The sequence below is a fragment of the Mastigoproctus giganteus genome, chromosome 3 (genome assembly GCF_048544385.1).
Source record: "Mastigoproctus giganteus isolate SK-2022 chromosome 3, ASM4854438v1, whole genome shotgun sequence".
Classification (NCBI taxonomy): Eukaryota; Metazoa; Arthropoda; class Arachnida; order Uropygi; family Thelyphonidae; genus Mastigoproctus; species Mastigoproctus giganteus.
This window is the reverse complement of record NC_143577.1, coordinates 176,019,972-176,308,329: the sequence shown is the minus strand read 5'-3', so window position 1 is coordinate 176,308,329 and position 288,358 is coordinate 176,019,972. Positions and strand designations below refer to the sequence as shown.

Here is a 288,358-nt window from a genome sequence, read left to right as displayed (position 1 = left end):
TTATCAATCTTGCTCAGTACATGGACGTGCGTAAGATACATTTTCAGCTGGATATCAATTGCGATCGTGTTCCATTATATAAGTTCGCCACCAGACGGTGTAGATGCTAGTGCGTACATGGGTTACTCGGGGCATTAAATACAATCCCCTTAAAACTGCATTGATTTATGTTTCGTGAATGAGGTGGTCATTTGTTGGTAATACCGAATGAGAGAAACCCAATGAGTAGCCGTGTAGCAGTTGGACCACTTAGTTGAATTGCTTACAAGACTTGGTCGTTAATTCTTAATTGTGGTAATTAATAGCACACGGCAATAAGACAGAACCGTAATGTATACATTATATTGTCTGTAAGAATACTGTTAACCGTTGTATTGGGTTAAGCAATGAAACATTTTCTTGTTTTCCACTATTCTCTTAAACTCTGAAAAATGGCAACTCCAATAATTCAAGAGATGTTCCTGAGCTGCATATTTATTTCAAATCTCTTTGCCGAATGGAATTCAAAATGCATCACGGGATATTTTAGACAATGTCATAGAGTTCTTCAGAGTTAATGAAATTCCCAGGGCTCAGTTAAAGTGTAAGGTAATGAATGAGTATAATTAGTATGATTAATGGGTTACAGTCATCCATAAACAGATTGTTACATGAAGCCACCCTCTTCGTTTTATCGCCAATGACACTTATGATTCAAATAGAATAGCTAACTGAGGCGTAACAGCTAGTTAGTTGTTATAAGTGGAGTACTTCTGGCTTTGCCGGATTAATATTATGGGTTAAAAGTACCCATAATATGCAGTTCTTATGTTGGTAATTGGAAGATTATGGCACAATTTGAATCCAGCTATAATTTGATTGTACAAGGATGTATTTCCATGATCTAATTCACAGTATTTCAACTTGAGGAACACCAATGACATAGATTACTGTAAATCTACTCGACAATCGGCAATGCATGAATATCAATTTGCCTGTTTGTGTCGTCATTGTCCCTCTAATGATGAATTTTAGAACTTTATTTTACGAGGAAACCTGTCCCCTTCGTAGCATCTCAGATTCTAAATTACAATGGATTCTGACAGTTCCTTAGTTGGACAGTCTTCAGAGCGTATTGAAATTCCACCATGGCTCTATGGCACATGCTCTTGTTTCTTTCAAAGATACATCCCATCGCTTGGGGCTTTGACTTTAATTTAAAATTTTCGGTGAGTAAAAGTGTACTTAATAAATATACTTAAGTGGGGTTAGATAATGAATGGTAAAGCCATCCCTGCCATCAGTGCCTCCAATTATTGTTGATCCTCCCCCGTACGAAACAAAACAGCAGAAAATCTCCTTTTCAAAGTTACCTTAGCAACTGTAGCGAACAGCATGGCGAATTTTCATTAACGTTCGCAGGGGGCTACAATGCCCTGTTATTGATATAACGGAGTCTTTCCTAAAAGGTGCGTGATTTATAACAAGACAATGAGGCTGTTTCCTCTTACAGCGATATCTTTTGTTGGCTTAATAACAAGTCCGTTAGACTACAAGAAAGGTTTAGCCGGGGAATAATAATCATGTCTAGTGTGGACATTTGTCAAACTGCGCACGCTCTATCAGTAAATTCTGTTGAGACAAGATCACTTTACCCCATTCAGAGCTAGTTATGGCTGAATTAAGTAACAAAATGGAGTGAAATAATTATTTAAAACTTAACATCAGTTATCCGAAAGAGAGTACTTTGCATAGTTGAACTTGAAATCGAAGATCTTTAAGATGTTGCAAGACCAGGGACTGTATTGGAATGTACCATACTTAAACTTCTCAAGTACGTTACTCTGTATACAGTGAGGGTTATAAAATTTGTTCCTCCTTTTCGAAAATATGATTTTATTTTTATAAGAATGGAACTGTTTTATGACTGCCAGAGTACGCGAGGTAGGCTGATCGATGTGTGAAGAATAATTTATTACTGATATGTCTGTTTTATTCTGGTTTATAAACATGTTATTGACTTCAATTTTTTTTTCTGATTTTTGTAAATAGGTGAGCAACTTATTGGAGGAAAAAATGTAGCGTGTCTGTCAATCAACATGCCTGCGTGCATTACAGTCTGTACCAAATGTCGCGTGTTTATTTATCACGCTTTTTGTGGACTGCCATTGAATGATCGCTGGATAATGGGGATTGCTACAATAAAGGTTTTTTTTTTTCTTTTATTTCTTATATGTGATCCATTAGTCATGCCAGGAGAGATGGAAATAAAAGGAAGATAATCTCAATGTTGCTCCAAAATTTCGTTTGCCAGTGGTATAAGGACGGAAAATGAATAAGGGAAGCCACGAAGGATTATTTATAAACCAACTCGTTTTGATTTGGAGAGGATTTTGGATTTATGTTCTTTGAATAAAAGAAAAACACTCGTATTGGAGCCACCTGAGAACTAACTCAGCTGCCAATCTGTACTTTGTCTGCAAATTGTGGTTCTCTGATCGATTTTCCTGTTTTCTGAGAAGGGGACCTTGCTGTCCACGTCTAGGACTGACTCACTCAGCCATGGAGTGAAGAAAAAAAAAAAGCCCACAAAAGTTCTTCGGTCACTGCGGGGGTTTGAATCCTATAGGCTACAAATTGCATGTACTCTGGTCGATTTGCCCGCCTTTCTGAGAAGGGGACCTTGCTATCCACGTCTAAGATTGACTCACTCAGCCACGGAGCGAAAAAAAGCCCACAAAAGTTCCTCTATCACTGAAGGGATTCGAACCCGGGCTTTATCCATAGGGTGTGGGAAGAACGTTGATTATAATCACTGTACTACCGCGCAGACAGATTCTTATGAGAAAAGTTTGTCTATCCAAATGTAATGAGAGCAACTACCATAGAAGAGATTTTTCTTTATTTTCTTTTTAAGTCAGCTAACCGGGATCTAGCCATGAACCACCCTATATGGCGTTTATTACCTTAAAGCATTACTGTCAAACGTGTGGCCATTACGACAAAAAAAAAAAAAACCAACACGAATTGTGCCATTAAATAGAAAGCATGAAATATTCAAATAGGGATGTAGTATGAAAAAGAAAAGCTTGTCTTGATGGGCAAACAAATGTCTGGACTCCTTAATAGCCGTAGAGGAATATAGCCATAAACATGCCACGGAAAAATCGTTGGAGAGAGGCAAATAGGCCATCTGGAAACAGGAATACCTTAACCCCTTTAGAAGTGACGAAACAAAGTGTATGCCATCATTTAGAAATACGCCATGGAATAAAGAATGCTTAGAGATAGCCAAGAAAAATGATGCGTATTAGAGGATGAAGAAGGAAAAGACCGGTACAAAGAGCTTTTAACAAGAGATGCATAGCAGGCCAAGAAAAAGAAAATAAAAGCATCAGCCATTCTAGTGTATAATTAATCTCTTACTTCTTTTAAAGGAAGCAATATCGCATTGCTTATTGCATAAATTTTGATGAGACAGTCTAAAGACGTCACCAGCCACAAGGAAAATAAAAAAAATGCTAAAAGTCTGAAAGTTTCTTAGATTTTTGACAGGATATAAGCAAGAACTATGAAAAAAAAGCGCTGAAACATTCACTAATAGAACTGCTTGTCTTCCTAAGCGCTATCCTCGCCTAGTGAAATATGTATGGAAATCCTTAAGAACCTGCTACCAACTTCCTCCGTCCTTAAGGGCCCCTCTCGAGTTGGGAAACTCCTTAAATCTCATCTTCGCTGGCCAGAGGGCGATACAATTAGTTGAGCATCCCGGCGATCTTCCATAGGACATATGAAATGTCTTTAGAAACAATACCAACTGTAACTCTTATCCAACTGTAATAGAAACTCAATTTTTTTCCAATCAGTCACGGCTGTTGGTCATTCTCATTACCCATTTGTTAGGCCTCACCTATTAGGCTTTTTCACAAATTTTTAATAGCGAAACCAAGGATCAGATTGTTCTTAAAGGTACTAAGAGTTACAGTTGGATAGACAACGTTTAAGTAGTTTGTACTTGAGCAATAAAAAGTATTGAGTACCTCAAAATATTCCACCTGCTTGGTAGCTTTTTAATCTGTCTGTTTTTAAAGCCCAAAGTGCACGAAAGTGCCCTTAATATTCAAATACGAATTCTTAATTTATTAAAAATTAATTCGACAAAAAGTAATGCTTGCTAATCTTACTTTAAATGAGGAAAGAATCTATGTAAGCTCAGTAAACAACTACATGTGCATCGCTGAAGTACTTACTGGCAGAACCCCTAAAACCTTTATTTTCACCCGCGTCTGTATTTGCTTCCTTATTTACACAGTCCTGAATACTCTCAGTACGCTCGTGCAGCCAGTAGCTACAACAACAGCAGACAAACATACCGTGGGGTAACATGAGCACAACATCAGCCAAAGATTTCGTTCTTGTGCTAATCAACAATGTTACAGAGGAAAAAATAGTCTTAAATAGCGTGGACAGGATCCTGTAACATCTCTCCAAACACACAATGACAGTAAATAGGAGGACCAGCGAGTAAATGATCGTCTTTACTTATGTAAGAGGATCTGGAAGATTACATGAAACAAGAAAGGAGGTTTCGGAATGTCTTAAGGCAAACTTTGGTATCTAAGAAGTTTAAAACTCTCATCTATTGATAAAAGGCTTGAGAGAAAGTTGATCAGATAATTTTGCAAACGCTGTTGTTATGAAAATTGTTCGAAAATGGTTGGAAAATGTTTCAGAAATAATACAAGATCATTAAAAGCTCCATTCACATTAAATTCGTATCTCCTTGATGACTTCCGGAAACAAAGGACAAAATCTGTTCTTCAAAAATTAGTTTTTGGCATTGATCGATGTTTGTCCCAGTTTCTCTGCAGTAGTCGCACTTCAGTTTCCATTGAAGTAACGCTGTCAGTTTCGATTTCCTTCCAGCCCGGGGACCTCAAGGTTCTCCACTGGGCCATTTTTGCTACGAAGATGATATTGGCTTGTTATTCCAGGAGTTACGGATGGATGGTAATTATTTACCAGTGACCTTAAGATTTATAAGATAATTTTTACATCCAAAAACACCGTGTTTCAGCCATAGTCTGATGACCAACATGAGTGGCACTAGACAATGGGATGGCTATTAATGTTATAAAAAGCAAATTCTGGCAATTTCCATCGGAAAAGGGTCTATAAAGTCACTCTCTGAATTTTGACTTTCATCCATCGAAACAAAATTAGAATTGTTTCACGTGCTTCTAAAATGCTAATGTTTATTAAACGTACTGGGTTGGTCATATTTCCTGAATAATTTTATAGGTAAAATACCTCAAATTCTCGTGTTTTTTCAGGCGCATTGTTTCATCAAACTAATTACAATAAGCTTACCCCTCCCAGCGCGAAGAAAGAAGGTAAGAAATTATACTGTATTCTCTCTTTCCTTTCGTTTATTCTTATTTCTTTCATAATTTCTTTCCATATGCTCCAACTAATTTTCCTTACCGAACTCAAGAAACAATTGCGCGATCTTATTTTCGATAAAGCGAAAAATAATCCTCCAGAAATTACTTAGTAAGTATGCCATCTTTGGCCTGAAAGAAGTTAATAAGATTTAGAAAGCTCAAGTAAGATCGTAGTTTGAAAGGAGAAAATCTTTCGAGAAAGATTTCTTATTCTTTTAATAAACGAAAAGCATCTAAAGAGATTCCAGCCCCTAAACGTAAAGTGAACCGCAACGAGAGGATCGCAAAATAAGCTCATAAATTATTTTAGATGCGAGAACGCAGTGGTAAATTAATTATTTTCGAAGTAACTTTTAATTCTGTGTCTCTTCGAAGGATAAAAGCACACAGGAAGACTTAACAACAGTCAAGCGAATAACATTCCAGAATATTTAATGCAGGAAGTATTTTGAATAATGACACATTCTGAAGATTCTCCTGAGGGGTGGGTTTGACTGGATAAAAACAATTATCAAGCATATTCGCTCTTACAGAAAGAATAACTGTACAGAGACAAAATGCGCTTTGTCTGAAAATCTTGATATGTATTGATTGTGTCCCTTGACTTGAATAATTATAGTTAAATGTTTATTTTAGGAAGCGTACAAAACCATTTCTTTAATTGTAAGGCCCTCTTGAAATGTGTGCTTTTTCTTAAAGATCTACAAGTGTTTTTAATCTTACAACAGTCTCCATGAGTTTTAAGAACGTTGTGAAGGATTACTTTTCGAACAGAACAGTTATAGTTCGGATAAAGTTTGCACAGATCGCGAAGGCTGTGCAAAGAGGATGTCCTAGGGGATCGATTTTCGGTCCCTGATCTAACAAAAGCTATCGCATATGCCGATGATTTATTGATGTTGGTGGAGGCGGATTCCAGGTATCAGCTGGAAACAAAATCAAAAATTTTCTCAATGTTGTTCAGGAGTGGACACGAAAAAATAAGTTGGAAATCTCGATACCCAAGTCCAAATGTACGTTGCTCAAAGGTAGGCTGAGCGAAAGAAGACACCCCATGATTATGGAAGACAGGATCACACTGGAATATTCTAAGACAGTGAAATACTTGAGTCGTTATTGATGATAGGTTGTTTTCCTCGATCATGTGAGGTTCCTGCGAGATGAAGTAAAGAATGTTTATATGAAATTACGAAGAGTTCTGCGCACAAGTTGAGGAATAAAAAGGGAGTATTTAAATATGCTGTATGAATGTTTATTTTTTTTCCATTATAACTTATGTGGCAGAAGCATAGGGACTTAGAATTGATAAAAATTCAATCATATGGCTGTTTTTAACTGCACAAAAACCAACCTTATTGGACATCACTAAAGCGAATAGAAAGGTCTTTAGATTATGGCAGAATCGCTGGGATCAAGCAGATCAGGGAAGATACACTTACAGAGTCATCTCTAAGGTCGATAGTGTCGATCTTATGGTGTGTATTGGAGGGCAATGTGGTGACTTTGATGGTCATGGACCCAAGAAAACGTTGAAATACTTTCATTTGGTGAAAAGTGACTTATACCGTTGTGGATAGGTTGAGTCTAGTTCGTGTGTTTGGATGCCCGAATTAGTGTTCTGTTACCTGTATATGGTCGAGGGTATTACATAGGATAATTTGAAGGAATTTTATATAATCTGATTAACTACTGCATAATGTAAGTAAGTTTATATGATTAGGTATAATTATGTAAAATGTAAATAGCTGTGAGTTATATATCTAGTATATTATTGCATTCAGATTTTCAAATGTGTGTGAAGTTTAAACTGTGCCATGTTATGCTAATATATAATAATAGTGATCTAAGTGCGTCTAGACGTCAATCCAAAAAGCACTGTACGTATTGTGTGGTTAAATTTAGAATACAATTCTAAAACAATCGTTCTAGAAAGTTATATCTTGGAACATTAAATTCGGTTCAAATATAACGAGGAATCAAATCATGGCAATAACATTTCCGTTGTTTCTTCAAGAGTATTACGCTCTCAGGACTTGATTAGCTGATGCAGTTCTTTTATTAAGTCATTTATGGTTATTGTTGTTTACTTTTCTGATGACTGCATCCTATTTAATCGCGACGGTTGTAGTTATTGCCTGATCAGTGATAATTTTGTTCAATAATAGTGTATTATTAAACAAAAGATAAAGCTAAAACTTCTTCCTTGCAGAATTTGAAAAGGCAATCTCATTGCACCATGAAGTCCATCGATTTCTTTCAGCAATCACGTGCAGAAGTCATGTGATTTACGTACTTTTTTTTTTTTTTTATCCATTTCATGAAGAATTCATTCCGTACTCGAGTGGCTACAATGTCACGAACAATATTTAATGAAGTAATTCTTTATACCAAAAACAGTTCATATCTAGTTAGAAGGACTAACATTAGAAAGAAGGAAGAAAGAAAAGGCAAAATGAAGGTAAAAAAGAATAGAAAAAATAGTGGCGAGAACCAAAATAGTATGGTAAAATAAAAATTGGAAAATAAAGGAGAAAAGAGCGAAGAAAGAATTAAAAAAAAAAACAAAAAGAAGAGAATGAGCTAAAGAAAGAGTCAAGAGAGAAGACTCGAAAAAATAAAAGGCAGTGAAAATGTGCGACTGAAAACTTATAGCGGAGGGCATCACGTGGAAAATAGTAAATTAAAACGTAAATTTTCTGTTTATACTCCGGAATGACCACTCGGTCAGAGGAATTTACAAAATACAGAGAATATGAAAAACAGCACCATATTTAGCAGCCACGGGCTTGAAGTATCCCGGTTACTCAAAGCACGTGCACTTATGCACCCCCTCGTGCCTCACCACTCGGCTACGCCAAGTGGTATACAGTATTTACTTGTTGTCCAACTCTAACCCAAATGAAATCATTAGTTTCATTCCTGTGACTTGAACGAGTGGGGGAAATTCTTAAAAACTCATTTATCGCTTTAGGGGATCGTGATATTCTAAAATTTGAGAATCCCTTGCTTATTGTCTTCACCAATGTCTGTCCGTTCGTCGTCATGGAACAACCCAACTCCAGTTGAAATGGATGTTCATAAAATTTTAAGATTTGATCTTTCAGAAAAAATTGTTCAATCAATCCAAATTCTATTAAAATTAGAGACAGGAAACCAGTAATTTATTTTTAATGTGTATTTCGAGTTTAAATACGAGTAGATAAAATAAAGTATTTTTTGGACTTTCATGTACTACTGAAAAAGGAAGAGTGGAATCACCACCTAATCCTTGGCTTACGTTTGTTACTCACTGGGAAGATTTTGTCCAGTTCGCACATCTGCCCAAAAGGAGTAGGGGATGGAAGATTTATAACAATATTTCCCTACAGAAGTTTTGTTATAAGCAAGGTTTCTTTCCCGGAAACTCGGGTTTTTCATCCAGCAAAACAGGCAAATAGACCAGAGAAAACACAGCGATAAGATAATCCTCCAGTGGCCCTAATATGACAGTTTCTTTTATAAACTTGGAGCAACCATTCTGATCCCCTTTAACTATTGTTAAAGAACCTTGGCCCCCTGTCATCATGTTCTCATTCTTAAAAGATACCAAAGTTTATATGATTGGAGCTGGTGGGTGAAGTGTTGGATATGGTTTTGTTTCCACTTTAGCCATTGATAGCCAATATTAGTTGAAATTATGGGGATGCTCGTTGCAGCTGAAAAGGTTCTTGTTAAAATTCGAATTTACTTTCTGTAGAAAAAAGTGTAAGGTACATTTAGAGATAAAAACTTATTGGGACCAAGAAATCAATCTTTATTCATTCACTGAAAAAGATTTACACAACAGTTTTTGAAGCCGTAATAGGCTCCTTGTTTTGGTTTTTTGTTTATTACCTTGCATTATTTTACACTACTTAAATATGAACCAGATGCACTAAAATAGCAATTTAATAAGATTTTATTCAACCATACAAATATTATAAATCCTCTTCCTAAAACAGTATGAGCATCACGAAATTAAAAATCAATTTTAACACATTCAAAATTATTTAGATTTTATTAAACCGATAATTCTCAGACAATATTTTAAATAATTAAAAGAAATAATCAGATTAAAATATAATATAAATAGCTCTTCTCAAATATTAGAATATAAAAGTCCAATCTGTGAACATACGCAAAATCTTTTCATTTTATTAAAGCAATACAGTTTACCAAACATTAATAATAGCTAATATATCTTAATAAGATTATATTATAAGATTCAAACTATGCATTATAAGTAAGAGTTATTATCGGCTAAAGAAATCTATGGTAATTCCAATATAATTATTATTTGTGTAGCTTAACATTTTGCCTCTTCACTGCACAGTTCAGGATTATCCGGTGAAACCTCATCACCAGGGGAACACGCCTAAAGAAGAAAATTGCTACCCCATTTCCAGGTAACCCAGCACAGCATTGGTCGTTTTCTGTTTATCCTCAGTGCGCCCAAGGAGGAGCGCATGTATACCTCTGCATCTCAGACGTCTTTAGTATGTGTTACATGGCTCAATGATGTGGAGAAAATAGCTTGTTTAACTCTTTGATGCTACCCTTATAAAACCCTAGAGCGTCGTAGGCAGCTGCAGTGGTCGTTAAAGAGATTAGAGATTGCTTCCAACCCAGCTATTTGATGATAGTCGCAGTGGTTCTCAACCCTGAAAATTGGATCGAAGAGTTTAAATGTGAAAAAGATAAACGAAATATAAGAATATTTTTCATCAATAAGACCCTATAAACAGTGTCCAATGGGCATGTTTGATAAAGGAAATACTAACGTACATTTACGTACAAACTGCATGTTTCCATAGAGTTAAACAGCGATGTGAAGGATTGGATATTGGCCTTACTGAAAAACAGTTCTCGTTTAGCTATTACAGAGACTACACCACCCACCTTTTAGCGTTAAATTTAACTATTAGTTCTATCTTATGATTACGAAAATATTTGCGTCTCTCATTGAGTCCAAAACCAGATTTTAAAAGTGTCTGATTCACGCGACATGTTTATAGGTGACAGAGTAGAGTCTCTCTCACATGCTGGATGCTAAAAATATCCCAAAGAGAAATACAGATGGAATAAATAACGCAGAAGGGGACTCAGTTAGTCAATGACATTGAAAACTTCGCCAAGGTTATGACTGAAATAGCTCGCACACTGGCGTTAAGTGCCAGCGAGGGTGGAAAGTGACTGTTCCCAAGGTTCCTTCCACCAGTATGAACGAGTCATACAGGATGTATTAAGATACGTTGAAATTTATTAAATGTAATAACAAAACAGTGAGAATGGAAACACGATGGAATGTGATTCCTTATGTGGGACATAGATGTGAAGAGCCAATGGACTACATTCCAAGATAATTTACCTTCCATTAAAAATGCTGCTTAACACATGTTGGTGTAGCTTGGTCAATTAGTGAACGCATACTACAATGCAATGTTCCGATGATGTCAAATGCGAAACCATTAATTTTTGTTAATGACCTGTATGCAATTTATTATGATAATGCATGGTTTAATGAAAGTGGTTGCAAAAAAAAACAAAAAAAGAGAAAGGAGTGTAAACTTCATGTTCCAAGTTCGAAATTAATGATTAAAATCGATTAACGCGAGCTAATGAGGCATTCGAATTGTCCAAATATTGCGCACCAATTCAGTAGAGGTTGTACGTAATGGTGCAGTAGATCGCTTAAAACATTTTAAGCTCTTCCTTAACTTTAATAAGAGTTTTGGACAAAGAAAAGATACTAAAAAAACTGTTGTTAATGCGTCAGTAAATCTCACGCCGAGTTCAAGAGCATAACTGGCAATCTTTATTTCAACGTCATACGAATTTTATTCAAGAAGATGCTTAAAGGATCATCACTAATCCATACATATTTCACGGCTCCAAGAGAGCGAATGACCTCGTGTCTGGAAGACGAATCAGTTGAGAAAAAAAAAACAAGTAAACTGCAACAGTAAGATGCATCCTAACTGAAGGCATTACGTCTTGCACACCCAGACAGGCAGGCAGGTAACATGATGATTGCCTACCACATAATGAGTTCTTTATCCCCGCGGTGTCAATTACGGGCTGTGTACATTAGATTAGGTTCGCTACTTGCATGGCGACAGAAGCACTTCCACCGGATGCACGAGTCAAATTCCATTAGTAGAAACCTGGCAGTTTTTAGCAAGCTTTCACCTCTTCCCTCCGTAACTTCTCTCCCCCATCTTATCTACCAGAAACGTTCACAAACAACCCTGGTTACCAAGGTGACGCTGCGGTCAATTTAGCGAGTAATGGTAGTGAGGCTCTGGCCACTTGTCATTAGCTGTCATGTCGTTAAGGTAGAGGGTGGGTGAAAGAGTCTTCTCCCAATCAGCCATCTCTTCCAGATACACCTGAGGCTTCTCTGGAAGCAGCGGTGGGATTGTAAAAGAGGCCTTTCAAATGATTTTTTGCTTCCTTTTAAAGAGAAAAGAGCCCTTTTCTTTAATCAGGGACTCCGGTTTCTTCTCAAATAAGACGCCCGACCTCTCAAGAAACCTTGATCCGTAAATAATTAGGCATAATTGGTTATAGTCATTATTCAGAAAACAATCACATATAATAATAGATAAAAAAAATGGTTTTAAACTAATCCTCTTACCACTGCAAAGAGAGACGGATTTGGCTTACAAGCAACAACCTGACTTAGCGATCAAAAAGTAAAAATTTTCTAGGAAAAAATCAATTTTAGTAGCCCTACTTTAACGGAGAATAAGGACCCCTACTTCCGTTTCTAATATTTTGGTAAAAAAAATTGTCAGTATGATATACATAGCCCTTCTGTCACGTGAAGAATTCCCTTCATATGCGATTTTTTCTTCCTCTGAATCGCTTCAGGCGGAAACCAAAGGTACAATTTCGAGTTTTGTGTCGGCCGCTACATCGTATAGTCACCTTGACCGTTGTCATGACAACGACTTGTATTTTGCGCGATGAGGGAATTGTAGAATATTTTTGGTATGTGTAAGAACCAGGGGGTACATCTAACTTTAATTTCACCTTAGCCACGAACTCTCGATTTGCAAAGATAACCTGCCACTCTTAACTCTTCACACCGTCCAGACAAAGATTTATTCAAACAATTCTGAATAACATTTAAATTGAACGCGAATTGTTGTGACATAGTGTACACTAATTTTCTCTAATTCGTTATTTCCATTTGGCCATATTTCTCACTTTCTCCTGAATATATGCGTCTATTTTTTTCCCATCACTCTCTGTTGGTAGCGCACTATCTTCCCCTTTTCCATCCATCTCACGCGCAACCTGCCACTGCATCTATTTCCCTCCCTAACCATCTTTTTTTTTTCTCTACAACTCACCCTTTCTGTCTCTTCCTTTGTATGATGTTACAGTCCTTTTCTTATTCGCTCCACAGACTTTCTTTGTGTTCTTTCTTACCTTTCTTCGCCCAGAGGCAGATGGTACAGCTGGATGAAGCTATTTAAGTTTCCAACATCTTTTCATGGACTGCAGGTGTCTGTACAAACTTGAATTTAAAAAGAACTGAGTGTTCCACTTTCTCCAAGGTCTAGCGTAGTGGTTCTGTATAGCAAGAGATTTCCAAGAAAATTACACCTGCAGAAGGCTATTTCATTAGAGATAAAAAAGGCAAGAAAACACTTCTGGGCACACTTATCTTCATTGGTCACAGCAAGTAGAATTAATGAGTTAAAAAATTATGATAGTTTGTAAATATTTTGGTCATTTCCTGTTTAAATACGGTTATGTTGGCTAAGCCTAACTATCAATATATTCAGTTTTAAAACTAAATTGCACTCAGAATATATTAATTAAAACTAAATTATAGAGATGGGGTCTTAGGGTATCAAAATATAATACCCTGTTTGGAAATAAGTGTCCAGTTTATCTAGCCTACGCTCTGATTCGTCACGCTGACGTCATCGCTTGCGTAGAACCCCCCCCCAGGCGTGTTAACGCAAAGAAACAATTCTTAAAAATAACTTTCAAAATATTTTTATGTAAAAAGACTACAATGGAATGCATTCCTTTTCATAAATAATTAATAATAAATGTATTAAAAATTCACCGATATAAATAAATAATTACAAAGATAAAATCCCTAAAATGTCACGCGTGTTTGAATTGTTAGATCTGCGCCTGCGCTAAAGCATACTTGATTGTTCAAGGCGCTAATATTTATACTGTTTGTCAATAATTTATTCAAATTTACAGTAACGTTTTATAATGACCAATCGATAAATCTAACTATAATAATTAACATTTAAGTCGATTTTAATCCTGAACGAACTAATAATCCAAAGATTCTTAAATAGGCATTAACCTGAAATCAAGAAATATGTCACTATCCTGGAGCCAACAAAACACATGTTATTCCTAGAGAATCTTTGAGCTGGCAAGAGTATAGTCTCAATGCCCTTGGACTTCACTTAATCAAGCAAAACCCGAGATGTTTCTACACTACCCATCCTAATTTTTACAGCCATCGACTGGCATTATCCGTAGCAAGACCTAAAAGCTGTACTTACCCAAAACTGCGAGCATGCACCACCACCACCACTTGTCAAAACTCCACCTACCGATGACTCAGACCGGGAATATTCTCCTCTCTCTCTCTCTCCCTCCCCCCCCTACGTACACAACTTTCGCCGCACCACCACTTGCTACTCTAGACAACGCCGATGATTCACCGCAACAAACGCTATCCCAGAGAGAGAGAGAGATCCTGCGCGTCGAGTTCCCCCCTCCCGTAGCTATGGACGCAGACAAACTGACGGTTAGGTCCGCACTGTTCGGTGACAAGCATTTTGATTGGTTCGCTATTGTTTGACAACAATAGCGAGCCCCCTTTTTTTAGGGATCTTTTGGCCCTGAGGGACTGACGTTAGATGGAATTTAATAGAAAGAATAAATTAAATCTAGATACCGCCTGTTCTCAATGTACGTTTATTAATCCTGGATTTGCTGTTGCAGTTTTGTGAAGTTGCCCTCAGAAAGAATTGCGAATGAATGCGAGTTTAAAAAGGCAAACGAAAACGGCCTTTGGGTCCTCAACTATTCAAATATATAAAAGATCATTGGGTTTGCTGGAAGAGAGGGAACCATGCTTATATATTAGAAATTGCTATTGATAATAAGATTGCTATGCGTGGTTTTTGACATGGTCAGAGTACGAGCTCAGAACTGTGGGTCATTATAAATATTTTTTGGAGTTTAAGATCCAGTAACGCTATTTTGCTGCATTAATTCGTTTGAATGTTGGGTGTACACTTGACCTCAGGGGCGTTGATCAGAATATGCAGCAGATGCGGCTGCACTCGGGCCTACGCGTAACAGTGAGGTGAGCAGTAAAAGGGGCCTCTTCATCCTTTGCACCTGAGCTCATGAATTCACCTTTTTTTTTATTAAAGTAATACAGGAAGTACCACTTCTTCCTGTTGGTGGAAGAAGTGGTACAGAAACTACCACAAAACGTCTGTACTTCTTTAAGAAATTAATAAATAAATAAATATTCATTTATTGCAAATACAGCAAGCCAATCACAGCACATGGCTAGGGGCAGATAAAAATACAAAGGAAATGATATAAAATAATCGAGTATATGTACATAGCAGATTTTATATAGATATTAACAATGACTAGGAATTTTAGTTATGAATTTTAAAAAAAAATGCAGAACAGGACATTAGCTTTCAGTTGCAATTACTGGGTTGGATTATTTTTCTTCATTTCATCGGAGATCTGACTCATATAGACTTCAGAGTTGATTAACCTGTTGCAGTCAATGTTGTGATGATTTATGAGGTGAAGAACATTCTGTCCATTTGTTTGAGCCTGGAGAGGTTGGATTTGAATCGCTGGTTTCTTGAATTTTCCCTGTTGTGGGCAGCTATTATATTGGCTAAGTTTGGTGAATCGCATGCAGAAGTGGTTAACTTTGCAAGAAGCATGACTCCAGACTTGTTGATCACTGTTGCAGAGGCTTTGTTTTTAAGTTTTCATAAAGCTGTTGCCTGGATATTGTATGGGGAAAACGAAGCTTACTATTGAGCCATCTAAGAACCCAATATTCTAGGGCAAGGAATTTCTTGACGGTTACTTGAGGAGCACCAGACCAGATTTCGGAAGCATAGGACAGAATGGGAAAGATGCATCTTTGAACATGCTTAATGACTGTTTTTCTGTCTTGAACCGCTGCTGTTTCTTGATTGATTAACCATTTTGCTTTTTGAATTTTTTGAGCAACATATAAATAGTGGGCATTAAAGGAGAGATTTTTATCAAAAACAACTCCAAGGTCTTTGTGAGCGTAAACATTTGGGATTGGGACATCTGCAATTTTTATTTCTATGTGGTTGGGTTGTTTCTGAAGGGAATAAGTAATTTGAACAGATTTGCTTGCATTTATATTCAGATTGAGATCTTTCAGGTACTCGATGATTTCACAAATCTGTGAATTCGCATCATTGATAATTTTGCGAATATCATCACTGGTTTTGGAGATTATAAATAACTTTAAATCATCGGCATATGCCAGTAGATTTGGATTTTCTTGTAGAAGTGGTTGAAGAGATGCTGAAAATATAGTACTGGAGAGAACGGCTCCTTGGGGAATGCCTGTTGAGGTTGGGACGAGAATATTGTCAGTACTAGTGGGGAAGAGGAGAAGTCTGCGATTTGGGCTGTATTGAAGATAGGAAATAATCATTGTGTCAACGAGAAAATGATTTTTTAGTATTTGAAAAGCTTTTTTGAGATCTATGTTGTCGAAAGCACCTTTGATGTCAAAATAAAATACGTCGCATTGTGCCTTATCTTGAAATGCAGTTTGGATGCGAACAATGGTGTCAGCTAGGCTTGTTGTTGTGGAGTGCCCTCTATGACCAAAATGCATATTGACAGACGCATTATCGAAGATTGCACGTTGAAGATATGGGAGCATGATTTTTTCAATAATTTTAATAATTATTGACGAAACAGCAATTGGTCGATGGCCGGGATGGTAATTTCTGCAAGCTTTTTTAGGAATCAGCGTAATCCTGAAAGTTTTCCACTGTCTTGGAAGGAATGGCTGGCAGATGCACCTGGAAATGATATGCACTAACGAATCAATAATGTATACGCTGGACAATCTAATAATAAAACCAGGGATGCCGTCAGGACCTTCACTACTATCAGGGCGTATTTGGTTAACTGCACGCTGAACTGTATTCTTGTTCACAAGTTGGTTAATTAGCAGGGCTTGATCCGGAGACACATCATGTTGAACTTTGTCTGCTTGTTCATAGGAATTAAATGCTATAAATCTGTTTTGTATACCTTCAGTGAAAATGTCAGATCTCTTATTTCCATATTGCATCTTATCCATTCAGAAACTAGATCGTGCTGTAAGGTAGCTGTTGTTTTTGTAGAAAGTGCTCTTTTATTGTACTTTAGCGTGGACATGGCATAATTTTTGTATGACTGAATTTTTTTGAGTTGAAACAAAGCTCTGCTCTTCTTATATTTTATGTGTGCTGATGAAGTGCCGTATTTCTTCCACTGTCTGTGGTATTTCTGCTTACTTTTAAAGTAAGGTTTCAGGTGGGATTTGAACCAAGGTTTGGAGTGGGAAGATATTCTAACAAGTTTGGATGCCGACTCTGTTTTCAGTTGATTCAGCCATTTTATAAGAAAGGTGGCGTCCTATATAGGAATATTTTTGAGAGAATCCCATGGGTAGTATTTTAAGAGCTGTAAAAACTTTTCTTTCTGGAGGAATTTAATTGATGATATTCTTTTAGTGATTTCCAGAAGGGGGGGGGCGAGGATTCCCGCAGCAAATTGTTGCTTGCAGTTCTATACTTTTGTGGTCAGATTTAAATGTGATATTCCTGCTAAGTTTTTCATGCAGTGGGAAGTTAAGAGTATACAAGATCAAGCGCTTGATTACCTTTTGTAACAGGGACGTTGATTTTTTTAGCTCCTAGAACTAAAAATGAGTCGGACAGCAGCTTCATTTGTAGATTATATTTGGGCAGGGGAAGGTTAAAGTCGCCCATTATAATGATGTTAGTTTGAGGCTTAAGAACAGTAGTGATCCAGGTTATTACTTCATTAATGATGTCATCAGTAGGTCCAGGCGGAATATAAATATTATAGATTTGAAGCAGAGAATCCTTAACTTGGATTAGTAGGGAAATTCCTTCAAAGTTAAAGGTGTTAGAGTTGTATGTGTTCAAAACTTTAAAATTGGATTTTAAAATTATTGCTGTCCTACCACCTCTACAATTAATTCTTGATGTCATGAATGGCGTGTAGCTGAGATTCTTCGGCAGTAGGAAAACATCTTGTAAAGATTCCTGCACCCACGTTTCAACTAAACATATGATGTCATGCGATTCTTCAACCATTAATGAAATAAGCGTAGACAGTTTATTTTTTATGCTTCTTAAATTTTGAAGAAAAATGCTGAGATGGACATTTGTGTTAGAAGGATGTTTGCAAACAGATGTATTAGGTGGCAAGTTAAATGATGGATTAGGATGAGAATTAGGAATATTATTCTCTAGCTATGCAGAGAATTCAGCAGATTGAGAATTAGTTGGTAACTTTTCACCAGAGTTGTTGACCGATCCTCCAATAGCTCCATAAAATGGCATGACGAGTAGACCATTTGGCCAGATATCAGGATTTAGATATTGTTGTAGGTCACAATTCTTTAGCTCAATTCTAAATGATGAATACGTGGGATATTTCGTTCTTATATTGAACGCTCTACCTGGAATTTCTAGCTCTAATAGTAGCTGGTCCATCTGCTGGGAAGTAGTATTGGGGTCTAGCCTGCTAACAAAAATGTTACTACTTCTAGGCGTCGAACTATTTATGTTTCTAATTTTAATACAAGACTGCATATGTCTTGTTCCTATTACGCTTGCATATCTGTTGTTTCTGAGGGGAAACTTAAAACTTGGGGAGTTTGTAGGCAAGCTATTATGGGAAGTCACTTCAGGATAATGCTCAGTGATCATTTTGACAGTGCACATACAAATTGCTCGGTTTCTGTTGATTGCAAATAGTAGTGGATATCGGTTGTCTGCCTGTGTCAACACGTTGCGAGGAAGCACGATTGTGTTCTCAGAGAGAAAGAGAGCTTGATTTTTGGGATCGCGCAGCTGTTTTTTCTGGAACAAATTCTTCAGCATCTGGACTGAGGACTGGAACTGCAGAAGCCTGATGAAAAGAAGGGTGAGGCACCGGATGGCTTTCAAACCACAGCCTTTAGTTCGAGAAGCAAGTGGTAGAATTTACATTGCTGATCTTCTATTCGAAAAAGATGCTGTTTAATATCTTCATTTTCTCTAAATTGCTTCCTCAGCATTTGTTCCAGGGAAGCAGATGAGCGATCATTGTTTGGGGCTGTTGAAGGCAGGGGGGACAGAGAGGAAGCGTCATCCGTTTGGGCGGAGGCATCTTTAGTTGACTTCCTTGTATGGTCTGAGGGCTTAGGAGATTGTACTATATTGACGGGGAGAGACGAGGGATGGTCAGCGTTGCTAAGGAGATCAGCATCTGTTGGGGTATCCTGGGAATTGAGCTTATGCTGACTAGGAGACTGTAAGTTTGCATTTCCCTTGTTAGCACTTTTGCATGAAGGGCATCTGAAATTGTTTTTTAAATTACTGCATTTAGAAAAGTTGTTTATTAATGAACACGCATCACAAAACCCATACTGCAAATTCCCTTGCAGATAACCCAATTCCGTACTGTTTTTTTATATACATTGCATGAAACCGCTTCTTTAGGTGGTATGTTGAAGAGTTGAGAATGGCTTTAAATATCAGCAAACAGAATGTAACAAATAAGCAGGTGAGTCGTTATTGACACAGCAGGGAATCGAAGAGAAGAGTATTAAGCCTGAAGAAATAAGACGACAGTTCGGACGTGGGAATGGCTAACTACAAAATTGCTAGAGGGCTGCAGGACTTTACAAAAGCAGGAACACTGCCAAGGTCACGAACAGCTTTGTGTCAAGGACTTCAGGTCAAAAGTCAATAACGTTGCTGTTTGTAGCTATGCTAAACAAAGGCTCAGAGAGTAACGTTGCACACTAAAAATTTAAGCTTAAATAAATAGTACTTATCTTGATGAAGGCTTCATAAAAACCATCTAAGTTGCTTGATAGTCATCTAAGGAACATGTCAGTACACAGATTTTATAAAGATGCCCTTTAAAAACTACTTAAAATCACTATAAAGCAGGAGCTGAATCACACACGTCTAACACCTAGGCCATCAAGTCATATTAAAGGTCATCATTTCACCAATTTCCAATTAGTATCATATTGGTGTCTTGTGATTTCCTCCCAAGATTCTTGTTTCCCTCCCCCTGTACGAAAAAGGAGGCCACTTAGCAGAAGAATCGCTAGATCACTACTTATAAAACAGGTAATTTCGATCTGGTGTCCATATTTTCGATCCACAGTGCTCTTGGATCTATCAGGCCAAGTTATCAAAAGAATTTCTGTATCACTGTCCATTGTGTTGATCCTGCAATTCTTTTAATCGAATTTAAATCCCCTTTCTAAGTGTGAATCAACAGCCTTTACCCTACATGCGAAGTTTAATCGAACGGGTTTCTGTGAAGTCCAAGTAGAAACAGACAGACAAACTTTCTTTTTTACAAGAGGGTGATGTAACCTAGACTGCTGCTTTTTTCACAAAAACCATATATATATATATACCAGAATCGTAAAATTTATTACTCTTTCAAGATCTTGTTGCCCCGCACTAAAACATTTTTGTAGTCTCCTTGGCAAGGTATGGAAAAAGTAGGCTGACTGCATAGCCAATTTAGGATACCGTGCTTGACTTCATTACCTCTCTGAACTGTAAGAATGGATTTATGGCCGAACTATGAGGGACTTCTCACGCTGTGCCCTCTGGTCAAACTTTGACATCTTTGTGACTCCACCTTGCGCATGAATGAACGACTCTAAACTTCCAACACGTATGCAAAACTCTCGATGCAGAACTAAACACTATAATTCTTCTGTTTTACAAAATCAGCTCTTCGACATATACAAAAAATATTTACCACTTTGATAGCTGTTGGCCGCACTTGAACATGCAATAGACTGACTTCTTCGTGGCCTTTGGAAGACCAGTTCTACCACCAATCGCATACATATCTATGAGAGGGTCTTTTTCCCCATATTATGCACTTAAACTGCAGAGAATTTTAGCTGATTTCACTTACTGTTAACAGAAATTTTAGGATACAGAGTTGTTCTACACGAGGAGTCACAGAGCCTGATGCCACCTCATGCTGCTGCTAATTCGCATGCGCGGAGATCACGCAGATGGTACCAGCACTGCTTTCAAGGACGGAAAACAGAGTTGATATCATCTACAACGATGAACATTTTGTCGTTCTGGTATAAACACATGCTTTGTGTACCAAATCCCATGGCAAAGACGGCTGTGACTTTGAGGTTTCTCTCACATCTTAGGGAATTCGACTTCTGATTACATGAAATGTGATTTAGTTTTTTGACACAATACAATGTACACAAAGTCCCAATATCTTAGTTGCCTTGGTGACAAAATAACACCCGGAGGCTTTATGACCTTGGTTACTTCGCCGCAAACTAAAAACACAATCAACCAACAAAGAGTGTGTTTTATCCATTTAAAGGGTGTTACCTTTAAATGGATAAAACACCACTTAGCCCAATATCTCACTTCATATTCAAAGTACACAATTTACGAACACTGAATTATTGATGTCATCCGTTATCGATGCCCTTACAGTACCTCAAGTAACCAACCTACAAAAATAACACGATAATATCGCGACCCAGTTACACCATAACCGAAGTTCAGAGTTCAGCCTACATCAAGCTTTGGTGACTCACCAGAAATTGTAGGCTGTCTCCAGAGCTGCCTACAGTTTGGGAAGTGTGGAGAATGAATTAAAATACATCAGCTCCCACTTAGATTCTGGCTGTAAAAATTCACAGACACTCCAGCAAAAAAGATTTCAAACGACTGTTCATATAACGATCAATGAAATTATTTAAGATTCAGTACTGTTCGGGATCAAAGCAGCCATTACAGCCAATAATCGAAAAACGATGCAATGTTTGTTTGGTTTTCGTAAGTCTGAATCCCAGAGGAACTACGAGTTATTTGACATTCAGGCAACAGTGTGTGCATCCACATAACTCTGAGGTTGTTTCTGGAGTGGAGCCAGGGTTTATGCAGCATTTCTTTTAGTCTCTACTGACACGCGTGGTTTTGAATGCAGATAACCTTTTTGGAATTCCCCATTGTTCAAATATCGGAATGCTAACATCCCTCGTAATGTCCAACAACAAACGCGGAACATTTGCTCTGGAATCTAAACTGGCATACGTGAGTAGAAGTCACTCTTATTTGCCAAAATGTTAATCTTGATTTTAAATATCATTCTTGTGAACAAACTGTGAATGTCTACAATGGAAATGCAATTTTTATCTTTTATTTGGTTTGAGTCAGTTTTCTATTATTCATAAACAAGCTCCTTAATACATCCCCACAAAAAAGAAATAAGCATGGAGAATTGTCCCCTTCCCAGTAGTCTGTAACAGTCGTCATTAAACAACTCATGAATGTGTTTCGGACGTACAAGATCAGCGGGGTGGAGCCCCGTCTTGTTAGAAAATGACACGCTGCGTGCCATCACTTTCGAGTTGATATCAGAAATTGCTGTAGCATGTCCAGGTACGCGAGCGCACGGTCCGTAAACAGTCGTGCATGACTTCACACCCCACATTGACTTCTGGACTCGCCCTTTCAATTACGTACGAGGGAAGCGGATTTTCCAGCCCCAAAATGACTAAGTTGCGAGCATTCTTAATCATTAATGTGAAGTATCACCTCGTCAATGAATATCCGTCTTTTGTAAAAGTTTAGCGAAAAATCCTCACGCATGAACTTGCAGAACTGGAACGATTTATTCTTATCAGTCGTTGTTAGAGTTCTTCTGTGGAATATGATGTTGTTTGACTTAAACCAGCGACAGAACCTTTGAAAAGTGAATCTTAGGGTGTTCATCTCCAAGAGCCCACGATTTCCTTAGGTAGAACAGGTTTTAGTATTCGCTGCTTCGTGGTTGATGTTGACAGTCAGCTAATTGCAAAAAAAATCTCAATTCCGATTAACTGTATTCATCAAAAGGAAAAAAAAATCTGCAACAAATAACTCAAACGTGTTAAAAGAATTCACATGAAGTTAATATTTCTCAGTAATCAGCAGAACGAAAGAAAGCAATTAAATCTCTTTCTCTCGCCATGTTTTTTTTTTTCTTCTTTTTGTCATTAATAATATGCTGAAAATGCAGACTTTGTAAATCAACCTTTAAAAGATTAGTTTTATTGAATCCTAAATAACTTAACGACCGGAAGCGCATACCTGACAATCTGACATTGCAAAGGCAAATTTGGTTGTCTGTAGCCATAACGATCGGCTCTTTTATATGCGGTTATAAACCATCGAAAAGACACGCAAAATATATCGATAAAGCTCTTGCAAGCAGCTGGCTCATTATTCACCTCAGAGAAAATGTACGCCAGGAAGAGTTAAAATATATGACTTCATTGTAAGCCTGCCATTTCAATAGCACCAAGTTGGATATCACATGACAGCTGTCTTTGCGTTCTTCCAAGAAATTTATTGATTTCTCAAAGCTGGTAAAGGAGAGACTTAATTAGACTGGATTATTAATGATTTTGTATTCGACTGATAAGCCAGCCTCAAGAGAAAATGAATTGTCATTACCCCCAAGTATTAGGGAACTCGATGGAAGCTGCCGAGTGCTTGAGACAAATATTTACCTTGTGTTATTACTGCACTTTGTATCTAACAGGGGCCTCTAAAGAGTGCAGAATTTCTCTAATTAGCGAAGAGCACTTAGTGATATATCTGCGAGTGTTCATTTGATTTCCATCAATCTCCGTATCATTGCTCTCCTTCGAAACAAAAGTCATTTATGTGAGACGCTATCGATACGATAAAAGCCCCCAACAACTGGAATTCTAGAAGCCAGAGGTTTGTCAAATATGTCGAAGCTTTTCCGGTTGTCTTCGATGCGAGGGGTTTCCTTTTTTGCCTAAACAAACATCCCTCTGTACAGTTAGTACTGATTTTTTTTTTTAATTGCAGAAGATCTTTTGAAATTTATTGGATGTAGATAAAGTCCATTCTTTTATCCATAGAGAATGGACAAAACCTTCTGAGTCTGTTCCTCCATTTAAACTAACAATTTACCACACACTTAAGAGATCTGAGAGTAATGGGGATATCCTGGAATCTTCCGGAAGGAATAGCCCACTTTCTATCAGAGCTGCAAAAACGTTAGGCAAGTTAATGAAGCTCTGTAGAACAATCCTCAAAAGAAAGATTTCACCAAGGAAATCTTCTTAGAAGTTTTCGAAACTTAAATGTCCAATGACCATAACATTATAATCCACATGTATAAACTAAAAGTCGGCTCAATACTCCTGGGGTGAATGTCTCGAGAGGGGTGAATCATTTTTGGAACGACTTAGCTGAACCCGCCTTTGAGAGCACTGTCACTTCAAAGAAATCCTTCAGGAATATGCCTACTCCAACCTACAGGGAAAGGCTCTGTACTTTATTACGGTGCTTCCAGCATGTTTCTCTCATTGCAAGAAAATTCTGTAGCATACCCAACAAAAGGATCTACCGAGTGATCTTCGAATCTCCCAATTTAATCCTTTCAGGTTTTTTATAAGTTGTTTGAAACAAAAAGCTGTAAGTTCGCAAACCTGGAACTTTAAGCATTCTGTAAATATTGGTGTTTCTGCCAATATGCAGTGATAACATGCCAGGTTGCATTTTAAACAACTACAAAAGAAACTTCCTCTACACCTACTAATCAGCACATGAAAGACAGATAATACCCAAAGATTTAGTTACTTGACTCGTACGATGAAGCGAGAGATTTATAGACCAATTGCCGACAGTCATTTGCGTAATCATCCGTCAGTGATTAAGCAAATGACATAGAAATGTCCGTCTTCATTTATTTTACTTCCAACTTTTCATTTCCCCATCTATTAAACTTCATTAGCATACCGAATACCTCCCTCGCACTAAATATCCGCACGTGGAGCGACTTTTAAGTCTCCTTCAGCCATTGCTCAACGGTCCTGGTGCTTTCACGTAGCACTTAGAGTGCTTAAAGAACTGTTATTGACTTGCTCCATCGGGAGTTTCTATTTTGGGCAAAGGAAAAGGTTCCAATTACCAAGGACTCGCTACATGCAGTTTATGAAATGAGTTTGGGATGCAACAAGTACTTCAAACCAAGAATATCTTCTCCCACCATCGTAACTGCGCTACATATCTTCCCCCTTTAATTAAAATGTGTGGACTTCGGTATGTTGGAACGTGCAATTCTTAATCCCATCGTTACCCAGCTCAGACCGTAATCGGCAGTCCCGAATTTGCATAATAAAACTTATTAGCAAAGAAGTGTCAGCGAAATCGAACTGTGGGCACGCGCCTCTATATACAAAACTCCAATCAGTAATAAAAGTAACCATCAGACCGTGTTCAATGCATGTGCACCAGGCAGTCTATCAACTGTCTTCAATCGCTAGACAAATAAGTATGGTGATGGAGCAATAGAACTCTTATTTGTCTAGTGATAGACAAATAAGTATTCTATTTGCGAGTTTGTACTTTATCGGAACGGGCTACTCAGAAATGCTGCATAAATCATTCACGTGACAGTTCCTTTCTTCGTTGGGCTTCCAGTGGCTTTAAGCTGCATCTCCATGGTGACAGGTGGTCGAATATCGCCAAGCATGATTTAAGTGAAGGACTTTAGAATATCGATGGAAATTACGTGGGTTTCATGGTTATGCGATACAGATGGGAATGATAATTATCAGCAAGCGAGGCTTATCGTTGAGAGCAAGGTAGGGAAAGAAAATATTGAATTATTCTCCAGACACAAATGACAGCTAGACACCACTTATAGATATTACTCCACTAAGAAGCACTATATGCTTTCGTAATACTGCAAGTATGAAGGGATGGAGAATTATATTACTAAGCAATAACCTGCAGCTGACTTAAAATAATATTTTAGCAAATGGAGAAGCAAGGTCTTCTCCAAAATTTTCATCCCGAAAAACACTGACCGTTGTTGCTTGTCTACAAAACTTCTTTTGACCCATGCGCACATTATAGAAGTTGAACTGATCTCTCAACTATTTGAACTACAAAGAATCATCTGCAAGATGTTTCCATTAGTGATCAACTTGTGCCCTGCTGCCATCCTCCCCGTTAATGATTTCAAAATAAAGACAGTATAACTGAATCTTTAGGATCTGTAATTGGTAACTTACTGAGTAGGCCTTACTGTACTGTTCAAATAAATATAGCCAACTGCGGCAATTTAAAAATGTTTAAGATTGAAGAAATGCAGCAAGTCCCTGACACCTTAAAACATGTCCAACCTCCTTTCTTACTCTCTTTGCGCATGGAACTAAGTCAGATATGGATTTCGCAACTGACACCGAAGAGAAGTACACACTACTCGGCTATATTAAGATGTAAACGATCCCTTAACCCCTTGCAAGGTAATATGTGTGGAATGAGCTTGGAGCGTGAGTGGGGCTGAGTGACAGAGGCAGCAATCAATAAAGGACATTTCTTCTCTTTTAAGTCAGAGCGACAAAATGTCTGGTCTGGAAGGCGATCGCTGTTTCTTGTTTGTCTGATAGATGGGGAGAGGCAGTTTCTACCAAGATATCAGAATCTATATCACCACCAGAGCGTTACGCTGGGAACGCTAAAGTTCTCTCTCTCTTTCTTTCTCTTCTTCTCTCCTCCTTTCTTTCTTGCCCATGAAAAATGGCCTGTCTTCCTGTAACTTTTATTTCTTGTAGTAAGTCGAACGCCAGAAGGGTGATTCACTGAGCTCGGAATTGTTATCGACGTTTGTTTCGTGCTTGAGTGGCGTGTAACAACGATCACGTGCGGATGCCATCCCCCTCATATCTTTTTCTTTTTTTTTCGATGCATCAGTTCTTTCTACATTTTTTTCTGTTGTTCTAAATTTAAGTTTTCTCATTTCCGATGTAACAGCAGTTCCCTACGTTCTCTATGAAATCCATCCCTTTCTTGTATGCCTCCTTATGTACAATTCTGCACTTCGAATTTTCCAATATTCATGTTTCAACGTTTCAGCCTGACTGTGTTAAATTGCCCCTTAATTAGAATAACAAGAGTTGCAAGTTACATATATTTTTGGTATCTGTGTTTAGGACGTTAAGTACACGCAATGTATTCGCACGACATAAGCCCTTGTGCATTCCAAGTTCTTGTACTTAGCGTATTGTACAGTTACATTCTTTGGAGTGTTGCCCTCGTGGATAGCACAGTTAGGATAATCACCGCTCCCCACACTGGATGAAAAAAACCCGAGTTCGAATCCTGTCAATGATGCGAGAAATATTTTTATTGGTCTTTTTCACAACATAGCTGAGTTAGTCCGTTTCAGGCGAGGGTTGCTGATGAGCTTAAAAGAACCCTACAACAACAACTACTTGGAGTATTCTTTGGGGACCCGATTAGATCATCTTCGGTGCTTCAGTTATTTCTGCCATCAACTTCTCCAAAGTCAATGCACGACTTTGCGGTAATCTTTGGACACATGACTGCATTTTGAAGTCGGCTTATGAATATCGAGACAGTGTTATATCCTTCACTTTCTAGATCCATTATTCGGTGCTATAAGCTATAACACTTTGATGGTTCGGTGCTATAAGCTATAACACAAGATGGGACTGACAGTAAGCATCGTTTTAAGTGTTTTTATTTTGAATTCCATTTAATTCTTATTTGATTGATCACCCCAATGTGTCTTCTTTCCTGTAGTTATACAATGATCTTTGGAAAACAAGTCCCGATCCCATGTTAGCCATATGTCTGCATGTTGTCACTTTCTGTATTGGATTTCTATTGCTCTTTTAATAGTGATTTTCTTCTTATTTTTCGTTTTTGTAAAATTCGTTATTACCGGCTTATCATTGTTGATTTTCAATCCTGTCGAATCTACTTATTCCGAAAGAGATTAATTATCCAAGAAATTAATAAACGTAGCATGAAAGTAATTTTTATTCAAGTTGGTGCTACACCCCATTACTGTCAAGGGACAGTAATGGTTATCAATGACCACTGCTTGTCATGAACTAATGTCATTAATGGAGTCCCTCAAGGTTCAGTGCTGGTCCTTTATTGTTTTCAATATTTATTAACGATATACGATATTGATGAAGACATATCAAACTTATTGTTTGCAAATGTTACAAGGTAGGCGGAATGGTTAATGACTGCAATCAAATCGTACTACTGCACCAAGACTTAGAAAAGTTGCCCAGATGGGCTAAGACGTGGCAGTTGAGGTTTGAACATTGATAAATGCAAGGTACTGCATGTGAGCAATAGTAATCCTAAAATTACATATCACTTGGGTATACCACACACGCGTACACAAGGTGGCAGAGAGCGAAAGAGAACTAGGGGTAATTGTACAGTTCGACATGAAGTTCTCTGAGCAGTGTCAGAGATATATTGGTATATTGGGTTTGTCAATGATATATTGGGTTTGTCAATGATATATTGGAATTATCGCCTCTTTGTCCCTGCTGGAAAAATTCCAGTGTAATAAAATACATTTTCTGTTTATATTTCGGGACGAGCACACGGTCAGAGGAGTTCAAGATAAAGATAATACAAAAAACAGCACAGTATTTAACAACCAAGGGCTTGAACCCTGGATACTCAAAGTACTCATACTATGAAATGAGTGGAAAGAGAGAGCTTAGTGAGTGGTCATGAGACGCCTATCATTTTTATCCATGCTCGCTTTGCCTTGTTCCATCTTTTGATTACTGTTATTGTTATTAGTTGCAAACGCCATACACTTCAAACGCCCATAAAGTTGCAAACGCCATACACTTCAATCTATTCTCCTTACTGCAGAGTACGATATTATTTGTTTAATGGAGACCTGGATGAACCACAATAGATGTATTGACACTCTTTGCCTCCCTTTGAACTATGCTTCTCAAGTTAATGGACGCGCCATTCGCCGCGGTGGTGGAGTTGCAATTATCTATAAAAATTCCTTTTCTCGACATAGGACCAACTCAAGTAGTTCCGAAAACTTTGAAGCCATCTCTGTAATCCTTGACCTCAATGAAATTAGAATACAGGTTTGCACTGTCTACCTCCCTCCAGAACACACCCTAGAGGTTAGAACGGAATTAGCGACCTGGATTACTACCAATCTCCAACCCAACGTCCCTACTATTCTCGTAGGGGACTTCAACATGCCCCTGCCAAGGTACTCAACGGCTCGGTCTTCTCTGGAAAACATGCTACATATGCTCGACCTTCATCCTCTTCAAACTCCCCCAACTCGCGGAAATCAGCAGCTCGACCTCATTTTTCACAACATACCTCATGCGGAACTTATCCAACCAACCATCTTCTTCAAATCAGATCATCAACCGTTAGATTGTGAATTTTATGCCCATTCCGACCTCTCTAATGCCTCGGTTGAAGGATGTGGCCCGCTGCATACGAGAAGAGTCTTTTCAAACAAGTTCATTAAGCAAGAAATAATCCTCCATCGCCTCACTACGTATAAATGGAACTGTCTGTTAGAAAAGTCAGGGCCTGAAGCCGCTTCCATTCTGGCTGAAGAATTATTTCAAATAGCTTGTGTTGGTGCGTCTAAGGAGATTCGGATCTCACATCGATCTAACTGGTGGTTTAACAACAATATGAAGGTTGTGTTTGTAAGAAAACAAAAGGCTTACAGAAAATGGCAGAAATCCAGAACCGCTGAAGACTACATCGCTTACAAAAAAGAACGAGCCTGTTTCTTAAAGCACAAACGCCAAGAGTACAACTTTGCAATTTCTAAAAAGCTTAAACAGTCTAAAAGAATCAATAACAACAAGAATACCAACTTCACCATGGATGAAACTTTATTTAGGGAATGGGCGAACAGTACCTTCGGAATCTCTCCAGACCCTAATTTAAAGAATAACTCTCTCGCACCAGACAATACCAGTTGGCTGGTAAATTACATGAATAACATGACTCCATCCGGATCCAATCTTGATATCAGACCTCTACTAACAGAAATCACCATAACCAAAGAAAATGTAATTCATGCATTAAATAGTCTCATAAATAAATCCACTTCTGGCCCTGATATGTTCCCCCTCTTCATCATGAAAGTAAGCAGTCCATTCATCATCGAGGTCTTGCTACACATAGTTAGAGAAACCCTACATACTGGAATTATCCCTGAAATATGGAAACATTATATTGTAAAACCCGTGCCTAAAGTCAAACATCCGAAAGACAAGAAGGATTTTCGTCCAATCTCTATAAGCTGCAATTTACTAAAATTGTTCGAGAAGACTCTGCTGCCAATTCTTGTTATGCATTTTTTCCATAAAAGACCACCATATTTACACACTGTGATTCCAAAGAGATCAACTGTGACTAATCTAATGGACACCCTATTTCGGATCCAAATGATTCTGAACGCCAAAGAACAGATTGATGTAGTATTTTTAGACATTAAAGCTGCTTTCGATAATGTCTCAATCAATTCCTTGATGACAATACTTGAAACTCATTTCAGAATACAGGGAGGCCTGTTAAAAGTCATCGTTTCCATTCTCAAACAAAGGCATTTGAGAGTAGAACATAGAACCTTCCAATCGAACCACGTCGTCTACAGAGGAGTCCCCCAAGGTGGCGTCCTTTCCGCACTATTTTTTGCTGCCGCTCTGGACCCCTTCCTCTCTACGCATCCTGACTGCAGCTCTTACGCAGATGATATAAAACTCTTCATCTCGTCAAAACACGGTGACAAATCTGAAGCAATCAACGCCCATGCCACTGCCCTAATAGAAGAACTTGACCATTATCTTGTGAATATTGGCCTATCCATAAATCCGACCAAGTCAGCACAAATGTCTTTCACCAACCTGAAGAAGAAGATGAACATAAACATCTACATAAATGGTATTAGAGTGCAAAAGGTTTCTCATCACACTGATCTAGGGCTCACCTGGGATGAAGGCCTGACCTTCCAACAGCACTTTGCCAACACTAAAGCAAAAACTCTGTCAGCAATGTGGGCGATAAGACAGGAACTTACTGGGGTAAACAACCAAAAACTTGCCACTCACTACATGCAAACATGTCTTGTTCCGATTCCCATGTATGCCTCGACGATCTGGTCCTCTGCTTCCCTCACTAACATCAAAAAATTCATGGGTATCGAGTACTGGATTTTAAGGTGGTTGAACCGTGTTAATGGCCTCCCTTTCACCATCTCGAGATCAATCATGTATGCTAACCTTGGTTGCACCCCTTGGAATCAGTTGCTCATTACAGGAAATCTGCGTAATCTCTGTCAACTCCTCACCGATCGCTTTGACGCTCCAAATGTCCATAATCTTGTTGCAGGTCCTAGGCTTTCCCGCGTCCTTTGCAATAGTTCATGGTTTCCCCTAAGAAGCTTATTACAGAATTTAACTATGCTTAGAAGATGTTTTCCGTCTAACATCCTCCAAACGTACAACACCCTGAAGATTGATCCCCACAAGTTCTGTGATGAGAAAGCGTACAGATCTCAGAAGATACAGGACATGTACCACCACATACAACTGTAGAAGTTTCCTGATCCATCAACTCTACTTTGCTGAAGAATTAATTTGTTTTAAATCATTATGTGTTTTGTATGTATATGTATTGGCTGTATATGCACACATTAGGACGCGTATGTGTTTATATGTCTCTACCTTTTGCTCGTGTCACTGTATATATTTTTATCTGCTATATTTGCTCACTTTAGATGTTTGTTGGATAAAGAAACTAATGTTCATAATGTTATATAGAAACTGTTTCTATAAAATAGAAATAATAATAATATGTGTAATTTATGTACGACTTCTATGTTTGCTGTCTAAGTCAAAATGTACAAATGTATATAGGCACCCTCCCAGCTGAAGGCTGTTCTGGGGTGAAGCATATGGAATAAATTGAATAATAAATAAATAAATATTAGGATACTTGGACTCAGTATGGATACCAAATTTCCTGACTATTGTACACTGCAGTTATATTAAGCAGTTTTTGTTGGCTATTCAGATTATCTCTAATACCTACATTTGGTTGTATTTATCTCGCATCATTACCTAATGACTTGAGACAATTATAAATTCATTAATTCATTTCGACATTGTTTATTTTGATTTGAGCAAAGCATTTGACTTATTCCTCACAAGAGGTTACTGTATACGCTGGAACATGTTGGGATCATAGGTAAGGTGCTTATATGGCTCGCAGGATGCAACGGGTTGTGATGGTTACTCATCTTTTTTGGGCTAACGTTAGGTTAGAAATGGAATCCCTCAAGGATCGGTACTGGGAGCGCTATTGTTTCTGATATCATCGACGAAGGGATGAAAGGCATGATATTAAAATTTACAGATTATGTCAAGATCCGCGGAACAGTTAATGATCACCGTCAAGCAGTACTTCTTTACTTAGAATTCGAGGATGGTCAGAAAAGTGGAAGCTATGTTTTAATACATCCAAATACGAGCTCTGGCTTTGCAGAGTTCTGTGTTCATCGCAGTGTACCAAAGCGGAGTTGAACTTTCGTTCAGGTGCCGTCCTACATAAGATACTAAACATGTATACATGTCATCCGAATGCAAGGTCTTATTACACTTTGGGAATAGCAGTCTCAAAATAACTTATACACTTGGTGTGGATGAATTTAAAAAAAAAAGTAGTTGAAGAAATGGGTTTGAAGATTTTAGTACGGGTGGACATCAAGTCCTCCGCGCATTGCAGACAGGCGAAAAAGAGGTCCCATGTGTCCTATTCATGATTCATCTAACATTTGTAGGAACTTGTAGAAATAGGGAGGTCATAACTCCACTTTAGATTTTAGTAAAATCTAAAAATAACAGATTCACTTATCAGAACAAATCCCTGTGGTTTTTTGTTTGTTTTTTTAACTTTAAGAAAAATAAATCTAAACGAGAAATTATTTAAAAAATCATTATCAGAGGATCACCAGGAATTTGGTGGATTGTAAATGTTTTAAGTAATGGAAGAGCTGCAGTATTAATTCTACCCCCCTAATTTTCAGCAATAACAATCGGAGATAAAAACGCTTTCAAAGCAGATAAAGTTTATTTTGAGTTTTCAGTTTTGCAGTAGAGTTAGGACAGCATATTTAGGCAGCACTTCTCTTTCAAATCATTGGATTCTATATTTTCAATCGAAAATTTTTCTTTATTTTATGTTTTCCTGAAAATGACTTGTCAGTTATTGCTGTGTTTATTTAAAATGCAAAACATTTTTAATTATGTACTTTTGTTGGCCGGTGTAGCAAAAGTCTAGGCTACTTCCTTATACCATATGTGTAATACAAATACTAATGCAGTTACATCCAACTGATATCAACTAAACGCAGGCTTAGGAACTGAACAGAAGCCAATGTTATAATCATTGAACTCTCTTCTAAAAGTATTTTTGATATATGCTGCTTTTGTTAGATGCCATATGGAAAGTTGTAGAAAGAGTAAACTGGGATTGGTCAATCCAGAAATTATTTTCCACACTTCTAAGTAGATCCTGTCCTTGTATTGTATTTCCAAGCAATACGATGACAAAGACATTAATTCCCTAAGGATGCTGCATTACAATTTTCCATTATTCTGCATATTGGAGATCAGAACATCGGTTTTTGGTGTTATGATATTTTTTTAACATAATGATCATACTTGGAGTGGATTTAAATGTTCCTTTCTTTTATTGCTCTGTTTAGAGTGGATTCGGAACTGTTTCGTAAGACTGTCTGTGTTGGTAATAGTTTACAGCTTGGCCAAAAAATATCCTTATCAGGTAGAGACATGAAGCACTGTCATCAGTTGTTCGTGTATGTTAGAAATCGAAATATGGTGATGATTCAAAAAAGAAAATTTCAATGTTCTGTATTCCGGTGGGGGAAGAAGCCCATACAAGTTCCTCCTGTCGAGACGAATCCGGGTCTTTTCCACACAGCGTGGAATAACTGTGGTCCTAACTGTGTAAGCCTCAAGAGCTGAGAAGTCAGAAGAAAGTTACTTGCACAGACAGCAATAAAGTTACCGGTTGAACGTTGGGAAGAGAGAAGAAACTTGGAGTTTCTTTAGAATGGATAACGCAGAGAATAGAAAATTAGAAAGTTGTAGTTCTCTGTTTGCTGCTGTTGAAGCTAAGTCAGTTACATAAATCTGGAGATCGATGTTTGTTATCTACAGATGGGTACTTCCAGCACGACCATGCCAGCCTTCGTACTCCTTGTCCTATTTTTTTAAAAAATGATACAGGAGGTTTAAAATTTTACCGCGCCCTCGATACTCACATTCAAGACGAAAGTGTATATAAATGGCTTCAGGATCAGCCAAAACAATCCTCTAGAAGAAAACACTCATTGGTTCGTGTTGGTGGAAGTGTGCGAAAAGTAATTTGGAATAAATTGTATGGTTTTCGCTTGTTTTGATTACAAAATACAGTAGTTTTTATTATTATTTTTGAAGTTTCCATTTGATCACTTACGATTATAATTAGCTTTTATCATTATTAGTTTTTAATTTCTAGTGTAATTAATTTAAAATCAGTAGTTAACTGTTAATCTGTTATATTAATAATTTACCAAAACTTATTTATTAATCCATAAAAGATGTGTACGTTGTTAGGCAGACACATTTTCATTCTTATCGTTTGAGCCTACATCAGCGCCGCCTCTACACAAGTTATGATACTAAACAAAAAATAAATAAATAAATAAATAAAAAACTCTTTAACATTCTATCGTGTTCTTAACTTTTTCCTACATATATTTCTAACGATAAAGATTACAGATTTCCCTACTATTCATAGAGTAGTAATATATATATATATATATATATATATATATATATATTTCGGTTATAAAAAGTAAGTGAAATATATACAACCGGTCCAGTCCTCTCTTTCAACAGATGTGAGTAGTCTAGTGGCAGGCGTAAAACAGCAGCTTTGATAAATGGTAGGGTTGCTAAGTGGTCCGATGCTTGGTGACAAACTACCCGTGTCTGTCCTACCTGAGTCCAACATAAGCGATCAATGCTGAGATGGTCGTTGGATAAATTTCTCTTCCTTATCCCCTACCCTCCCCTTACTCAGCTGTAGACGAAATGCGAACGAAAGTAATGAAGTGAAAGCGACCCCAAATTGAACCCCCGTAAGAAAAGAGGGTAGCCAATAACTCGCGTGTCGTGTTTGTTCTAAATTGGCGAGAAGTCGTTTCATAGAAACGCTAGACGAGTATATATCGCTACCGGGATGGCTGACGGCGCTGTTGGAATACTATCGTTATCTTTGGACACACATTTACGTAATAGCACGTGCAAATGCCAACGGACCAGATTGTATCTCAGCGACATTAGTACTTTCGAAATTTGAACACATCTGTTTACACCAAAACTTGGTATGCAGTTTCCATCTACTCGCTGAAAAAGATGGTTGTTAAATGAAAAGAAATAAGTGGCCACCTTTTTAAAGAGGAATCCTTGTCTTGTTTTGTTGATAAACGACAGTTTTACTTTGCTGTTACTTGAAAATGCACACACTGGAACACCATCCGAATTTCCAACGATACTCGCTTGCTTTTATGGCTGAAACAAAAACGATTGCGTTTCTGTTTACTATTTTTGTTGTAACTGCAATAAAACAGTCCAAGTTTCTTCTGAATTTCGTAATGGATAAAGATAAGAGATTTGTATGACGGGCTAATTTTAAGATCTTTAGAATAGTTTTAAATATAAAGATATTCTAAAGATCTTTGATTATCACCGATAGACAGAGGTTTGAGTGGAGTGGAGACGTTCATTATCTTAACTAAACCGGTTTGAGAAGCTAATTAAAAAGAACTTTCAGACTCCATCGTCGTTTGATGGATTAATACCTGTACTATGCACACTGGTGGGTCTTGCGAATTGCAACAATTGAGCCGAGGAGTATTTAATAATTATCAGAAAGCGAAAAATTGGATGGAGTGATCAATCGCGCGTTGTCAGAAACTTCTTTAACTGCGGATACAACGAACAGACCGGCTGGTCTTTGCGTTGTCTTTCATCTTTACTCCCTTCTATCAGTTGTTACCACAGAGAAATTAATGCTGTCCAAAGTGATGAAGCTATCTGTGCACCAGTCTTGACATGCAAGAGGAAAAACAAAGAAGAATCATCGCTCTGCAAGACACTTAAGGTCATCTATCCTAAATAGGCCTTTGTGGGTTCATTACAGATTATTTTCGGAGTTTCATATTTTCCCCATTGACAATAAAAGAAGTCGACTGCTTCTGTACTTTCATTAAAGCTAGTCACTTTGTTCTTGTGCGCGTAACTTTTAATAAATAAAGCAATAGGTTGATGTACCTGTTTTGTACTGTTTGGTTCAATGCTCTTCCACGCTAAAAAAAGTGGACAAAATCCTAAACTGTCTACATAAGGGCATTCTAATAGTGAAAGTAGTCTTGAAAGTAGTCCAAATAGGTGGAGAAAAACATAGATGAAAGTTGATTTAGCAGCATTATACGTAACGAAGGATTCGTGCTGTCCTCTAGCCAATAGAATCGACATCAAATGGAATGGTAATGCCATAAAAACTGATATATATCATTCTTACAGCACAGTTTTAAATTATTCTAAATATATAAGAAATATGATCGTAAAAATACGCTCTGAACGTTGAAGCAACACTTCCTGTCCAAAAGTAATAGGCCGCCCCTTCATAAAATGGAAAATTCCAAAAACCAGAGCGATTTCACCTAAAATGAAAAAAAAGGATTCAAACGCACACACAGAAACGGATACTAGGGAGAAGTTTACGTGCATACTAAATGCATCCTTTCATCTCGCTGCCACCTAACCCGACACGCGCAGTTCAAATATATTTTCCACTATCAGGCAATAAAAGATAAATTAATAAGCTACTGTACCCATAATGCACCTTTACGATCACAAACGTGGCACACACTTGTGTGTTTATCAATGCAGTTATTGCACGCGCATCGCCCTAGCTCTTGAGAAAAGACGGTCCATAAATTACAAGCTTGACACACTTACTAAGGCAATATATGCTATATATATGCGCCCGATAAATACAATAAATTCCCCTTCTCTTAGTTGTACCGGTTGCTAAGGAAATTTTCCAGCTGCTCATTATTTTATTCGAGGCAGATTGCCCTTGTACGGGCCCTTCTGTGACGTGGAAGCCAATAATAAATTGCTTCGATAAGCTTTCTTTGCGTTTCTATTCCAGCTAAGCCGATTCGTCAGACAGAAAATCAAATTCTCCAGCAGAGTACGAGCTACTACGTTTTCATCTTTGCTTTGCTTTCCTCTTTAAGTGCCAGAGTAAATCATTTTGTTTCTACTGTTACATGAAAGATCGTGAATACTGAAGCTATTTTTGCTCTACTGACTCTTTTGTTGACAACACCACTCCTGGGAGAATGGCTTCGGAGTATTTGGTGGAACACAATCTAATGTAACAAAAGGATCCAGATAAAAGACGCTTGTTGTGTTCGCTTTCTTAATACGATATGGAGACCCATAAATCTCGAGTGATTCTTGTTCGGATTTATACTTTCGTTTTATGGAAGATTATTGTGTTTTGAAGGAAAAAGTGAATCATTAAACCTAACAGCAGTTTAGAGGCAATTATCGTGATTATTCCGTTCAAATGCGTAAAAGAATTTTATGATCACATGGAATAATGTCACTCCAGAGAGCTTTAATTTTCAACGTCCCCCAGGAGAATTGCTTTTCTCGTTGTACTCGGTAATAAAATATCCCCCAGAACAAGGGACTGGCGTACCAGGAATCTGTGATTGTGGAAAGAAAACTTCGTTGAAATAAGATCGAATAAGAAATGAATGTATAAATCAAAGGTGTAATAAACTGCTTGAGAAATGTGAGGAAGACCTTTTCCAACAAAAAGTTCATCGCAAAACTGTCGTTAAAAAAATGATATAATGGTTTACATCCTTTTTTTAACAAAATATGTTTAAACATGTGTTTAGACGTGTGTTTTTAAGACCACATGTCTAAATAAAGGTGAGTTTTAGATTTTTAAGAAAATATTAGTCTCAAACGTGTTTTAATTGAACTTTATAAAATATTTAAAGCATCTTTCATTGGGATTATTCGATGAAGTCTTCGAACTGTTGTCCACTTTTGATGTTTAATCTTATTACATCACGTTACCATTTTTACAGGTGCATAAAATTAAGAAAATTATTAAAAATATAAAGACTGAACTGAAGCATCGAGACCTTTTTCCGTTTTTAGAAGGTACGCGTTTCATTCACTTACCTAACAACCAAAATATTCAAATTACGAGTCTCTTATATCTTTGGTAAAATATTCTCTTATACTTCTTATTGATATTTACTTATTGTAAAGCCCTCGTGCGTGGGACCGTTGGTAGGATCGCCCTCCTCCTCACACCGGATGGAAAATACCCCAGTTCGAATCCCGTTTATGGGTCTCTTTCACAACGTGGCCGAGTTAGTCGGTCTCAGGCGAAGGTAGCATGATTTTTCTTCTCTTGAAAGCTTGGGTTTTTCGTTCAGAAAACAGAAAATCGACCTCAGAACACACGCAATTTATAGACAATATAAACGGAGCAACATGGCCTTAGTTGCCGATTCTCCTAAAACCCGACAACGTATTGTAAAACCTAAATTTTTAAATTACAAGTATCTTTACGACTGTACCTTGATTTTAGCACTTTGTGTATCTTAATAAGCTTGACCTTGTTTTTACCTACTCATGGTTTTATTCAGTTATCTATCTATTACGGTCACAGGAGTTCACAAGATAGAGAGAGAGAATACAATAAACAGCACCGTATTTAGCAGTCACTGGTCACTCAAGGCACGTGTACTTATTCACCTCGCTCCTGACCACATGATTCTTTTATATTTTTACTGAATGCGATGAGGAGGGCATATCCCAAATAGATATGGGTGGATCGAACTTATAGCTGGGGCGCACAAAGAATAGTATACTGTATTGACTTTTGTATTGTAAGACCTCTATAATTGACTTTGGTCCAGTAAATCCGTTGTCCACCACTCGCACGTATGAAAAAAAAAAGGGTGCAAAACTGTGATAGTGAGATGAGCCAGTTCTTTAGAGGAACGCTCAAAACAAAAACCTAATAAAGGGCGAAAAAAAGCAGAAAACCAATTCGATCAATAAGCTTTCTCGTTCGATGTAAGAAAACAGAGTGAAGAATAGCACTGGTGCTATAGATCTCAAACTAAAGTGCATTCCCGAATAAATATCGCTTGTCTACAAGTAAAGATTTTAGGACTTCTGTTATTCCAACAGAGCTTCGGCAAGAGAGACGCTTCGCTTATGACCCAATCCCATATCAAATATTGATAGGATATTACTTAAAGTTTTTCCTTATGACGAAATTCCATTCGAGTTAAGAGCGTCGTCTTCAGAGGGCATGCCCAGAATGGTAGTTAAATGTAGAATTTCGAGTAACCAGTTTTGTCAGGTGGAAGAAGCCGAAAACGTAATGGACAGCAAGCCTAATTACTGTCTGCTTATCGCTTTTAGATAAAATCTAGTCATCTCTCTTAATTTCGGCATAGACTGTTGCGCAGTTTGGACGTATTATGTACAACCAGCAGTTGTATACAGCGTTTCTTGGCCTCAGTCCAAAAGCACCATGGGGGCATTACAATTAACCAAGCAAATGGGATTGACATCGTTGCTATAAGCCTGGATAATTTACCATGACCGCTATAAGTGTCTCTGAAGGACAATGCGACACTAGGTAGTAGCCAGTTAGAAATGATACTCTGTCACTATCGTTAACCTCCGATATTAAGCGGACTGGCACTCTTCCTGGGCCCACTAATGCTTCTCTTCCAACAATTGGTTTCGGCCTGCATTTTGTGAATGTTGTTTAGGTTATGCACAAGGGACAAGAAGTACTCTGCCGCCAGAACGAATTATATAATTACAACTTAACTTTTCCCGTTCCTCTGGAACGAGACAGACATTAAAAGGATGTCCCTTTATTATGTTGATATACGTGGGTCGTGTTTTTTTCCTACGATTAGAAATTAGCGATGGGTTTCCTTTACTAAGTCTATGCTTTTGCTGTAGTCAAGAGTCATGGAAGCATCCTCCCGGTAAATTATATAAATTTCTCATTTCGGGACCCCTTATTTAGGAAGGATGTATTTAAGAGAACGCCAGGATGGCACTCTTCTTGCTGTTGATCTTAAAGTAGTGCAGTCTATTAAAAATGAATTCGACATAGCCATTCTTTGGTTCGAAGTTTGAAAATGTTTTAAATTTGATGTTTATTCTTAATTTAAGTAGTAAACTGCGAATATTTGAAGCTGGTCAGATATAAAAAGATATTGTTATGGCAGTGTTTCAAACAAATACCATTTCTTGAATAATATGGTGAAACTTTGTGGTGTGGGTAGACTTTCTGCTGTTGAACGCTAATGGTTTTGATGAATTCTTAGATGAAAGAAAAAAATGAATTCCTTGTTCCACATTGTATCCAAAGAAAGGCATACAAATGAAGCGTATTGGATGACTAATTTAACCAGCAGATAGAAGGCACCCATTTCTTATGTATTAGTAAGACATGGAGTCAAGTTAAAGGTTGTGTCGCTAGAAAATAACCATATTCTTTCATCTAAGAATTCATCAAAACCATTAGCGTACTACAACAGAAAGTCGACCCACACCACAAAGTTTCACCATATTATTCAAGAAATGGCATTTGTTGGATAGCAGCCATAACAATAGCTTTTAATCTCTGATCAGCTTCAAACATTCGCAGTTAACTACTTAAATTGAATACACCATGAATTGTCAAACTAATAGAGTAAGCTTATCTGTGAAAAGATCTAAACCTCCCAAACACTTCTTAGTTCATTTCACAAATATACGTGGTCTCAGTCCGTTTCCACTTGCAGTCTACCAAACCCCATGTACTTTTTCTGACAGAATCTCAGTTATCGGTTGATTCAACCACTGCCCATTTCAGTTGCCCAAGTTATTCGCTGTGTGATTCCTTTCCCCTCAAATGTGGTACTTGTGCATATGTCCGTTCCGATATTCCGTGACAGAGACTTGGTAATTTCGAATCCCCTCTTTTCGACCTTCTCTGGCTTAAAATCTCTCCACCCCATTGTGTCAAATTCATCTGTTGTAGCTACCGTTCTCCCAACTCCACTAATCACTCAGAACTCTTTGACTTCCTCTCTTTGCAACTGACTTTCTCCAGTCCAACTTTCCTAACAGTGAGGTAATTTTCCTTTGTGATTTTAATGTTCACAACTCCAGCTGGCTTCCGTTTTTTAGTCATACCGACACAGCTGAACACGCTTGATCTTTTCCTCACAAACAACTCTTCTAAGTACACTGTCAAAGTGTTCGTTTAGGCACCTTAGATCACAACTTGGGTAGGGCGCTTCCCTAGCCAGGTGGGCAGGAGCGGCGGTGCGTAGCACACGCTTCTTGATTAGACCGGGATGAGAGCCCGTGACCACCAAATACGGAGGATGCGGAAAGGTCAGGGAATGACCACTGCATATCCCCGGAACAATATGGCCTTAGTTGCTAATGCTCCTAAAAACCAAATAACAAAATAACAACAACAACTTGGTGAGTGTCTCTTCTGCAATGGAGCCTATATCTCATTGCCATTCCCAACATCGTGGTTGACATTACAAGAACGCAAAATGGGATGACCTGCGAGATTTCTTTTCCTTGGTTGGATTACTGTTTCAAAAGTTCTGATGTTAACGTTTGCTCAGATCATGTCAGTGAAATTATTCTTGTAGGAATGGAATCCTTTATTACACACTCCACTTTAAAATCTCGTCCTTTATCTAAATCTTGGTTTTCCAATAAATGTGCTAAACTGTTCATAAGAAGAATGTGGCATATCGTAATTGCCTTGTTTCCAATTCTTCAGTTTCATTTTCTGCCTACACCAAATCTCGCAACAATTGTAAAGAAATTATTAATCACTCCAAAGTAGATTTTGAACAGGCTAAAAGTAGAAAACTTGCTCCTTACCCTATTAGGACTGAGCATTATGGTCTCTTGCCATAGGAATTGGCTGCAACTTTTGTCCATCTTTGCTCCCACATCTGTCAAAACCAGATGGTTCAGTTGACACTTCAGCCAAGGATAGAGCTGACTTGCTAGCATCCCATTTTTCTTCCAACTCATGTATTAATGATCTTATTAAAACATCTCCCACCATTCCCAACACGCTCCATTCAATGTCTCCTGTGGTCTTCCGTCAAAAGGATGTCAGAAGGATTTTGACGAATCTCGATGCTAAGAATGCTCCAGGTCCTAATGGTATTTCTCCACTTGTTCTCAAAACCTGTGCTCCTGAACTTACTCCTGTTCTTTGCCGCCTTTTTTCACTTTCTTATTCCAAAGGTGTTTTTCCTTCTGCTTGGAAATTTTCTCATATACAGCCAGTTCCTAAAAAGGGTGACATATCCCTCCCATCCAACTATCGCCCCATTGCAATTACTTCTACTCTTTCTAAAGTAATGGAGAGAGATCAATTAACTGCCAACTCTTAAACTACCTAGAAACCTTTCGTGTGATCAACGATCGCCAGCACGAATTCCGTCAGCGTCGATCCACTGATGATATTCTGGCTTACGTTACCCATTTATGGACAAATTCAATGTAATAGTTCGGTGAAACACAAGCAGTTGCTCTTGACATCTCAAAGGCTTTCGATCGCGTTTGGCATAAAGGTCTTCTGCATCTAAAAAACTTGGTTTTCTCTTTCGCTCTCGGCGTTACTTTTCTTCCAAACAGCTGCTGACTCTGTATAAATCGCAAATCCGCCCTGCCATGGAATATTGTTCCCACATCTGGGGTGGTGCCCCCAAAACCTCTCTCAGGCTTCTTGATTCCATTCAGAAGAGGGCAGTTAGGTTAATTAATGATTCATCTCTAACAGAGTCTCTCCACTCGTTGTCTCATAGACGCACTGTTTCTGCTGCATGCCTCTTCTACAGATACTTCCATGGGTACTGTTCTTCTGAATAGGCTTCTATAATTCCCGCTCTCTCTTTCAAAACAGTCCGAACACATGCCGCCACCAGCCAACATCCATTTACTGTCCAACTTCAAACTCAGAACCAACTTTTCATCTTCCTCGTTTATTCATTCAACTGCCGTTTTCTGGAACAACCTTCCTTCATACGTATTTCCCGAAAATTACAGTCTATAGAAGTTCAAGTCCAGTGCCAACAAATATATTCTTTCATCTTCTCAACCTTCAACCCATGCAGGGTTCTAATACCTCTGGCGTTTGGGGTTTTCATAAAAAAAAATAATAATAAAATATTGAAATTAAACCACGTTTAAAATTATTCTCCTAAGGCATTCAAATAGTTTCTCGTAATGAATGGAAAACAATTCGTCATTCTGGAAAAAAATAACGAAGAATTTGGTGGAAAATTAAAGGAATCTCAAATCGATAACTCCAGTCAAATTACCAAGAAACAACCTTTTAAAATCCTGAAAACCTTTGGTACAATTTATTTATTTATAGATTTAGATATACATTTATTTTGTTTTACCTTAAAGTTATAATACTATGAAATTTTATATTCGACACCAAATTGTATACCAGAGTAAACAAATTCCATCTTTATAATGAAATTTCACATAATGGTATGAGAATGAAGTCAATTCTTTCATAAAGGAAACTGCATTAATTAACACAACCATATCCGCTCTTATATGACCATAATCATCACTACGATAACCCAGTCCATTCAAAGATTAGGACATGAGCTTAGAGAGAGAGAGAGAGAGAGAGAGAGAGAGAGAGAGAGAGAGAGAGCAAGAACAACAGGCCATGTCCTGGATCTCTTAACAAACATTACTGTCTCTTTTGATATATTCCAATATTGAATTTCTTGGAAGTTACGTGAAAACACGGCCCTGTTTGTGATAAGACTTTGCCAAAATAAATTCTCATGGCTTTCGAACATTTTACTTTTAGTTTCAACAACCTTTCATACTTTAGTTACCAGGGATACTCAACTACGTTCGTCTCGCAATGTACTGTGATGTTTTAACATCTAGTGATTGAAAAGCAAACTCAGCACCTAGTGAAAAAGCCAATAGATGTTTCTCCCGATCTATGACGGAACGGATAACGATACCTCCAGACCTTTCCATGTAGCTACTGAGTGGCATAGCCACTAGCTTCCAGAGAGGCCTGATAATTATTATATAATAATATTTCGATTATATAAGGACACTAAAGTAAAGTGTATATTAAAGCAATAAAAATATATTTTGTTGAACTATAGTACTGTACTTAGTACCATGGTTTGAAGACTGAGAAGATACTTGTTGACATTACAATTAAATTTCTGTAGATTGCAATTTTTGGGAAATACGAGTGAAGGGAGGTTGTTCCAGAAAACAGAAGTTGAAGGAATAAATAAGGAAAAAGAAAAGATGGTTCTCTGAGTTTGAAGTTGGACAGTAAATGGACGTTGACTGGTTGCAACACGTATTCCGACTTGTTTGGTAGGGAGAAAAAAAGGGGAATTATAGAAGCCAATTCAGAAGAACAGTCCATGGAGGTATCTACAGAAAAGCATGCATCAGAAACAGAACGTTTATGAGACCTTGTAAGGGATGGGTAATTAATTAACCTGATTGCCCTCTTTTGAATGGAGTATAGAAGCCTTAGAGAGGTTATGGCGGCACGGCCCCAGATGGGCGAACATTATTTATTCCACGGTAAAGCGCATTTGATATTTGTACAGAGTGAGTAGCTGTTTGGAAGAAAAACAACGCCAAGAGCAAAAGAGAAAACCTAGTTTTTTTAGATGCAGAATATATAAGAGAGATTAGAAATCAAAGTAATCCTTAATAGAGATATGTGATCTTGTCTAGAACTCTGAGTATCATCGAAGGAAAGCATAGGAGCAGAAGAATCCTTTTTTGTAAGATATAAAACAGGTCTGAGTTTTAGAAGGATTAAACGTAACTAAGTTATCTCTTTGTCTCATTGGAGAATTACTTCAAGATCATCATTCAAGGAATTGGTGATGGATATTAGAAGTTAGAGTAGAATGCACATTGCGCCCCTCGAATTCTCACTCCACTGTGGGAATGAGAATTCTCATTCCACGGTGGAATGCAATGTGCTATCATCAGCAAAACAATGATAGGATATGTAGTCACTAGAAGGTCTTAATATACAAGAGGAACAGAGTGGGAGAAAGAAGTGAACTTTGAGGAACACCAGCATTAGTGGAGCAGTTAGAAGAAATCTAGATTTCTAGAAAGTGTGAAACGGCTACAAGGAACAGGAGTGAGCACAGGTTTTGAGAACAAATGAAGAAATATCATCAGGACCTGTAGCTTTCTCGGCACGATCTTCTTGATATCCGTTTAAGGAAGACGACAATAAGCATTGAGTGGAGCATATTGGGAATGATAGGAGGTGGTTTACCAAGATCTTCAGTACAAGGATTAGAAGAAAATTAGATGCTAGTAAATCGGCTTTATCTGAGGTGATAACAGCACCAACAGGTTTTAACAGAAGTGAGAGCAGAGTTTGCAAAAGTTGCGACCAACAGTTTTGGCAAGAGACCAGAATGTTCGATATCCATTTGGACAAGAAGCGAGTTATATACTCTTAGTTTCTTCAAAATCTAGTTTGGACTGATTAATAGCTGCTTTACAATTGTTGTGAGCTATCGTGTAAGCCGAAAATGAACCCCTGGCGATTAGAATTTGAGCCAATTGCAACATTCTTATCTTGAACAGCCTTAGCACACTTACTCGAAAACCAAGGTTTCATTCCTACAAGGATAATTTTACTGTCAAGAGCTGAACAAACACTGATATTAGAAGATTTAAAACAGGAATCCAACCAAGGAAAAGAAGAGTAGAAATCTGGCAAATCATCCCATTTCGCATTCTTGTAATGCCAAACAACAGTAATCTAAGAATTACCACGCGAAAGTCTCTATTGAAGAAGAGACTATAATCAAGTTGTGATCTGAGGTGCCTAGAAGACCACTCACCTGGAATGTGTACTTGAAAGGGTTGTTTGTGAGAAAAAGATCGAGTGTTGGCTATGTGGTTAGGATTGTCTAGTTCTGGTAGGTAAATGAATAATTTGTGCGAGATCATTGGTAATTGTAAAAGCCAATGTAAAAAAGGTGATCGCAACCAGCTGGTCCCATGAAGTTAGAAAACTAAACCTGGCTGGAGTTGTAAACGTTGAAATTGCCAACCAACATTACCTCACTGTTAAGAAAGTTGGACTGGAGAAAGTTGAGTTTCATATAAAGGAAGTTCAAAGAGTTCCAAGTGATAAGTGGAATTGGTAGAATGGGGATAGAAAGATTTAAAGTCAGAGAAGATGAAAAAGAGGAGATCCCAGATTACTAACGGGGAATCTGACAAGGAATATAAGAGTAGACATATATACAAGTACCACCAATAAAACGAGAGGAATCGTATAGCGAATAATAAAGACAACCGCTATGAGCTGTGGTTAAATCAACCGATAATTGGGATTCTGTCAGAAAAATAACGTGGAAATAGACATTATTGAGATTGAAACTGAGGCCATATATTTGTGAATTAACGAGGAAGTGTTTGGGAGGTTTAGATCTTTTCGCAGATAAGTTTGTTCTATTATTTCGACTGTTTATAATTTATTCAGCAGTAAAGAAAAGGTGGTGGAATCGACAGCAGAAATTTCTACAAGCATATAACTAATCCAAGTAAAGATAAAGAGATTTGAAAACAGCAAAAAAGCAACTGATTTGAGATAGGGAAAGTTGCAAGCAGCAGTTTCCAGAAAAAAGTCAAACATAGATATAAAACTAAACAATAATTCCAACTAAACCTCGAAATAAATTTTAAACCAGAATCTAGAAATTTATAAGAGTAAAAAACATGTAAAAGAATGGAAAAAATCACTTACATTGTAGAAACAAGTGAGGAAACTTCATACATGTAATTTATTACATAAAAATTTCTCGAAATTTCTCCTCCTAATGTAATAACATAAATTTATCTCTTGTGTTTTCTGCTTTTGATTATTCATTTGTGTTGTTTGATTTCAATTAAAAACGGATTCTAGCTTACTGACATCTCAATGAGACCTCTGGTCTACTATAATTGATCTTTGTGTAATTAACTTTTCAGGCGTAGTCTCTGCCAAGTTAATAGATTTCTTGTTTTATGGAATGTTTGTCTTGTCTTTTGTCTAGTTTCTATTTATTTCAATTTATCTTAAGTTTCCTGTGATATTCATTCATTTATTTGATTTTTATTGGCTTATCTCCTTCAGCCTCATTCTACCACCATCGTGCTACTTCACTATATATATAAATATAAATGAAAAATATGCCAGCTGTATGGCAAGCCGAGTAAGTGAAGAATATAAAGTACAATACATAACCTGGCAACAAACAAAGAAGAGGGGAGAAAAATAAATCGAGATAAAGGGCGTTTCAGAAGGAAGAAATGTCAAACAATATAAATTCACAAAAACACCAATCAACTCAGATTCAGTGGCGCCCCTCTTCGGTACCGGGCACAAACATAGACGGATAGCATTTGGCCTTCTGACGAGTTGGGGATACAATGGTCGATCCTCTCCATTTCATGACTGGCTAACCCTGTTGGCCACGCTGCTGCCGGTTCCCGCCTACGGTGAAGCTTCACGCGATCCGGGCCTGGCGCTGCCAAACCTGAACCAATCGGCACCTTTGCAAATTTATACCATTTGTAACTTTTACCAATTGTCACTTCCTCCAAATTATATTTGGATCGCATTCCCTCTGCAACACCTCCATCCCAATTCACTCCACCCTTCCCCGCCTGCCGCTGCACTGGCCTACCTTCCATTCTTCATCCACCCGGCCTGCCACACGACTGGCGTATTATTCATTTATATTTAAATTATATCTGTGATCATGCAAACCCCATGGAAGATGCATAGCATCAAACTGAGTTGACCAATGTTGTCATACACAAACTTTATTGACTTCAGTATAAATTTAAAAATCTGTTTGTATCTCATCGGCGCGTTTTTTTTTTGTTTTGTTTTGTATTGTGTACAGTTGTCTTGTCACCGTTTCCTCACTTGTTTCTACAAATGTAAGTGATTTTTTTCCATTCTTTTACATGTTTTTTTACTCTAATAAATTTCTATATTCTGGTTTAAAATTTATTTCGAGGTTTAGTTGGAACTATTGTTTAGTTTTATATCTATGTTTGACTTTTTTCTGAAGGCTGTTGTTTGCAACTTTGCCTATCTCAAACCAATTGCTTTTTTGCTGTTTTCAAATCCCTTTACCTTTACTTGGATTAGTTATATGCTTGTAGAAATTTCTGCTGTCGATTCCAGTTTAATTTCTCGTCTTCATAATGTCAACTGTAAAGTTCACAAGCCAAGATTTTTCCATCTGCAAAAAAAAAAAAAAAAAATTTCCAATATCGCCTGTCCATCCCTTCAACAATTTGTCTACATTATCCTGAAAATCACTCAACTCCTCACCCTGCGCAAGTTTGTACCAACAATCAGCCACCCGATCACTGAAAGCGAAATTCCACACATCCATCTCGCAACCATCCTTCCTCAATTCAAATCTATCTCCTCGTGCATATCGACCAAGCAAGAAGATTGCCACCAGCATCCAGCCTACTCAATCCATTCATAGCCCAACACATATCAATCAGGTCCTACCCCCTGCAGGTGCAAGGCCTCCAGACATCGCAATTTGCAGAACTGAAGTCCTCCTTCTCCCGATAAGCGCACCCATTTGTTCACCTCACCAATCCCCCTATCCTCTGTGCACCCATTCCAACAGATCCGCATGCCTACAAAATGAGGCCTCCAGACCTATACGGAGCACTCAAGATGTGGCCGAACCGTTGTTCTACGCGATGGAACAGTCATATCCATATCTCTGCCGGGAAAGTTCGTGTATTATTATTGACCCCATGAGCTATCCTAGCAGCCTATCTCCATCGTTCAGAGCGAGTCGTGTCTTACTGCGCGATCATCCACGGGTCTCCATCCGTTCTCCACCTCCCTGAACAACGGATGGAGACCTATTCTCCACCTCCATGAATGCGGCACCACACAGTTGGCACGCCATTCTGGGATCACTACCACTCACACGCAACCCCCAGCACCTTTCAGTGCTAAACCCCAACCGCCACCTCCCAAATCATCTGCCCAACCTTTCCAGATGCTGCTGCAGCAGCACTACCATGCCAGATTATTCCATCTATTCAATAGAAAGAGAGCTCGCATATAAAGATATCCGATTCTTTAATGTTTGGGTAGGCAGTGTATACAATACTTTTTTTTCATAAATATCGATATATGAAAAATAAAATTAATCTAATTAAATTAAATGTTTTGTATGACGTTAATTTTTATAGCATAACTGCTTTTGTTAGCCCTTGTTAATTTTATTAATTCAACAACTCTTTTCCCTTGTAAATTCTTGTCTTTGGTCATCCTCTGAGATAATTACTCTAAATATTTTGTTTTGTTTAGAGAACATAAAACATTTATACTTTGACATGACCACATAGATCAGAAGAGTTTACAGCTAGTCAGTTTTATTATTATTTTTACGTTATTACCATTGACAATTTTCAAATTTTGTTTTCATCGTTCAGCTGCTTGTAACCATAACGACAAAGCTATTTGACTTTGCAACATGATGCATCTGTAGGATATTTGATCTCTTCATTTAACTACGTATTCTTACATCTTAAATCTAAAATCAGCAATCGACAAATACATTCTGTTTAATGCAGTGATGGAATAAAATAATTTCCTTCCAGAATGGGGTTTAAAATTTCCTTCGAACTCATAAAAACATGTCTCGACTTACATAAAATATTTTTCTAAAAAACACTTCATTATAACATTCAGTTTAAGGCTTTTCAATGCTGATAATTCTTTTAACACCAACTCAAATGAGTATCCATTCAGTTTATTATCTTACTCTTAAATTGGTTATTTTTAATTCAGTTTGTTTGAAGGAGCTCATTGTCCTACATGGAAGTCTATGTGAGATAAATACCATGTTTGTGCTTTTATGAAATTATTTCCCAACCCAGTTCGATGTGAGACGGTTCCAAGCAGATGTTCTTTGGATCAATAAGAAACGATTATTGATAGTATTTGTAAGCATTTTTCACTCTCTTCTACTGTTCCCGCGATAGTTTTATCATTGCCTTCCACATCTGTGTCTGTTCCAGTTCGAAGATCGATTTGAATGTTATGGGGGCTGAAAAAATACCTCAATGCGAGAAATCCAGTCACCTGTCTAGCTCATTCTCAGCCCGATTGAAAAACATTTAGAAATTCTTGTTTTACGGTGGAATAAAAACTAGACCCTCCAGAAGACGTGACGAAATCATCCTTTGTCATGGAGGACCTATCCAGTCGCAAATTGAAAACTTCATCCTGAAGGTCTGTTGGAAATTATAATTATCTAATTATCCGGCGATATCACTTAGTTCGGCTTTTATATTGGATATAATTTGGTGGATGCAGCCAACAAACTCCTCATGTAGATATTTCTCTGGACTCATCTTGTAGATGGGTCCAGAGAAATATCTACATGAGGAAATATCTAAATCCTCTGGACTCATCTACAAGATGAGTCCAGAGGATTTCAAAGGGTTTCCTGTTCTTAGAATCTATTCAAAATTATTAAACTATCCGGCCTAAACTCCACCTTAGCTTATGATTACTCTTCAACAGCACGCAGCTTTCTCGAGTTACAATCATGTATCAAATATCTGTATAACTTCTAAAAGACCATCATTATGTCTTATCCGATCATTCTATTTACACGAGCTTCAGGTTTTTCGGCCTGATAACTGTGCTCTATCAAATGTGTGTGCTTATGTTTACATCTTACTTTGAATGACTGTGATAATTGATGTATAGAACACTGTGTTGAAGTCCTGTACCCAAAAATACAATATCTATTGTATTATGTACTTTTGTATGCAGAATTCAGCAGAGGGTTTCCCCAACACATCTAACAATTGAATCAATTACATATTTTTATTTAATGGTTATAATTATAGTAAACTTTATATAAAATATTCCTTTGTATTAATTTTACGTTGAACGCGCCCTCTTGTGTAGTTCAGTGGTTATAATCACCATCCGGATTAACGTTAAAAAAGCCCCGAGTTCAATTCCCGTCAATGAGGAGAAGAATTTTCATGGTTTTTTTTCCACAACGTGGCGGAGTTGGTCTTAGTCGAGGGTTACGTGGTTTTTCACCCAGCAAACCGAAGAATACGCGAAGTAACAGACCCAGTGTACGGAAGTCTTTATAGCCATACTTGTGTGGCATTTAACACATGCCTAATCGTTAACTTTTGTACAATGATGTTCTTTAATCATGTCTATATTTTACGTGCTATGGTTGTCCCAAAAACTGTCACTTGTGATTCTACCCAGAATCTATCAATAGTTTTGTATATTCATGGCAGTCTATTGCTATATGTGTCTGGGATAACCTAACTCAATAATTATCCAATACCTTTATGTTATGTGCCGAGATGCGTAGTTTTTTCAGCTTTGTGTTTTTCAGCATTGATCCACTAACTGTTGGAATTCTTCGCAGAGACCATTTATTATGAAAACTTCAACCAATGAGAGTTCTGATGCGATCTTCAGAAGGCTAGTTATACTTCGATGGAAATGAGGTAGCGGCTCCATTTTGCCCGAATATGATTCTGTCAACGACTCATCATTCACCGAATTTAGAACAAACAATGTCTGACACTACTTTGGCATCTCTTTCCCTGGTTGCTCTAAGAGTTCTACGTACTTCATTAACTTCCTCCTCAGAGAAATATCGATTAATCAAAAAATCGTGATGTAGAGACACCATACGGTAATTTTTTCATCATGGAGAGAAGATTGACCGTAAGCGTGTGGGTTGTCCTTTGCCTAAAATTGCGCAGCTGTGGGTGTTGACAGTCCCACGAGGACAGAAATAAGCTTTATCTGACCACATCACATTAATTAGCGAGCCTGGGTTTTCACTAACCTTGATAAACAAATGTCAATTCGGAATTATTGATTGAACGATTAGGCACCCTCCACATTGCCAGTTCATTCCTCCATCTAGCGCATGGCAACGAATGTAATATCCAGTACTATGTTTTATGTTTTTGTGTTGTTCATCCACAAAGCCAGTTACTAGATATAGTTTTATGCATAGCCGACCTATTATTTCCCATCAGAATTCCTTTTCAACTCAGTGTCTTATTGAAAACTCTAAAATCCTCTGTTATTGACCATTCACAGCATTCAAATATCTTAAATGAGTGATATCCAAGTTGGTGTAACGCTAACAACATGACATAAATCCTTAATGGAAAGTTAAATAATAAATCGATCAGTAATGGACAGACTCACTAATTGTACATTCTTCCATTTCAATCACGGAATTTTTACTACAAATAGCTTCAGTAATTTCTGTGATGGCTTTTGCAGTTAGCAACTTTGAAGTACTTCTCAAATAAACTTTGTTTTGTAGGACCACATTTCTTGTTTCTATTTTCAAAGTTATTCACCCTGTCCTATAATCTACTGCGTGAGTTCTCGGATGAAAGAGTTACTTACAGCCACCAATGTCTCGCCTGATGACTTTTCTCCAAGTTCTATTGGCATATTTTACTCGAGATAATTACTGTCAGCACCACCTGACCATGCAGTGCTTCGGTTATATTTATGGCAAGAGTAATTATGGTAATTCTGTGCATCGAATCTGTTAATTACAACTACCACACGAAGGTCAGAGAAAAATGTAACGTACTGGCTTTAGTAGTCCATTGACATTAGATGAGATTGATACGCACAGCTGAACTTTATCTCAAGGAACTCCATCCATCGTTCATGTGACCAATAGTGTTATTGCTAATATTATATTGTAAAAATTAGTTAATTTTTTGCACACAAATTAACATTCCGATTAATACTGTAATAGTAGAGGCCTACTATAAGAAAATCCAATGCAAAATTGCGAAATAATACTTGGCATTTGGTTTATTCCAAGAGGATTGTTTTTCTGGGGCTAAACTTAAAGCAGGCAGCCATAGCGGCAACAGTCCAGATGACTGGATGCCTATCGATTGTCGCCTTGCAGATTAAAACACAGACTGCTTATATGCAAACTATTTCATCTTTAGAGCGGTTGGAATTCTCAGGGAAATATGCATTATTCAGCCGAATTAAAGAATTTGCAAAGGAAAGAAATAGCTAGAAGCTTATCGGTCAATGACTTGTGATTATACTACGCTTTTTTAAGAAAAACTGTACATTAATGATGAGCTGCTGAAAAACTCTTTGATTTCATTAATCGTAATAGAAATAAAAGTCATGGTTTGAAATAAATATCAAATTCAGAAGCAGTTTTAGCTAATAAGGTTCTTTAGTTGTTTAAAATTAGCGAGACTTCTGTGTACAATATCTGTAAATTTTGTGAATTCAATGGTCAGTTTGCTTCACTGGAGGAATGGATAAACCTGTTTCTGAGAGGTAAGACCATACAACCCTCGCTCCGTTCATGACAAATTGATTCTGCAATAATGGCTCGAAACAAGCCCATAAAAATTCTTCCAGTCAGGGATCCAAATCCCAAGGCCTTTTTTTGCATGGTTTAGAATCTAAACCATGCGAAAAAGGCCTTGGATTTTTCTAAACTTTAGAAGGACAGCGATCCATAGTGAGGCAATGGTAAAGAAAATGAATAAACCTTAACAGTGAGAAGCTATTACTGTTCAACCACATATTAAACTACTGCCAAATTATTAGAAACCTTTATTCAATGTCTACTAGGACCACTTTTTGTCAGAATACACATACATACACGCCTGTACATATCGTAGCATGTGTTCCGCTAGGTGGGTGTCTTATGGTTAAATCTGAAGCTTGGTGCTCCAGATTTGACCAACCTTCCATCAGATTATTAGTCAGCTGCTGTATTGTGGTTAGTAGAGAACTGCGGAGCTGAATTGCCGTTTCCAACATATCCCAGACATTCTCAATTGGATTCAAATTAGGCGGCTAGGGTAAATGTTGGAAACCTTAGGAACATTCCCAAGATTTGCAACATCTAAATATATACTTTAGACTAAATAGTCTCGTCAAGCCACATGATCGTTTTCCACACAGAGAACTGAGTAGCCGGTTGCAGATGGATATATAAAGATTCCTACTCAAAATACTCCATACAAATAGATATCCACATTTCAACGCATTAAATTTATAGATATTGTCCTAATTATAGAAATGTAATTTATCTTACAAAAACAAGTACAAAAGATCAGCATCTGAATACAGTTCTGCCGTTTATTTCTCTCTTTTGATCTGTTAAGACTTTCTCTTTCACACTCGAGCAGCCTTAAAAGCTTGTCTGGAAAACCCCGTTATCTCATTCTTCTGGTACTTTTGCGCTATCGTTTTCCTGACCACTAGCAAGTCTTCCTCCGTTTGCTCATTGCTGTGAAGGAGACAAATAGCCTCTCAGCAGCAGTGACTCACCACTAGCTTTGGCCTTTAGTGCGCTGCGCCTGCGACATGATGGATCGTTTTACAAAAGGAGACCAAAAAGAAAATGAGGCGTGTTGTTTGGTTTTTTTTTTTTTTGTTTCTTTCTTCTTCTGCCTCTTATCATTATCCTGTATATAGCTTAACACAACTCCCAAATAGTGCTACAAAAGAAACAACTCTAACGTATTTTAAGACATTACCGAATATTTTTTTCGACTTTCCAAAAGAGTCTTGTAACTACAAAAAAAAAAAAAAATTGGCGCATGAACACTAGAGAATGTTTTTTTTTTATTCTCAGAAGTGCCTGCTGATATGAGAGTGATAAGATCAAGTAATTCACTGTTTCTTTTATGGTTCTTAATTTTGGTAGAAGAAACGTTTATTTTCTGCAAATATCTCGCTCCATTTCTTCATGCTAGTGATTAAAAATGTGCCATCCTTGGAAAAATGGAGAAACTGTGATAAGTTCAAAAAGTGTTATGTTACTAAATCACATTTACCATTTCTTTCAAGTATTTGTCCAATCCGTTTTTAAATTTAGGTAAACCCACAACCTCCACAAAAATATGGAATAGTCTGTTACAACGGAGAATCACACATAGACCAGTGGAAAAGGTTTAATGGACGTTCATCGTCCATTAAACCTTTCCGGATAAACAGGTGACTCAGACCAATATATAAGAAAAGCGAATGGGCCACACAAGTTAGTTCTCATCATGGCATGTTGATTTCCAAAGGGCTGTTATAGTGGGATGTTTAATATTTCTGGCCTACCGATCCGCGCAATTGCTGACAGCCCACACAATCCAAAGTTCACCGTCAGTGAAATTATCATGAAATGGAAAGGTGGCATTACCACCGCCGTCCAGGAAGGACAGGGAAAATCACTGCACGTGATCAGAGGGTATCCAAAAAAGGTAGTAGGCCAATCTCATTGTTGCAAAACATCAACGAAGACTTTAGGTGTCAACAGTGGTTGAGGTCTTTACGAACACGACACGTACTGAACTCCACAGCCTCGGTTTTACTTGGGGCGCAGCGACACATAAGCCATACATCACCAACTGCAATCAGCGGTCTCCTCTTACATGATACAACAAACCTTGATTGATTCATAAAGCAGTAGAAATCGGTTCTATAAAGTGACGAATCTCGCTACACTCTATCCTAATCAGATTAGTGGATGTGGAGGACACGTGTAGAACGTCAGCTACCGGAATGCATTTTGCGAACAATGAAATTCAGTGGAGTGGAGTTATAGTGTGAAGTATGCTATAGTTATAGTGAGACTTGCAGGCTGAACATTATACATCATTATCTCCTTGGTTCAGAAAAACTTCATCAATGCACCAGGTGCATTGAGGAGGAAACTGAAAGAGGCAAAATAAATTTATATATATCACACAGCTGAATGAACTTGTGCTTGGAGCATTGTAGCCGTTAAACCTAACAACAGCAAATCTCATGGTGTGGCCTGAGATCATTGATGATTGTACGGGGAACCGTGAACGTCGACCACTGCGTTAATATTTTGACAATTCCATTCTCGGTACGATGTGGCAACTCTTTGGTACAGACCCATCTTTCTTTCAGTAAGATAATATCCCATGCCATGCTGCCAGTACTATTTGAAAACGATTCATGGACATGAATGCACAAAAGAGTCCGGTTTGAACCCTAAGGAATGAACTGGAACGTTATTTGTGGGCCAAATCAACACGTTTCTCATCGGTATCTTAGTTGGTTACCGAGTAGTGACCAGTTTTACAAGGGATGCAGGACCATACCTGTTGTTTATCATTGTTTGGTGGAAATGAGGTGAGTGGCAGTGACGTTAGTGTAAAACTGAGATGGAGGATAGTGTATTGCGGTTGATAAGACCTTTCCCTAAATGGAGTTTTCAAACTATATATGCAATATTCCAGATGTGGCTTAATCAGGTCACCCACCACCCTCGCACCTTCCGCACTAGTCTGGCATCTTTCCAAGGTGAGTAGGCCAAGGATTCATTTTGACTTTTCAAAAAAGTCCACACAATAAAGCAAACAATAGCACTTTCATTTCTCCACTTCATTTTTTAAATAGAGGATAGAGTGAATATCATTTTTCAAACTGTCGGCCGAAGAATTTTATTTTTTTTTTAATTTATACAGATCTGAAGGCCACAAACGATAAGGCACAGTCAAAGACAAGAACTTTTTCTAAAAAAATATCTGTTACTGTCTGAAATAATCGTTTAGCTTTTTTTTGTGTGTGTCTTCTCCAGACGTTCGATTTTTTTCCCCATTATAACAAGACCTGCGTGTTAGCAAACGGAAGCGAACAAAAAAAAAAAAGACAGAAAAGATAGTCAAACATGATGTTGAGGAGATGAGACATATTTCCGATAAATTTACAGTAATACAGTAATCAAAAGGCAGTGCAATTTCCTCGAGCGTATGTGTGTATGTGCTTGCGTGTCCTTGCGTGCGTGGCTTGCGATTAAAAACAAAATAAATAAGACAAAAACAACACGACTGGTGGGCACGACAGTGGTAGCCATAGCAACGAAAAAGGAGTAGGAAGAAAAGGAAGATAAATGGAGCGAATAGAAGAAGCGAGTCAAATCGCAACAAACAAGTGACATATCGCTCTTGAAGTGACTGAGTCGGATTTTCCCCTGAGTATAAATTCCTTCCCAGTGGAGATGCTGCTCTTGTAGCATACTGGAGTGAGCCATATCCTGTAAACAAGTTATATTTGGTATAGATGATCAATACCCAGCTATGAGTGCGCTCTTGGCAAAGCCATTCGAAGCTTCGACAAAAAGACAGAGTAGTGTTAAGAGTTGGGAGGTAAAAAAAACAAGGATGGAACCAAGGCATAAAAAGGAAAACTTTTTATTAAAATTATTACTACATAGGCAGTAGATCCTCCCAATACACTGTTAATCAAGAAACACAGAGCGGAATTTCTATACAAAGTGAACTACGTTGGCTGCTTGTCTCCAACTCAACACCATAATACGCGTACATATCCCTTAAATTGCAGGAACTCCTGAGGACATGTATTAATGATAGCACGTTTCATTATAAATGCCGTATTAGTCGACAATACCCGGAGATTTGAGCTAAATTGTGAGCATTGTACAGAGGCTCACGAATTTAATATTACATTATCATAAATGTACAGTAAGCCATTATGCATTTTAATGGAATGCTTAATGATATTATTGGTAACCAAATCCAAATTGTCGCTATTGTTAACTTTCAGTGCTAATTCTAGCATCACGTTATTCAATTTAGAACCCCCCCCCCTTGTCTTCTGATAATTCGCGTCTATTTGATAGCTTAAATGTCAGGGATATATTTAATGTCGCTCAGCAGAGTTTCATCAACAAACAGCAGTCATTGCCAAAGCCCAGAGGGACAGAAAGATCACGCTAATGCACAAAACAGAATAGAGGATTTTCTGTAATGTGCTTCTGCATAGTCTGTCGAAAATGACTTAGCTTTCCTTTATTGTGTCAATCATTTACACCCTGTGGACATAAACAACTTTTATAATTATAAATTCAAAAGCATAATTACAAAAGACTTAAAATTGCGCTTTAAACTTTATGAAAAGCAATTCCACGACTAAAATGAATTAAAGTTGGTTTGTTTTTGCCTTCTTGGCCAAAAAAATAAAAAATTTATCTTTGCGGAAGAGAATTTGATGACATGGTACGAAGGATATCTTAGATGGAAATTGCAAATCCATACATGGACCGAACAACAAAATGTACGGTAATGTCAAAAGGAAAAGTTGTTTGATTTGATAAATGACGGAAAGGGATTAGCAATCCAAGCCATGGGCGTGTTGAGGTTAAAGGAAAACATCTAAATGGATTAATCAGATTCGTTTCTTCAGAACAATGAACGTCGAAGAACAGTTGAGGTAATCTCTTGTTGGAAGAGAATGTTGACAAATGTCTGGGAGTGATTGTTGATATTGAACGGAAAGGTTCATTATGGGAGGCAGGCAGCAAGAAGCTAGATGCTTTCTTCGCTATGTTTTTTTTCTTCCAGATGCAGCGATAAAAAAATAATTAAACAAAGAAACGGTCCCCCTTCTTTTTTATCCATTTAGCGATTTGGACTAGCATTTTCAGCAACTTCTGCAAAAGTGTCATTTACAACTTCCTGTAAGTTCGTATTAATGTATGTGAGTTGTAAAATATAGACAAAATTCCTATATTGTTTTTACATCCATCGGTAGCTATCATTCTTAACTGGAATATTGCTGTAATCGACATTATAAATAAATGAATTATCAGCTGAGGAATTAGTTATGGCTATTCTCATTTTAATAACTTCACATTTTATCCTGTTATCATCACATCGGTTCTTTTCATTAGTTTTTAACCTTGAAACTTTTAATGCCATATAAGAAACCTGCGCGTGTTTGATAGGCACACCAGAAGTGAATCAAGTTTTCAGTCAAAGGACTATAGTTTCATGTGATCTATCAATTAAAATTACTTCAGCTCGCCGTGACAGTTCAGAGTTTTAAACACAAAACAACTCTATCTCATCTTTCATTTCAAATTATTTTATGTACAGAGATTTAAAAGCACTCACATGAACATCTGATATGCCTGCTCAACATAGCGGCGATAATGCAAAACCCGAAGCCAAAAGTTGAAGTCTAAAGTTAGTCAAACATTATCCAAAGCTTATGTGAACACTATTTTTACTTGTTAAATATGAATTACAGCTGGAAATCTTTCCCCTACCGTGTTCTGCGAAGGTCATTTTTCCTCCAAATATCACAGTTTACACAGTTTTCATTCTCTCACCGTACCAAGAAGTTATTTATTGGGGACGAGGAAAACTAATTGAGTTAGAACAATGCTATAGGATGGTATATCGAAGAATCATTTATTAGGAGCCCATTTCTTTGAAAAAACTGTCGAAGCACCAGCATACCAGAATGTTGCAGGTGTGTCTTATACCCCAGCTAATCATCGTTGGAACTGTAGATGTTGAGAGATATCTTCCACAGCATTTATTGTGAATACAGCATTTATTATCATGACTACGACATGATAATTGGCATGCGCATTTCACAATAAATGCAGTGGAAGATATCTCAAAGGCCTTTACACCGGTAGTCCCGTGAACATGTTAGAAGCCTTTTAAAGAGAAACAGTAAAAGGTAAATTAAACCTAAACCCTATTGACCAATGAGAGATAAAGTAGGTTATCTGGTATTAAGGGGCCCAATGGTGCCCATTTGCTCCATTAATACCAGTGTAGGAAATTTGGATGTACAGGTTATCTGGAAATTGTTTTCGACCAGGAACATACCTTCTAGACTGCAGCGTATCCTTCTGTTTAGGGATTCTTCCAATAGGATACTGTGCCATTTCATAAGACCACAATTGCACAGAACTGATTCCAGGAACCTGAGTGAATTCGGCCTACTGCGGTGGCCTGCCCACTTACAGGTCTGAATCCAATTGGGCATCTGTGGGACGAGATAGAACGAAATTTCTTATGAGTAGAGATCCATAAACATCCAATACGAAACAACTGTGGAAAGCAATTGAGTCATCACAGACCAGCATCCGTGTGGCACGATTTCGTTAAAGTGTCAAAAGTCTCGACTCCATCCATGATGAATCCAAGTTGTTCTGAATGCTAAAGAGGGAAATGAGCAGCTGATTCAAGATAAATGCTATGAATTGTCTCACGAATGTTAAAAAATACGCTTACTTGTCAGTTGAGAGAATGTAGGTAAAAAATAACTAAAATATATTGAAGCATAATATTAGCCAACTGTAAATACAGCTTGAAAATTACCTGAGAGAACAAAAAAAATGACATAATCTTACTAAAAGCAACCTAGAGCTAAATGGAGGTATGGAAGTCGATAAACTCTCGGAAATAAGAAAGTTACAGAACAGAGCAATGTGAAGAAATTGTGGAAACACAAGGCAGAACCAAAGAGCTAGATCAAAAGCTTACAAAAATGGAAATGCGAAATCAAATATGCAAATGATGCAGTGGGAGAAACAGTAAAAAATTTATGAAATAAAATGTGATTTTTACTTCTTCGAATAAAAAAATAAATAAATAAAACCAAGAAAGAATGGATAAGAAGCCAAGCCAAGCTGACATTCTCGCCTGGAAACAAAAATATCCTGGAAGATGGAGAAAAATAAAAATATGAACTGGGATGAAAAATCTTTATAATTATAACTCTAGAAAGGATAAAAATTGATTCGAGTGATCAGTGTTAGGCAAATTATAAAAATGCGATCTTGAAAGCAGTCGTAAAGTTACGATAAAAATACTCATCACTCGGGTTGGAAAAGGCCCTGGTTCGAATTCCCTGAATGATGCGGGGAACTTTTATGGGCTTTTTTCACTCTGTGGCTGAGCTGGTCGGCCTTAAGCAATGATACCATGTTTGTTTCCTCGGGAAACTCGGGGGTGTTTTTTTCCAGCAAAACAGGCAAATCGACCAGAGGATATATGCAATTTACAGACATGACACACTCAGTAGATGAGGTAATTCTCAGTTGGCCCTAATATGACAGGTTTTTTTTTTTTTATATATATACGAAAAGTTTCACACACTTCTACAGATACGTCACGGTTATGGTTATCGCGAAGTTTTACCAAACTAATTAAAATTTAAATTACTAATGTTTGGGTTTCGCGAATTTTGTATTCTTTCTGTTTAGGGGATGGGTTAAGAATTGAACTACCATAAATGCACAGCATTCATAACTGATTTAGCAAATATTTAGAAAGGTTCACCAATAAACTTCAAATTAAAAAATCTGAATTTTTGTTTTGAACTTGAAACGCAGATAAATTGCATCCAAACTAAATTTTAATGCAACCTACATTTTTCAAGCTTATTTTAAAACAAAATTTCAGATATTTGCTTAATTGTCAAGATAAGAGACAAATACCAAGAGCACTACTGCAGGAAATCCTTAGCTACCTGTGCAATTTGATTACGGATAAAAAGATGATAAAGCTTACAAAAGTACAAACTTATCAGTAAGCAAAATATTCCTGAGACCTTCGGGTTGGTTTAGTCACTTGGTACCCTTTTAGAAAGATGTAGGTTCGAATCCCGTCATGTGTACACTGCGGTTTCACTCTAGTTGGAGTTAGCAAGTGGATGTGACAAAACTTTCTCCACGTTATTCCAGGTTTTTCCCCCCTTTCTGAAAATTGATAAACTGGCCTTAATTAAAATTGCAATTTCCTTCAAGTCTTCCTTCTCATTCATGCAGTTGAAAAAATAATCCAATGATAACATCAAACAGACCAGACCAAGAATCATTAATTTGTTTTAATTCTGGTGTTTTAAATAGTTTGTGTTAAGTTTTAAAATTGTTGCTTTAAAGTTTAAAGCTAAAATTAAGTATAATTCATTTAAAAGTAAAGGAATTACAGGAAAATGTAAAAATCGCAGAAGTAAATAGGACCAATACCAGGTCTGTAATATATAAGCAACTATAATGTAATAAAAATGGCTGCCAGTCTGTCTTTTCTAATATTGTAATTAAAGAAAAAAAATTGTTAAACCTTAATTTATTTGAAAATTATCCTAAAGTATAAAATTGATAAATAAACAAGAAATTGTGAGTATTTATGATCCACCCTCCTAGCCTTCGTACCGAGGTGATTTGCAATAACCAGATAAATAAATAAATTAATTAATTAATTAATTAAAGCTGCTTGTAAATCTTTCGTTGAAAAGCGAATCTTAAATTTATATAACATGCGATCTGTTGTTTAGTACATAAATGTTCCCATAGATGGAGCTGGAAAATAGGCTTACAGCTTGCGAATTATAATCGATTTCTAAATATTTAAAACTTTAAATAAAATACACTAATCAGTTTATGTTCTAATAGTGGCCAACTTTTATTTCCGAATGGAACATTTACAGAATGTTCTATTTGCAGTTAAAAAATCCAAAAAATTCTAAAATGGATCACTAAAAATGCCCAGTGTTAACTGGGATAAGAAAAGTGTTTTGTTTTTAAAATTCAGTCATGAAAGGAGTTTGGTGTTGCGAGCAACGGATTTCGATCGGATAGAATAAAAGTTTCAAGTAGGGAAATTTTATCGATTTTTCTCTCTCTGTCTCTCGTATGGGTGAGGGGAAAGGTATAGGGGGAAACGCTTCTGAAGTTAACATGCAATTTAGACTTCAAAACAAGTTTAAAGTGAGATATATGTGCTGCTACCTTTTATAGCCTCACAAAAATAGTAAACATTCCACTAAGGAAATTTTGAAACTTGTTAAGAAAGTTGAAGTCTCGAGATGAATTAAAATTCCTAAATATCAATTTCCTTCAATAAGTCTTCCTTCTCGGTCCATACGGTTGAAAAGTCCATTACTGTTTGTAGCGATGTGTAATAAATCACTCTATTATTGCAATCATGCTGGTTTATGAAATGCTAACCTAATCCTAAGTGAGTAGAATGATAAATGGACTCTTCTCACAACCAGAAGGTACGATAGGCAGTGTTAACGGTAATTGCTTGCCTTTCTTCGTACTTCGTGGGGAATTCCACAAGCTTTCTTAGCTCGAACTACAGCTTCAAGTAACGGAAGAACAAATCTCACAGCGATTCGAAGTATAGCTAAATTAAAGGAATTAGAATCGCTATTGCAGGAAAGTAAATAGGCTTAAAAAAGATATAAAACCTTTGAAAATGATTTGACCATTCTTCTTTTGCACTTTGGAAAACTGAATTCATCCAGGGCTGTTGAACTGCTGCATTGCGCAAATCTTTTTTAAACCAATGCTACTGGAACGACTATGCGGGGATATTTCTGAAATCATTGAGGCGGTTTCTGTAATGGTCGAAGCGTCCTAGCAGGTGAAATCAGTGGATAGAGTCACTACTCTCACTCTCTCTCTCTTTCGCCAACTGGAAGTGTCTTGGGTTCGATATCTATCACTGCTAGGAAATTTGAAGGACACTTTCCGTCACAAACGGCAGAAGCCTTTTATCTTTAACCAATATATTTTCACACTAGCTCACATGTGTATTTTGTCTATATGCTCTAAATGCTGCATGCGTTATCTGGACGGTTTGTCCCTTTTGCGGATAAAAAATCCGAGTTTTTCTGTCCTTGCGCTCCCCATGTATTTCGATGTCAACTGTCACACAGTGACCTGCCCATAGGACGCGCTGCATCCTTCCCTTACCACGAGCATCCACCTTGCATAATCCTTCAGAGTTCTGTCGGCGGGAGGTGGTTTGATCCGTTCGCCAACATTCTGTATACACCTTAACCACAGTGAGCTGTGAGCAGCTAAGACATACCGTTTCCCATATGGAAGCACCCGTCCCACGAACTCCCACAATCATGCCTTTTTGAAACTCCGTGATATCTTTACTACCTTTTGTAATTGCTACTTTATCACTTTGACTTGTACAACCAGATGAAAATTACCAATACTGTAGCTTAGAAGCTGTTCGGCTTTTTATACTGCGAGCTATGCCGCATAGTCCATTACGGATGGAGTGGTCATAATTCAGTGATCACTGTATAATAAATACTGTTACAATGTTATTCTTATAATTTGTATTATTAATAAAAAATTCTTTTTATTTTCGGTATCTATTCCCATGAATATTTTCAGCATATGGAAAGGCGTTCCTCCTAAACGGAGTGGCTTTTCTTTGTACTTCAGTTTTTCCTCTTCTACTTTATTTGAGAAGTTTAATTAATATCAATTAAAAACATCTTGAAAGTATTACTCACACTAAACTTAACTACAAATCATTTAACTAATCACTAGTTCGCAAAGCGCTATTTCTCTCATTTCCAACTAGATGTTTCAACACATGACATACCAAAAAGAGTGCGTTGTTGTTGTGTGAGTTTTGGAAGCAGATGTGCGGTATAGAAAACTGACAAGCATCCTGCTCGTGTTCTTTTAGCTGACAGTGAAATGTCGGTTAGGCTAGTGCACACTACGCTGTCAACAGCGTACTTGTCACTAGACTCGTCATCTGAAGTGATAGTATGATAAGAAGTGCCTCGCGCAAGTCATAGAACACCTAAAGGAACGTCAAGGCTGATCAGTGAACTGCGTCATGATCTGCACAGTATTTTCACGTTTTATTACACTCTACTTATCATTTTGTACCATAAGGAAAAAGAAAACAGAGCGACATCTACGGATAATAGCCATAAAAAAAAAATAAATAAAATAAAGGATTCTAATTATGCGGTTAACACAATTGGACGCATAATGCAAACCGTTTTTCAGTAGTCGTTAAATTTTTATTACGAGTAATTTGATTTCTGTAATTAATTTATATTTTCTTTTATTTGTTAATTCGTTGAACAAAATTCGGTAGAGGAATTTTATATCAAAACGAAGAGCTTATTATTAAGCAGGAGTTTTTAGAGCTCTTGGTCTAAAAACCTTTGAAGATAGTTTGATGTTAAATGAAATAAAGCGAAGTTTGGATGATCATATTTAAAAAAAAAAAAAAAAAAAATGCATCAGAAATCAGAGTTCGTAGATGCACCAGTTAAAACGTCTTTTGAATGAGAAGCCATAAATTAAAGGAGAGCCATCGCGGTAGCACAATTGATATAATCACCGTCCTCCCCATATCAGGTGGAAAAGACCTGGGTGCGAAACCCATAAAAGACGCGAGCAATTTTTATGGGCCTTTTTCACATTGTCGATGAATCAGTCGGACTCAAGCGAGGGTAACATGATTTTTCATTCCAGAAACTCTGGTTCTTCCAGCAAATCGACCAAAGAACATACAGGCTGGCTGAAGGCTGTTGTGGACTTTTAGGCGCATCAGCTTGGCCATACTGCACCGTATATAATATGCCTGTTAATTGCGTGTGTTCCGTGGTCGATTTGCTGGAGGAAAAACTCGAGTTTCCGGTACAAAAAAACCATGCTACCTTACTGGAGACCGACTATCTCAGGCACGCTGTGAAAAATACCCTTAAAACTCCCTCGCGTCATTGACGGGATTCGAACTCGGGTCTTTTTTCCACTTGATGAGGATACCAACTATGCTAACCGCGTGGGCAGAACACGCCCATAATTTCAAACATAATATATACGGCACTATATGGTTTTAATTGCTGATATGCGTACAACAACCAATCTATACTAAAGAAAGGGGGTGGGGGAAAGGTTTTTTTAAAATTTATATATATATATATATATATTTAAGAAAGACTGTCACGACCAAAACAGATACAGCATTTTATCAATGCTGTATCTGTTTTGGTCGTGACAGTCTTTCCCTCCATGTACTTGGTCAAACAGGAGAGGGAGTACTAGAGTACTGCTAAACTATGTGTAAATGACAGCGGGGTTGCCATAGGTTGACTGGGACCGCTTTAATTAACAAATAAAAAAAAATCTTTCTAGTGGGACCACCAGTATGCAGATTTGACAGCTGCCTGTGGTTAAAAAAAAGATATTATTTAGATATTTAAAAAATGACAATAAATACCTTGTGCTATTTGCTAAAGAAATTGAGAACAGCAGATGTACACATAGATGACACATTTTTATTTTGGCCGTGATAATGGAATCCACGATCTCTCAAAGCTATCAGTTACAAATCTCTGCTTATACTTAAAGAAGATTTCTCGCTTCTATCAAAACGCTGTCCATGAAAATTCTGGAATATTACCAAAATTTAAGTACTACCTATAGAAAAGTAAAAGAATACTTGAATTTTGGTAACATTCCAAAATGTTCATTACTGCAATCGATCGAATAAAGTGGAGAATTTATATTTGCATTTAGCCGATATTACCTTGGCTTTTTGATCATACCTCACGTTATTTTCGTAATCTTGTCCTCAAACTGTGTAGCTTACTAGATAGCTGGACAAACTAAACGTTGTGGTTTAAAAATGTGGGAAATTAAAAAACTATCGTTGTAATTTAGTTAGTTTAAAGCAAAAATTTTATTATAATTAATTGTTGAATAATTAGGATTACTGAATGAAAGACTCTGGACCCAAATATATTTTTCTGCGTTAAGATGGCTTTAATTGTTATGGTGAAATCAAATTTTTGAATTTGAGGCCAAATTTAAAGGCCAAAGGGCCTTTAAATTGATTAGCCGGTCTCGACCTACGACTAATGGTATTTTCTCTCAGAAATTTGGGTTTCATCCCCAAAAAGGAAAAGACCTTAACAGTGGATCTCTCAGTTCTAGTGTTAATCGCTTACATCAATGAACAATAAGCACTAGATCGAGAGATCTACAGGTAACCGACAACTTGCAGTTACATCAACATAAACAAGCACTATCTTCTCTTTCTGCACTTCCACGAGTAGTGTGAATATCATCCAAAATGGTTCTAACAATGTGACGAAAACATCAATGTAAGGAATTGCATTATTCGAAATGGAGCAATATGCATGCTAGTTCTTCAAGTATGGTATACTTACGCCTTATGACCTTAGTTTCCTTGGTACTTTTTTTTAAACAACGAAACAATTATTGTTATGATAAACCGAAACGATCGACTAACATTCTTAAATGCTATAAAAGCAGACGGATAAATGAACTATTTAAATAAACTTTCTAGTTAGAAGAAAATGAAGTTGAATGCAGAATGGTGAGTCAGTACAGTGAAACAGCAAAGGAGGAGGAAATAATACTTCATCTACGTTGCGTACATACGAGATTAAATTAATAATGCAGGGAAGATATTAAAAAAGTGCTTATTTTTTATTACAGAGGGAAATCATTTCTAGGATTCAGTTAAGAGGCGTCTGAAGTCCAGAGAAAGCGCCTTCTAGATCGTTTACGACCGGTTAGGCAAGGAGATGACTCATATAAACTTGAGAGCAATATACTTCGAGAGATAAACATAAAATCCACCTAGGCCCCTATAAAATAAAGTCCTGAAATTTCTAGTAGGGCTTTTACATATAATGGAGCGTCAACTGTCCTCACGAGTCACGTGGATTAATCAAAACGTTGATGATTCGAATCAGTAGTACTGGTAGGTAGGACCAACCACACATGTACATATATCAGTTTATTTTACATCAGTTAAGACTTTTTAAAATAAAGAATTCTTAATTAACAACTAATAAGAAAGTAAGATCTGGTTCTTTTAGAAGTGTCAGATAGAAAAACCAATATAGAAAATGTAAATTAGGAATTCTGCGCTAAAGAGAGAATTAAATGATGTATAAAGGACTAAATGGATGCATATCAACCACGCATTTGTTATAAATTCATTTTAATACATTCTACTGTATAAAAATATAAAGGAACAAACACTTTTGAATGTATAAACATAATGATAAGAACTCAATTCCATTTTGGATGAATGAACTATAAAAAAATTCATTACATCTGAAGTAATCGTGTAAGTGTTTGGTGAAAACATCAGTACAACAAAGAATTAAAACAGCTGGGAGGTAAAAATATTGCGAAATGAGCGAGAACTTTGCGAGAGAAGAAATGAAATTTAAGAACTTCGAAATTTTAAAATACTGTACTTAATGCTATTTGAGCTTCTCAAAATTATGGAAAGGATGAGGACTTTCTCATCGTCTCTTGTGTGTTTCATATGAAATGATAGGTTACGTGTTCAACCGTTAACTGCAAGAAAGTTATAGGAAAAACCAGTTAAATTCTTAGGGTTAATACAAAAGTACTTCCTAGAGGCGTTGCAGAGACAGTAGTAGCTGTCTTTTCTAAGGGCGTGTCTCAGACCTGCTTGGGGTTCGAGCTGAATCTAACCAACAACCAAAAAATGGAGAAGAGGAGACTTCAAGCACACATGCAGCGGGTGTGGCAGGACCGCCGAACAAATTCAACCAAAGGTTATATCACCAGGAGATTCATCCCAGATATTAGCAGAGTCTATCCAAAATCCCCGACATGGTTTTCTCCAGGCCTGTACGCCACATATTTCCTTACTGACCATAGTGCAATAAAGGCAAAACTAACAACATTTGGCCTAGAAGATGACCCAACGTGCTCCTGTGGAGGAACTGAGGACTGGAATCACCTCATGCATGTGCCCTCTCTACGATGACCTCCGCTGCCAGCTCATCACAAAGCTGACTTATATACCAAAAGTCAAAGAAAACCACCTACTAGATACTAAGGAAGAGTATCAAGCTCTCACCAACTACGCACAGCCGCTTTTCTCGAGGAGAAGACAACTAATCGCAGCAACGATTAGTGAACTCCGACCAAACGGTCAGAGGGTTAAGACAGACAGAATACAAGAAACGGGCTTCAACCCGAGTCACACCAGCACGCCTGACCGGGCTACGGCGGCCTACAAATTTCCGTTTATACTCCGGCACGTTTACAAAAAATACAGTACAAATATTTATCGTGCACGCGTGCTTACGAAAAATGCATATGCGCATACGAAATAGAGATGAAATATGAAATAAACATGCGCATTCGCATACGAAAATAGATATGCACACGCCCATACAAAAATAGCATGCGCACCTGCATACGAAAATGCACATGCGCACGCACATACAAAAATAGATATACACACAGGCATACGAAAATAGACATGCAAACGAAAGTGCATATGCGTCATAAAAAATAAATATACGAAAAATTAATGTGCACACACAGACACGCACACGCAGCATAGATACGAGCACGCGCATCCTAAAATAGACACGCGCATGCGCATACGAAAATGAACATGCACATGCGCACGCGCATATGAAAATTGTACGCGCATATGAAATAGACACGCGCACCCGAAAATAAACACATACATACGAAAATAAATTTCGCATGTGCATACGAAACTAGATATGCGCACGCGCATACGAAAATAACATGCGCACGCGCATACGAAAATGCACATGCGCACGCGCATACGAAAATGGATATGCGCACGCGCATATGTATTTTCGTATGCGCGTGCGCATGCCTATTTTCGTATGCACGTGCGCATATCCATTTTCGTATGCGCGTACGCATGTCCATTTTTGTATGCGCGTGCGCATATCCATTTTCGTATGCGCGTGCGCATGTTGCTCACGCGCATATGAAAATTGTACGCGCATATGAAAATTGCACGCGCAAATAAAATAGACATGTGCACCCGAAAATAAACGCGCACACATACGAAAATAAACATGCGCTGTGCATCTAGTGCATACTAGATGTGCGCACGCGCATACGAAAATAAACATGCGCTGTGCATCTAGTGCATACTAGATATGTGCACGCGCATACGAAAATAAACATGCGCACGCGCATACGAAAATGCACATGCGCACGCGCATACGAAAATGGATATGCGCACGCGCATACGAAAATGCACATGCGCACGCGCATATGAAATAGGCATGCGCACGCGCATACGAAAATGCACATGCGCACGCGCATACGAAAATGGATATGCGCACGCGCATACGAAAATAAGCATGCGCACGCGCATACGAAAATGCACATGCGCACGCGCATACAAAAATGCACATGCGCACGCGCATACGAAAATGGATATGCGCACGCGCATACGAAAATAGACATGCGCACGCGCATACGAAAATAAGCATGCGCACGCGCATACGAAAATGCACATGCGCACGCGCATACGAAAATGGATATGCGCACGCGCATACGAAAATAGACATGCGCACGCGCATACGAAAATGCACATGCGCACGCGCATACGAAAATTGTACGCGCATATGAAAATTGCATGCGCATATGAAATATGCGCACCCGAAAATAGACATGCGCACCCGAAAATAAACGCACACACATACGAAAATAAACATGCATACGAAAGTAGATATGCGCACGCGCATACGAAAATAACATGCGCACGCGCATACGAAAATAAACATGCGCGCGCGCATACGAAAATGCACATGCGCATGCACTTGCGAAAATAGGCATGCGCACGCGCATACGAAAATGCACATGCGCACGCGCATACGAAAATAGACATGCGCACGCGCATACGAAAATGCACATGCGCGCGCGCATACGAAAATGCACATGCGCACGCGCATACGAAAATGGATATGCGCACGCGCATACGAAAATAGACATGCGCACGCGCATACAAAAATAGGCATGCGCACGCGCATACGAAAAATGCACATGCGCACGCGCATACGAAAATAGACATGCGCACGCGCATACGAAAATGCACATGCGCACGCGCATACGAAAATGCACATGCGCACGCGCATACGAAAATGGATATGCGCACGCGCATACGAAAATAGACATGCGCACGCGCATACAAAATAGGCATGCGCACGCGCATACGAAAATGCACATGCGCACGCGCATACGAAAATAGACATGCGCACGCGCATACAAAAATGCGGGCATCCACTGGCAGAGTGGATGCCCCAGTCCTGGATAATATTCTTGTCAAACCGCGTGCCACTGCTAGACGTTGCGGAGAAGTAAATAATCCACTGCGTTCAGTCCTGAACAATCTTAGTAGCCTGCAAAGATTCTTCCCATCAAATGCAGCGAAAATATTTAACTCACTACACATAGATGCCGAAAAACTGTGTGAGGATGCAGCATACAGGAAAGAGATCTTTCAGAATTCGTACAGACTTACCGAAATATGAATCGGCTGCAAAGTACCAAAGAATTATTATTATTATTATTATTATTATTATCCGTTTATTTCCATAAGGAAACCACCCCGGGACGGCAAAGTGCCAGGAGGGTGCTAAGTACATATCAGGGTACGAGATACTACGTGCAGTGGGTTACATATACTGAACACGTAGTCTCGTCCCGAAATATTATATACACATTTTATGTTTAATATATATAGTATTTACACATTGATGATTCTGTACATACATTATACAACTGATATATTTACAATTCACTAATAATTCCATCTATAAATTACATATTAACATAACTGTTACAGAAGGTATATTTTTACAGTCAACAAATTATTATTGTTCTGAAAGCAGAAAGTTTCTCTTTTACTCTAAATTCTTTGGTACTTTGCAGCCGATTCATATTTTGGTAAGTCTATACGAATCCTGGAAGATCTCTTTCCGGTATGTTGCATCCTCACACAGTTTTTCGGCATCTATGTGTAGTGAGTTAAATATTTTCGCTGCATTTGATGGGAAGAATCTTTGCAGGCTACTAAGATTGTTCAGGACTGAACGCAGTGGATTATTTACTTCTCCGCAACGTCTAGCAGTGGCACGCGGTTTGACTAGAATATTATCCAGGACTGGAGCATCCACTCTGCCTGTGAGCATTTGTGCGAGAGTGTGTATGTTCCTGTTAATTGTCCGCTGCATCCAGGGTGTGATGTTAAGGTTTGAGTAGAGAATGGCCCTTGAGATAGTAAAAGGGTGGCCAGCAACTCTGTTAAGCCATCGCAAGAACCAGTACTCGATCCCAAGGACGGACTTATAATGTGAATCTGGAGCTGAAGACCAGATTTGCGAGGCATACATTGCAATTGGCAGGACACACATTAAAATGTACTTGGTCGCTAGCTGAGGATCCCTAATTCCTACCAGTTCCTGTCTGGTAGCCCATAAAGCGGCGAATATTTTTGTCTTCATATGGGCGAAGTGTTCAGCAAAGGTGAGTCTGTCATCCCACTTAAGACCCAGGTCCAGGTGAGAGTGCACTTTTACCACATTTCCAATCCTTTTCTGACAAGGTGTTTAAAAGAAGACGCACCTTGTTTACTAACTCTAGAAGTGGACAGTAGAGTGATGTATTCATGAACTTATATTTCTACCTTACTAGGTCAAACAGCTGTTAACTTAGAACTAACTGTTGTGTTCTTAAATTAGTAGCAACATTCAATGTATATAATGGTATTAACTATACATATTTTTATTTTATTTTAACTTTTTTTTTTTTTTTTTTTTTTTTTATTATTATTACTATTATTTATTTATTTATTTTTTTTTTTATTTATTTTTTTTTATTTATTTTTTTTTTTTTATTATTATTTTTTATTTTTTTTTTTCCCCTCGGGTTGGGCAGCCTGAGAGCTCCTGTCCTTTGGTATTGCACTCCTTCCACTGGACGACAAATTGGTGCAGCAGCACTAGATAATAGAAGCAGGCACAACTACTCATGCCTAGAAATGGGCAGTGATTGACAGGGTGTTGATCGCTGTAGAGTGTAGACAGTTTCTCTCTCTATCAACACAGATTTTCCAAGGTGGAGTTCGACTAAACGTCTAGGTGCCACCCAAAACAAGTACATCCGCATACATACACACTTTTACCACATTAGACCCGTTCACAGAGATCGAGATGTCATTTTTATTCTGCTTGCAAGTTGTGGTCATTTGGGCAGACTTCTGCGCATTAATACGGAGCCCGATGCAATCCAGGTAGCTCTCAAATTCTCTGATTGTGCTATTTGCCATCTGACAAATACCTTCTGCTGATTCATGGTCTTTGGAAGTGATGAAGAATTTTACATCGTCAGCATATGTTATAAAATTGTAGTACCGTGCAAGAAACGGCTCCAGGGCGGCCGCGAAGAGAGTAGCCGAAAGAACTCCACCTTGTGGCACTCCTCGCGAGATGGTAAAGCAAGATTGTAGCTTTTGGTGCTTAACAATAAGTTTCCTATGTTCTAGCAGGCTGGTTATTATAGTTAACAGATTTCCTCTTACATTAAAATAATTCTTTAAAATCGCAATGAGCGCTGGAATTGAGACGTTGTCGTAGGCTGCGGAGATATCCAAAAAAATAATATCGATTTGCTTTTTCTCATTTAGTGCTTTCTGCACGCGAAAAAGGGTTTCCAGTAAGTTTGTTATTGTTGATCTACCGGAAATAACTGAGTGCAAATGTGGTGGTCTATGGCTGAAGCAGTGTTGATTGATGGTGGGAAGCAGTGCTTTTTCGAATACCTTCTGTAGGGTGCAACTAACAGAAATTGGTCTGTAATCCTTAGCCAATTTTGGGTGTTTAATCTTTGGTATTGGGGTTACAATGTAATTTTTCCAGGCTTGCGGGAAAGCTCCTGACCTAATGATTTCCTGATAGATGTGCAGTAATAGATCTATTATAAATGGGCTACTTATTTTAAGGATGAACATTGGAAATTTGTCTAGTCCAACAGTGGCCTTATTGGGCAGACTGTTGATTGCTTTCATTACGCTCTCTTTGGTGATTTGTATTTCACTCAAAGGAGGTCTTGTTGGTTCCTCTATTGCCGAATGGTTTCGCTTGGTTAAATCTTTCAGGAATTCAAAAATTTTGTTACCATTATCAGTGTTCTCAATTTGATTCAGTCCATGCAGGTTACTAAAAGTGTTATTAGCCCATTCCTTGAAAATGCATTCGGTCATATTCTCTGTGCTATTTCTATTGCTAGTAATTCTTTTTGCTCTTTTTAGTTTATTATGAACAACACTGCAGTGTGCCTGTCGTTTTGCTTTGATGAAATGTGCTCTTTCTTTCTTATAACGAATGTGATCGGCAGGATGACCCGTTCTTTGCCATTTTCTATACAGTTTTTGCTTCCTGAGGAAACTTGCTTTCAGTTGTGGGTTAAACCATTCTTTTGTTCTCTCAGATATTTTGATTTCTTTTGCTGCTCCTTCCAATGCTGTTTGGTATAGCTTTTTAGTGATCATTTCTAAAGCTTCGTCTACTGGCTTTTCTTGCAGGTCATTCCAGTTGTAACTAGTCAGGTGACTGAGAATGACCTCTGCATTAATATACTTCACGGAGAAAAGATACTTACTTTGCTTTTCCCAGTTCGTGTGGTTACCCTGCATGTATTTGTGTATCTTCAGTGCTGCTTCTATTTCAATGGGATTGTGGTCCGACTTAAATTTTATGCAGTTTTGCGCTAGCCTTATGTCTAAGGAACTATGATACAACAGGTCAAGTTGCTGCATTCCCCTTGTCACTGGTGTCGGAAGCTGCGTTAAGTGCAATGCACCCAATGTCGCATCCAGCTCTTTCTTGGCCTCCCTGTGTTTCGGAAAAGGCAAATTAAAATCTCCCGCTATTATTGTGTCGACTGATGGCTTTAGATTTGCAGCAAGCCAAGCATAGAGTTCGTTTCTTGTCTCCGTTGTGTGCTCAGGTGGGAGGTATATGATGCATAACTGTATTTTCACGTGCTCTTTTGAAAAGGTAACGCAAATCCCTTCAAAATTATTTGAATTGGTTTTTCGTTCTCTTATAGGCTGGTATTTATTTTGATAGCAAATTATAACTCCCCCTCCTCGCCTATCTGTTCTTCCGGTTCCCACACATTTGCAGTTTGCTGCTGCAGTTAGCCGATCTAACTGTTTTCCATTTCCCAACCAGGTTTCGATTAGGCAAATGAAATCCAGGTCCTCGTACATCATCATCGTTTGTAGGGTGTGGAGCTTATTTGAGATGCTCCTCACGTTTTGTACAAACAGGTGGATGTGATGTTCTGCATTCCCAGCTGGGGGTAGTTTTCTTGATTGCTATTGAGCCCGATTCCTTGCATCATTTTTAACCAGTGGTCTGGCCCATCTGTCTCTGTAGGGCTTGACTAAGGTACCTACTGGCCAGGCGCTTACGTCTTGTAGGCGAGTTGCTTTATCTGGTGGACAAGAGATTATAAAGGAGGAGTAAGCTAGGTGTCGTGTTTTCACTTGCTTTACTTCCACAGTTATCCCATGTTCACCCTCACACATGGCTTTAATGTTTCTGGGCTGTGTTGTGGGTCCCAGCCTTGATACAAAAATTTGCTCTCTGGTTGCAACGGAAGTAATGTTGTACATTTCAGAAAACCGTTTGTTTGTTTCAGGTGTGTTACAGGAAGACACGTTAATACTTTCTCTGTGAACTGGATTACGTCGTCGGCTGTCCTCGGCGAGAGTAGGCATGAAATTTTGGGATGGGCGGGTTTTTCTACCCTCAAAAGTGTTATGCTTTTTAGGTAGCATAGTGATGTGCGCATAAGTGAGTGGGTTTTCAGGAACATGATTTGAGGGGGAAGATGTAACTCTGGAGTTCGTACTCTTGGAATACATGCATGCTCCAATCATTTCAGTTGATTCCTGTTGTCCTAATATTTCTGAGGCTTCTTTATTTTGGTTTCGACTTTTCCTAGTGGAATGTGTGGAGCCATTTCCTTGTGCTGCCCCTAAAGTTTCACTGGGTTTGGTGCTATTGCTTGCGAGGTCCTGCTGCAAACAGACAGTTCGCGGCTGGGCTTGAGATTCACATATCATTTGGCTGTCTTGTAGTTTTGCAATTCTTTCTGATATGTTTTCCCCCGAATTCAATTATTTTCTTGCCTTCTGTTTGTGATTTTCAATGCTTTCTGTCCTCCTGTACAATCCATGCATATCACTTGTGAATAAAAGTGAAACTTTCTGCTTTAAGAACAATAATAATTTGTTGACTGGAAAAATATACCTTCTGTAACAGTTATGTAAGTTAAGTAAGTTATAGATGGAATTATTAGTGAACTGTAAATATATGAGTTGTAGAATGTTTGTACAGAATGATTAATGCGTAAATACTGTATATATTAAACATAAAATGTGTATATAATATTTCGGGACGAGACTTCGTGTTCAGTATATGTAACCCACTGCACGTAGTATCTCGTACCGTGATATGTACTTAGCACCCTCCTGGCACTTTGCCGTCCCGGGGTGGTTTCCTTATGGAAATAAACAGATAATAATAATAAAAAAATAGTTCTGCGCATGCGCAGACGAAAATGGACATGTGCAGGCGCATACGAAAGTAGATAGCTAAATCCTAAAATAAAATAGCGCGCGCATACGAAAATACACATTCGCACGCGCATATAAAAATGGACATGCGCATACAAAAATGGACGCACGCGCATACGAAAATAGACATGCGCATGTCAATTTTCGTATACAACATTTCAACATTTCGTATAGAGTACAAACAATTCAACAATTCGCATACGAAAACGAAGGCGAAGCAGAACACTTTCTGAACACGAAGCAGAACAGTTGCTATAAACAGTTGCTATCATCGAACACTGGAAAGGAGGCAAGTTGTTTGTGGTAGTTTATATGGTTTATATGTGATGCCTGAAATAAACTAGCGAGCTGTGCTCGCTAGTTTATTTCAGGCACAGGTATTTTCAGGCACAGGTATCTAGGCATAAACGGATACGAAAATAGATATTTCGCTAGTTTATTTCAGGCATAGTCTTAAACAGCTGGAGGCAATGACCTAGATACCACGAGGTGAGAGCACTCACTATCACCCAACACTGGAATGCTGATTCCAGCATTCCGCTGGACCCACCATTGAACAATGACGAAAATAAACATGCGAACGCGCATACGAAAATGCACATGTAACGTCAATAACCAACTGTGTTTGTTCTATAGTCGGATAACGGAAGTATCGTATTGATACAATCAGCCAAAATATTATATACAATAAAACAGGAGTGGCCAAAGACGAAAATTTTAAATATACAGTCATCCCTGATTTGTGCAATGAAATTTTTGAGATGGTAGATCGCAGCACATTTTGAAGGACACAATTTTTTTTTTTTTTTTTTTTTTGCTCGCGGATCCCTCTTGGCTTCAAAAAATAACCGCGGATCCTCACACCTACATTAATTAATTAATGAGATACATTAATTAAACATAAATGTATCTCAGAATTGATTTATTATGTTTACAATGTACCTTTTTGATACTGACACAAAAAATAACTGAATGATAATCTGTCACTGTTATCAATTGTACCTCATACGATTGATTATGGGTAATCAATACGATACCTTGATCTAGTGCGAAGAATGGTGTTTTTTTATTTTCACAAAGTCCTTTTAATGGGAAGAGTTAGTGCTGACATCGCCCTTCTAGCCAAAGTAATCACTGGAATTTATGAAGCATCTGATATCCTGAGTAAAATAAACTTCAATGCTCCCTGTAGACAAGTCAGGAACCTTACACCGTTTCGCCTTGACTCTGCCAACATGGACTTTATGAAGTTCAGTCCACTGAACAGAATCAGCAAATCAGCAAATGACTCTCGCATTGACTTCTTTGACAACTCCCAATCACTGATGAACTCCATCCACAAGTTTGCCTCTTCTCTTAAACTGCAAAGTGACTAGCTCTCATCTAATTATTGTAGTTTATGTGTTTCATTATTTTTCTATTCTCTAACGGATTAATTATTACTTGTTTTACCGGTTACTTAACTTAATACAATCCTCTTTTGTACATATGCTTTTATTGTTTGAATCTATATCAATGTTTATCGTCCTGTTGGATTTCATATTATTGTTATTATGTCTATTGATCTGATCTCAGATACACTGTTAATGGTTACCTGTTGTGTATCTTGCTGTTAATAAAATAAAAATAAAAATAAAATAAACTGAATTCTGATGTAGGGTGCGAAATTCCAGTCCGTAACGAAATTTGAATTTTGTTTGAAAAAAAGTAAAATTCACCGTAGTCATTACAGAAGTCATCCACGGATCCCCTGGGACATGTTCGCGGATCCCAAGGAATCAGCGGAGCAAAGTTAGGAAGCTACTCCCCGAAGGGATGAATTGCTATTCATTTTACTGCACACTATCAGAACACAAAGCTCTGATAGTGGATGGTCTCTATAGATATATGGATATCTCTTTAAAAAAGACCTCAATGTGGTTCCATTCTAAGGTGTCTGGCTGCTTTGCTCTCTAGCCCACATTTTCGAAGTCTTTCCCCATTGGGGCGCATTCTTGCCGATCTCACACGCGTTGCATACCTTTGGATCCTTTCAAGAAGCTCGATGTCTTTTGAGGTGCTATTTCCGTACCTCTGGCATCGATAAGACACCATGGGCCTTCCTTGCTGCCAGCCTACGCTTCTCGAAGGAATTCATGTCCAACCGTATTGTAACTTCTCCCAAATCGCTTTCTTCTTGTACACTTCAATCCCCCCCCCCCTCTCACGAAGTGTATAAGTTATTATGGGGTTACTGTTTCCCATACTTGGGAAAGAGCAACTTTGCCTTCTGCTGTTTACCAGATTCCTGCTTATCCATTTATTTCTGTGAAGTAAGTCTTCCTGAAAAAGCGTTGCTTGGCATTGATCGTTAACAAGTTGAACATCATCTGAAAATTTTGCCATCACAGCTTGTATCCCTTCGTCATTGTTATTTAATAAAATAAAAAAATAACAGTGGTTCTATTTATGTTAAAGCAATCTGAAGAGTAACAAAACCTCCTCCCTCATGTCCTACAATCACCCTTCGATCCAAGGATCTTACACATAATCCCAATATATTCCAGCTTATACAGTAACCTTTTATGCGAGACGGAGTCCAATTTTTTGCTAAAATCAAAGTAAACAATATCGCAATTATTTCCTCGATCCAGCTCATGAATATCTCTATCAAAATATCTGACCAGGTTTGTTAACCAAAATTTCCCTTTACAAAAAACCTTGCTGTGCGTCCTTCAGAATTTCATTTCTGTCTAGATTACCTGTATTGTACTTTTGATTAGTACTTCCATAATTTTCTCTACCACTAGGTTAGACTGACAAGTCAGAAGTTACTTTTATGCATTGCGATACATGCAGCTTTTTGCTTTTAATTGCAATGAATTTCTATAATTATTACTCTTTTCGTTTATTGCGATCAAATCGCAATAAACGAAAAGAGTAATAATTCCAACTCATTCTTTCAGATTCTATTCATATTAAAATACTCTGTAATATGGGAAATATTAGAAAAGGACCTCTAAAAATATGTGATAACCTAGCCCCAAACTACCTAAATCCTGCTATGATGATGATGACACTTGCAATTTATACTATAAAGAAGGGAATATTATTCGAACCTCAGGTACAATAGTAGAACAAACTTTGCCTTCAATATGAGTTGCCTTGGTATTGAACAACTTTAAAACAAATGCTATCGCCAGAAGATTAATCAGCCATTTATTTAAGAGATACTGTGCCACCCTAATTCGAACACTAGTTCGACTGAAAACAAATATGCTTTGTTGATATTTTGTAAAGAAGATTCCTGTTGTTTTCTTGTACTTGACTCGATAGGAGTCCTGAATTGTCCCTTGGATGAAAAGCCTAGCTTTCCTGAAGAAGCCATGTAACCAGCTCTCGAGGCAGACTAATTCGGTGACGCCATAAAAGGCCATGAAAATTCCAATCTGGATGAGATTCAATCCAACCATTCTACATACGGTGAGAAAAAAAGAATGATAACTGCTGTTGCTAGCCGCGAGGGCTGAGCATGAAGACAAAACGCCCTTTGACTATGGTGTTTTCCGTTTGACAGCAACTGATATTCCTGTTATAGCGAAGTGTGCAACAAAAAACTAAACATATACTTAGAAAAAAGTGTGGATAAACGCAGAAGACCGAAATTTTTGTTTATGCTCCCGTCTAAGTGAAGAAAAAAGAAAAATGAGGCATGAGTTTTCGGCATGTAATTAGTCTAATCCTATAATCCTCTAATTTATGTCCCTGTAATTTCATAATTAAGATTAAAGAGACTTAGATAGCATCTGTTTCAAATACATATTTAAATTTAGGAAGCACAACTAATAATCGCGTTGAAAGTCGCTTTCCAACCTTTATTTTTAGGCGTGTTACAATACATACGGCTAAAGCGCCTTATTGTTTACACTTTGTTCGTCTGTCCGTCTGCATGTAATAGGTATGTACCAAGGGGTGAAATTTTATATTTGGCTCTTTTAGAAAGATTTGTTCAAATTTGATTAAAATCGACGCCCAGTGAATACATTTTCATGAAAAGTTTTCATGATTTTCAAATTTCATGAAAATCGAACCAATAGAAATCCGAAATGTTTTATTTATTTATTTTATTTATTTATATATATATATATTTTTTTTTTTCATGCATATCACAGAGGTTATCCATATACCGCACTGTAGCTGAACGCGCGTGGGTTTTTTTTTTCACCTGTTTATTACAAAATGCGTTGTGCACCGAGTGAAAATAATTACCTTTATATATTATTAATTAATCAGATTGTGATTAACTAATAATATATAAATTGATAACAAGATAGTTAGTTTCACTTCACACAGATAGTTTCACTTCACACAGAAAAGAAAAAAAAATTCATTTAAAAAATAAAAATCTCATGCGCCTGAAATGCAACGTACTGCGTACATTAACTTGTTCTGTCTAAAATGTGTAAATCAATTAATTTGCCAATGTTGGGATGTTTTTTTTTTTTTTTAAATAGTAATGGCAAAAACGTTAGCTTTAGAACAGCGGTATACCTTCTATGCTAGGTATATCTGGTATGCCAGGGCAGGGCATGGGGTTTTGTCAATGATATATAGGAATTTTGCTAGCAGGGAAAACGAGGTGATTGTCCCTCTGTATAAGGCAATGGTCAGGCCACGCCTTGAGTACAGTACTGCGCACAGGTCTGGAGGCCTCATTTTAGGAAGGATGTAGATTTACTTGAGCGTGTACAGAGAAGGGCAACAAGATTGGTGAGGGGAATGAAGGGATCCTCTCACCAAGAGAAGCTTAAGTTCTGCAAATTGCAGTGGCTGGAGACTAGGCACCTGCGCGGTGATCTGATTGAGGTGTATAAGGCCTTGAATGGGTTCAGCACGCTGAATTCTGATGGGATCCTTCCACTTGTTCAGATTACGAACCTAAGGGGGCATAAATTCAAATTAAGAAAGGACAGATGTAGAATAGATGTCCGGAAATTTGCCTTTAGCCAGTGGGTGGTTAATTACTGGAACAAACTTCCATCTGTCGTTGTGGAAGTTGATAGGTTGAATAAATTTAAGGAGGAACTGGACAGGCATTTGGAGGGAATGGTGTGATTTTTTTTTTTTTTTTTTTTTGGCCTGATGCCATAAGTTCATACACTTGCTTTCTTGCATCACATGCCACTACCACTACTACTACCTCTCGTCATGGGAAATTTTTCATCCCAGCAACTTCAGAACTTCAGTTGTTTATACTGGGAGGATCGTGGACACATCACACGGATGTGTTCTCGATCCTCCTAGCAGATAGCATGTTGGTTACGAACGCTGTTCGTTTACAATGCAGTAAATGCCTGGATTCAAACTTCAGTCTCTTTGAAAAAGAGAATACATTTTTTGGACACACATCACATACCAACCTCATGGCCTTGGTAACGTGACGATTCAAATCAACCCTCCAACTGACTTCTCTTGCGCACAGCTAATATCGCTATTTTTAAACACCGTGTGAAGAAGTCCTGAGTGCAAAAGCCGTTGTTGTTATTGTAGGGTTTTAGGAGCATCAGCAACTAAGGTCATATTGCTCTTTATATATGGCCTTAAATTTCATGTATTCTGAAGTAAAATTTCTGTTTGCTGGAAGAAAATCACGACTTTCCGGGAGAAAAAACCATGCTGCTATCGCATAAGACCGACTAACTCAGCCACGTTGTGAAAAACGCCCATGAAAATTACTCACGGCATCGGTGGAATTCGAACCCAGGTCTTTTCCACCCTGTGTGAGGAGGACGACGATTCCACCAACTGTGCTACCCACTGAACTCAAAACCCGTCTAAACCATACTTATTAATGTTGTTCACGTGGTGGTTGGATTCTTCATTCCAGGAAGATGGTTGCATGATTCTTCTCCAGAATTCGTTTTATTCTTAGAAATTCCCCACCGAGAAGCTAATATATCCTCAGCACTGAATGGCCACAATTAACGTGTCGCTATCAAGTATTATTATTTTCCTAGAATTTTATATTTAATGAAAGAAATATATCGAAATGTTGCAATTATGTTCTTTGAAGGATGTGGAAGGAAGTAAATTTAGAAAAAAATTTAGTGAGGTTTAAAAATCACTACCAGGGAAAAGTTTTAAGGTGAACGATTAACCTGTTGCAGTGTTCTACACCTCACTGCCACTACAATATCATTGTACTGACAAAGAAGTGTGCAACGATGAAACAGGTTAATCATTCCTATCATTTTCAGATTTTTGTTTTGTTTTTGCATAACGGCACTAATGATATGATACTTGTTGCTCCGAATAGAGGTACTGGGTTCGTCAATCAATATCAGGACTCGGAATGGATCATTCCGCATGGAATGTCGTTCCAGTTCGTCATTTACATCGGTGATGTCACAAATATATTTGATTATTAAAAATAAGATATCTTATTAACGACAGTTCCGTTTCCTAAAATTTTTCATTTTGAGTCCAAATCAGTATCTCATTGTGGTCATAATTGTGTTCTAGCAGAACCATAAACCGAATAAACGCATGGTTCACTTCAAAACTTAAAATATCCTCAGTGATATTGCTGGAGTGCTTTTATGGAGTTAACACTCTCAGGGCTCTTATTTCGGGAACATTACAAAAATGTACGTCGTTCTTCAGGTAGCTCCAAATCAAAAAAGTCGCTAGCAATGAGGTCAGGCAGTCACAGTCGAGGCGATAACCCTGTGGAAATGAGCTGCTGTTCACCCTTTCAGCAGTCAAGTTCTGTTGTAGCAGTTTTTGTTCAGATCTCCCGATATATGGAGCTGCTCCGTCTTGTACAAAAAACTGTTTCCAGACGTAATCTTTGTGGCAGTTGTTGAATCATAATAGCTGCTTATTGAAATGATACAATTTAAAGAATTGAACCACCTCAATGCACTTAGTATCACTTAATATTCATCAGTTCATTAACATAGCAATGAACAATCACATAGACCCACCGTTGCAAGTAATTACAGTTTCATTTTTTTTCTTATTGATTGTGCTATTATTGTAAATAAATTGCAGGTTAGCAGGCAAGCCGGCTTGCCTGATAACCCTGTTCTAAAGATTCAAAATGAGAAGTCCAATCCAGGAAGTAGATGTCTAAACCAGGAATTATGGTGACAATGAAGAAGTCAACTTTTACTCAAACCTGAACAGTCACAACACTACCGCAGTTAACAGTAAAAGAAAATACCTCAATCAGTCTCCACATACAGTCCCTGGAACCAATATAACGCCACAGCATCACAGGTCATCCAACAGGCTCACCGTGGTGGTCAAACTCTGCACTGGAGCTCACAGTTTCTCCGATACAAGACTGCCCGACAAGCGTCAATAGTCTCCTCAACAACTGCTCTAAATCATCTGCAAGTGGAAGAGGCACTGGAGGATGTACTGTGAGGTCCTTAGAAACCATAGTGTTCACAGGGTAGACTCCCGTCTATAATCGGAATGGTACCACTCATCCTGTGTCCTCCCTGTCTACCTTAATAATATTCCGTTCTAATGTAGCACGTTATGACCTTTCCAAACCCTTTTTAACTCTCATTCATTAAATAAATAAATTTTTTGTTTATACTCCGGGACGACCAAGCGGTCAGAGGAGTTCACAAGATAGATAGAATACAAGAAACAGCACCGTATTCAGTAGTCACGGTCTTGAACCCCGGTCACTCAAGGCACGTGTACTTATGCACCCGCGCGCCTGACCACTAGGCTACGGCGGCCTCTTATATGGCTAATGCTCCTTCAACTGCAGCAAGACCCTCCTTCTTCTGAATCCTAACACTGACTGCAAAATTTCGAGTTTGTGTAAAAATCTTCTTTTGTACGACTAACATGTTTTTCACATCCAGGAGGAAAGTAGTGTAGATTAGGAACTTCTTCAATTAATTGCCCCCTCAAGTCACAATACTCAAAATATTCAAAGAAAAGATGATTCCAATCTTCCGGGAATCCCCAAATACATAGATTACGCTAAGATTCCAAATTCCTTTAACTTTGTAAAAAAAGGAACTATGTCCAGTCAAAGATAAATTGTATGGAGATTGGGATTAAACCATTTTCCATTTTTTTTTTTTCATTTATTTACACACACAATTTTATGTACATTCTCATGATATAAACAATTTATATACAAGATTATATACAGTTTTATAGACATTATCATATATATATATGATAATGTCTATAAAATAATGGTAATCAAGGTACTGTGTGTGTGTGTTTCCATGTGTGTTCTTATATCGGGGTGGCTCCTAGGCCTTAGCCCATCTCCACCTTTGTACTCTGCATAATGGGCCTGAAAAGTATCAGTGTATGTGTGTTGTTTTATTTGTGTCAGACTATTATGCCACCAGGGTGCAGCCAATGTATGGGCAGCTGCTGCCTGGTGCCCATCCCTAGCACCGGGCCTGGGTCAACAGTCCTCCTGTACCGGTGTTATTACCACCGAAAATCTCGCACCCGCCAGAGGGAGTGCAATCCCGCTCCAAGGTTGCCTTTACCGGAGAGCCAGCAAAAAAAAAAAAAAAAAAAAAACCAGTAGTTATATACATTATGGTCTGAGTATTTTTTCGATCAAACACTTCTGTTCTTAGGAGATAGATAATTTTGGTCCCGAGTCACCGAGACAACTCACTCCAAGTCTAGCAGGATGTTCTAGCAAAACAATTGTAACAATTATATTAACATATATACATGATTTCCTAGTCTTAGTCTTTTTCACCACAGTTCAATTATTCTCAGTACATTTTCTTATTTTCAAATGAAGTCACAAGTTGAACTGTCCAGTTTGATTTCATTCAAGAAAGAAGTCAGTTCCAGTAGTCTTCCCCGGTTCTCAGCTGGTTGGAAGTCGCAGATCGGATGCTTCGATAGAACTGTAATGGGAGGACTGTAATATACAGGGACCCTCGGGTATTAACAGGATTCTCATAAGAATGTTGATTGATTCTGGGGCGTGATACCTGAAATTAAAAACTAAGGAACTAGATGGAAACATAGTTTACAAGCATAACTTCTTCTGAAACTTTTGGAGTTATACCTTGTGTGGTCTTAAGTGACATCTAGATCTGTGACCATATAGATATGAACTACATTTTATTACCTATGCACTGTCATTGGAATTCCAAATCATACACAAGTTAGGACTCTCTGGAAAACGAATAATTAGAAGTCTTCAGCAACTAGAAGAGAACCACCTGAAGAAGAGTTTTAAGACATGCTGGCACAGAATGGAGAAGAACACTGGGACTTTAATAATTCATCTGTACATCCTACATCTAATTTCCTCGAGGGTGAAGGGATCTTATTTCTAGTCTTCTTTTAAAAACAGTTACTGAAAATGTCTGTAAAGCATTAAAATTCCTACAGCTTTCTACCAAGGGACTTACGTTATCTTCTGTCAGATCCGATACACTACTAAACAACTCTAAACGTGCCTGAAGATACTGTGGGCAGTCAAATAAAACATGAGACCAAGTTGCCACACCCCCACAAGTGCAGTAAGGGTCTGGCTCAAGTCCACGTTCATGTAACTTGGCTCTGAGGGATCCATGTCCCGTTAATAAGTACGTTGTATTCATCGAAGGAGCAAACCAAGGATTTATTTCCTTGGTGGCAGTAAAGTCCACTTTGGTTATAAATTGCTTCGTAACTGTTCCATGTTCGCTGGCATTCCACCGATCCTGCCACAGAGATGTTCCCCCAACCTTTTCTTTTCTTGTTTGACCTCGTTCACTGGATCAGAAGCCAAACCTTTCCTAAGCCGACCTGTCATCCACTTGAATACGATATACAGATCCAGAGGAATGGTTCCTGCTAAGACTTGTAATGCGCTGTTTGATACAGTTCTAGGGGAATTTAAAACAGATAATAACATGGATCTTTGAAGAGAAATAAGTTTCATTTTCATTTAACCGTTATGACTGTGATACCAAATGGTTGCAGCATATGAGACTATTGGCAGAAATATTGTTTTATAATTTTCCCCATTCTTTCCTTGATATTCTTATTATTGAGGCAGTAAAATTCCTTATTTTATCTCTAAGTTTACATACATGTGGCAGAAAGCTTAATTTATCATCGATTAGGATGCCTAAATATTTGTTTTGGGACACATATGGGACTTGAAAGTTTTCTTTCAAGTCCCATAGCTGAGAGGAAATAGCTGAAAATCTTAGGAGGTCGATTATAGTTAAAATGAGCTTTGAAGGTCATAAATTTGGGCTTTGTTGGTGATATTTTTAGTTTGTTAAGTTTGGTCCATACAAATAGATCATTTAATATAATTTGCATTTTTTCCTCCTCGAACGGCCCCCTACAGCAATTACTAAGTCGTCGGCGTAAGCGATCTTCATAGCCTCCTTGTGGTATTTTGTCTTCCATTGATCTAAGACTGCGTTCCAGAGGCAAGCTGCCCACTGTTTACCGTTATCATTTACTATTGGAAAAATTTTTTCGTTTCCGCTCGTTTCACGTAATTGCTCCACAGTTCTTGCCACCGTTTTACCAATTAGCCCATAGACTCTTCCTTTCCTCTTTAAAACTCACAATCTGTTTCAAATGACAAACTGTTATATGGTATCCTCTTTCTTAGATTGTAACTCATTGATAGAAACATCAAGTGTAAATACAGAGGTAGACGACGTGTCAAAACCTGTAATCCATCAGTAGACACAGTTCGACAGGTCATACTCATCTTCCATTGAATAGATCGCTGAATTGAAAAGATATTTTGTACATTGAATTTCTGCAAAGCACAGCTCAACCAGATATGTGATGCATATCCCACAATTGGCAGGAAAATGAAGTACCCACGATGCCTCACCTCATTCTTTCCTTGTAATTTTAGCAATCATGCCCACAAACTTTTGAAATTTGTCCCCAATGTATGTGATTTGGGTTGTGAAGTGCATCTGCCTGTCAATCATCACTTCCACATATTTTAGTTTTAACTGATTGCAGACCAGACTTACCCTCCCCGACCTAGCATGACTCTTAGATTCCTTGTCACCGATAATGGCCCTTGAGTAATAAGGTTTTAATCTTTGTTTTTGAACTTGAAGTCTCTGCAAATCGCACTAATCCTGTGGCTCTGATAAAACAAAATTAGAACGCTCTTTTAATTGTGACCGAGAGTCTCCATATACTAACATAGCCAGGTTGTCAACGTATGCTGCCATATTTACATTGATGTAGTTTCTGGTAACTGACCCAGAAGTAGATTTTAGCAGTGACTTTCCTGTTGTTGAAGTAATTCTTGATTACAGAATAAATCGGAAGGGAACATTTTAGCCTCACGTAACACCATTAAGATACTTTGCCAGTTTATTGTATCAAACGCTCCCGCAAAATCAATGAAGATGACTAGACAGTATTTCGCTTGCGATTGTTCACTACAATCACTAGCTGCCTAAGTACATCAACTGCTCCCTTGCCTTGAATGAAACCGCGTTATGCATCTGACAGGACGCTATTGTTGCAGACATATCTCATTATTCTGACAGCCAACATGCGTTCTTACACTTCCCCCAATCCTCTGAGCAATGCTATTGGAGGGTATGAATCCACTAATTCGCAAAGAGGCTTTGATAGCGATTTTACAATTCATTTCAATAGTGTCTCTTTTTAAATATCCCGGAAAATCCCATCTCTGAAGCAGGTATTATATATAGTTATATAGTAAGCAGATATGCTGGCATCACACGAAAACTTCTTTTAATTACCTCACCCTCAACCAGATCCATACTGGGACATCTGTTGTTGTTTTTTTTTTTTTTTATTTTATGAATTGCCATCTCCAACCCTTCTGTTTGAAATTAGCATTAGCATTAGTAGAGGCATTTGATGCAAGAAAGCAAGCTTATGCAGCATCAGCCAAAAAAAAAAAAAAAAAAAAAAACCACTTCCACTTCACCCCTCTGTTCGTTCAAAATACCTGTCCAGCTGAGCCTTAAACTTATTTAGGCTATCAACCTCCACCACAAGGGATGGAAGTCTGTTCCACCAACCAACCACCCGCTGGCTAAAGGCAAATTTCCGCACGTCTATCCTACATCTGTCTTTCCTCAATTTGAATTTATGCCCTCTCAGGTGATTTTTCTGAGCTAGAGGAAGAATCCCATCAGCATTGAGCATGCTCAAACCATTCAAGGCTTTATACACCTCTATCAGATCACCTCGCTGGTGCCTAGTCTCCAGACACTGTAATTTGCAAAACTTAAGCCTTTCTTCGTAAGAGCACCCCTTTGTTCCATTCACTAATCTTGTTGCCCTTCTCTGTACTCGTTCCAGCAGCTCTACATCCTTCTTGAAATGAGGCCTCCAGACCTGTATACAGTACTCTAGGTGTGGCCTGACCATCGCCTTATACAATGGAATAATCACCTCCTTATCCCTGCTGGAAAAATTCCTGTATATCATTGACAATACTCCATGAGCTACTCTTGCAGTCCGTCTGCACTGCTCAGAGAACTTCATATCTGCCTGCACAACCACCCCCAAGTCCCTTTCATTCTCTACCACTGTCAGTGTTGTACCATAGAGTTCATACGTTGCTCTGGGGTTGCTGTTTCCCATGTGTAGTACTTTACATTTGTCAATGTTAAACTTCATTTGCCACCTCTCAGCCCATCTGCTCAACCTTTCCAGATCCTGTTGCAGAAGCATAGTGTCAGTAGTGTCCTTGACAACCCTGCCAACCTTTGTATCGTCTGCAAACTTGGACATTAATCCCGATATACCATCATCAATATCATTTATAAATACAGAAAACAATAATGGACCCAACACTGAGCCCTGAGGGACTCCACTAATAACATCAGTCCACGATGAGCAGTGTCCATTGATTACCACTCTCTGTCTTCTCCCCCTCAACCACCCCTTTATCCATAACAGCAATTTGCCTCCAATGTCACACTGCTCCAATTTGTGTAGCAGTCTTCCATGTGCAACAGTATCAAAAGCCTTTCTAAGATCCAAGTATATAATATCAAAGTTATTCCCTGCATCCAGTTCTTTTGTGACTGCATCATAGTATCCAATCAAGTTGGTCAGGCAAGACTTCCCCTTAACAAAACCATGCTGTGTCTGAGCTATAACTGAAGTCTTGTCTAAATGATCCTGCAGTGCGTCTTTAACCAGTGCCTCCATTAATTTTCCTGGAACAGAAGTCAAGCTCACAGGTCTATAATTACTTGTGTCAGCCTTTGATCCTTCTTTGTGAATTGGGGTCACATTTGCACATTTCCAGTCTATGGGTACCTCCCCTGAGTCCAAGGAAGCTCTCATAATTATGGCTAAGGGTTTGCTTACTTCCTTTGCTGCCTCCTTTAATATAACTGGATAGATCCCATCCACCCCGGGTGCCTTTCTTGTGTTTATCTTCAACAGTTTCTCCTCCACTTTACTCCCAGTTATTTCAAGATTCTGTAACTTACTGCTAGAGTTGAATACACCTCTGGCATTCCCCTCGCTGAATAACTCCTCATGTGTGAATGTCGATGCAAAATATTCATTTAGTTTGTTAGCCACCTGAGCAGGATCATCAACACTTGACCCATCAATATCAAGTGGACCAATCTGATTCATCCCTTTCCTTCTAGAGTTTACATAAGTAAAGAACTCTTTGCTGTTTTTCTTTGCATCCCTTGCCAAGGATTTCTCGTAATCTGCCTTCGCCTGCCTAACCTCCTTTGTAACTTGGTTGCATATCAACTTGTATCTATCATAGGCTTCTGTGTCATGTGTTAATTTGTAAGTATCCCATGCATTTTTCTTCTCTGCCATATGCCTCATTAGTTCATCTGACATCCATTTTGGCCTAAACCTTGAACAATATTTCTTAGTTGGTATGTAAAGCCTAGTAGCTTCCAAGATAAGTTCTTTGAATGCTTCCCATTTTGAATTTGCTGTTGGTAACATCATCAGTTGGTCCCACTGTATAGAATTTAAATACTGTCTCAGTCCATCGTAGTCGCCTTTACGGAAGCAATAACCCTTCCCTTTACCCCTAATGGTAGTTACCTCTTTGAGTAAATCCCACTTCAGCACACTGTGATCACTGCCACCTAGTGGTTCGTTTATCTGCAGATTCTTAATGCATGAAGAATCACTGCTGATAATCAAATCAAGAGTATTACTCCCTCTAGTTGCCTCCCGAACATGCTGATGTAGAAAACAATCATCCAATAAATCCACAAAAGCCCTGCTAGTGTGTGAGTATCCAGCCCCCAAATTCCAGTCAATATCTGGGAAATTAAAATCTCCCATTATAAGACACTCTGATTTACTGGCCCACTCTATTTCCCTGTACAGTTCCTTATTATACTCATCAGAGTCATTAGGCCTATAGCACACTCCTACTCTCAATTTTGATCTCCCAATGCTTATGTCACACCAAACTGACTCCACACTGCACTGTCCAGCGATGTCGACTGGCTTCACTTCCTTGGTTTTTATGTGTTTCTTAACTAATAGCATAACCCCTCCCCCCTTCCTATCCTGTCTATCCTTTCTGTAGACGTTGTACTCCCCAAATTGCAGTTCTGCATCCCTTATATCTGTGTGACACCACGTCTCTGATATCCCAACAATATCTGCCTTCGATGTTTTGAGCAATACCTCAAATTCATCAAATTTATTTACTAAACTCCTAGCATTGGTGTATACGCAAGTATACTTGCACCTGTTTCTATTCTTAGCTACCCTAACACAACCCATGTGTTTACTTGTGGGTTGAATTGGGTTAAATTGGGGCTCATTTCCCACGCCCGAGTAGTTCTCATTAAGCAACGTCATATCTTGGTATTCTGAAATATTAGTTTCATTCTCATTGTGATGATTCAAATCTCCCAGCTAGTGGTCCTATAGTAGTGTTATACTTTCCTCCTAAGTAAGAGCCGTTCTTCCTGCAGTCTAAATTGAATGCGCAACATCTCCGGCAGGACGCCATAATTTGTTACCACACATAGAATAGTTTACATCCCAGGGAATTTTGTTTCCACATGTTTGTAAAGGCTCTACCATGCATTATACTTTTCTCTAACGATCATTCATGTGTATTTCCATCTTGCTCGGCTGTATTTATTTTCGAGGGCTTGCATTTCATTGTCTCCCCTGTACTTACACCTCTGATACAGCTTTAATGGTTTCCTTATGGAGAGATGTCAGTCCTGGTGTCCACCACTTGACCACCGGAGCATTTCTTATCTGGATGTGTCTCATAGCCTTTGCAGTCTCCTGTAACTAATCTTATAATAATTGGGCAGCTGCAGTTCCAGGTAGTGCACTAATCACGTGCAGCGTTACCGCTCCAGTTTTGAAACGCAACTGTTCATCAAAAGTGTCCCAGTTTGCTGATAATGAAAATCTACCCAATACACCCTGTGTATTCCTAGGGGTCTGCACGGATAGCACAGTAGTATCGTCGCTGTCCTCCCCACACTGAGTCGAAAAGGCTCGGGTTCGCATCCCGTCGATGACGCGAGGAACTTTAATAGGCTTTATTCACACCGTGGCTGAGTTTAGTCGGTCTCAGGTGTAAATAACAAAGTTTGTTTCCCCATTTTTTCATTTAGCAAAATAGTGATTTTGCTATACGAAAACGTGTGTTCTCTGGTCGATGTGTCTGTTTTGTTGGACGAAAAAACCCCAGTTTCTGGGGAAAAACCTTGCTATCTACGCCTGAGACCGACTAACTCAGCCACGGAGTGAAAAAAGCCTACTAAAGTTCCTCGCGTCATCGATGGGACTCGAACCCTGGCTCTTTCCAACCGGTGTGGGGAGGACTGCGACGGTACCACTGTTCTACCCGCGTAGACTACATGAAGTTACAGGCAAAATATACTAGTATTTCATAGCCGTAGTTGTCTTATGACGTTTCATAGCTTTAGTTACTTTGCTGCTTAACACGCATTCTTTCATTCACTCTGTTATCCATGTAGGTAGTGTAACGTTTATGATTACTATCTTTACATACCATATGGAATAGTACTGATTTTGAATTCTATCAAGATAGGAAGAATTTTTATATGCTCTTTTCATACCGTGGTTGTGTACAATCTTCCCTACCCAGGAATTTGGATGCATGTTTCATGCAACAAAATGGGGAACCCGTCAATACAATACATGCAATTTATAGAAATAATACACTGATGTCTCACAGCTCAAGTTGCTTTGAACTCGATTCTTGAACCACCCCTGAGGTCTGGCAAAAAGTACATCTGGCGAATTTTGATATGATAATTGTCAATTCTGGGGGAAACCACACAGCGCTTTGAATGTGTGAACCAACAAGGATAGATTTACCGAAGCATTGTGACGCAGTTTCTCACGAGAGCTGAAGGTCGCGATGGGGGTGGAACAGTGGAATATTTCATCCAGGGTCGCTAAAATATGTACGCGAGGGTTCCAGATTACCAAAATCTGTTATTGCTCCCGGATCTATCGGTGCTGATAGAGTTGTTTCTCAATGGTTATTCACATTGAGGTAAATGCAACGCAATTCATCCTGAAAGAATTGGATCTGTAATAATGGAGCTTTGGAACAGCCCTCCTGAGTAGCATAATCGGTAGAATCGCTGTCCTCCCTACATCGGGTGTAAAAGATCTGAATTCGAGTTCCGCCAATGATGTGAGGAATTTTCATGTGCCTTTTCACGGCGTGGGTGTCAGTCGGTATCGGGCGTGGATAGCATTTTTTCTCCCGGAAACTCGAATGCTTCATCCAGCAAACAGAAAATCGACCACAGATCACACGCAATTTACGGACAGTGTATACGGAGCAATATGGCCTTAGTTGCTGATGCTCCTAAAACTCTTATTGCATACTGCTTTGGAATCACCCCAGGGCCCCACATCTGGTGAATATGGGCATGGCACACCCAGGGTCCTGAGCTGGATATCATCATTCTTCTCTTCTTGGTGACTCTCTCTCTCTCTCTCTCTCTCTCTCTCTCTCTCTCTCTCTCTCTCTCTCTCTCTCTCTCTCTCTCTCTCTCTCAGAGTGGCTCAGGAATTTTTTTTTTTTTTTTTTTTTTGCTGGTGCAGCATAAGCCTCAGGCTTCCTTGCACCATATAGCTAATAATAATAATAATAATACTCATTATGTGTTGGTTATAGCGCAAGGAAAAAATGAATATTGTGGTCTCTCTTTTAGGCATGTTGGATTGTGATTTAGGGTATTTATATGAGTTAAGGGTATATAAGGGATATGGGAAGTCTAGTGCTCTGCATATGTTTGGTGTTTTGTTTCCCTTCTACCTTTTTGGTGGCCCTTGCTGGTCGCACAATTGGTAGAATCGCCGTCCTCCCCATACCCTGCGGAAATGACCTGAGTTCGATTCCGGTAGATGACGGGGAATTTTTATGGACCTTTTACACAACGTGGCTGATCTCAAGATAGGTACATGGTTTTTCGCCCAGAAAAACCAGAGTTTTCGGGAGAAAAAACGGTATATAAGGTAAATCGACCACAGAATTATTAATACACGCACTTTACAAATAATACATAAGGCGCAGTACGGCCAAAGTCGCTGTTACACCAAAGAAAGATACCTTCATGGGAAGAATAGATTATTATTATTATCATTAGCTATATGGTGCAAGGAAGCTTATACTGCACCAAACAAAAAAAAATTTTTGAATTACCCTGAGAGAGAAAGAGAGAGTCTCAGAAGTAGAATGGAATCACCAAGAAAGAGAAGAATGATGATATCCAGCTCAGGACCATGGGTGTGCCAAGCCCATACTCATCACATGTGAGTCCCTGAGATTAATTAATATTCTGTTATTATCAGTTAGCTGGCTGTTTTTTTTTTTTTTTTTTGGAAATGCCTTGTGTAATTGTTTAATTTTGTAATTCAGTTGCATTGTACCATATCTTGCAAGACAGATAAATTTTGATATTTATTTAATTATTATAGTGATCATTGAGTTTTTAAAATTCGAACAATCGCTAGCTTACACAATGAAAACAGGGAAATACATATGCAATTGTGTTAAGTCTGTTGAGTATGGATTTTGCTGTTTAGTTCGCGATGTAATCTGGAAGTATGGTTTGGTTTGCTCAGGTCAAATAATAAAATACAATCATGGCTGAAGAAAAATCTGTGTCCGAGCTGCCTACAGAAGACACTGAATTCAAAACTCCAAGCGAGGCAATAAGCTTACTTGAGGTTTTCGAAGATAGTCTTCGAAAAGCAAAAAAGGTGATTGGTTTTTTTTTTTTTTTTCATTCTCAGAAGAAGCTATAAAGGAAGCTTATTTTTTTTTTAACATAAAATATATTCCAAAATCATTTATTTTAAGAACATATTCGTTTGTGACCGACTACGTTTTGATTTCTTAGTTTGTTACTGATTTAAATAATAATATGCTACGACTGCCTCATGGACTTCTAAAACGGTCGCACGGAATCCAAGAGAACCTAACGGTGTTTTCTGGTTAAACATTTGATGTGAAACGAAAATGAAACAGTGGTTAAAATTTATTTCACCTAATTGAACCATTGTTTCTAATAATTGGCCCACTTCTCCACCTTAGCCCAGTATTGGCCCACACTGCTTATGGCTTTTTTTTTAACAAACAAATAATTCCACGGAATAACAAAATTTGTTATTCCCGTTTAATCATTTCGACTGTTTTACAGCATTTTGCTGTAAATTGCCGATAAACAGTTCCATTGTAGTCTAGATTAGAACATTATTGATTCATATAAGACTCTCCATCTCAGGGTAATTCAGAATTTTTTTTTTTTCTTTTCTTTTGGCTGGTGCAGCATAAGCCTCGGGCTTCCTTGCACCATATGACTAATAATAATAATAAAGCTAATGCTAAAAAGTAATAATGATTGTTTTGACAAACCAGTGCCTTTACCATTGTGGATGAGTGGGGGGAGCAAAAGCAGTGCTCAGGGGAATCATTAAGCTTTAATTATCATACGCAATTCCTGCCACCATCAACTTGTGTTGTAGCAGGAATTGGAATATCAGCATTATATTTGACAGGATGCATTTCTGGTGGCAAGTTTTTTTTTTTTTTTTTTTATCTCTCTCCATTGACTCCATCCAAAAATTTTCAACGTAGATTGACATATAATGTGCAAGGTAACATTTGTCTGAGCCACTTATACAGACACCAAAATATTCACAATATGCTTTCCACAAGAGATATATGGTAACATTTCTGTTTTAAGGGTGTAATACTGTTGTAAGTATAGCAGAAGGAAACAGGATGCTCTACACGTTTCAATTTTATCACATCAAAAAATAAGATAGGCTAAGGTATGATATAGGCAATGGTATAATTATCCCTGCTGGAAAAATTCCTGTATATCATTGACAGACCCCATGAGCAGTTCTAGGGGCTTGTTTACACTGCACAGAGAGAGTGTCGAAGAGAAGGGAATCATCAAGGAAGAGAAGAATGATTAGCATTAGTAGAGGCATATGATGCAAGAAAGCAAGCTTATATAGCATCAGCCAAAAAAAAAAAACCCTTCCCCTTTCACCCAACCATTCACTCCAAATGCTTGTCTAGTTCTGCCTTGAACTTATTTAAGTTGTCGACCTTCACTACAGCAGATGGAAGTTTGTTCAAACTATTAACCACCTGCTGGCTAAAGGCAAATTTCCACAATTGTTCTACAATTGTCTTTCCTCAATTTGAATTTATGTCACCTCAGGTTCGTAATTTGAGCAAGAGAAAGAATTTCATCAGCATTGAGCTTGCTCAAACCATTCATGGTAATCTGATTGAGGTGTATAATGCCTTGAGCTCCAGACACTGCAGTTTGCAGAACTTAAGCCTTTCTTGGTAACAGCAACTCTTTGTTCCATTCAGTAATCTCATTGCCCTTCTCTGTACTCGTTCCCGCTATGATGATATCCATCTCAGCACCCTGGGTGTGCCAAGCCCATACTCATCAGATGTGAGCCCTTGGGAAAAGCAGTGGCCATTTATAATCCCTGTTTGCCTTCTACCATATAACTATCCCTCTATCCATAGTAATACTTTCCCACTAATGTCACATTTCTCCAATTTATACAAAACAACCATATATGTATGATAAAGTATCAAAGGCTGTACTGAAATCTAAGTAGATGTCAAAATTATTCTTTACATCCAGTTCCTTTGTGACAACCTCATAGTAACTAATTAGATTTGCAAGACATGATTTCCCTTTAACAAACTCATGCTATGACTGTCTATCAAGATGATCTTGCATTACTTCTTTAACTAATGATTAGTTATATTCCCTGCCAGAGGTTAAACTGACAAATCTATAGTTACTCACTTCACCTTTGAACTGCCCTTGTGAATAGGAGATACATTTGTCTATCTCCAGTGTACAGATACTTCTGAACTTAAGAATATCCTCATTATTATAGCCAGAGGTTTAACTACCTCTTTTACAGCTTCTTTTAATATAATTGGATAGATTCCATCAGCCCATGTGCTTTGTTCACTTTTAGCTGCAGCAGTTTCTGTACAACCATACTTTCTGTATAAAATAATTTAACTCCAAATCAGTATTAGACTTTTAACTTCATGTGTGATGCAAAATATTTATTCAAATTATCAGCAATCTGTACAGAATCTTCAATAGTCATATGATTCATATCCATTGGACCGATGTGGTTCATCCCTTTTCTTCTAGTGTTAACATACACAAAGAATTCCTTGCTGCTTTTCTTTGCACTCTTTATTATTATTAGCCATATGGTGCAAGGAAGCCTGAGGCTTATGCTGCACCAGCCAAAAAAAAATTTTTTTTTTTCTGAATTACCCCAAGAGAGAGAGAGAGAGAAGTAGAAGGGAATCACCAAGAAAAAGAATGATGATATCCAGCTCAGGACCCTGGGTGCACCAAGCCCATACTCACAAGATGTACAGATATTATAATCATCCCACTAATTTTTTTTCTTTGTCACTGAGCTCATCAGTTTATGTGATGGTCCCTTTCAATCTAAATCTCAAGCAGTATCTTTTAATTTGCATAAGATGCTTGGCAGCTTCAGATTATCTCTCCAAACAGTTCCCATTTAGCATTTATATGTTTTAATATGCATCAGTTGGTTCCACTGAAAGGAATTTAAAAAATGTCTGCACCTGTTATTAGCATTAGCAAGGGCACATGATGCAAGAAACCAAACTTATATAGCATCAGCCAAAAAAAAAAAAAAAAAAAACCCTTATTTCACCCATCCCCTCGCTCCAAATGTTTGTCAAGTTCTGCCTTGAATCTATTTAAGCTATCAACTTCTACAACGACAGATGGAAATTTGTTCCGGCAATCAACCACCCGTTGGCTAAAGGTGGTTGATTATTCTGAGCAAGAGGAATAATCAACCTCAGGTGATTATTCTGAGCAAGAGGAAGAATCCCATCGGCATTGAGCATGCTCAAACCATTCAAGGCTTTATACACCTCTATCAGATCATCTCGCCGGTGCCTAGTCTCCAGACACTGTAATTTGCAAAACTTAAGCCTTTCTTCGTAAGTGCAACCCTTTGTTCCATTCACTAATCTTGTTGCCCTTCTCTGTACTTGTTCCAGCAGCTCTACATCCTTCTTGAAATGAGGCCTCCAGACCTGTATATAGTACTCAAGGTGTGACCTGACCATTGCATTATACAAGGGAATAATCACCTCTTATCCCTGCTAGAAAAATTCCTGTATATCATTGACAAGACACCATGAGCTACTCTTGCAGACCATCTGCACTGCTCAGAAAACTTCATATCGCACAATTACCCCCAGGTCTTTTGTTATTCTCTACCACTGTCAGTGTAGTACTACAGAGTTGATGCATTGCTCTGGGATTACTGAGTAATGTATCAACTTTACATTTATCAATGTTAAACTTCATTTGCCACCTCTCAGCCCATCTGCTCAACCTTTCTAGATCCTGTTGCAGCAGCATAGTGTCAGTAGTGTCCCTAACAACCCTGCCAATCTTTGTATCGTCTGCAAACTTGGACATTAAGCTTGATATACCATCATCAATATCATTTATAAATACAGAAAACAACAATGGACCCAACACTGAACCCTGAGGGATTTCGCTAATAACATTAGTCCACGATGAGCAGTGTCCATTGATTACCACTCTGTCTTCTCCCCCTCAACCATCCCTTTATCCATAGCAGCAATTTGCCTCCAGTGCCACACTGTTCCAATTTGTGCAGCAGTCTTCCATGTGCAACAGTATCAAAGGCCTTTCTAAGATCCAAATATATAATATCATAGTTATTCCCTGCATCCAGTTCTTTTGTGACTGCATCATAGTATCCAATCAAATTGGTCAGGCAAGACTTTCCCTTAACAAAACCATGCTGTGTCCAAGCTATAACCGAAGTCTTGTCTAGATGATCCTGCAGTGCTTGTTTAACCAGTGCCTCCATTAATTTTCCTGGAACAGAAGTTAAACTCACAGGTCTATAATTACTTGTGTCAGCCTTTGATCCTCCTTTGTGAATTGGGGTCACATTTGCACATCTCCAGTCTATAGGTACCTCTCCTGAGTCCAAAGAAGCTCTCATAATTATGGCTAAGGGTTTGCTTACTTCCTTTGCTGCCTCCTTTAATATAACTGGATAGATCCCATCCACCCCGGGTGCCTTTTTTATGTTTATCCTCAACAATTTCTCCTCCACTTTCCTCTCGGTTATTACAAAATCATCTAGCTCACTGCCAGAGTTTACTTCACCTCTGGCATTCCCCTCGCTGAATAACTCCTCATGTGTGAATGTAGATGCAAAATACTCATTTAGTTTGTTAGCCACCTGAGCAGGATCCTCAACTGTTGAATCATCAATATCCAGTGGACCAATCTGATTCATCCCTTTCCTTCTAGAGTTTACATAGGTAAAGAACCCTTTTCTGTTTTTCTTTGCATCCTTTGCCAAGGATTTCTCATAATCTGCCTTTGCTTGCCTAATCTCCTTTGTGACTTGGTTAGACCAGCTTATATCTATCATAGGCTTCCATGTTACCCATTAATTTATATTTACCCCATGCATCTTCTCTGCCATATGTGTCATTAGTTCATCTGATATCCGTTTAAGCCTAAACCTTGAACAATATTTCTTAGTTGGTATGTAAAGCCTAGTAACTTCTAAGATAAGTTCTTTGAATGCTTCCCAATTTGAATTTGCTGTTGGTAACATCATCAGTTGGTCCCACTGTATAGAATTTAAATACTGTCTCAGACCATCGTAGTCGCCTTTACAAAAGCAAAAGCCCTTCCCTTTACCCCTGATGGTAGTTACCTCTTTGAGGAAATCCCACTTCAGCACACTGTGATCACTGCCACCTAGTGGTTCCTTTTTCTGCAGATTCTTAATGCATGAAGAATCACTACTGTTAATCAGATCAAGAGTATTACTCCCCCTAGTTGCCTCCCGAACATGCTGATATAGAAAACAATCATCCAATAAATCCACAAAAGCCTTGCTAGTGTGTGAGTGACCAACCCACAAATTCCAGTCAGTTAGATGCCTAGAAGCTTTCAAGATGTGGGTGTGGAGGAGAGTGGAAAGGGTGAAATTGGGTGGACAGAGTGAGTAATGAGATTTTGAGGAAAGTAGAAGAGAGAACGTTTGTAAAGAATTAAGAAGGAGACAATATAACTTTATAGGACATGTATTGAGAAGAGAAAGCATGTAGAGGAAAGGGATTGAGGGGTAGATGTTTGGGAAGAGAACTGTTGGGAGGAGAATTGGAATGATGGATTGAATGATAAGAGGAAATTATGCAGGAATTAAAAGTATAGCACAAGATAGAGAAGTATGGCACCAATGGAGCCCTGAACCTGTCTGAGGGCAGAGAACTTGAAGAAAACAAAGAGTTTAGAACTGCAAAATACAAATATGAAACACAGATCTAGATAAGCAACTTACTGTATTTATTTCAAATGAATTATATTTGCCTGCCGTGTTGAATACTGGTAAACGACAGAAGTCACATTGATCATCTGATTGCATAAAACCAATCAGATGAGCAGCGTGACTTCTGGGTATGTGGGACAGGTGGAATCCCTTTGGCTCTTATCTCGTGCTAGCAGCAGCACTAATTGACTCAATTGTGTGAAGGTCAGGAGTGCGAATAATGCGTTCCCAGTAAAGTCCCTCGTAATCCATTCATTATATGGAAATTTTCTTCATTCTGCTGAAACTATTATAAATGTAATTACCCAGTGAAAATTTAAAATAATTGCTAAATAGAAAATTTTTCTATAAAGAAGTTCATTAAACAGAGGTCCGACATGTATATGTCAAAAAAATTTTTTCTGCCCTCCAGAACTGCCGCCATTAAGCTATGCTTAGCTCGCCTACCCACTTTTGGCGACCCTGTATGTTGCATTTGTCATGTTAAACTTCAATTGCCACTTCTTGGGCCATCTGCTCAACTTTTCTAGATCCTGTTGCAGTAGCACACTGCCATTACTGTCATTAACAACCCTGTATATCAAATACAGAGTTGATATACTTAAATATACAGGGTTGTATATTTGAGTACATCATACTGATGAGAATATGATTGAGTATATCAAATTAATGAGTATATCTTGCATATATTTGACTATATGATGAAGTATATCAAATTGTTGAGTGTGTCTTGCAGGCTACATAGATATATTGTACGAATTGCTCTCAATGTGAAACTACATTTGAAAATCAATTTTTCATTTTCATTCAAAATTTGGAATTGACCTATTGTGTTTTTCAGAAATTGTATTGACCTGCAATCAAAAAAAAAAAAAAAAAAAAAAAAATGACTGTTCTAAAATGTGCATGTTTATCTTATTAAAGTGAGATGTATGAGTGGATGCTGAATTCATTTATAATGCTCATTGATATTTAATGACTTTTAAATTCTTTTTGGAGATTATACAAATTGCTAGTCTGTTGCTAAAAAAGAAAGCTAGAATTTACTTATCCTTATATATTATTATTTATATCTAGGTAATTCCAATGCATCAGTTGTTCTTAATTACTAAAATGACAAAAAATCAAGATAAAAAAACAGTTGCAGGTAATCCATTATCTATTTCTATTATACAGTTGCTTTGGTTTTATATTATAATTGATTTTCATCATAATTTTTTTTTTCTTTATCTCTCATTCAGTACATGTTATTTATTATTAATTCCTCGTGTTTTTTTCCATCAACTGTGATTCCATTGTGTTTTCTGTTTAGGGTCCCTTTATTGTGAGTTTTTATTTTTTATTTATTTTTTTTTTTGGTTTGCCGCATTCAGAGAAAAATATCTTGTTTAACTCGGCACACCATAAGGGAATCATTCCTTGACCTGGCAACAGATGTGAAATTTATAAATCCAGGCTCGTTTAAAGCAAAGTAGAAGTGCTTTTAAATCCTACAGCCTGATTCCAAACCAAAGAAGAATTTTGCTGTTGCTGCTTTGTAGTTTAAATTGGAGATTTTTGATTAACAACAAAACTGTATTTTGTTTTTAACTAGCTGAACTTGTTCACTCCTATATATATATTTGATTTTTTTTAAATATGTTTATTATAAGCACTGCCTAAGAAAAAAGAAGTGGGAGCACCTTTTGCTACACCCCTAGTACAAAGGTCATTCAAATGAAAACCACAAACCATTATAAAATGCGTATTATTCATTGAAGTCTATTGACAGCATTGAATACCCATGTGGCACATTGCTGTTCAAAGGTGCTACCATCTTTTCAAGATGGTGTCACCTTTGAATTCTTTGAATTCTTGAAGGTAGAGATGCTATCTACAGTCCAAATTATGAATGCATAAGGAATAATACCCACTGAAATTTATCACAGAATTGCTGTTGAGGATTCTCAACCTGGGCAAGCATGTTGTTGTGACACCAGAAGTCACAGTGGCAGTGGAAGGACTTATATGTGGGAAACCATTGCATTACAGTTGAAGAAATTGCCACAGTATGCATGATTAGTGTTGGTTCAGCACATACTATCATTAGCAAGGAGTTACACTTTATAAAAATGTGTGTAACTTATTTATGTGTGTTTTAATTATTTAATTATGTGTGTTTGGATTCCTCTGTGGAAACAACGTGGAACACGCGTTAAGTTGTCATTCCTTCAGGAATGACAGTGTACAAATACGGACACGCGTTTATCTGATAAAAAATCTCATTTTTGCTTTTTCCATCACTTCTGTCACACCAAGCTGATGCGATGGTATCCTGACAGTTCTTTTCTGTTGAATATACCCTTCTTGAATCTTAACAATTAAAAGAATGGCTCTGTCCCTTTCTATCATGTTCATCTTTCCTGCACACATTGTGATTGCCATTTTAAAATTTATCAAATAGAATATCAGAAACATGAGAATGACACTGTTTCTGATATTCCTGTAATGTAAACATTCATAAATTTAATCTGTACTTCAAAATCTTCAATTATATATATCATTTATTATATAATTTATCATTCATTACACCAATTATTAACTATTTGTTAACTATTACTTGTAGGTAGAAGGAATTTGTTTTGTAGAGATGGGATACACTTGAACAAAGGTGGTGCAAAAGTTTTACCAATATTACTGAGGATACCTTAAAGGTTCAGGGAAACTGCTATTTGTGGGGGGGGGGATGTGGGTAATACTGACACGCATTTATCTGATAATATTGGTCAAAGTAACTCTTGCACATACCTCAAGAGTTCTTATCTGTTACCCCAACTGGACATATTATCTAGATGTTCTGAGGACAGAAACGTTTCAAGTGAGCAGGTAGCTAATGCCAGGGAAGCGAGCCTAAAAAACTTCAAGGGTTGTGTTAGGGTAGTTAAATATATAAGAACAGTAAGTCTTAATTGTTTATATAGTAATGTTAGAAGTGTCGTCAATAAAATGAGCGAATTCGAACTGCTGGTTAAAACAAGTAACGCGGACATAATAGGGCTTACGGAGACGTGGTGCCACCCGGAAATTGGGGATGATGAGTTTCAGTATGGCTTGTATAATGTATTTAGGAAGGATAGGATAGATAGAAGGGGTGGTGGGGTAATGCTTCTTATCAGAAACAGCCTGAGTGCGACGATAGCTTTCCCGGATTCAGACATTTCACATGCTAGTATAGAATCTGTATGGTGTGAGATAGTTGGAAACAAAGGTATAATGTGAGGAGGAGTAATCTACAGACCATGTGATTGTGAAGATTATGACGAAAGCCTCTACATGCAAATGGAATGGGCAAGTAAGTGTCAATGTCTTATTATGGGTGATTTCAATTTGCCTCTAATTGATTGGAGTAAATGGGAAGGAAACTCGACATGTGGAACAAAATTTTTAAATCTACTAGATGACTGTTATTTGTATCAACATGTCAGGGAAAGTACTAGAGAAAAGAATATCCTAGACCTCATCATCACCCATGAATCAGATGACATAACAGGGCTGACAGTAGAGGAACCAGTAGCAGGAAGTGATCACGGAGTTCTACAGTGGATGATGATGAGGGAGGTAGCAGTAGTAAAAGGCAAAGGAATGGGTTTTAATTTCAAAAAAGGAAATTGCCTTAAGGTGCTACATGGCCTCTATTAACTGGGTAGATATCGCACAGAGAATGAATACAATTGAACTGTGGTATGCTTTTAAAACATTAATTGCAGATACCTTGAATGCGTATATACCATTAAAAAAATACCCCACGAGGAGGGTTCCAAGTTGGATGAATAGTGAAGTTGCCACATTTACTTGTGCAGAAAAAGATGGCATGGAAAGGTTACAGAGCAATAAAAAGTACTGAAGGCTATAACAGCTACAAGATGATCTGTAATAGAGCCACAGAAAAGGTTCGACAGGCAAAGACAGTTTATGAGAAATCACTAGCAAACAGAGCAAAGAGGGGGAATAAGGAATTCTTCACATATATAAATGCCAAGGATACTCAGCATGATTTTGTAAAGGGAAAATCATGGATGCGAGTCAATGGAGAGAGAGAGAAACAAAAAAAAACGTGCCACCAGAAATGCATCCTGTCAAATATAATGCTGATATACTAATTCCTGCTACAACATAAAGTTGATGGTAGCAGGAATTGCGTATGATATTTAAAGCTTAATTTTTATTTTATTTTATTTTATTTTTATTTTATTAATAACAAGATACACAACAGGTAACCATTAACAGTGTATCTGAGATCAGAACAATAAACATAATAACAATAATATGAAATCCAACAGGAAGATAAACATTGATATAGATTCAAACATTAAAATCATATGTACAAAAGGGGATTGCATTAAGTTATTACCGGTAAAACAAGTAATAATTAATCAGTCAGAGAATAGAAAAATAATAAAACACGTAATACTAATAAACTACAATAATTAGATCAGAGCTACTTTGTAGCTCTGATCTAATTAAATTAAGAGAAGAGGCAAACTTGTGGATGGAGTTCATCAGTGATTGGAAGTTGTCAAAGAAGTCAATGAGAGAGTCATTTGCTGTTTTGCTGATTCTGTTCAGTGAACTGAACTTCATAAAGTCCGTGGTGGCAGAGTCAAGGCGAAGCGGTGTAAGGTTCCTGACTTGTGTACAAGGAGCATCGAAGTTGATTTTGCTAAGGATATCAGATGCTTCATAAGTTCCAGTGATTACTTTGGCGAGAAGGGTGATGTCAGCAGTAACTCTTCTAGTGCACAGAGGCCTCAGATGAAAGTAATCACACAGCGATTTATAATACACTGAGTGATAGAATAGAGGATTGCGGTATGTAAGGTAATGGACCAAATTTTTTTGGACTGCTTCAGTTTTGTTAGTTAAAGTCTTTGTGTGAGGATTCCAGATGGGTGAACTGAATTCAAGGATTGGCAGAACAATAGTTTTATAAAGGATAACCACATATCTGTAGTTTTTGAATTTGTATGTGTTCCGTTTGATGAATCCCAGTGTTTTGAATGCTTTGCTGGTGATTTTAAGGACATGAGCATCGAATTTAGCACTGCTGGAGAAGAGAATCCCCAAGTCGTTAACTTGGTCACACCTTTCGATGATCACAGAGTTAATACTGTACTCCGTATTTATTAGTTGTGGAGATCTGCCGGATGAGAAAGAGATTAATGATTCCCCTGAGCACTGCTTTTGCTCCCCCCACTCATCCACAATGGTAAAGGCACTGGTTTGTCAAAACAATCATTATTATTTTTTAGCATTAGCTTTTTTATTATTATTATTTGGTTCGCTATTTTGAAAGGGTTACTCACGAGCTGGATTTAGGGAATAATTTCGACATTGTTTATTTAGATTTCAGCAAAGCTTTTGACTCAGTCCCACATGAGCAGTTGCTTTATAAGCTGGAACAGGTTGGAATCACTGGGAAAATCCTTAGATGGAGAGCAGGATGGCTTCCGGGCAGGAGGCAGAGGGTTGTGATAAATGGCTATTCCTCAGATTGGGTTGATGTAAGAAGTGGGATTCCCCAAGGATCAGTATTAGGACCACTGTTGTTTTTAATTTTCATAAACGACATTGATGAAGGGATAGAGGGTGTGATGTCTAAATTTGCAGATGATGTTAAAATTGATAGAGTAGTTAATGATCACTGTCAAACTGAGCTTCTTCAGAGAGACCTAGATAGACTTCAGGAATGGTCAGAAAAATGGCAGCTATGCTTTAATCCAACAAAGTGTAAGGTATTACACCTGGGAAACAGTAATCCCAAAATAACTTATTCACTTGGTGGAGTTCAACTAAACCCAGTACTGGAGGAAAGGGACTTGGGTGTTACGATACGGTCAGACATGAAATTCTCTGAGCATTGTAAACAGGTTGCAAGGAAGGCCCATAGTGTCCTATCGATGATCTATCGAACTTTTGCAAGTAGGGATAGGGATGTGATAATCCCATTATATAAGGCTTTTGTTAGACCACACTTGGAATACTGTGTTCAAGTATGGAGACCGCACCTAAAGAAAGACATCGAGCTTCTTGAAAGGGTGCAAAGACGGGTAACTCGCCTGGTGAGATCGGCAAAAGGGCATCCTTATGAAGAAAGACTTTGAATATGTGGGTTGCAGAGTTTGGAAACTAGACACCTTAGAGGAGATTTGATTGAGGTGTTTAAGGCTCTGAGAGGCATCAGTAAAATGAATGAGGACGAAACTTTCAAGATTATAAATGATGCTAGAACTAGGGGACATAAATTCAAGTTATGGGGGGAAATGTTTAGATTGGACTGCAGGAAGTTTTATTTTAGCCAGCGAGTTATAAATTACTGGAATAAGTTGCCTACATGGGTGGTAGAGGCTGACAGTTTGGGGAAATTCAAGGGTCATCTGGATAGTACCTTCGGGTCAGGGAAACACATAGGATGATAGGTTTAATTTCTTTTTCTTTTATTAATTATTATTATTTATTATTTTTTTTTATCATTGTTTTATTCGGTTTTTTTTTTTTTTTTTTTTTTGGCTGGTGCAGCATAAGCCATAGGCTTTCTTGCACCATGTGGCCATTACTAATATTAATACTGTGCTCCTAACAATTAATATACAACTGTAAGGGTGTCTTTTTAGTGTTCTTTGTAACACTAATCCCATGTAGTTTTTCATGGTAATGTTTTTACCAGGAATATTTCCATTGGATATTGGGATAGTTTTAGCTCTGTCTCATATATGTTGAAAAGAGGATGTACACTCCAAATGGTTCCCTCTAGTTCCAGTTAAGGTTTTATTAATCATTCTTTGTGAGAATGAAGGACTTGCTCATGTGTGGAACAGAGAAGGCATTATATGGATATGCTAGATAATAACAGTATAGTGTGATATTGAAAGAAAAAAAAATCACTACATGCGCTTTAATATACCTTCAGACCATATCATGCAAAGCAATTTAAGTCAACATTTTCCAGGAAAAAAAGTATGCCTTTTTACACTAATCCCATGTAGTTTACCATGGTAATGTTTTTGCCAGGATTTTTTCTATTGGATATTAGGATAGTTCTGTCTCTCTGTCTCTCATATATTTTGAAAATAGGATGTAAGCTCCATAATGATTCCCTGTAGTTCCAGTAAAGTTTTTATTGATCATTCTTTGTGAGAATGAAGACTTGCTCTGGTGTGAACAGACAAGGCATTATATGGATGTGCTAGACAATAACAGTATAGTGTGATATAAAAAAAAAAAAAAAAAAAATCGCTACATGTGTTTAAAATACCTTCAGACCATATGATGCGAAGGAATTTAAGTCAGCATTTTCCAGGAAAAAAGTGTCTCAGAGTCAATTATGGCATTCAGCTAACAAGTTTTTCCAGAAATCTGTTACTCTCATTAGCAGAATGAGAAGTGCATTTAAATGTGATGCAAGAAAGCAAGCTTGTGTATCATCATCATCATCATCATCAGTGCCCTACCAAGGGCAGGCCTAGGCATTCACTCAACGGTCACTACTCCATACCTCTATCATAGTTTTCCTCAGTCTCTCTCTCTCTGTGGACTTCTTCCTCTCAACTTTTCTTGCCGTCACATCCTTTATTACCCCTTCACCTCACAACAGATGTCCAATTCAGTTTCTCCACCACCTTCTGATTATTTCAATTAAACGTCTCTTATTTCTCACTTTATCGCCCCATCTTAACTTTTTCATCCTCCTCCATATGCATATCTCAAAACTTTCCAATATTTTAATAACTTACAATTTCAGTGTCCATAAAGCTTATCCAGGATCAGCAAGAAAAAAAAAAAAAAATCCACTTCCACTATTCTGGATTCTCTGGCTAAAAGCAAATTTTTGCATATCTATCCATCCTTTTCACCTTAAAAGAGTAAGGATGCCCATAAGCATTTAGTGTACTCAGCCCATTTTATGCCTTAAACACTTCAGTCAGGTGTCTTTGCAGGTGCCAGTTTCCAGACACTACAGTGTACAGAACACCAGTATTTATTAGTAAAAGTTACCCTTTTGTGCCCCCTGACTAATCTTTTTGCTCTTTTCTGTACTGTTCCAGTTTGACTTCCAAAACCTGTATGCAAGATGCTGCTTAACCATTCATTATGGATAATCATTTCTTTGTCCCTGCTGGCATTTCATACTTCTGATTTTGAACATACAAGGTGTTTTTAAAGTTGTCAAACCCATACAGTTGCATATATACAGTTGATCCAGATGTCGGATAATCCGGATCGAAATATGAAAATTTCTGTTCAGGGTTCAGTTCTTTGAAAGACACGGGATTTAGGAAGGCAGATGAGTCACTCTGACTGCATGCTGATTAACTGTGCAGGGAGAGATAGAACGTATATTACATTGTCTTGCGGATTGTTCAGTATTGTTGACTCTGAATCGAATGGATGTTATTGCTTATATTGCTTCATTTGCATCCTTCTTTAAATTTTGATCGATCATCTGCTTTTCTCTCAATGGAAAAGTTGTTCCCTACCCTTAATTTAGTTTAAAAATGTCATTGGTGCTTTTTGAAACAAAAGTAAACTGATTTTATTTGAAGAAAAGAAAAAGTAACAACAGTTCTAACCATGAGGGGATGCAATACATGACTTCCCTGTAAATGCATGTAGCAAAGAGCAAACGGATGTGCTAATGTATCCCTAATTCACAAATGGAGATCAGAAGATAACAAAAAGTAATTACAGGTGACCCCCGCTTAACGCTGATCATTCGTTCCAGAAAAACAGAGCGCTAAGTGAATCCGCGCTAAGCGAGCGCCGCTTTCCCATAAGGTAACATATGTATTTGTGAGTTGCGGTCGGTGCCATAGGATATTTCCTAATCAATAATAAACAGTAGTGAAAAGAAGCACAAATGTCGGTCAAAGTATTTAATATTCAAATATTTGTACATATAAAATATTCTGCATTACATACGTATATAATTATGTGGTAACTACTTACATATCAAAATTAAACTTAAAATTCCAATTTAAATCATGAATTTAATTGATCTAAATTGATTTAATTTAATTGATGAATTTAATCATGAAAAATGTGTCGATTTTGGGTTGAACTTTGACCCTCTTCCACATAAAATAAGGGGTATTAATTTTAAATCCTCCGCAGCGTTACCACCCAACAATAAAGTCAACTGATCCTTCGCCACTTTGAAACCTGGCATGTTTTTTTTCTTCTTTCAATATGAAACTTCTTTTAGGCATTCGTTTCCACAAGTCCTGCTTCATCTATGTTAAAAATTTGTTGAGAAGTATAACACATAATACCCCTCTTCAATAATTTTAACAAGTTCTTTTTTGAAAGTTTCGGCTCCTTGATCTGCACTAGCGGCTTCTCCCTGGATTTTAAATCTATTCAACCAGCCCTTACTAGTTTTAAATGGTTCCACATTTTTTTTTTTTTTTTTAGGCGAGTTTTCTTCAGATCATAATGTTGGCTAATCTCTTTTTCTCTCTCTCTTTTTTTTTTTTTTTAATATTTAACTTAACTGAATTCTGCATTGGAATATTATCTTCAATAAAATTAGTCTTCCATTTCAATCCTAATAGCCGGCCTAGCCCTAGTTGCTTGCAGTGGAACAGCTATCTTTCCCACTGTTAAAATTAATTCTTTATTTTTTTTATAATTGTTCTTACAGTTAAACTTGCAAGTCCTAAATTATGGCACACATCCGCTTGTCATTGACCGAAATCGATTCGCTTCAAAACATCTAATTTAATTTTCAAATTCAGTCTTTTTCTTACATTTATAGTTTTCGTACTGCGCCCAGACGTTGTTGCTTTTTCATTCCTGTCAGTCATTATTAGCTCTTTGAAAATGTAACTGCGTTGGTTGCAATAATTACGATACAATGTTCAAGTAAACTGTCCGTTACGCACGATGTCTAATACTGTAATGAGTGATGACTAGACTTCGGATAAATGCATATAACGCAAATATTACAAGCAATATACTTGATCATTTTTTAAAATGTTGATTTCGGAACTACGTAACAAGTGACTGTACTGCAATTAAATTAGCTTGCGAGAAAATTTCACTGAGCGTGGGAAACGTTTTAATGCTGTTTTGCTATTCATTTTCAAGCTATCAACTCCATCAAATGAAACGATTTCATTAAATATTCCAAAAATGCAATCTGTAAAAGAGCGTTATAGTCAGATACGGGTTATAATATAAGAACAGCATTATAGTGAATCAGCCTAAAGCGAACCACATTATAATGGGGGCCTGCTGTACAGACCAATTATCTTGACTTCTGTTCCAGGGAAAATAATGGAGTTGGGTAAAGTAGTAATGCAGGACCATCTAGACAGGAATGCAGTTATGCTGCAGTCACAGCATGGATTTATTTAGGGGCAACCTAAAACTGCTAGCTTGGAGGGGGGATTCACAGACTAAAAGATTAATAGTAGTCACAGACAGAGGCAAAAGCAATGCTTGCAGTGCTTCTATTGTAATGAGCAGCAGCAGCCTAGAGAGCAAGTTGCTGGGGATTTCAAGAGATGCTGGAAGTCATCATGGAACAAGTAAATATGTGGGCTGTGTTAGGGTAACTAAGAGTAAAAACAGGTGCATGTATGGCAATGCTAGAAGTATAGTAAATAAATTTGAAGTGCTGATCAAGGCATCAAAGGCAGATATTGTTGAGATATCAGAGACATGGTGTCACACAGATATAAGCAGTACAGAATTGGAATCTGGGGAATACATTGTGTACAGAAAGGATAGACTGGGTAGGAAGGGAGAAGGGGTTATGTTGTTTGTTAAGAAACACACAAAATCTAAGGAAGTGCATTGAACCAGTTGACAAGAGTGGACAATGCAATGTTGAGTCAGTTTGGTGTGACATAAATACTGGGAAAGGGAAAATGAGAGTAGGAGTGTGTTATAGGCCAAATGACTCTGATGAGTACAACAAACAGTTGTGCAAAGAAAGAGTGGACCAGTAAATCAGAATGTCTTGTAATGGGGGATTTTAACTTTCCAGATATTGACTGGAACTTGTGGGTTGGTCATTCGCACGCTAGCAATACTTTTGTGGATTTATTGGAGGATTTTTTTTCTACAGCAGCATGTTCGAGAGGCAACCAGAGGGAGTAATATCCTCGATCTGATTATCAGCAGTGATTATTCACGCATTAAGAATTTGCAGATAAAGGAACCACTAGGTGACAGTGATCACAGTGTACTGATGTGGGATTTACTTAAAGAAGTAACTACCATCAAGGGTAATGGGAAGGGTTTTTATTTTTATAAAGGTGACTACAGCGGTCTCAGGCAGTTTTTAAATTCTATACAGTGGGATCAACTGATGATGTTAAAAACAATGAATTCTAAATGAGAAACCTTTTAGGAATTAATCTTGGGAGCTACTAGGCTTTTCGTACCAAATAAGAAATACTGTTTAAGATTTAGACCTAAATGTGTGTCAGATGAACTAATAAGGCTTGTGGCAGAGAAGAAAAATGTGTGGGAGGCATATAAATTAGCAGATGACACAGCAACCTATGGCAGATATAAGCTAATCTGTAATCAAGTCACAAAGGAGGTTAGGCAAGTGAAGGATGATTACAAGAAATCCTTGGCAAAGGATGCAAAGAAAAACAACAAAGACTTCTTTACTTATGTAAACTCTAGAAGGAAGGGGGTGAATCAGGTTGGTATACTTTATGTTTGTGGTTCGACTGTTGATGATCCTGCTGAGATAGCTGACAAACTGAGTGAGTACAGTCATTCCCTGTCTTACGTAAGTGTTGCGTTCTGCAGACTTCTACATAAGTCGGAATTTCCCTAAATGTTTATGCAGCACTTGTAACTATACACACTGAATTTGATTGAAGCAAAAAAGAAAAAATGTTCGACGACATGTAAATAGAATTATTTATTCAATTTTTTTATATCTTGTGCACAGAAAAAATTACAAAACTGTACAAAATTACAAAAATTTTAAAATTATAAAATTACAGAAAGAGAGAGGAGATGGGCATAACTTCAGCAAGTTTTACATTTCGTACACCATTGCCAGAATTAACTCTCCAGCTGATAAGTACACTGCTGCGGAAGTTGCGGGCTGTGGAGATTTAAAAGGGGTTTTTCCAACACACAAAATTTCTCTGCTGCTGCAGAATCAGCATTGGTGACTTCACCGTGTATTTTAATGTTTTGGAAACCAGCGCGATGTTTGAACCTATTAAACCACCTGTTGCTTGACATGAACTTGGCTTGGGGTTTGCCATACTTATCCGTAATATCTTCATAAATACCTCTTGCTTTTGCTTGAATGGCCATTATTCTCATGGGCAATTCTTCTGCATCTGATTTTCCGTCCATATTATTAATAGCTTTTCCATCTTCGATATAGCATCTGAATGCTGTTTTGTGATCATTGTTGATCTTAAGTGCGTTGATCCTTTAACATGTTCTTTTATATGCACACTGTCCCTTAAAATAGTATTCACTGTTGAAACAGCAAGACCTAATTTTGTGCAATAGATGACAAACTTTGTCCTGCTTCACACTTCTTAATTAATCATCTTCATTTCTAAATCAATTTTGTTTCGTTTCTTAGCACTTGCACTTTCCGTTGGTCCCTTTACCATTGTAATAAGTAAATAGGAATGAAGAGAAGATTCTGAAAATTTATTTATGTTTTTTATATGATTGAAGATTTCAGTGATGGAGAACTCATTTCACCATAATACCGTAATGTAAAAACCCACAGAATTCCAGTTATCGGTATTATCGCAAATGCAATAAGTTTGTGTTTACTACCTGTTTATAATGGATTGCGCTAACAGAAAAGCCCAATAAACTGGAAAATGCAAATTGTTTTTATTGTTTTATGGTAGTGACCTCCAGAAATGTGTTTTAGAAAAATATCAGAAAGGCATTCAAAACTGATTCTTATAACGAAACATGTGATAACAATGAAAGTGCAAGGAAATTTCCATTATAAAAATGACCTTTTAGAGAGATAAATAGCTTAATTATATAGCGATTAGTTTTATAACTTTCAACTTCCAAGATCTTGGAACAAATTATGAAAAAACAATGTGTTATTGAGTTCGTATTACAATATTTTCACGATACCTCCTACGGATGCAAAATACGTTTCCACGATTTTTTTAAGTTTGCACTGGCTGGCAAAAATTTGCATAAAGTCGAATTTCCGTAAGTTGAGTATTACTTAAGCTGGGAAGGAGTTCCTGTATTTTGCATCTTCATTTACACATCAGGAATTCTGTAAGGAAGGGGGGACAGAAGTTTACTAAACTCTAACAGGGAGCTAAATAATTTTTTAATAACGGAGAGCAAAGTGGAGGACAAATTGTTGAAGTTTAAACATAAAAAAGGCACCTGGGGCAGATGGAATCTATCCAGTTATATTGAAGGAGGCAACAAGGGAAGTAAGCAAACTCTTAGCAATAATTATGAGAGCATCCTCAGATTAAGGGGAGTTCCCCGTGGACTGGAGATGTGCAAATGTATCCCCAATTCACAAAGGGGATTCAAAGGGTGACACAAATAATTATAGACCTATTAGTTTAACTTCTGTTCCAGGGAAAATAATGGAGTCACTGGTTAAAGAAGTAATGCAGGATCACCTAGACAAGACAACAATAATAGTTCAGACACAGCATGGGTTTGTTAAGGGGAAGTCTTGTCTGACCAATTTGATTGGATACTATGATGTGGTCACAAAGGAACTGGATGCAAAAAAAATTTTGACATCATAAAAAAAAGAGGTTTGCCTTTAGCCAGTGGATAGTTGATTGCTGGAACATACTTCCATCTGTTGTTGTGGAAGCATATAGCTTAAATAAATTTAAGGCTGAACTAGACAAACATTTGGAGTGACCAGATGTTGTGGCCTAGATTCAAATTGAGGAAAGACAGTTGTAGAATAGATGTGCAGAAGTTTGCCTTTAGCCAGTGGGTAGTTGATTGCTGGAACAGACTTCCATTTGTTGTTGTGGAAGTTGATAGCTTAAATAAAATTTAAGGCTGAACTAGACAAACATTTGGAGTGACCGGATGGATGAAATGGGAAGGTTTTTATTTATTTATTATTTTTTTATTATTATTTTTTTTTGACGATGCTCTATAATCTTGCTTTCTTGCATCATATGCCTCAACTAATGCTAATGCTAATAATATCATCCAATCTTGTCTGACCCATCTGATTGCATACTGTAATGCAGTAATAAAGGAACTGGAGGCAAAAAAAAAATTAGATATCATATAATTGGATTTCAGGAAAGTTTTTGATACTGTTGCACACGAAAGACTACTGTACAAATTGTAGCAGTATGGCATTAAGGGCAAATTACTGCTATGGATAAAAGGATGGTTGAATGGGAGAAAATAGAGAGTGGTTATTAATGGATACTGCTTTTTGTAGACTAGTGTTATTAGTGGAGTTACTCTGTGCTGGGCCCATTGTTGTTTTCTGTATTTTTTAATAATACTGATGAAGGTATATCAGGCTTAATGTCAAAGTTTGCAGATGGTTCAAAGGTTAAGCAGGGTGGTTAATGACAGTAATCAAGGCAAGCTACTACAAGATCTAGAAAAATTAGGCAGAAAGAGGTGATTATCTCATTGTACAAGGCAGTGGTTAGGCCACATCTTGACTACTGCCAACATGTTTGGAGGCATTCATTTTAGGAATGATGTAGATCTGCTGGAATGGGTACAGAGAAGGGCTACAATGTTGTTAAAGTAAACAAAAGGGTGGTCTTACCGAGAAAGGTTTCAGTTCTGCAAATCACATCACCTGGAAACTAGGCACCTGCAACTATAAATGATTGAGGTATGAAGGAGATATGATATGAAGAATGCCATCATTCATACATATGTATAGTCTGGAGCATAAATTCAACTTGACTAAGGTTGGTTGCAGGATAAATGTGTAGAAGTTTGCCTTCAGCCAGCAGGTGGTTGATTGTTGGAACAAACCTTCCACATGTTATTGTGGAAGTGGATAGTCAGAATAAATTTAAGGAACAACTAGGCAAATTATTAGAGAGAATGGGCAGGTGATGTGTAGGAAATTTAATTTTATTTTATTTATTTATTTATTTTTTGACTGAAACTTTATAAGCTTGCTTTCTTGTGTGATTTGCCACTACTAATACTATTGGGAATTTACTGAAATGCGGATTTTAATCAATCAGCAATAGTTCTATGCTATTGGGAGGATTATGTGACCTCTAGCTAAGCGATGTTTGAATTATAGATAATGCATGAGATTTCAAGAAGTGATGCTGGTTGGAATCTCCCCACATATGCAGCACTAAACAGTTTGGGCAGAAATTATGTATTTATTTTTGTACCTATTTTCTTTGAATCTGTAGTTCTACACAACTTTGAGGAATGTTGCCCCTGGTCTTCTCTTCCCTATTCCTCCCCTTCTTTTGAGTGATTCACAAGTGACTAGAGGTTGCGCTAACCTCATGACAGTCAGGAATCATTCTTTCATTTCTGTCCCTTCTTCTCCCCCCTATATATTTATATTTATACTCACTTCTTCCTGCAAATTAACAGTTGGTAAAGACAACATACAGTTGCCAAAGGCTCTAGAATTTTAGATTTTATTTCATTATATTTTTAATGCTTTTAATTCAGTCTGTTTTAAACATTTTATAGTAATATTTTATTTGTATATTTTTAACAATAAATAAATAATCTGAGAGGTGGTCAGAACAGTTGAGATATATTCCTTGGAGGCCTGACCTCTGAGAAATAACTCGACTCTACTTGTTTATTGATGATTGATAAACCCTCGGAGATCAGTTTCCATCATCTGAAGGTTTTAAATAAGAATATTCTTTAATTTACTTGTTTTAATTATTTTTAGTACATTAAATAAACAAATGCCTATTATTAGTAATGACCGCATGGTGCAAGAAAGCCTATGGCTTATGCTGCACCAGCCAAAAAAAAAAAAAAAAAAAAAAACGAATAAAACAATGATAAAAAAAAATAATAAAAATAATAATAAATAATAATAATTAATAAAAGAAAAGGAAATTAAACCTATCATCCTATGTGTTTCCCTGACCCGAAGGTACTATCCAGATGACCCTTGAATTTCCCCAAACTGTCAGCCTCTACCACTCATGTAGGCAACTTATTCCAGTAATTTATAACTCTCTGGCTAAAATAAAACTTCCTGCAGTCCAATCTAAACATTTCCCCCCATAACTTGAATTTATGTCCCCTAGTTCTAGCATCATTTATAATCTTGAAAGTTTCGTCCTCATTCATTTTACTGATGCCTCTCAGAGCCTTAAACACCTCAATCAAATCTCCTCTAAGGTGTCTAGTTTCCAAACTCTGCAACCCACATATTCAAAGTCTTTCTTCATAAGGATGCCCTTTTGCCGATCTCACCAGGCGAGTTACCCGTCTTTGCACCCTTTCAAGAAGCTCAATGTCTTTCTTTAGGTGCGGTCTCCATACTTGAACACAGTATTCCAAGTGTGGTCTAACAAAAGCCTTATATAATGGGATTATCACGTCCCTATCCCTACTTGCAAAAGTTCGATAGATCATCGATAGGACACTATGGGCCTTCCTTGCAACCTGTTTACAATGCTCAGAGAATTTCATGTCTGATCGTATCGTAACACCCAAGTCCCTTTCCTCCAGTACTGGGTTTAGTTGAACTCCACCAAGTGAATAAGTTATTTTGGGATTACTGTTTCCCAGGTGTAATACCTTACACTTTGTTGGATTAAAGCATAGCTGCCATTTTTCTGACCATTCCTGAAGTCTATCTAGGTCTCTCTGAAGAAGCTCAGCTTGACATTGATCATTAACTACTCTACCAATTTTAACATCATCTGCAAATTTAGACATCACGCCCTCTATCCCTTCATCGATGTCGTTTATGAAAATTAAAAACAACAGTGGTCCTAATACTGATCCTTGGGGAACCCCACTTCTTACATCAACCCAATCTGAGGAATATCCATTTATCACAACCCTCTGCCTACTGCCCTGAAGCCATCCTGCTCTCCATCTAAGGATTTTCCCAGTGATTCCAACCTGTTCCAGCTTATAAAGCATGTGGGACTGAGTCAAAAGTTTTGCTTAAATCTAAATAAACAATGTCGAAATTATTCCCTAAATCCAGCTCGTGAGTGACCCTTTCAAAATAGTGAACCAGATTTGTTAAACATGATTTTCCCTTTACAAAACCGTGCTGAGTATCCTTGAGAATTTCAGTTCGATTCAAATGATCCTGAATTCCACCCTTGATCATTTCCTCCATGATTTTCCCTACCACTGAAGTCAGACTGACAGGTCGGTAATTTCCCACTTCATTCTTAGAGCCACCCTTATATATGGGAGATAAACTGGCACTTTTCCAATCCGAGGGAATCTCCAACTATTCATCCAACTTGGAACCCTCCTCGTGGAGTATTTTTTTAATGGTAAATATGCATTCAAGGCATCTGTGATTAATGTTTTAAAAGCATACCACAGTTCAATTGTATTCATTCTCTGTGCGATATCTACCCAGTTAATGGAGGCCATGTAGCACCTTAAGGCATCGTAATTTCCTTTTCTGAAATTAAAACCCATTCCTTTGCCTTTTACTGCTGCTACCTCTCTCATCATCATCCACCGTAGAACTCCGTGATCACTTCCTGCTGCTGGTTCCTCTACTGTCCGCCCTGTTACGTCATCTGATTCATGGGTGATGATGATGTCTAGGATATTCTTTTCTCTAGTACTTTCCCTGACATGTTGATACAAATAACAGTCATCTAGTAGATTTAAAAATTTTGTTCCCCATGTCAAGTTTCCTTCCCATTTACTCCAATAAATTAGAGGCAAATTGAAATCACGCATAATAAGACATTGATGCTTACTTGCCCATTCCATTTGCATGTAGAGGCTTTCGTCATAATCTTCACAATCACTTGGTCTGTAGATTACTCCTACTCGCATTATGCCTTTGTTTCCAACTATCTCACACCATACAGATTCTATACTAGCATGTGAAACATCTGAATCCGGAAAAGCTATCGTCGCACTCAGGCTACTTCTGATAAGAAGCATTACCCCACCACCCCTTCTATCTACCCTATCCTTCCTAAATACATTATACAAGCCGTACTGAAACTCATCATCCCCAATTTCCGGGTGGCACCACGTCTCCGTAAGCCCTATTATGTCCGCGTTACTTGTTTTAACCAGCAGTTCGAATTCGCTCATTTTATTGATGACACTTCTAACATTAATATGTAAACAATTAAGACTTACTGTTCTTGTATATTTAACAATCCTAACACAACCCTTGAAGTTTTTTAGGCTCGCTTCTCTGGCATTAGCTACCCGCTCACTTGAAACGTTTCTGCCCCCAGAACATTATGGCACCCATTATGGCCAAATAGGGCAGAGAAATGGAATAATAAAAGTGTATTTAGGAATCATAAGTTTGCTGCTAAATATAAGTCGTGTGAAAACAGTTGGTGTGGGATCATTAACAGAGGCTCTGTTTGGCCATTAATTCTGCTTATAACATCCATTTTATTCAAAACATCCCTAAAGGCAGGAGGGGAAAAAAAAGAACAGGAAGTAAAGTTAATATTTCATGCTTGGGCATAAATTCAAATTGCGGAAGGATGATTGCAGGATAGAAGTATGGAAGTTTGACCTTGATCACCAGGTGGTTGATTATTGTAACAAACTTCCATCTGTTGTGGCAGTGAGTAGTTTAAATAAATTCAACAAATAACCTGAAAAATTATCAGTGGGGATGGGTAGATGATGTGGGACAGTTTTTTTTTTTTTTTTTTTTTTTCCATGTTTTATAAGCTTGCTTTCTGGTATAATTTTCCACTATTAATATTAATAAATAAAATATAAGTGGGGTTTTCCCCACTCCCCCAAATAAAATTGGCTGATGTTCATTTCAGAAGTACACTAATGATATTTTTAGAGAAATTCAAGAAATGGTTAGTCTAACTTTCCTATTAAGACAAATACAGTTGATTAGGTAAAATATAAATTTAGAAATTATAAAATTTAAATGATAATACTTGGTCAAACTTTCACATCAACACATCAAATTCAAAATTTTCAGCCCAAATATGAAAAAAAAATAAAAAGGTCCATATGACAAATATGTCATATAAGCTATTTGTCAAATGACAAATAACAAAAATGACAACTATGTGTGTGTGTGTGTGTGTGTGGTGTTTCAATTAAATTCAATTATATTCAATTTAAATTTTATGTATAATGGAGGATGCACTCCCCCGTCTTCATAGTCTGTACCAGCAGTGTTGTGTCAACGAACTTTACTATTGTTCTCTTTGTGAATATGTGTGAATGCTTATTTATTTGTTTAAAGAGAGAAATTTAGATTTCAAATTATGAAAGTTAGAGGTGCTGAAGGACATGATAACAGAGAAATATAAATCACTGAAACAAAAAAACAGGAAACAAATAACTGGTTTATTAGTAGCAGAAAATTAATGCAAGGAAGGAAGCACATACAGCAACAGCCATAAAAAATAAATTTTTAAAAATAGCTGCTCTATTTGTCCAATCTTTTAAATTTATTCAAGCTACCCACACAACACCAGATGGAAGCTTGTTCTGATAATCAGTTACTCTGACTGAAAACAAATTTCTGCATATTTCTCCTGCAAACATCCTTTTCCCATTTTAAATTTATGTTCTCTTGTATAGTATCATATCATAAAGAGTAAAGATACCATCAGCATTAAGTTTACTCAACCCAGTCAAAGCTTTAAAACACTCTTCAGTCAGGTTCCTTTGCAGATGCCTAGTTTCCAGATGCAGTAATTTACAGAACTTGTAAGCTTTGCTGCTTTTCTTTGCAAAGAATGCCTAGAAAAGCAGCAAAGAATTCTTTATTTATATTAATATTAGAAGGAAGGGATAGAAACACATTAGTTCAATTGATGTAGATAGCTTAATTGTTAATGATCCTGCTCAGGTTGCTGACAGGCTGAATGGGTATTTTGCATCTACATTCACACGTGAAGAATTCTTTAGGGAGAGGGATGCTAAAAGTTAATCAAACTCTGACATAAAACTGAATGATTTTTTGATAACTGAGAAGAAAATGGAAGAGAAATTGTTGAAGTTAAACTTGAAAAAGGCAACTGGGATGGATGGGAGGTAAGTAAATACTTAGCCATAATTATGAGAGCATCTTTTAATTCAGAGGAGGTCCCTGTGGACTGAAGATGTTGCAAATGTATTCCAAATTCACAAAGGATAATCAAAGGGTGACATGAGTAATTACAGATCTGTTAGCCTAACTTCTATTCCCGGGAAAATAATGGAGTTGCTGGTTAAAGTAAAGCAGGACTATCTAGATAGAAGGGTCGTTATACTTCAGTCACAGCATGGGTTTGTTAAGGTGGGGGGGGAACTTGTCTGACCAATTTAATTGGATACTATGATGTGGTCACAAAGATATTGGATGCAAAAAATAAATTTAATATAATATCCTTGGATTTTAGGAAAGCTTTTAATACTGTTGCACATAAAAAAGACTGCTATGCAGATTGGAGCAGATGGCATTAAAGGAAATTTACTCCTATGGATAAATGGTCCTATGGATAAGTGGACTCCTATGGATGGTTGAGTGGGAGAATACAGAGAGTGGTTATCAGTGGACACTGCTCTTTGTAGACTATTGTTATTAATGGAGTCCCAGAGGGTTTGGTGCTGGGCCCATTGTTGTTTTCTGTATTAATTAATGATATTGATGAAGGTATATCAGGCTTGGAGGAAAGTATATCATGATGTGGTCACAAAAATATTGGATACAAAAAATATTTTTGATATAATATCCTTGGATTTCAGGAAAGCTTTTGATACTGTTGCACATAAAAAGACTGCTATACAGATTGGAGCAGTGTGGCATTAAAGGAAAGTTACTCCTAGGGATAAAGGGATGGTTGAGTGGGAGAATACAGAGATTGGTTATCAGTGGACACTTCTCTTTGTGGAATAATGTTATTAGTGGAGTCCCAGAGGGTGCTGGGCTCAATGTTGTTTTCTGTATTAATTAATGACACTTATGAAGGCATACCAGGCTTAATGTCTAAGTTTGCATCATACAAATTTAGCAGGGTGGTTAATGATAGTGCTGTTGCAACAAGATCTAGAAAAATTAGGCTGATGGGCTGAGAAATGAAAATTGAAGTTTAACATTGATATATGCAAGGTACTACGTATGGTTCACTGTAACCCCAGAGTAATGTATCAACTGTGTGCTATTACACAGTTGATACATTACTCAAAGTAGTGGAAAATGAAAAGGATCTGGGATAATTGTGAAATCTGATATGAAGTTCTGTTTGTAGACCGCCTGTCGGAGCAGCTCATGGGATTTTGTCAATAACAGACAGTAATTTTTCAGGGATATCCCTACTAGCAAAATTACTGTAATGGGGTAATCACTGTCTAATGGAAGTGATTATCCAGTTGTATAAGGCAGGGGTGGCCAACTTAATTTGCGATGCGATCTACTTTATTTTTTTTTTTTTTTTCAAAATGTGCCGTGATCTACCATCTCAAGAATTTCATTGCACCTGGTTAAAAAAGGTAATCAACACATATTGAAAAATGTTGTTTATAAATTTTAAAATTAAATACAATTCAGAATTCATATGTATTTAAATTTTTAATTTATGTGAAGTTTGTGTCTTCATGTCATCTGCCAAGCTTTCAAAATCAGGGATATATTGTAATAAGGCCAACAGTAAAGAATCTTCTGAATGCAAGTCCCTAAGAGTAGACTAATTCTTTGTCTTTGTTTGTTTCAAATACAAAAAGGCCAATTCACATAGATATGTGGAACCAAAACAGGAATTTAAAAGTTCACCGCATTTTTTTTACATTTGGTTACTTTTCTCAGCAAACATATTTCCGAAAGTCTTTTCTAATGATCTGGCTTTTAGGAAGATATCGTTTCGCAATGTAATAATTTCATTTTCAAGTAATATTTTCTCCATGTGAAAAATCACAGTGATTTTTTCTGCAATTTGTTTCATATCTAAGTGGACATTAAATGGATAAGAAATATATTTCTTACTTTTCAATTGTTTTTCAATTGTTTCAAAATCATCCACAACTCAATTTCAGAAACATATTTCTCACTATTAAATTCAAAAACAGGATATTTTTGTAAATGAAATGATCTTCCATATTCACAAAATGATCAAATTTTTTTTTTTTCTTTGAGCTCCTTAGCCATTGCCAAAAATTGATATTTATATGCAGAAATACTACTAATCATGTCACCCACATTTTAATTTCTTCCTTGTAATTCCAAATTCAGATCACCTAATTTACTGGTAAAATCTGCCAAAAAAGCCAGATCACACAACCACTCCGTATCTTGTAGCTGCTGATAATCAACTCTCCTTTGATTAACAATTTTTTATCTATTTTTCGAAATTTCGAAAAAATTTCAAAATCTCAGTAGAAACTTACTCCGACTCAGCCACCTCACATCTGTGTGTAATATCAGATGTGATTCTTTTTCATCGAGTTGCATTTTGAAAAGTCTCCTTTGAAGAGATTGTCCTCTGATGGAATTCACGATTTTGAAAGCTATGTACATAACACTTTTAGTATTTAATCTTTTGCTGGCTAACACTGTTGGTGGATGATACAGTGGTAACTTAAAAAAATCTGGGAATTCATCATCCTTTTGGGTCAATGTGATGAATTCTTTAAGTTGCCCCGTCATTGCTTTGGCTCCATTTATTGTTATTGATACGAGCTTAAATAGTGGTCATTTAATTTTTTTCAATAAAATTTTTGAATGCGTTAAATATATCAAGACCTCTAGTTCTTTCTTTTAACGAAACCATACCAAGAAGTTCTTCTCTAGTGGCAGAATCATCAAAAACCATACGAACAAATACGAGGAATAGAGTTGTATCACTGGTCTGTAGATTCATCAGTTGTAAAGAAAAGGACACACAATTAACAATATGAGCACGCAATTGTTCGCTCACATTTTTACTCATTTTTTCGATGCATCGCATCACAGTATTTCGAGATAATTGCAGATCTTGAAGAGCACTTTTAATTTCATTATTTGTTCTTAAAATTTTCAAAAAGAGAATCTGTTTTTTCTAAAAATGCTTATTTGATGAATTGACCATCAAAAAATGGTTTGCATTTTTTTGCAAGAAGATGACTCACTTTAAATGATGCTACAGTTACTGCCTTAGATTATAAATTAGGTGTCACGAAGAAAATTTGTTATGCGAATAATCTGGATTTAAGTTCTTGTAATTTATTTTTTTCTAAGGCAGAAAATCCGATTGGTATTTACCATGGAGTGCATTGAAGTGCCTTTCTAAATTTCTCTTTTTGGGTATAGCCACAGACGCATTGCAAATCAAACATTTTTCTTTTTTCATTACATAAATGTATTCTATTTCTCACTCTTGATGAAAATGATACGTTTTACCCTTTTTCATAGTATTCATTTTAAATCAAAGGGCATTAAATTAACGTATAAGTACTGTCCAGTTATTAATATTAAGTATGCTAAGTAAGAATTCGACACATACACGATGCTCTCCACAACATAGCTGTGCGAATTTTCATAAAGAGTAGTCACGTGGTTCAACGGATTTGTAATTAGCATATGCAGTGGGGTGCATAATAATAATAATAACATTTAGCACAGTGGTATCATCACCATCCTCCCCACATCGGGTGGAAAAGGCCCGGGTACGAATCTCGTAAATGACGCGAGGAACTTTAATGAGCTTTTTTCACTTCATGACTTAGTTAGTCGGTCTCAGGTGTAGATAGCAAGGTTTTTCTCCCCAGACACTGGGGTTTTTTTGTCCAACAAAACAGGCAACTCGACCATAGAGCACATGCAATTTACAGACACAAATACAGGTTAATGTATTCAATTACGGGCAACCCTAAAATAATAATTTGATTTTTTTTTAAATCTATTTTTATATATATTTAAAATTCGTCGTGATCAACTGAAATTAAAGCCACGATTGACTGGTAGATCGCGATCAACTTGTTGGCCACCCCTGGTATAATGGTCAGACCACATTTTGAGTACTGCATACAGATCTGGAGGCCTCATTTTAGGCAGGATATAGAGCCTGTTGGAATGGGTACAGAGAAGGGCAATGAGATTGGTGAGGAGAATAAAGAGGTGCTCTTATCAAGAAAGGCTTTCAGTTCTGCAAATTGCAGCACCTGGGGACTAGGAACCTGTGAGGTAATATGGTTGAGGTGTTCAAGCCATTCAAAGGCTTAGGAAACTCGGTGCTGATGGGACTCCTTTTGCTCAGACTATGCACATGAGGGGACATAAATTCAAATTGAGGAAAGATGTTTGCACAACAGATGTGCAAGAGTTTGCCTTTAGCCAATGGGTAATTGATTGTGCTGGAACAAGCTATCATCTGTTATTGTAGAAGTGGATAGTTTGAATAAATTTAAGGAAAAATTAGACAAACTGTTGGTTGTTGGTTTTACGACACAACAGTAGCTAAAGGCTATTATGCGCCAAACAGTGGTGAGAGAATGAATAGGTGAAATGGATTTTTTTTTTTTTTGTTGCTGTATGATACTGTAGAAGCTTGTTTTTTTGCATCATTTGCCACTATTAATGCTGATACTCATACTAAGTGCACCCTTTTATACTCCTGAGTAATCTTGTTGCTCTTCTCTGCAACCATTCCAACAAATACAAATTTACATTCTTCCTAAAATGAAGCTTCAAAACCTGTATGCAGTACTCAAGTTGCTGCCTAACCATTGCCTTATACAGTGGAATAATAATTTTCTCCATTTCACAATTAACAGAACCCCATCAGCCGTTCTAACAGCCAACCTGCACTGCCCAGTTGCTAAGAGCTGGACAAATGCAAATTACTGCATTTATCCAGATCTGGAGAAACCTGATTACTATCATAACTACTTTGCACACCTTTGTAGCATTGAAAAACTTAGACCTCCAACTTGTTATACCCTACATCAGTACAGTATTGTTAATAAATATTTAAAATTACATGCACTTCAACTGGTAAAGCTGAAGTGCATGTAATGTAATGATCTTGGATGTGCTCAGAGCTGGCATAAACCTGCTCTGAGCACATCCAAGATAACTGCCCTCGAGATATCCATATCTCTGGTTACCAAAAGGCTTCTGCCATGGGTGGCAGTGGTTAGCCCAAAGCCACCTCAGTGGTATGCCCTGAATCATAAACAGTTTTCTGCAACCAGCTGGTTTATGCTAGCTCTGAGCACATCCAAGATCACTTCCCATGATCCTTTGCTTTAAATGCTTTACTTTAAATTTTGCAAGATATCCATTTCTCTGGTTACCAAAAGGTTTCTGCTACAGGTGGCAATGGTTAGCCCAAAGCCACCCAAATCATAAACGTTTTTCTGCAACCAGCTGATTTATGCCAGCTCTTCCAAGATCACTCCCATGATCCTTTTGCATAATCTCCTCTCCCAACTTCGTTTTTCTTTGTTATGAAACAGAAATGATGTCATTTCCGTGTCGCAAAATCATGACAGATTGATTTTACTGCCATCCAAAATTTAGTAGGTAGTACCAACGTTGCTTACACATAAAAAAAAAAAAAAAAAGAAAAATCCCATTTCACCCATCCATTTGCTTCAAAAGTTTGTCTTCTTTCTTAAATTTATTTTAAGCTATCAACTTCCACAACGACCAATGGAAGTTTGTTCCAGCAATCAACCACTTGCTGGCCAAAGGCAAATTTTCGCATGTCTATAATGTAATAGATGTAAATATAAATTTAGAAGTTTGTCAGCAACCTGAACAGCGTCTCCAGTAATTGTCATTTATATCCAGTGAACAAATGTAGTTTATCCCTTTCCTTCTATTGTTAACATAAGCAAAGAATTCTTTGTTACCTTTCTTTGCATGTCAAAGATTTCTTGTAATCTGCCTTGGCATGCCTAACCTCCATAATAACTTATTGAAGACTAGTTTACACTTACAGTAAGCCTCTGTGTCCCCTAAATCTAAAATGGGAAAAAACTAATTTTTTCCCATTTTAGATTTAGGGGACACAGAGGCCAGGGCGCCTCCGTAGCCAGGTGAGAAGGAGCAGCAGTGCGTAGCACACGCTTCTTGATTAGACCGGGGTTCGAGCCCGTCACCACCAAATACGGAGGATGTGGAAAGGTCAGGGAATGACCACCGCATATCCCGGAGCAATATGGCCTTAGTTGCTAATGCTCCTAAAAACCAAATAACTATCTAACTATCTAACACAGAGGCCACCAGCACCTGCTAGACCAAATTGTTAGGCAGTACAGTTAGGCCCTAATGCCTGCAATGCCCTCCCGCTCAAGTATAAATTCAAATGCAAACACTAAAAATAAAATAGGATCATATCCTAAATATATTAATGTGTGTATAATTGTTTAATCGTTAATTTTTACAATAGCATTATTGCCACATTTCTTCAACTACTATCCAACTGAAAGTTTATTCCTTTATAGAACATAAGACCAAATTAATGATTAAGTGTGTGCGCGCGCGCGCGCGCACACACACACACACACACACACTTGCTTATACACTGGTGCTGCTAGGAGCATAGTATATATCCCACGAACCCCTAGTAATCTCCCCTCCACACACACACACCTTGTTTTCCAGGCAGCCACTGTTAAACTATTATCCTGTGTATCTATCACCCACCTCCAAACTAGCAGTTTTCTGATCCATCTAACACTACCTCCATCACATCAACAAATATTCTTTCACCTCTTCTATTTAAATGTATCCCATCTCTGTAATCCCTCAATCCCTCTGTTAAAAGTACAAGCTGTGCTAAGAAAAATTTCCTATCCCTTGAGCCGTGCACACCCTTTCCAGGGCTGATTGATTGAGAAGGCTCTCATTATGTACTTACTCCTATCATTCCTGGACAAAATTCTAGACACCTTCAATTTTTAGCACTGCAGATGAACCACTCCTGCATTGATAAGAAGGCTAAGAAATTTTTTGAGCAGGATGCAATGAAATAAGATGCCACTAATAACTGGTCTCATTGGTAAAAACATAAGAAATGCAACAGAAAAATATTGATAGTCCAAAGAATGCAGATCTGCTGAAACCAAAGAATACAAACCAGTATTCTTGTGCACATGGGTATCTGTGACTAATGTGCACAAACCAGTATTCTTGTGCACATTAGTCACAGATACCCATGTCGAGAATATTCTAGAGCAGTGAAGTATAGTACTAGTGCAAAGTAATTTGTGCTAGTATTATAGAAAACTTGTATATATTAAAGAACAGAAAAATTAAATTTCTATTGATTTACAGTTATTGTTACCAATTAATCTTATCAAAAGTAGTGCAGTAAAGGTACTTTTACTTATATTAAGTTATGCCTACCACACTAGAATAATAGTTTTCATGGTGTTTTTTTTTTTTTTTTTTACCAATCACTTGATGCTGTTATGGACATTGTAAAAAGTTACAACTTAACATTACAGGCCAATTACTGAATGAGTTTGGCTAGGCTCTTTCTTGACCAGGGGTGGCTCGTTGGTAGGCACTAAGGAACTGCAGCACCCCCAACATTTTAAATCTAAATATATCAACAGAGTTATATGAAATTTTGTGAAGAACAATGTAATGAATATTTTTATTAACAGGTCCCGCATATAATACTATACTCATCCTCTATTTCCAATAATCATTTCAATAATAAACAAATAAAAACATGAACTCATTTTCAACTTTGAAGTTTAAGCAGAACTGTGCACTATGCAGTTCCATATTTTGGTCCCAGTGGTTCAATCAATGCCTAATTGGCAGGTTGCCAATACGCATTTTTCAGCGGTGAAAAAATGAGGCAAAGGAACTGCAGAGCGAGCAGTGCCAATTTGAGCAGTGCACCAAACTTGAATGAAAAAGTTATTAATCTATTTTCAAAAAATAAAAACCAAAGAATGGATTTCATTTTTAAATAAAATTTCAAGATTATCCAAGTCTGTTAATGGTAAGTGTCCAGTTAATGTTTTGTAGTATTTTTAACTCTTATTATTATTATTATTTATGTCTACATGTCTTATAATCAAGGCAATTTAATGTAACTTTTAGGAGCAGCAGCCCCATACATCAGAGTCATGAGCTGCCACTGTTTGTGACTTGTGTATTCATGACTAAAATTGAATAACAAGAAATTTATAACTGAAACAGTGATAATACACCTATTTGAAAAGCAACTAAATATCCAAATATAAGTAAATGATTATTAGTTCTGAGTATGTAATTACCATTAACAACTTCTTTTGGAGAAAAATAAATGTGATGTAAAATGTGCTTAGCTAACCCAAACAGTATCAAAAATTTTATCAGAATGTCATCTATTCTGATACAGTTTTAGATACTGTTCTGATACTGTTTGTGAGAAAAAACTTCTACTAAATTTGCTCATTTATATTGCTTCTCACCTTTTTTAGGTAATGCACAAAAAATTATTGATGGAATTCAAGAAAAACTTCGGGATAAGAGTACTGCTCCCACAGGATTATTACTTATTTTTAATAATATCTGCTTTCATATTATTGAGGTAATTTTTATATTATTAAATTCATCTTAAGTTAATAAACTGAAATTGCTTTCAGAAGAATAGTTCATTATGAGATACATTTAATACAATCATAATGGAAATATAAGAAAAACTAATGATTAATATAATTTAACACTTTTGATGTTCCCTTGACTGAGTTTGTAGTTGTAGAGGCATGTGATGCAAGAAAGCAAGCTAAAAAAAAAAGAAAGCAAGCTTTTGGCTGTTGCATCAGCCAAAAAAAAAAAAAAAAAACTTCAGAGCTGATGGATTTTTTAGGAGTTCATTCAAGATATATCCAAGATGCACCAGATGCTAATCTTTAAAAAGAACCATGAAAATTAGTCTCTTACTCACAAGTGTATCATCCACACTGTGGTAGTGCATATAATTTGATGCCAGTCAACACTTGTGTGGCATTAATTTTAGATGTTATAATAACAATGTTAATTTTGAAAACTTTATTTGCACTACCTAGTATGTATCAAATTCTCACAATTAATGCCTTAAAGAACATAAACTGTAGTTTATACTGTATTGAAATAAAATAATTCTGTATTAAAATAAAACTTAAAAGTTAGGTTACAATTTTTTGAGTTACTTCTTTTGTTACAGAAATAATTACATTATACTAACTCATGCATTAGATTCATCCAAACAAATTACACAATTTCCACAGCACTGCAGTAAATAATATCTTTTCTATGCCTTCATCATAACAAGCTTGTCTTTGTAACACTTCAACTTTTTTTTTTTTTTTTTTTCCTTTTACATTTGCTTTGGCTTTTTTCTGGAAGACAGTTTGTTACTTTAGGTGACAGTGGTTTCACTGTTCAGTTTATGTGCAAAGAGACAACAGGTACCAAATGGCAGTTTAATTCATACAGCCTTTTTTTTTTTTTCTTCCCCCCCCCTTTTCTCCAGAGTATTTACATGCAAATTTTGTCCATTCAGCTTCATAATTTAATATATATATATATATATACATACAGGCAATCCCCGGCTTATGTAATACTTGACTTACAGAAATTCGATTTTACATAAATTTTTGCCGGTCAGTGCAAATTTTAAAAAATTGTGGAAATATATTTTGTATCCCGTAGGAGTAATAGTAATAGAGGCATGTGATGCAGGGAAGCAAGTGTATGAGCTTATGTAGCATCAGCCAGAAAAAAACAATTTCACACATCCATTCTCTCTAAAAGTTTGTCCAGTTTCTCCTTGAATTTATATAAGCTATCAACTTCCATAATGACAGATGGAAGTTTGTTCTAGCAATTAACCAACCACTTACTAAAGGCAAATTTCCACACATCCACATCTATTCTACAACTGTCTTAACTCAGTTTGAATTTATTCCCCCTCAGATTCATAATCTGAACAAGTGGAAGAATCCCATCAAAATTCAGCGTGCTCAACCCATTCAAGGCCTTACACACCTCAATCAGATCACCTCACAGGTGCCTAGTCTCCAGCCACTACAATTTGCAGACTTTAAGCCTTTCTTGGTAAGGGACCCCTTCGTTCTGCTCACCAATCTTGTTGCCCTTCTCTGTACATGCTCAAGCAACTCTATATCCTTCCTAAAACGAGGCCTACAGACCTGTACGTAGTACTCAAGGCATAGCCTGACCATTGCCTTATACAAAGGGATTCTTGTATATCATTGACAATACCCCATGACCTGCTCTGGCAGTTTGTCTGCATTGCTCAGAAAACTTCATATCTGACTGCACTATCACTCCCAAGTCTTTTTCATTTTCTACCACCCTAAATGTAGTACCACACAGTTGGTACGTTCTTCTGGGGTTACTTCTACCCATATGCAGTACTTTGAATTTGTCAATGTTAAACTTCAGTTGCCACTTCTCAGCCCATCTGCCATTACTGTCATTAACAACCCTGCCAACCTGTGTATCATCTGCAAACGTTGACATGAAGCCTGATATACCTCCATCCATATCATTGATAAATATACAAAACAACAGGGGACCCAACACCAAACCCTGGTGTTGGGTCCCCAGATTTTCATAACATAAAAATCTCTCTCTGTCTTCTCATTTACACCTTTTAGCTCTATCCCCTTGCTGCGTGTTAAAATTATTCTCTGGTTGTTACTTCCCAAGTATAGATTCTTATATTTGGCAGCATTAAAACATAACTACCATGAAACTTATTCAAAAGATGCAAGGAAACTTGGAGCTTAGCCTGATGCACATTGTTAACCACCCTCCCAACTTTCTTATCACCTGCAAATTTCAATTGTACCATTTATTCCCTCGCTGATATAATGAAAGGAAAGCAGAAATAAGAATGGCTTCAACACTGAACTTTGAGGGATTTTACTTATAATCCTTCCCCACTCTGAAAAAAGACTGTTTTTAATATCCCTCTAATTCCTGTCCTTCAGGAATTAGAGGGATATTAAATTTCGCATCTTGATTTCTCCTATAATCCCAGCTTGTATAGCACTGTCCCATGTAGTAACATGTAAAATGCTTTGTCAAAGTACATAATGTCAAAAATATCTTTTCACCCATCACATGTGTGACCACATCATATAAAATTAGTTAAGCAAGATTTTTCATTTACAAAGTAGTACTAGGATCCATTTAGGATATATTTTGAGCTGGTCTTGTAATGCACCCTTTACCATAGATTCCTTGACCTTACCCACCAGTAAGGTAAAACTGACTGGTTTTTAATTATTCATCTTATCCTTAGCGCCTACTTTATGGAATAGTGAGATGTTGGCAATTTCTTAATCCAAGGGGATTATTCCTTAGTCCAGCAGTGACCTTTTATTAATTTATTAGTCTAACACATTCTTCTGCAGCCGCCTTCAATATGACTGGATAAATAAGTCTGCTGGATAGTTAACTACGTGAGGAGGGATACCTGTCCAAATGGAAAACACTGCTTCCATTAGGAAGAAACACAGTGACTCTTTTATGGATACCATTGAAGTTTCCATTCAAGAAGAAATCATTTAGGAAATCCATCCAGAGGATTTTTTTTTTTTTTTTTTTTTTCCAAAAAAAAAAAGAGGAGTAAAATGACAGTTGACTGCCTCGAGCAGCCTTCCAAAAAGCAGATAGACTTGGTTTTGTTTAAATCCGAACAATGTTGTCCAATGGAATTTCAGAGGTTTTTGCAGCAGTATTGATATTACAAAGTTAAAAGTCCTTAATTATCCATTAGATAATTAAGCATCATAATCTACACTGGTGTTCAAAGAAAGTGCATCACTCCTTAAAATTGTAATTGTCATCCGAATAACATAAGTATATGGCAATATTTCTTACAGATTGCATCAGATAAGATTGACATGCATAGGTGATGAAGTAATATTGCATCAGCTGTTACTTTCAGCTATATAAGCACGCTCTGCAAGAGTTGCAGACATTCCTTGCTTGTGTCAGGGTGGCGAGTTACATGCAGTTGACACCACGAAGAATGAGTACTATTGTTGCTTTCTGTGAGGAAGGATGTTCTTCTCGTCATATTGCTTATAGAGTGTCTTGTAATCAGTCAACAGTGAGTAGATTTCTTTCCAAACTCAAGAATACTGGTTCTGCTGATAGAAAAAAAAAAGGACCGGACGCAAACTAGTCTCTGTGCCAAAACAGGACCGCGTTTTGAAACGCTTATGCCTTAAAAACCATAAAGCTTCTTCGTGTGAGCTTAAAAGAGAATGGGAAGAACATACAGGAGTGGTAGCAAGTGCAGTAAGTCAGAAGACACCTCTTCAAAAATGGACTTGTAGCCCATCATCCTAAGAAGAAGCCCCTCCTCACACAAAAAATGAAAAAAGCCCGATTAATTTGGTGTAAGAAGCATGTCAAATAGAGCTGTGAGCAATGGAAGTCGGTTATTTTCTCAGATGAGAAGAAATTCAACCTGCATGGCTCTGATGAGAGACAAACAGCGAATAGACGTGGTGAGAATACCATCCAGACTGTATGGTGTCGACAGTGAAATTCCCTACCAGCAAAATGATATGGGGGTGCATTTCATATCACAGAGTAGGTCATCTGCAGTTTATAAAAGGTTCCACAAATGCCAATGGATACCTGGCTATATTGGAAGGCAAATTGCTGCCAACCATTAAAGACCATTTCAACCTGCCAAGTAACTGCATTTTTCAGGATGACTCTGCTCCTTGTCACTAGGCAAAGAGTATAAGTAGGCACTTCTGTAGTTACGTTAGCTTCATTTCTGTATTAGAGGTTTGACAGTAATGTGCTTACATTTGTTACAGGTGAAAAAATGGATGGAAGAACGGTCCATTATAACACATAGCTGGCCAGGAAACAGCACGGACCTGAATCCTATGGAGAACTGTTGCATTCGTGTGGAATCTGCAGTTGCCAGAAAGAAACAAAAGACCCTTCATGAACTTCAGAAAGCCATAATTTGTGTTTGGAACCACAAACTGTCAGTTGATTATCTTCAGAAATTGATCTTGTCACTGCCTCAATGGTGTGCTGCTGTCATCAGGGCCAGGGTGGTTCAACTAAATATTAGTTTGCACCTGGTGAACTTTTCATTTTGTTTTCCATTTAAAATGATAAACTGAACCAAATTGAAGGATTCTGATAACATTTCAGCCATAATTGTCATGTTTACTAAAACTGTTGTATAAAAGTTGCAAATACTCATTTCGGAATATTTTGAGAGCACCTGTGAAATATTACTTAGGTTTGCCTTAACTATTAATAAGTATCTTTTGTTTATATTTCTATTTGTGATGCTAGTCATTAATGTAACATACAATCGCGAAAAAGGGTTAGAAATGTGAAATTCCTAGTGATGCATTTTCTTTGAACACTAGTGTAGTTGGCATCTGCTTACAAGAGACATATTTAACATCTCGGGTATCTCCCTAGGTAAAAAAAAATTATAGTATCTTTCGATGAACAGGCCATTTAAAAATAACACAACTCTGCATGGTTTTCAGTGTTTGCAAACTAACAGCTATTTTTAACTCGGTATTTTATGCTGATTTCAGAAATGTTATTTGAATTTTTTTACCACGTACTGTTTTTTTTTTCACAAATCACTTAAGTTGATGTCATGAGGTGTATTACTGAATGTATTAAGCAACACTGCCTTCAGTAATTTATTTCTTGTCCTTTAGAGCTAAATGCAGCAGCGTTTATCAGTGTGTACTCAGTTTATTTTTGAGGTTATCATGTCAGACTTGTGCTGAAAAGTGAGTGAAATATCTTCACGCAAGTGTTTGGACAATCCAAACTTATTTTGTTATATTTGTGGAAGTATATTTGTAGTCCTTAAGCAAAGACAAGATATTACAGAATTTATAAAAAATATGTATTGTGCTTATTTTTCAGTGAAACTCTGTGACTTAAATAAACAATGGGCTCTACATAAAGTTTGCCAGACCTGAGTAGAAGCATAAAGATTACGGAAAAATGGTATTAAGAAGATTACAATTTTTTCAATTCCCATGATTAGTTAGAGGGATACAATTCAAAAAGTAAGAAGAGCAATGTATTGTATCCCTCTAACTAATCATGGGATATAATACAAAGAGTAAGAAGAGCAATGTATTGTATCCCTTTAACTAATCATGGGATACAATACAAAGAGTAAGAAGAGCAATGTGTATCCTAATATTCCATCTGCCATTAGACCAGTCCCACATGAAGATAATCTGCTAATTCCATGCCCTCCACTTATATTGGAGAATGTAGCAGCAGAGAGTGCTGAAATTGAAGCTTCTGAAAATGAAACTGAAGCCTGCATGCCTGAAGACATTGAATCCAGTCCTCAACTGTTCTCATATCATGAACCCAATGAGATTTAAATTTACCAAAGGAATCTGCAGAACTCCTTTGTTGTAGACTTAAGTGAAAAAGTATTCTAGCACAGTGGTCTCCAAAGTGGGGTGCATGAGATAATCCTCAATAAAATCATGAGGGTTGTTTTCTACACTGATATATAATCTAGATATAATGCATACCATGGAAATTATTTATAAATAAAACAAATAGTATTGCATTAAATTTACTACACTTTTTACATTGATGATTTCTTATCATTTTGTACTTAACTTCAATTTAATTTCATTTTGTATTTTTTTATTTGTGATCTTTTAAAATTATATATGATTTTAGATATAATGCCGTCAATGAAAATGATTTATAAATAAAATTGAACTAATTCCTCTTTTTTCCTCTACAAATTGCTTCCCCCCATCCTAAATGACATACCCACCGATTTTCACAGCGCTAACTCTAACCGTTTTGACACTGGGGTCTCCTGAATAAGGAGACTTATTTTTTAACCACCCGATATGTAGATACATAATACATACTGCAAATAGCTATTGAGGTATTGATTGACGTTATATGTGTATATCCACGCATGTCTTTAAAAATAAACAAAAATAACAAAAAAATAAAAATACAGTAATAAAAAATTAATATTTTGTTAATAAACAATTTATCCACTAGTCCACCTGTAATTCTAAAGAAAAAAAGTCAAGTTACCTCCTCCACTTCGAGAGGGATTCAAGCTCCCATGGGATTCAAGGGGGATAACCTGACCTTTTTTCACCATTATGGAAAGCATTCATTAGAGCATGTGCGATTAGGGCAAGTTATCATTGGGACAAGTGACCATTAATGCTTCTGAGATTAGGGCAAATGAGACTAAACCGATGTTATTGTCTGTTGTGTTCACACACCAATCAGTACATTGTGTGCCACACCTACCTGTCAATCAATATATCTTTCTTGACTTTGCTCCAGACTGATAACACCTACTATCTGTTTACCGAGCGAGCAGCGCTAGAGTGTGGTAGTGGCAAACAAGTTTGACCGGTAAGTTACCCGAAGTTTGCCGTAGTTCTCCTGTTGGCTCTCTTTACCTTCGCCACATCCTTTTATGAGAAAACATCAGCGATATTTTTTCAAAATACAGAGTAGTGTGATGCTTAAAGAGGGGTAGCCATACTCATGTATGGCTACCCCTCCTCAAATGCATTCCGTTACAAACTTCTGTTGAAACTTTTGCTATGTGTGTATAGTGATTGGTATTACTTTGACGTGGCTTGATCGACCTGCTGCCAATCATCCTTGTATCATTTATGAACTTGAAGATCTTATTCTGCTGCTGCCAACCCCTTTCTGTTTATTGGGTGAACCCCTTTCTGTTTATTGGGTGACTTCAATGGACACCATCCATTGTGGGGTTCTCCCATTGCAGACAGATGAGGACAATTCATTGAAATGCTCATTGACAAACAAAATCTAACCAAATTTAAATACTGGCTCATCATCTTACATCCATCTCCCTACAGGAATTTCTGCAATAGATCTCTCCAACCCTCTTTCCTAGTACAAGCATATAGGTCTTGACAATCAGTCATTGCTGATTGCTACCGATTATTATGTAGAATTCAAACATCACACTCCATAACTGCAGAAAATTAATATAAAATGGAAATTGTCCGAATCAAATTGGGCAAAGTACACTTCCCTAGTGTCTTTTGATGATCAGATCACCGAATCTTGCCCCACTGACACAGGCACCGATCACCCTACGAAACAAATACTAGCAGCTGCATCTGCTGCCATCCCACAGTCAAACAGCCCCATAGAACTTTAAATTATTGGTGGAAAAAAAGACTAAGAGTGCCAAAAAAAAGGAAAAAAAACCAAGCATGGAATATCTTCCACAAACATCCTACCACCATCAATCAGTCTTATAAATTATGAGACTTAGAGCCAATGCCCGCCACATCGGGAACAAAGGCGAAAGAGACTCCTGAATTTCATTTGCATCCTCAATTAATAAAAATATGGGAGAAAATAAGCAACTAAATATCAAATTTCCTCTATCATTCTCTCCACTTTTCATCTGGAATGAGCAAGAGCTTTCTACTCCTGCAGAGATTGTGAATGCTTTAGGACAGCCTTTCCCAACCTTCTTACCCTGGAGGAACCATTCAAATAATTTTCAGGTCCCAGGGAACCCCTGCATAAAAATTAAAAATTATTATATCTATAGCTCATGATATGTTACCGTGATCAGTAAATTGTAGATATAACAATTGTCAATGCTCTTTTGAGTAGGGAATGATTTTCTCACACAGTTTTTTAAACATTCTCAAGTGAACTGGTCCTTGTTTAATAAAGTTAACCATTTTTGTAGCATCACCCAGAACTTTTTTTTTTTTTTTTTCATTTAATCTCCAAGAGTTTTTGACATTAGCACCACTCTGTAAAGAAAGCATTGTGTTGTGACATCAGGATTTTCTTTTTTTACAAGAGAGGTGAAACCTCTCATAGAGCCAACCATTGATGGGGCACTATTAGTACATTTGCTGACACAGTTCCTCCAAAACAGACCTTTTGTTTTCAGATATGAAGACAAAACATTAAATTTGTCTTGGCCTTTGCTTGTTTTGGGCCACTCTTTGCAACAGAAAAAGTTTTCTTGAATTTCACCAACATTTGCAAATCTTACAAATGCTACAGCATGAAATTTATTGGTGAAATCTGTTGACTCATCAACCTGGATAGAGAAGCTGTTGTTTTTCAGTTTATTACACCAAACCTCTTCAACATCATGTGACATGTCATCAATACATCGACTTATTGTATACTGTTTGAGAATGGAACCTTTTAAATTTCTCATACTGCATCTTGGCTTAGCATTTTGCTCACTATAATTTTACATGCTGGCATTATTAGGTTCTCACCAGCTGTGTGACATTTCCTTTTCTGGGCAATAAGTTCTGCTACTGTATAACTTGCTTCCTTAGCCTTTTCACTGAATATGACTTTTTAACAGAAGCTTTACTCTGTTTGTGTTGAGATATCAATAGCCATTTAAAATAACCAGTACCTTTACTTGTCAAATGGCTGTGATTTGTAGCGAAGTGTCTTTTGCTACATTTGTAAGTTGTTTGCCACAGATGATGCATGATGGAATAGGACAATTTTGATTACCAGCCGATGTAAAACCCATTGATAAGTAGCTTTCATTGTAAAGACGAACTTTTTTTATGTCCCTTGTTGCACTAGTGCAGTGAAATGACTCGGATTGTAATTTTTCATCACTATCATTATCAGAATTGCCCATAGGCCTAGAATCTTCCTCTTCCATTTCGCCCTTCATCTTCAAAAATCGCCACATTGGATTGTCAAACATGTTTGTAAAACACAAACGCTAATAAAATATAAAACAGAAGGGCATAATAAATAACTAAACGAGAAAATTGCAAAAAATACGAAAACTTCAAAATACAATTCACTTCTAACCTACACAAGCTACATTTTTCAATGTTTACAACAACAGCAGTTGGGGGGAGGTAATTCGGGAGGGAGAGACTATCAGTCTACTGTCCTCCCCTCCATGCAATAGTACTCACCAATTATCAACGACCTCCCCTATCTCATTTCAAAAACTGGGAATTGACTCAACCAAATGAACATGGTCATACTGTGCACTGCCATAAGGGGCAGTCTGCACAGGTAGCACAGTGGTATCATCACCGTCCTCCCAACACCGGGTGAAAAAGGCCCGAGTTCGAATCCTGTCGATGACGCGAAGAACTTTAATGAGCTTTTTTCACTCTGTGGCTGAGTTAATCAATCTCCAGCATAGATAGCAAGTTTTTTTACCCCCAGAAACTGGGGTTTTTTCTTCCAACAAAACAGGCAAATCGACCAGACAACATATGCAATTTACAGACACAAAATACGGGTTTATGTATGAATTACGGGTGATCCTAATATAATAATTGGAATTTTAATTTTGCCATATGCACCTGAAAGACCTCTAGCGGAATTGCTAACGGGGCTGCTTGGTCGCTGTCCATCACTGCAAGCGCTAGCATCGCACAGCATGCAAAGTTCGAAAAAATGTTATGTTTTTTCAATCGCAATCTCTCGTGGAATCCCAGTTGAGAAACCCTGCTATAGGACCATATTTTCACAGTTGTCTGCCTTGACTGCGTATCATATTATACTGCTTACTGTGCTTGAACTTCAAGAAGACATATCTACCTCAAAAACAATGCACTGGTCCCCGAGAGAATATGTTATGCAATATTTCAGCATTCAGATAATAAATCATTATCCTTACTACTGACCTTCTACAATCACATCTTCATCGAATACTCATTCCCCAGTTACTGGCATCAATCCTATGTACTCCAACCCCCAAACCAGGTAAAGAACACTGTATTCCTCACAACTGTAGACCCATTTCTCTTACCAGCTGCTTGAGTAAAACCCTAGAAAAAATTATATGCCCTCAACTGACTTGTTATTTCAAGTCCCAAAATCTAATCTCTGATGATCAATTTAGTTTCAGAAAACATCGATCATCTCTGGATCTCCTGGTCAAAGCTGAATCAAACATCAGGATTGCATTTATCCAAAATTTGCATCTCATAATGGGATGCCTTTACATAGAGAAAGCCTTCAACACCACATGGGATTTTGGTATCTTGAGAGATCTATTTCCATTCCCTTGACCTAAGAGGCTACCTACCATACTTCGTACAAAATTTCCTTCAGTATGAATCCTTTCAAGTTTGCTGTCAGCACGTCCTCTCGCAAATCGATACACAAGAGGAATGAGTTCCATAAGGCCCTGTTCTCAGTCCATCTTATTTGCAATAAGAATAAATCATATTACCAAAAATATTCCAAACACTCTACTCATATCTCTATGCCTATGAGCTGACTGTTTCTCATAGTTCTCGGAATATGAGTTTCATTAAGAGGCAACTCCAAATCTCAATAATATTGAGCTATGGATGTGACAGAATGGGTACTGGCTTTCACCAGAAATCTAGTGTCACACACTTTAGTAACAAATGGAAGATGTGTCATGATCCAGAGCTACACTTAACAAACCATCCTATCTCAGTTGTGAATAGCATTTTTTTCCTTGGTCTGATTTTTAATAGTAAGTTGAACTTCTTAGATTATGTTAAACATCTATAGACTACTTGCCCAAAAATAACATACTCAGAGTTATTTCTTCTACAACTTAAGGTGCAGATTGTTACTTCACCTGTATAGTGCTTTAATCAGATCTTGCCTTGATTACGTTGCCCTGGTATATGATTCTTCTAGGGAGAGCATGCTAGCACATCTTGTCCATATTCAACATTGTGCCCTGTGGTTTCTTATAGGCACTTATAGAACATTGCCAGTACCAAGTCTTTATATTGAGGCCCATGAACTTCCACTCAGTATCAGGAGAAAGAAGTTTTACTTCTTTCTCCTGATACTGAGTGGACACAGTTTACTAGAGAAATAAACTCAGAGCAAGTCAGCCTACTTGTATCAGATTGCAAATACTAGCAAACTTAGTATATACACCTTGACAAGGTCTTCCACAATCCAAACAATTCAGATCCCTTGTGGTCCTCTGTTATTATTATTATTAGCCATATGGTGCAAGGAAGCCTGAGGCTTATGCTGCACCAGCCAAAAAAAAAAAATTCCTGGGTCACCCTGATATATATATATATATATATAGAGAGAGAGAGAGAGTAGTAGTAGTAGAAAGGAATCACCAAGAAAGAGAAGAATGATGATATCCAGCTCAGGACACTGAGTGTGCCAAGCCCATACTTGCCAGATATGAGACCCTGGGAGGAGATTATTACTTCCTATGGAAATTATTTCCTAAACTGGGGAAAAAATTTCCTTGCAAATGTAAACATACAACTCCATATTGCTCATGCACAAAATTATTTGCAATTTGCAACAGTATACACCAGGGGTGGCCTAGTCGATCACGATCTACCAGTTGATCGCGGCTTTAATTTCGGTCGATCACGACGAATTTTAAATATATATAAAAAATAGATTGCTCAAAATCTAAATATTATTATTATGCACTCCATTATATATGCTAATTACAAATCCGTTGAACTACGTAACTATTCTCTTTTCGCCGTGCAGCCGCTAGGCTTGTCTAATGAAAATTCGTGCAGTTATGTGGTGGAAAGCACAATGTATGTGTCGAATTCTTATTTAGCTTACTTAATATTAATAACTGAACAGTACTTATACATTAATTTAATAACTTTTGATTTAAAATGAATACTACGAAAAAGAGCAAAACGTTATCATTTTCATCAAGAGTGGGAACTACAATACATATTTTTTTGTAATGATAAAAGAAAAATGCTGTTGTTTGATTTGCAATGCTTCCGTGGCTATACCCAAAAAAAGGAAATTTAGAAAGCCACTTCAACGCACTGATTAGTATTTTTTCATATAAATATCAATTTTTGGCAAAGGCTAAGGATCTCAAAGGGAAAAAAATTCGATCATTTTGCAAATATGCAAGATCATTTGCAAAAATATCCTGTTTTTGAATTTAATAGTGAGAAATATGTTTACGAAATTGAGAAAGTTGTGGATGATTTTGAAATCAGATTCAGTGATTTTAAAACAATTGAAGACATTGTCAATATATTTCTTATCCATTTAATGACAACTTAGATACAAAACAAAACTGCAAAAAAAGACGCTGAGATTTTTCAAGTGGAGAAAATATTACTTGAAAATGAAATTATATTATATTGCAAACGATATCTTCCTAAAAGCCAGATCATCAGAAGAAGACTTTTGAAAATATGTTTGCCGAGAAAAGTACCCAAATGTAAAAAAAATGTAGTGAAGTTTTAAATTCCTGTTTTGGTTCCACATATCTATGTGAATCTGCCTTTTCGTATTTGAAACAAACAAAGACGAAGAATCGCTCTACTCTTACGGACTTGCATACAGAAGATTTTTATGGTTGGCCTTATCACGGTATATCCCAGATTTTGAAAGCTTGGCAGATGACATGAAGACACAAACTTCACATAAATTAAAATTTTAAATATGTGTGAATTTAAAATAAGAATTCTGAATTGTATTTAATTTTAAAATTTATAAACAACATTTTTCAATATGTGTTGATTAACTTTTTTAACCATGTTCAATGAAATTCTTGAGATGGTAGATCGCGGCACATTTTGAAGAAAAAAAGGTAGATCGCATCACAAATTAAGTTGGCCACCCCTGGTATACACTGATAGGTCAAATTCTGAGAGTGGTGTGGGTACTGCAGCAGTGTTCCCTTTTAACACCATCTCAGTATCACTTCCCACTGAATGCAGCAGCTAGCTATACATCTGAATTATGTACCATCAAACTTTCCCAAAAAAATATCCTACATCTGAAAAAGTGTGTATAGTCCATATATATATATATGTATGGACTATCAGAGTGCACTGTTAGCCTACAAAATACTTTCTCCCTATCCATTGCTTAATAAAGCATAAGAACAAAGCTGCTATACAGCATATAAATACTAGCAAATAGTCATGTTATGCTGGATTCCAGTCGCACTGCAATACCAGGAAATGAATGTGCAGACTATACTGCCAAACATCCATCAAACACATTATTGTGTTCATATCTTGACTACAAATCTAATATATGAAGAATATGTAACAACAGACATGTCTATGAAGGCACCTCCGTAGCCAGGTGGGAAGGAGCAGCAGTGCGTAGCACACGCTTCTTGATTAGACCGGGGTTCGAGCCCGTCACCACCAAATACGGAGGATGCGGAAAGGTCAGGGAATGGCCACCGCATATCCCCGAGTAATATGACCTTAGTTGCTCATGCTCCTAAAAACCAAAATAACAGAAAATAAATAACATGTCTATGGCAAGCTCAAATGCATAATAAACTCCTTCAGATAAATGCTGAACCACAATTATGGACCTCCAGCTTCCATGTAAGGAGAAAGGAATCCTAGACAAAGCAAAAATGGGTCACAGCTTACTCATTCTTTTCTCCTCACAGGAAATGATCTCCTGCAATTATACACACCACGACTCCCACTCACAACCAAGCATGTTCATGTTGAATGTAACCTTATGCCCAACAAATGTTCATGTTCATGTTGAATGTAACCTCATGCCCAACAAATCTCATTCAGTTTTCTACCAAATCTTAAAGAACCTTTGAAGCTTTGCCATATCATAGATAATGCAACTCTGTTAGAGTTTTTCTGCTTTCTAAAATGGAAAGCAGAAAAACTCTAACCATATATAACTTCATATTGTTGATAGGTGTATTATGGCATAAATTATAACTTATGCCAGAAATAACAACTGTGATCACTGCCACTAAGTAGGTCTTTGAATCAGCTTGGATTTAAGCAGAGATGTTCACCTATTGATATAATTATTAATGCTCTTGAATTTGCTGTAACATCTGCAGCCAAATATGTCATGGGTATCTTTATTGATTTTCATAGTGCAATTGATGCTTTTTGGTGGCCCTCTGTCATCATGAGAGTAAGGCAATATGTCTGCCCTATCAATATATATAGGTGTCTCCAGGTTTATTTTCAAAATAGGTCTGCAGTTACCCAGACTAAATATCAGTTTTTTTACTGACATTATGCAGGGATGCCCACATGGAACTGGATCACTGGGTGTCTGTCCAGGCATCATAATGCTTGCCTACACCAGTGACTTCTTCATCCTTGTTGGAAGATATTCCAGAGCCCAAACTTGGGTCTAGGGCTCATTCGTGGTTCTAAAAGGATCGATCCTTTAGTCCATGTAGGTATCCATCTGTATATTTTGAAGGCCTCCCATATTTCCTGTGTAGCTAATCATTTATGGTGATTGGCTGTTGTTCTTGAAACATTCACACTGTATGAAAGACAAAGTTAAAAACTTTTCAGCTATGACTTCCTAGGACTTCCTAGGAAATGCTAGGACTTCCCATTGTGACTCAGGGTGCACGCTAGAATGCTGAATTTAGTATATAAGGCTGTTTTTCTTCCCATCATTCTTTGTGGTATAGAAATATAGTAATTCCATTTAGATATACTTGCTGCAGACTTCCAAAACTTGCAGAATAGTTTCCACCATTGCCTTCAAAGTCATTTGTGACATATTACCACTTGATCTACATGCTATATATGCAGGCCTGTGTTACCATATCCATAAAATTAATGTTTACATTCTAGGCATCCAAACGAATCAGAATAGAGACATCAAAAAAAGAACAGGTTAGAATTTTAAATAAATTACATAATATTTGGCAAACCCGATGGGAAGTTGAAACTAAAGATGAGGCAACCAGGAAATTTATTCCTAAATATGCACTTCACAACTGCCATTGGAAAGAACTCATCTTATCTAAATATGCATACTGCCTTCATCATTTTTGCCCATGGATCCTTTAATCTCAAACTTTCCTGCTTTCATACATATCACCTATTCATTTCACTGTTAGCCAATAATAATATTGATGATACCCCAAAGCGTTGTTAAGTCACTTTGTAATTGGTAACCTTTTATTTGCATTTTGTTGTTGATAGGGTAATGACTACCTTTGATATCAAAATGCACACAATTTAAATACAAGTGGATAAAAGTTCTGTTTTAGTTGTGCGCTGATATTTTCACATCCTAACACTTTTGAAAGAGAACACAACCTAACAGTTGTGGTCCCTTTCAAAAAAAATGGTGGATGTCGGCCTTGGTTGTTCTGTGCCACCATACACGATAGCCTTTTTGAGATAGTTGCTTTGGTCAGTTCAGTGATTTCCATAGGTCTTGTTATAGATATTCTAACCTGTTTAGCACCAATAAATTGGCAGTATTGTTTATTTTGTACATTGTGAAATGGAATGGTTTTTTTTTAAAACCTAGGTAGCTAAGAAATGCTCCTTGTTTGAAAAAACGTATACCTCTGCCTGATTCTGATCAACTCGGTCCTTACTTAAAAAAGATCTCATTATATTCATTCCATCATTGGCATGATTCAAACCCAAATCTTTTCAATTATGGGGCAATGACAGATCTGCTCAGTCATGAAGGTCCAACTGTATAAGCACTTCAAGTATGCTTAGACTAATCTTATTTTCTGAATCGTACTGCAATATTTTTATATTATAAATAAAAATTTAAGTACATATATAAATTAGTTTCCCATTCTTGATATGGCACATAATTTGTCTTTCTAAATTTATAGGGTTCATCAGATGTAATTGTAGATGTGATTAAAGCTTTTGCAGAAGAAATTTCAAGAGGTGATATAGTAGATGATGGGAAAATTATAGTAATTTCACATGATATATCCTTTTATTTTGAATTATTAATTGCAGATATGATGAAATCTAATAAGCCACATAATGAGTCACAGAGAGTTCAAACATTAATAAAGAAAATTAGAAATGAAGATTGTATTGTTATTATTATTGTTATTGTCATTCTTATTGTTAGTATAATTATTATTATCACCATATTTCAAAAGAAAAATTTCATTGTTCAAATACATTTTTTTCCCTCATGGTTAACTAAAATACCATTCGATTTGTGATAATGCACTTTAATTTTAATATGTGTTTTTAAGTTTAATTTATTAATTTTATTATGAAGTGGGGGAGAAAATTCTTATAAACTTCTGATTATAGTTTCAGGAATGCAAAATCAAATTTATTCCTTCAAGTTTCTATTCTGAACAAACATGGATTGGGACATGCTTTCACTCTGCCTACCAGGATACCATTTAATCTTGATTTTAAATAATATATTAGAACAACTAATAGAATGTCATAAATTAAATGGTTGAAGTAGAAGAATGATTGTTGGTCAAAGTATATTGTTTCAAATTAGATTTTATATGGTACAGTGTCACCAAACAAAGGTTGGCAGGGTTGGTAACGACAGTAAAGACAGTATGATACTCCAACTGGATCTAGTTGGGCAAATGGGCTGAAATGTGTCAACTGAAGTTTAACATTGACAAATGCAAAGTACTGCATATGGGTAGCAATAACAGAAGAGAAACATACCAACTGTGTGGTACTACAATCAGGGAAGTGGAAAGTGAAAAAGACCTGGGGGTAATTGTGCAGTCAAATATGAAGTTTGCTGAGCAGTGCAGAGGGGCTGCCAGAGCAGGACAGGGAGGTGATTATTCCATTTTACAAGGCAATGGTCAGGCCACACCCAGAGTACTGTGTACAGGTCTGGAGGCCTCATTTTAGGAAAGATGTAGAGTTGCTAGAACGAATACAAAGAAGGGCAACAAGATTGGTGAGGGGAATAAAGGGGTGCTCTTACCAAGAAAGGCCTGAGGGGGCACAGATTCAAATTGAGGAAAGACAGTTGTAGAATAGATGTGCGGAAATTTGCCTTTAGCCAGCAGATAGTTGATTGGTGGAACAGACTTCCATCTTTTGTTGTGGAAGTTGATAGCCTAAATAAATTTAAGGCTGAGCTGGACAGGAATTTGGAATGAATGGAGTGGTGAAATGGGAGGTTTTTTTTTTTTTTTTTTTTTTGGCTGATGCTGCATAAGCTTATTTTCTTGCATTGTATGCCTCTACTAATGCTAAACAAGCAGCAGAATGATGAATATATAAAAATATATAAAAATTTTTTTATATAAAAATATTCCATTTTAATGAATATCACTATAGCAAAAATATCAGTTTAGTTCAATAAAATTTCTTCCTGCTTCAAAAAAAATACTACTACAATGAACAATGAAATTTGTAAAAAGAAAATCCTTAAAATTTTAACATGCCCTTTTTGATCTTTGATGTTTAACATTACACACTGGTGAGTATGGGCGTGGCACACCCAGGGTCTCGACCTGGATATCATCATTCTTCTCTTTCTTGGTGTATTTCTCTCTCTCTCAGGGTAACTCAGAATTATTTATTTTATTTTTTTTTTTTTTTTGCCTATTGCAGCAGAAACCTCAGGCTTCCTTGCACCATATGGCTAATAATGATAATGGGAAATCGCAGACAACTTTATCGTGGAACATCGTCTCTGAAAATTGTACTTTAACATATCTGTTACTGGATTGCCATGGGTGGCTCATTGGAAACAATAAAGAGAGATTAAACTAAAAACATGCTTAAGTATGGTTAAAACTCTATAGTGTGAATGCAACTCAAGCAGACTAAAAGATGAAATATACATGTCACTGTCAATCAGAATTAAGAGCATTAATACCAAAATACTTATAAAAGGATTTTTATAAAACAGTTTTATTCTCCTGGCATATATGAGTTAGCATTTGACTGCCCACTCTTCACTTTTTGTAGATGGCTGCTACATTTTTATTTTTCTCTTCTTTTACTATAACCTGCCCTTCTGTAATCAGTTCTCCCCCAAACTTCCTTCAACAATACAATTATACACTACTATAATTAAATAATTTCTATAACTTCTTAACTATGTGTATTTTAGTACAATTGCATCATTTATACACAGCTAAATATAGATTAGCAAATTTGCAATAGCGGCATCGTTTATGTTACATCTCATATTGTGAATACCTTCACGACGAGTTGCCATAACGTTGCACTACTTCGAATAAGTAATGCTTCACCCGAAGGAGAAGACTGTTGTTACTTATTCTCAGTGGATACCACCACCCAGACGGCACCGTTTCAGAGCTATTTTGTATATGTGTGGGATAATAATTTGACTATCCACTTGTCCCTATTAGACTTAGAAAAGCAAAAAGGTAGAGGGAAAGTAATAGTAGGAGTGGAAGAGGAAAAGAAACGGTGTAGAAGAATGAAAGGGACAGTAACTCCTTCAACTCACACCACTCAAAAACTCATAAACTCCTCGAATAGGCAACGCTTCCCCAGTGGAGGAGGACTGTTGTTATCTATTCTTGGAAACTCCGGACATCATCAGGCTCTCCCTGGTGCCATTTCAGGGCTATTTGGCCCTTCTTCAGTGGGTGGGTAGGTACCCAAGCGATGTAATGATGGCAAAACAGTTGTGAAGTATATCTTCACAATATGAGAGATGCCTGATGATGTGTGATATAAGTTAAGACTCTAATGCATTAGGACTTAAAGCCTCAAGCTGCAAAAGAGATTAGACTGTGTATTTTAGTGCAGTTGCATTATTTATACATGCTAAATATAGATTAGCAAATTTGCAATAGCGGCATCGTTTAAGTTACATCTCATATTGTGAATACCTTCACGATGAGTTGCCATAACGTTGCACTACTTCGAATAAGTAATGCTTCACCCGAAGGAGAAGACTGTTGTTACTTATTCTCAGTGGATACCACCACTTATTCAAAGTAGTGCAATGTTATGGCAACTCGTCATGAAGGTATTCACAATATGAGATGTAACTTAAACGATGCCACTATTGCAAATTTGCTAATCTATATTTAGCTGTGTATAAATGATGCAATTGCACTAAAATACACATAGTCTAATCTCTTTCGCAGCTTGAGGCTTTAAGCCCTAATGTATTAGAGTCATAACTTCTTAACTGAAGCAATTTATAATATTGCATTTTACTTAGCATTGGGGTATGCACTACTGCTGGTACAAATTTAACCCATGTTTAACTAGCCATATTGATTTTTGATTCTTTTTCAACAATTGGTCTGGAGGCAGAAATGCTGTGTTGCCCCAGATAGATTATGATTCCAATTCCCTGAAGATGTTAACCATGATGATGTACCCTTTTAATTATTTTGATATTAATGCTCTGTATTATAATTCATTTTTCCACATCAATTCCAGCTCTTTTCAAATTTATAAATTCAAAAACATTTTAAAAAATTGAAAAAATTTTAAATTATTTATGTTAATACCATGATTTCTAATTTAATTAAATTTCCTTTTTTGAAGTTTAATTTTTCCTTCTGTATTTTATATTATATATTATTATTGTAATATCTTTTGAAGTTAATATAATACATGTTACTTTACTTTACTTGTCTACATCCTTCCTAACGCGAGGCCTCTAGACCTGTATACAGTACTCAAAATGCAGCCTAACCGTGGCCTTACGCAAAGGGATAATCACCTCCTCATCCCTACTAGCCAAGTTTCTGTATATCATTGACAAAACCCCATGATCTGTCCTGGCAGCATGCCTGCACTGCTTAGAGAATTTCATGTCTGACTGCACAATTACCGCCGGATCTTTTTCATTCTCCACTACCCTGAGTGTGATGTTACACAGTTGATAAGTTACTCTGGGATTACTGTTATCCATGTGAAGTACCTTGAATTTGTCAATGTAAAACTTCAACTGCTATTTCTCAGCCCATCAACCTAATTTTTCTAGATCTTGTTGCAGTAGCTCACCCAGATAACTGTTGTTAACCACCCTGCCAACCTTTGTATCATCTGCAAACTTAGACATTAAACCTGATATACCTTCATCAACATCATTGATAAATATTGAAAACATCAATGGGCCCAACACTGAACCCTGGGGAACTCCACTAATAACATTAGCCTATGAAGAGCAGTGCCCATTGATAACCACTCTGTCTTCTTCCACTTAACCATATGTTTATTCATAGTAGTAACTTCCCCTTAATGCCACATTTTCTAGATATTGCTTCAGTTTGGACAGCAGTCTTTTATGTGTAACAGTATCAATAGTCTTCCTGAAATCCAAGTAGTATCTTGATAAACAGGTCTGGCTACAATGTCTCTTCAAGGTGTATACTCAGGATTGAATGAAGTTCTCAGGTTCTGACTTCATGTAATGTAATGCATTTTTTTTTCTAAAGAGTGTAGTCCATGCTGTGGAGATATCAAAACTAGCATACTGCCATTGTGAAAGATTGGTCTCATAACTGATTCCCACCTCCTGCCATTCCCAATACAGGTTCAGATAAACAACCTTGTTCTTATTCCTCACTGAGACTCAAGTTTCCTTCTAATTCCTTTTGCTTCAAAGATAGCACCTATGCATAAATCTGCTCTGATATTCCCTGCCAGAGACTAGTAATTTATAATCTTCTCTGGCTTAAAGTCTAACCCATTCTATCAAATTTATCTGCTGCATCTATCATTCTCCCAACCACAACACTTGGAACCCTGATTTCATTTCTTTTACTCTGCTTCCAACATTACTAACAGTGAGATAATTTTCCATGGCAATTTTAATGTTCTCAACTCCAGCTGGCTTCCAATTTTTAGTCGCATGGACCCAGCTGGTCAAGATGCTGAGACTTTTGCGATTACTAGTGACCTAACACAGATTGTTAACATAACTACCAGAATAACAGAATCCTACCCATACAGCCAACACTATCTATTTCTCATAAACAACCTTTCAAAATACATGATCAAGGTGAGTGGTCTTCTAAGCATCTCAGATCACAATTTTGTGATGTTCTCTTCTCTAATGGTGCCTTTCTCTTGTGCTGATCTCAGCCTCATGTTGTTCAGCATTATGAGAATGTAAAATGGAATGATCTATGAGATTTCTGTTCTTCTTTTCCTTGGATTATTGTTTTAAATCTTCTAATGTCAATGTTTGCTCAGTTCGTGTTGGTGAAATTATTCTTGTAGGAATTAAATCCTTTATTCCACGCTATCTTAAAATCTTGTTCTTTATCTAAACCTTGGTATTCGGTATTCCATTATATGTACTAAGACTGTTCAATATAAGAACTTTGCATATCATAACTGGCTTGGATTCAAATCTGCAGGTTCATTTTCTGCCTACACTAAAGCTCACAACAGTTGTAAAGCAGTTATTAATCTGTTCAAATGGTCATCAAGCATTCCAGTATCTTACAAAGATATGTTCTGCAACTTTTACCCATCTGTACTCCCACCTCTATTAAAACCTGATGGTTCTATTACTCTTCAGCTAAAGATAAAGCTGACTTACCAGCATCCTACTTTTCTTCTTACTCTTATGGTTTACCAAGATCTTCAATCTTTTATTGAAGATCTCGGTAAACCATCTCCTACCATTCCCAATACATGCCACTCAATGCTGCCTGTGGTCTTCTGTCAAAAGGATGTCAGAAGAAATTTGAACAAGAAAGCTCCAGATCGTAATAGTATCTCTCTACTTGTTCTCAAAACCTATGCATCTAGCTTACTCCTGTTTTGTGTCACATGTTTACACTTTCCTATTAAATCAGTGTTTTCCCTTCTGCTTGGAAATTTGCTCAAGCCCTGTCAGTTTCTAAAGAGGGTGACAAATCCCTTCCATCCAATTATCGCCCTATTGTTTACCTCTCCAAAGTAACGGAGAAATCCATCAACCACCAACTCTTAAACTATCTCTCTCAACCTTCCATCTGATTGATGATTGCCAATATGGATACTGTCAGTGTCTCACGTGATGTTTTTTCTGGGTGACATATTACCCATTCAATTCATGAACAAATTAATGGAAAAGCAGTTGCTTATGATATTTCAAAGCCTTTTGATTGTGTTTGACATAAAGGTCTTATTAACAAGCTTCTCTCTTAAGGATTGCCTACTGTTTTTTGCAATTGGGTATCCAGTTTTCTCTGACCATTGCAAGTGAAGGTAGATGGCTCTCTCTCTCTCTCTTCTCCACTAATGCTGGTGTTCTTCAAGGTTCCTCCTCTTGTATATCAATGACCTCCTTCCACTGACTGGAAATCCTATCCATAGTTTTTGCTGAGATAGCACATTGCATTTTACCTTTCAGTTGGAGAAATGTTGCCTTGCACAGTTCAACTTCTCAAATACCCACCACCAATTCCTTAAATTCTGATCTCAGAGTAATTTTCCAGTGGGGTAAAGCTAACTAGTTAACTTCAAACCTTCTAAAACTCAGTCCTGAATCATACCTTGCAAAAAAGAGGCTACTGCTGTTTTGCATATCTTCGTTGATACTAAGATTTCTAGACAAGCTCAGATACCTCTAGTAGGGTATTATCCTGACCTCTAATCTCTCTCTTGGCATAAGCACATCACAAATATTGCTCCTGCTGCATCCAAAAAACTGAGTTTTCTCTTTTGCGCTCGCTCCGCATTACTTTTCGTCTAAACTACTCACTGTGTACAAATCTCAAATCCACTATATTGTGGAATATTGTTTCCACTTCTGGAGTGATATGCTCTAAACCTCTTTCAGGCTTCAGAATGTAGACTCCATTCTAAAGAGCAGTCAGATTGATTAATAAACCCTCTTACAAAGTCTCTCCACTCTGTCTCACAGAAAAAGAAATGGCACTAGTGTTTGTGGTGCCTGAGACAAAACCTTTTCACGACACATAACTCATAACTCATGCAGTAGCGCATCTAGCAGCACCTATTTTAGGCGATGCCTGTCGCAAGTCCATCACTTACACACACCCTAGCACTGAGACTACATAAAAGGTCTGTTTCTGCTGTACACCTTTTATTATTATTAGCCATATGGTATAAGAAAGCCTGAGACTTATGCTGCACCAGAAAAAAAAAAATTCCCAAGCTACCCTGAGAGAGAGAGAGAGAGAGAGAGAAAGAGAGATGTAAAAGGAAATCACCAAGAAAGCAAGAAAGAAAAGAATGATGATATCCAGCTCAGGATCCTGGGTTTGCTAAGCCCATACTCACCAGCATCCATTTACTGTCCAACTTCAAACTCACTGAACCAACTTTTCTTCTTCTTGATTTATTCCTTCAACTTCAGCTTTCTGGAAAAATGTGCAAGTTCAACGTTGATCTCATCAGAACACGAGACAAAAATCAAGGACTAAACAAAGCAAAATGAAAAATGATTACACATGAGAGCCAAATGTTTGCTTTGAAGCTTGAGAATGACACAACAAATACTAAAATGAGTGGAAGAGTTTTATTCAGATCTTTATAGGGATAAAGGACAAATGGATCTAACACCAGATACAGAAGCTGTACCATAAATTTTGGTAGAAGCAGAAGATACTATAAAATCAATGAAAAATGGCAAAGCAGCAGGACCCAATAATGTCACTGTTGAAATGTCAAAAGTTAGAGGCCAGCTGGTATGTAAAGCTCTAGTCAAATTATTTTCAAAATGCCTTCTAAATTATCTCTTAACAAAGTACCTGTAAAATGGAAAAATGCAGAAGCCATCCTACTGCACAAAAAACATGACAAGGCAGATTTAAAAAACTACAATCCAATAAGCCTATTGCATTCACATCAATAAGCCTATTCTATTGTTTTCACATCAATATTTTCCAATCATTATATGAAAAGTTTAATAACAATTTCAATCATTATATGATAAGAAGATAAGCACATGGATTAGGCAGCAAACACAAATAAAGGACATTCTTATTAAAACTAAAGAACTGATATGGTCTTGGGCAGGACACATAACTCAAAGACATGATGACAGATGGACTAAGAAAATAATAGAATGGTACCTAAGAGGAGCTAAAAGAAAACCTGGAAGACAACAACGGAGATGGACTGATGAAATTCTCAAGTTCTTGGGTATTAAATGGATGGCCATTGCACAAAACAGAAGGAACCGGAAAATTGCTGGAGAGGCCTCATCCTGCAGTGGATTGAAAATGGCTGATGTTGATATGAAAAGGCAACTGCATCAATAAGGTCAGTAATGATAAAGTTCAGATCAACGTAGAAAAAGGTGTCCGACAAGGAGAGACAATATCCCCAAAACTATTTTCTACCTGTTTAGAAGAAGTTTTTTGCATGCAAAATTTGGATAATAAAAGACTCGAGATAAATGGAGATTACCTGAATCTGTTATAATTTGCAGATGATATCGTTCTCTCTGCCCAATTTCTAGAGGAATTGCAGCAAAATGTTGATGAACTGCAGCACAAAAGCAAGAAGTTTGGTTTGAAGATGAATCAAGAAAACACAGATTATATTCAACAAATTACCAGACCAAAGAAAATCATCGCCGACGAACAAGAAATTTCAACAGATGGAAACATCATGATGGAAATTGAATGGCACATAAAACTGAGATGGCATTTGGAAAACTTAATATAGTCTTCAAGACAAAGTTGCCACTCTGTCTCTAATGAAAAATTTTTGATTAGTGTATCCTCCCTGTCCTGACAAATGGTTGTGAAACATGGGCATTGAATGCCAAAACTTTACAAAGACTGAGGGTTACACAGAAAAGTATAGAGCACTGAATTTTGAACATAACCAAAAGAGACCAAAAAACATGTGCATGAATTTGCCAACATACCAAGGTCTGTGACATCATTGAAAAAATAAAGCACTTAAAATGGAAATGAACAGGTCACATATCAAGAACTGATGATAGATGAACCAAAAATTTTGGAATGGCTACTATTTGACTCTAAACACCCAAGAAAAAGACTGAAGATGAGGTTAATTGATGAAATTGTAAAATTTGGTGGTGTACAGTGGCAACAGAAAGCACAAGGCTGGGAACTTGTTGAGGAGGTCTTCATCCTGCAATGGGACAATAGTTGAAGATGATGATGATGATGAAATGTTTTTTAAATCATTGCTGTTGGAAATTATGTTAAAAGAATAATCTTATACAGTTTATTTCTATTCAATGTTACTGAAATGGAAATCATGTTCCCTCTCTTTCTCTCTCTCATACTCACACACATGCGCATGCATGCAGTTTATGAGCTGACCCATAATATATATTTATGATTTTTCTCTCATCATTTAATTGATCTGTATCATATAACTATCTATGGTGGGATATTTCAAAAGTGTATAAGGGGGGGGGGAGGTCCATAAACTAACAATGTCTTATACAAACCTGAAGCCACTTCCAGGTGATAGAGGATATCTTCAAGTTTTAATCATGAAACTGAAAGATGTGCATGCTGCAATAGATGGCAGCATAATCACAAAACTATAATCATGGTGAAATTTGGTCTTTTGCACAGCGAATTGTCACAAAATATATGGATATTTCTTCTTTGTAGAAACTGCCATCACAGGCATCGTGTATATGGACATGTTACATAATTTCCTTATGTCCCAACCACAGGATGAAATGATGGTGACTTGGTTTTCCAACAAGACTGAGCTCCAGCGCATTACCACAAAGAAGTTTGTACACGCCAGAACACTGTGGTTTCTGGAAGCGGATTTGAAAATGAAGGAATCAATTTTGTGGCCCTCAGCATTATCTGTTCTAACTCCTTTAGATTTTACTTTCTGGGATTCATGAAAGACCACATGTACATGTTCCTCCTATGCCAGGAATCATTATGAAACTTAAATGCATTTGTAAATCAATCAGACACATTAACAGGAATACGTTGTGCTAAATATGGGAGGAATTTTATTATATGTGAGGCACCTTCAGAGTAACAAAGGGTTCTAACATCAACCACCTTTCATTAAAACTTAAAGATATCCTTTATCACTTGGATGTCGTTTCAGGTTTATACCATGTGTCTTATTTGCACAATAACATTTTGTAAAGGAGACTTGTAAACACTCCTTATGTGCAAAGAATTCCAGGATGTATTCTAGGATCCAAAGTCAATTTTTTTAAAAAAACACGTCTTATTCTGAATGGTTATGGAGTTAAGACTTTTTGAATTTATGGAGTTTTGAATGTTAGAAAATAATAACAATGATTAAATAATTAAATGAAATAAGAATAAGCAGGCATATAGCTAATGTGAATAAAAAATTTCTAGATATGTGTCTGCTTTATTATTGGGTTTTTTTTTTTTTTTTATTAATGAAAAACCTCTATATATATATATATATATATATATATATATATATAGATATCTACATTTCATTAACACTTAAAGATATCCTTTATCACTTGGTTTCAGGTTTATACCATGTGTCCTATTTGCACAATAACATTTCGGTTTTGTAAAGGAGACTTGTAAACACTCCTTATGTGCAAAGAATTCCAGGATGTATTCTAGGGGAGGATCCAAAGTAAATTTTTAAAAAAAACACGTCTTATTCTGAATGGTTATGGAGTTAAGACTTTTTGAATTTATGGAGTATAAGAGTATATGTACTCTTATAAGAATATATACAGGGTGATTCACTACCAGTGCGACAAACTTGCAGGAGGTGTAGGGGGCACAAAGACGAATCGGAATCACATAGCATTGCAGGGTCCGAAATGCCTTCGTCATGCGGTAGAGGACGTTGAACAGGAGGTTGCGTGAACAGCGATCCCGCTGGAAGTCAGCATTTGCGAACCATTTCTGTTGAAGAAACCAAGTAACAAAAGACCTCCGGAGTGGATAATCTGCAGGCTCCGATGATTGGACGCATTGCAGATGGTATGAACTCATTTGGTTTGTTGACAGTATCCTCCATACAGTGGATTGGGAAATACCCAATCGTTGGCCTATCGCTCGAGCACTCGTACTCGGATTGCCTTCTGCAAGATGTAGGACATTCTCCTCATTGTCTGGCGTCCTCGTCGTTCGCTCTCGATTTATGGTACCTCTCGTGAAACAACCAGTCTCACGTAACCTTCTGTCCACACGTGCAGAAATCGTATGATGAGGAGCACGCCTATACGGGAAACGTTCCTGGTACAAGCGCAGAGCAGCATGCCCGTTACGGTCCACAGCTCCATACGTGAGGTGCATGTCAGCCAGTTCAACATTTGAATACTCGTCCATCCTACTGCCTCGGGAACCGGTTCGCAAATGCTGACTTCCAGCGGGATCGCTGTTCACGCGACCTCCCATTCAACGTCCTCTACCACATGAAGAGGGCATTTTGGACCCTGCAATGCTATGTGATTCCGATTCGTCTTTGTGCCCCCTACCCCTTCTGCAAGTTTGTCGCACTGGTAGTGAATCACCCTGTATATAAGAGCAAATTAGAGGTTAGGATAGGCTACAGTATTTGGGAGTTGATTAATAGGAGTATAACCTAGCATATAAAGAGTTATTATCTGATATTAACATTTACACTATTTTCAATGTAGTTTCTTTTGTATTTGGTGCACTTTTTCTATCAGTTCTCCAGATTCATGATTTTAGTTTTGTAGTTACAGTCAAAGCTCTATCTAATGACCTTCCAGGGGAATGAGAAAAACAGTTGTTATATTGGAAGGATGTTATATCAATCGTTCATAAAATACCCAACAGATCAAGTAAAATCTTGAATATTTAATGTAATTCTACTAATACAAAGTAGTATAATCTTATTTATAATATTACTACAGTATTAAATAAATAGAGGAAGAAACATGCGAACTTCACACATTGCGTCATTCAAGGCAGTAAATCCTGCATGTTTGAAACAGTTGCCGGTCAATTTTTCATCAGCTTCATTCCATTCTTAAACACATTGCCTGCAAGATGTCAATTTTGCATTGAATTTTGATTTAAAGACATAGCACAATTTTATATAATAGCATTCTTTGGTTCTTAAAAAAATTGGATTACACCTTGATCAAGTCGCTGCAGAACTGACGTCACATTTAGCGATATGTACCCAACATTGATTGCACATAGGTCTTTTACTTGACAATGAGAAGTGCAATTATCCACAAACAGCAATATTTTTCTATTCTCACTCATCCTGCAATCTAAGTCTCTGATCCATTCTTCATAGATATGTGATGTCATCCATGCCTATTGGTTTGCTTGATACATAGTCAGCTCGATCCATATCAAGGCTTCTGGGCTTTCTCAATGATTAAAGTAGGAAGCTTCTCTTGCCAGTCATGTTTGCTGCTAGGAGAACAGTAATCCATTGTTTGGCCTTTTTTCCCCAACTACATTTCTCACCTTTAAATGTAAATGTTTTATCCAGTAACAATTTAAAAAAAAGAGTCCAGTTTCATCAGCACTGAAGATGTCAATGTGGTCATATGTCAGAAAAACATTTTTTAAATGATTCTCCTTCCATTCCTTTATGGTGTTACTGTCCATGGCTGCATTTTCGCCACACTCCTTTTTGAAAGATAGGCCATGACGAGTCTTAAATTTCTGGAACCTTCCATCTGAACTTTTAAATTCTTCAATATCCATTCAATTCACAAACAATTGAGCCTTAGCTTTTAAAAGGTTACCATCTCCGGGAACTTTTTTGCACACATCATCATTAGCCATTCCAAAATTGCCTTTTCAAGATTTCGATAATTTGCCTTTCATGCTCGAAATCTACCCGGTGCAGCAGCAGATTTCTCTAAACTTTCAAACTTTTTCTGATCTTTCAGAATAGTGAACAGAGTAAGCTTAGGTAGGAATGCAGAACTGTATAATGTCAGTCCTGCAATGCACACCATTATCTACAGATTGCAAAATCCTAATTTTCTGCAATTGGCAAAGCTATCCACTTTCTTGGAACCATACTAATAAACATACATGGTAACTGACTTCTAGCCAATGTTCATTTGATTATCTCACTGCAAGAAAAAAGCATGGAAAATCTTCAAAAATGATTTCTCGCAGTCAGGCTGCAATTATTCAATATATTTGAAATGTTCTGTCATTTTTAGGGTCTGTAGTCTAACAAAGGACCCTTATAATGTCACTTGGTTGTCTGTCTGTCCATCCATCTGTCACAGCATTGTATCTCTGGAACCACTCAACCTATTGACTTGAAATTTTGCATGGGTTTGTACATCATGTGGGCCAACATAATGCCATATTGATCGTTGTTGACAAAAATTTGTCTGAGAAATGGGGGGGTAAATGTGGGGGGTACAAAAATATTGTCTACAACCTATAGCTTATTATACACCATTGTAAAGAGCTCAACAAGTAGGTTGAAAATATAATTTTTTTAAACTAAAAATGGTGGTACCAGATAGGAAAATGTAATTTTCGTGTCCCCCCCCCCCCTATTTCCTTCACTAATGGAGCTAAAAATTTAAAAACTATATTAGCTATGCATTATTCAATTCTTATCAAGGGAAGACTATTCTGATTGAAATCTATCATTTACTTTTTGTGTTAAAATTAAAAAACCAATTTTTATTGCACTTCAATAGTGCACTTCTTTGTACAAATTAACTCTCCTTTTGGTGACAAAAAGGTTGCTAAATAGTTAATTAATAATTCTATAAAGGTCATTTATAAATTTTGTGATGAGAAGTGTTTTTTAACAATTTTCAAAGCTGGAGTTGTCCTGGCAAGGAGGTACTCAGAGAACCAGTGGTGGGGAGTCTTGCACGGCCATCACCTGCCAGTTGCTTCTCCCCGAAGACTTTAATTGCTTCTCCAGGAAGTCGGAGTTGCTTCTTCCACCCTTGTCATTCACAACAACTGGAAAGACTCAAATAGACAACGTTTTCGTTAGTTCCTCAGTTTTAGGCCAAGCTGGGGTACTAGAAACTTTTTTCAGTTACCATAAAGCTCTCTGTTTAAGATACTACTCTAACGACCATTCGTGACTACGGACCCTTCATCCTGAGTGCCTGGCATCAGTAGTTGACCAATTTTTAAACATGAATATTGTAATTAAAAAGTGAAAATTCAGATTAAGAGGTAGAAATTTATGGTCGCTATAGAGAAACCCTTTTATTTTCAAGGTTATACTGAATGTACAAAACATTAGGTTAATGAGAAATTGGCCCGGGACCAACCACATAGGATGTTATAACGTGTTGGGATGCTATAAAGAGCTTCGACTGTATTTTTTTGAAGGTTCAGAAAAAAAAAGGAGTGTGCAGCTGCTTTCACCTCATCATCTAATCCAGATTTCTTTCCAGACAAGTTTGTTTTATTTTTGAAAATAGGTGGAAATCAGATGGATCTAGATCTGGTGAGTATGGTGAACTGGGCAACAATTCATATCCAGCCTGGTGAATTTCAGTCATGGCAACATCCCATGTTGTGCACAAATGCATAGTCCTGGTGAAATAAAGCACCACCTTTAGTCAGCTTTCCTGGGCTATTTGCCATGATTGCATCTCATAATTTAGTTACCAAGTTAGCTAGCATGGTATTTTCTGTGTATTATTCGGCCCTGTCTACTGTTGTTATTCCTTTTGAATCCTAGAAGACAGATGCCATAATCTTGCTTGCTGATGTGCTTGGCCCTCTTTGAAAGTGGTGAATCAGCATGATTCCATTGCTTTGATTTCAGTTTGGCTCTGATTTGTAATGATGAAGCCAAGTTGTGTTTAGGCTCATTATCAAGCAGATGCAGAAAGCTTGCGGCATCTGCTTGATAATGAGAAAAAAAGTTTTCAATTGAAGATGTTTTTGATCAGGTGTTAAAAGGCAGGGGACACATAGTGTCCCCTGCATAGTGTCCCCTGCCTTTTAACACCAGAAACTTGGCCCATATCATAATCGAGAGAATGTTTTGCACGCATTCAGTTGAGATGCATGTAGGCTCTACTGTTTCTCTAACAGCAACTTGATAATCAGCCATTGCTATATCATAGATTTTTGTTGTTTAAGTAGTTTATGAACTCAGGAATTGTTACTATTGATTTTTTTACAGTTGCATATGATGAGGCAGAATCTCCTAATATATTTATCATGTCTTTAAGAGTGTCCTTGCTTGATAGCTACCCTTTTTTGCAAAGATATTTTATTATGGCTCAATGTTAAATTTTTTTCTATTTATTGCAGGCTTAAACTTCAAAGAACTGAAAAAAAAAAAGTATTGTAAGTTATGAACTATAAATTTGTATGTAGTAGTAATCGAGGCATGATGCAAGAAAGCAAGCTTATGTAACATCAGCCCCAAAAAAAAACATTTCACACATCCATTTTCTTTAAACATTTGTCCAGTTCCCTGTGTGTTCATGTAAATGTTCAAATTACTGAAAAATAATATATATACACATGCATGTGCGTGTGTGTGCATGCACACCAAAAATACTTCTATAAGAGGATAGTAAGATATCAAACAACTCTCATAGTATTCTTTGTTTTAAAAATTAAATTTTTCTGTTATTATTATTATTATGACTTTTTCTCCCAGTGGGATTTTTCCACCCCTTGACAAGTACTGGCACCAAGTGCATGGAGTAGTTGGTTGCGTCCGGTTGCTGTTATTATTAATACTGTTGGTCGAGGAACTCCCTGGCTATGCTATAGGTGTTCAGGACTACAGCTATCTGGAGTTCCATGTATGTGTTCTTTGGGAGGCTCATTGCTGCTATGTGGTTATCGAGGCTCTTTAGCACTATGCTGATGGTCGACGCAGTGATCGGGATGGTCATTACTTGTTCCATATGCCACGTATCTTTGCCTTCCTATCTTACGTCTGTGTATTTCCTGGTCTTTTCCTCGTAAGTTTTCAGGAGATTTCTGGTGTTGGGCACCGCTGTGTCAATCAGGTAAGTAGCCATTTTCTTATTATTATGCATGCTTTGTTAATTTTGTTTCCTTGACAATGGATTACATTCAAAGGCAGTTTTTTCGGTTCTGGTCTTGGTTAAGTGTGCAGATGAAAGCCACACCGAAACAAGCTTCACAAGATCTGTCCCTTTCTAATCATATCCAAGATGTTCTTTCACGAAGTTTAAAATTGAGTGCCTACCTGGGAGATGTCCCTGCGGTAATGAAATATTTTCATAATATTGTTTTTATATAGTAAAAACTTAGAGTATATCTTGTTATATTGCAGATATACATCAAATTGCAAAAAGTTATAAGTTGACACCCCTGGGATTTGAGAAAATTTACATATTAAATGTGCCAGAAATAGGTATAAAAGTAATTCATGCATTCACACTCACGTAAGCAGATAAACAAAAAAATAGTGTTGAGCCTTAATGACTTTTAGCAGGGCATTCATCATGTGATACTTTACTGGCAATCAATCTATGCCATTGTCGCAAAACTGCAATGCCCTAGATCTGGATCAGTGGTGGCTGACATAATTACCAAATAGAAACATCATGGTGCTGCTATTGCCAGGAAATATTCAAGTGAAAAGAGACTAAAAAATGCTTAGAAGAGTGTGATGGGTATAACCCTGATGAGTATAATAAACAACTGTACAGAGAAATAGTGGGCCAGTAAATCAGAGAGTCTTATAATGGGGGATTTTAATTTCCCAGATATTGACTGGAATTTGTGGGTTGGTCACTCACACACTAGCAAAGCTCTTGTGGATTTATTGGATGATTGTTTTCTACATCAGCAGCAGGTTCGGGAGGCAACTAGAGGGAGTAATACTCTTGATCTGATTATCAGTAGTGATTCTTCATGCATTAAGAATCTGCAGATAAAGGAACCACTAGGTGGTAGTGATCACAGTGTGCTGAAGTGAGATTTACTCACAGAGGTAACTAACCATCAGGGGTAAAGGGAAGGATTTTTTCTTTCATAAAGGTGACTGCAGTGGTCTGAGACAGTATTTAAATTCCATACAGTAGGACCAAATGATGATGTTAACAACAGCAAATTCAAAATGGGAAGCATTCAAAGAATTAACCTTGGAAGCTATTGGGCTTTTCATACCTAAATTTAGGCCTAAATGGATGTCAGATGAACTAATTAGACATGTGGCAAAGAAGAAAAATGCATGGGATACATATAAATTAACAGGTGACATGGAAGCCTATGATAGATATAAGCTGGTTTGTAACCAAGTCACAAAGGAGGTTAGGCAGGCAAAGCCAGATAATGAGAAATCTTTGGCAAAGGATGCAAAGAAAAACAGAAGAGTTCTTTACTTATGTAAACTCTTGAAAGAAGGGGATGAATCAGATTGGTCCATTTGATATTGATGGTTCAGGCTGTCAGTGATGATCCTGCTCAGGTAACTAACAAACTAAATGAATATTTTGCATCTACATTCACACATGAGGAGTTATTTAGGGAGGGGAATGCCAGAAGTGTATTAAACTCTGGCAGTAAGCTAGATAATCTTGTAATAACTGAGAGTAAAGCCATAATTATGAGAGCTTCCTTGAACTTAGGGGAAGTCCATGCAGACTGGAGATTTGCAAATGTGACCCCAATCCACAAAGGAAGATCAAAGGGCGACACAGGTAATTACAGACCTGTTAGTTTAACTTCCATTCCAGGAAAATTAATGGAGGCACTGGTTAAAGAATCATTGCAGGATCATCTAGACAAGACGTCAGTTATAGCTCAGACACAGCATGGGTTTGTTAAGGGGAAGTCTTGTCTGACCAATTTGATTGGATATGATGTGGCCACAAAGGAACTGGATGCAAAGAAAAATTTTCATATCATATATTTGGATCTTAGAAAGGCTTTTGATACTGTTGCACATGGAAGATTGCTGCACAAATTGGAGCATTGTGGCATTGGAGGCAAATTGCTGCTATGGAATATCAGGTCAGTAACAAGCTTTCCAGAATATGGCAATATAGCTGACACATAATTTGTTTCTAGTCAGCTAAAATAAATGCACGAAGGCTTACTTTGTTAGTTTTTGAGGATTATAACATTTGAATGAAATTCTACCATTGAAGCTAACAATAGTTTCTGTTGATGCAATAGTTCTGCCTAGAACAAAATATTCAGATCACCAAAAATATTTTTTTACTTTAGATCCCCCACTTTAAATTTAATTTTTTCCTATTTTGTTGGTGAGAAGAGATGCAATATCCAAAATGTCTACAGAAATCTCTTTTGGCTGAATACATCATTGAAAAATGGAATTCTGTCTATCCATTCTTCAGACCAGTATATTCCTCTATATTAGTTCATTTTTTTCATTTAGCCCCATGTTAACACCAAAAAATGCCATTAGTTTCATTAAAATTAAATAATAACATCTCACTTTTCTTCATCACAAAGGCTGTTACAAGATGTTGATGCCATGTCTAAAGACTTTGCTTCTAACACTGAATATAAGATACTCTTTGAGTTCTAAAATGAAGAAAAATTGCCACCTGCTGTTAACAATTGAATATAAACATCAGTCTGATTTTTCAGATTGTGTATATGAAGTATGAACAGATTGCAATAATTGTGCCAGCACAGCTGGAAAACATTTTTATAATTAACAACACTAATCAGCTTTGCTGCTGTGACTGGAAACAGAATTTGGTGATGTCTTGCGGAAAAAAAAAAAAAAAAAAAAAAAAAAACAGAAGTTAAGTAAAACTTCTTTAGAACCTTTTGAAACATTTATTATTTCAATGTTACAGTGGCTTAATATTTTATAATTGTTTTACAAGTTTATTACGAATTTTTTTTTTTCTTTCCTTTGTACTTAATGAACATCGGTGATTGCATTGCATGTACATGTGCTCTATATACCTTACAACACTCACTATTAGTCCTAGGCATGTTGAATTATAAATTTTTTCCATCGAAATTTTTTATGAAATATAGTAAGAGAATAACGAAAGAAATATTTTGGTTTTTAAATTTTTAAAATCTTACTACTAGAAGCTGAGATACAGCAATTTAAAACAAAACGCGATATGTGTGAGCTATGGCGTGACTATGCTATAGGGGTACTGATTGCGTCATGCGTCGCTGCTACGCACACCGTACATATTTTTGTGGCAATTTTTGTCAATCCAGGAATGTGAGTTAAAGCGGAAACACACTATTATCACGTCACGGGACTCTCGTCGTGTCTCCGTTTAGTGTAAACTGCAAAGTTGGTCGGATAAGAAGCATCACTGTAATGTAGGGTGGCCAGATTAAAAATTTGATCTCTAGGTACTCATGCTTATGTTTGGGGTATTCATTCCTCGTTTAGGGGTACTTGCATTATATCTTAAGAAAACCGAACAATTTTAGTAACGACCATTTTATTTCTATGTTTTGTTGATTTTTACAAGTTCGTGGAATGCAAAATTAGTCAAATTTTAATAAAATTAACCGAATTATAGTCCATGCTTTAATTCGTTTAATTCGGAAAATTTTATTGAAAGAGTTATAAACATTAAAGGAAACTTTTTATAAATATTAACATCAAATGTTTTACATAATTGTTTATAATACACATTCAATAAACCTGATTTCTTTTATCAAAAAGAAAATATTTACCTAGCAATACTACTCATTTGAGCGAATTTTCTTTAACAATTTTCATTTTTTAGTACATATGCGTAAAATTCTTTGCATAACATATTGTGATTGGTTTTCAGCAACAGTTCTCCTTCAACATTCTTTAGGTCTGATTTATTTCTATCCTTTTTCCATGCGATAAACATTGAGCTAAATACTTGCTCACTCATTGCATTTGAGTGAGGCAAAGCAAAAACAAAATTAATATTTTTTTCTGTATTATGTACTTTGTATGCATTTAAAATATTTTATCCAAATATCTGTGGTATTTTTGAGGTATTTTGTCTCAGTATTTTATGGAATGATTTCAACAGAACATATTCTTCATACAGCAAATCGATATTGATATTGGGAATTTTAAATTAAAAAAAAGTTTGTTGCCTGAGCCTTAAACCATTACAACAAAATAAATAAGTCAAGTAGAATGTAAAAGGTTACAAAGTTAGCATAATATAAATATTCTACAACCCTCTTTGTAAATAGGAAAGAATGTCGTTTTTCAAGTCTTTAATTAAGGATGCATTTCAACAACAACTTTATCGTCAGTTAATTCTTTCTTCCTAAATAACCATCTCAACAGGGTGTTTTACGATTTCTGCTTTTTTCAAATTCCCCATTTCAAATGTTAAAAAAGGGGTATCTTGGAAATTTTATTATAATTCCAAAAGGGGTACATCTGGCAACCTGTAACGTTGTATGTGTGTCATTCTCTTTGAGGAAATCTGAAGCAAAATGAATTGCCAGAGTTCATCCTCCTCTTCAGATTTTGAAGACAGATTTAGAAAATGCATGTGCTTCTCTTATAGCCGAGAAAACAAAAGAGAGTACGCAATGGATACACGACATCAACTGGAAGAGAACAGAAAAGGGTGAATTCCATCGTTTACTGCAGGACTTAGAAGATGAAAATTGTTTCAAGATGTACTTATGGATGAATAAAGAAGAATTTAATTTCCTATATAAAATTATAAGGATGACATTCAAGGGCAAAATACGCAATTTCGAAATTCAGTCAGCACTAAGGAAAAATTAGTTGTATGTTTAAGGAAAGTTGAAATACTGCAAGTTTAATTTTGAATATGAATTTATTCTGTCAAAATACGAAACAAAAATTTTTTGTGAAATTTAATTACAACAAAAAACTACTTCTCAACCCTAAAAATTGAACTTGTAAGAAATGAGTTGTGCAAATTGAAATGATCGACTTGTTCGGCCTCTCAAGTTGTTAATTGTAATTCTGTTGGTCTGTTTTCCTCTTTTGGCCATTTTGAGCATCCCTGTGACTGGACATTTGCAGTGGGTATTCCAAGTAGAGTGGAGGGTGGTAAAAGTGGAGGGTGCTTCGGAATAGGCACAGGAGCAACGTCCTTGACGTTGTTGTTATTTGTTTTCGGATATTCTTACTTGTGTGCTCAAAACAGATTATTTACTTCTAATTTAATTTTCTATTAGCATTTCCTCCATTTTCCTCTTGTCATGTCTAATGAAATTTCTGTTCGAACAGAAAAATCAGAGCTCCTGACAATGTCATTCGGCCTTGAAGCCCAACATGCCATCTTGTGAATACAGCCAATGACAACAGTGCGCCTCGAGCAATAAACTAATTGGTAAATATAGCTCTCCTACATTTTACGTTAGACATGTATACAAGTGAAGTCTCGTGAAGTGATAAGTGTTTCCACCCTTACTCCCATGTGAAAACTGCCTGGGACGTGCCTAAAGAAGTTTCACTTCAAAACAAAATATTTATTAAAAATAAGCATTATAGCTCTGGTTCATACTATAAAAAATAAGCGCGCATGCACACACACACACACACACACACACACACACACACACACACACACACACACACACACACACACACACACACACACACACACACACACTATAATTTAGATAGATGTACATTTTAGAAATCTAATTTAGTGTGAAATAAAAGGATTGTGTAGTTGCATTTCAGACAGATATATCATAATATAAATCCATTCATCCTATATTGACATCTCTCTGCTAGTGAATGGAGACTTTGAGTGGACAGCTATCCAGTCAAAATTAATAGCTCATGTATACCTGTTTCTGTTATTTCAGTATCACTTTTACTATCTAATAAATTTTGTGTGATGGTTAATAGGGCCAAATGTTGTTGTTGTTTTTGATAGCTAATTAACAGCTGAATAGTAATTTTTTGGGATAACATTTTAAATAACAATAAATGTAGTAAACAAGTATTGGAACAGAAAAAACAGGAATAACAGAAACAGTTATCTGAGCTATCCATTTTGATAGGACATTTGTCTGCTCAAAGCCTCCAATTACTAGTGGAAGAATGTCCATATAAGAAGAATCGATTTATATTATTATAACATAAAAAAACTTCCTCATTCATTTCATAAATATGCATGGTCTCAGTTCCAATCTCAGTGATGTCCATTTCCATCTGCAGCCCCACTACTTTTTTCTGACAGAATCCCAGTTATTGGTTCCCTCAACCACTGATCATCCTGGTAGTCCTAATTATTCAATATACAATTCCTTTTGCTTCAAAGGTAGTATTTATGCATATGTCTGCTCTGATATTCCATTTCAGAGACTTAGTAATTTGGAATCTCCTTTTTTATCTTCTTTGGCTTAAGTTCTATTCATCTGCTGCCTCTATTTTTTCTCCCAACTTCACTAATCACTCACATCCAAATGTCCAGGTTCGTTTTCGAATGAAACTAAAGCTCACAATTGTAAAGCAGTTATTAATCAATCCCAATGGTAGTCGAGCATTCTGATCTCTTACCAAAGCTATTGGCCACAATTTTGTTCATCTCTATTCCCACCCCTAATAAAACTGATGGTTCTGTTGCTTCCTCAGCTAAAGATAAAGCCAACTTACTATCATTCTACTTTTCTTCTAACTGTTATATTTATGATCTTGATAAACCACCTCCTACCATTCCCAGTATACTCCACTCACAGCCTCCTGTGATCTTCCGTAAAAAGGTTGTCAAAAGAATTTTGAACAATCTTGATACCCAGAAAGCTCCAGGTCTTGTTGGTATTTCTCCACTTGTTCTAAAAACCTGTGCTCCTTGAGCTTACTCCTGTTCAGTGTCACCTTACACTCTCTTATTCCACTGGTGTTTTCCTTCTGCTTGGAAATTTGTTCATATCCATTAAGAAAAATCCTTCCCATCCAATTATCATTCCATTGCACTTACCTCTACTCTTTCCAAAGTAATGGAGAAATCCATTAAATGCTAACAAATAAACTATCTCAAAACCTTGAGATAAATGTTGGCTTATTTACTTAAGTTACTCATCTTGGACAAACTCCGTGGAAAAGTTTAGTGATACTCAAGTATTTACTCTTGACCTAAGGCTTTTTATCTTGTTTGGCATGAAATCTTAAGTTTCCATCTTGTGAGTTGCTGATTGTTTTTTTACAATTGGGTATCCAGTTTTCTCTCTGACCACTTGCTGCTGGTGATAGTAGATGGCTTTCTTCTAATTTCTCCACTAATGTTGGTGTTTCTCAAGGTTCAGTTCTTTCTCCCACTCTTTTCCTCCCCTTCTTCCACTGACTGCAAATCCTATCCATAGTTTTGCTGATGGTATCATATTGCATTCCACTTTCTGGTTTGAGAAACCTTGCCCTTTATAAACAGCTTAAATGTCTTGAATATCCACCACCAGTTCCTTAAATGCTGATCACTAGGTAATTCCCCAGTGGGACTAAGATAACTTGGTTAATTTCAATCCTTCTAAATCTCTGTCCTGTCTTATATCTTATGTCAAAAAATATTCTTCTGCTCCTATGCTTCTCTTTAATGACACTCGGATTTCTAGGCAAGATCACACATCTCTATGAGGGATTATCCTGGCTAATCTCTCTTGTACAGCACATCACAAATATTACTTTCTATGCATCTAAAAAAACTGAGTTTTCTCTTTTGGTCTCGGCATTACTTATCTTCTAAACAACTACTCACTCTGTTCAAATCTGAAATCTGCCCTACCATGGAATATTGTTCCCACATCTGAGGTGATGCCCACAAAACCTCCCTCAGGCTTCTAACTCCATTCAAAAGAAGACGATCAGGTTAATTAATGACCCATATCTTACAGAGTCTCTCCACTCTATCTCTTAGACATTTCTGTTGCATGCTTAATGGCCCCCACAACATTAGTTAGCACAAACTGGCATAAATCTCCCTGAACTGTAACTACATAATTCTTTTGATCTCATGCCAGTCATAAAAATACATCCGTCTAAATTATAGTGTTTTACATGTATGAGTAATGGCTGCTTGGTTTGTAATGACATTATCGCTACATACTACCAACTAAATTTTATAAATAGTTGGTAGGATTATCTTAGCATTAGCATTAGTAGAGGCACGTGATGCAAGAAAGCAAGCTTATGCAGCATCAGCCAAAAAAAAAAAAACTCTCCCATTTCACCCCTCCATTCGTTCCAAATACCGGTCCTGCCCAGCCTTAAATTTATTTAGGCTATCAACATCCACAACAAAGGATGGAACTCTGTTCCACCAACCAACTACCCGCTGGCTAAAGGCAAACTTCTGCACATCTATCCTACATCTGTCTTTCCTCAATTTGAATTTATGCCTGCTCAGGTGATAATATCCTGACCTAAGCATTGACCAGATTAAGGTTATTCACCTTTGGCATGCTAATACAGATAATAGCCATAGAGATACCAGCCCACAATTTTCATTCAGTGAGCAGGAACGTCCTACTCATTGACTTCCATTCACCTGACTTCCTACTCATTGACTTATTTTCAATGAGTAAGAAGTGAATCTTCCATAACAAGCCACTCAATCTTATTTGCCCATTCATGTCATGTGTAGCGCACACACTCCTGCTCTCCTGATGTTTCCCAAATCAAGGTATGGTCTTACCACATTCAAGCAGCTTTTTGATCAGAAACATCAATCCCTTTCCCTCTTCCTATCAATTAAGCACACAGTATTTTTCCTTCAGCTTAGAATTAGAGATACTGCTTTGACCTAGAGAAAACTCCTGTTTTTTTTCTCTGATTTTAATTTTGAGTCTTTGGGGGGGGGACTGATATCCTCTATACAATGTGCTTCCTATACACTTTGTATGTACAAAAATGAAACCTATTATCCTGTATTAGGAATGACAAGAGATACGAGATGTTAACCAAGTCTTTATTGCACCAAGCATAGGTCTACATATGCTGTTATCATGGGGTCACTTTGTTGACCCCATGATAACAGCATATGTAGACCTAACCAGCAGCTCTGATTAATCCATTTTATTGTCATAGCATTATTGTATTAAGTAATTTTAACTTTGGATTTGCTTGTTATTCACTCCCCTGACACATCCCCTATAATTACTAAAGTATTATGCTGTGCCCTGCCTGTTTTATGTTGGATTTGTCACAACCTTTCATGTAATAAATTAGTGACTTATGTCTACATTTGTGGCTATTATTCATACTTGGAAGCCTCTGACTCATCTACAATGTGAAAGAAATGGATACAGTGATAACAAATTTGATGAATTTTCTTGTCACTATATTCTTTGCTGAACTCATCTTATAGAATTTTTCTCAGACTGGCAGGTTCAGATATTCCCTTATCACGAGCCTGGCAGTTTAATGCTAATATGCTGAGCGTATTTAAGTTAAATTTACATAACTAAGCTTTTTTGTTTTCATGCTTTTTTATTATTTTCTTTTTAGTCACAGCTGGAGAGTGTAATGGAATCTGTTGTGGAAGGTGCATCAGACATAATACCCCAAGAAGGTAAAATATTCAAATTTTTATGAACTGTTTGGCACTTTTATTGTTTAAATTTTATTGCAATATACATTTGAAAAATAATCATATTAAACTAAGTACTGGTAAATATTACTTAGTTCGAGTGTGCAATTTTTGTCATTTCTTTTTTCTTTAGTTACATTGTATAGCAGCTGTGTGTATAGCAGACTCTCATCAACCAGTGCAATACCACCATTTTGCTTATCGGAGGCTTGAAGTGGTGGAACCCATGTTTAGTCTCTAGAGCTAAGTTCCGGTCAACCCTTCCCTATCTCTTCCATCATGCAGTATGATTGATGACTTTTGAGATTATGATGAACATTGTGGCGAGATCCAATATTCCTTACATTTCGAGGGTACAGCTCTAAAACAGTGTTCGCAGGCTGGCTGCTAGTTAGTACACCAGACCGAACCTATTGGTAACTCTCTAGGAGGCTTCCAGATCAGCTAGTGTATAATCTTGCTACCTCTACTCTGCCAGATAGTGACTGGGGAGAGTCCGAGTAGTGTTTATGCGGGGAGCATTGTCAAGGCCACGTTATGTCAAGGATCTGGGTATATTCTTATCATATGTATGCCATATCCAAAAATTTCATTACTTCATAGAGCATGTCCCACCCACTTTTTCTTACTATTGAATACACCATGAATTGTCACACTAATAGAGCAAGATTATCTGCGAAAAGATCTAAACCTCCCAAGCACTTCCTAATTCATTTCACAAATATACGTGGTCTTAATTCTAATCTCAATGATGTCCATTTCCACTTGCAGTCTGCCAAACCCCATGTACTTTTTCTGACAGAATCTCAGTTATCGGTTGATTCAACTACTGCTCATCTCAGATGCCCAAATTATTCGCTGTATGATACCTTTCGCCTCAAAGGTGGTACTTGTGCATATGTCCATTCTGATATTCCCTGTCAGAGACTTGGCAATTTGGAATCTCCTCTCTTTGATCTTCTCTGGCTTAAAATCTCTCTACCTCATTGTGTCAAATTTATCTGTTGTCTCTACCGTTCTCCCAGTTCCACTAATCACTTGGAGCTCTTTGACTTCCTCTCTTTGCAACTTGACTTTCTCCAGTCCAACTTTCTTAACAGTGAGGTAATTTTCCTTGGTGATTTTAATGTTCACAACTCCAGCTGGCTTCCGTTTTCTAGTCACACCAACCCAGCTGGTCGAGAAGCTGAGGCTTTTGCATTTACTAATGACCTTGCACAGATTGTTCATTTACCTACAAGAATACCGGACAATCCTAATCATACAGCCAATACGCTTGATCTTTTTCTCACAAACAACCCTTCTAAGTACACGGTCGAAGTGACAGGTCCTTTAGGCACTTCAGATCACAACTTGGTGATTGTCTCTTCTCCAATGGAATCTTTACCTCATGGCTATTCCCAACCTCATGTTGTTTGGCATTACAAGAATGCAAAATGGAATGACCTGCGAGACTTCTTTTCTTCTTTTCCTTGGTTGGATTACTGTTTCAAAACTTCTGAAGTCAACGTCTGCTCAGATCATGTCAGTGAAATTATTCTTGCAGGAATGGAATCCTTTATCTCACACTCCACTTTAAAATCTCGTCCTTTATCTAAACATTGGTTTTCCAATAAATGTGCTGAGGCTGTTCAATTGTCCGGCAAGTTCATTATGGTATGGGAGGATGTGAGGTTCTGCCGTGTGTTTACAGGTACTGATATCTCCCTTATTTTTTCAGCTTATAATAAACTCGGATCCTTATTCAACACTTACAGAGATACACACAAATACCCAACCAACGATTTGAACAATATAATTTACTTGATTAAATGTCAACCAAACTGTGATGCCTGTTATATTGGTAGTACTACTACCAAGTTTACCAAAACCTCCAACACTCATGAGCACTACTACTATAATAGTCTTAGATCGGGACAAGCTAGTACAGACAGGACAAGCTAGTATCACACTCCTTTAATTGACTCTGCTATCACTATTATAAGACTTAAAACCAGCCACAAAATTCTTCAATATGACGCCCTCATTATCGAATGGTTTCGACATAATACTAATCTCAACATCCTAAACGCAAAACTTCCCTTTCACCTTTCCTCGGATTGGAATCTCTCGCATCTGAGATTCCCACGTGTCCCAAAGAGCATCACGAGAGAATAGAAAATTTCTTAAAATACAGCAGCGTTACTTCTCATTTAACACCGCCAACTGAAGATGTTATAACTTAACAAAAGTCTGTCATCATGACTATTGGCAATATCAATTCTTTTATGTTCCAGATTAACTATTTTCTACTTTATAACAACCAGGGACGGAGTAGTGCACTTCTGCTTCCTTGCGCTTATTTTAAAATTCCGTTAAATTAAATCTCATCCCACCTTAATGCATTAACTTAACCATTCCGCCTTATATTTAGCCATCAGTCTTTTCATAAAACTATTGCAGATTATATTCAAGATGAGTACCGCACTTTAAGCATTTCACTATTTTTATATTTAGTCTATTATCACAGTACTATAAGAATTCTATAACTTTATACTTGTCAAACAAACAAACATAATTATGGCTAATGGTTTGTTTACTTCCTTTGCTTCCTCATTCAATATAACTGGATAGATTCCATCCACCCAGGTGCCTTTCTTATGTTTAACTTCAACAATTTCTCCTCCACTTTGATTTCAGTTATTACAAAATCACTTAGCTCCCTGCTAGAGTTTGATAAACTTCTGGCATTCCCCTCCTTGAATAACTCCATGTGTGAATGTTGATGCAAAATACTCATTCAGATTATCAGCTATCTGTCCAGGCTCATCAACAGTCGAACCATCGATATCAAGTGACCCAATCTGATTCATTCCCTTTCTTCTAGAGTTTACATGAGTGAAGAACTCTTTGCTGTTTTTCTTTGCATCCTTTGCCAAAGATTTCTCTTAATCTGCCTTAGCCAGCCTAACCTCCTTTGTGACTTGATTACAGACTAGCTTATATCTGCTATAGGCTTCTGTGTTGCCTGATAATTTATATGCATCCCATGCATTTTTCTTCTTTGCCACTAGCCTCATTAATTCATCTGACATCCATTTAGGGCCTAAACTTTGAACAATATTTCTTAGTTGGTATGAAAAGCTTAGTAGCCTCCAAGATCAAGTCCGTGAAGGCTTCCCATTTAGAATTCACCATTGATAACATCATCAGTTCGTCCCACTGTATAGAATTTAAAAACTCTAAGACCACTATAGTCACCTTTATGAAAGAAAAGCCCTCACCCCCTTATTGTATAGTTACGTCTTTAAGTAAATCCCACATCGGTACACTGATCAGTGTCATCTAGTGGTTCCTGTACCTGCAAATTCTTAATGCATGAATAATCACTGCTGATAATCAGATCAAGAGTATTACTCCCTCTGGTTGCCTCTTGAATGTGTTGCTGTAGAAAACAGACATCCAATAAATCCACAATAGTCTTGCTAGTGTGTGAGAGACCAACCCACAAGTTCCATTCGATATCTGGAAAGTTAAAATCCCCCATTATAAGACATTCTGATTGACTGGCCCACTCTCTTTCTCTGCCAATTGCTCATTGTACTCATCAGATTCATTAGGCCTGTAACACACACCCACTCTCATTTTCCCTTTCCCAGTGCTTATGTCACACCAAACAGACTCAACATTGCATTGTTCACCAATGTCAACTGGATGCACTTCCTTAGATTTTTGGCGTTTCTTAACTAACAGCATAACCCCTCCTCCCTTCCTGTCCTGTCTATCCTTTCTATACACATTGTCCTCCCCAAATTCCAATTCTGCACTGCTTATATCTGTGTGACACCACCTTTCTGATATCCCAACAATTTCCGCCTTTGATGTCTTGGCCAGCACTTCAAACTCATCAAATTTGTTAACTATATTCCTAGCATTGGTGTACATGCAAGTATACATGCACCTGTTCCTACTCTTAGTTAGCCTAACACAGTCCGTGCATTTATTTGTTTCACTATGACTCCCAGTAGTCCTGGAAATCCCTAGCAGCTTGTTTTCCAGGCTGCTGCTCATTCGAATAGAAACAGTGCAAGAATCACTTTTGCCTCTGCCTGCGGCCACTGTTAATCTTTCAGTCTGTGTATTCCCCAAGCTAACAGTTTTCCAACCCACCTAACGATTTCCATCTTTTGTTGTGGAAGTTGATAACCCACATAAATTTAAGGCTTTGCTGGTCAGTTATTTGGAACGAATGGAGGGGTGAAATGGGAGTGTTTTTTTTTTTTTTTTTTGGCTGATGCTGCATTAGCTTGCTTTCTTACATCATATGCTGCTACTAATGCTAACACTGCCTCGATAGCATCAACAAATATTCTTGCACCCTTTCTATTTAAGTGTAACCCATCCCTTAAATAGAAAGGGTGGTGCAAGAATATTTGCTGAAAGAATTAGAAAATAAATTTGGTCAAGAAAAATTATAATATAAAATAAGAATATATGCCAGTCATGTGGCAAGCCAAAAAGTAAATAGTGAATAGAAAGTAAACCAGTATATAACTACCAAACATTCAAGGGTGGGGGAAAAACAAATCAATATACAATAGACTTTCAGAATAACGGCACCTTCAGGAGTTCAAGGTGCTGTTATTTCGATTTTTCCGTTATCTAGAAAGTTTTTATTTTTAATATACTTAATGCAGAAATAATGAGGTTAAATAAGAAATAGAGACATTAAGAATGCAGTTTTATTCACTGCACATAAAAAACATAAACATGTGACGATCCAATATTATATTCTGCCATTAATACACTCCTAGTTATGTCCTGTTCTGTTTGTGTTTTGTTTTTTTTTTTTTATCAAGTTTGTCACTATGCTTTAATGTTGTTCTTTTTTTCTCTGTATGAGGTTTATTAACTTTAGGGGACATAGTGAGGGGTTTTTAATTTAAAATAAATGTAAAACAGCTGTATAATCTGTGATATACAGATTATACAGCTGTGACTCGTGACAGAGAAGAAAAATGCATGGGATGCATATAAATTATCAGGTGACGCAGAAGCCTGTGGCAGATATAAGCTAGTCTGTAATCAGGTCACAAAGGAGGTTCGGCAGGCGAAGGCGGATTATGAGAAATCTTTGGCAAAAGATGCTAAGAAAAACAGCAAGGATTTCTTTACTTATATAAACTCTAAAAGGAAGGGGATGAATATGATTGGTCCACTTGACATTGATGGTTCGACTGTTGATGATCCTGCTCAGATAGCAAACAAACTGAATGAGTATTTTGCATCTACATTCACACGTGAGGAATTATTACAATTTGAAAATGGAAGAAGGTTATCAAATTGTAGCAGTGTGCTTAATGATTTTGTAATAACTGAGAGCAAAGTGGAGGAGAAATTGTTGAAGTTAAACACAAGAAAGGCACCTGGGGTGGATGGGATCTATCCAGTTATTTTAAAGGAGGCGGCAAAGCAACTAAGCAAACCCTTAGCCATAATTATGAGAGCATCCTTGGACTCAGGGGAGGTTCCCACGGACTGGAGATGTGCAAATGTGTCCCCAATTCACAAAGGTGGATCGAAGGGTGACACGAGTAATTACAGACCAGTTAGTTTAACTTCTGTTCCGGGTAAAATAATGGAGTCGCTGGTTAAAGATGCATTGCAGGATCATCTAGACAAGACTGCAGCAATAATTCAAACACAGCATGGGTTTGTTAAGGGAAAGTCTTGTCTGACAAATTTGATTGGTTATTAAGATGTGGTCACAAAGGAACTGGATGCAAAAAATAATTTTGATATCATATACTTGGATTTCAGGAAAGCTTTTGACACTGTTGCACATGAAAGACTACTGTACAAATTGGAGCAGAATGGTATTAAGGGTAAGTTGCTACAATGGATAAAAGGATGGTTAAGTGTGAGAAGACAGTGGGTGGTAATCAATGGGTGCTGCTCTTCGTGGACTAATGTTATTAGTGGAGTCCCACAGAGTTCGGTGTTGGGTCCACTGTTGTTTTGTGTATTTATCAATGATATTGATGAAGGTATATCAGGCTTAATGTCGAAGTTTGCAGATGACACAAAGGTTGGCAGGGTTGTTAATGACAGTAATGGCAGTGTGCTACTGCAACAGGATCTAGATAATTTGGGCAGATGGGCTAAGAAGTGGCAACTGAAGTTCAACCTTGACAAATGCAAAGTACTGCATATGGGTAGAAGTAACCCCAGAGAAACGTACCAACTGTGTGGTACTACACTTAAGGTGGTAGAAAATGAAAAAGATCTGGGAGTAATTGTGCAGTCAGATATGAAGTTTTCTGAGCAGTGCAGACAGGCTGCTAGGGCGGGTCATGGGGTTTTGTCAATGATATATAGGAATTTTGCTAGCAGGGAGAAGGAGGTGATTGTCCCTCTGTATAAGGCAATGGTCAGGCCACGCCTTGAGTACTGCGTACAGGTCTGGAGGCCTCATTTTAGGAAGGATGTAGATTTGCTTGAGCGTGTACAGAGAAGAGCAACACGATTGGTGAGGGGAATGAAGGGATTCTCTTACCAAGAGAGGCTTAAGTTCTGCAAATTGCAGTGGCTGGAGACTAGGCACCTGCGCGGTGATCTGATTGAGGTCTATAAGGCCTTGAATGGGTTGAGCATGCTGAATTCTGATGGGATCCTTCCACTTGTTCAGATTACCAACCTACGGGGACATAAGTTCAAATTAAGAAAGGACAGATGTAGAATAGATGTGCGGAAATTTGCCTTTAGCCAGCGGGTGGTTAATTGCTGGAACAAACTTCCATCTGTTGTTGTGGAAGTTGATAGGTTAAATAAATTTAAGGAGGAACTGGACAGGCATTTGGAGGGAATGGTGTGATTTTTTTTTTTTTTTTTTTTTGGCTGATGCTGCATAAGCTCCTACACTTGCTTTCTTGCATCATGTGCCACTACTACTACTACTATATCAGTACAGAATTCACTTTCAAAATGGCGAACATGAACAAAAACGCTAATCACATGACTTTTTTTTTGCAGTGCCAAAAAAAGAAAAGGGTCACATGACCCTTTTCTTTTTTTGGCACTGCAAAACGTCTACACTGTATGTAAACATCCGATCTCGATGTGCTGTTAACTCGATTGTTTTGTTAATTGGGGTGCCATTATAGGGTATTGCAGAAGAAAAGTGCTCCTAAGGTAATTTAAAAAATGTAAATTAATTCAAACATATGGTGCCCTCTTGATGGCACCAAGTCCAAATTGCTTGAAATATCACTATAAACTTAAACAGAAACCACCTACAATACGTGACCAATGGAATGAAGCATAAAAAATAAAACAGACTGACCATTGTACCACATCTCATCAGAGGACCACAAGGCCAACAATGGTCAGTGAATCAATGAATTTCAAACATTAAAAAAAATCAGTGCATAGAAATAGCCAGCTATTACTGATACACTAATCAGCCAGCCAATGCTGTAGATCTGAATAATGGTTTGTGTGTCCACATGTTCTGTAACAGATCAGAATACTGATCTGTTATAGAACATGTGACATCACCCTGCATGTGCCTAATATACATTCGGGCCATAAGACACTGATAATTTTAGACAACATTTTACAGAAAGAGGTGCATTTTTATGGTCCAGAAACTATGGTAATCTCATATGTAGGGGTTGCCATGTGTCCTGGTTTTGAACTGTTAAATTGGACAGTGCAAATCAAAATCATAAATAAGTTTTATTATCATTTGTTTGTTAGTTTAACTGTAGTTATATTTCGTTTTCATTACAGTTATTTTAATAAATTTTGCAACCATTGTTGCTGTTTAGGTAGAACTGTATTATTTAATCTTTATATTCTCACATAGCCAGAATTAAAAGTTTCTACTATCTCATTAAAATTTAAATTTCTGTGTTGAATCTGTATGAAGTGGGAGGGTTATATTTTATATTATTATTTTTTACCACATTGTTCTCCTTCCAATGAGAACTTTTTTTGTGTGTCTCCAGTAAAATTTATGAAACCATCTGGGAAAGCCTTTTGAGTGATTGACACAAATGTAAAAACTGAAAGCTTCGGGTATGTGAAAGTGATAGTGGTCCAGCACTCTGAGAAGGTTACCTAACAACCTTACTCATGGTATATTTGGTTTTTCCCTGTTGTGTGTATAAAATTTGAAATAAGGCTAAACAACCCAATGTGCTGTATAGGCAAATGGACCATAGCCAGCCATAAGCATATTCTTGAAAAGCTGTGGGGGAGATAAATTTGTGATGTGAAATTAATAGCTTTAATGAATGAACTTAGTTATCAAAACAATTAATTGAGCAAATATCAATAAAGATAAACAACCTACTACCTAAGTAGCAATTCAGTTTCCTTATAATAATAAACTACTTGTTTTGCCAATACATAACTTATAAATTGTGAATAAATTTATCAGCTACCTGATTAGACAAAGAAAAGCCTTTTCAGTGGGCAAGTTATTAATGATACTAATCAAGGTATGCTTTTCCAACAAGACCTGGATAAATGAGGCATTTTCCCCAAAAAGTGAAACGGTAAAACTGATGTTATACATTTGGATATATTCAGAATGTAACAGAAAAAATAAAAATTATCTGTTTTGCCAACAAATAAAATATATTTCAAACATTGTGCTGATTTTTCCATCTTGTGCTTAGCATAGATTTAAAATTTTAGATACAGCTTAATGTAAAGTAAATATTGTCTACACTAAACTGCAACAATATTTTCACAAAACAAGTAGTTTATTATTATAAGGAACAATAAAACTGCAACAATAGATTCGAGAACGAGGTGTAGCCTGTGCGGACGTACATTTTTGCCGCCCCTGGAACAGAGAAGTTTTTTCTGATTTATTTTCTGTTTTATTAGCTTAAATTGGCATATTAACTTATTTTCTAGAGTAGCTTTATATTCCTATTTACGATACTTAGATTAAAGTAACTTAGATAGAGATTTTGTAGGTATTACTTAGTATCGGAAAGGGTATCAGATCCACGTGTTTACCGTTCGTAAATAGCCGCCATTGTTACGCGATACAAAATATCTCGAAATACATAGCATAAGCTTAATATAGTATAGTATAGTACATAATATTGTCAATCAATCAGATAATTAATCTTGTTGAACTTCATTGTCAATTAAATTGTACTTTTAACTATACATATAACGACTTGGGGTACGTAACATAAATAATTAGTAAAAAATAAATAATTAATACTTAACTTGATATGGAAGCTATATAAAGGGATTTCGTAGATAACACTCGATACTGAAACATAAATATAGCGTTGTAACTGTTGGGATATAAGTTTAAGGTTTTAATTTTGTACTGAAATTGAAATTTTATTGAAATTAAATCGAAATCATGACTCAGACTAGAGCAGCAAAGCAAAAGGCTCAAGCTAATGGGAGTGCTGTGGCTCGGGGGAGAACTGAGGGGGGCAGTTGCCCTCTGAATCACAGCCTATTAAAATGCACTACTTGCTTGATGTTTGTGGAGCAGTCGGGTACGGGACATGATACTGCCATGGGGGATGTCTTTGTGTGTGCGCGATGCAAGGAGTGTAAGGAAATCAGGCGACAACTCAGCATTGTTATGGGCCTGTATGAGAGCTTGAAGGACAGGGTGGATGCCTTCGAAGGATTAAAAGTGACGGGCCCATCAAGCTCTCAGCTGCCCACACCAATGCCGGAGCTTGCACTTGGTCATCACGCAACACAGCGGCAGCCCCCAAGGCAGAATGCGCTGGACCCAAAGGAACTAGTAGTTGTTGATGACTCTATTGTCAGGGAAACGGGAAACATGTTTTGTAAAAAGGATAGGTGGAACAGGACCAGGGTATGTCTGCCAGGGGCAAAGTTTGATGATGTTGTAGAGCGGATATCATCTTTTAAGGGCGCAAAAGGCGATATAGTTGTACACATTGGCACTAATGATATTAAGAGTAGGAGACCGGCAGAATTACTTAACAAATACAGGTCACTGTTGAAAAAAAGCCGTGAATTAGGGTTGAATTTGAAAGTGTCTGCAATTCTGCCCAGACACGATAGGAGGGAGTATATGATGAGAGCCCTGTCGATCAATTCAGCCCTAGAAAGATTGTGCAAGGCTCAAGGGGTAGAATTTTTTTCAGCCTGGTCTGTACTTGATAACAGGAGAGACTGCTTCTACAGGGATAGGATACACTTAAATAGAAAGGGTGCAAGAATGTTTGCTGATGCTATCGAGGCAGTGTTAGGTGGGTCGGAAAACTGCTAGATTGGGGAGATACAAGGACTAATAGATTAACAGTAGCCACTGGCAGAGATGAAAGTGATTCTTGCACTGCTTCTATTGGAATGAGCCGCAGCCTGGAAAATAAGATGCAGGATATTTCAGAGACTGCTGGGAATCATTGGGGTACAAATAAACACATAGGTTGTGTTAGGGTAGCTAAGAAAAAGAACAGGTGCATGTATACTTGTGTGTACACCAATGCTAGGAGTTGAGTAAATAAATTTGATGAATTTGAGGTATTGCTCAAAACATCAAAGGCAGATATTGTGGGGATTTCAGAGACGTGGTGTCACACAGATATAAGGAATGCAGAACTGGAATTTGGGGAGTACAATGTCTACAGAAAGGATAGACAGGATAGGAAGGGAGGAGGTGTTATGTTATTAGTTAAGAAATACATAAAATCCAACGAAGTGAAGCCAGTTGACATTGCTGGACAGTGCAGTGTCAAGTCAGTTTGTTGTGACATAAGCATTGGGAGATCAAAATTGAGAGTAGGAGTGTGCTATAGGCCTAATGACTCTGATGAGTATAATAAGAAACTGTACAGGGAAATAGAGTGGGCCAGTAAATCAGAGAGTCTTATATAATGGGGGATTTTAATTTCCCAGATATTGACTGGAATTTGGGGGCTGGTCACTCACACACTAGCAAGGCTTTTGTGGATTTATTGGATGATTGTTTTCTACATCAGCATGTTCGGGAGGCAACTAGAGGGAGTAATACTCTTGATTTGATTATCAGTAGTGATTCTTCATGCATTAAGAATCTGCAGGTAAATGAACCACTAGGTGACAGTGATCACAGTGTGCTGAAGTGGGATTTACTCAAAGAGGTAACTACCATTAGGGGTAAAGGGAAGGGTTATTGCCTTCGTAAAGGCGACTACGATGGACTGAGACAGTATTTAAATTCTATACAGTGGGACCAACTGATGATGATGTTACCAACAGCAAATTCAAAATGGGAAGCATTCAAAGAACTTATCTTAGAAACTACTAGGCTTTACATACCAACTAAGAAATATTGTTCAAGGTTTAGGCCTAAGTGGATGTCAGATGAACTAATGAGACATATGGCAGAGAAGAAAAATGCATGGGATACATACAAATTAACACGTGACACAGAAGCCTATGATAGATACAAGTTGATCTGTAACCAAGTTACAAAGGAGGTTAGGCAGGTGAAGGCAGATTACGAGAAATCTTTGGCAAGGGATGCAAAGAAAAACAGCAAAGAGTTCTTTACTTATGTAAACTCTAGAAGGAAGGGGATAAATCAGATTGCTCCACTTGATATCGATGGGTCAACTGTTGATGATCCTGCTCAGGTAGCTAACAAACTGAATGAATATTTTGCATCAACATTCACACATGAGGAGTTATTCAGCGAGGGGAATGCAGAGGTGTATTCAACTCTGGCAGTAAGCTAGAGAATCTTGTAATAACTGAGAGTAAATGGAGGAGAAATTGTTGAAGATAAATACAAGAAAGGCACCTGGGGTGGATGGGATCTATCCAGTTATATTAAAGGAGGCAGCAAAGGAAGTAAGGAAACCCTTAGCCATAATTATGAGAGCTTCCTTGGACTCAGGGGAAGTACCCATGGACTGGAGATGTGCAAATGTGACCCCAATTCACAAAGGAGGATCAAAGGGCGACAAAAGTAATTATAGACCTGTTAGTCTAAGGCGCATTTAGGGCTAGAGCCTCAAGCTGCGAACAAATTTAGACTATGTATATAAAGTGCTTAGCATCATAATACACAGCCGATGCCACCTTAAAAATTTTCTGTTTATTCAGAAATGGCTGTGTATTATGATGCTAAGCACTTTATATACATAGACCTGTTAGTTTAACTTCTGTTCCTGGAAAATTAATGGAGACACTGGTTAAAGAAGCACTGCAGGATCATCTAGACAAGACTTCAGTTATAGCTCAGACACAGCATGGTTTTGTTAAGGGGAAGTCTTGCCTGACCAATTTGATTGGATACTATGATGCAGTCACAAAAGAACTGGATGCAGGGAATAACTTTGATATTATATACTTGGATCTTAAAAAGTCTTTTGATACTGTTGCACATGGAAGACTGCTGCACAAATTGGAGCAGTGTGGCATTGGAGGCAAATTGCTGCTATGGATAAAGGGGTGGTTGAGGGGGAGAAGACAGAGAGTGGTAATCAATGGACACTGCTCATCGTGGACTAATGTTATTAGTGGAGTCCCTCAGGGTTCAGTATTGGGTCCTTTTTTGTTTTCTGTATTTATAAATGATATTGATGATGGTATATCAAGCTTAATGTCCAAGTTTGCAGACGATACGAAGGTTGGCAGGGTTGTCAAGGACACTACTGACACTATGCTGCTGCAACAGGTTCTGGAAAGGTTGAGTAGATGGGCTGAGAGGTGGCAAATCAAGTTTAACATTGACAAATGTAAAGTACTACATATGGGAAACAGCAACCCCAGAGCAACGTATCAACTCCTTGGTACTACACTGACAGTGGTAGAGAATGAAAGGGACCTGGGGGTGGTTGTGCAGGCAGATATGAAGTTCTCTGAGCAGTGCAGACGGGCTGCAAGAGTAGCTCATGGTGTATTGTCAATGATATATAGGAATTTTCTAGCAGGGATAAGGAGGTGATTATTCCCTTGTATAAGGCAATGGTCAGGCCATACCTAGAGTACTGTATACAGGCCTGGAGGCCTCATTTCAAGAAGGATGTAGAGCTGCTGGAACGAGTACAGAGAAGGGCAACAAGATTAGTGAATGGAACAAAGGGGTGCTCTTACGAAGAAAGGCTTAAGTTTTGCGAATTACAGTGTCTGGAGACTAGCCACCAGCGAGGTGATCTGATAGAGGTGTACAAAGCCTTGAATGGTTTGAGCATGCTCAATGCTGATGGGATTCTTCCTCTTGCTCAGAATAACCACCTGAGAGGGCATAAATTCAAATTGAGGAAAGACAGATGTAGGATAGATGTGCGGAAATTTGCCTTTAGCCAGCGGGTGGTTGGTAGGTGGAACAGACTTCCATCCCTTGTCGTGGAAGTTGATAGCCTAAATAAGTTTAAGGCTCAGCTGGACAGGTATTTCGAACGAACAGAGGGGTGAAGTGGAAGTGGTTATTTTTTATTTATTTATTTTACTTTATTTTTTTTTTGGCTGATGCTGCATAAGCTTGCTTTCTTGCATCAAATGCCTCTACTAATGCTAAATGCTAAAAAGCTTTCTACTTCCACAACATCAGACAGACATTTTTTCCAGCAATCAACCACCTGTTGGCTAAAGGTAAACTTCTGCACATCTATTCTGCAGCTAACCTTCCTCAATTTGAATTTATGCTCCCTTGTGCATGTAGTCTGAGCAATATTTATATACCAATTGGATGGTAATACACTCTGACTTGAAGTTCTCTGAGCAGTGTAGACAGGCTGCAAGAACAGCTGATGAGGTTTTCTCAATGATGTGCAAAAATTTTGCCAACAGATAAAGGGATGATTATACCATTGCATATAAGGTAGTGATTAGACAGCAGATGCTGTCTAATCACTGAATATTGCATACAGGATTAGAAACCTTTTTTAAGAAGAATGTAAATCTTTTGGAATGAGTGCAGAGAAGCACAATAAGGTCAGTCAGGAGGGTGCTCCTACCAAGAAAGAAAGTTCTGTAAATTGCACCATGCAGAAACTAGACATCTCCAGGGAGACAGGATTGAAGTGTTTTTAAAGTTTTGAATGAGTTGAATAAACTAAATTCTGATGGCATCTTTACTCTATATTAGATGATACATGCAAGGGAACATAAATTTAAACAGAAAAAGGATGGTTACCAAATAGGTTGCAGAAATTTACTTTCAGCCAGAGAGTAATTGATTGGTAGAACAAACTTCCAGAAAGTGTAGTAGTAGTAGTAGTGGCATGTGGTGCAAGAAAGCAAGTGTATATGCTTATGCAGCATCAGCCAAAAAAAAAATTATGAAACAATTCCTTCTAAATGTTTATCCAGTTCCTCCTTAAATTTATTTAACCTATCAACTTCCACAACAACAGATGGAAGTTGTTTCAGCAATTAACCACCCGCTGGCTAAAGGTAAATTTCCGCACATCTATTTTACATCTGTCTTTCCTCAATTTGTGGTGTATATCACCTCAGTGAGATCACCTCGCAGGTGCGTAGTCTCCAGAAACTGCAATTTGCAGAACTTAAGACCAGTACGCAGTACTGAAGGCATAGCCTGACCATTGCCTTATACAGAGGGACAATCGCCTCCTTTTCCCTGCTAGCAAAATTCCTGTATATCATTGACACGACACCATGAGCTACTCTTGCAGACCATCTGTAGTGCTCAGAAACCTTCATATCTGACTGCACAATTACCCCCTGGTCCTTTTCATTCTCTACCACCTTAAGTGTAGTACCACACAGTTGGTACATTTCTCTGGGGTTACTTCTACCCATATGCAATACTTTGCATTTGTCAGTGTTAAACTTCAGTTGCCACTTCTCAGCCCATCTGCCCAAATTTTCTAGATTCTGTTGCTGTAGCACACTGCCATTACTGTCATTAACAACCCTGCCAACCTTTGTATCATCTTCAAACTTCGACACTAAGCCTGATATGCCTTCATCAATATCATTAATAAATATACAAAACAACAGTGGACCCAACAGCGAACCCTGTGGGACTCCACTAATAACATTAGTCCACGAAGAGCAGCACCCATTGATTACCACCCTCTGTCTTCTCTCACTGAACCATCCTTTTATCCATTGTAGCAACTTACCCTTAATACCATTCTGCTCCAATTTGTACAGTAGTCTTTCATGTGCAACAGTGTCAAAAGCTTTCCTGAAATCCAAGTATATGATATCAAAATTATTTTTTGCATCCAGTTCCTTTGTAACCACATCATAATATCCAATCAGATTTGTCAGACAAGACTTTCCCTTAACAAACCCATGCTGTGTCTGAATTATTGCTGCAGTCTTGTCTAGATGATCCTGCAATGCATCTTTAACCAGTGACTCCATTATTTTACCCGGAACAGAAGTTAAACTAAGTGGTCTGTAATTACTGTGTCACCCTTTGATCCCTCTTTGTGAATTGGGGATACATTTGCACATTTCCAGTCTGTGGGGACCTCCCCTGAATCCAAGAATGCTCTCATAATTATGGCTAAAGGTTTGCTTACTTCCTTTGTCACCTCCTTTAATAAAACTGGATAGATTCCATCCACCCCAGGTGCCTTTCTTATGTTTAACTTCATCAATTTCTCCTCCACTTTGTTCTCAGTTATTACAAAATCATTAAGCACCCTGCTACAATTTGATAACCGTCTGGCATTTTCAAACCTTAATAACTCCTCATGTGTGAATATAGATGCAAAATGCTCATTCAGTTTGTTTGCTATCTGAGCAGGATCATCAACAGTCGAACCAGCGATATCAAGTGGACCAATCAGATTCATCCCCTTCCTTTTAGAATTTGTATAAGTAAAGAAATCCTTGCTGTTTTTCTTAGCATCCTTTGACAAAGATTTCTCGTAATCTTCCTTTGCCTGCCTAGCCTCCTTTGTGACTTGATTACAGACTAGCTTATATCTGCCATAGGCTTCTGTGTCACCTGATAATTTATATGTATCCCATGCATATTTCTTCTCTGCCACGAGTCTCATTAGTTCATTTGACAACCATTTAGGCCTAAACCTTGAATAGTATTTCTTAATAGGTATGAAACTTTTAGTAGCTTCCATGATTAATTCCTTGAATGCTTCCCACTTAGAATGTGGGAAGCATTCAAATGGAAAGTGTTGTGTGAGTACAGTAGGCCCTTGATTTAATGGACTAATTACTGGAAGGGGTTTCCGCTATTGCCGAAAGTCCGTTAAATCGAATGTATTTTAAAAACATATATTAATAACAAACTTACAATGTACAGGATGTATTAAAATGTTATTATAATTAATAAGTATGAATAAAATATTATTATAATGTACATTGAGTAATTTATACTAAAACATCTGTTAAATATATAAAAATAAATTTATGACAGGAACCAAACTTTATTTTAATTAAACACGTCAGAAACTATACAATGTAACTAATGGAGTGTTTCCACCACTTTTTGTTGTTATTTTTTTTCCCTTAAAGCTCACACAAAGTTGTTTTCAATGTGAACATTAATTTTTTCATTTAAATCCATTTTAGAGGAAAAAAATACTTAAATTCTTAAACCCCATTGAATAAAAAATGTTAAAAAAAGATAATAATATTTCATATTAATATTAACTTACTTGCAAGAATCACAATTTTCAGAAACAACTGTCATATGGAGGGAGAGGTGTTAATTCCTTGCTGGTAGAGGGTTCTGGTGAAATAGGTCCAGTTGATGAAGGGGTCTTGAAGAAATCAAGCTTCAGTTGTCTTAAACCTTGGTGCTGCTTCCTTAATACTGTAGATCGAAATTCTCTAAAATGTTCATAATAAGGAAGCATATCAGAGTCTGATGATGATTCAATATAATGTATGATGTCATCCATATGTTGTCTTATAACAGGCTATTTAGGATGAGGTGCAACTGATTCTTCATCTTTGTCATCATCATTGTCCTCTTGTTCTCTATGAAGAACAATTTCCACAATCTCTCCCTCAGAAATAATTTGATAGCCCGGATCACCTTCGTCGTTTTCAAGCCACTGTTCCACATCATTCTCAGTTGCATTTTGTTGCTGGCCCTCAGAAGGGTGTCCCGAAAATTAGACGCCTCAACTTCCTCAAAATCCATTTCGGGTTCTATGTCATACAACAACTTCTTCCAAGCATTGGCCAAGGTAGTAATCTTCACATCTTTCCACACAGCTGCTAAGTTGAAGATAGCAGATCTAATGTTGTATGCATGTAAATTTTGCAGTGTCTGTCGTGGTGCCTCTTGTATCTTCTTCTGCATCTTCTGTTTCTTCCAAAACAACCATCACCTCTTCCAAAAATTTCTTATACAACCTCTTACAAGCAACAATTACACCCTGATCCATTGGCTTTATCAGTGAAGTAGTGTTAGGAGGCAGAAAAACACATTTAATTCTCCCATCCCTGCTAACTAACCTCTCGGCATTAGGGTGAGCAGGTGCATTATCTAGCAGTAAAACAGCCTTTAATTCATTAGAAGGAATTTTCAGCACATCTGTCTGATAGCGTGGCACATCAGACAGATGTGCTGTCTGATGTGTGACGCTATCAGATATAAATAGGTTCTAAATTTTTCCTTTAGGAAAGAAATTTTTTTTCCGTTAAATCGAGGGGCTACTGTATTTGATAAATTTAAAGGATTGGGCAAATTATTAGAAGGGATGACAAATGAAATGGTATTTTTTTATTTTCTTTATATGGCTAGTGCTGTATAAACTCCTTTTCTTACATTATTTTACCAATTCTAATGTTAATAGCTGCTTGATTGGGCTTATCTTGTGTTTTTATTTCAGTTATTTATACTTCTGTTACTGTGCCATTCAGTACCTATAACTTTTATTATTTAACAACTAAATTTCTTTTTAAACAAATAAAAAATCATTCAAGCAACCTCACACATTCATAAATAGAACAACAGTAAAGTCAAATATATTAACAAAGGCAAAAAGGGATAGGAAAAGATTAAAAACATATAATCTCTAAATTATCATTCTTTTAAAATTATTTTTCAAAATATACTTCTAAAAACATTTATACAGGATGGTTTTAAAGTCTGAAATCATATAAGCATATATATATATGGGCATACATATATTTGCCCTTTAATGGTGGGGATATCATTATATCCCCACCATTAAAGCCATATATATATATATATATAGCTTTAATGGTGGGGATATAATGATTATACTGGCAGGGCATATAATGTGATTGATGTGTAGGTTGAAAGCTTAACAACAGATGGAACTCACATCGTGTTCATGCACTTGTACAGTAAAAAAAAGAAAGAGAAGTGCATTGCATACTGTAAGTGGTTCCAGCAAGACACAAAGCAGCCAGAATGGAAATATTGAATCGCAAGTTCTTTATAGGTGAAGCCTGGTTCCACCAAATTGGATGTGTCAAAGGTCAAAACAACAATTTGGGCAACTGAAAACCCACTTGCAAGGTGGTGTTGCATTGCACTTGTACAGTAAAAAAAAAAAAAAGAGAAGTGCATTGCATACTGTAAGTGGTTCCAGCAAGACACAAAGCAGCCAGAATGGAAATATTGAATCGCAAGTTCTTTATAGGTGAAGCCTGGTTCCACCAAATTGGATGTGTCAAAGGTCAAAACAACAATTTGGGCAACTGAAAACCCACTTGCAAGGTGGTGTTGCATTGCACTTGTACAGTAAAAAAAAAAAAGAGAAGTGCATTGCATACTGTAAGTGGTTCCAGCAAGACACAAAGCAGCCAGAATGGAAATATTGAATCGCAAGTTCTTTATAGGTGAAGCCTGGTTCCACCAAATTGGATGTGTCAAAGGTCAAAACAACAATTTGGGCAACCGAAAACCCACTTGCAAGGTGGTGTTGCATTGCATTCCATGAAAGTGTATGACATTCCATATTATGTTTCCAGATCATTGGCCCTATTTTCTTTAAAGAAACAATCAGCACCCATTGATCTCTGGAAATTTAGACTAACTGGTTGACTCGAAAATGATGGGAAGAATATTTCCAACAAGAAGGCAACTGTATGTGCATCTGAAGTGACATTGCTGACAGTGAATTCTGTAATTGAAGGCTGTGTGATCTCTGAGAGACTGGCTACCTGAATCACTAAACCTTACATCTCCTGCTTTTTTCTTTCCTATGATGAAAGAAAAAAGCAGTATTCTCTTTAAGATATCCTCATATTATTCTCCTTAAGTTATCACCACAGCTAAAAGATACTATCACCATGTTAATTACAGGCATTCCCAGGAACATTCTTTACCACATTACAAAAAATACACATCACTGGGTTCAAACATGTTTAGTATAGAATGATAGGCACTTCCAGTGTCTCCTGTCTCCTATAATGCATTGTGATATTATACAACAGAGACCCCAGGGGCTCACATTTCGTGAGCATGGGCTTGGCACACCCTGTGTCCTGAGCTGGATATCATCATTCTTCTCTTTCTTGGTGATTCCCTTCTACTTATGACTCTTGTTCTCTAATATAATACTAATATACAAGTCAACCTAACAGTGTGTTTTTCCCTAACAGTCTGTTTAGTGACTTTAAAAACATCTGTACATCGATACCAAAAGAGTATAAAATGTCAAACATCAAATATGCCACTGAAAAAAAGAGAAAAAATTGAATTTCTTTGTATGTTTACCATCCAGATATATGATGTAAGTCTGAAATCAGGGGTCCCCTGATTGGCTGCCTACTTTTCGTCATTGAATAAAGCATATCCCCATAAATTTTGTGATAATAGGCATTCTCCCACAATAGAAATGGCCTCATTCCTTACACAGGCTCTGATTAACGTGATTGTATGTGCAAATACTGCTTTAAAACTGAAAGAATTATTGCATCACTGAGATTCAAATTGAGTTTGATCACAAAAATACTCAGATTGAGAAGATGCTATTTGGGTTGATGAGATTATGATATGTCACACTCCGTGAATGTATAAAAAATCCTAAGCTTCAAACAAAGCATGGCTTTAACAGGATCACTAGCACATTCTAGCAGGAAGAGGCAACAGGATTGTGTATCATTTAAACTGGAATGCTCCTAATATATTGGGTTACATTAGATTCAATCTATTGTTTGGTGACTCGCTGATAAGTGAACGGGGCTTTACTTATGTTTGAGCACTAATAGATATAATGTCTTTATTTCTTCCTGTCAGGTTAAATTTCTACTATTGATTCTTTCCTATAAATATTAAAAGTTAAATTTTTTATTTTATTTTTTGCATTGCACCCAGACGATTCACCTTTGTCATCAATATATTTTTTTATTTATTTCAGATAAGCTTAATATATTACTGAATGAGCCATCACTTTGTACTCCTCAAAATTATGTTGACCGATATCTTTCTCTGGAGCCTATTATATCAGATGACGGTAAGTGTGCCCTAGTGGTTTTACTCTCTCCTATTTTAATAATGGATATCCAATGATGTTAACTTAATTTAAGATGCCAAAAAGGAATAAACCCAGATATAACTCACCTTCCTTTTGATTTGTTTTCCTTTTGATAGAGATTGAATTCTAGTGATAGTTAATCATGCAGTTTGTTTACTTCATAGAAATTATTCCTAGCACAGGTGACATTTGTTTCCTATTTAACTGAAACCTCTTAAGTTAGAAAAGCCGTTCCCTACAACTCGGAATCTATCGGTTCATTTTTGCATTTGCATACTCTCTTCGGCTTTTTTTTTTTTTTTTAATTCAACATTATTCGTTAAACATGGAATCACTCAAGTTCAGCTTCCCTTAATTCACCAGATGTGGTTCCGTGGGACTTTTTTGTTTTCTCTTCTGAAAAAAGCCTTGAAAGGACATCTATTTATTTGACATGTAGGCAAAGAGTAATATGATGGCTCAGTTTTTAATGATTCAGAATAGTTTCCAGTAGTTCCAAGAATGGAAAAATCGTTGGAGGCTTATGAGTCATCTCAGAAGTACAGTATTTCGAAAAGGATTAATTTTCCATCCAGATGCTTATTGTCAGGATCAACTCAGCGTATGTGGTACCCTTAGGTCACATTGACTGATGACCCCCCCCTCCTGCCAATGCAGATTTTCATCTTTTAAAATGATTAATTTTACCAATTTGTGCCAAATTTAATGCCTCCTAAACCTTGGCATCCCTGGGCCCAGTGCCTACTCAGCCTTGTCCTAAAGCTGGCCCTGCTTATTGTCACTATATTGTAGTAGTCTGGATATTTTTTGGAGCAAACCTTGTATATCTTCCATTCATCTGTTATAAGGTAATGTTAGAATTTTCAAAATACAGAGTCATATTTGGCCAAAAACACTATACAAATGGCAAAAATTTGATGTTGCATATTATGATAAAGCAACTAGTTTGGAGTTCCATTTTTTTTTTCATTCCTTTTCCTTGAACTGCATTTTATAACATCAGTGTACAACTCTTTATTAATTTTTTCTCCTTCAGTATGGTCATGGTGGACAATGCCCTGTCAGTCAAAAAATACTAGCAACATGGCCTTCATTTTGCTGCATACCTGCCATACTTTTTAGGATTGGGGAAAGTAGTAGTCTTCCAATGGGGCAACCTGCTGTCTGGTTTCGGGATCATGTTCATAAACTCATGTTTTATCTCCAGTTCAACATGTCTAATCATTAGTTTGCACATTCAAAAAAATCAGAAGACATGCTGGTGTTGTCCACATTGTTCCTCTGTTAACAGCTGCAGCATATGTTTTGCAAAAGTGTACCCCACCTGGTGTTTAAAGTTTTGTTAAAATGGAGTGAAATGATCTAACAGAGATATAATTTTCTTCAGCAATTTGACAAACAGTTAATCTTAGTCACTTTGTACTAAAGTTTGCATTTGACACAACTTCATTATTTATTGAAGTTAGGGCTGTCCAGATAGTGGATCACTTTTAGACGTATGTCTAACTACATTATACTTTGTCCCATGCACCCTGCTATGTCAGTTTTGAACAATGGACATAATCCAGATACTTTTTGAACCACCCTCCTCAAGGATGACATATGGCCCCAGGTGCCAAGTGAATCTTGAGGCCAAGCGATCTTCTGTGCTATTTCTACTGCAATTCATAGAGCAATTTTCCTAGAGCGACTGAATTTTTCCTTGTTTATTTCGTTTTAAAAGTCTTTCTGTTAATTAGCTCTACTTTTTAAAAGTATAGAAAGAGAGCCAGAAAAAGGAAAGTACCTTTTTATTTATTGTATATACTAACCGTACTAACCCCTATGCTTGGCCACAAGCGGCACTGCTCCTCCCTCCCCGTGGGAGAGCCGGTAACCTGGGTGGAAAAGCTAATACCGCAGGGCGAAAAGGAGCCGACATGGATAAAGAAAATTATCCGGCCTTAGAGCCTTCAAGCTCAAATACATAGATTGGTATAATTCTGATGAAGGTAGTGCGCAACATAAGTGCTTAAAGGTGCCTCCGTAGCCAGGTGGGCAGGAGCAGCAGTGTGTAGCACATGCTTCTTGATTAGACCGGGGTTCGAGCCCGTGACCACCAAATACGGAGGATGTGGAAAGGTCAGGGAATGGCCACCACATATCCCCGGAGCAATATGGCCTTAGTTGCTAATGCTCCTAAAAACCAAATAACAACAACAAGTGCTTAAAAATAGACAATCATCAACCTGAGTATCCAACTTTCCTGATTATCCATTCCTTAACTAGTCAACCAGTGAGCAAACTCTCTCCATTTATCATACAGAGAATTCTAGAAAATGCTGCTGGATCACCTAAAATGGTCAAAAGGTTACAGTCAGGGGGATTTGCTTGTGAAAACTACACAGTCGAGAACATTCAGAATTGTTGTTAATGATACAACATTTGGTGGATATCCCTGTTAAAATATCTCCCCACACACACACACACACACACACACAAAACCCTAAATAGTTCCAAAGGTGTTATCTCTGAGTGGGATCTATTGAATGTAACAGAAGAGGAGCTTGTACAAGAACTTAAAGATCATACAAGCTAAGAGAATTCTGACTCGTACAGATGGCAATCTCATTCCAACCCATAGTGTAATACTCACATTCAGTATTCCAAACTTACCAAATACTGTTAAAGCTGGTTATCTAAATTGCCATATCCACCCCTATATACCAAATCCAGTATGGTGTTATAAGTGTCAGAAGATCGGACATCTCAGACAACATGTCGAGGAAACACAATATGCCCAAAATGTGGATCCCAGGATCACACTCAAACAGACTGTACTGCAACATCTCCAGTTTGCCCTAATTGCAAGGAAGATCATCCTGCATATTCTAAAAATTGCAAAAGTTATGGAAACTTGGGAAAAGAATACAGAAATTTAAAGTTGAAAATAAAGTGACTTATCAGGGAAGCGAGAAGACAAATACTGAAAGACTACTCCTGCACCTACATATGCAAATGTTACAAAGAAATATCATTCAGTTGCTACAGAAACCAATGACTCAGTTCCACCTAACATATCACTTGCTGAATGGGCTAGAGCCTCAGCTTTCAGTTCCTCAGCCATTCTTGAAGCAAAACAACAGAGACCAGACTTGTAATATATTAATTTCCAATTTCCATCCCCTCTACTTTTTCTACTTTTTCATCAAGTCCTAAAGTGAGACGAGGATGGCAAAAGCTGAATCTTTTTTTTTTTTTTTTTTTTGATTTGGTAGTTGTTGGCACATCGGCTTCTGTGGCCATATTGCACCTCCCAAGGTTTTTGCAGTACTTTGATCCAAGCCCCGAGGCGGGAATCGAACCCCGCGACCTTTGGGTTGCCGGGCAGGTACTTTTACCCACTCGGCTAGCCCGGTCGGCCTGCTGTGAACGTAGTGATCAGTGAAGTGATCAACTTGTATAATTAAGGTAATAGAGGAAGGAATGTTCAATGGGATAGCGGAGTTATAGATCAGCAGTCTCCATTATTTTTGTTTGGCTGAAACTCCAGAAGATGGGTACATCTGAGTCACCGCGTTAAAGGTGTGGCTGAATTGGAGACGGATGAAGCAAAAGAAGTGTGGGTTTTTTAATAGACTTTCACTTTTGGATGGTGGAAAAAAGTTAGGTTAGTTTACGCAACTATTTCGGAACGGATTCAAGCAAAAGAAGCCACGCCCTTAAAATGGTACCCATGTTCTGGAGTATAACCTTTTTTTATTTTAATTTTTATTTATTATTTTTTTTAAATATAATTCTATAAATATAATATAATACCCACTCGGCTAGCCCGGTCGGCTTGTTGAATCTTCTATTAAAACCAAAATTAATACTGCAGAAATGGATACAGATGATAAAACTCAACAAGAACCTATATTAGAAATTTATGCTGAAGAAGATATGGACACTGGACGGCCTACCTTTCCTAAAGAATATAAAATTAAAATAGATCACAATAAGCCTACCGCCTCTAAAAAGCAACTGGATCATCCTACCACTAAATCTAAATAATGAAGTGCATATTACAATGGAATTGTCGAGAACTACGTACTAATACAGATGAACTTTATAACCTAATCCGAGATTTCAATCCCGCAGGAATTTGTTTACAGGAAACATTTTTAACTCCACAAGTGACCCCCTCAATAAAGAAATATACTTTGTACAGGCATGACAGGAATGCAGCAACTGCAGCCCATGGAGGTGTAGCAGCTTTGGTATCCATTACTAATCCGTCTAGACAAATCCTCTTAAAAACTAATTTAGAAGTTGTTGCTGTAAGAATAGAAATTGGAATATCTTTATCTCTTGTTTCTATTTATCTTCCACCAAACCAAACGTATAAGCTCCTTGCCCCTTGCCCAGATACCACCTGCTATTTGTTTGATGGGTGACTTTAATGGACACCACCCATTATGGGGAAGTGTCCATATGGATAAAAGAGGGCAGCTAATAAAAATGTTACTGGACACACACACACAATCTAACTCTGCTGAACACCGGTGCACATACCCATGTTCATTTTCCCACAAGAAATACTTCTGTCATATCTATCTGCTCCCCCGCTCTATACCCAAGTATACATTGGGCAGTATTGGATAATTGCCAGAGTAGCGATCATCTTCCAATTACTTGTAAATTCCAAACTACCTCCACCTATCCGGAAACTCGCAAAAGATGGAAATTTACAAAGGCAAACTGGATAAAATTTTCCTTAAGTACAGTTTTAGATAAAAACTTCATTTTGAACCAGTCAGTAGATGAAGCTAATGACCATATCACTAAACGGATACTAGCAGCAGCTGACAAAGCTATTCCTCAGTCATCGACTCATCCACACAGGTGCAAAAACTACTGGTGGAATGATGAATGTAATAGAACAAAAAAAGAAAAGAACAAAGCTTGGAATATTTTCCGCAAGCATCCCACTATTATTAACCTTATAAATTACAAGAAACTAAATGCTAAAGCAAGACAAATAAGAAGGAAAGCCAAAAAAGATTCCTGGATACAGTTTGCTTCCACTATCACCAAAAACACCGATACTAGATTAATCTGGAAGAAAATCCAACATCTGAATGGCAAATATCCATTATCATCCTCTCCAATATTGATCTGGCACAGGAACTGTCTTCCCCAAAGACATAGCAAACACTTTTGCTGAAACTTTTGCAAAAATTTCAGCAGCAAATTCATATGATGCTCCATTCCAACAAAAATAAAGGGGTAGCAGAAAGATATAAGTTAAATATCAACATCGGTCTGTCTCTTCCATATAATCAGCCTTTTACAGTATCCGAGTTAAAGGAAGCTCTTAACAGAGCACCCATATAGTGCAGCTGGTCACGATGGTATATTTTATATTATGCTAAAACACTTGAATGATACTGCTTTACAAACTCTTTTAATATTTTTTAACAGAATTTTTCAGGAACATGTTTATCCTCACTCTTAGAGACATTCACTTGTATTAGCCATCCCTAAACCGGGAAAAGACCTCTCTAATCCGGGAAATTATCATCCAGTTTCCTTAACTAGTTGTTTGGGGAAAACACTGGAGAAAATGGTTCTCAAGCGCCTCACCTGGTTTCTTGAGTCACATAACGTCTAACATAAAAATCAGTATGGATTTCGGCAAAATAGATCTGCATTAGATATGATGACCAAAGCAGAATCAAACATCAGAAACGCTTTTGTCAGAAATGACCACCTCATTATGGTAAGTTTCGATTTAGAAAAGGCCTTTGATACAACATGGCGTTTTGGTATTCTACGGGATCTTCATACCTTTGGTCTACGAAGCAGGCTTCCCTTGTTTATTCAGTGCTTTCTCCAGGACAGAACCTTTCAGGTTAATCATCTAAATGCTCTTTCTAGAATTCATATACAGGAGGGGGGGGTCCTACATCTTGAGTCCTCCACTATTTTTAATAAGAATAAACAATATCATCCATGATATTCCAAGCACAGTAGAATTATATCACTATGCAGATGACCTCGTGATTTCGTGCCAAGGAAAAACTATGAATTTTATTGAGAGACAGCTTCAGATCTCAATTAACAAAATTGAGCTGTGGATGTCTCGCAATGACTACCGTTTATCAGCACAAAAACCAACCGTATTCATTTCTGTAAAAAATATAAGATCCACCCTGAGCCTGAACTACAGCTTAAAAATTTCTCCTTACCTCTTTCCAATAGTATCAGATTTCTTGGCCTAATCCTGGACAATAAATTAAACTTCTTACAACACATCACATACCTGAGAACCATTTGCTTGAAAAAATTAAATATCCTCAGAGTACTATCTTCATTGACATGGGGGTGCTGACTGATACACTCTGATTTGACTTTATCAGGTATTAATCCTATCTCGCTTGGATTATGGAGTTCCAGTCTATGACTGCCAGGAAATGTGCACTAACTTGGCTGGACACTATCCATCACAGTGCCCTAAGAACTTCTTTAGGAGTATTCAAAACATCCCCTGTACAGAGTCTATATATAGAGGCACACAGACCTCCATTCCATCTTCAGAGGAAAATGTTGCTCCTCAACTATGCAGCAGAAATACGGAATCTTCCCTTTCATCCTATCTCGCCATACTTATTTGAGCCCATATGGACCACATTTTATCAGAACAAACCTAACGAAAACAAGCCCATTGGGCTTGTTTTCGTTAGGAATGCTGGAATCTAGACACAGGTAATATCTTTCAGGAAATGAGCACACGTGACCCTCCGTGGTCTGATTATACACCGGTCTGTGATTTCTCATTCCAACAATGGGGGAAAAACAAGCAACAGACCTCACTATCAGGAAACTCCATGCTGCACATGTAACAAAAAATTCTTGGTGTTTTCAAATATATACCGATGGCTCAGAAACAAGTATGACAGTGGGCACAGCAGCAGTTTCTTCTATATTTTCTACCTCTGTGTCCCTTCCAAAGGAATGCAGCATCTATTCTGCTGAACTGTGGGTGATTAAAATAGCTCTGGATCACGTGATTAATCTGTCCGTAAAGCAAATTATGATCTACTCTGATTCTCTGAGTGCAATAACATCATTGAAAAATCCAGCCAAGCCAATCCACCCATCTTGAAGCAAATCAGATCACAGATTATTGCGTTACAAGCTGTAAACCAATCAGTCACTTTCTTTTGGATACCAGGTCATGTAGGCATCAAAGGAAATGAATATGTAGATCAAGCCTCTAAACATCCAATCACTGCAAGCTCTCCTAACTACCAAGTGCCATATGCAGACTACAAATCAGTCATAAAAAACGTGTGTGAAGAGCAATGGTTGTAAATTTGGCAGGCTCAGTGCGGCAATAAACTGCTTCAATTTAAACAGGAACCTAAGTTGTTGCCATCAAGCATGCGATCAAATAGGCAAGAAGAGGTGATCCTGGCTAAGACCATATTGGGCATATGTATCTAACCCATATTTATCTACTCAAGGGGGAAGGTCTGCCTATTTGTACATTTTGTCAGTCTACACTTACAGTGAGGCATATTCTAATAAATTGCAATCATTATAATAATTACCGAAACACAATTTTCACATCTGCAAGAACCTTTGACATTACCCCGTCTGATTGTAGACGATGCAAATCTAGCTGAGTTCTTGGATTTCTTAAAGCAGACAGGATTATTTTACAGATTTTAACTGGTACTTGCACTACGGAATAGAATTAGGCACAATATGGCCTTAGCAGCCCTTGTGCCACTAAACAGCATATCAACCAATCAAGGATGACGTATAAAAATGGTAGAAATGAGTCATAAGCAGGTAAATCTGCTTAAAACTGTAATGCTGCAGGAAGTGTAGTTCCAAAAGAAATACACACTGTTCATTATTAATGCAAAGCTTTCACTTCAAATTAGGTGATTACAGTCCTCCAGTATAATCCATTTGGTTGTTGATCATGCTGCTATTAGTGTGGAAGCTTTTAAATACCATCTAGCAAGCCTTTTTTTTTTTTTTTTTTTTTTTTTTGAGTGTGTGATCCTTTTTAATAAATTAATGTGACAGCTTCTAAAAGTTCCATAAGAGACAAAAACTGAATTGCATGGGGAAGGGTGCTCCAACTTTGGAAAGGTGTCTAATTCTGTGGGCTATGATATGTCTAGAAATGTATAGTAATGAACAATGCTTTTTTGCGGACGGTACGCAACGGTACGGCATACCAGCACCTTTATTAACAGTGGCTTGTGACATTTGGATGCAATACACTTCGAAATTTGTAATATTCCTTAAATTTTTTTCACATTTTTTTGCCTACTATTCAAATAAGCTTAAAGTTATTTAACTAAATTTGACTTTTCACTGTCTATTGTTAAGATATTTCTATATAAAACTTTATAACCATTTTTAGAATTCTAAATTACTCAGATCTCTGTTTAACGAAGTCCTTTTATAGCTAATTATTTGAATTCCCCTTGGAAGTTACATTTAAATTAGTTTCTGTTGAGCAAAGAAAATTTTCATATAATGAATTGATTAGGATAGACTTAATTCGATATGCACTGTTTGCATTTCTGGCCTTTATGCAATTAATGCTGCAGCATGAATTAAGAGAGCTAACAGGATTACCATTCTACAACTTAGTGGTACTCGCAAAACCTATCCGACCACCTGGCACACATACGGAGGAGTCACGCTGTTCAACGGGCAGATCAAAGGGTATTCCCGATGCTGACAATGGGCTCTGGTCAACCTTCTACTGCAGTGGTGTCCAACTTTTTCTCATACAGGGGCCATATTCAAAAAAATTCAAAGTTAGATTTCTTTCGCGGTGTGTTACAGTTTCCATATCTTGTTACATGTAAAAGTAAAATTGACTGTTTTAGTTCACTTTCCAAGCAGGCCGTAGGTTGAACACTACTGTAAATCAATTGTAAGTGCCCTGTTCGAGAATTTGGAGAGAGAGATTTTCTTTTATCCTGACAAATAATCATCTGTTGTTTCGCAGTAGTGCGTTATCCACATCTTTCAGTAAAATTTCCCTATCTCTATTTACATGGACACAGTACTTGAACATCGGAATGACACCAACATTTTGGACAGTTTCAAAAAAAAAAAAAAAATTCAAATTTAACAACTAATTCAAAGAACTAATGACAAAATCGATGACGAGAGAACAAAAATGAGGACAACGAAGGTATTAAACCTAGACATGAAATGTTTGAATTTTGTGAAAATTAAGTTATAAAATTGTCAATTAGGTTTCAGGTGAATGGCCCCTTGAAGTGAGCACCTGTACGTGGTGAGGAGACCTCCCAGTGATGCTGCTGGTCTTCCAGATTAGCATCGCTGGGATCTAACGCCCATACCTTGGTTCCAGGGTTACATCGTTGGAATCCGGCATGTGCAGCTGTGTGCCGCGACCCATGGAATTCCGAAAGGGGGATCCTGGTGGTTGAGGGGCCCAGCCTTAATACACCACTTTGGCCCCTGCTTCGACAAGATGGGTGGTCCCGGACCGGCCCGACTGGGATCATTCGGCAGGTGGTTCTTACTGCTAGGGTCAACTGCATTCCAATAAGTCTCCCTCCCTTTGGTCCTGGGACGGGATCAAGGCTTATTGGAAACGTGGGTATGGTGCTCCTAAGTGAACTTGGCGTCCCATTTGTGTACGCAGTACCTGCTAGTTCACGAGTGGGCATCCCCTCGTAGGGCTCCTTGGTGGGTGAGGTACTTAGGGCATCGGAAATTTTTATCTTACTCCTATGAGTAATTTAAATCCTTCTTCTTCTGGGGCCCCAACAAGGCCCCTACCTAATCGATCATCAGATGAGAGCGATAACAATTCTGTTAAAAGAGCCAGAACTGAGGAGAAAACACCATCTGTGACACCGCTTTTCCTCATTCTCCATTCCACCGGAGAGCAGTCAGTTGGAAAAATGTCACCTTTATCCAGAAAGGATTAGAAGGGATGGCAGGTTCACCCAAATTGTAAAACAGCTGCGTTCTGGAGATATTTTGAAAGCCACATCTATAGGGGGAATACCCATCATCGTAATCCCTCACAAAACTTTGAACACATCACGTGTCATATCAGAGTGGGATCTTCTTCACGTTTCTGAAGAAGAGATCTGCTCTGAATTAAAAGAACAAAGAGTGACAGCTGTCAAGCGAATATCCATGCGTAAGGATGGGAATCTCGTCCCTACCCAAGTTCTCATCCTAACATTTAACACCCCACAGCCTCCAAGTTCCATCAAGGCAGGGTACTTAAAACTGCCCAATGAGGATTTACGTTCCAAACCCACTGAGGTGTTTTAAATGTCAAAAGTACGGCCACTCACAAACAGCTTGTCGTGGTAACCCTGCCTGTGCTCGGTGTGGTGCTAAAGATCACAATAGCAAGGAATGCCTAGCTCCTAAGCCAAATTGTACTAACTGTCAAGGAGAGCACCCTGCATACTCTCAAGCATGCCACCGGTAGAAGGACAAAAAGGAGATTCAAAAATTAAAAACAGAGCTGAACATCTCCTACCCAGAGGCCAGAAAACGCATTCAACCAATAAATAGTGGGAAGCTTTTATACGCCCAGAAAGTTTCTGGTAAGAGTGCCATCGGGACCCAAACTGATATGACTGTCCCCCCCAAGGGATTCTTTTACTCCCATTGCTCGCTATTTATTGAGTTTGATAAAGCCCACCCAAAAATCGCAGTCAGCTGCCACTCCAATATCGGTACCTCCCAGTGCTCCAGCATTATCAACAGCGAGCACTAAACTAACACCACAGAAAAGTGAACTGCCCACTTCAGGGCAAGAAATAATGGATATTTGAAACCAAGGAGGTACACGATGAGTCAGTCTTGGAACTCTTTGCAGAGGAAGAAATGGACACAGGACAGCGTCCATACTTCCCCAGGAAAAATAAATCCAAGACTGACAAAATTAAACCCTCAGCACCTCGGAAGCCACCTGATGGACCCCCCAAGCCCAAATAATGACTAAATTCCTACAGTGGAATTGTCGTGGATTCCGGCAAAATATTGATGACATCAAGGCGCTCCTGCAAAAGCACACACCAGCTGGCTTTTGCATACAGGAAACTTATTTAAAGGCAAATGATCACCCCACCATGCATAACATTACCATCATTCGTAAGGATAGAATTGTGGATGGTCGTGCTCATGGAGGAGTCTCAATCCTCGTCGGCAACCAGATCCCATTACAGCCTTTGCAGCTTACAACTAGCATTAAGGCTGTAGCAATTCGCCTTACAGTGGGGTTTTTATTAACTGTCTGCTCTGTTTATTTGCCACCTGTATTTGACATCTCTCAGAAAGACCTTGATGATCTTATCATGCAATTGCCTTCCCCTTGTTTAATTCTTGGGGATTTTAATGGACATAACACTCTGTGGGGTAGTGCTAGCATCAATGGAAGGGGACGAGTCATAGAGCATATGCTCACTGACAATGACCTCTCCCTCCTAAATGTGGGAACAAACACCTTCTTCCACATGCCTACCCATACATTCTCTGCCATTGATCTTTCTATCTGTTCCCCTTCTCTCCTTCCTTCACTTACTTGGTAGGTAGAAGAAAACCGATATGAAAGTGATCACTTCCCCGTGATAACCACCCTAACTAGTGGCAGACCGTGTCTGCCATTTAGTTTACCGCAGTGGAAGATTGATCAGGCTGACTGGAATGCCTTTCAGCATCTGGCAAATCTTGACATCGCTACAGTCAGTCAGGAGCCAGTCAATGATGCAGTCATGTATGTCACAGAAACAATTGTCCAAGCAGCTGCAATTGCAGTCCCAAAATCATCCAGCCGGTTCCCACTATTTCCCAAACCTCTTTTGTGACTGCATCATAGTATCCAATGAAATTGGTCAGGCAAGACTTTCTCTTAACGAAACCATGCTGTGTCCGAGCTATAACTGAAGTCTTGTCTAGATGATCCTGCAGTGCTTCTTTAACCAGTGCTTCCATTAATTTTCCTGGAACAGAAGTTAAACTCACAGGTCTATAATTACTTGTGTGAGCCTTTGATCCTCCTTTGTGAATTGGGGTCACATTTGCACATCTCCAGTCTATGGGTACCTCCCCTGAGTCCAAAGAAGCTCTCATAATTATGGCTAAGGGTTTGCTGACTTCCTTTGCTGCCTCCTTTAATATAACTGGATAGATCCCATCCACCCCGGGTGCCTTTTTTATGTTTATCGTCAACAATTTCTCCTCCATTTTTCCCTCAGTTATTACAAAATCATCTAGCTCACTGCCAGAGTTTACTTCACCTCTGGCATTCCCATTCCTGAATAACTCCTCATATGTGAATGTAGATGCAAAATACTCATTTAGTTTGTTAGCCACCTGAGCAGGATCATCAACAGTTGAACCATCAATATCCAGTGGACCAATCTGATTCATCCCTTTCCTTTTAGAGTTTACATAGGTAAAGAACTCTTTTCTGTTTTTCTTTGCATCCTTTGCCAAGGATTTCTCATAGTCTCCCTTTGCCTGCCTAATCTCCTTTGTGACTTGGTTACAGACCAGCTTATATCTCTCGTAGGCTTCCATGTCACCCATTAATTTATATGTATCCCATACATTTTTCTTCTCTGCCATATGTCTCATTCATTAGGCGCCTCCGTAGCCAGGTGGGAAGGAGCAGCGGTGCGTAGCACACGCTTCTTGATTAGACCGGGGTTCGAGCCCATCATCACCAAATATGGAGGATGCAGAAAGGTCAGGGAATGACCACCGCATATCCTCGGAACAATATGGCCTTAGTTGCTAATGCTCCTAAAAACTAAATAACAAACAAACATATGTCTCATTAGTTCATCTGACATCCATTTAAGCCTAAACCTTGAACAGTATTTCTTAGTTGGTATGTAAAGCCTAGTAGCTTCCAAGATAAATTCTTTGAATGCTTCCCATTTTGAATTTGCTGTTGGTATCATCATCAGTTGGTCCCACTGTATAGAATTTAAATACTGTCTCAGACCATTGTAGTCACCTTTATGAAAGCAAAAACCCTTCCCTTTACCCCTGATGGTAGTTACCTCTTTGAGGAAATCCCACTCAGCACACTGTGATCACTGCCACCTATTGGTTCCTTTATCTGCAGATTCTTAATGCATGAAGAATCACTACTGATAATCAGATCAAGAGTATTACTCCCTCTATTTGCCTCCCTAACATGCTGATGTAGAAAACAATCATCCAATAAATCCACAAAAGCCTTGCTAGTGTGTGAGTGACCAACCCACAAGTTCCAGTCAATATCTGGGAAATTAAAATCCCCCATTATAAGACTCACTGATTTACTGGTCCACTCTATTTCTCTGTACAGTTTCTTATTATACTCATCAGAGTCATTAGGCCTGTAGCACACTCCTACTCTCAATATTGATCTCCCAATTCTTATGTCACACCAAACTGACTCGACACTGCACTGTCCAGCGATGTCGACTAGCTTCACTTCCTTGGATTTTATGTGTTTCTTAACTAATAGCATAACCCCTCCTCCCTTCCTATCCTGTCTATCCTTTCTGTATACATTGTACTCCCCAAATTCCAGTTCTGCATTCCTTATATCTGTGACACCACATCTCTGATGGCCCCGAGTGCCAAGCGATTTTCTTAAGTGATATGTAGTGCTATAGTATCTTAGGCAATGAGAGAGCAGATCAGGCAGCCAAAAAACCAAACAGTACAACACCAGCAAATTACCAAGTACCATATAGAGATTATTTGAAGCATATTAATAAAGTCTGTATGTTTCAGTGGATAGAAATATGGAAAGCACAAAGTAATAACAAGTTGCTCCAAATCAAAGAAGAACCAGCCTTATGGATTTCCAGCTTCAGACAAAATAGACAGGAAGAAGTTGTACTAGCAAGACTAAGAATTGGACATACGCACCTAACCCATATGTTTCTACTCATGGGGGATGACCCACCTCGATGCACACATTGTACACTACCGCTTTCAGTCAAGCATATACTTTTAGATTGTCCTCACTATTCCTATTTCAGAAGTACTTTCCACTCTCAATCACAACTGCAAGAACCGCTATCCCTTAACCATATGATTGGCAATAGTGCTAACCTAGCTACACTCTATACCTTTCTGAAGCAAATACATATATATGAATTCCTCTGATGCCAAAATGGAACACATTATATTACTTTAGGATAATAATATAGGACCTGGCACATTTTGGCCTTAGCTGCCCTTGTGCCCTTAAACACCAATACCAATACATCTTTGATATTCCAACAATATCTGCCTTTGATGTTTTGAGCACTACCTGAAATTCATCAAATTTATTTACCAAACTCCTAACATTGGTGTACATGCAAATATACATGCACCTGTTCCTATTCTTAGCTACCCTAACACAACCATGTGTTTACTTGTACCACAATGACTCCCAGCAGTCTCTGAAATATCCTGCATCTTGTTTTCCAGGCTGCTGCTCATTCCAATAGAAGCAGTGCAAGAATCACTTTCACCTCTGCCAGTGGCTACTGTTTGTTATACCATTCAGAAACACCACGTGTTATGAAAGGTTTAAACAAAGTCATGTTGCCTGTGTACTGGAAGTCAAACAAGAAGGCTTGGGTGACACAGGATGTCTTCTTGGATTGGTACACCAACTGTTTTTGCCCTACTGTTCTCAAATTCTGCAATGACAAAAATTTACCAACCAAGGCTATTCTTCTTTTGGACAATGCCCCTGGACATCCTACAAATCTGGGTGAAGTCAGAACGCCTTTTAAAGTTAATATTGTCTACATGCCCCCTAATACATCAGTTTTGCAACCTATGGACCAGGGGGTAATAGCTGCTTTTAAAGCTTATTACCTGCGACAAACATTTACAGAAATGGTGAAAGCTTTGGATGTGGCCAACATTACCATCAGAGAATATTGGCAGTTGTTTGATGTCTTAAAGGGCATCAATCACATTAACGCAGCCTGGCAAAAAGTGACTGTCAATTGTGGAGTGTGGTGTAAACTTCTCCCCGATCTCGTGCATGACTTTGGAGGATTCAAGCCACAACAGCATGTTGTAGAAGACATCAGCAGGCTGGCATAAGAGACACGGTTAGAAGAAGTTACAGTTAAAGATGTAACTGAGCTCGTGAAGAGTCATGCAGAGACTCTTTCAAATGAAGACCTTGAACAGTTAGCTGCAAAACTTAGCCGACAGCAGGAGGAAGAGACAAAAGAAGGCTCTCCTCTAAAAATTATGAAGACCAGTGATCTACAACAGATCCTTGCAAGTGTAAAGTCCCTCACTAATGAGCTCTGTGACATTGATCATGGCTGGGAGAGGAGTGCCACAGTTAAAAGGAGTGTCATATCAACCCTAAGCCTATATTTTGAAATTCTTAAAGGAGGAAGAAATCCAGGCAATCAACATTTGATCCGTTCTTCAAAAAAAGGCAATCTTCTCAATCAGAGCCGTCAACAGAAGATCCTCAACCAGGACCTTCAAGATCCAACTAAAACTTTGGCATTATGCCACTGTCAAAATGTTTTATGTATGTATGTGTATTAATTTATTTTTTATTTACATGTATTGTACATACTTATTATATTTATGGAGGTTAAAAATAAAACCCTTTTTTAATTAAAAAAGATTATTTCTTTGCTTTAAATATACCAGTATTGAAAAGGATAGGTAAAATTTTTGATGCCCAGAACCTAACCCTGTGATTTCCCATTTACTCCACGATATAAAGGGTTCCATTTGCCCCGATTCTATTTGCTCCTGTCCCCCCCCCCCCAGGAACCTAATCCCAGCGTAAATCGAGGGCTACCTGTACTGTGTTTGATCCATGCATTCTCACTGAAATCGGCATTTCATTATCATTTCATCTGAGCTGTTCAAACAAGCTATATCTGTACCTCCTCTTTCAACAAAAATTGAGGTAACAAGTCTTGGGTGCATGGATATGACTCAGAGACCAAGGTTCAAAGCTCCAGTGAAAAACAAATGTAGTCACCAAGAGCCCAAAATGGCATCCCTCTCAAAATTGCATGTGAAGGTCATTCTGATTGCATTTTTTTGACAATGAAGGAATGCTGTTATCAGAATTCATTCCATGAGGTGTCACAGTTAATAGTCTACTGCCAAGAAGTTTTAAAATAACTGGAAGGTGCAACTACCATAAATGACCTGAAAAATGTTTTATTGGCTCCTTCATCATAACTGTGTGCTGTGTCACACTTTATTTGCCATCTAGTAATTTTTAACAACAGAAACATTCTTGCTTTGCCACACCCACCTTATTCACTGGATTTGGCACCATATGACTTTTGACTATGCCAAAATTAAACAGGGCATTAAAAAATACACTGTATATAGTTTTTAAAGCTATATATAAAAAATATATAGCTTATAGCTTTGGATTAGGGTCTTTGGAAATAGCTAAGAGCCGGTGCTAGGCTGTCAATGCTTGATTCCACTTGATATACTCATTGAGACATTGAAATCTCTTAAGGTCTTATTTGTTAAATTTTAAATTTAATTTTAATTTAAATTTATAATCATATCCAAAACATGTATAACCATAATTATGCACTAAACAGTTAACCTGTTGTACTAGATAAGATTTAATGTACTGTCTTGTGATGATTTAATTTGGTAATAAATGTGTTTTGAAAAATCAACAATATTCAGAATATTTCAGAATGTGTATTGCAAGTGTTAAGAGTTAATACAATGATTACACATTTAGTATAATTTTATAACATATATTTAAAGTAGTCATTTCACTTTACTGTAAGTATGAGGGATTCGGTGATCAACTTGTCTGTGATATTTTTGATATTCCCAGAGTGCAGTGGAGGTTGACTATAAAGATCAAAAATAAGATTTCAATTTAACATTCATTGGTTAATTTATTTAGTCAGTAAATTCCCTTCCTAGTGACATGCTTGTTTTTTTATTATTTATATCAGTTTGTTCCATTTTTCTGTTAAAGAATTGAGGAATAGTTGGGGTGGGTAAACATCTGTGTCTAGATTTGATCACATATATGTGAAGTAATAAAAATACACACTAACTCTTATCCTTATGCTACTTGTTCAACTATTATTGTTGTAATGTTGTTATCATTGGGCTTATTATTTAAAAATTATTAAAAATTAAATCATTAAATTTGGTTAATATCATAAACTTGATTCCTGGTTGTGACATTTCAAATTATACATGATTTTTCTTTGCAAATCAAAAACTTGAGGCCAGTACCATAAACAAACATATTCAAGAACAGTTTTTATAATGTATATATTATGTGCATATTTTGGTTTATTTTCTTTTTCTGCTTGCAGAGATTATTATTGTGTTTATGTTCTTTATTAAATTGTTGATCCTTTTTATAGTCATTAAAAAAATTAATTTTCCTTGTTTTAATATTTCTAACACACCTCTTAGCACCTCTTAATTCGTTAACTTTATTTGGTTATGTTATGATTATGCATTTTGTTTATTATCGTATTTGGGCTGCGTATAACAGGTTTATCTCTATGGATATATTTCAATTCATTAAATTAACTAATTAATAATTTCTATTGCTGATCATTAAGTAGTGCTGTCCAAGTGTTTTATTTATTTATTTATTTTTAACATGTTACTTTATATATAATTTTTAGAACATGTATGGCCTGCTCCAGACAAGCTAATTATCCAATAATGATGCTGCTTGAATTATTGAAAAATTTAGAGAAGTATTCTTTCTTTTTTAATCTTTTGTTTTCTCTTAAATCTGCTATACTGTATTATTGTACAAAACAATAGTGATATTTAATTTTATTGAATGGATATCAAAAGCATTTCATGGCATTTGTATTGCAGTTAAAAAAGATTTCACTAATTATCTGATATCACTCATAAAAATTATAAAAATTACAGGTATCCATGGTTTAGTATATTCCAGAAAATTGCAATGCCAAACTAAATGCTAAATGAGAATTTCTTTTCAATAAGAATATATGTAATACTGATAAGATGCACAGCTAAGTTTTTCACTAATGACATCATAAAAATTTTTCGCTCAAACAATTTTTTAATTGTTCTGCTAATAAAAGTATTATTTTACAATAACTCTCTATATGCATAGAACCTTATAGAAATTGGAAAATTTAATTAAATAAAAAATATATTAAAAACAAAATTAAACTGTATAGAGAAAAAGCGGTAGAGGGATAATCTTTAAAAACTCATCAAAAAAAGTTTATTGGAGGAGGCAACATTTTTGCTGGATGCATACATTCCATCATTGTTCTACTGGGGGCATGCCTGTCTTGCCTATAATGAACTGCTTCCACCTATAAACTTTCCTATAACATTCAATCTATTGATCCAGGTCCTCTTCAGAATTTTTGAAGAGGACTTCATAAATTCTTCAAACTCAGATCTACCCAAATGAGTGTCAGTGTTGGGCCAACTAAGCTGGAACAGAGAACTTCGTATAAATACAGTAAACCCCCGCTATTCGCGGGGGTTACGTTCCTGAGAAATGTCGCGAATACTGAGCTATTGCTCCCATAGTAATAAAGGGGTTCCGTTCCAAAGTATGAAATATATAAGAAAAACTAGTCTAAAATTTTGTCTATGTATGTATTATATGTACCTTCATAATATGACTATGTACATAGACAGTACATAGTGAAATGCAAGCATATGACATCGAAATGAAAATAAGAAACAATTTAATATTAAATGTAATATTTATTAGAAATTTCAAACCAGCGCCTTTGCTAGCAAAAAAACTTATCCCGCCAGTGCTATCACCAGTTTCGCTAAAGTGTTGATAAAGGAGTTTTGCCTTTTCACGAATGATGAGTGAACTTAACGGAATTTTATTTTGCGTTCGGTCTTCTATCCACAGATTTAAAGCTTTTTCCATTTTTTCTAATTTAACATCACGAGTTACAGAGCAAATTTTTGAAGCAATTAGCGCGTTTTCACGGACACTACGGCGGATTTTTTTCTTCCGATTTTTGGATTGATCGTACCGTTGACTCATTGATTTTATAATGTTTTGCCACTGAAGAGAGACACTTTCACCATTAGAAATTTTATCTAATAACTCAATTTTATTCGCTAATGTCATCACCTTCTTTGCTATTTTCACATTTCTCTTGTTATTTGTAGCCATATTTTTGTAGGGGTTAGAAAGAACTTGTCCACAATAAAGTCACTTTCCTTCAGTTAACAAACTCGAAAAAGTCTGTTTTACACTGCAAAACGGTAGATTTGTCATTTTTGTAAGCATATCAATTTATAAATTGATAATGGCTGCAGTTTACCTTTTACTGAAAAAATATTGCGCATCAAGGGAAAAAAAATAAATGCAAAGATAAAAAAAATAAATGCAAAGATAAAAAAAAATGATAATAAGATCAATTTATAAGCATATAAATTAAAAGCAAACGACGAAACCTTCCATGACAAGCGCATAACACACTGAACAAGGATTAGCGAGAAACATCCACGCTCGCGATTTTGTCAACTCTCTCCCCCCACCCACTGAGCGCTGTTTTGACCGGCAAAGATAATTTTAGCCACGCTCATGTTTTTTTATGGCGGAAAATATTCACGGCGCTTTAAAATTCACATTTTTTTAGGTTTCATTTTATATTAAATCGGCGATCGCGAATACAGATACCGCGAATAGCGGGAGTTTACTGTATTTACTTCCTCTTCTCAAATTCTGTTGTACCAATTGCAGTTCTAGTTCTAATTTCCCGTTGGCAGTTTATAACAAGTTCATCGCTTGTTAGAAAACTGCCATTAAAAGTCAATAAATAAAGATATCTATATTTGTTTACTTTTAACATTTTCTTACCATCCATTACACTGGTTATTTCTTTCATCTTCTCCTACCATCATGATTTTAGCCTTACCAAATTTTATTCTCATCCTATTGTTAAATGACATTTGTTAGGTCTTCCAAACAAAATCCATAAGCTGAGATAATCAGCACTATATTATATTATACAGTCCATTCCAGTTATTTGGGATGCATCGGGACTAGTGCATTTTGGCCCGATTAAGCGGCTGTCCCAATTATCCGAAGTTTCACGTAAATAGTTAAATATACAATGTACCCCCCCTTTACAATTGGTTCCCTGTACAATCAAATCACATTACAATGGAGTCACTATAGTAAAGTACCATTCACTATACGATGTGCAGTAACCATGCTGGTCATTGTGATCACGTTTGTGAATCGAATTTTAATTCTATTAAACAGCGATTCTAATTAGCAAAAATAGGAAGAATATTATCCCCAGGCTATAAAAGCAAAGATATATTAAGCACAAATTTACCCTTTATTACCTTACCAATTAAAAAATTAAATGATACGTGAAAATTGGAAGAATATACATGATAATCGGAATAATTAATACATTTCTGTTCACTGACATTTGTGGGTGGGGGTTAAAATTTAAAACAGTAAAAAGATAAGCAATCAATAACAAAGAACACGGCACACACAAATTGCAAGTAACACAAAACGCGCAAGTGAGAACGGAGTAATGAGTTACAATGCTTTAAAAATAGGAATAAAGAGAAGATCTGAAAATTAATTTTTTTATATGATTGAAGAATTCATGGAAGTGTAAACACATTTCACCATAATAACCCACAGAATTCCAGCTGTCGGTATTATCGCAAATTCAGTAAGATCGAGTTTACTGTCCATTTATGATAGATTTCACTAACAGAAAAGCCCAATAAACAGGTGACTGCTAATTGTTTTATGGTTGTGACCTCCAGAATCTCGACCGAACCATGTGGTACCGTCGGAGACAATCGTAGGGTAATCTCTAGTGCTGCGGTCTCCTGTCCCAATTAAATGGCATGCTGTCCCAATTAAGCGAAGTAAACCCTGGCTATTTTCTCGATTGGTTTCTGTTTTTTAAAATTTGCCCCAAATAAATGGACGCCCTGATTAACCGGTGGCCCAAATAACCGGAATTCACTGATATTATATTATATTATATTATTCCTTCCATCCCTATCTCCTCTCTTACTGTTACCTCTACATATATATTATTTAGTAGTAGCAGTGGCATATGATTCCAGAAAGCAAGCTTATAAAGCATCAGCAAAAAAAAAAGAAAAAACTCTCACATCACCTGTCCATCCTCTCCAGTAGTTTGTTTAGTTCTTCCTTGAATTTATTCAAACTACCCACTTCCACAACAGAACAGATGGAAGTTTGTTCCAACAATCAATCACCTGCTGGCTGAAGACAAACTTCTGCACATCTATCCTACAATCATCCTTCCTCAGTTTGAATTTATGTCTCCTCATATGTAGTCTTAGCAAGAGGAAGAATGCCATCAGCATTGAGCTTGCTCAATCCATTCAAAGCCTTAAATGCCTCAATCAGATTACCTCGCAGGTGCCTAGCCGGGTGTTGTTTCCCCTAACGTTGTTTGTGCAGCATCTCCAGATGCTGCATGAACAACATTAGGGGAAACAGCATCCTGTCTCGCCCTTCTATTTCCATTTTTTACATATTGTCCACACCCTTTTGACTCAAGTATGGCTGCTGTGCTCAGGGGAGGGCAGAGGGGAAATATGATCCCCTTAACCAAAAATTTGAAATTAAAGAAAAAGCTCAGTGTGTTGTCAAATGACTGGATAATATATTATTATATATTATTGTAATTTTTTTGTGATTAATACATATTATTATTTATGTGCATATAAGCATTCCTGTGTCTGTCTAAAAAAAAAAAAATTCAAAAATCTGGTCGCCATCTTATGATGATACTTGAATATGATAGTGGCTGTGTCCACATTCTGCCTCTGTTTAACTAAATAGTATTAGTAGTGGCAAAATGATGCAAGAAAATAACTTTATACAACAAAACAGCAAAAAAAAACAAAAAAACTGTCCACTTCATTTGCCTATCCTGTCTGATCCTTCCTTGCCCGTTTCACAATGTTCAATGGGAGTATAGTCCAACAATCAATTACAATCTGACTGAAAGTAAATTTTTGTACATCTGTCCTCAACCATCCTTTTCTAGTTTAAATTTATGTTAGTTTCATATACCATCTGAGAAAAAAAAATACCATCTGTGTTTACTCAATCCTCAAGCAGATTGCCTTAAACATTACAATCAACACATCATCTGACAGGTGCCTACCATCCAGACACTGCAGTTTAAAGAACTCAAGTCTTTCTTGGTAAAATTACTCATGTCTGAGTAATCTTGTTCCGCCTTATTACACCCATTCCAACAGATCCACATACTTCTTAAAATGAGTCTTCAAGACCTGCATACAGTACTCAAAATGTGGTTTGACCATTGCCTTGTACAAAGGGATAATAACCTTGTTCACGCTGGCAAAATTCCTGTATATCACTGATAGAAACCCATGAGCTGTCCATCTGCACTAATTAATTGCCATAACAGTAATCTATAATGTTTTATTGTTGTGATTGAGTTGTGCAGTATGCAATATTTAACCTACACAAGAAAAAATTTATGTTATATAGGTGAAGGTGTACCTATGCCATAGTTGGATGACGAGTGCCTTGGGTGGGGCTGGGGACCAATAATTTATTTTTTCAGTAAGAAGTGACATTTTATATAGGATCATCATTGTCAATTTCACTTTGTTTAGTACTATTCCTTTGTGGAAACTGTTTTTCATCACCAAAGGCACACTTATGTATACCTGCACCGGGGGAAGAGTCCCTAGAAGTATGTCCTCCTATCTAATTCACACGAACTTGTGTGTGTGTTGTGTACATGCTTCCTCTTCCACCAAGCACCACTCACTCAACCTTGGTTATGCTGCTGGTGATCACTATTCATCTATTTGTTTTCTCATCTTACAAATAAATGGATTCATTTGTAAGATGAATCCTTACGGATCCGTCTTGCCGACGGATCCGTAACCTCGAGACAAGGATTGGCTCTGAGGACTGGGCTGGTCGGGCTGGGGTCCGAAGCAGGTATGGCACTGCACCGGGACTGGGCGAAACTGTCCAGTGATGGACTGGTTGAGCCCGGACCAGCGTCGGGGCCTTCTCGTGGAATGCCTCAGCTGCGCGGCATGCCGGGTGGCATGGCTGTTTCGGCCGACAACTAACAGCCAACTCAGAACTGGCATGGACCAGGGGGATCCGACTGTCTAATGTCTAATTAAAACAAAGCATTGCGATGGCCGTCGATGGTGTTGACGCAATGTGAATGGTAATATGTTCCATCAGTTATATTTGTCATCTATGTAAAAAAAAAGTTAAAATTCCATCTAGTAATTTTTTAGCCAAAAATCTTTCATTTTCTGACAACTATTAAATATAGAGCTTTCTTTTTAACAATTAAATGGTATTCCTGATGTTAATATGATTTAAATGAATAATGACAAAGATTTAAGAGAACTTTAGCCAGAAGCTACAAAAGAGGCATGTGAGGATGAGATTTACAGATGGGAAATTCAGAACACTGTATGAACCCAAGGAGTTAAGAGAATCAAAATACAATAAATTTTTTGGAAAACCAAATATTATTATTAATAGAGGCACACAATTCAAGAAAGCAAGCTTACACAGCATCAGCCAAAAAAAAAAAAACCTTCCCACTTCACTGATCCATTCATTCCAAATGTTTGTCTAGTTCTGCCTTGAATTTATTTAAGCTTTCAACTTCCACAACAACAGATGGAAGGTTGTTCCAGCAATCAACTACCCGCTGGCTAAAAGCAAATTTCCACACATCTACAACTGTCTTTCCTCAGTTTGAATGTATGCTCCCTCGGGTTTATAATCTGAGCAAGAGGAAGAATCCCATCAGCATTGAGCCTGCTCAATCCATTCAAGGCGTTATACACCTCAATCAGATCTCTTCATAAGAGCACCCCTGGGTAAATAGCATGGGGAAAGTTATCATTAGGCAGTTTGTTTCCTACCTGTGATCACGACAGTATGTCGAAGTTTTGTCCCTTAAGGAAGGTTTTTTAGTAAATCATTCATCATTGTTTTTTAGGAATTATTCATCGTATATTCCATGATTTTTAGCAGTGTTTATTTTAAAACTTTGACACAATGTCTTCAGTTACTCGAGGTTTCATGTTGAATTGGATAGGTCTGGGGTCATGTTGAGGGCCTTCAGCTATGATCCTGGGGGTGTCTGGTCATTCATGAGCTTAGAGGATTGGACACATTTAAATATATTTTAATGAAGTGTATATAATTTTAATCATTTTAAACCATGAGTAATAGATGGCAGATTTGGAGAATTTTGAAGAGGTCGCCCTATATAAAAAGATTGAGGTAACTATAAATTTTAAATTTGAATCAAGCATAGGATATATTGAGCCTTGCTGCACTTGGTTTTAAGTAATCTTTCATTAGGGGAAAAAAAAAAAAAAAAGGCTGAAATAAATCAGAAATGGGTTTCCTGTTAGTCTCGCAGACGTCACAAATAATTGCAAAGCCACACTCAAATTTTGAATTTCTGAAAAACTTGAGAGATTGGCAAAAACAGAAACACATATGCCAAAATTCAATAAAATGCCATTTGCAACTTATGCCGATTGGGTATACTGTGTTAGAATTTATGTACTTCTTTATAAATAGCAACGCCCTCATTCTTTCTGTATATGGTTTATATGCTCATTTTATTCAAATTCTGCATCCCTGTGTCAGCACCATGTTTTTAATATTACTCTGATATGTGCATTTAATGGCTTAACCAATACTTCAGACTCATCAAAGTTTATTTATTGTGCTACTGGCATTAATGTATAAGCTCGTCAGTATGTGTACTTGTGTGCTCTTAACTCTAACACAACCCATTAATCTTTTCACATGAGGACCCCTCCGAGGTTTTTTTTTTTATCATCCATCTTGCTTTCCAGGCTACTCATCAAATTTACTGCCAGTGTCTTGATGTCTGAATAGCACTGCAAGAATCACCTCTGTTTGAGGTTGCCATTAAAAAATTAGTCTCTGCCTGTCCCCCCCCCCACCCAAGTAACAGTTTTTTGACCCATTTAACAGTTCCTTGATAGCATCAACTAGTATTCTTATATCTCTTCTTTGACACGAAGATGTAAATTGCTCGTGGACATGAAAAATAACATTTTGGAACAATAAACAGACAGCTTTCAAAATTTCTCCTTGTCATAAACTTTTTTTTTTTTCAGAAATTAAGCCAATTTCTTATTGATTATAGTACACCTTTGAAGGCATGCACTATGAATTACAGTTTATTGGAAATCAAATTGAATAGCATTAATTCTTTTACAATGGGGCCCCTCTCTGGCACCCAAACACCTGATAGTCAGCAGCTCCTCCTAAGGCATTTCAAGTAAATATCACTATTCCAGGGGAGTGGAGGAGGGGGGAGTTAGAGAATCAAAATATACAGTGCTATAATAAACAACACTAGAACTGTACTGTAGCAGGGAGCAACTGTAAATCCTCAGATTTCTTGTGCATAATATCACAAGTACCTATATGTGCAAGAATATTGCCTTTTGTGCCCTTAAAATATGATAATGTTCTAAAAGATGATAAATTTGTGCTCTAAACAGACATACATTGTTCCTGTTCCACAAATTTCCTATTTCACCATAAAATATTGGCACGAGAGTAGATTCTAATGTTGAAGTGTGCATACTGAACTGGATGGGTCCCCGTTTTAATTCCTTCAAGGGTAAAAACATTTTCTTCAAGCACTCAAATATGTCCATCAAAATGCTGAATTTCCAATTAATTTTCTTGTTCTCTTTGTATCAAAATCATACACAGGCATCTCTTGTATTCCTCTACAAGTAGTTTCCCCTTAAGCTTAGGTTCATACCCCTTAGCTCACCCTTGAGCTTAGAAAATAGAAGACACTCACAAGGAGCAAATTCTGCACTGCAGGGAGAGTGGGAACAAACTGTTGTTTTGAAGTTTTACTCATGTGTTTCTTAAACCACTGAGGCTGTGTGTGTGCGCACTCTTGTATTTTTGTGATGCATTGGCCATATGGACATTCTCAAATCAAGTCTTTTTTGACTCAATGACTAAATTTCTTTAGAACTTCACTATAATTAGCATTAGTTTAGGCATATGATGCAAGAAAGCAAGTTTATGCAGCATCAGCCAAAAAAAAATCTCCCAATTCACCCATCCATTCACTCCAAATGCTTGTCTAGCTCAGGCTTAAATTTATTTAAGCTATCAGCTTCCATAACAAGAGATGGAAGTCTGTTCCAACAATCAACTACCCGCTGGCTAAAGGAAAATTTCCGCACTTCTATTCTGCAACTGTCTTTCCTCAATTTGAATCTATGCCCCTTCGGGTTCATAATCTGAGCAAGAGGAAGAATCCCATCAGCATTCAGCTTACTCAACCCATTCAAGACCTTATACACCTCAATCAGATCACCTTGCCAATCTAGTCTCCAGGTGCTGAAATTTGCAGAACTTAAGCCTTTTTTGGTAAGATCACCCCTTTGTGGCCCTCACCAATCTTGTTGCCCTTCTTTACACTTGTTCTGGCAACTCTACATCCTTCCTAAAATGAAGTCTCCAGGCCTGTACACAGTATTCAAGGTGTGGCCTGACCATTGCCTTGTACAACGGAATAGTCACCTCCTTGTCCCTGATAGCCAAATTCCTATATATCATTGAGAGTCCATGACCCCAAGACTCCATGACCTGCTCTGGCAGCCCATCTGCACTGCTCAACAAACTTCATATCTGACTGCACAATTACCCCCAAGTTTTTCATTCTCCACTTCCCTGAGTGTGGTACCCCACAGTTGGTACATTTCTCTTGAGTTACTGCTACCCATATGCAGTACTTTCATTTGTTAATGTTTAGCTTCAGTTGCCACTTCTCAGCCCATTTGCCCAACTTATCTAGATCCTGTTGCAGTAGCATACTGTCTTTACTGTTCGTTAACAACCCTACCAACCTTTGTATCATCTGCAAACTTGGACATTAAGCCTGATATACCTTCATCAATATCATTGATGAATACACAAAACAACAATGAGCCCAGCACTGAACCCTGAGAAACTCCACTAATAATGTTAGTCCATGAAGAGCAGTGTCCCTTGATTACCACTCTCTATCATCTCCCACTCAACCATCCCTTTATCCATTGTAGCAATTTCCCCTTAATGCCATACCTCTCCAATTTGTATAGCAGTCTTCTATGTGCAACACTATCAAAAACTTTCCTGAAATCCAAGTATGTGATATCAAAATTAATTTTTGCATCCAGTTCCTTTATGACCACATCGTAGTATCCAAACAAGTTGGTCAGACAAGACTTCCCTTAACAAAACCATGCTGTGTCTGAACTATTACTGCAGTCTTGTCTAGGTGATCTTGTATCACCTCTTTAAAATAAATAAATAAATTTTCTGTTTATACTCCGGGACAACCACACAGTCAGAGGAGTTCACAAGGTAGAGAGAATACAAGAAACAGCACCATATTCAGCAGTCACAGACTTGAACCCAGGTCACTCAAAGCACGTGTACTTATACACCCATGTGCCTGACCACTTGGCTACGGCGGCCTTATCTTTAACCAATGACTCCGTTATTTTCCCCAGATCAGAAGTTAAGCTAACAGGTCTATAATTATTTTTATCACCCTTTACATCCCCTTTGTGAATTGATGATACATTTGCACATCTCCAGTCCATGGGTCCTCCCCTGAGTCCAAGGAAGCTCTCATAATTATGGCAAAGGTTTTGCTTACTTCCTTTGCTGCCTCCTTTAATATAACTGGATTGATCCCATCCACCAGATGCCTTCCTCATGTTTAACTTCAACAATTTCTCCTCCACTTTGCTCTCAGTTATTACACTTTGTGAATTGATGATACATTTGCACATCTCCAGTCCATGGGTCCTCCCCGAGTCCAAGGAAGCTCTCATAATTATGACAAAGGTTTTGCTTACTTCCTTTGCTGCCTCCTTTAATATAACTGGATTGATCCCATCCACCAGGTGCCTTCCTCATGTTTAACTTCAACAATTTCTCCTCCACTTTGCTCTCAGTTATTACAAAATCACTTAGCTCTCTGTTAGAGATTGATAAGCTTCTGGCATTCCCCTGCTAGAATAACTCCTTATGTGTGAATGTTAATGCAAAATACACATTGTTTATCAGCTACCTGAGCAGGTTCATCATTAATTAAACAATCTACGTTAAGTGGACCGATCTGATTTTTACCCTTCCTTCTAGAGTTTACATAAGAAGTCTTTGTTGTTTTTCTTTGCATCCTTTGCCAAAGATTTCTCGTAATCTGCCCTTTGTGAATTGGGGATACACTTGCACATCTCCAGTCCATGGGTTCTCCCCTGAGTCCAAGGAAGCTCTCATAATTATGGTTCAGTGTTTGCTTAATTCCTTTGCTGCCTCCTTTAATATAACTGGATTGATCCCATCCACCCCAGGTGCCTTCCTTATGTTTAACTTCAACAATTTCTCCTCCACTTTGCTCTCAGTTATTACAAAATCACTTAGCTCTCTGTTAGAGATTGATAAGCTTCTAGCATTCCCCTGCTTAAATAACTCCTTATGTGTGAACGTTGATGCAAAATACTCATTGTTTCATTGTTTATCAGCTATCTGAGCAGGTTCATCAATAATTGAAAAATCAATGTTAAGTGAACCGATCTGATTCATCCCCTTCCTTCTAGAGTTTACATAAGAAGTCTTTGTTGTTTTAATTTGCATCCTTTGCCAAAGATTTCTTGTAATCTGCCTTCACCTGCCTAACCTCTTTTGTGACTTGATTACAGACTACCTTATATTTGCCATAGGCTTCTATGTCGCCTGATAATTTATATGCACCGTGGCTTTTTTCTTCTCTGCCATGAGCTTCATTAATTCATCTGACATCCATTTAGCCCTAAACCTTGAACAATATTTCTTAGTTATTATGAAAAGCCTAGTAGCCTCCCAGATAAAGTCTCTGAAGGTTTACCATCCTGAATTCACCATTAGTAACATTGTCAATTGAGCCCACTGTATAGAATATAAAAACTGTCTGAGACCACTGTAGTGACCTTTATGAAAACAAAAACCCTTCCCTTTACCCTTGATGGCAGTTACATCTTTAAGTAAATCCCACATCAGAACACTGATCACCCTTACCCAGTTTTTCCTTTATCTGCAAATTATTAATGCATGAATAATCACTGCTGATAACCATATCATACTCCCTCTGGTAGCATCTCGAACATGTTGCTGTTGAAAACAGTCATCCAATAAATCCACAAAAGCCTTGCTAGTCTGCGAGTGACCATTCCACAAGTTCCAGTTAATATCTGGAAAATTAAAATCCCCCATTATAAGACATTCTGATTTGCTGGCCCACTCTTGTTTCTCTGCACAATTGTTCATTATATTCAGAGTCATTGGGCCTATAACACACACCTCTTACTCGTTTTCCCTTTCTCGGTGCTTATGATCACACCACACTGACTCAAAATTGCATTGTCCAACAATGTCAATTGGATGCACTTCCTTAGATTTTGTGTTTCTTAACTAACAGCATAACACCTCCTCCCTTCCTGTCTTGCCTGTCCTTTCTGTACACATTGTACTCCCCAAATTTCAATTCTGCACTGCTTATATCTGTGTGACACCACATCTCTGATATCTCAACAATATCCACCTTTGATGTCTTGACCAGCACCAAAAATTCATTAAACTTTAAGTGCTGGTCAAGTTCAAATTCATCAGATCTTCTAGCATTGGTGTACATGCAAGTATTCATGCACCTGTTCGTACTCTTAGTTACCCTAACACAGACCATGTATTTACTTGTTCCATGATGACTCCCAGCAACTTGCTTTCTAGGCTGCTGCTCATTAGAATAGAAGCAGTGCAAGAATCACTATCACTTCTGACTGCGGCTACTGTTAATCTTTTAGTCTGTGAATCCCCCCCCCCAATCTAGCAGTTTTCCGACCCACCTAAGATTACCATCACCTCCATCCCTGTAGAAACAGTCTCTCCTGTTAACAAGCACAGACTATGCTAAAAAAAATTCTACCCCATGAGTCTTGCACAATCCCTCCAGGGCCAAATTGATTGACAAGGCTCTCATCATATACTCCCTCCTATCGTGTCTGGGAAGAATTGCAGACACCTTCAAATTTAACCCTAACTCGCGACTTTTTTTCAACATTGACCTGCACTTGTCAAGTAAATCTGCAGATCGCTTACTCTTAATGTCATTAGTACCAATGTTTACAACAGTATCACCTTTTGTGCCCTTAAAAGATGATATCTGCTCTACAACATTGTCAACTTTTGCCCCTGGCAGACATACCCTAGTCCTGTTCCACCTACCCTTTTTGCGTAATAAATTCCCCATCTCTCTGACAATAGAGTCACTAACATTAACTAGTTCTTGTGGACCAGCGCATTCTGTATTGGAGGTTGCCGCTGTGTTGTCTGATGCACAGGATTGAGCTCTGTCATTGAGTTGGGCCACTGAGAGCCTGATGGGCCCCCCTCATATTAATTTCTTTGAGGGCATCTACCCTACACCTCAAACTCTCATAGATGTCCATCAAAACGCTGAGTTGGCACCTATTTTCTTGCCACTCTTACGCACCTAGCTAGATCCTCCTTGGCTAGAACATGTCCTGTTCCTGTAAGGTCCACAAACATTTTACACATTTTTTTGAGACTGTGATGCATTAAAGAATCATTCCTTTCGTTTCTCCCCCCAAGCCACAGCACTCCTGCTAATCTGTGCATGTTGCTTCACAGCCTAGTCTGTTGTGATTTCCATTTAAATACAATTTAATTAATAATTAAATTTATAAGATTAATAAATTTTATTGATTAATTGATAATACTATAGTACACTAACATATTCCCAATATAGTGCTATGTATTATGCTGTCTAGTTTTATGTTATACGTTACGCTGTCAGTTCCAGATATAAAAAAAAAAAGGTAAAGTGCAGCCATTATCAACCCACTGCAGGATGGAAGCCTCCTCAACAATTCATGCTGAGGGAAATGGACCATAATCTGCCACGCTGGTCCAGTGCGAGTTGGCAGATCGACCGTATTCAGCAGTCAGGGACGTGAACCCCGGTCTACTCAAAGAGCGTGTGCTATGCACTCCAGCTCCTGACCATTCGGCTACGGAGGCCCTAGATATATGTTACACTATCAGTTTGAGATATACGTTACGCTATTTTGTACCGATCTAGTATACTACAACAGTGGCGGCAAGTTCAACAATATTGGTGCCAACACAGTACGAGTAGAGTCAAACTTATAAAAATCACTAGTTAAATTTTTAAAAATAAATTTAATTTTTAAAAAATTAAATAATAATTTAATATCTTTGTAGAACACAATGCAATATGTTAATTAAATGAAAACGTATCCGTTTTCAGCAGCCAAAAATTCTCTATCTGTTAACCTTCGTGACCCCAGCGCCCTCCCCAACAGTATTTTTCCAAAGTATAAATGTAACTGCCTTCATAGCAAAAAAGGTGATCACATGCTTTCCAGCAGACTTAATTGACTTTGCCATCTTTAGGGATAGAGATACCTGCTACATTTCCACTGTGAACTGTTTCTTTGATTCAGGATTGTAGTGGTGGAGCCAGGACTCATCTTCAGGTCTGTTTAAAAAAATCATTTTACTGATGTTGACAGATATTTTTGAGGTGAACCCAATGTCAGCTCTAATCTGCCTTTGTCCGTCAGTAAAAAACCAAAGAATCCAACTTGAAAAAACACATTCTTAAATAGTCTTTCAAAATGCTTTGCCTTAATTAATACCAAGACCTCTACACTACAAGTTTTCTGATTATAATTCACCTGTGACTATTGGTACCAGTACCAATAGTCACATCAATTATTGATGTTATACATCCTGAAATGAGTTCACTTTCTTTGCTGGTTCCAAAAGTTGTTCAAATAATGTGGATCTGGGTGCAGCAGATTCCTCATAGACTTTTTGCAAAAGGTGTTTTGTTCAGTCAGACACAGAATTTCATATTTGCTTGCTGTTCATTCATCATTTTCTTTGTAAGTATGTTATCCATGTTCAAGTTTGATTCTGTTTTTCAAAAATTATTTCAGGCCTACAAAGACAAAAAAAAATGTTAGAGATCAATATGCATATATTTTTCATTAATAACACCACTCAGCATGGTTTTCAATGTTTGTAAACTAATAGGCTTTTTTAACTCAATTTTTCACGGTGATTTCAGAAATGTTATTCATTTTTTCTATCACATACCGTTTTTTCATAAATCACTTCAGTTGATGTCATAAGCTCTATTATTGAATGTATTAAGTTAAGAGTAAATGCTGGGAATTTGTAAACTAAATATCTTTGTTGGCAACACTGGCTTCAGTCACTTCTTTACCTTAAGAAGTCATTGCAGCAGTGTTTATCAGTGTGAGCTCAGTTTATTTTTGAGGATATCGTGTCAAATTTGTGCTGAAAAGTGAGTAAAATATCTTCATGCAAGTGTTTGAACAATCCAAACTTATTTTTTTTTTTATATTTATGGAAGTTATGTAGCCCTCAAACAAAGACAAGATATTACAGAATTTGTAAAAAAAAAATGGTGTACTGTGCCTATTTTAGAGTGAAACTCGACAACCAATAGGCTCCACATAAAGTTTGCCGAACCAGTGTTAAAGCCTTAAGATTGTGGAAAAATGTTAAGGCCATGCCATTTGCAGTTCCCATTATTTGGCAGGAGCCTGCAAGCCACTGTGATGACTGTTACTTTTGCTTAGTTAATGTAGATATATACAATGCAAAGAGTAAGAAGAGCACAGAAGAATATTCCATCTGCCATTAGACCAGTCCCACATAGAAGATAACCTTCTGGTTCCATTCCCTCCACTTATATTGGAGAATTTATCAGCAGAAAGTGCTGAAAGTGAAGCTTCTGAAGATGAAACTAAAATCTACAAGCCTGGAGATATTGAGTCCAGCCCTCAACTGTTTTCACAGCATGAACTCAGTGATCTAGTAAGAGATTTAAATTTACCAAAGGAATCTACAGCACTTGATTCTAGACTTGTCAAAAAAATCTTCTAGCACATGTAGCATTTTTCTCATTGTGTAAACACAGAATGAGAACTAGTTCCCTACTTTTCTGAGGATGATTCTATGATTTTGTGCAGTAATATACATGGCTTAATTAAGCTGTTTAGGATTTATTTACAATCCTACATAGTGGAGACTTTTCATTGAATCATCAAAGAGGAGTCTCAAAGGTATGTTGCTCTACAATAGAAATAAATATTGGTCAATTCCAGTAGCTTGCTATGCGCATTTGAAAGAAACATTTGAGAACTTGAAGTTGTAGAATAATATTAAGTATGAAGAACATGGTTGGTTTGTTGGTTGGTCAATGTTGACTCTAAAGTGATAGGCATGTTACTTGGACAGCAATCTGATTACACAAAAATGTCTTGCTTTTTTGTGAGAGTGGGTCAGTCGGGCAAGGAGTAAGCACTGAGATGTTAAGGTCTGTCCAAAGACGGTAGTTTGTTGCCTGGATCAAAGAACATAGTTCATAAACCACTGGTACACCCTAAAACTGTCCTCCTTTCACCTTTACACATCAGACTGGGTTTGATGAAACAGTTTTTGAAAGCTTTACCTCAGGAAGGTCCCTGTTTCAACTACCTTTGATGTAAATTCCATCAGTCACCCAAAAGAAGCTAAAACAAGGTATTTTTATTGGACCTCAACTTCACAAACTGATGAGGAACTGACATTTTATGGAAAATATGAATAAAAGAAAAAAACAGGCATGGATCAGCTTCAAGTCTGTTGTTCAAAACTTCTTAGGGAACAACAAAGGTGCAGACTATAAGAATATAGTTTAAAAATATGTTGGCAAACTTCAAGAAGCTGGGCTGCAATGTTGAGTGTCAAGGTACTTTTTTTACACTTCTGCATCAGCTACTTCCCAGAAACTCTAGGAAGTGCTAGTGAAGAACAGGGTGAGAGGTCACCAGGACATTAAAGACACAGGTATGAGGTACCAATAGAGGTGGAATGTTAACATGATGGCTGAATATTCCTATATATCATTGACAAGACTCCATGGCCTGCTCTGGCAGACCATCTGCACTGCTCAACAAACTTCATATCTGACTGCACAATTACCCCCAGGTTTACAGTCCCTCATCAAAATTTTATGATCTATGAATCATAAATTAAAATTTATGATTCATAGATCGGTTTTTAAAATGAGAAGCAAGTGTGTAGCAGACTTTTTACCACACTGCCCTTTTTAATAGTGTTTTCAAAATATATTTAAATATAAAAGTATGTTGAAAGTAGCATTTTGTTGTAATTTCATTGCACAAATTCTGCCAAAATTAATAAAAATTTGTGAAAAATTTATTTTATTTTGTGATTTTTGGAAACAAACAGAAGTCATTTGTGAAATCAGCATTAGAAAATGATTCAGACAACATCCTTTTCTGAGAAAACATCAGTGAATTTTTTTCAAAATGCAGAGTAATGATAATCATTCTCCATTTAGTTTAATAAAATTAGTCTGTCTTTATAACTCCCTCATAAAAAGCAAATGTGTAACCTAGAGGAATTTTACTTTTAAGTATACCAGGTAATCTCTACAGAATCTCAGAGTAGAGGGCTACAAGTATTATTTCATAACCTTGAGTAAGAACAGTGAAGTTTTAGGCCAAACAGGGGATGCTAGGATCAAATTAACACTAACACAAATTACAGAAAGGTTATGGGAATGTAAGCTGTATTTATGATTTATTGAGCTTGCAGAAGAATATGATAAAGTACCTAGAAATCTCTTCTTTCAAATTTTAGAAAAATATCTTAAAGAATAATCTTTTAAGGGAATAAAGATGTATAAAAATTACACATTTGCAGTTGAAGATTGAAGGAGGTATTGGAAAATGGTTTTAGGTTAAATTTGGTGACCAGGGCTGCACATAAGGGTGGTCCTTATTTATATGTGTTAAATTTTTTGGAGAGTTTTAAAGTAATTTTCTCCAATTTTGCACCTATCAGTTATGAAAAACTGCAGAATTTCAAATGGGTTTGATATCAGAAACACTTGTTGCACTGACATTGAAGCCTTGAAACATAGTTCCAGGATCAATGTGACACGTGTTATCATTGTGTAAACAAGTTTCATTGTGGTTTATTAAGTTTTTTAGAGCAAGAAAAAATATTATAACTCAATGCCTTACAGCAGCTCTGTATAGATGTAGAATTAGTGACAAAGTAGGTGTTCGCGTTTTAACACTTGCGTGGATGCCATCTTGTTGAATCCCAATGAATATGTAATTAATCATCATCTATTAAAAGAAGCAGAGAAAGATTATAAGCAGGGAGGTATTTATCAATAAAATCGGTGGAAATGAACTCTGATTTTATAGTTTGTCATTGGGATTCAAAGATATTGCCTGATATTTTGGGAAATAAGAATGTCGATTGGCTACTCATGATTGCCAAGGGTTTATGATTTAGAACAATTATTAGGAGCCTGCTATTGCATAATCCCAAGGAACAGAAGTATGCACCTCTCTTTGATTATGTGCCATATTTGGCACTTTAAAAAAGTGGGGTTTGACTGATACAGTTCAAGGATTTTTGTTTTGATACCACAGCATCGATTACCAGGCATCAGTGGATTGGCAGTTTTGCTGCAACAAAAGTTGACAAGGTGAATAGTGAAGTGCATCTGCTACTTGAATATTTTTTTTTTATTTCATGATCAATTTGAACTAAAGAAAAATGAAATTAAAGCAGTCACGGAGATGTGTTTTTCTTAGAAAAACACATCTTTAACACTGTTACAACAGTACATTGTTACACAAAAGTTTGATTTTTTTTTTTGACAAATTTACACAAGTTTAAAAAATTAAACAAAGAAGTCACCAAAAGGGCAATGAAAAAAGTTTTTGAACCACTTGTGGTATCTGAATCCAGAATGTGCTTGCATTTTCATTATTTGACAACAAAATTGGAATGGATGAAAAACAACAAATGGTTACCAAAATAGTGAAAGAAAATCTGGATGATGAAGATGATGGAGAACAAGAAATTTAGAATATAATATTAAATCAAGAAGATATAACCAAGTTCATTTCTATAGATGCACCCACAGATTTATTATTCCAGAATTCACTTAATTTATTTAAGAGGTTTAGAATACCCACTGAATTTTTACATATGGATCCGTCTTCGTGGGAACTTCAAGAAAACTATCAAAGAGGCAAGAAAATCATTTCTTCTTTTGAAGAGTGTGAATGATACTGCTGAAAGAGGTGGCAAGTTGATGGAGGAATACAATAACAAAATAAGGAATGAAGTTCAAAAATAATTTTTGTTACAGGTACGTTTGGTTACCTAAATTAGTTATTATTTATTTTTTAATAAGGACACATCTCGAAAAAAATTTGTATTACTGATTTTTTTTAACCTTTACTTAGGTCATTCAGAATTATCACAGAAAATATCCAACAGCAAAGAAGAATGCAATGGGTAAAGAGTACTAATGATAAAAATTGTTATAAATGTGTAAGTGGATCATTTTATTTTAAAAAACACCGTTAAAAATTCTTAATGTCTGTACGCTTTTTTGATTAAATATATATCTCCACAATTAGACTATGATTATACCTTTTGTCACTAAAATTCAATTTAGTTGAAGCATGTTTTAATATTATCCTATTGACCTGCAATTTTGCATTTTACTATTTTACATGTGAAAGGACAAAACTGTTAAAAATTATTCTAAAATAATGATTTCTAAAAATAAGGAATGATTCATATATCTTATTGTTGTTTAGTATGGAAGATGTAAAAATTTTATTATTCTAATATGTTAATATTGTGTTGTTAAAAAAGCAGCCTGCAAGATCTTGAAGAATCTCTGAATGAAATAGTTAAAGGTTGTAGAGAATTTAGCATGAAAATTAGTTAGGCAAAAACAGAACTTACGAAAGTTGGGAGAGAAAGAAAATTTACATTGTAGACTAAACAACAAAATTGGTATATTTCATGCTTTAATCCTAATCAGTATTAGATAATGTCTGTTAGCACTCAAGGATAGACTAAATATGAAATAAACAACAGTATTAGTAAAGCAGAACATGCAGAAAGCCAGTTAAATCTTTGGGTAAACATTGAAATAGACTGGTAATATGGTGACAACCTCTGACAGGTTTCCTTAAAAAATTGGTTAGAAGTGGAGCAGAGTAACGAAATTGAAAAGTAGTAGCAGTAAAGGCATGTGATGCAAGAAAGAAAGTTTATGTAGCATTGGCCAAAAAAAAAAAAAAAAAACGCTTTCCTCAATTTGAATTTATGTCCCATCAGGTTTGTAATCTGAGAAAGAGGAAGAATCCCATCATTATTGAGCCTGCTCAGCCCAATTCAAGGCCTTATACACCTCAGTCAGATCACCTCACCTCACCTTGCAGGTGCCTAGTCTCCAGCTGCTGCAATTTGCAGAACTTAAGCCTTTCTTGGTAAAAGCCTTTTTTCGTTCCCCTCACCATTCTTGTTGCCCTTCTCTGTACTTGTTCTAGCAACTCTATATATCCTTCCTAAAATGAGGCCTCCAGACACCTGTATGCAGTACTCAAGGCATGGCCTGACCATTGCCTTATATAAAGGGATAATCACCTCCTTTTCCCTACTAGCACAGTTCCTATATATCATTGACAATACCAGATGACCTGCTCTAGCAGCCTGTCTGCACTGCTCAGAAAACTTTGTATCTGACTGCACAATTACTCTCAGGTCTTTTTCATTTTCTACCACCCTAAGTGTAGCTGGGGTTACTTCTACCTATATGCAGTACTCTGCATTTGTCAATATTAAACTTCAGTTGCCACTTCTCAGCTGATCTGCCTAAACTATCTAGATCCTATTGCACTAGCACATTGCCATTACTGTCATTAACAACCTTGCCAACCTTTGTACCATCTGAATGCTTGGACATTAAACCTGATATACCTTCATCGATATCATTGATAAAGAAGTGGTGAAACCCATGTTTAGTCTCCAGAGCTAAGTTCCGGTCAACCCTTCCCCATCTCTTCCATCATGCAGTATGACTGATTACTTTTGAGGTTATGATGAACATCATGGCGAGATCCAACCTTCCTTACATTTCGAGGGTACAGCTCTAAAACGGTGTTCGCAGGCTGGCCACTAGTTAGTACGCCAGACCGAACCTATTGGTAAATCTTTAGGAGGCTTCTGGATCAGCTAGTGTATAATCTTGCTACCTATACTCTGCCAGATAGTGACTGGAGGGGAGTCCAAGTAGTGTGTATGCATGGGGCATTGTAGAGGCCATGTTATGCCAAGGATCTGGGTATATTCTTATCATGTGTTCTTATCATCCAAAAATTTCATTACTTCATACAGCATGTTCACCCCTCCAACTTTTTCTTACTATTGAATACACCATGAATTGTCAAACTAATAGAGTAAAAGGGGCATAGAGGGGAACAGGTATCCTGTGTGTTATCAGACACTCAGCCTAAAACACTGATGGATCCAATATCTCTCTATTACAGAAGATTTAGGAGAAGTCCGGTTGGCCTGCCTCCCTAAAATCCACTCGTGCACGCCTTCTCGATGGTAAGCCCTGTTACGTCACTTAGGTGGCAACGAACGTGTAGAGTGGTTCTCTTCAAGATGCCTGGTCAGCGTGAAGAGGAAAGACCAAACCCTCCAGCATATGACAGCACGACGAAATAAATGGCCCTCAGTCCCCAGCAGCTTTCACTCTCCCTCTTACGGCAGCGAGAGGATCAGAGTGGAAGCAGAGGGTGCTAAGAATCTCTGGGTACGACCAGGCTGCCATGCACAGAAACTGAACCTGGCCTGTTATAACGTAAGATCACTCATTGGTGAAGACAGGATATTAGAGCTGGAAAAGGAATTAGAAAATGTTAATTGGAATATCATTGGTTTGGCTGAAACAAGAAGAAGAAATGAATCACTTATAAGTTTATCAAGTGGAAATCTGCTGTACACCAATGGAAACAGTGAAAGGAGTGAAGGTGGAGTTGGGTTTCTGGTCCATAAAGATTTTAAAAACAACATTTTGGAATTCAAAAGTACATCACCAAGGGTGTCAAGACTAATAGTCAAGATTTCTTGAGTAAAGAGGTACAAGCTAAAGATTATAATGATTTATACACCAACATCGAGCCATGATGATGAAGAGGTTGAAGAAATGTACACCGAAATTGAGCGTCTTCTAGATGAGCAGAAAACCCACTACACTATTATTATGGGAGACTTCAATGCTAAGGTTGGAAAAAGACAAAACAGCGCAGAAAGGGGAACTATAGGAAATTTTGGAATTGGTGAAAGAAATGAAAGAGGTGAAAGACTTGTGGAATTTGCAGAATCTCAAGGACTGTCAGTAATGAACACTTTTTTCAAAAAAAGGGTGAACAGAAAGTGGACATGGAAAAGTCCGAATGGATTAACTACTAATGAAATCGACTTCATCCTCACTAACAGAAGATATATTGTGAATGATGTTACCGTCCTGAATAAGGTAAATGTTGGAAGTGATCACAGAATGGTAAGATGTACACTTGATATAGATGTAGGAAAGGAAAGGAAAAAACTGACTCGAGTAAATAATACAAAGATCTTTGAGATAACAGAAGAGGAGAAAAAGCAGTATGTACTGGAACTTAAGAACAAGTTTGAGCTTCTGCAGACTGCTCAGGACCAAGATATCAACGAGAAATATTACAACTTTTTGAAAGTGATAAAGCCCAAGAAACCTATAGGGAAAAAGAAATCCAAAGAAGAAAAAATTAGTCAAGAAACACTTGTCATGATGAACTGAAGATGACAAATGAAAAGCAAGAAAAACACTGACAGGGAGAAAATTGAGTATACTGAGTTATGCAAAGCCATTACAAAGAGACTCAGAGAGGACATAAGAAGATTTAACACAAGAAAAGTAGAACAAGCATTAAGGGAAAACAAAGGATTTAAATCAGCAGCCATGAGCAGTAATACAGAAAAACAAATGACACTGAAACTGAAGAATAGCGATGGTGTACTTATAAACAGCAGAGAAGGCATAATTCAAATAGCAGAAGACTACTATAGAGAATTATACAAGGAGCAAGGGAATGATGCCAGCAGTGGGGAAGATGGATTGCAAAGTAGCAACACATACGACATACCCGATATTCTTCCTGATGAGGTAGAACATGCATTGAAGAAAATGAAGAATCAGAAAGCCCCAGGGGAAGATGAAGTTACTGTAGAGTTGTTAAAATTGGGAGGAAGAGACATAACACAAAAACTGGCAAGGCTCTTCACAAAGTGCATTAGAAAAGGTGTGACGCCTAAGCAGTGGAATAATGCAATCATAGTTTTGCTGCATAAGAAAGGAGATTAATCAGAAATTGGAAATTATAGAACAATTAGCTTGTTATCCCACATCTACAAGTTGTTCACAAGGGTCATTACTAACAGATTAGAAAGAATACTTGATGAGAATCAACCGAAAGAGCAAGCTGGCTTTAGGACAGGATTCTCAACTATGGATCACCTTCAGGTAATATCACAGCTAATGGAGAAAGCAAATGAATATAAAACACCATTATGCCTGGCATTTGTGGATTATGAAAAGGCATTTGACTCCATACAGCATAAGGCAATGTTTCGGGCACTGGAAAGACAAGGCATTGATACCCCATATATTATGATTTTGAAGAAAATATATGAGTGTGCTACCTCCTTTATTAGACTAGACAAAGACAGTAGGAAATTTAAAATTGAGAAAGGAGTTCGACAAGGAGACACAATATCTCCGAAGCTGTTTACTGCTGCCCTTGAGGAAGCTTTCAGAAGATTAGACTGGTCGCAGAAAGGAGTCAATGTGAACGGAGAGTACCTAAACCATTTACGATTTGCAGATGACATTGTGGTCATAAGCCACGATCCCAAAGAATTAGAGGAAAATCTTAATCAGTTATGCACAGCTAGTAAGGATTTTGGACTAAAGATGAAAATGGCTAAAGCAAAAGTAATAATGAACAAGTATGCCACAGAAAGGGAAATAATGATTGAAGGAGCAGTAATTGAAAAAGTGGAGTCGTATACTTATCTGGGACAAGTTATTAGCTGTAATAATGATAAATGGCTGGAAGTCAAGAGAAGAATAAATTTTAGATGGATAGCATTCAGGAAATATAGTCACATACTGAAGAGCAATATCCCAGTTTGTCTGAAACATAAAATAATGAACCGATGTATACTCCCCACCATGACTTATGGAAATGAAACTTGGGCACTCACCAAAAGAATGGAAGAGAGGCTGAGGACTACACAGCGAAGAATGGAACGAATCATATTGGGAATCAGACTGTTAGATAAGAAGAGAAACACGTGGATTAGGCAGTAAACTCAAGTAAAGGACATTCTTATGAAAACTAAAGAACTACAATGGTCTTGGGCAGAACACATAGCTCGAAGACATGATGACAGATGGACTAAGAAAATAACAGAATGGTATCCAAGAGGAGCTAGAAGAAAACCTGGAAGACAAAGGCAGAGATGGATAGATGAAATTCACGAGTTTGTGGGTAGTAAATGGATGGCCAGTGCTCAAAACAGAAGGAACTGGAAAGTTGCTGGAGAGGCCTTCATCCTGCAGTGGATTGAAAATGGATGATGATGATGATGAAAAGAGTAAACTTATCTACGAAAAGATCTAAACCTCCCAAACACTTCCTAGTTCATTTCACAAATATATGTGGTCTCAGTTCTAATCTCAGCAATGTCCATTTCCACTTGCAGTCTGCCAAACCCCGTGTACTTTTTCTGACAGAATCTCAGTTATTGGTTGATTCAACCACTGCCCATTTCAGTTGCCCAAATTATTCGCTGTGTGATTCCTTTCACCTCAAATGTGGTACTTATGCATATGTCTGTTCTGATATTCCGTGTCAGAGATTTGGTAATTTCGAATCTCCTCTTTTCGATCTTCTCTGGCTTAAAATCTCTCTACATCATTGTGTCAAATATATCTGTTGTCTCTACCGTTCTCCCAAATCCACTAATCACTTGGAGCTCTTTGACTTCCTCTCTTTGCAACTTGACTTTCTTCAGTCCAACTTTCTTAACAGCGAGGTAATTTTCCTTGGTGATTTTAATGTTCACAACTCCAGCTGGTTCCGTTTTCTAGTCACACCGACCCAGCTGGTCGAGATGCTGAGGCTTTTGCAATTACTAATGACCTTGCACAGATCATTCATTTACTTACAAGAATACAGGACAATCCTAACCATCACTTAATCTTTTTCTCACCAACAACCCTTCTAAGTACACGGTCGAAATCCATTAGGCACTCCAAATCACAACTCTCTTCTCCAATGAAGCCTTTATCTCAGGCTATTCCCAATCTCGTGTTGTTTTGCATTACATGAATACAAAATGGGATGACCTTCGAGATTTATTTTCTTCTTTTCCTTGATTGGATTACTGTTTCCAAAACTTCTAATGTCAACATTTTCTAAGATCGTGTCAGTGAAATTATTCTTGTAGGAATGCAATCCTTTATTCCACACTCCACTTTAAAATCTCGTCCTTTATCTAAACCTTGGTTTTCCAATAAATGTGCTAAGGCTGTTCAAGAAAAGAACGTTGCATATTGTAATTGGCTTGTTTCCAGTTCTTCAATATTATTTCTGCCTACACAAAAGCTCGCAACAATTGTAAAGCAGTTATTAATCAGTCCAAACTAGATTTTGAACAGTCTAAGAGTAGAAAATTTGCTCCTTGCCCTAATTGTAGCCAAGCATTCTGGTCTCGTGACAAAGCTTTAGCCACAACTTTTGCCCATCTCTGCTCCCACCTCTGTCAAAACCAGATGGTTCTGTTGACACTTCAGCCAAGAATAGAGCTGACCTGCTAGCATCCCATTTTTCTTCCAAACACCTCCCACCATTCCCAACACGCTCCATTCAATGCCTCCTGTGGTCTTCCGTCAAAAGGATGTCAGAAGGATTTTGACAAATCTCGATGCTAAGAAAGCTCCAGGTCCTGATGGTATTTCTCCACTTGTTCTCAAAACCTGTGCTTCCGAACTTACTGTATTTTTGATCATACATGGAAATTTGCTCATATCCTGTCAGTTCCTCAAAAGAATGACAAATCCCTCCCATCCAATCATCATCCCATTGCAATTACTTCTGCTCTTTCTAAAGTAATGGAGAAATCAAATAACTGCCTACTCTTAAACTACCTAGAAATCTTCCATCTGATCAACGATCGCCAGTATGAATTCTGTTGGTGTCGTTCCAATGGTGATATTCTGTCTTACGTTACACATTAATGGACAAATTCAATGGAAAAGTTTGGTGAAACACAAGCAGTTGCTTTTGACATCTCAAAGGCTTTCGATCGTGTTTGGCATAAAGGTCTTCTAAACAAGCTTCCATCTTATGGTTTGCCAACTGTTTTTAGTAATTGGTTATCCAGCTTTCTCTCTGATTGATCACTGAGGGTGATGGGATGGTAGATGGCTCTCTGTCTTCTAACTTCTCGATTAATGCTGGTGTCACCAAAGGTTCGGTTCTTTCCCCCACTCTTTACCTCTTGTATATTAATGACCTTCTTCCATTGACTGGAAATCCTATCCATAATTTTGCTGTTGATAGCACATTGCATTCCACTTTCCATTTTGAGAAACCTTGCCCTGTGCAATTAGCTTCAACTTCTCAAATATCTGCTACCAATTCCTTAAATGCCAATCTCCAGGTAATTCTCCAGTGGGCAAAGACGACTTAATTGATTTCAATCCTTCTAAAACTTAGTCTTCTCTTATATCTGGCAAAAAGGATTCTTCTGCTCCTATGCTTATCTTTGGTGACACTCTGATTTCTAGGCAAAATGATATATCTCTTTTGGGGATTATCCTGACTTCTAATCTCTCTTGGCACAAGTACATTACAAATATTGCTTACTCTGCATCTAAAAAACTTGGTTTTCTCTTTCGCTCTCGGTGTTACTTTTCTTCCAAACAGCTGCTCACTCTGTACAAATCGCAAATTCGCCCTACCATGGAATATTGTTCCCACGTCTGCAGCAGTGCCCCAAAAACCTCTCTCAGGCTTCTAGATTCCATTCAGAAGAGAGCAGTTAAATTAATTAATGACTCTTCTTTAACAGAGTCTCTTCACTTGCTGTCTCATAGACGTACTGTTTCTGCTGCATGCCTTTTCTACAGATACTTCCATGGGCACTGTTCTTCTGAATTGGCTTCTATAATTCCTGCTCTCTCTCTCCTTCAAAAAAGTCTGAATGTGCTGCAACCAGCCAACATCCATTTACTGTTTAACTTCAAACTCACAGAATCAGCTTTTCATCTTCCTCGTTTATTCATTCAACTGCTGTTTTCTGGAACAACCTTCCTTCATACGTATTTCCTGAAAATTACAGTCTACAGAAGTTCAAGTCTAATTTCAACAAATATCTTTAGTCTTCTCAACCTCCAACCCAAGCACGGTACTAAGTACTATAGGTTCTAATACCTGTTGTGTTTGGGGTTTTCTTAAAAAAAAAAAAAAAAAAAGCCAACCGGGCTAGCCGGGTGGGTAAAGTGCCTGCCTGGCAACCCAAAGATCGCAGTTTTGAATCCCACCTCGGGCTTGGATCAAAGTACTGCAAAAACCTTGGGAGGTGCATTTTGGCCACAGAAGCCGATGCGCCAACAACTACCAAAAAAAAAAGATGCAAAACAATAGTGGGTCTAACACCAAACCCTCGGGGACTCCACTAATAAAATTAGTCCACGAAGAGCAGCATCCATTGATTGATGATCTAGTAGAAGTTTTTGAAGAGTTAAAGTTATTTAATCTCAATCAATATTAGATATATGTCTGTTAGTACTCAAGATCCAAAACTTCTCATAATCTCCTGTAGCATATCTAAGGGATCTATGAGAAGTATTGGGCCCTGAGTAACTTGATATGCACACTGATTTATAGTTATTCCTAGATTCTGTGTCCTCTGCAAATTGTAATCATGCGCATTTTAATTCTGTGCCACTAAACTCACTTCATTTGATATCCATTTTGGTCTAAGCCTTGAACAGTATGCCTTGGCAAAAAATGCTAAGTAGCCTTTGTGATTACCACTCTCACCACTTCCCATTTGGTATTTACATTTTATAGTGACCTTGGTTGGTTCCATTGATTGATAATTGGTATTAATCCAAACCAATTATAATGATTTTCACTGATTGCTGTAAAAAGTTCATAATCCTTGACATCTGAATGTTTTTTGGATTTTTTTTTTCCTTTCATTTTTTACACATTGTTTTAAAATTAAGTATAGAATTATCTGAATATTGAGAAAAAAGGAAAAAGAAAAATCTGGCTTGCAGACTTGTTAGTAAAATTCTCATATTCATATAAACATAGTTCTCTCCTATCTTAAATAATGTTTGTTTTTATTACATTAAAATTGCTATTGCAATTTTAAATTGCATGAAAATTAATGAAATAACAGTGATTATTATGTTGATTTTTTTTTTTTTTTTTTTTTTTTAGTTTCGTTGTTGGGGGGAGCCACTTTCATGGAGTGGAAACAGTTTCTTATTCCATTTGACTGTGGGTGACTCTTCTTTTTCAATTTTTCAATATAATATGCAAGGTTTCTGTAATATTAAATACTAATTCTTCCACAAACAGACACAGACCTTTTTTTCAAAATCAATCATCATTGATATGTATAGAATCTGGGATAAGTAATTATGAAATCTAGAATATAAATTTAATGATACTTGCTAGGTTGTGCAGATGTTACTGTGAATATGGAATTTCTTCCTGTTGCTGCTCATCCTCCATAGAATTTCAGAGAATGCTGTTGAAGCAATATCAGTTGCTTTGCTGCTGGTCAGTTTCCTTCAGATGATATAACTTGGGTTACATTTCACGATGAAAATAGATTATTCAACTTTGTAGTTCAGTTTTAATAATCTTACTGGTGATAGGTATAATAAACCTTGATTTAGTCACAAATTCAGGAGTGAAATTTGAGAAGCACGTCAAAGGAATATTGCCTTAGTTATTTGTACAGTCATTAATGTCGTCAAAAGGCATTACCAATAGCATTACATCTCTTTCCTTCCATAAATGTTTAGTTATTAGTTGATAAAACTGCTAAAGAATTAGAATATTAATTAGCAACAGAGAAATCTGATCTTTTTTCATCTCTTATTTTTTATATTTTGCAGCCTTCTATGATTCAGAGTATCTTAGGAGAAACAAAAAAAAGAGAACTGTTCTTTGAAAACTAATTAATGATAAATTCTGTGGTCCCTAATACAATTTGTGAAATGCCTGTTCTGGTAATGGTAATTTCAAGATGCCCTTCCTTGTGGAACTTCTCTCAATTTCTTGACATCAGCAGAAAAATAGGTGTTTCTTTTACTACTATAAAACTGCAGAAAAGCAACAAAGAAAATCCATCAGCAAGTCATTATTATTATCTGTTTTCTAGGAGTTGCCAACAGAAGGAATTCAGTGTGATTAAATTGCTGTTTTTAAAGTAAATTTGATTAAAATAAACTCTTAAAGTAGTATGAAATTGCTTTGTGTGAATGTATAATTTCTATCCATAATGTGCATAAAATTTCCAATTATCTTTTAAATATGAGTTAATTGAGAACATTATCTATTTTTATATATCTCTCTGCAATAATTTAAATCTCTTTCAGTTCTCTCAAATGTTAACTTTATTGTGATCTCAAATTCAGTTCTCTCTTGAAGTTAACTTTATTGTGGTTGTCAGAGAGAACACAGAATTTTACACTGAAGAACAATATTGCATCAATAATGGCAGAGGGATAGAAGCAGTGGAACTGCTGCCGTCTTAAGGATAAGCATCAACTGATTAATGCACCTGTTAGTAACTCAGAATCTTCTAAAGTGATGTGTGCCATCCCAACCACCCCTTCAAGCAGCTGTAATACCATCAGAATACAGTGAGAAAGCAAGAGTGGAATTTCACACCTCTCTGGTAAGCCACCTAAGACTAACTACCAAAACCATAACTGGAAGGGACTTCAAACATCCACCCATATAAAAAGAAGCCAGAAGAAAACTTGTTAGCACTTTTGGGCCCCAGGATATAATGTGAAGAAATATGGGTTCCACCAAACGATATTTGACCCCTGCTGTTCTAAAATATCAGTAATATCTCCCTCATAAAGAACTATTGGCTTAAATTAAGGTCACAAACTTACACCGTTAAATCCTTTGTGCTCAAAGCCTCAATTGCTATACCTTCATCCCAGCACTCTTGGTGGTATCTGCTGACATTGCAGATTTCAGCACGGGATTTAAAATTATATTACCATGGTGATCTTCAAAAAAAAGCTACCACAAGAAAGCACAAGTATATTTTAACTGTGATATGAATCTGGTGAAGTGTTCCTCCTACATAATTAAAAATTATAATTTTGATTTTTCAGGTAGAATATTCAGGATGTGAACATTTCAGTTAAATTAGTGGCCTGACGAAATAGGCTCAACACTGTTCCTGTGGGCATGGCCTAACTTGAGGATATGCATGCCCTAGGCAAAAGTTCTTTTGGGGCCCCCTGAAAAAATGTTTGATTCATAACCTATCTTTAGAATATTTGGTCCCTAAGCAAAATATTTTCCAGGGATCCTATGCCCTACTTTAATAGAAAAAAATAGGGTCTCAGAAAATTAGGATTTTTTTTTTTTTTTTTTTTTTTGTAAACCCCAAACACAAGAGGTATTACACCCTATAGAACTCAGTACCGTGCTTGGATTGTGGTTGAGAAGACGAAAGAAGATATTTGTTGACATTGGACATGAACTTCTGTAGACTGTAATTTTTCAGGAAATACGTATGAAGGAAGGTTGTTCCAGAAAATGGCAGTTGAATGAATAAACGAAGAAGATGAAAAGTTGGTTCTGTGAGTTTGAAGTTGGACAGTAAATGGATGTTGGCTGGTGGCAGCACTTGTTCGGACTGTTTTGAAAGAGAGAGCGGGAATTATAAAAGCCAATTCAGAACAGTGCCCATGGAAGTATCTGTAGAAGAGACATACAGCAGAAACAGTACGTCCATGAGACAGCAAGTGGAGAGACTCTGTTAGAGATGAATCATTAATTAACCTAACTGCCCTCTTCTGAATGGAATCAAGAAGCCTAAGAGAGGTTTTAGGGGCACCACCCCAGATTTGGGAACAATGTTCCATGGCAGGGCAGATTTGCAATTTATACAGAGTGAGCAGCTGTTTGGAAGAAAAGTAACACCAAGAGCAAAAGAGAAAACCAAGTTTTTTAGATGCAGAGGAAGCAATATTTGTAATGTGCTTGTGCCAAGAGAGATTAGAAGTCAGGGTAATCCCCAAAAGAGATATATCATTTTGCCTAGAAATCGGAGTGTCACTAAAGATAAACACAGGAGCAGAAGAATCCTTTTTTGCGAGATATAAGACAAGACTGAGTTTTAGAAGGGTTGAAATCAACTAAGTTGTCTTTGCCCCACTGGAGAATTACCTGAAGATCGGCATTTAAGGAATTGGTAGTGGATATTCGAGAAGTTGAAGCTGATTGAGCAGGGCAAGGTTTCTCGAACTGGAAAGTGGAATGCAGTGTGCTATCATCAGCAAAACTATGGATAAGAGTTCCAGTCAATGGAAGGAGGTCATTAATATACAAGAGAAAAAGAGTGGGGGAAAGAACTGAACCTTGGGGGACACCGGCATTAGTGGAGAAGTTAGAAGACAGAGAGCCATCTACCATCACCTTCAGTGAGCAATCAGAGAGAAAACTGGATAACCAATTACTAAAATCAGTTGGCAAACCATAAGATGGAAGCTTGTTTAGAAGACCTTTAAGCCATACACGGTCGAAAGCCTTTGAGATGTCAAGGGCAACTACTTGTGTTTCACTGAACCTTTCCATTGAATTAGTCCATAAATGGGTAACATAAGCCAGAATATCACCAGTGGATCGACACTGACGGAATCCATACTGGCGATCCGTTGATCAGATGGAGGGTTTCTAGGTAGTTTAAGAGTTGGCAGTTAATTTTTTTTTTTTTTTTTTTTTTATGAGAACCCCAAACACGAGAGGTATTAGAACCTATAGTACTTAGTACCGTGCTTGGGTTGGAGGTTGAAAAGATGAAAGAAGATTATTTGTTGACATTGGACTTGAACTTCTGTAGATTGTAATTGTCAGGAAATACGTATGAAGGAAGGTTGTTCCAGAAAACGGCAGACTGGTGGCGGCACGTGTTCGGACTGTTTTGAAAGAGAGAGCAGGAATTATAGAAGCCAATTCAGAAGAACAGTGCCCATGGAAGTATCTGTAGAAGAGGCATGCAGCAGAAACAGTACATCTATGAGAAAGCGAGTGGAGAGACTCTGTTAGAGATGAATCATTAATTAACCTAACTGCCCTCTTCTGAATGGAATCAAGAAGCCTGAGAGAGGTTTTGGGGGCACCACCCCAGATGTGGGAACAATATTCCATGGCAGGGCGGATTTGCGATTTATACAGAGTGAGCAGCTGTTTGGAAGAAAAGTAACGCCGAGAGCGAAAGAGAAAACCAAGTTTTTTAGATGCAGAGGAAGCAATATTTGTAATGTGCTTGTGCCAGGAGAGATTAGAAGTCAAGGTAATCTCCAAAAGAGATATATCATTTTGCCTAGAAATCGGAGTGTCACTAAAGATAAGCATAGGAGCAGAAGAATCCTTTTTGCGAGATATAAGACAAGACTGAGTTTTAGAAGGGTTGAAATCAACTAAGTTGTCTTTGCCCCACTGGAGAATTACCTGAAGATCGGCATTTAAGGAATTGGCAACAGATTTTCGAAAACTTGAAGCTGATTGAGCAGGACAAGGTTTCTCAAAATGGAAAGTTGAATGCAATGTGCTATCATCGGCAAAACTATGGATAGGATTTCCAGTCAATGGAAGAAGGTCATTGATATACAAGAGGAAAAGAGTGGGGGAAAGAACTGAACCTTGGGGGACACCGGCATTAGTGGAGAAGTTAGAAGACAGTGAGCGATCAGAGAGAAAACTGGATAACCAAATACTAAAAACAGTTGGCAAACCATAAGATGGAAGCTTGTTTAGAAGACCTTTATGCCAAACACGATCAAAAGCCTTTGAGATGTCAAGAGCAACTACTTGTGTTTCACCGAACCTTTCCATTGAATTAGTCCATAAATGGGTAACATAAGCCAGAATATCACCAGTGGATCGACACTGACAGAATCCATACTGGCGATCGTTGATCAGACGGAAGGTTTCTAGGTAGCTTAAGAGTTGCCGGTTAATTGATTTCTCCATTACTTTAGAAAGAGTAGAAGTAATTTCAATGGGACGATAATTGGATGGGAGGGATTTGTCACCCTTTTTAGGAACTGGCTGGATATGAGCAAATTTCCAAGCAGAAGGAAAAACACCTTTGGAATAAGAAAGTGAAAAAAGGCGGCAAAGAATAGGAGTAAGTTCAGGAGCACAGGTTTTGAGAACAAGTGGAGAAATACCATCGGGACCTGGAGCTTTCTTAGCATCAAGATTCATCAAAATCCTTCTGACGGAAGACCACAGGAATCATTGAATGGAGCGTGTTGGGAATGGTGGGAGGTGTTTTACCAAGATGATTAATACATGAGTTGGAAGAAAAATGGGATGCTAGCAGGTCAGCTCTATCCTTGGCTGAAGTGACAACAGAACCATCTGGTATGGACAGAAGTGAGAGCAGAGATGGGCAAAAGTTGCGGCCAATAGCTTTGGCAAGAGACCAGAATGCCCGGCTACCATTAGGGCAAGAAGCAAGTTTTCTACTCTTAGCCTATTCAAACTCTAGTTTGGACTGATTAATAACTGCTTTACAATTGTTGCGAGCTTTGGTGTAGGCAGAAAATGAAACTGAAGAATCAGAAACAAGCCAATTACAATATGCAACATTCTTCTCTTGAACAGCCTTAGCACATTTATTGGAAAACCAAAGTTTAGATAAAGGACGAGATTTTAAAGTGGAGTGTGGGATAAAGGATTCCATTCCTGCAAGAATAATTTCACTGACACGATCTGAGCAAACTTTGACATCAGAAGTTTTGAAACAGTAATCTGACCAAGGAAAAGAAGAAAATAAATCTCGTAGGTCATCCCATTTTGCATTCTTGTAATGCCAAACAACACGAGGTTGGGAATAGCCATGAGATAAAGGCTCCATTGGAGAAGAGACAATCACCAAGTTGTGATCTGAAGTGCCTAAAGGACCTCTCACTTCAACCATGTACTTAGAAGGATTGTTTGTGAGAAAAAAGATCAAACGTATTGGCTGTATGATTAGGATTGTCCTGTAGGCCTGACGTAGCCCAGTGGTTAGGAGCGAGAGTGCATTGTACGCGTTCCTCGAGTGGACCAGGGTTCAAGCCCATGACTACTAAATACGATAAATGTTTGTATTGACGATTTATTGTAAACTCTACTGACTTGGTTGTCGTGCCGGAGTATAAACAGAAAAAAAAAAATAAAAAAAAACAATCTGTGCAAGGTCCTTAGTAATTGCAAAAGCCTCAGCATCTCGACCAGCTGAGTCGGTGTGACTATAAAACGGAAGCCAGCTGGAGTTGTGAATATTAAAATCACCAAGGAAAATTGCCTCACTGTTAGGAAAGTTGGACTGGATAAAGTCAAGTTGCAAAGAGAGGAAGTCAAAGAACTCCAAGTGATTAGTGGATTTGGGAGAACAGTAGAGACAACAGATGAATTTGACACAATGAGGTAAAGAGATTTTAAGCCAGAGAAGATCAAAGAGACGAGATTCCAAATTGCCAAGTCTCTGACAGGGAATATCAGAACGAACATATGCACAAGTACCACCTTTGAGGTGAAAGGAATCATACAGCGAATAATTTGGACATCTGAAATGAGAACTAGTTGAATCAACCAATAACTGAGATTCTGTCAGAAAAAGTACATGGGGTTTGGCAGACTGCAAGTGGAAATGGACATCGTTGAGATTAGGAGGTGTAGATCTTTTCGCAGATAAGCTTGCTCTATTAGTTTGACAATTCATGGTGTATTCAACAATCAGTTGGTTTATGGATTATTGGTTTATCATTTGGTTTATTGGATAATGGATTACACAATCAATATAAAAATGTAAAACAAATAAATTTGCATATATTTCTAAGGAAATATATACAAATCTTAACATATCGGCAGCATGCACATTTTTACTAGAAGCTGCATTAAAATTTGAAGGTATATTTTATTTGCAAATTTTATAAGGAACACAAGCTCTCGTGCTCATCATTACACTACTGGATATTGCTGATTTTAGCTGTGTCCATTGCCATTTATGGGCCCCTCAAAGTACGGGCCCTAGGCACATACCTAGTCTGCCTATGTGCTACTATTCTTTCTCCATCATGTGAACCATGATGTCAGAATTTTACCACTGAGATCTGAAAAACAACACGAATGAATTGCCATGCTCTGCATAATCTTAATGCTTCATTTACAAATTGCAAGACCCAGAAACACTTTGAGTAATCCATCACAAATTATGAATGAGTCACTAATCTTGTTTATGAATAGCAGTAGACAATCCCAATAACTTCTAACAGATTTTCCAATATGGTTGAATTGTGGTAAAAGTTTCTACCCTTTACAACCAGGTCTGCCACACTTGTGCAAATTCCCAGTCTCAGAGCTAAATTTTTCCAATTCTTAGGTGCTTGCCAGATTTACCCTTATTCCTAAAAATAGCTTGAAATTTGGGAGGTTTAACTATACTTTCAGCAGTATACTGTCTAGTGCTCACACTCAGTAGACAACTGGTAATTCTACTTTCTCTTGAGTAGGAAGTGCTGGCTGGTACCACCTGGATTTGCAGACCTTATAGATATTTGCTACATAATGTTGGAAATTAAGTTTTTTGGTCAAAAATGACCTCAAGGTGTCTGCATGGTCCTTGGCATGATTACAGTTTTGTGAATTTCCAAGTTCATTCGTGTTGAATTTGATTTCAGGGAGAATATCATTAATGTAAATTTTACCAAATTGATTTTTTAAGAAAACTGAAAGGTAAATTATTAGATTGTGCAGGCTGTTTGCAATGACTGAATACTGAACTGGAACAAGGGTGTCACAACAGAGGCATCTGTCTCAAGCACATGAAAAAGCTAACACTCCTATCCCAATACAACTGCTTAACAGTTAGCAGTGTTTCAGGATTCCATGTTGAATCCTGTCACAGAAATTTGGAATAATATATATACGAGAGAGAACCTACCTACAAATTTTTGAGCTTAACATATATACATTACATATATATAACACAGACCATACTGTGTATATATATGTAATTAATGTTGAGTGAAAGATGTTGGATGGTTGCTCATAAAGAATTAATGTGAAGTATGATTAACATCAGTAAAACCACATGAATTGTTATATGATCTCATCTTCCATCCATAACTGCAAGAAAGCTAAAACTTGCACAACTACTTAACCAACTGGCAAAGAGAAAACTGTTTCCTCTCCTCTCATATATTGTTCTGGTTTTCATTCTTGACTGGAATCTGGACTGTGATGACAAAATTCAACATGAAATTAAGAAACATCACCAATTGTTCAGTTATTGCATTGTGTGTGAATTTTAGCTTACTTAAAGTAAAATAACCATTTATACACAATAAAATTCACTTACAGAAATTCACATGGCTTAATTAATGCTATTCATATATCACATTAATTCTTTATGATCACATATATTATCTCAACACATGAATGATCCAAGTTCATACAATATACTGTAGTTAGTTGGGGAGAAGCACCCATCCAAGTAACTTCTGTACACAAATACCTCATTCCAATTTGGGCTATCAGTTTACTTAATCCAGTAAAGGAACTTCAGGTCATCAGATAGCTAATAGAAGTGTGTTTGTTAGCAAAGAAATGGATTAATAGCAGCAGTAAAAGGGGAATCTCCTGCATGTACCTGGGGTACACCATCATTAACTGTACATAGTCAGTCAAGAGCCCTCGTCATTAGGAATGACTTGAAATAAGTGAGCATATTACCTTCTTCCCACAATTTCGGGAGTGTCTGAATATCAGTGCAGTCACATTCAAACTGGACATCCCAGTAGATAACTGTACTTTCTCCTGAAATGTGAGTTCTGCCTTGGTGATTGTTAAAAATGGTTGTTGTAATGTATAATATATATATACATTAAAATCTTGTTAATACAAACTCATTTTATACAAAGAACTTGTTTATCTGAAGCACATACCATTCCCCTGTGAAAGGATAGGCTTTTGTATGTGAATATATTCCTTTATTACAAAATTCAGTTATTATGTATTACAAAGTTTATTTTCACCTTGTGAGAAATAAATATTGTTATTTTGAATGTTTAATACAAATCTTGGCCCAGCTGTCCTATTATTGTCCCTATTATTGCCTCTAGCCACCTAGTTCCCTACTTCCCAAAGAATGGAAATGACTTGTTACAAAATTACTTTTGTGTAAACAAAACCAGTTTATGGTAACTACAATGTCAAGTGCACTCTGAAAAACATCTTTTTGAAGGAACAAAAGAATAAAAACAGTTTTTCTAAGTTTTTTTTACGTGCACTTCCATGCTCCCCACAGGATTAAGGTCAGTTCCAGTTGTTAAGCCAATTCAGAGTCTTTTACTGCAGCATACAGTAATCTGTTTTTTGTGCCATTTTATCTGAGCTGATGCCTTTTTTTGGAACTTGTGTCTTTAAAATAATTTAAAATTTGTTTGTGTCAAATCTTAACTAGCAGTGTTATGGCAACAAAACTTAAATGAACAGAATTAAGCCTGAAAATTATACAAGAGGTTGATAGGATGGAAGGAAGCAAACCAGATATTGCAAAGGAATACAACGTCCCTTTACCTTCCTTTATCTACAATACTGAAAAACCAAAAAAGACTTGAAGTGCATGACACTGGAGCAGCAAAAACGAATTTGTGGTGCAAAACACGAGGAGCTTAAAACAACTTTTCGAGTGGTACCAAAAAATGCATGCATCTAATTTGCCAGTATGTCTAATTTTGCAAGAAAAGGAAAATTATCTAGCTGAGCAACATGGAATTAGTGACTTCAAATGCAGCAGTTGCTGGCTCCAGAGTTTTAAAGACAGGAATAACTTGGTTTTGTGAAATGTTGAAAAAAAAAGTCGCAAGTTAGGGTTAAATACGATAGGAGGGAGTATGTGATGAGAGCCTTATCAATCAATTCGGCCCTGGAGAGATTGTGCAAGGCTCGTGGGGTAGAATTTTTTTCAGCGTGGTCTGTGCTTGCTAATAGGAGAGACTGCTTGCTTCTACAGGGATGGGATACACTTGAATAGAAGAAAAGGTGCAAGAATATTTGCTGATGCTATCGAGGCAGTGTTAGGTGGGTCAGAAAACTGCTAGCTTGGTGGGATTCACAGACTAAAGGATTAACAGTAGCCGCAGTCAGAGGCAAAAGTGATTGTTGCACAGCTTCTATTCTAATGAGCAGCAGCCTAGAGAGCAAGTTGCTGTGGATTTCAAGAGCCGATGGGAGTCATCATGGAACAAGTAAATACGGGGACTGTGTTAGGGTAACTAAGAGTAAGAACAGGTGTATGTATACTTGCATGTACAGCAACGCTAGAAGTATAGTAAATAAATTTGAGAAGATGAAAGAAGATATTTGTTGAAATTAGATTTGAACTTCTGCAGACTGTAATTTTCAGGAAATACGTATGAAGAAAGGTTTTTCCAGAAAACGGCAGTTGAATGAGTAAATGAGGAAGATGAAAAGCTGGTTCTGTGAGTTTGAAGTTACACAGTAAATGGATGTTGGCTGGTGGTGGCATGTGTTTTGGACTGTTTTGAAAGAGAGAGAGAATGGGAATTTTAGAAGCCAATTCAGAAGAACAGTGCCCATGAAAGTATCTGTAGAAAAGGCATGCAGCAGAAACAGTATGTCTACGAGACAGCAAGTGAAGAGAGGAGTTATTAATTAACCTAACTGCCCTCTTCTGAATGGAATCTAGAAGCCTGAGAGAAAGGTTTTGAGGGCACTGCCCCAGATGTTGGAACAATATTCCATGGTAGGGCGGATTTGCGATTTGCAGAGTGAACGGCTGTTTGAAAGAAAAGTAACACCAAGAGCAAAAGAGAGAGAAATTTTTTTTTAGATGCAGAGGAAGCAATATTTGTAATGTGCTTGTGCCAAGAGAGATTCAAAGTCAGGGTAATCCCCAAAAGAGAGATATCATTTTGCCTAGAAATCGGAGTGTCACCAAATATACGCATAGGAGCAGAAGAATCTATTTTGTGAGATATAAGACAAGACTGAGTTTTAGAAGGACAAATCAACTAAGTTGTCTTTGCCCCACTGGAGAATTACCTGGAGATTGGCATTTGAGGAATTGGTAGCGGATATTTGAGAAGTTGAAGCTGATTGTGCAGGGCAAGGTTTCTCAAAATGGAAAGTGGAATGCAATGTGCTATCATCAGCAAAACTATGGATAAGAGTTCCAGTCAATGGAAGGAGGCCATTAATATGCAAGAGGAAAAGAGTGGGGGAAAAAAACTGAACCTTGTGGGACGTCAGCATTAGTGGAGACAGCAGATAGAGACCCATCTACCATCACCAGTGAGCAATCAGAGAGAAAACTGGATAACCAATTACAAAAAACATTTTGCAAACCATAAATGGAAGCTTGTTTAGAAGACCTTTATGCCAAACACGATCGAAAGCCTTTGAGATGTCAAGAGCAACTGCTTGTATTTCACCAAACTTTTCCATTGAATTTGTCCATTAATGGGTAATGTAAGCCAGATTATCACCATTGGAACGACACTGATAGAATCCATACTGGCGATCATTGATCAGACGGAAGATTTCTAGGTAGTTTAAGAGTTGGCAGTTAATTGATTTCTCCATTACTTTAGAAAGAGTAGAAGTAATTGCAATGGGACGATAATTGGATGGGAGGGATGTCACCCTTTTTAGGAACTGGCTGGATATGAGCAAATTTCCAAGCAGAAGGAAAAACACCTTTGGGATAAGAAAGTGGAAAAAGGCAGCAAAGAATAGGGGTAAGTTCAGGAGCACAGGTTTTGAGAACAAGTGGAGAAATACCATTGGGACCTGGAGCTTTCTTAGCATCAAGATTTGTCAAAATCCTTCTGACATCCTTTTGACGGAAGACCACAGGAGGCATTGAATGGAGCATGGTGGGAGGCATTTTACCAAAATCATTAATACACGAGTTGGAAGAAAAATGGGATGCTAGCAGGTCAGCTCTATCCTTGGCTGAAGTGACAACAGAACCATCTGGTTTGGACAGAAGTGGGAGCAGAGATGGGTAAAAGTTGCGGCCAATAGCTTTGTCAAGAAACAAGAATGCTCGGCTGCCATTAGGGCAAGAAGCAAGTTTTCTACTCTTAGCCTGTTCAAAATCTAGTTTGTACTGATTAATAACTGCTTTACAATTGTTCTGAGCTTTGGTGTAGGCAGAAAATGATACTGAATAATTGGAAACAAGCCAATTACGATATGCAACGTTCTTCTCTTGAACAGCCTTAGCACATTTATTGGAAAACCAAGGTTTAGATAAAGGACGAGATTTTAAAGTGGAGTGTGGAAGAAAGGATTCCATTCCTACAAGAATAATTTCACTGACGAGATCTGAGAAAACGTTGACATCAGAAGTTTTGAAACAGTAATCCGACCAAGTAAAAGAAGAAAATAAATCTCGAAGATCATCCTTTATCATCCCATTTTGCATTCTTGTAATGCCAAACAACATGAGGTTGGGAATAGCCTGAGATAAAGGCTCCATTGGAGAAGAGACAGTCACGAAGTTGTGATCTGGGGTACCTAATTGACAATTCACTTCGACTGTGTACTTAGAAGGGTTGTTTGTGGGAAAAAGATCAAGCGTGTTGGCCGCATGGTTAGGATTGTCCAGTATTCTTGTACATTTCTACTTCCTTGCGCTCATTTTAAAATCTGTTTAAAATATTTTCACTCCATTCCCCGCCTTAGTTCTATTTAATGCCTCTTTCCACCTAAATCAAACCACCATCTACCAAAAATTTTATTGCAGATTTATACAAGGTGAGTACCGCTTTTCTAAGCATTTGCTATTTATTTTTTTAGTATTCTTGTAGGTAAATGAACAATCTGTGCAAGGTCATTAGTAATTGCAAAAGCCTCAGCATCTCGCCCAGCTGGGTCGGTGTGACTATAAAACGGAAGCTAGCTTGAGTTGTGAACATTAAAATCGCCAAGGAACATTACCTCACTGTTAGGAAAGTTATATCATGTACTAATTTGGTAATAGCGTAGTATTACTGAACACGATTTTAATCATGCTGTGACTGCTGTCATGCATAGATATTTGTGTATTTCAAAACCACCAGTAAATAATTAATCAGGTGCAGAATGGTTTAGCTAGTTTAATACGTGATTTGATACTAAAATAGTTTTCATATCTTGTATTTTTACCATTATGGATAACTGGTTCTGTAATTATATTTCATTGGAAGAATCGACGTCGAAACTTACTGTGTGCAATGACATTATTTGAATTGCGTTAGTTTGGGTTTAAAAGTTTTGGTATTTTTGTTTATGGCCTACTCAAAAAGTGCGTAATAAAAAATGTGTTTCTTTTATTCTAACAGTTTGCGCCTCCTTAAATAATTGTCCTGCTGCCCCTCATTTAAGAGATGTTGGCATAGACTGTTTGCAAAAACTAAACTGAAATCTGGAAATTATAGAGTTGTTAGACTAGTCAGCTCAGAAAAAAATATATTAATTTCCGATTCATTTTTCGTTTTCTCGTTGTACTTTGGCATTTTTTTGTCAAGGAACTTGTGAGCAGATGACAGTAAAAGCATGTCCTTTACTCTGCTTTCAAATTTATGATTTTGGCTTCGGGAAATGTATAATGCCCCTGGCCTTTCCTCACTTCGAAAGTCTAGAGATGATGTACCTGGTTATGTAAATTCAATTGTGTCCAATGTGAGATTGGGCCAGAAAATGGCGTTTCCTGTTCGTCATACGTATTGAGAATATCATGTACGTTTATATAATATCTAGATATTTACATGTATTATGATATAGTTTCAAATATATTACCGTTCTGATTTCCAAATAATAAGGAATATTAGCTATCTTAACGTTTAATTGGCTTCTGTTTAATTGACATTATTGTTTTTGTTATAGCAGATTGTGTGTCCAAAGTAAGCGATGTGCAGGTTAAATGCATGTGCCAGTAATTTTCTGAATCGAATACACCCGAGTTATCCAACCTACATTATTTGAAAGAGAACTGACTCACTCTTTAGCTAGCTAACAAAATTTAGATTGTACTTTAGTAATTGGATGTGAGGAGGAACGAGGAGCTGCAATAACAAGGCACGATCGACTTAATGATGCTATTGTTGATCGACTTTGTCATGAAACAGTAACAACTCTATTCAGTCTTGTTATCGGAGCAAACATAATAAGAGTGTCATTGTCTTCATTGCGTATCGTGATATGAAAAGTGAGCTCTATCCTCGATTGCCCACACGGGTGTGGTAATTCCATATCATGGCTCAGTGACCACTGCAACTTGATAAAATGTCAATTATTACAAGTTAAAATCAGACGTCGTAGATCATTGAGAACCATGGTTTAAAAATTTACGTTTAACGCTTTGCAAGATAAACTTTTCACAGACATCACTGCTGTTGCCTTCCTTTAAATATACGAAACGTCAAGTCTAAAGTAAACCGCATTCATAATGCTACAAAATGAAAGGAGAGAATGCTTAACTGTTGGAAAATAAATCCTCCATTATATCCGTCCTTTAATGACGTTTGTCCGAAAGTAAGGAATCAGTGGAATCTGGAAACGCATTCTTCAAGGTAGTATAGAAGGCAATTTACCGAAGTATTGCATATATTATAAGTTGCAGACCTGAAAAATTAAAAATTTTGTTTAGTCACCCAACGTACTTGGGTATTAATAACAAAATATTACGTAGCTACAGATAGTTCATAGGGTTGTCCCATACGGCGTCCTAGTTAAGGTCAGGTGCTCTCGCGAACCATCATCCACCTTTTCATACTTTTTATAAAATTCTAGGATATAAACTTCAGAAATTAATCTGTCTGAAATAAAATTAAGCATTTAAATTTCCCCTCTCTCCCTTCCCTGTACTACTAAAATTATGTTCTGTTATCAGAAATACCAAAATAATAAAATAATAAAACTGAAGTTACTTCAAAAATCTGCCTATGAATTTTCCCAGGCAATGATTTTGTTTACGCATAATATAGCATTACTAACAAATTAAATTTAATTTCCCCAAATTTTAACATTTTTGCTTTTATGTATACACTGAGTGATCATTGAATTATGACCACCTACCTAATACTTCGTAGGTCCTCCTTTTGCCCTCAGTACAACAAGTATGGAATGATTGGTGTATCGAGACGCATGATATGCCTTTCCATAGTGTCCCACAAGTGCTCTATGGGATTAATATCGGCGGAGTTCGGAGGCCAATCGATATGCTGGAGGTCAGAACTGTGTTCCTCAAACCATTCCTGTACAAGTGCCTGATGGCTCGGCGCATTCTCATCTTGGAAGGCACCATTGCCATTCGGGAAAAAGTGTAACATAGTTGGGTGTACGCAGTCAGCAAGCAATTGACAATAGCGGAGACCACTGATACGTTGTTCCACGTGCACCAGGGGTTCAAGTTCCTGCCAGTGAAACATGTCCCACACCATACAACTGCCTCTACTGGCCTGCACTTTTGATACCATGCATTATGGATCAAGAGCCTCATGTTGTTGACGCCAAATCCGTACACGACCATCCACAGTGTGGAGTAAATAACGTGACTCATCCGACCAGCACACCTTCTTCCAGTCTTCTAACGTCCAACTTGCATGCTCTTTGCACCAGACGAGTCATTTACGCCGATGAACCTTGGTTAGGAGAGAATGCTGTAGGGGTCGTCTGCTGGTATAGTCCATATGTGCGAGCATGCGACAAATGGTCATGCCAGATATTGTTCCGGGTTGGCCCATGTTGTATTGGGTAGTCAACTCTTCAACAGTGCTGTGCCTGTACGAGTCATCGGATCCGGCGCTCACCTCTAACATAAACCTTTCGCTGACTTTTGCAGTTTTGCCGTCGGGTCGTTTGACCATTTTGACGCCAGTCCTGGTACACTTTCACTACGGCGGCTCTCGAACACCCCACCAATTCAGCCGTTTGGGAAATCGAGGCACCAGCTCGTCGAGCACCCACAATCTGTCCTTTATCAAAGTCTGATAAATCCTTCCTTTTACCCATCACGCTCGGAATTTTCATTGTAACGCATGAATCGTCCGTTTAAATGTAATCAGTCTGAATTGTCGTGTATTGAGTAGATGTTTATGTTTTTCTTTGCATTTTAAAGTGAGTGATATTACTGAACACCTAATCAGCATCTTTTTTTTTTTTTTTCTAATTAGAGAAAAGTGCAGCAGAAACCCCCAAAATTTTAAAACTTGCTCTCGGAGAAGGTACTATATGTCATTCAAAGACTTCGCAAAGTTTAAGAGGACCGCTGGTCCTTCAAAGATGATCTTCTCTCTGGGCTCTGGCCTCCCTTCAACTTCAAAAACCAATGATTCAATTATTCGTAATCTCATCAGAAGTGATCGACGTTTAATTCTCAAAGTTGCGAGTGAATTTGGTATGGGACATGTCAATCAATTTACACAAGATTTCGGAATGCAATACGTTTCTGTCAAGTTTCTGCCTCGCATGTCACAGTCTTCGTCAACGGGCTGCTTCTGCTGATCCTCACTGATTCATCATTACTGGTGATGACTCGTGGGTGACGCTATGACTCGGAAACAAAAGCCCAGTCCTCTCAATAGAAGAAAAGCATGACAGTCTCTATCAAAAGTGAAGATCGTGTTTATCGTTTTTTTTTTTTTTTTTTTTACGAATTTGGCCTGCATGGTCAAACAGTGAGCTAGCAATACCATAGAACAGTTCTAAGGCGATTGCATGTTGCTGTTATGGGAATACGGCGGTAAAATGTGATTCTGGGAATTGTGCTTGCTTCCCCCTGCACATTCAGCCCTTTCCATTCAAGAATTTCTTGCCAAGCATTCCATTACTGTGTCCCTCATCCGTCACACCGCATTTAGCTCCATGTGGTCACAGATTTGCAAAGAAGTGGTTATTTAGAACCTGACACAGGAACTATCAGCAATTTCAAAAGAAGCTTATCAGAAATGCTTCCAAAAGTTCTAGAAGGGTCGGAATTGGTGTGTAGTGTTCAAGGAGACTACATCGAAGGAGAGCTATCCTAACAGCCGGTAAAACTTCGTTTACCTGTTATTAGGATGATAAACTTCATACCCAATTATTAGTTCAGCCCCGAACTTTTTGATCACACCTCATATTCAGCTATAATTTTTTGTGCACAACAGCACGTGACATCCTTTTCAGGGCAATGAAATCTGCTAAAGCAAAGTGTGTTGGATCGTAATAAGGAATTGACACATTTGAAATTCCTTTTAAGAAATTTAATTATGCGAAGTATTACTGTTCAATATTTTCATTTAAAAATTTTCATTATAAAAAAAAAAATAATAATAATGGATGGGTTGCAACCTGTGCTGCCATCCAAGATCAAAAACTGCATTTATTCAAACTAAGAAAAATTTGTTTCAATTCTGTTTTTAGCAGTTCATCATTTTAATAAATTTTAATTTTCATTTTCTAAAAGTAAAACTGAGACAAATTATATCATTAATGTATAACTTATCACAAAATGGGGCGCCCCTAATATAATTGCAATTCTACACTCGTATTTTAAATATCCATCGTGAATCTGAAAGTAGTTGTATTACTTATCAATAGATGGCGCCACGTGCGATTTAGTTTTGGTATGCTGCAGAGTTTCTCTCATTTTTATAACCTTGCTTTCCCTTAATAAACATTTAAAGGGGAACATACTTTTTGTTCTATAAACATTTCTTTTTATTTTTAGAGCACCTGTTACCTGCACATGGAGAAGTTCTGATCCAATGTTTTTTTTTTTTTTTTTGGTGTTAAATTGCTCGGATTTTTGTCCTATTTCTGGGTATCAGTATTTGGCCTATTGGGTTGCGCCTGCCTTGTCCTAATATGCAGGATAATTATAAAATAAGTTCTCAAAGTACTTTTGCTGAATTGAAATTTCAAAATATTCCTTTATTGTGATGCGAGTTTCCCCCATCGTATTAGATTTGTAATTGCATAGTGTGAATACATTCAAACTATACAATATTCAAATCTAACAACGAAATCTCCAATGTATGACTGATCTAGGAATATTGTAAAATATCAACTGGTGCTGTTGTAGGGTTTTAGGCGCATCAGCAACTTAGGCCATATTGCACCACACATAATATGTCTATAAATTTCGGTTTTCTGAACGAAATACCCGAGTTTCCGGGAGTAAAAAAATATGCTACCCTCCCCTGAAACCGACTAACTCAGTCATAGTGAAAAGAACCCATAAGAATTTCTCACATCATTGACTGGATTCTAACCCTGGCCTTTGCCGGTTTGGGTGGATGGTGATTATTCCAACCGTGCTATCCACGAGGGCACAATATGTTTATCCTGTTTGCGCATTGCAAATTTTATTTTCATTCTTCACCAAGCTATCTAGACAGTATATGGTAAACAGTTCTCATTAAGGGAACTGGAGCTGCTTTGTGTTTCTCTTTATGCTCTCCGAGAATTATTTTTTTCTGAATTAGCGAGCGTACGAGTAGCTGATGACTCAATAATTTCGACTATGATGACTCATGCAGAGAATAGTAAGTGTTCTACACAGGCGTGATAAAGCGGCACGTTTATTGTTCTGACGTTTGATAGACATTATCTCCATCCATTGCCTGAGGGATTGCAGGAAACAGATAACTGCAGATGGCCACTTTATTGCTGTCTTCACTTACTGCACTGTAAGAACGAGATTCGAGCCATAAAACCTGAACTATTCTGTTAAATGCCCTTTTCCTTCTGTAAATAACTGGTTTTTGTAAATAACGGAAATTATTGCGGTGTAATATTACGTGCTACGTGTGTTTTTGTGTATATTAATGTGCCAATTGAATACAGTTTCTTCCTCTCTCAAATGAAATTAGTCAATATTGTTATTATTCAGTAATACCTCACTGCATTGCACACCACTCGCCTTTGAAATTGGTTTATCCAAAAGGTGGTTATATTAGGATTGCCAAGCTCGGTAAACCTGAGAGAAACACACAAATGATTTTCAGTGTGACCTTCGCAGTTAGCACAGTAGTTACGATTGCTGCCCACACCATACGGGAAAGATCTATGTTTGAAACCTGTGTAGACAAGAGGAATCTTTATGGGGTTCCCTCACGGTAGCCAAATTAGTCAGTTTAGAGAGAGGGTTGCAGTTTTGCTTCCAGAAATGGGAGGAAGAAAAACAGGGAAAAAGAGCACAGAATACATGCAATTATAGACGTCATACACGTGTATGATGACACCCCATGACCTTAATTGCTTTGGCGAGAAGCCAAAAAACAACCATAACAGTTTGAGAAGCATTCCATGACAGTAAGTAGGCCTGCTGCTCGTCTGAGTTAAAATCCCATTGAATACTGGAAGAATTCTTAAAGGCTTCTTCAACCAGGGCTGTGATTTTCTGGTGTCGGGTGGAGGGATTGGGATTTTTTTTTTTAGTTATTCTGGGTTTTTCAACCCGCATAACATGAAAGATGGTCCATTTATACCTGATAAAATCACATCTTTATCAGAATACCGCATAAATTAGCGCGTGAAGACCAAAGTCGATACGTCAAAGAATTCAGTCGATACGTCAAAGAATCCCCAAACAACTTAAATGCTACTCAAGAAAATCATCAAAAAAGATTTTGAGACTTATGTTGTTTTCCATCAAATGAAATTTTATGTATGCAATAAAACTAAAATACTTTTGAATTCCAGTATTCGAAACCGCGATCAATAGCTTCGTTTTAATCATGTTTAACGTGTTCAGTAACAATTGAAGGAAGCATGTTGTTGTTGTTGTCATAGGGTTTAAGTATATCAGAAACTTAGGCCATATTGCGCCGTATATAATATGCCTGAAATTGCATGTATTCTGTAGTCGATTTGCAGTTTGTGGATAAAAAACTCGAGTTTCCGGGAGAAAGAACCTGCTGTCCTCGCTTTAGACCGACCAACTTGCCCGCGTCATTTTCAGGATTCGAACTTAGATCTTTTCTATCTGGTGTGAGGAGGACGGTGATTATACCAGCTGTGCTACTCACGAGGGCGACGCAAATGGGCCGCTCGTGGTTAGCTCCAACAGAATTGGAACTCATCTCTGAAGACTATAGTGTTGGTCATCATTGGTCCTTTCTGGACACTACTGCTACGTTGAAGACGATGGTATATTGTAATGGACTGCAAGAATAGTGTGACTTCTCCATCATTTGTTAAGGAGTGTTCATTGGTCCGGGGGAGTAATGGCCCAAGGTATTTCGGCGCCCCTGAAAATAATGAATTCTAGCGCTACCTCAGATCAGAAATTTCTGTTGATCTCATCTTAAATTTTCACTTTAATTTCTCCGTTTCGCATCATAGGCAGGAGTATTTTTCCCTTGCAAATCTGGATAAATAATTATTAGCCATTTTATAATCATATTTCTCGAACAACGAAATTTTATTTCAATCGAAATACAGGATGTCGTAGAGCACAGAGTGGTCAATCACGAGGATACAAAAGTGCACGCGTTTGAATGACCGTAGTTCGAATTCACGTGAATACTAAATTCAGATTTTCTTGTATTCTTTATCTATAAACTCCTCTGACTTTATGTGGCTGTCCCGAAGTATGAACAGAAAATCTGTTTATTTTTTTTATCTATTTGTCATGTGACTTCTAGAATTAACCATCACTTCCCAAATTGTGCTTTGAACTGCGAAAATCTGCAGCAGAAACGTATGAAATGTTAAAAACGGTTTATGGTGATGTAATGTTAAGTCGTGAATGTTATAAGCGATTCAAAGACATACATGAGGATGTTCGCGATGACCCAAGAAGTGTGCATCCGCCGACCTCTCGAAATAAGAACAGAATTGCAAATTATGGTAAGAGATTGCATGAAGATTTAGGGAAAGGGGGGTGTCTGTGCAAAATTTGTGCCGCACAAATGATCAGAAGCAACTAAAAGTGTCATCATGTGAAGAATTCTTCCAGACTTGTCAAGACAATCCTAATTTGCTCAACTGCATTGTCACTAGAGATGAGTGTTTCAGTACGACGAAGTGTCAGAGCATGCACTGAACTTCAAAATAATAAAATTTACCAAGGCCCAGGAAATTTCGTTTACAGAAGTCCAGGATCAAGACGATGCTGATCATGTTTTTCGATAAACAGAGTGTGTTTCACAAGGAATTTGTATCTGAAGGGAAAGAATCAATACTGCGTTCTACGTGCAGGTGCTTCAAATACTATTGAAGTGCATTTCCCGGGTGAGGCAGCAATTTCGAGAGAAAGGAAGGTGTTTCTTGTTGCACGACAATGACCCCGCCAATTCCGCACTTGTTGTGAAGACATTTCTGACGAAACGTAGCTCGTACAGATCACGCATCCGCCCTACTCCTCCGATCTAGCACCAGTGGACTTCTTCCTCTTTCCTAATGTGAAAACTGCCCTCAAAGGAAAGAGATTTCGGGATGTTCAGGACATAAAGATAAACGTGACGGGCGAAGTGAACATCGCCTCTTCGGACGCCTTCAGTGACTCTTTTCAGAAACTTTTAGAACAGTGAGCTCATATATAGTGAGTATGGGCTTGGCCCACACAAGGTTCTGAGTTGGATATCATCATTCTTCTCTTTCTTGGTGATTCCTCTCTCTATCAGGGTAACTCGGCAATTTTTTTTGGCTGGTGCAGCATAAGCCTCACACTTCCTTGCACCATTGTATATATTATTTGGAAAAAAGTGTAATATTTATTTGTTATTATCATTTTTATTTATTTATTTTTTGTTATTGCCCTCCGCCTAAATTTAACAATCAATCAATAAACATTGAAATAGTGCCAAAATACGCATCACGCTCACTCGTTTTCTAGTATTTCAAGTTGAAAAAACATATATGGTTTTTTTTTAAACTCTACATTTTTTGTGTTCCACCTTAGTATGACACTGCAAGCACATAATTTGATCTTTAAACCACATATGAAGTGTTCTTTATGAATACCAGATGGCGCTTTTGTCCAGTAATGACCACTAGTGTAGACTGAAATGATTGAAATTCATGCCGTGTAATAGCAAGTCAAGGTGATTTGATAAGCCTCCAGACACTAACGTGACTGAGCATTTTGAAACAAAGGTTTTTTAAGAAAAAAAGCGTGCAAGTATACGCGAATTAACTTACTTTAAACCCGAAAAAAAAAAGCAAACCCCGCTAAACTGCTATATTTTTCCTTTGATTAAAAAAAAAAAAAAAATTGTTTCATTTTAGTAATCACTTACTTTCTAATCCAAAATAAAGAAATACAACTGTAATAATGTCAGTTTTTTATTGTCTGAAAATTAATATATTACAAAGACTTTTAAATAAAGATTATAAATATTTGTTTATTAAAAATAAATACTGTGTATATCGCGTCGTTTTTGATATGTAAGAAGTTACGTAACTTATCGATAGATGGCGCCACGAGAATAATTCTCAAACAATCATCCTACTGTATTTATGATATGTTTTTAGCACACTTCGCTTCACTAGTCTCCAATCTTTTCGTTTATTCGTACGTTTACAATAATGCGAACCGGTATCAGGGTACTCCAGAGACAAGAGGTAAGCACGCCATATTTGTATTTAATCTAGGACTGATGAAATGTTTTTCACAATGCTGTTAGGTAAAGGTTATTCAATACTTTACAGGAAGGTGGACGATGAGCAGAGTATTAAGAAGTAAGCAGATACCAAAATGTGGAGTGTACGCAGTTACTGCTTCTTACTCTTCTCGTATCGATATACTAAAGGAATTTTCTCGAGTGATGCGCGAATGTAACGAGAAGTTAGGCAATTGTTTATTGGATGCCATCTTGATATTTACGAATCCGTTTTATTTTCCTCTTGTAATACAGCAATATTGAGATTATATCGATCACGGATAATTTTCTTAAGCGTAAAAGAAACATTGTAAGATAGACGAAAGGTGGATTGGCACGTGCGTATAATACTGACACCCTTATATAAGAAGGAGCGAGACTGTACTTTCTTCTCGCTCCACTCCATATGGTAATCGCTAGCGGGATTCGTGTTCTCACATATTAAGACTTTAGGTCTGCCCAGGTGTTTCAAGAATGGCGTCTTTTAAGTGTGAGAAAAAGTTACAGTACGAAACTTCAAGTAACGAGATGACTCGGCAGAAAAAAAAGGAGCTAATGTGGAGTTGAGTGGAGATTTAGAATGGCGGACAGACATGCAGAACAGTAGTTAATGGTTTCGTGTAAACTTAAGTTGCACATAAATTTTCTTTTAAGCCTACGAAGACACGTAGATGTTGGCAGAAGCCACGGCTGAGGTTTGAAGGTCGTTTACGCTAGCAATACATAAATTAAAATTCTTTCTACGCGTAAACTGATTCTGTAAGAGTGAGAAAGTGCATTTACCTGCTAAAGATCCACGCGTGTCTTGTAATTATTTTGCAATCATTGCTGTTGAAGAAGTAATCGGCATTTTATACGCTTCTGAGCCAGTCAAGACTCAAATAAAAACATTTCCTGATCAAAATTTCTGGGTTCTATTGCAAAACTGCACTCAATACTTCTTAATGGGAAAGTGCTGTGTATTCGTAGTACAACACCGAGGCAACTCGTAAAGCTGGGGAAAGCTCCTCAGTGGTTTGAGCAGTGGAAATAGCCCCTTGATGGCTTCGCAATTTCACAGTTTCTTTTTCTCAGGATCTTCAAGGTCAATGTGAGATCAAATGAAACCAATTCACATTCTCATAGGAAACCTGCTTTGTGTCGTGTTTGTTGACAGTGCTGTCAACATAAACAGAAGTGACTAAGTTGTTACGATACTCCCGGGAAGCCCCGCTGTGTAACGTTTGAGAAAATGTAAGACTTCTGTTGCTGTGTAGGTGAGGAAAGTGGCGCGAACTTGTCTCAAGAAGAAAGGACAGCTTTATCTAAGTAGTGAATACTGCGGCACTTGTGAACGAGATTCGCGTGACGTATAGTGTAATTAGTTATACTTAAAAAAATTGTAATTCTTAACTAATTTCTTGCAAACTTTCATGCAAAGTAATGACTTTCTCCATAATCATCGGGTCGGCGCATGACCAAAATATTTTGGCGCTCCCTTTACTAACGTATAGGAGCCAGCTCCAATAATACTGCATGTAGCTAAAAATAGATAAGTGGAAAAACGCCCGTAAGTCTCGACACCCTAGTGACCATTCTCTTTGGTTGGCCCTAGATAAGACACCTTTCTCACACATTAGAACTGGAATTTGTCCAGGTGTTCCGATAGTGGTGAGCAGTGGAAATTAAAAGCTACAGACAGACCCAGTGTTCAGAAAGCGAAGAGTTTTCTGTTTTCTCAGTGATCCAATAATCCTATTTGTTGTGTTTTATTCCATACTACATGAGTGACATTCTTTGGATAGTTTTAGCAATCAGATCAGTTTACATGAATCGTAAATTTACCAATTAAGGACAGTATTTCAAACACGACAAAGTGTTTGCATTGTTCGGGGTCATTGGGAAATGCGTGACAAGGGATAGGGAATGTCAGAGAGGGCTTACTTACTGTGAACTCTTTTATTACGTTGTTGGATCATCCGAAAGTGGTCATTGTACGGTTTAGCGGTGGTGTGATTTGGTTGTTAAAGGTACTTCTTGGGCAATAAAGCGGGGAGACCTCTGGTGTTGTTAGGTTCGTTTAAGGCTTCTTGTGAATGTGCGTGGGAAGGGAGTGTAATAGTGTCAGTATACTGCAATTATTTTACACCTTTTTCGACCTTGTCTCAAATTGGCATAGTAGTGGATAGCTAGGTTCGTATCACCACCACTTCACTGGTTATAATACTTGAACAGTAGCCTTCAGCATTGGGATGAAAAGGAAGAAATGGATAAATCCATGTGGGTTCTCACTCTTTCCACCAGGGTTGCTGTGCAGCCACAAACGATAAAAAAAATTCCATCGAACTTGACACAGTGAACTTAACCCCTTGCGTACGTTTTTATTCACCCAATTCGGTAAGTTTTTTTTTTTTTTTTTTTTATCTCTTCAATCCTTTCCTTTTCTTCAGGCACTGAGCTACCACCCGAGTGTGTAGGGAAAAAAAAAAAACAGGGGAAATCTTTATCCTAATCACGACACTCCAGAAGAAAATCAAAAGAGTCCCCTCTCCCTACCCTGCACTCGAATTCTCTCCCCACATCGCAGCGAAGACATTTCACAGGCAGGGCTCACACTTGGCAGTTCCAAATGATCACGTACTTCACCAAGGCCAGAGAGCGGGACAAAGCACATGCTCACGAGCCACCTTACAAGAACATCTGCTTGCACTTTCCCACGCCTGTTTCGGCGCCACCGCTCTTCGCCTCCTTGAGCGGCAAAGTGGAGCTGGCTCGGATCACGTGACCCGGTTCCCCGGCTAGCAAACAAATCTTGCGCGCACGTGTTCGTTCGCAGAGCGCGACGGCGAAACCGAGGGGAGCAGGAGTGAAAGAATGGCGTTCCTCAACTTCCATCCACCAACTGGGGCCAGGCGGCTGGCGAACAATAAGTACGGCGTTCTGAACTAATTTCAAAAGAGAAGAATAAGGTCAGGTGGGAAGCGGTTTGCGGAAGAAATCGAAGAATTTCAGCTATGTCTATGCATATACACTGAACATACACGCATAACACCATAAGTTGCACAAGGTATTAATGTCCACGTAGAGTGGACATTAACACGGCAAAATGATTCATCTGCTGAAGATATTCCGAGATCTTTCTCTCTCTTAACACCAAAATATATAACAGCATATGTGTTTGTTTGTGTATAGCATAATCTCGCATTTTGTGTTATGTAGTAATCGTCTCTTCAATATTATAACTGTTTTTATGCCACCCTCAGTTACTTTCGATTATCTCCAGAGCTTTCATCTTCGTGGATCTTTCTAGGAAAAAACCTCTAATACCTATTCAACAGCCCTTCTTTCTCTCTCTCTCAGCAGTCTCGTTTCAGGCGAGACTTTGCTGATTCACGCGAGGTCATGTGCTACACTTCTACTACCCCTGTAAGCTTTCCACTACTTCTCTCCGATTGGTTGGTTTGACTGATGCCCCTCCTCCTCACTGTTGCGTCATGTTTGTTATCGCTGTGCCGAGAACCTAGAAAAGTTGGGCCAGTGGGGTAGTAGCTAGCACACCCGTGGTGAACAGGCGTAAGGTTCTGGTGCTCAGTGGCAATGTCTGCAGTCGTATTGACGGGTTACTTTGATACAGATGGATTTGGGAAGGTAAGTGTGTGTGATGCCTATTCCTATCAGGAATTTTCTAATTGCTGTGGCACTTCTAAAAATTGCAGTCTCCATTTTTATTGAGTTCTTCTGGCGCTAACAACCGCAATCTAGGTCAGCCGATAGTTGAGTGGTGGTTTATCTCACCCAGCTGGCAACAAGTGGGTGGCGGATGCACTCCAGTGTGGTTTGAAGACGTTGGTGAGCCTGTATGAGGTTATCTGTCCACGATGTATTTTTCTTGAGAAGTGGATTTTAAAATGTTTCAGAGATGGCGAGTAGCATCTTAATATTTTGTTCTCTTATTATTAATTTTTCGCCCTAAGCGTGAGGCAGATTCGGCGTTTAAATTAAAAGAAAAACGGCACTGTTATAAGCCTCAAATTTCATAAATCGCATTGGTGAATAATTGCAATTTTGGTCTTCAGCCAAAAGAAAAAATATAATAGTTTTTTTTAATATTTTTTGGAGATGGCCCGATTCACTGAATTTAACCTGCAAATAGCATTTGTGTTGTTAATTTTGTATATTATATTGCCTGTTATTGAGATAATTTTTATGATTTTACGATGGTAGAAAGTGTTTAGGTATAAATATCCAGAAAAGATTTCCCAATTGTTAAATACACCCTGAAAAAATTCAGTAGATTGTATTAATTATAAATATTCTTTGTGAGCTATTTATAATATGATAATTGCAGTCTAACTAGTTGAAGTAGAATGATTTTTATTCGATTGATTTTAGTTAAAATGTGGATTCGCGCCAGTTCTCTGGACCTTACCACGTCAGTCTCTTCTCTGGTTGCATACTCAGCTTGGTCAGTTCGTGTGGTAGCCATTTTATTTGGATGTAGTTCACCAAATAACTTTTCTGTTTCTGTTAGTAAACAAAAATGCCTTCGCGGACATTTTGTGTACAAACAGACATTCTGTAGAGCCTTTTTCATTCAATGGAGCAATATTTTCTAAAAGCTGCAAGGAGGGAAAGTTATTCTCGCTGCTTGCTCTATGGTACGGTACCGCAAGTAATATGACAGCATTCGGCGACCACCGACTTTCCGTAACTGCCTCGGCTTCGGTTTCTCCTCACTGGAACGCATCCCTGAAGAACAACCGCAGAGAATGGATTTTAACTGGCTTAATGAGAAACCATTGAAGTATTTGATGGGTCTTCCAGTTCGGTTATGGCTGGAACTGTCCGCTGTATGCAACATCGTCAGATTTCACCATCTGATTGTAATAAACACGGAAGTTGATAGGTTTCATGTATTGCACCGGACCAGGTTTGCAATATACGAGTCTCCGAAAGTGCTCTTTTGAATCTTCCAAAAGTTTTTCAAAAGAAAAATAGATAATGGAAGATATTTTTTGTGTATATATACGGGGTTTTTCTAAGGAGTTTCTAGAACTATAAAGTATATGGTACGTGTTCAAACTTATTTTTGGAAGTGCATTTTGTGTATGAATTGAAAATTGTTTCTGATTTAAGGTACCACTTTAAAAACAAAATCAAATTAATGTTTAGGGTAAAAGCCTTGAGTTATGAATACTATATAACGTTATAGTACAGTTTTGGAGAGCTTCGGGTTTTTAAGTATTTGCCAACAAACCAAGTTGGCAACCAATGTGTCATTTTCAATCGATTTAAAGTGTATAGTACAATTCAGTCAACCCGTTGTTTCTCAATATAAGATTGAGGAAACGCAAATTGCTCACAGTTCTTACAAACCTAAGGTACAGTCGTTAGCCTGTACCATATTATAATTTAATTAGATGAAAGGTATTTAAAAAATCAATGAATATTTGATTTATTTTAAATAAATAATAATGTAACGTTTGTTTTAATAAAACTACTCTTATCCAAACTTAAATGAAGGTTTCTGTTTTAACTATGAATTTCCTTAAATAGTTAAGATTGTACTAACACTAATTAAGAGTTCTAAACTTTTAATTCGATTATGCATGTGCTTGTATAAGTTTTTAGTTTGTGTCCATCTGCTTGGCTGGGCCCTTGGTGAGCACTTTCTTTGCGCCTACAGATAAATCCGCCCCTGTTCGTGGCATACTTTTCTGTCTGTACATAACAAAAGGAACGTCGTAGTGCGAATATGGTCTCGTATTTACAAAACGAACGTGAGTTTGCTTTCTGAACATCATGACTTTGTAACGTGACTCATACTCGGTGAGTTGCAGGAAAATGAACACGCAGCAAGATGTGAATGACGCTGCTACCTGCCACATAGTAGAAGCAGGTGTGTTGCCAAGTGATTCCTGTCCTTCGAATCAGCCACGTATAGAAAAAAAAAATATGGCCGAAGTGAGGAAGAATTATGATTACAATTTCAGTATCAGCGTACTGTAATCGGAGAGAAATATATTCCACAGTGTTTATGATAAGAGCCAGGACACGACTCCAGCCTGTCCCATTTTGGGGACTTTAGAAGTTAAAATTTAATATTAATAGGATATTATATAATCTTTTCTTTGGTTAGTTTAGTCAGTGGTCTTCCAACTTCGGGGTTGCAGTTTTACCTAGGATGGTAACATTTAAAAGCTTATAAAGCATCGATTATTTTTATTTCTGGTCAAATAAAGGATGCTGTTGATGACATCGGTCTATAACGTACTTGTAAAGAAATATTGCTTTAATAAAATGAACCCAGATCTTTCTGTTAAGTGAAAGAAATCACTGAATCAATGTACTGTCACTGAAGAACTCAGAAAATGGACTGTATATATGAAATAAAAGGAGGAGGAACTTGGTACATTGCATTCATCGATTTTAAATCCTACAGGGCAAAAAGTTGTATAGTGTTTATAAACGCATTATGATTTATTTTTCTCTCAAAAACTTGTTTAAAATTATTAAAATAAATTAAGAAAATATTGAATATCTGTTTCTGTAAAAATATGTAATGTTTGGAGACAGGGCATTGCAGAAACTATGAATTTCGTTTAAGGTCTAAGATGGCAACACGCAGCATTTCCCTTTCTTATACTTTCATGCATTTAGCTTCGGCTCGATGTTAAATTCAGTCTAGAGTTCCCACATGAAGTGTTCTGGTTCACATCCTGCACAATACTGGGAGTTTAATGCAAAGGGAAAGGCCTGTCGAGAATTGTTACAGTGCATGTAGCTGTCACTGCAATATAGCAGTAAAGAACTGTTTTAAAAATTATCGAATGTGTATTAACGATGAGCATATTGTGGAATATCAAAGCTAATTCTTCCTGTGGAAAAACTGGGTGCCTTGTTTACAATTTAAATGGTTTACATTGATGTTTAACTGTAATCCAGACAGTTTAATAAACGAACAAAGATTCGTCGTCCAATACAGTGCAAGTTATCGAGCAGATTCCCTCCGTCAGTCAGTAGAACTTGCATGTTGTTGTCCTTAGAATGTCGAAATGGGTTTGTTTAATGTTAGATATCTGTGGAAAACGTCGGCCTTCGTAGCCGAGTGGTCAGGAGCTGGATGCATAGCACACGCTCTTTGAGTAGACAGGGATTCAAACCCCTGACTGCTAAATACTGTCGATCTGCCAACCCGCACTGGACTAGCGTGGCAGATTACGGTCTATTTCCCAACGTGAATCGTTGAGGAGGCTTCCATCCTGCAGTGGATTGATGATGGCTGCAGTTTACCTTTGGAAAGCAGCTGGGATATTCGCTAAAGCTTAATGCTTACTGGTCCCGAATCGGAAGAAACTGTGTCCCTACTTAGGGCGATTAATGGTGCCCTGAATGTCGAAAAATGGATGTATATTGTTCAGTGACATAGGAACAAAACCATTCAATTTCGATTTGTCACAGCTTGAGTAAGAGGGTATGTTGCTATACTCGTGCGGCAGCGTGATGTCACATTTTGGATAATTTTTCGAGCCAGTCTTGATGGCCACACGCTTGTGGTTTAATATTGGTAGAAATTTGATTGTATTTCTGGTAATTAGCTAGTCCTAAATTCTTGATCGAACCATCTTTGAGATTATTTTAACTAATGAGCATTCTTTATTTTTTAAATAAAGGTAAAATAAGATTAAAAACCAATGTCTTTTAATTTTAATTACTCAGGAGAAAACACAGTACTAACAAAATAGTTCCTTGCTCTCTTTTTTTTCACAAATTTTAGCTTATCTTTGACGTACTTTACCATTAGCTTGGATGATTCAAAAGAGAAAAGTGTCTGAATAAAGCTGGATTATTAAAATTAATAAAGTAAACTTCATTTGAAATTGATTAAAGAATCCAGGTTTTTAAAAAAGTGTTCGCATATTTCTTATGTAGGTTAATTTTAAATTACCAGTGTAGAAATTTCACTCCAATGAGATAAGAAGTGAAGGAATTATTATCTTTTGATGTATTAAATATTTAAAATTTCTAGCAAGAAATCCATTCAGATTTAGATAACTTAATCTGTATAATTTTCTTTACAGTCCATCTCGTCCACGCACAAAGGTTTCTTCCCGCAGGACAGGAAGGCCGTAGGATCGTCAGTGATTCCCATCGGACAGCGGCGGAATTCCGTCAGCACTTCAATGTTCGCTTCAAGCCCACCATCCCCTAAGTCCTGTCTTCATCACCAGTCTGTAAGAGGATCGGCGATATCCACACTCTCCACGATGCCATCTCTGAATTCCCTGTCTCCCGGAGGAAGGGAACAGCACCGCAAACTGGATAGGAGCATGAGCGAGCCGGTTGATAAAAATAACAATAATACCACCACCAGCAATAATAATAACAATAACAACAACAACAACAATAATAGTTCCCAGCCTAGACCTAATCAGTTAAATTCCAGTCGTTACAAGACAGAGCTGTGCCGACCATTCGAAGAGAATGGCTCTTGCAAGTATGGTGAGAAGTGCCAATTCGCTCATGGAATCCAGGAACTACGCACACTGGCCAGACATCCCAAGTACAAGACGGAATTATGTCGCACCTTCCATAGCACGGGGTTTTGCCCCTACGGTCCACGCTGTCATTTCATCCACAACAGCGAAGAATCGAGGAAGAGTCTTATTAGTAGCCTAGCACAGCTGCATGTTTTCGGAAATGAGAACTCAACCGCTAACACCCCCTCCGCTCCTACTCCCCCTACTCCACCTCCTCCTTCAAACCCTCGACCAAAAGCGCTGTCCATTGGCAGTTTCAGCTTGGGCTCTGCTGGCGACCTTTCTCCTCCGTCCAGCTTAAGCGGAAGTCCCACTTCCCTGAACAGTTTCTTTGGTGAAGACCCTTTTCCTAATTATTCGTCGAAGCCACAAACTCCAAAATCGAATTCGAAGACCACCAACATCACCCCGTTCGTCTTCTCTCCAGAATTCACCACGATGGCATCGTGGAAGCTGAATACTTCCCGTCTTCCAGCATTTGGAGGTTCCCAGCCAACCTTGAATCCCATGGGACTAAATGGACAGGACATCCCAGTTACTACAGAGCTGTACGTGGATAGCAACAACATCGGTTACTTCACCATTGCCGGAATGGATGCTTCTCCTCCATCACCTGTGGAATCCTTGGCGGGTTCTCCCGAACTCGAGTGCCTTAAAGTAGGAGGAAGTGCTGCTACTACTGCTGTACCTATATCTTGCAATCTAGAAGCCAACAAAGGTTTACCCCGCCTTCCTATCTTCAGTCGCCTGTCCACCAGAGAGGACTTTGAGTAAAATTTCTTCAACCATTCGCCAAGTGGCCTTAAAATATTGACTGTTTATAATTGTCTTAACTTCTGTACAGAAGTTAGGCTTTAAAAAAAAAAAAAATCAGAAACGCTCAATATATATAAATATATATATATAGATATATATGATAGCCAGGGACCATGCATTATATACACTACATGTCCAGTTCCATTTTTTTTGTAATGCTTTTAATCATTGCAGGCCATAGTTTGTTTGTTCCCTTGTAAACTATGTACAATTAATACGTAGCTAGCTATTTATAAAAAACTCGGTTATTCGCCAGTATGCAAATCAGTTCTATATGCTGATTTGCTAATAGGCTTTTCATATATTTATTTCAATTGCATTGTAAACTAGTTCATTAAAGCGCCTGGATTGGAAATCAGACAAAGACCACATAGTGGTAAGAAATGGGGGTGTTCTCGCCTTGTTTTCGTACTAACTTAAGTACCGATCAAGTCGTATACTTCTCCTTAACTAGTATTTTATGCACTGGAGAGCGCCTGCTACACGAAGCCTAACTTTTAGGCTTAAAAAGCAAATATATACATCAGTGCCGGAAAAAAAAAAATAAGACGAGGGTCAAACCTTAACTTCAAGTCAGTTCTAGCAGCACTGTCCAGTTGTCTAGCCATACTAAGTGTAGCAGGACCATCTGTCATATATTTAAATAACTTATTTATTGTAATCTTAAGCCGTTTAAGTGAAGAAAGTTGTCTAAATGCTCATATTTAACATTGACGTGGTATGTGAACATAGCTTATTTTAATAAATTATCGTGTGAATGCGTGCGTGTGTGTGTGTGTGTGTGTGTGTGTGAGTGAGAGAGAGGCCACCAAAGATGGAAGAAAAACAGCAGTATTCGGGCGGGCAAAGATGTAGTCTTTTGTCACAATGGGGGTAATGTTAAGTGCCTATCTGATTTGGTGAATTCGAAATTGTTAATTCGCTAGAAAAAATTGATTTATTCCTTTCCCCCCCTCCCCCTGTTTTATATAGCTACCGATTTGGTAGTAAGAGAGAGAGAGAGAGATTTATATATATATAATGATGGTGCCTTATTGTGTTTCCATATTAGTGGGACCACATCTTGTCCAGTTTTCGTTTTTTAAGAAGAAAAAAAACTATTATGATCTATTATAGTCATTTGTTATTTAAAAAAATAAAATTGGAAGATAAGACTACATTCCTTGATTAGTGATGAATCATATGTTTCGGATATTGCCCGTAATACTATTATTGTTTGCTATGCACAGTGTGCATAAAAAGTATGCTAAAAATCAAGGGCATCTTTGTATTCAAACAAGATGTTTTGAAAAACTGAAATACAGTATATTTGCTGTTTTAAATGTGTCCGAGTCTTTTATTACAACACTTGTGGACATATTAAGCCATAATCCCACATATTTAGAATTTTTTTTCACGACTGCATTTAAAAATAAACGGTAAAAGTGCAGAACAGGGTGCGTACTGCAATCTACCGGCGAGAAGAAAAGGAGTTATAGATTCAGAAAACAGTTCTGCGTATAAATACGCCCCTAATTAGGGACGTAAACTAACCTTTTTTTTTAACTAGTTCAAAATGAAAATGTTAAAAACTATAATAAACGCCACATCTGGAATACGCACCCTGTTCTGAATTTTAGCCAGATAAACATATACTACTTGAAATACATTTGTACATGGCATATAAGCATTGATTTTTTTTTAAATATCGAAGTATGTTTTTATTGGTCGATAAATAATAGGATTTAAATTGATCAATGGACATTTTTTAATCAAGGAAAACAAGTACTACTTCATATTTGTTGTTACCAGTTTAAAAACAGAACTTGGTCGAATATTTTTAAATTTGTACATGCAGGTAAGTTCATTATTATTTTTAAAAATATTTTATTAATTAGTATTCATACCAGAAGATAAATATTTTTATTGATATTCAGTTTTTATTAAATATAAATTCTCTGTAGTATCCGCTATCCATTCGGACTATTCCATTTAATAAAAATGGGGCGAGAGAATGTTCTCGTGCAGATATGGTTTCATGTATCTACCAATAAGGCTGTTTTTCAAGCGTTCATTAATCAGTGTTGGAGTCTGTGATGTCATATCTGCTGGGGAAAAAGAAAAACACCTGTTTTATTGCCACTTTAGAACAAGTGTAGCGTTCCTTCGCCAAAAGACTGCTTTCTGTGGCAGCGCCTCGCGCTGTTCTGCGTCTACATTTCTGCGCATGACTGTTAGCTGCAAGTGTGTACAGTTGCTCCTTTATCGGCCTTCGGTTTACACGCGTGGAAAAAGAATGTGGAGAGGGGAGATGGAATTATGTTTTCACCAATGGATGCTTGAAAAATACAGCTGCGCTACCATTCCACGGTTGTTGAGTTACAGAATACTAAATCGAAAGACGTTAAAGTTGACGATCAAAAGCCGAATGGATTATTTCCTAAAAATGATCAGAATTGTCAATGTCTTCTTCCACTGGAAGTCATTGATAATTATTTCACCCACGAAGAGCTAGGATAAGTGTTATGGGTGGACATAACTGGAACACATACTTGTATTATAGTATGCCATCCTTGATCGAAATAGGGTCAACGGAGGCCAGTGGCATATTTAACTAGAGAACATCGTGGTTATTTCTACCTGTTGGGAGGGGGGGGAGGGCAATCGTATTCAATCCATTTCTGTCACATCAAACCACGAAGAACGTTTAGTCCCTCCCTTACCCTGTTTTTCTGATGACACGTCCGCAATAACAATTTCAACAGAACCACACCTCCTTGAGAAAAAGCCAGTAATGTCAATATCAAAACGATTATCTGGAACCACTGAAGTACCTATGATTCTCCAAAGTAATTGTCGACCTTGTAGCGTTAACTCTTGGCCCTGTATGGAATAAAGATTCGTTAATAACATCCTTTTTGCTCGGTACGTTGTAGTCAGGATTGCTGCGCAACTATCGGAGTGTTCCAACATTAATTACGATAGGCTGGTCGTGCAAGGCATGGCACGTCCCATTGTCTTATGTGGGGTGGACAGAATTTGAGAAGAGGGGGAGCTTTTCGCAACACGTGTCTGTGCGTGTGTTGGTTTTGCATTACGCCCAACTCCGTAGGGTGGGTAAACAAGCATGGTGTCAGTCGGCCCTAACCTTGAAGTGTCTTGGCTGAATCTATAGGTTTGTAGAATTGCCTACAGCCATACGACCTTGAAGTTGAAACCTGATTTTGTTCTCTCCCTCGAACAGGTGTGTCTACTTTTTTTATTTGATAGTTGTGTTAATTATATCGTGGAGGAGTTAAAATGTATATATTTTAATGTAATATTAGTCTACAGTTATACGTATCAAAAGGCAAAAAATATTGATCTCAGGATAATTTAACTGTTTGGCTTTTAATAATTTAGTTAATACTTGATACTGGTTTAACTAGAGGGGTGTTTTATTCTTACGTTGTAGAAATGAGAAAATGTTTCGGACAGTTGCGATTTTTGACAAAATTGGAAAGATATTGAGCTGGACATTAAAGTGATGGAAGCAGCCACAGTTTACATAAACAATTAAAAATGGTCTTGCCACTCTACGATTTCACCAAGCATATAAAACATTCTTTACTATGGAGATGAAACTCCGATATTTGAAGTTGTAGCATTCAAGGTCCCAGTCTACCTTTAGATTCTGTATAGCTCGTGAAGCGTCTTGAGGAATAGAGGTCTAGATATAGACCCATGAGTGGATTGATACATGAGGCAGCTTCCTCAGTTTTGTTTAACTACACGTGTCCCTTTGTAAATACAGTACTATGTTCCAAAAGGCAGAAGCAACAGGGAATGATACATTGGACATAGAATCGGCTTCAAGGATTCTGATTGACAATTGATTGATCCTTCTCTAATGAACCGCATATTTTTAGAATATTCAGTAGTTGTTGTTTGGGGATCACTGGGGGAGAACGAAAATTTGAGGGTTCAGTTTCTGCGTATTGGAAAGTATTCTCTTTTGGAAATGTTTTGATTTTATTTGTTTGCCAATACCCATAACTCTTACTAACGTGCATACCACTGGCCTAGAGATTGCTTTTTTGAAAGCTATCTCAGTCCATCAATATTTCTGGGAAGAGGGCTATGGTTATAAATCATCTAATACATCGTAGAGGTTGGATATCTCCCCTGAAACACAATTTTTCCTTTTCAATTCCATAATACAAGAATTATCTTCAAAACACCTTATTTATTAGAACCATATTTTAATACGCACTGAGAATACAAGTGTTTTGTTTGTGTTCAAATGCTGTTCGGCTTGATACGCCACTGGTAACAAGATATTTATAATGACATTTAAGCGGGGGTGGGGGGGAAAGTGTCACACTGCTGTTGACTGTCGGAATGGTTGTGAACAGGGTGTGTCATTCAGCATGTATGTGATGCAACCATGCAGATGTTTGCCGGTATTATTATCTGTAGAATTATTTGGCTTTTTTTTTTAGTAACAATTAACTCTGCATAAAACGTGCTGATATTTCAAAAGTTTAGAGAGATAGAATGGCAGAATGAATTGACTAAATTACAAAGGAAAGTTTCCACAAGCAGATTACTAAATGAGAAATATTGCAGCCTATATATCGGTTACCGTGAACATTTTTTTTTTTTAGCAACAGTCATTTATGGGACTACTCATTCACATCTTCGCTCTTTCTCCAACTAGGCAGAAAGTAAAAAGAAACATTATTAGTATGCTGAATCTCTTCCAGCACTTTTTTTCTGATGGCTGAAAACCAGTTTTAGGTACTTTCACTTCCACGTGGCTTAGAGGACATACATTAAACCGGCTGTAGTCACATGATCTGGAGACAGCCGCTTTTTTCTTCTCTCTCTCTACCACATAAACCATAAACGTAAAAACAAGTTTATTAAATGAAAGAAGGGACATTTTTCGTCCAACCACAACGCAAAAAGCTATTTGAACGCTAAAATCTCCTTTTTTATAAACAAAATGGAAATACGCATTCATTCTGGAACCTCTTGACATTTTAAGTACGCATTAATTCTAGTTAATCTTAGGGGGATGAAAATTACCCACAACAACCTGCGACATTCTATTTAGTGATTAATAACAGGATTGGCGAAAGAAACAAATTAATTATCGGTAACCCAACGCTATCTATGTCGTCTAAATTACATTGCTCGTGGCATTCCGGTTCATTAACGTTGGTTGTAGACCCCCTTTTTTGTTGGCAGGTGAATAATCTGTGTTATGTAACATTTTATTTCTTTTACTCTCTCTCTTCCAGATATATTGCTTAAGAAATCTTAGAAAGATAAATATCTGGCATTTAAATATACTGCTATATATATTAAAGATTTTTTTTTTTAAAGATAAAAGAACAAAGGGGGTTTCTAAAAAGAATGTTTATCTTGATAACGCTGATGCCAGCTTTTTAAATTCTTGTCCTAGAACGTGCTGCGTGTCTTACGTGAGGTGAACTACAAATGTTTCACTTGTTCCCCTAAAGCAGGACATGAGATCAACAAAGGATTTTTTTCTGTTTTTGTTAGGGGGACGAACAAATGAACCCTAAAGACACGGTTCTTGTTTAAGAGACAAAACAAAAATGTGCTTAATTACACTTAATGGTACCTGAGAATGCCAGCGTTTTTAAGGTACATATTTAAGGGTTAGGGGGCCGGTGTGGATAAGAAAATTAAATCGAGAGTTATCTCGAGACTCTTAACTTCACTTTAGTGTTAGAAAAGGCGCTTTATTCTGACATCAAAGATGGCCGGGTTCTGTACCATATGCTTTGGATTTGTGCACAGTTTCTATCCTCCCATCCCTTCTAGCTATCAGGAGGGGGGGGGGAATAGAGTGAGAGGCAACTTTACAAATAATGGTAGCTAGCAGTAAGGGTGGGTAGGTACAGAAAACACTGGTTACCCGGATTCTCTCCTACCCTCCCATCTTAGCCGTGATTCCTGCAGGAGTGACAAGGAAATCCCCAAAACACGAAGGGGTCATCACAATGGAACCTAAACGGAACTTTTGTTCGGGTCAAGGTCAGACTCCAACCCCACAACGGTGGGTCAGTTATTCAGAAGGTCTTTCCCCCCTCTTTCCCTATCGCCTTTCAGTAAATCTGGACCAAGTGCGTGGAAACGACCCTTGGCATAGAATCGGAAATACAACACTTGCTTTGGAGCCTTCCCCCTCCCCCCAAAAAAAGTTTGTGACCTTTCAGAAAACACAGAAGTCTACAATAAATCAATTATCTAATCCGCTTTCTTGAAATATGGTATCATTTCATTGATGCATGTTAAATATTCTTATCTTGACTCAATAAGGGAAACGTCTGTGCACTGCCATAATGTCCGGACTATTCGCTAGGCCTGTGTGTCACTGTCCAGCCTTTTAATTTTGTGGTAGGGAGGTCAGCTTAAAAGAATTGTTTTTTGCAGACACTGTTTTAGGAATATTCTTGGAAGAGGCAATCTCCTCCACTCGGATCCTCCCTTGTATATGGCGCTCACTAACATACCACATGTGGACATCGCCAACATATGTATAAAATTCCTGTCCTTTATTCCAAAATACTGTACGTGCCCACAAACAGTTGATGGAGGGGGGAGATAATGAGCCACGCGTTTCAGTTTTCAATGTTCGATTTCTATGACATGGGGAACATAATTTAAACGCAACGCTGTAACGCCAAGGTCAAATGTGAATGTTTCTGTATTCACTGAAGAGGAAATTCAAATAATAGTCTCGACATATTGAGCAGAATTGTCCATGCAGAGCCGTTGCAGTTGTAAACGTGGAGGATTGATTATTATATACGCGAGTACTTCATCAAAAATACCATTCGAAGATCAGAAGGGCAAAAGTAGACAATTCATTGAGTCTACTGTCCATCAAGGTCTGTTGCTGAAAGACTATTATTCTTATACCCTTCGTGACTATAATTCTGAACAATGCGCCTATTTCCGTAAACTGGTCGCCACCAGGAAGAGAGTGTTTATGTGCGTATGACGACATACCTATCTATTGTAACATCCATTGTAAGAGAAAGATAAAACTCTTTCTTTTAAATGGACGTTTTCCTACCAGATCCGATGACGTGTATACTCCACTGTTTAAACAGCTACACACTGAATAAATTGTGTTTACAATAGCCGTGGACTTTTTTCATCGACGATGATGGTAGGTGCAGTATCCGTGCTGGGTTTGTCATTGGTCTCATCCAACTTTGTTATCCTCCAAGCATAAAGCTTTTTTTAAAAGTTTTCCTTTTCATACTCATACCTGGAATATTTTTTGTTACAATAATATATTTTCTCAAAGTTGGGCCACTGTAAATTTGCGACGTTTATCGTCCAAGATTCAAGAAGATAAAAAGAGGACATATACCATAGGTTGAAAGATTAAAGGGGTTCGAGAAGGTTAATTAAAGGGAGAAATATATTCCCTTTATTAAAGGTGGACATAACTGTATCTGTTAATTTATCTGTATCTATTTTAACTTTCAAATAGTTAAATTTTAATGAAATCTAGCTTCTTTCCCAATACCAATTTAATACCTGGATGAAAAACCATCTGAAATATTAAAATGGTGGAGTCAAAGTCCCCACGAATGTCACCAGCAATTTTATCGTGTTTGTATATATAAAGATTAAATGAAAAGGAGGGGGAGTATGATAAAAGGAAATATTGTTAAAAGAGGAAATTAAGAGAAAAAAAATTTGAGAAATCCAAGGTAAAATTAAACATGAAAATAAGGGTATAATGGAGAATATATAGAAAGCCATAAATGTAGTGTAAAGCCAATGGGAGGAATATTAATTAAAACTAAAGAAAATATACACTGAGAAGTTATAAAATACTTTCTGTTCCGCATTGCTTTTCGTTCGTTTACTCCATATTAGGTAAGCTCGATTTTATAACACATCAGTCTGATTGACATTAAAAACGTTTTTACTGGCGTTATTTAAAAAAAAAAAAAAAAAGTAACGAAAAAGCGTTACGGAAGTGACGTCATCTTCAGGTTCCACCAGAAGCTGAAGATTACAACTTATTGTAACTTGTATTGTTGCAATCATACTTTTACGATGGCATTTTTGCTACGCTGGGCTTTATATCATTTTTTAATTCTCAGCTTTTCTGTTTTATATACAGTCGAAGCTCTTTATAGTGACCCTCTTTTTAACCTCCCAACACGCTATAACGTCCTGTGGTTGGTCCCGGCAAATTTCTCATTAACCTGATGCTATTTTATATTTAGTAGACGTTAAAAATAAAAGGATTTCTCTATAACGACCTGTTGGAGTCGTTATGCATAAATTTCTGCCTCGGAATTTTGAATTTTCATTTGAATATTCGCGTTTAAAAATGACAGAACAGAACACTTCAAATACTGTATATTGAGTAAATTCAGCCTGACCGTGAGAAATCATTTTAGAAGATTTCCCACGCTCTTTTTCGTAGTGCGATAATCAAATGGACATCGGCTAGAAGTCAGTTACAGTGTATTTTAAATATTCTATTGGTATGGCTCCAAGAAAGCTGATAGCTTTGCCAATCGCAGAAAATTAGGATTTTTTTCAAGCTGTAGATAATGGTGTCTAGTCTAAGATTGACGTCTCCAAACAGTTCGGCATTCCTAAAAGTACTCTGTTCACTATTCTGAAAGATCGGAAAAAGATGGAAAATTTAGAGAAATCTGTTGCATTGGGTACGATTCGATCACGAAAGACGAATATCCGGACCTTGATAAAGGTAATTTTGGAATGGCTAACAAAGTCCTACCTTTTAAAAGCTAGAACTGAATCGTTTGCGCATCGAATGGATATTGAAGAATAAAAGTTCAGATGGATGGTTCCAGCAATTTCAGACTCATCATGGTCTCTCTTTCAAAAAAGTGTGTTGTGAAAGTGTAGCCGTGGACATTGAAGCTGCAAACGAATGGAGGAAAGTCGTTTAAAAAAATGTTTTGCTGACATACGACCACGATAACATCTTCAGTGCTGATGAAACTGGACTCTCTAATCATTGGGGAAGCCTCGATGCTTTAAACAAAATTGTGCAATGTCTTGAAAGCAAAATTCAATGCGAAATCGACATCCTGCAGGCAATTTATTTATGTGTTTGAGCATGGAATGAAGCTGATGAAAAACTGATCGCTAAATGCTTCAAATATGCAGGATTTACAGCCTTGAATGATTGAAGTTTCGCACGCTTCTTCATCTGTTAATTTAATACTGTAGTACATATTATAAATAAGATTATACTACATTGTATTAGTAGAATTACATTAAATATTCAAGCTTTTAATTGTTTTGTTGAGAAGTTTATTAATGGTCGATATAACGTCCTTCTGATATAACGACCGTTTTTCTCATTCCCTGGAGGGTCGTTATATAGAGCTTCGACTGTTACTCTTGGTTTTATCCTATATTTATAGTTATTTTATTTTTATCTTTATATATCATCAACCTTAAATTACATGCCGGATTTCCATATATCCTCCCTTTTACCCTTATTTTAATTTTACTTTGGATTTCTCAATTTTATTTTTTCTTCCCCTTAATGCTATTTATTAATTTTATTTTGTCATGGCATGTACTTTATGTTAGAAACAGATGACACTATATTGTTATGCAATTCTGGTGTTTGACACTTGAAGAAGACGCCAGGCTTGTGCGATCTACAATATAATTTTGTATATTAGTATTTATTTATTTCTATATTGTGTTTTTGCAATTTATACATACTGCGCAATTATGGTTTAAGTCGTTGGCGCACCTAAAACCATACATGTTTTGAACCACCTTTGTGTGAACAGGGCAGACGTTTGCGCATTGGAGAAGTGAAAATGTGTATCCTACTCACAAAGGTGGCTGAAATTATGAAATGGGCCACCAGAGATCTGTCAGTTTAACTTCTTCTGTGCCAAATTAAACAATCTTCAAGATCATTTTTTGAGGCGCGTTAGCATAAGCCCCTATTGTCTTCAACATGACCTTCCATCTGTCTGTCCATCCATCCGCGTATAACAAAAAGACTTCCAGTGGACAGATTTCAAGAAATTTTATATTTAGTTCATATTTAGCTTTGTCGAGCCCCAAATTTCCTTGAAATCTGACAGAGAAAGAAAATATATTTCGCATATTAGTCTAGAACGAAAAAGTCTGATTGAGGCTAAATTTTCAACCTACTTTCTGTTGGTTCTTGAGAAAATTTCAGGTCCAGTTACGATTTCACAGTTCCCTCCCCCCTTACAAGAATCAGCATAAATGAAAACTGGGCAGGGTGGTTAATGACAATAAACTGTAGGAAGGTTTCTCTTGTTAATTACTGAAATATGTTATCTTAGTGGGTAACTGAGGCTGATAGCTTGAGGAAATCCAAACGTCACTTAGATAGTTACCTATTATTATTTCTTTTGCTGCAAAAGCTTGTGGCTTCCTTGCAATTTGACTAATACAGATCCTCCACACCCGAAATATGAACCATTTCAATTGACAAGCTGTTGTACATTAAACGTTGTTTCAATGTGACCCATTATTTGCAGAAGTTACTGGAAGATTCGCAGCTGGTAATTATGATAGCGAACAGGTGGTTGATCCAAATACCGTACAAAACCCTTCTAAGCTATTAAAACATAATTTTAATAATAGTTATCGTACGGGTTTTGTACAACTACGGTTAACGGAGGTCGCTAAACTTCACCTAGATGGATGGTGCAACCTTCCGTTCTTATTTTCATTGAGACCAAAACACGCGCAAGAGAAAACGATAGCTGGTAATATGCAGTAGGGCATCTAGCAGCGCCTGTGGCAAGGGCCTCACTTACTAGCGCCGGCCCTGACCGAAAAGGAACTGAAGGGGGTTACTATCAGAACAGGCAGCAGATGCACCGTGTTTTATATGGTCTTTCCCCTATCCTGGTACTAATCTAACGCTGTTTCTCACGTTCTGACAATTTCCACCCTTCCTCCCTTTGCGCATGCGCGAACATTTGCCAAATTATTTTTTTATTGATTTTTTTTTTTTTTTTTTGAAGTTTATATTAAGCTTTTTCTGTATATGAGTGGGTGGATTGCGTAAAGGTCATGGGGTTATGACGTCGCCCAATGTTGGCTGGCACTTAACATATCTGTTGAATTAGAGTTCATTTTCATATTTTAAAGTTTTATTTCATTTTTTTTTTTTTTGTCATAATAATAGTAGCAGTTAACATATTTGTAGCATGGGTGGTTCTTTCTGTCTTAATCTTATGTAGGTCTTTGCTCTGCTTTCTCTATTGAAGACTTAATTAAATTATGTTGGAAATGTAAACAGCTTAGGCACGCGTCTAAAACGCAAAAAAAAACAAAAAAAAAAACGGACACGTGACTAATTTAGAATAAAGAAGGCTTTCTTTTGTCGTGCCGAGTCAAAATACTTAAGATGCGGCATTTCTTTTTTTCGTTCGTGTGTTTCAGGAAAAGCATTTCCATTAAAGTGGATTCCATCAGGTGGGCCGTTTTTTCAAAACTGGTAGGATTTCTTTTCCCTCTCACGCGTCCTAGCACGTACAATTCCAGAAAATAAACTATTATTAAAAATGACTCATAGCAAACGTGACAGAGAATTTATAAGAGAACAACTGTTGAATATGTTAAGTGTTGCATTAATGAAGGAAGTTGCACAAGACAGGAAGTGGAAGGCGCACATCTTGAACCTCCTTTCTAATATATTACTCCTTTCAGTTTACTGCATTATCTCTTCCGATGCCACTCATATGCCAACATTATGACCATCTCTGTCTCAAGGAGTGGACGCATCCCACAGCACCTAAAAGTGACGTCATCGACCGGCGCAGCATATATCATGATGGCACGGTAATGCCTGTCAGTTCTAAGCCCATGCAGTGGGGAAAGGGTTCTACTCTTTCCCCATTGAATATATTGAATGATTTACAGCCCTAGAAAGGCAGTGGCCCAGCATCACGGCAACTACAGCCCTTTTCAGCTCTTTGAGGACTGCCATAGGATATATGGCTGGAATGGTCCGAAGAAGGACACACAACTAACCAACTGATGGGTAGACCACCACGTGTTATCTGAAACAACAGACGGTGCACGATTCCCCAATTAATATCAGACTACAACCAGGAACGTGCAGATAAACGTTTACAAGGACACCATCCAGCGGACGCTCTCTTGCGGATAGGCGAGCTGTTCATGTGCTCATATTGACCTTCGGTCATTGACACATTGGTCTGCAGTGGGCACGGGAGCACTGTTCCGGACATTGGAAGATTGGAAAAGAGTCGCCTGGTCTGAAGAATCAAGGTTCCAGCTGCATCATGCCAATGGATGGGTGCGTATTAGACGGCAAGAAGATCAACAACTGCAAGCAGACTGCACGGTTGGACGAAAACAGGCTGACGGCGGTGGTATCATGGTTTGGAGGATGTTTTCGTGGACATCACTGGGTCCCCTCGTTTCTACTGAACACATCCTCAGCGCTAGATCCTACGTTGGCATTATTTCGGACTAAGTTTTGCGCTACATGGTGATGTATCCAGACGACACTGAACTCTTTCAACAAGACACCGCTCTGTGTCACATGGCCTGCATTGTGCAAGAATGGTTAGAGAGGACCATGTCCAAGCATTTCCGACAAGCCCATCGAACATTGGTGGGATGCGATGGAACGCAGCATTCGCCAGTCCACGCCTGTGCCTCTCTCCTTTTCTGAACTCCGAGACGTCTTCTGCCCAGCTGGTTCAGGACATCTGAGGTCACCTTCCGCAGTTTCATGGAGTCGTCGTTGATGTTGTTGTAATGGAGCTTTAGGAGTATCGGTAACTAAGGCCATATTGCTGCATGTATACGGTCTGTAAATTGCGTATGTTCTGTGGTCGATTTTCTGTTTGCTGGACAAAATACCCGAGTTTCCGGGAGAAAAAAACATGCTACCCTCGCCTGAGACCGAAGAACTCAGCCGTGTTGTGAAAAAGGCCCATAAAAATTCCTCCCGTCATCGACAAGACTCGAACTCAGGTCTTTTCCACCCGGTGTGGTTCTACCACACCGGGTGGAAAACACAGAATCGACAGTGATTCTACCAACTGTGCGCAATTTAGGCAAGGGATAATAGTATTTATCTCTAAAATTAACATAAGCCTTAGCGAGTGCTGTACCTCGGCTTCAATGGGAGCAGAAAGATCCCCATGATCGAAAATCGAACGCAATAAATTTAAGAACCTTATTTCTATAAATGTTACTAGACAGTCCTGCTTCAGCAGATAGTGCTGATATAATTTTCAAAACGCGCAATCCGTATTTTCTTTTCCATGTTTAAAACAAAAAATAACCAAATCAAAATAACCAAACAACAACAAAAAAAAAAAATCAGCATACTTTGTAAAGGCCTTCTCCTGAGGTAGATTTTCCTTATTAGAATAAAGATGGAGAACCCAGATAAATTCTTATTTTTAATGAATACTCCTAATGGTCTTAAATCGGATTTTGTTGCTTCATTATCTTATAAATCTTATCTGGATTCTATCCAAATAAGGTTTATATAATCTTGTCTAAGATTTTCTTTTGTCTTCTAAGACTCCCGAAGAAATTATAATATTATCGCACGCGTTTTATTTTTATAAGCCTCTAAATTTCATTCAGCTTCTTCTCAATTAAATCATCATCTGGAGGAAGTTATATTATCTCTGATAAGATATGAATTTACTTTTTTTTTGTTGTTTAATGTAATTTGCAATTCCGGGTTTTTCATCCCGCAAACAATATACAAATCCGCCTGAAAATGTACAAATACGGTCCACAGCACGCTATTACGGTGACCAAAGGCCCTTACTGGGATCCCGGAAAATATATCCCTTATTATTCACTAAATCCAGATTCTTATTCTTCTGTTTGTGGCGTAACAGAGTGAGTGCAGCTTCCTAATGTTTTTTTGTCATTTGCTTTATTGAGTGGACATGTTGGCCTTCCAAATTAGACCTTGCTGCACTCCATTTCGTTGTTTATTCCAAATGTAATACATTCCCATGAGAAAACAATTTTTTCTGACCTTTGCTTTCGTTTTCATTAATTATCTTTTACTACTTTTATCTTTATCTCAACCTCCCTCTTTCTTTCAGATATATATTTCGATAAATACAACTAATTAACCGCTTTAAAAGTCCAGAAGTTGTTTTATTCATTTTTTTTATATTTATTTTTTAACCCAACTGTTCAACGCCTGTAATCGAAACCCAAGCATGCAGTCGCCATGGTGATCAGGGCGAATATTAAAAGCAATACTCTCCAACGTGTGTGTATATAACCCGAAACATAAGTACGATATGGAACCAAAAGTCAAAACAAGTCAACCAATGTTGGTCATGGTCATGTTGAACAATTTCTTTAACGACCACCTCTTTCTTTATGATGCTTGTAAGACCATAGCAACCAGTCTGTTGCTATGTGTTGTAGATGGCTGAAATTTTCTTATTTTGGATGAATAAATCTCTGTAAAATAGATTTAGTGTACAGTATAAAATTACCCAAATTTACTTTATTTATAATGAATATATTCAAAGACTAAAATTGGATAAAATATTGCATTTGAAAAGGAAAAAATAGCGAAGATTATACTCACATTTCTTCATAATGGAAATGCAACCATTCAGAACACACGTGATGGAAACCGCCAGCATTTTGCCTACAACGCAATACCACAAAATCGTACCACGTGATTATTCACACAACTGGAATTCCAGTGGACCGATTTCAGCAACTTTCGATTGTTGTAATCCGTTGTTCGCATTGAAATCTTTATGGACTGCAACTGAACGAACCCCCTGAGATTTTTTATTACACACACACCAGCTTGGAATGTCACGAGACAGCACAGCCTCTGATGCCATAAAAGTTTACTGTCCCGATTTGACAGGAAATGGGGAGGGGGACACCATCTAGTTTTAAAAAACTTCCTCTTAATTAGCTAACCTGATGTAAACAGAAGTTTGGATTGCGTCATCCAAGACAACCGAAATGGCCTTAGTAGTACAGTATTATAAACCTTCATTAGTTCTGGGCCAGGCCATAGCCTTGCACCTTCCTAGGTAGTCTGATTTACAAGCGAAACGTGTTGCCTGTATTACCAGATACATATCAAAACAGGATTAAATGGAGGTAACGCTCTCTTTGGTCCATAAAATATTTCATATTTTCAACCATTTAAAAAGAAACAAAAATACTTTCACGTAGATTTGGGACAACCTTTCCCATAACTTTCTTAAAAACGTTATCTGCGTGTGAGGAAACTAACTCTCACTTGAGTGTAATTGCTTCAAGTTTACGTGCCTGAGTAGAACTAATAGAAAATTAGTATCAATGAGCAACAGGTGGAAAAATGGGACCGGCTCATGTTTATGGACGAAGGTCACGCAGTATTTATAGTACTTATCATATGCCTTTGGCTATTGGAAAGTTGACAGTAATCTTGAGTAATCCACAGCAAAATAAGTTGCTGAAAGTGGTTTGAATTACCTACCAGGAGTTCATTCTACATCTGGACATCCGTCCCTTGCAGAATAATGCAGAAAAAAGTGGTTGGCTTTCAGTGCAGTCCTGGAACAAAAAATATGGCTGGTCTCCGGTTTTTTGTTTTTTTGCCGTTTTGTTAACTCACATGTGAGTGCGCTGAAAATTTATTCCCTAGCAGAATGCCCTTGTGGGTAGCACAGTTGGTAGAATCGCTGTCCTCCCCATAGCGAGTGCAAAATACCTCGGTTCGAGTCCCGTCGATGACGTGAGGAAATTTTATGGGCCTTTTTTTACAGCGTGGGTAGGTTAGTCAGTCTCAGGCGAGGGTATCATCGTTTTTTTCTCCCAGAAATTCGGGTTTTTCATCCAGCAAAGACAAAATCGACATCGGAACGCACACAATTTACAGACAATATACGCGGAGCTATATGGCCTTAGCCGCTGATGTTCCTAAAACCCTACAACCACAAAAACGTAATAGAATTTCTGGATTTTCGACAAGGAAACTTCTTTACCAACTACAGTGCCTTCTAGAGATAAATTTTCACAATTTACAAAGTTGGTGTAATGCTCGAATTGGGCTAACTTTATAAAGTTGTACGATATTCGAAAATGACACATCTGTTCTCCAAGACAGACTAACTCGGCACTATCTTCGAAGGCCAAGGATTAGATAGATTATGACCTGTCCCTTTGGTCCCTTTTATATTACGTAACATGTTGCTGTATCTAGCATCTATGTCCCTTTCGTTTACATATTGTGCGGTTTTCTAACTTCCTTGGAGTAATTCATCAATGTAACTATCATAGCCATCCCTTCCCCCACTGTGTTCGTATTGAACCAGCTTTGTACCAGTGATATTGTGTATACTTGGGTGGAGAAGATGTCAGCTTACGAAGGTAAAAACAAAAGAGCCAGTTCATATAAAAGAGTTGCAATATTATAGCTACAGGGATGGTGAAACTGATTATTCAAGCGATACTACAGGTAATGGGATAATTCCTTTGAGTCTCGAGCACCACACCCTTCCTTCAAAGTGTTTGTTGAGCTGACTACGTCACTTGATGCCCCACAGTGAAGTTATGCTAAGGGCAAACACAAGGTTAGAGAGACTGGCAAGATACCTCTCCACATAAAAAAAGTGCTCTCCATCAATGCCAGTACAAATGTAGACACAGAGGAGGGGGAATTGGTGGAGGGGAGTACGATTTTGTTTGCTGCTCAAGCACCCTCTTCCCTTCCCCCATTCCCCCAATCCCTGGAGGTTATTTATTATTCACTACACACTTGATGTGCGTGCCTGGAACCGGTTTGGAACTCATTCCTGTTGAATAGCTTGTCTGAGACTGACTACTTCGTATTTGACAATGCTGGGACATGCATACATTTCTTTGAGCAAATGTACAGAGAAATAAAGATCAACATCAGTAAATTCTGTAAAGCAATGTGCTTGCACATGACATCATTGAAATCAGTTGGTTTGCTCACCATGGTGGCCATCTGTCTTGTAGCTTGTATATCTACTTACAAGAGACACGGGAAAATTCTCTCTCGACCTCCCAGCGGCTATACACATCACGTGTTCAAGTACCAAGGTGCACAGAGGCCCACTCTTTGAAAAACAAACCACAAATTCGTGTATTTCAAACGATATTTAAAAAAATAATCGTTCTTTAGGATTTTTCCCTTCTGATCACATTCGGTTTGTCAATCAAGAACTGGACAAAGTGGTTGGATAAGTCTAACCAGGTCTCATTGATATACAATAATCTGGAATCTGTCAGTTCAAGTACTGCATATTAGGTCAACAGATTACTGATACGTCGCCGTAAGCTGTTAAACTTATGAATGTCTACAAGTTTCGAATCTCATATGACATGGCATAGGAAAGACAGTTATATGTTCACCTTTGAACTCGTCATCATATGTTCTGTCAGAGAACCAACATTATGCCGATGTGGCATCGCGCTTGAAGTGTTTGGATATGTAAATATGTGTCTTGTGTAATGTAAGGGATAATGCATGGGCGTGCTGACACATACTGGTCAAAGAATGACTTGACGACTGTAATAAGCCTATCTTTTGATTTTTCTTCGTTTCTGTTTGCTGACTGTCTTAACTATGAAAGATTACGTTGTCATTGAGTTCTTGTTAAACCGTATTCCAATTTTTTTTTTTGTCAGCTATGACAAACCAATTTCAGAGATCACCAACTTTTTCTTTGGAGTTCCTAGATTGTTTCGCTCATACTGACGATCTTCACAGTTTTGGAACTTTAATGAGCCTTCATGTCGGCAGTTATTTGATAAAGTTGTCCAAGACTTGCATATACAAGTGAGGAGAATTAATAAGAGCAATATAATTATTCACTACGATTCTTTTTACTTGAAATGTGGTACGTGTGCATATATCCGGTCTGATATTCTGTTGGAGACTTCACAATCTGAAATCTTCTGTTGATTAAAATCTCCCTCAGCTCCATATTGTCGCATTCATCTATTTTCTTTGTTGTTCTCCCAACTCTATAAACCACTCTGGACTTTTTTTGACTTCCTCTCTTTGAAACTCGACTTTCAACGCTCCTTCAAAAAGGACACGGTCGAAGTGAGTGGTCTTCTAGGCTCCTCAGATTAAAACTTTGTGATGGTTTCTTCTCCAATTGAGCCTCCCAATCCAATATCCATCTATGGCTTCGTGTTTGGCACTAGAAGAATGCTAAATGAGAAGATCTGCGTGAATACTTTCCCTACCTTTTTTCCATGGTTCAATTACTCTTTTAAAACATCATAACAGAAAATATTCTGGTAGGGATGAAATGCTTTATCCCCACCTTCTGCTGATATGCTCATCCACAAGAAAATGTCTTGACAAGATTACAAATCTTTACTGGAGATAGCTCTGACTTTTAATCTCTCTTGGCATAAAAAAATCAAGATGCTGCTCCCAAAATTAATCTTAAGACCTTTCCTCAAGGTCTTAGATGTTAAAATTTTGCAAAAATTACCGTTTTGAATCAGGCCAGATCGTGGACTTAATGGTTCCATGTTAAATATGTTCGAAGGCCTACTTAATTGAGGCACAAACAAAAGCGTTATATTTTTATTGTTCAATTTGTGGTACAGATTCACCAAAGACATCTGTAGTAAATACCAAATCGTATTCAAAGCGCTGAGAAAAGCCATTTTCTTGTTTTGTCACAGTTTCTAACGTGACGCCTGTACTTTTTTGATTCACTGATCCGGAAAGTAGATTCTAACTGTGTTTCGGTATTCACTTGAGGAACAGCCTTGAAATCGAAGTCAGTGACTACCATTATGGAAGCTACGTCACCATCTTGATAGGATGATATGTTGCTTTATTAAAGACCTCCTTAATATAGTTGGGACTGATCAACAAGGTACTGCAATGAGAAACGAGGTAAAAATAATAAATTAAAGAATATCAATAATAAGTTTCCATGCCCTCCCTTACAGTGAATGAAGTTCCTGGTAATAATATCAAATTCTTACATTAAAGTTCCACAGCTAAATGCGAGTTAAGAAGTAGTTCCAGCGTTAATTGCATGTCAGTCATAACCTAACTGGGCGGTAACAGTTAGACTTCAGTATTTACGTAGGGTACCCACCTACGTATTTGGCATTCTTATAGAGGACGGTCTTTCACTGCAAAAATATCCTTCGGGAGAAAGCCTTTGATGACCTTATTCAAAAATAATTAATGCAGAATATTGCAACACAACGAAGTTCCAAAAACGCCAAAGGCTATCACCAGCATCATGGCAACACCAGAGAAAAATCCATCCTACGCCAGTATCACATTGATAATACAGAATTCGGTTCCTAGATCTCTGTAACCTTGTAGCATGGTAACATTACGGAAGTATGGAGCAAAAATATGCACAACCCTCTGCATTTTTCTTACGGAAGTCAAACTCTGGTAATGAGCATAAACAGGAAGTAGATAATCCGTTCAGTAGTCTGTCAACATTTGACTATTCAGATACTTCCTTTTGCTTTTGTTTTATTCTGTAGCCCCAGGATTCTTTTTTTCTATTTTTGTACAGAAAATATGTACGTATTACATGTGTAAACTCCCTTCTGACAAACATCAGGTGGTCAACCGAATATTAATTCTTTGATTAGCATATTGCGTATTTGAAATCAGTGTATGACAAAGTTCTTTTTTTGTGCCCCTAAGCTCAACAAGCTGTCAGTTTTAAATATGTACAGTAAACGTATGCGTACTTGTATGTTTATTTTTCACTCTGAATTAAATGAAATAAAAAGAAATATTTCCTTAGGGTATAACAAATATGTACTTGTTTGGTTTTTTTTAATGCTTTACCCTTCTAGTGTAACCTTAAAATGTCTTAAAATTAGCTCAAAACAGTTTAAACACTGTGGCCGAGTTAGTCGGTCTCGAGCTAGTGGGCGTATTATTTGGGGAAACTGAGTTTTTTAGAGTTGATTACACATATAAAACAAGAGGATGTGGAAATTATTCATATTAATAACAATAAATGAGAATAAATAAAGAAAAATAAGTAATAATGAAATATTTATAACTTTGCGTCCTGAAATGAAACAGATTTGTCATGCTATGAGAGGAAAAGATGGAATTTAAATAATATTATATTATTATATGAATTTAAATTAATAATAATAATAAATAAATATTAGTAATAATCAAAATAGTAATAATAGAACGGCCTTTGAAAAGCTATCGTGAACAAAAATACTTGAAATAGCTTCGCGAGTTAAGCCTAACTCAATATTCACTAAGCCTAAATCAATGTTATTATATAAAATAATATTATAATATATTAATTTAATAATAAATAATCAAAATATTAATAATAGAACGGTCTTTAAAAACCTCTTGTGAGTAAAGATACTTGGAATAGCTATCGCGAGTCTAAGCGATACTTAATTAAATATTCTAAGCTAAGCCTAACTTAATATTCACTAAGCCTAACTCAGATGTTCAATTTTTCACGCTTTTCGAATGCTTTTTTTTTTTTCAACTTCGCT

The 288,358-nt window shown here is 37.4% G+C and overlaps 2 protein-coding genes across 4 annotated transcripts; both read left to right on the top strand.

Moving 5' to 3' along the window:
* Positions 1-94,087: 94,087 nt before the first annotated feature.
* LOC150088429 (uncharacterized) lies at positions 94,088-227,030 on the top strand. The gene is made up of 5 exons (XM_090370773.1): positions 94,088-94,215; positions 169,996-170,059; positions 190,351-190,446; positions 208,134-208,208; positions 226,960-227,030. Exons 1-4 carry the CDS (start codon positions 94,099-94,101, stop codon positions 208,172-208,174), a joined length of 318 nt encoding a protein of 105 aa, XP_090226899.1. The 5' UTR covers positions 94,088-94,098; the 3' UTR covers positions 208,175-208,208; positions 226,960-227,030.
* Positions 227,031-237,052: 10,022 nt separating this feature from the next.
* Positions 237,053-267,901, top strand: LOC150088428 (uncharacterized). 3 transcript variants are annotated; one of them, XM_090369505.1, is made up of 2 exons: positions 237,053-237,076; positions 266,549-267,901. In XM_090369505.1, the coding sequence occupies exon 2, from the start codon at positions 266,651-266,653 to the stop codon at positions 267,779-267,781; it is 1,131 nt and encodes a 376-aa protein (XP_090225631.1). In that variant the 5' UTR covers positions 237,053-237,076; positions 266,549-266,650; the 3' UTR covers positions 267,782-267,901. The 3 variants fall into 3 exon arrangements, with proteins under 3 accessions (XP_090225631.1, XP_090225630.1, XP_090225629.1); XM_090369504.1 differs by lacking the exon at positions 237,053-237,076 and adding an exon at positions 258,381-258,450; XM_090369503.1 differs by lacking the exon at positions 237,053-237,076 and adding an exon at positions 261,797-262,115.
* The last annotated feature ends 20,457 nt before the right edge of the window (positions 267,902-288,358 follow it).

What these genes read in the sequence shown, in the direction of transcription:
- LOC150088429 (XM_090370773.1), top strand. Translation starts at nt 94,099, where the DNA reads ATGGCTGAAGAAAAATCTGTGTCCGAGCTGCCTACAGAAGACACTGAA. An exon ending in GTCTTCGAAAAGCAAAAAAG is followed by an intron (nt 94,216 to 169,995) that starts GTGATTGGTTTT and finishes TTTTCTTTTTAG; the next exon opens with TCACAGCTGGAGAGTGTAAT. An exon ending in GCCTATTATATCAGATGACG is followed by an intron (nt 190,447 to 208,133) that starts GTAAGTGTGCCC and finishes TATAATTTTTAG; the next exon opens with AACATGTATGGCCTGCTCCA.
- LOC150088428 (XM_090369503.1), top strand. Translation starts at nt 262,065, where the DNA reads ATGTCTGCAGTCGTATTGACGGGTTACTTTGATACAGATGGATTTGGG. An exon ending in ATACAGATGGATTTGGGAAG is followed by an intron (nt 262,116 to 266,548) that starts GTAAGTGTGTGT and finishes TTTTCTTTACAG; the next exon opens with TCCATCTCGTCCACGCACAA.